The following is a 268,723-nucleotide window of genomic DNA, read 5'->3' on the forward strand; positions in this document are numbered from 1 at the left end:
TCGTAATAAAAATGGAATGCTACAGAAAATAAGAACAAAGAAAAATAAATAAATGATAAACTAGTTGGCTCATAAAGCTTTGTTGCATAATAACAAATATTAACTTAAAAAGATAATTAGAATTATCAAATTTTTACGCTGATGTATGAAAACTACGCTGATGTACGAAACAAATATTAACTTAAAAAGATAATTAGAATTATCAAATTTTTACGCTGATGTATGAAAACTACGCTGATGTATGAAACAAATATTAACTTAAAAAGATAATTAGAATTATCAAATTTTTACGCTGATGTATGAAAACTACGCTGATGTATGAAACAAATATTAACTTAAAAAGATAATTAGAATTATCAAATTTTTACGCTGATGTATGAAAACTACGCTGATGTATGAAACAAATATTAACTTAAAAAGATAATTAGAATTATCAAATTTTTACGCTGATGTATGAAAACTACGCTGATGTATGAAACAAATATTAACTTAAAAAGATAATTAGAATTATCAAAATTTTAAGCTGATGTATGAAATTTTGTTATTATTAAATTTTAACGCATACATCATATATTATTATTTTCCTATTTTTAAGCAGATCTTTTTATATCATATACAAAATAATTTTAAATCATAAAATTATTACATTATTTTATTTAAGATGGTAATGTAAATATATTTTAATAATAGAGAAACTGATAAAAACTGTATTATAATTTTCTTATTTGAAAAATGTAAACCAAAAACATTCAAAATTTTTGAGTAAAAAGGTATTTAAATACCCATTTCGTAAGAAACTATGTCATTTTTTCACGTTTTTTCAGTCCTTAAAAAAAAAAAAAAAAAAGGGATAAGTTTTTACTTGGGCTGCAAAAAATTAAATTTGAAAGTTAAAAAAATTTAACTTAATTACTTTTGTGTTTACATCACGTATTATTAACAGCACGTCAACATACTCCACTTATTATTAACATGACGCAATTTACACTTTTTAAAAAAAAATAATAAAGATATAAGAAAGCAAATATTTTTACGATTAATTTTGCCTATCAAAGTAATTAGTGTGTTATAGTTCATCTACAATTGATCACTTTTAACCCATTAGTTAGTGAGTAACAGGCCTCCTACAATTGATCACCTTAAACCCAGTTAAGTACGAGTAATAGTTCTCCTAACACGTTGGTTATAGTAACGCAGCGTAACAGATACAATTGATGACGTTTAACCTAGTAATTAGCGAGTAATAATTCTACAATTGATCGCATTAAACCTAGTAGTATACAAATAATATTTTTCCAAAAGCCTTAATCATAGTAATACTGCATAACAGAACCAGCATCCGTATGTAGAATTGAGCTTGCAAAAATGCACAATTTTAAACTATATCTCACAAATTTGTATTAATTACAGTCGAAATAACATTCGCATACTTTTTTTTTGCGTGTATTTTCTTTCACTTCCTCTTTTTTCTTTTTTTTTAGTTTTTTTTTTTCTATGAACACCATTGAAATAACATAGTTTCCATGTTGTTAACCTTGACCTTGACAGTGTTAAATCCCTCTATGAGATGTAATTAAAAAAAAGAGCCGCGAGAGATGCATTTAAGCTCATTAACTAATTAAAGAAAGACACTTTTATGTGATTAACATACTCACAAAAATGAAATATTTATAAGCAAACCTCGGAGAGCGGTGGGGAGAAATAGAAAGAAAGAAAGAAAAATTAATCTCGGTACACCGAATGATAATTAAACAAATAAGAACACACACGTTCTTAGAATGAATTCCAGATTCTTTTCACACCCCCGCGACCTAAATTCGCGGGAAGGTGGGAACATTTTTAAATAGAAAATTTCTCTCTCCCTCCTTTTTTTACTTTTTCGTTCATCCCACTTCAATGGCTCCCGTGAAGCTCTCCGTATTTTGTACTGATGATTCTGTAGCGCCCTCTGTGGGGAAGAGCGAGAAGCTTCTCTTCCATCTGTTTATCCGCTAGAAAAAGATGATGAATATCGACTTTTTAATCTTTCTTTCTCTCTTCTTTTTTTTCTTCTAATGATGTCCCGAGAGCATTGGTACTGAGCAGGATGCAATTAGGGAAGGTAAAGTTCTCTCTCATTCGAATAGAACAACTTTTGGTGAAAGAGAGGAAATAGGTTTCGTACTGGGCGAATCGCGATTCCTTTTCCATTTTTCCTCACTAATCGTCATAATTTACGAAACGCAATAATTGCTCAGCGCTGTAACAGAGTGCTAAGACGTTTTATTTCATTTTAATAAAGAATTAACCGATAATGAAATGGAAATCGCGGAAGGTTTTAATGAGAGCGGGGGTGGATATCAATTCAACCGAACAACAATGACGTCTTATTCAATAAGATTTTTACGAAAGTTTATTTTCCTTACAGTAGTACACGTAAAGTTTAATAAAACCATGATTTTCGAAATTTCTTATTATATTATAGTTTTTATTATTATTTAAATCAAGTATTTTTATTTTATTTTTATTCGAACTAAGTTACTGACTTCAAATATCGAGTATTTGTATATAATAACAAATAATGAAATGAATTCAATCAAAAATTTACTTAATCATTGTTTTTTTGTTTTTGTTTTTTTTTTTTTTTTGTAAAACACTAGATTGCCCAAGGAAGTAATTTTGACTGCTTTTTAATTTCATTTAGAAAAACAATGATGTATTTAATGACACAATTTCGTAGAATTTCGTAACATTTTGTACAACATATAATTTTTTTTATTGTTAATATTTACCAATAACTTGTTATATAACTGTAAATAATATTTAAAAAAATATTAAAAACTAATTTTAAACAAATTTTGTTGCACATTAGTAATTCTTTCACAATCCAGCCATTTTGACTGCTTTTGGGCAATATAGGTATAAACTAAGTTTCAGTCTTTCTAGTGTTAATAATTTACGGCATATGTGATGTAACAAGTGATATAAATCTCGATTTGAATCGTTGATGATTATACGGTACTTCATTTTCAGAAAAAAGTAGCATCAGATTTTGTTTTCACATCCCTCTTAGTAATGAGGAAAATGATTTAATTAAATATTATATATTATAAACATTCCAAATAACATCACTCAAAAACCAAATATGAATACATACACATAGAATTCAACACATAAATACGTTAACTTAAAATGTAAGTATTTATTTATATGGTTAACAATACTTGATTATCAAAAGTTTTTGAAAAAAAAAAATTAAATATATTTAAAAAAAAATCGTTATTTGTTTCAATCTAATTAAAAAACTAAAATCTTCTTAATACATTAAAATGTACTAAGTTGTTTGAGGTCTGAAATATCAAGTAATTTCAACAATTATCAACTGAACTCACTTATTTCAGTGCTTTAACATCATTCGAAGAAAAATAATAATCAAAAAGAACCCGCTGCAATGTTTTCATGAAACTAATGAGCAAAGTTTATTATAAAGCATTTGCAATATATTATGCTAATTATTTGACAATTTCACTTTCAACATTACGTAGAAGAATTAATTGATTTAAGGTCAATGCAGAATAATTAATTGGTTACAAAAATAAATTTATAAATTTGCTTATATAAGTAATTCCGCTAAGTACATACTTATGATGGCGATTTTACTGAAAAAGCAAGCTTAAAAATGTCCTTTCTTCCTCTTATTTTTTAAAAAAAAATTACATTCGTTTATTGTCAAAATAATTATTAGTGCCATTTTTTTAAACTTTGAACATTGTTTATTATTTATACACAAACGGAATTTTGAATCATAGTTGAAACAAGAAAATCTTTACATTACATTAAAAGATTACCATTATTCGGAGTGAATGGAGTTATTATAATCATTATTCTTTAACAATTATTAATAATGCTTAATAATTGAATGAATAATCCTATAATGTAAAAAAAATTTAATGCGGAGCAAGTTTTAAAAATAAATACACATCGATTACATCTAAATCATTAAGTTATTGATTATTATCCCTTTTATAAAATAAGATTTCGTTGCTAAACATTAGCGTGTATTATTTTTTGAACCAAGTGAAAATGATTTGCACAATTATAGTTGTTTCTAAACACACATTACAAGAAGATCCTGTGTTTTTATCAACAAGGTTTTTAAAAAAAACTCCTAAATGTTACGTTAAATGTTTTTTTTCTTCTTTTTTTTTTTTTTTAAATTAATGAAAGTTAGTCCAGTTTTTCCTACCCAATATATTAAATTTATATCCCCTTCCCTATACATTTTCACAAGCTTAATACAATTAAATAATACAGACAGAGCATAATACAGACTGAATAAAATCAACATTTACTTAAATAACTAGATAAAAAAAAGAGCTAACAACTGCATTTAAACTGTCAACTTCATTCAAACTAAAAACCTGTACAAAATTTTCTTAAAATACATTCATTGTAAAGTGATGTAACTTAATTGTAACTAATTTCTAGGTATTTAAGAAAAGAGATAAAATGTTTTATTCAAACGATTAGGAAAAAGAAAAAAAAAAGAGCAACATTGCTACAAATAAAAGCTAATTGTTGTTTGAAAGTAATACAAAATAATTTGACTCTTATCAATTTTTAAATGGAAGCAAAAAAAAAAAAAAAAAAAAAAAAAAAAGTAGTATCCTTACGTCAGAGAGAGAGAGAGAGTTTAAAATTGAACTCGCCCAACTTATAAACAAAGCAGACAAAAACATTCTATTCTCCCTCTTGGTCACATGACTGCGGCGTGTTCAATTCTGATCGAAAGGGTTATGCAATTATATTTACATGCAAAAGTGACTTTAATTAAATAATTTGGGATAGTAATCAAAAAGTAAAGATTATATTATTTAAAAATTTATATTCTTAATATTAAGAATCTCTTAAGAATTGATGTATTAAGACATTTAAATATCAATTTTTAAGAGATAAATTATATCATAAATTGTTCAATTTTTTAAATTAGAAATATTCGTGCTGGATATTTAAAACAGAAACATTTGTGAATAGATTAAACTTTTTTTTTTCGCATACGGATTTTACACATTATTGTATTAATAATTTACAGCTCACTATTTATATAATGATTTACATAATCAAATACTTAACTTTGAACTGTTTAAACACCATGAATAAAGAAAGAATTCCAAAAATCTCAAATTTTTTTATTTATTCAACTAGATCACTTTTGAATTTTACATAAAAGTTTTTAAAGTTTAATTTACAAAACCACCAATAAGAAACCACCAAAAAAGTAATTTAAATTTTATATAAAATATTAAACTAGAATTTCACATTTCCCAAAATAAAATTTTTAAAAAAATGATAAATTTAAGTATTTTCTATGAGAACATTAAAAACCCATACATTAGCAAAATAATTTTTATTGTAAATATCTTTACAATCTACTGTTTCAGTTTATTTAGTTTTATTTTTTAAATAAACTATTTTTAAGGAAAAATTAAGCAAATTATTTTTAAATTTTTACACACAAATTTGAAGAAAATAAATCTTTTAGATGCAGCTCTGATTATGTAGAATTCGTCTTTTAAATATTTGTATTACGTATTATTTTAAAGGATAAATAAATTGCGTCATCTTTGAGCATCAACCAAAATTTTGAGTATTTTTTTTTTTTAAATAAAATTTTCATAAGTAAAATTTATCTTTGATGTATTTTTAAATGATAAACTGAGTATGTCAACTTTCAATTTGAAAAAAAATATATATATTATTTAACACATTTTCCAATATGTAGAATTTGTCTTTAAGATATTTTTAAACAATAAACTATGCAAGTAAACTTGGAATTTACACACACTCAATTTGAAAAATATATATATTATTTAACACATTTTCCAACATGTAGAATTTATTTTCAGGGTATTTTTAAATGATAAGCAGAGCAAGTCAACTCTAAATTTTTTACACATAAATTTGAAGAAAATGTATATTTTTAAACACAGTTCAAAATTCCTCATTGTGTAGAATTTAAACTCTTTTAGAAAAAAAAAAGAAAAAAAGAAAACCAGTCCAGCTGTTTTTATAAAATAATGATAGTTATGAACTCAATGCATTCGATTGAAATCGCACGAGATGCATTTTAACAATGAATAAAGAAATTGAAAGGAATATTCTCTTACATTTTTTGAAATATGACTAAGTGTTAAACAATTGACAAATAACGAAAAAATACTAATAAAAAAAAAACAGAATAAAATAATAATGCACATTCTATGACACGGCTCATTTTTCTTTAAAAAAAAAATTTCAAATTAGTATTTTGATTAAAAAAATATACATATACTGCAATTTTTCGTTTGAAAATTCGTGCGCTAACGAAATTCAATGTATATATATATTTTTTTAAGCATTATTATCAAACTTGTATTCCATTGCAAGGAAATACATTTCTATGTTGAGAAGAGAAGCAAAACGTCAATCTTCTATAAAGCGCACAATTTCCGAAATTCGATTTCTCCAGAAAGAAATTGGGTTAGAAAAGGGATGGAAAAAGGGGGGTAGAGGGAAGATCTCTTCTCTTCCCGATCTGCAGTATAAATTGGATGGGTTGAGGGATTCAGAGAAGAAATTTTTCTAATTTTTTTTTTTCTTTTTCCTTTTTTCGAGGGGAAAAATGGTTGCTAACGGCACTCTACTCACAGTATGTTCGCTTTCACATGAAAATAATTTTGATAAAAAAAAAAAGAAGAAAATTCTTGCATTATTTTGAAATCAAGTATCTAGTACATATGTTATAAGAAAGATGGAAAAAGAAATCATATTCAGCTGCATACATTTAAGTAGATTTAACAATGTTAGTTTTATCATTATTGTTTTTATTAATATAAATTACGAATAATGTCATAAGTGTTTTAAACAGTAATCTTAAATAAATTTTTAGTAAATTAATTGAGTGAATAAAATTGAAGGCAAAAAAATCAATGATATTAGGGGGAAAATAGGGGAAATAATATATTATAATAGGAAAAAATAATGCGGTTAAATAACCGCATTAGTTTTATCATTATTATTATCTTTTTTATATAAATTACGAATCATTATAAAAAAATGAACGATATTGGGGGTAAACTATAATGTGGAAAAATAATGCGTGTTATGGTAGAAAGGTAATTTAGTACATAAAATGTGTCGCTTCAAGACAAAAAAATAACATTTTCTTAATATCGAAAAATATTTTAGTTTGTGTTCACGAAGTGTAAAAATGTAAGAATTTTAAAATAATAATAAAGAAATAAATAATGCGTTACTTCCTAAAAATAACTTTTGACCATAAATATCAGAATTATATGCGCGAAGATGTATTTTAGTTCATCAAATAGACGAGACGATAACTGAACTTACTTAATCAGAAGCAAAATATGCAGGCTTTTTGAATTAACGTACAGTGTGAAAAACAAAAGATAGCATTTCAGATACAAAAGATAGCATTCAGAACCTAAAGATAGCATTTTTACGTAATCATATTTCGGATAAAAGACAGCATTCCGAGCCTAAAGATAGCATTCTTACGTAATCATATTTGGGATAAAAAATAGCGTCAGAAAGAATCTAAAGATAGCATGTTTACGTAATCATATACAGCTAACAAATTGGAGCAGACGATATTTTCAGCTATGAAATCACATACAAAATCCTACTTAACCATACAGTAAGCAAAAGAAAAAGCAATGTATAGCTTTTGAACGATGGATTGATTTTGTTAAGTAACGAATTTTGACACAAAAACGTAGACGTACATGCACAATGAACGTTCGAAATCTGACACACAAAAAATGTAGTTTCTCTAAATTAACCTTCATTGAGTAAAAAAGAAAACGTTACACTCTCAACAACTTTCGACTTAAATATCAGACTTATTATACTAAGATATATATACTAAGATAAACAGCTTATCTAATAGAGTCGACGATAATCTGAGTTACGAAATCAGGCACTAAAAAGTTTTTTTTTTTTCTATTTAAATATAAATTTTTTTTTCAAGTATTCATAATTTAGAAGATAAGGTACCGGGAATTTACTGAGGAGAAATTAACAATTGGTTTAGTCATAAGAAATAATAATAAAAATAAAAAAAATTTCGAAACAAAAATTTACGTAACAAAAAAATTATCGCCAAAGAACGTCCACATTGTGATAAATAGAATAAAATCTGTGGCGCAATTCAAGTCGTTTTGTCCCATCCTGTTGATCATGTCGCCAGTTTCGTCCTCTTTGTTATTCATACGCTAATTTACTCTTAATAAAGTCAACATCTCCCCCCCCCTCTTACGTAATTAAGTGAGAAACAAAGGGGGGTGAGGGAGATACTCTAACAGGTCTTCTCTCCCCTTTCCCCTTTTTTCTCCTTAAAAAAAAAAAACTGTTTCTCCGGTGTAGAAAGACAACAAGTATTGAGGAAAAGGGGTATATGACGTAATGAATGTGAAGTGAAGGTGATGTCACGTGCTTCAAACACGTGAGAATACCCTTGAAAAGTTCTTTTAAGAAGTCTTCCAGGTACGATAGGGAATTTTTTTTTTATATATAATTCCCCTTTTTACCCTCTTATAAGTATTCCCCCTAGTCTGTAAACTATTGCTAGTGATTTGTACTTCCTAGTTAGGGGAAGGGGGGGGGTATTGTAAGAAAGTGAAAGGCTTAGTCTCAGGGTTTTGAAGGTCGTTTTTTTTTCTTTGGAACCTAGGAAAAGAAACCACGGGCTCCCACGATTGGGGGTGAAAAGATTTTTTTTTTTTTTTATCAAAGAGAAAATTTTAGTTCCTTCCGTTGATGACGGAAGTTATAGAGCAAGTGACAAGATGTTCTTTCCTTTTTATCATATATTTTTAAAATTGGTAGAACGAAATCTGTTCAGTTCATGCATGTTAAAAATGGAGAAACGAGTGAACATCAAAGTACGATAGAAGGGTACTTTTCTGTATTCTTTTCAAATATTATCGTAAATCGGAGTTGGAATTTAGTTAGGAAGAAACTGGAAAAAAAATCGGAAGAAACTAAAACACCGGAAGAAATACGACAACAGAAAAGAATCTGGAAGAAATGGGGGAAACTAAAAATGACCAATACCATTGTTAAATGACCATTGTTTAGCAATAAATATTATAAGAATAGTTTAAATTTAAGCAAATCAAATTTAATACAGTCCCAAAAAGTTTCAAGTTTTTCACTTTTGTTTTTTTAAAACAGTGTCTATTTCCATATTAATTATTTTACGTTTACACAGAATTTTAAAGCCTATTATGTATATATCTTACTATTTTTTCTCTGTAAAAGAAACTTGCCACCCCTGCATTTAAAGAACTTAATAATTTATACTTAAATTAAATGTTAAAAAGAAAATTTCTGATGCATCATATTCTATGTTTCTATAAAATAGCTAAGAGAGTAATCGCAAAGATAATATCTATACTTCAATATTTTTTTAAAAAATTTAATAACAAAAAAAAAAAACAAAAGGTTTTATCAAAAAAGATTAGTTCAGCATTTTCGTACATACTTATAAATAAATAAAAAAGTAACAGCTTACAAATAAGAGCTATACAGTAATAGCATCCATTTGAATGAGGGTCTACATGAATATATTCTGTATTGAATAAAATGTTACCATTAATAATTTACAATTGAATGTAGATGTCAAATGCAAAACTTTCGCTACCTCATAATACTAACAAATTGGAAGACTGTAGTTAGTCTATATTTTAAGGATATTTTTGAATTGAACCACGAATTTGAAAGGTCTAATCTAAAAAATATGATCAACTAAAAAAATATGAGCAATGAGCCTTTAGAAATAAACAATGATGGTTCAGAGGTAAAACGCACTGAGCATTGAGATGCTGAGGTTCGATCCTCAGTAGTGGCTTGTGCGTAATGTTGACCACATTAGCACAATTATACCGTAAATCGTATAATTGTAGAGCATTAACTTCACACCCCTCTGGCTACAACGGGCAGCTGCGAGGTAATTTCGAACATTTTTAACATTTTAAGACGCAGAAATAATCAGTTTTCATAAGAGTAAGTAAAGATTATCTATTAAAAACTTCATTTTGTAAAAAATTAAAAGTGCCATTTTTTTTTTAAAGTTTATGTTTACATTTCAACGAGTTAAAATCTGCAAGTTTAAAAATTCATATACAGATAAAAAATTTGCGGTGCATAAAATACTTTCGATAAAATACATCAAGCAATTAAAAAAAATGTATTACTTTTTATTGATCTTAAAATTTGCTAAATTTATGTGTATTTAATATATATTGTGAACATCGTTAAAATGAAAGATATCTTGAGAAATGCAAAGAAATGTTAGATCAAAAAATAAAAATAAACTTATTTGATTTTTTTTTTTTTTTTAAATTTTGCAATATATTTTTATAAAGCTCCCCCAAACTAGGTCCCACCCTCAGGGGACAAATAAAGGTATCGAGTTTGAAGTCATTAGACAGGTCTTTCAAAACATATATAAATTTTTGGAAATTTTTTTTTAAAATTATTTTAACTAAACTGTGCGTAGATGTAATATGGTGCATATTGTTTAATTTGGACAGATATTTAGGGCTAGCTTCCTTGTTTATCTGGGTACCACATTCAAAACCATAGAGCAATCAAAAAATTGCTTTTCAAAACTGATGACAAATTATTAGTGAACTTAAAATATCTAATAATCACTCTAGAAATTTTTCTTTTTATAATTAGTGAGTTTTTAGTAAGTAAAAATTTAAACATAAGAATATTTAGAAACAATTTAATGACTTATTACCCAACATTATTATTTTTTTTTTTTAAAAAAAAGGTCTAAATTTTGATTCTAGGCAAATGGTCACATTTACTAAGATGTAATTGTTTGAATATGTAAATGAATTTATTTAGCCCATGTTACGACAACTAATTTCTACAGGCAATTTAAAAAAATTAGATTAAAAACGTTATTTTTCGTAAATAAATTAATTATAAAGCCATTAAATGTATCTTTTTCTGTTAGTGGATTCAAAATTCATACCCTTTAAATGTAAATGCTATATAAACGCAATTAAGATACGCAATCTCAAAGATATGGTCAAATCCCCAAAGAAAAGGGAGCCCTTTAGTGCTAAATTTAATTTTTGGACAACTATTGAAACGAAATAAAAACATATTAGCAAACATTTTTAACACTGATTTATACAACATAAATTAATGCCAAAAACTCATTAACAGTAAATATATATTATTTTTTTACTAAAAAATTTTTTTCGAGTTTTAAGATTCAGAAATTTTTACATAATCTTAAGCTATTAAATTTTAAATGAAAAATCCGAAATTTGTACGCTATTGATTAAATTGTTTCTGAGCATTAAAATATTTTTATATTTTAATTTCTCGAAAACTATTCGACCGATTGTATGCGAAAACTATTCGAGCGATTGTACTAAGTTTCGTATGCCCTACCAACTCGCTTTTTGAGAATTTTTAAATTGAATAATAAAATTTTTTAAGTGTTTAGTAACGTGTACTTGACAATAAAAAGTTTAAGTAACTTCATAATTGAAAAGGAAAAAAGAATTTTTTTTTTTCATTATAAGTAGGAAGCCAATAAAGTTTTTAAGAGTCAAATTTCAAAGTTGTTTTGAAATATTAAAAAAATGAATAAACTGTTACTTAAATAAAAAGAAATATCTTATATAAAAGACGGAAGTTTCACCAAAAAGATTATTTAGAGTCGCGGTCAAAGAAAACTCCGAATTATTAAGTAATTTTTTTTATCTTACTATTGTACATTTCAAGTTATTTATAAAACCAAATTGGCGTTTTTTTTAAATTATTTTTATTTATATGATTATTATTTATTCTATAAACAAATCAAACAACTCTATATCTTATATATTCAATCTTCATAATCTGAACATTTATATATAGCATGCTACATAAGAACATTTATTGCCTAGTTTTTCCTGATTGCATTCAGATTGACTAAAGAACAATTTCATTAAATAACGGGATTTATTTTAACAATTTAAAAAAGTCATTCTGTTAAGCACGCACTTGAAAATGCGGCTTTAAAATCGCTTCAAATCAATATTCTCAAAACAAATACTACAGTATTTTACATATTTCCTTGATATTTCCCTTTGGTAACATCTATTTTTTTTTTCTTCTTTTTTTTCAGTATCGTGAGATTTTGATTCAAAAGCAACTTTTTCAAATATTTGAAATTTTTTTAGTGAAATTTTAGATTTTGAAATCAAATTCCTTTGTTGCTTCATTTACTCAGGTCTGTTTAATTAATTATTAAAACTCGACAACTTTTATTTTCTTTAAAAATGAAAAATAGATAAAATTTAGAAACATCCAATCCAACATTTATTTTTGTTCTTTTCTAAAATATTTCTGTTTTTAAAATTGTCTATGTAAATAGGCAACTGTTTTTAGTGCGTATATATTTCAATATACATTATATTTTTCTTACGGAATTTCAATTTTAAAATAATGAATTTTTTTATTCCATCATTTTTCGAAATCATTCATATTTAAGATACATTTATATTTAATGAGACTTTCAGTTGGAAGGGGCAATTAAATTGGACTAAAATATTCTTAGCAAACTTCAAATACCCATACTGGGCCCAAACCAACATTTTTTAAACTATTTCTATCTTCTCTTAATTATTTCCGTTTTCATCTACATAAAGAGCTGGCTTATTAAAAGATCAAAAATATAAATGAATGGTTTTGACATCCGGTAAATTATTTAAAAAGGAAAACCGAAAAACTAGATAAATTAGAGGAGAAAAAAAAAATCGTACTTTACAAATTGTTGCGAAAACATACACCTCCAATTTCATTCGAAGCTAAGATGGTGAGACAAAAATCGAAAGGGACCGTTAGATAATTGTCGATAATCGTTTAATCATTTCCAGGTGCAGAGGGGGGAGGAGGAGGTATACAAAGTAAACAAAGCTTACAAAGATGAACGACATCCGGAAATACAACTTAAATACAGAAGAATCTTTATGATTCCCAATTTGTAAAATGATTTCGTAATTAGGAATACTTAGTTTCATCATCACTCTTCATTTAGCAATCACACTTCAATTTATATATTTTAAACGTTTCATATTTAATTTGATTTTAAAAAAAATCAGGATCGTTTCGAATCACGCAATGATTTTGAAATGGGGATAATCGATTTCGTTATATGTTCGGGCACACAAGAATAACACTAGACTTATAACTGCAACTGTATTTTAGTTCTATGTCGTTGTTTTGTCATTTTAGAATAAAAGCACCAGAAAAATATTTATGTATTTATTTTTTATCAAAATATTATTTATTACTCAACAGGCAGTAAGAGACTTTCAACTGAGTTTTAACTGATTACTTTGAAAATATTATTATTATAACTATTATTATTATTTTGAATCATTGCAAAGTCACAAAGCTATGATCCTTATTGGTACTATTCTAATTTTGGGGACTGTAAAAATTCCTCAAATTAGACGCCAGTAACGCTTAGTTTAATTTTGATTATAGGTATTACTGGTATTGAGTAATAGGTATCTGAATTATATTATGCCTATATTAGTATAGATAAGGTAAACTAATAGAGGTAATGTTGTAAAAAGTTTTTTAAGACCACCGACAAACGGGTAGTATTACTCACTTTGTCTTTCTGGTACATCTCGTTGTTTACATGTTTCTTAACCTTTTAAAAGTAAAAGTTAGCTATATTGCCCACTAATTCTTTTATATTACTATTAATTAACTATTAAAATTAGTTTATAAGACCATATTCATAATGATTGCGTTTTAAAAATCAATATATTTGGGTAAAAGTAACTTTTTTAGTAATTACTTATTACCAAACTTCTGAAAAAGTGCCTTTTTTGCAAAGAATTTAGATCTGAGAAGCTGCATGGAATGATGCATTCCATACAGCGATGATTTTTTTAAAAAAAAAAATTCTTGATAAAAATTTATCTTTTAAAATTTTGTGATTTAGTAGCTAATAATAATATAGTTCTTGGCTGAAATTATTAAATCAATCTATTCATAACTCCTGAGAGAAACTTGGTCGTCCTATCTTACTCTAAAACTGTTTAAAAAGGTCTTCTTCTTAGCTCTTTCGGCCCCCAAAGTAATATCTATGCTCCAGCAAGAACACAAATCCTAAATAATTAAAAATTATTATACTTTTTTTTTTAATAATAGCAAATTTAATGATACTTTCCCATCTAGATGATCATTGACCCACCTAGATGATTTTCAATTCTTAATTTTAGCGACTGAGAAACTTTTCAAATATTTTATAACCGTCGTTGAACAGCCGACCCAATTTTGAGTTTACGACTACCAATGTTCAACTCAGTAGCCTTGTGATTTTGAACCCAATCTAGAAGACAAAGAAACTCCTGGATCAAGTATTGGGAGAAATTTGCCTTCGTGGAGGACTCTTAGAGGGAGCTAACCCGCATTTCGTTACATGGAGAGGAAAACCGCGAAAACCTTCCACGGGTAACCTGACAGCAAGGGAACTCTAACCCATGATCCGTTTACAACTGAGGATATTTTACGTCAGCACTGTGGTTGGTGCGAGCCGGGTTCAATAAAAATTTAAAAACAAACGAAATAGTTTTAAAACAGACCGATTCCCCGTATTTAAGACACATTTCCAACTTTAAAACAAAATTATGCAAATTATTATTAAAAGTTATGAAATCAATTATAAAAAGCATGGGAAAAAAACCAGTAAGAAAACTTTTTGCAAATTTAAAAATTGTTGAATTGGGAGACGCAATAAACTATAAAAATATGAATTTAAGTCGGATTCTTAGAAATAATAGCATTTTTACAATTGTTCTCACTAAGCTAGAGAATTCAAATAAATAAATTAATATACATAGTGTTAATTTTGGACGTAGAGAAAAATTAATTAAAACTAAGAGGCTATATTATTAAATTAACGCTTGATATACAAGTTGCCTTTGGTGCAATTAAAAATTATAAAATATCAAAAACAATTTAATTTAAAAAAATTAAATTAATTAAAAGATCATTAAATTAATTAAAATTAATTAATTTCAATATAATTTATTTTTAGAATAATCTCTAAATGGGGAGAAGTCATTAACAACTTGAAATTTTTTTATTCCTCTACAAAATTCAGTTACGGTACAGTTCAATAAAAATTATCTATGTCGTGACGAAAAATCGTTGCAAATTCAGCTGCTACAAAATTAAATAAAATTGCAAATAATTACATTGTTTATTTAATTTAAATTGAATTGAAAAAGAAACTAATTTGAGAAAGAAACAAAATCGTTCAAAATAGCAAGTTTTATTATGACATTCTTTAGTCAATTTTTTTTTTTTTAACTTAATCTGTTGTCTATAATCTGTCATAGGCCAAAAAATTAAGCAACAATTTTCTCCCTTCCCTAAGGAAAACGGAAAATTGTAGCAATTATAAATTTGCTAGAAAGTTAAATTAATTTATTTCATTTGTCATTCACAAAATTATAACTTAGATTATATATATATATTTTTTAACCTTCATTGTATTTGTAAAGCACAGAACTCTTATATTACCCTTAACTTTATCATTTGTTTTATAAAAAGCACAAAATATAAAACAGAACATATAAGTTTGTTTAATTTTTCTGCTTGAAAAATGAAAAAACAAATAAGTTCTTATATGCTGAAAAAATGAGAAAACATTCTAACTTTCGCTTTTTTTTTCCTCATACTTCAAAGATAAGAAGAAAAAAGTAATAAAAATAAAATTAGGTAAATAAATAAAGACGTTTTAAAATAAGTTCAAAAAATTTCATTTCGTAGAATTATAAATTAAGTTGCATCAAAAATTAAATACATCAATTAATAGAAACCTTAGTTTCCGTTCTAATTTTTAAATTTTCCTTATAATATTTCAAATATATTATTAAATGCTTAAAACATTAAAATATCGTAGAAATAGGCAATCGGAAAACGCCGAACAAAACTCGTTTACGAACCCCTTTAACGAAGAGGGAACTGCTGCATTTTTAAATCTAAAGGAATGTTTAAATTCGTTCACAGCGCATGCGTCACCTCTGGCAGAGAGGTAGATCCACCAAAACTCACAATTGGCGTTAAAATTTTAAGGATTAGTTTCATTTTACCAAACAATCTTGCATATAAAATGCTACGTTAAACTTTGTAATAAATAAGCAAGCGATTTATAATTTGTAGCTTAGCATAAATCGAGTCATGGGAAAATCTGGTAAAAATAAAATGTATTTTGTAACGAACAGACTCTCAACGGAAGAAAAGAATTTCTTATTGCTATGTTATTAGGATTACTTATAACTTAAAAGATTATTTACACTGAAAAAAATATCACTTTATTTATTTGTTTTAAAATATTGTTAAAAAATATCTATTTATTTGATTAAGTGTACTTCAGTATGAAAAATAATATCAAAAGTTTTTTTTTTTGTTTTTGTTTATCTGTTTAAAAAATAATAAATCAAAATAAATTTGAAATGCTATCTGATTGGATAGGTTTTGATGCATTTAAAACACGTATTTTAAGCTAAGATATTACTTAAATAGTAATTTTATGCAAAATATAGATAAAACAAGCCTTAATCATCAGAAATTTCTTCTTTTTCTTCTTCAAATTTGGTAATAAAAACATTTAATATTTAATTCTTACAAGTGGATAATTCAAGAGTGCACATATTATTAAATTTAATAACAAATTTTTGAATGGATTTGGTTGAATATAAATTAATCAGTAAATTATTTGATTAAATTTAAATAAAATAAATTAAATTAAATATATTTAAATAAAATTAAATAAAAAAAATCAATAATTCAAGTAAGGAAAGCTCAATTTCAAGACAAAGTTAAAAATAAGCTGCAAAAACAGCGGTAGTTATGCTGTTTTTAAATTTGGTACTAAAAAGCCTTAAAATTGCATTAAATAAAATTTTTTTTAATTTTCAGCTACTGTCGATTCAAGCATTCATAAATAATTAAAAAATATCTTTGTTAGCATCAAACTGGGATCAAACTTAATGTTCACGAGCACTTAAATAATCGTTAGGGAATTATTTTCGACTGTGAAAACAAAAAAATTTTAAGCTATGTGATGGCAACGATAATTGTTTAGAAATAAGTTGATTTTCGCTGCTGAAATTTACCATCGATTTATATTTTTAGATACGCATTAAAGACTGAAATTAGGAATTTTGTAACCTCTCATACGCAAATTCATTGATTCCAAAATTTAAGCGTAAGTTCTTATTTTACTGAAATCCAACGTTGATAACTACTATCTAGTAACAAAAACATCAGTGTAAACATCACCAAAAAAATTATTAAAAAAAAAAGATATGTTTGTTCAGAGAAAGCACGTTTTTGTGTCTGATTTCGTAACTTAAAATATCGTGTGCACTAATTAATTAGCACATTTGAGGTGACCCCCTTGAACCATTAAGATGGAGTCCTAGAATGTGAAGATCCGATCAATAGATCAAAAGTTTTTCAAAATATCCTTTTTTTTTTCGGCTCACTGTTCTCAAACATTCTTGGTGTTTGATTATATTAAAAGTTATCCTATATTGTTCATTTTTTTTCTTTATTTTTTATAACCGTCGTTGAACAGCCGACACAATTTTGGGTTTACGACTACCTATGTTCAACTCCGTAACCTTGTATTTTTGAACCAATCCAGAAGACAAGGAAATTCAGGGATCAGTACCCCCAGAGACATAATTTGTAATAGGAACATGGAGGATTTGTGACTCTACAGATTCAATGTGCATCAGTCACCGCTTACTGCACGGGGAGTCTTCGCCCGGCAGGGATCGAACCCACGACCTCTTGGAGAAATTATAAGTGTCTTACTGCTCTCTTTTTGTTTAAAGAAGTATCCAGCGTTTGTGGTTTAAGTATAAAATATTGCACAAAAATATAATACAAAAATATCTTACCGAATTCCGAGATATCCATTCTTCATGAAAAGTGCCTGGAGGATATTTCAATATCTTCACTGTTGTAGCCAAATCACAAAATGCCTTCTTTCTTCAATCATCTTTCTTTCTTTTCTTGTAAATTCACGAAGTCTTCATTTTCTTTTATCTTCTTGTCCGGCGAATGATGTCACAGCTATATTAACTTTTAATCAAATCTGAAGAATAGCAACATTGGTGAGATAAAGAATTTGACTTTCACATGGAATGTAAGCCAAAGGTATGAAAAGATTCACATTACGTGAAGAAAATGCAACTAAAATAATAATGATAAAGAAGAAGCCTTCTAAAATATGCTTTTCAAAAGGATGATATTATACAGCAACAAACTCACAGCAGTTAGGAAAATAACATATTTTTGGCAAAAAAGCATCATTTCATAGGACAACGGAGCGTTCGAAAAATAGCCATATGGTTGTGAAATAATAAATATGAAATAAACATTTTTAAATATCGATAGTTTAATTTTTTAAAACTCCGGATAATTATTCCTCTGAAGTTTATTTTCATCCAGCACCCTCTATTCTGATAATAAGAATGGACGAAAAAAATGCAATATTGAGGAAATCCCCACTTTCTCAAAAATAAAAGCGTTTGTGGTCTAATTTTTTAAAAAATGGCGACATCTTTTTAAAATATTTAGAAGGTAATTTTTGGGAAACGATTGGTTAAAACTATAAGCAGATAATTCTGGAATCAAATTACGTGTCGTAAAAGCGATTTTAATACTACCCAAAAAACCATACAAATTAAACGGTCTAAATAAAAACGTCCATTATAAATCACTCATTTTTGTTTTTAAACAGAATGCGCCCACAATCAAATTCAATGTTGAGAGTCCCTTAAAAAAAATGTAAATTATGATACGTTACACATTACAAGTTCTAATATACTAGTTCATCATTATGAATTTCTTAAGTATTTTCATTACAAAGTATAAAAATATTATATCACCAGATTAAAATCCCATGACACATTAAATATTTCCATTTTATTCGAATCATCCATGCAAAGGTCACAAAAACTATGCATTGTCTTAAAAAACAAATTCTACTTTAGAAATATTTTTAACAAATTTATTATCGAAAATAAAATAGTTTAAAATAGTTGATTTTAAAACTTAATCGTTAACTTTTTTTTCAGATTTTAATTTCTTTTCAATATGTTTTTAATATCTTATTTATATTAAAGCAAAAAAACAGTTGATTTCGTTTTTATGTTGTCAAATTTCTACTAAATTTAGAAGTTTAGATTTTCTTTGAAAAAAAATTATTAAACATAAAGAAACAACTTAAAACGAAATTCAAATTTCTTTCTATTAAAAACAAACTTTCGTATTAAATAGTTATTATTATTACTATTTTTTTTCTTTTTTTTAAAAAAGAGCTGTTCGAGTTTTTTTTTTTTTTTTTTTTTTTTTTTTTTTTTTTTTTTTTTTGTACAAAAATTAGTAAAAACAAAAACAAATGTTTGAGTTTTAAATTTGATTCAAAATACGTTTCCTCTTTTATTAAAAATATTTTTGATCATGAAAGGTAAAAACATTAAAATAATCTTAGACTTTCGTTAGCAATGGTGATAATTTCTTTTCTAGATTACTCCAGAAATATTTGCAAAATTTACGCAATTGGTTTTGAAAAAAGTGTCTCATTCGTACAAGGTTATTATTACTATAAATCATTTTAATTGAATAAATCACAATAATTACATCAGTATCAAATGTAACGTATAAAAGATTCATAATCTAACATTTTGAATTTTATATAAATTTAGTTTGGATCTTAAACATATTATTAGTAAAATTTTAAAAAGAATTTACGCAAAACTCAATGTCGTATAGGTAAAAAGAACTCTCTCGAGCTGTGAATTTTAACTGATCCATAACACATGAACAATACTTGACACTTAAGCAAGTAAAAGATTAAAATTAAATTACAAATTGAACATCCAATAAAAAAAACTAAAAAATTATTAAAATATTATTATTAAAAGTTCACATAATAAGATATTGAAATATAATTGTTAATTGGCCAGAGAATAATAATTAAAAAGAATTATCATCTAAAAAAATATTATTTTTTTCTTTTAAATTTAATATCCCATGAATTTTATTATGATTTTTCTTGAAAGTAAAATTTTAAAAATGGCATACGCCAACAACGAGTCTATATTATCAATTAAAAATAAGAATATAATGTATTGATTATTAAAAAAATTCATTGACAAAATTCCCTAGATATTTTATTAATACTCCTTACATATTTTAACACATTTCTCCTCATTTATTTTGCAAATATTTATTTTAGTACATAAGAAAAATAATAACTTTATATATTTTCCTCCCACATGAAATAAATACATAAAGAACATAATAATATAAGCAATAAATATAACTAGTATAGCGTATACAAATAATAAGTCAACAAAATCTTGGCATTATAATATTACAAGTTTGATGGTAAAGTGAGAATTCAAATTTAATAGTCATAAATAAAACTTAGTAAAATGCGTACCTGTTACAGGGATGGGACTTGGGCTAACGGGACTTGTTCAAACCCTAACCACCATATTCCCAAAGAAACTTACAAAATGACGTAACTTAAAAAGATTCGGGAAAACCCTTCGCCCCGCTGCCTCCCCACTCTTCCCCCCCCCATTCTATGCACTTTCTCTAACTTTTGGGGAAGAGGGGCAAAAAAGAGGGGAGGACGTTTTAGAAAGGACACCTGAACAACTTTCCGTTTTTCCTTTAGAAAAAAAAAAATAATAAAAAAAAATTTTTTTTTTTTTTTTTTTCCTCGTCTTCTGCAGGTAGTCTGCAAATTTTTTTTTTGGACAATTAGTATTATTAAAGGCGATAGTTTCAAAAAATAACGTATAACATTAAACCTTGTTGAATCCGTACGCAATATCCAAAATCGAAACATGCAGATCGTTTAAAATAAAATATTTTACAACTTCTCTTAAAGCGTCACATAACGCCTGTAACAAGGTGGCGGGAATAAGTAATAGCATAAGAAAGTGTAAAACTACCGACTCTTATTTTCAGTAATGTAGTTGTAATATAGAAATAAACTTTGTAGTGCTGATAGATCTTTAAAAATTTTCATTAAATCAGTATTAATTGATACTGCCGTTAAATCTTATTACAGTAAAGAACCGATTATCCGGAACGGTCGGGACGATCGCTATTCCGGATAACTGATTTTTCCAGTTTTCTGAATCGCTACAAAAAGCCGTTTTTTTAATTGTTAAACCCAACTAAAAAAAAAAAAAAATTGGAAATAATCTTAAAAATATGAAAAAACGATGAAGTAATGATTATTTCCAAAATGATGGTAAGGTAAACATCTTTAAAAAAAGAAAGAAAAATCGTCAAATCTTATGAGGAAAAAAAATTTTTTTTTTTAAAAATGGCGAGAAAATTTATCGAATTTCGTTCCGGTTTTTGGGTTTTCCGGTTTTCTGATTTCCGGATAATGGGTTCTGTACTGTACTAACAAGTATTGACCATTTATAATAAAAATTGTAATATTATTCGTATAGGCTTCACTTATAGCCTAAGACAAAATGGCGGGGAAGGTATAGCAGGAGTTGTATAAGAAAATATAAAACAACTTCAATTTTCAGAAATTTAAATACAATATAGTACTGAATGATCTTTAAAATTACTTTTGCTTCGTGAACAAAGGGCAAATAAGGATCGTAGTTGTGACGTGAACTTCACAGTAAGGAACAATTATTAAAATTAATGTAGTTTCATAAGATTTTATAAAATAATATTTAAAATATATTTCACCGTTTTTTAATTATTTTTTGAATTTCAGTTGCCCTAGTTAAGATAAAACACGTAAACAACAATAATAAAAACTCAAAGTTCAAATTCTGGAGATGATAGAATTGGAATAATTTTATTCATTTAGCTTGGTTCAATGTTTGATGCAGCAGTTATAGTATTAATGAATTAACGAAAAAAAAAAAAAACTTTACGAATCAAAGAAACAATTTATTTTTCCTGTTTTTAAATAAAGTTTGCTAAGTTTAGTCAGTTTAAACAGTTTAGTCTTATTATTTTTGCCACAATTTTTTCTAGATCATCTTTTCAAGAACAGCTTTTCCTCCATGGTTTTTCATAATTCTTCATTGTCTAAAAAAGAAATAAGGATATTTTTTAAAAGCTAATACATTTAAATATATACTTTAACAAATATATTAAGAACACTTTAAATACATTCATTTTTATTTTGATTATTTGTTTCAATTATTTACTGTTGTTTATTAAAAAGTATAGACGAAATCTTTTACAATAGTCATTTAGTGTAAAATAAGAGATAGAGTAGGAAAAAAAAAGAAGAAGAAAAGGAAAATCACTCATTAAAACAATATTGGAGAATTTTGGGGAAATAATTGTTTCTAAAAAAACAAAGCATGTTGAAGAATGCAAATTCATTAATTTGATAAACTAAAGTATAGTTTAACTTCACACGGAGGACATTTTTTTGTTGTCTATTATTATATAAAATAGATTTATGAATCTTACTATATATAAAATTCTAATGATGGTGTCGCAGTTTTCCATTGTTGTCGGTGCATTTGTATTGGCCAGAAAATCACGTGGTGTGATCCAGTTTTTCCTCATTCGTCTCCTTATTGTTTTGGTTGTAGTCAGCATAAAATTAATAAAAGTCATGCTTTTCGATAAATATTTTTGAATCCCTAACTTAAAGTTATTTTCCGGTACTGCTATTATTACGCTTTTAATTCAAGAGTTTAAAACTAAGAGAATTGCTGTTTTTTTATTAGTATTATAATGTAAATCTGCCTTACATTTTAAGATAAAGTTATTTAGAAAGGTGGTCTAACAATTATTATTTTTGAGCAAATAACATTAATATACTGTTATAAATTACAGTTAAAGAGATCTGTTAAATGATTTAGAACTTAAGGATCAGCTTCGTGCAAAATGAGATGCAGGCAAAAAAAAAAAGTATTTAATATATCCTACCGTTTGGTAAGTGAAAATATTAAATTATGGATGCGAACTCATCAAATTTGTTTCAACAATATAACGTTATAACAACATAAATGTTATTTAAAAAATGATTACTTAGAAAAACGATTTCTGTTTACCAATAGATCTAAATATCTAATATATATAATTCTCTTACGTGGCTCTCCCAAATTTTGGGTGTATTTCTTTTCCGCCGGTGGCAACGTTTGCTTTGTTTTGCTTACGCTACTATTTCTGTTACACGGCGAATCGACCAATGATTGCCGCTAAAAATGTCACATGCCAAATCTATCTGAGGTGACTCAACATATAGCGCTTTTAAAAACGGAATCGGAAATAACCAGAGAGCATCAGCTGCGGCAATCTCATACCATTAAGCTAGGCAGAAGTGAGTAGTCTTTGTAGATAGATCTCTATTTTAGTATTTTGTCGAAAGCGCTTTTTTTCACGAATTTATACATTACGAATTTATTTGACGATTTTTGATTTACATCACGAATTATACTATAGCACATTTCTAATAGGTTTAACGAATTACATGTCATTTATTTGAATTCAAATTTATTTTAATGACTTAGTATTTACTAAAAAGATGTAATTTTTTTATATGGATTTGAATGATTGTTTTGAATTCTTAGAATTGTGTGCATTTGCAATGTACCTAAGGTAGTAGCGAGCGAAGCGATCTTGGTACGCGAAGCAAACCATATAAGACTGCGTAACAATTTTCGGGGGTTGGCGAGCGTTAGCGAGCAGGGGGCGCAGCCCACTAGTCTATAAAAAAAAACGAACAATTTACTTGTACAAGAGATATATCGAATAGAAAATTCTGTCGAAAAGTGAATATTTAATAGAAGCGAATTAAATATAAATATCATTTGCTAATAGAAAAACTATGACGAAACGTTTTCTGAAGATGTAAAACATATAAATAAATGTTACTTTTAATTACAATAGCTACGAATAAAATGCTGTTTTGGAATAACTACATTTCACTTATGTATAGATTGCGTAAACTGAAGCTTCTTGACCGATAGTGTAAAAATTTTTTTTCGAGTCACCTTTTGCTATTGTATTAAATAAATGCATAATGTCAGAGGAGTCGGAATTGATTTTTGTTAGGCGAATATAATATGCAGAAATATATATAATGTCTTTTTAAGAAAAGGTTGTTACATTTATTGTGAAACCTTATATATCTTTAAGCACAGCTGACCTGAAAATCAGCTGACCTGATGGATGTTTAAAAAATAAAATTCTTTGATCTAAAGCACTCGATTTTTTCCTCAAATCTTAGATTTAAGTCAAAAATACTTTTTATACAGTATAATTTATAAATACATTCTCTTGGCAGTCATTCTTTTTTAAAAGTCTGATCTTATATCATTGATATTTAATTCCCCCCCCCCCCCGGCGAAATAATGAAATAAATAAACTATTATATGATAATCAAAATATAGAAGTAAATAATAGACTACATTTAAAAATAAATTAACACGAAACTGTAAAGCTTATAACTTTTTATGAGCCGTATGCCAAGTAGTTTTCTGTTTATTAAACACATTTTACCCACTAATTATACATAAATATAGTAACTGCTTAATAAACACATTTTACCCACTAATTATACATAAATATAGTAACTGTTTATTAAACACAGTTTACCCACTAATTATACACAGTGTTAACTGTACCCGTTTAGTTTTATGTTTATTAAGACTTTTTAATTATATATTTTTTCTTTTTAATTTAAATAATTTGTCTTCACAAATTTGAGATTGTTGAATAAAAAAAAAATTATTTACTTGAATAAAAAAAAAAAAATTATTTACACAGTGATTAGTTTGAAATAATATAATAATTTGAACAATTTTAAATTCGAAATAACATCTTTATTTCTGAAATTTTAAATTAATATTAAGCCTCATTAAAGTTAAATAAAATTCAAATTGCTTTGATGGTATATTTCTGAGAACCAACAAGATTTCCCATTAAACCATTATGGAAACGTCTAGTTCGAACCATCATGAACCATCAAGAATTGTTGGCTCAGGAGAATCAAACTTCTCTTGATGGTTAACCATCATAGTATTAAAGTAACATTTTCCATTATGGAATGATGGAAGTTTATTGGCATATCAAAAACCATGAGCACAGATTACAAAATGTTGGATGATGGTGACCATCAAATGATGTAAGATCATCATGAATCGCACTGAAACCAAAATAAACCATCAAGAATTTTGAATTGGGAAATACGATAAAAAGAGCTGTGGTGGCTTAGGGGATAGAGCGCTCACCTCCTAATGAGGTGAACCGGGTTCGAATCCCAGCAATATCTGGTTGATACGAATTACGCAACCGGCTCGTACCGACCACAATGCTGACGTAAAATATCTTCAGTGGTTGACGGATCATAAGTTAGAATCTCCTTGCCGCCTTGCTAATCGGGGCATATTTTCGTGTTTTTCCTCTCCATGCAACGCAAATCCGGTTAAGTTAAATCAAAAAAGTATTCCACGGAGGCAAATTTCTCCCAGTACTTGATCCAGGAGTTTCCTTGTCTGGATTGGGTAAAAAACTACAAGGCTACGGAGACGAACATTGGTAGTCGTAAACACTAAATTGAATCGGCTGTTTAACGACTGTTATAAAATATAATATAAAATAGCACGACAAAAAGAATTTTAGTTTATTAGGTCTGCAATGTTGCTTAAAGGAAATAGTTTTGACCGGCATTGTTGAAATAAAAGGATAGCTACAGCGCGACATTCTCACCGAGGAAACCCTTTCATTACAAAAGAGAAAACGTAAACACGGAATTGAGTTAAAATTAGGGCAACAGACTAGGTTAAGGGGAAAATTCAGGCCCCTTAAGAAAATAAAAGAAATATTCTTTAAGAAAGCAGAAAGGGAAGGTGGTATAGAGAAGTAGAAAAAAAGTTCCGATTATCGCTACGTCTATGCTTCTAAAAATAGCAACCCCCCCTTTTTTATGAAATGTGTACCCTCTTTGCTTCCTGGATCATACCAGAGTCCCCAACTTTAGCTACTCCCCCCCCCTCGAAAATAGCAAGAAATAGTAACTGCAAAAAGTTAGGGGGAGAGAAAAAAAAACTTGTTTCACACGTTCCAGTACAGTGCAAGAAAAAAAAATGCCCCTTTCACTTTTCTTTTTTTCTACATAAGATTGAAATACATAAAAAAATATATAATGTTGGAGAAAGTGTTTCCCACGTTATATAACCTTGACTCAGATATGAAGGGGGGCGGAAATATAGGATAGTGGATCGTCTGAGAAACCTACTTACCCATATTTAACAATTGAAGGTTACTTTATAGGGGGTGTGCGGTTAACACTTTTAATACTTTCCGTAAAAAATAAATAATATTCACAATGACGCGGAAATTAAAATTAACCTTTTTTTCTTTTCTTTTTTGCTATTGTCATAATGGTATAAACTTCAATTATTATTATAATGGTATAACATTTATAAACTTCATTATACTATCATAAACTTCATTAGGGGATAGAGCGCTCGCTTTCCAATGAGGTAAACCGGGTTCGATCCCGGCGATGGCTGGTCGATACGAATTCTGCATCCGGCTTGTACCAGCCACAGTGATGTGAAATATCCTCAGTGGTAGACAGGTCATGGGATAGAGTCCCCTTGCCGTCAGGTTAGCCGCGGGAGGTTCTCGTGGTCATCCTCTCCATGTAACGCAAATGCGGGTTAGTTCCATTAGAAAGTCCTCCAAGAAGGCAAATTTCTTCCAATACTTGATCCAGGAGTTATCCAATACTTGATCCAAAAACGTATTTTCTCTGAATAGGCATATTTTTTTCGATAGATTTGGATTTTTGACCCTTAAAATATAAGGGGTAGCCGTAATCTGGGAAATACGGTCCCAATAGTTTGTTCAGGAGGTCGAAAGTTTGAACCCATTAATGTAAATTTAATTCACTCTATCTCGAGAACTTTAAAAGCGAATTGAAAATAATTTTACACACAATTGTAAAATTTATTTATCTGAAAACAACTTCAAGCATGCTATAACTTTTATTAAATATTTATTATTTTTAATTATTTTATTAATAATAGTCGAAAAAATTTAAATCGTAAGGAATTTTTAACAACATTTTAAAGAATGCAAATTAAAATCAGAAAATAAGAAATTTGAGTGAAATCCGTCAAATAATTCCTGATAAATCGAATTCGACAAAAAAAAATTTTTTTTATTTAAAATTCAATTCTTAAAAAACTATTCGACCAATTTCGTTCAAAAATTTTATCTTGCAATACAAAGTTACACTCTTAAAAATGATGTAAAATTTTTTATTCCTTGCAATTCAAAAATTTTTCAATTATTATTGAATAAAATAATAAAAATTAATTATTTGCTAAAAGTTACTTTTTGTAAGGGAGTATCCTTGGAGAAACGAATTTTATGATTGTGAGCAGAAGTTTTTCAATTCGCTTAAAATGTTCTCGAGAAATGGGGAAATACGCAATAATTAAAATTAGCATTAAGAAGTCGAAACTTTAGACCGCTTTCCTGACAAAACTATAGGAACCATATTTCCCAGATTGCAGCCACCCCTTATATTTTGAGAGTCAGAAATCCGAATCCGTCGGAAACAAAGGTATGTTTATTCAGAGAAAGTACGTTCGTTTGCCTGATTTTGTAATTTAAAATATTGCCTGCTCTAATTATCATATTTGAGGTTACCTTTCCTTAGCCATCAAGATTGAAAAAAAAAAGTCCGAATCGAAAGAGAGCTACATTAGTAAGGCACTAAAATTTTTTTAAGGCCATCTAGAATAAGGAATCGCAGGAATTACAACATCTTGATATTTTAAACAACTACAGTAACAATAAATTACACTTCAAATATATTATCAGTTAATGAACGGCTTTTTAACAAACAATTAGATTTCTAAGTCTCTAACACATGTTTAAAAAAGCAAATTCGTTTTTAATCATACAATCACGCTCCATCGAGAATATTTTTCTATATTGAATCGCTTTTATGTAAGAGCAGGTGAAATATTCGCCGTATGAATTTTCGCTTTTATGAGATATATTAATGTTTGGTTGTAGTTTGGGTTAATAACATTGTTTCCTAGCATAGCAATGACTAACTAAACTACTAGCTGACTAACTAAACTACAAACTAATTACTAACTCAATTCTACAAACTAAATTATCTTCTTAATTAAATAAGCATTGGACTACCATATTTCACTACCAGTGTTTTATTTCGATAAATTAAAGAGTAAAAGCTAGGCTTAGATATTTTAATTTCCATCATAAATTGCGTCGTAAAAATAATTTGGAAATAAGCTGTGAATAATAAATGGCGACAAGCTTTGTGTGGTTGTAATAGGTACAAAACATATTTTAAAATATTAAAAAAAAAAAAAAAAAAAATCAAAATATATTCAGAAAAATTCAGTGCGGTTCAGATTTTGGGATGATTTGGTTAAAAGAAATTCCGTGTATTTTTGGTTTCGGAATTGTTTGCTCTCGAAACACCCCGTATGCTTCTGGTTTCAAGGTGATTATGGGTCAAAAAAATCTCGTGTGTTTTAATTTTAGGACGAACTCTAAATCCCCTGTATTTCTGGTTTTGGAAGCTTCCATAAGTGAGCGCGAACTTATATCTACTTTACATTGCAATCTAATAAACAGATAACAGGTAATATAACTCTTAAATAAACAGATCAGAGCCATGATGACTCAGGAGATAGGGTGTTCGCCTCCCAATGAGCTGCATCGGGTTCGAATCCCCGCTGTGGCTGGTCGATACGAATTCCACATTCGGCTTGCACCGACCGCAGTTGTAGACGGTTCATGAGTTAGAGTTCGTAACGAAATCTCCACGTAACGAAATGCGGGTTAGCTCCATCTAAGAGTCCTCCACGAAAGCAAATTTCTCTCAATACTTGATCCAGGAGTTCCCTTGTCGTCTGGATTGGGTTCAAAATTACAAGGTACATTGGTAGCTGTAAACTCAAATTTCGGTCGGTTGTTCAAGGACGTTTATAAAATTAAGAGATTAATTATTCACCAATAGAAAACAAATAAATTTCTCGTGAATTTACTGATAAACAAAAAAGCAAAGGATTTGAGGTTCCAAAACCACCTCCTGTCGTAAGGAAATCAAATAAACAGACATGATAGATTCAGGGTGAAACGATGAAGATATCAAAGAGACAGGTTAAGGTGAAGTTTTCCAAGCATGCCAAATATGACTGCTTGATTATTGATAGAATGACTTTTCAAAAATAGATCCATCATTTATAAATTATCTAATGTCTGAAGTTCGTCGTCATGTTGTCGAAAGTAAGCTTTTCACACGCCAAAGATTGACATTTCCTCTGAAAGCATCCGAGCATGGACCGCCAAATTATTATCTTCATCGCCAAAAAACAAATCTGAATTTAAAGTAAGCGCAACATTATTTTTTAATCATTATTTGTCTAGAAAATGACATTATACTGGAACTATATTTTTTTTAAACCAATAAGTAATGTTGTTATCAATGTGTAATTATATGTAATTATTTAAATTAATCGTTAATATGTAGTTATTTAAAATAATCGTATGCACATGCAATTTAATGAGGAATAGTTTAAATTAATTTTGAATTAATAGGTTAACAATGAGCTAGTTGTAATAAAACAAGTAATATATAAAAAAAAATCAAAGTCAATTCCTACTTAAGTCAATAAAGAAAAATTTTATTTTAGTAACTTTTTATTAAATAATTACAACTTTTTCTCCATATGAAACTAAAGTTAATTCATTACATGTTAGGAAATCGTTTTAATATTTTAGAATATGTTTTGTACCTATAATAACCATACAAAGCTTCCGGCAATTTAAGTATTTCCTGCAACTGTAGTTTATTTACAACTAATTTCCAGATATTTACTATAGTGCAATTTATGACGGAAAATTAAAATATCTAAGTCTAGCACTTACACCATAATTTATCAACATAAAACACTTGTAGTTCAATAAGGAAATCCATTGCTTTTTAACTAAGAAATTAAATTTCATCGCTATGCAAGGAAAGAATGTTGTTAACCTAAACTGCAAACAAACATTAATATCTGAATATTTTGGTTGAAAAATCTTATAAAAGCGAAAATTCATATAGCAAATATTTCACCTGTCTAAGCTATATAATATTGAAAAATAATCTCGATGTAGTGTGATTGTATGATTTAAAACGAATAGGCCTTTTTAAACATAATGTGTTCATATGTTAGTGAGAGAGTTAAAAATTGCTAATTAGTTGTTAAAAAGCCGTACATTAACTGATAATTTCTTTGAAGCGTAATTTTTTGTTACTGTAGTAGTTAAAAATAGAATTCATGAACTAGCATATTATTAGTCGTTTTTTCTTCTTCCGTGAATGAGAATCTTTTCCTTGATTGAGAATCTTGAGAATCTTCCGTGAATCTTAAACATTTTGGTACCTGAAACTCAAGTTAACTTATTTTCTCTGAAATTTTGGATATTATAATTAATTTCCCTGCTTTTTTCCAGATTGATCAATTTCTCCTAGTTCTGTGGCCATCCGAATAATTGGTTAGCTTAAAAAATAACATTAAGAGGGCAACTACTAATTGATAGCAAGTCTGCTAATTGAAAGGCAAAAAATAGATGAGAATACGGTTACGATTGTTAATCTAACAAAAATGACTGATAAGTGATTAGATGATTTATGATTGGACAGCTAATAAAAAAAATACTATCAAGGTGCGAAAATATACAATAAGGGCTTATAAGCAGATTATTTAAACCTTTTTTAATAGAAATTCTAAAACTGATATTTAATGTATGATGAACTTAATGTTTTATAAGCCTGAGAACTCATTAAAATTAGAAGTGATTACTTGATAAGTTTTAAAATTTATGAGAAGAGATTTCCTGAAAAGTAATTTCCTGAGAACTGATTAATATTATAAAAAAGTGGTGAAGCTTTTGTGTATTGAGCGTTCATGAACTAATAAAGAGATTATTTGCCGATGTAGATTTAATGTATATTGATAGGCTGAATGTTACATAAGCTTCAGAACTGATTAAAATTATGATAAACGATGTGCGAGAGCTTATCAAAATTATGAGCTATGATATATAAAGTGTTGATGCATTAATGGAGAATATATTTGCCAACATAGATTTAATAAATGATGATCAGCTTAACATTTATAGGCCTGACAACTTATTATAATTATGAGAAGTGTTTATCTGAGAATTGATTAAAATTATGAGATTATGAGAAATGATGGAGCTTTGATATATAAAGTGTTCATGCAATAATAGAGAGAGTAATTGTCAACTTATGAAATTATGAAAAGTGATATGAGAACTGATTAAATTTTAAGTAGTTACCTGAGAACTAATTAAAACTGATGATATGTGATTAAGTTTTGATATAGAACATACAAAGCATTCATTCACTAAGGGAGAGAGATTTTATGTATGGTAATGAACCTAATGTTTTATAGGCTCGAAAAATTATGTGTGAGAACTGATTAAAATTATGAGAAATGAAGTGCCAGAACTGATTAAAATTTTGAGAAATGATGTGCTAGAACTGACTATAATTATAATAAGTGATTGCCAGAGAATTGATTCAATAATGAGAAGTAATTAAACACATTTCGAATGTTTCGCTATTTTTTTGCGAAATTATATTAAGTTTGATTTTTTCCCCACATAATTATTCGATTGATTGCTATTGAGCTTTGCGTGACTGTGAGTGAAGTTTTGATATTTTGTTGGGAGGTTTTCATTCAAGCTAATCATTCACTCATGCTATGGTAATAAATATCATTTCACAACAGGATGGGAGGGCCCCCCTCCATATAAAAGAAACAAAACAAATTATTCCAATATTAAGACTGTTTTTTTTTATTCCATTCCGACTAAGGGTGTGATTAATGTTTTTTCATCACGCTTTTTCGCTTTATTTTGATCATTTTTCGTGGCATAGCATGCCGCCGCAAAGAAACCTGAGAGAATATTTTTAATTTGTTTCATTCATTAGGAACACATGAAAATGTCTGCACGACATTTCTTATAAATACTAAACTGAAGTAAACGGACGTTCGATAAAAATTTAATGTTTACTGTATTGTAACAAATCTTTATCTAAAATGTAACTTTGACTGTTGACTTTTAGATACTTTTCACCATGGTTTATTTTTATAAATTACTATTTTAAGTAAGAGGGAAAATATATAGTTAGGTTTTTAGTGTTTCAAGGCGATTGCATGGTGGAGGTAAAATCAGAAATTAGAATTTTCTGCAAGTTTTTAATGAATATGAATAAAATCATTTTTATCTGCATTTCATATTATCAACAAGTATCCATCCGGTATTTTAGTAATTTGAAAGCAAACGTCAGAAACAAAAATAATCTGGCGTTTTTTTTTTTGGAATAAATTAATGAATTTTCATATTAAAATGAAAAACAAAGCAATAATAATTTTTAAATCGATTCAAATAATAAAATGAGTAAAATCATGCACAATGCAGAAATAAATAAATAAGTAAACTAAAATAATCGAAACAATTTAAATAACTTTTGACCTAACGATAGGATCTTCACGTTTTAGGACTCAATTTTAATGACTTGAGGGGGTGACCTCAAATTTTCTAATTAATTAGTACACAGACGACATTTTAAGTACGACTCAAATACGTACTTTCTTTGAATAAACATGCCTCTTTTTTGACTGATTTGAATTCCGTTTAAATTATGTGGTGTCTACACATTGGGACAGTAACTTATGCTGTACCATGGAACCTATTTTAAGGTGCACCATAAGCATGATTTTTAATAATTTTAGTTTCTTTTGCAACAAAAGAATCAATCTTTTGCAATCTTTTCAAATACAGCAAATGTTATATTCTACTAGTTTAATTCAGTTGAAAGTGTTATTGCAATATTTTAATCGCTTATTTTAATTTACGTATTATGAATTTGAAAGCAGTGAAATTGTTTTCTAACATAAGATTTGGATGCATGCATTTTTAGTTTAATCACTTAATTTTCTGATTTCTAGAACAATTCCTTTCTTAGTACCATCACCAAATAAATTTCATTAGTTTGAAGTAATTTTCAATAAAGTTTCTAATTTGTTAATAAAAGGCAAGGAATTTCCACTGACAGTAAATTTCGTCTAGTAAAATGCTGCGTTTTGAATCATACTGTCACATTTTTTCCAAATTTGAGAGTTTGTGTCTTTGTGCTATAGATTGGAATATTACAATAGCTCGAAGATGGCACATGAAAACTATTCGGATATTGAGACACTTGACTCTCTATAAATGGATTCTCCTCCCCCCCCCCCCACAAAAAAAGAACAATTTGACCCTAAGGCTTCAATCGAACAAATGCCATTTCAGTGCAGAAAGAACATGGAGTATACAGGCATGAAGTGCTAAATGAATTGGAGCCTATCTTTCTTATTCTTATGATTATTATGACTTAATGATGAGCCGCGATGGCTCAGGGGATAAAGAGTTCGACCTCAATTAAGGTGAACCGGGTTCGGATCCCAGAGATGACTGGTTGATACGAATTCATTGGTATCTGGCTATCATGGCCATCTGGCTAACCATGTGAGGTTTTCGTGGTTTACCTCTTCATGTAACGCAAATGAGGATTAGTTCCATCAAAAATCCTCCACGGCGGCAAGTTTCTCCCAATACTTGAGCCAGAAGTTCCCTTGTCTTCTGGATTGGGTTCAAAATTATAAGGCTACGGAGTTGAATATTAGTAGTAGTAGTCGTAAACCCGAAAAACTGGGTCGGTTGCTCAACGACTATTATAAAATTATGTCTTAATGATATGTGGATGATAATGGGACCATTGAAACTTCACAGCAAGCTTATTTTAAATTAATATTTTGTCATAACTAAATAGTACCTTCAAAACTGAAATTTCCTGCCCCCGGTTAGAAACATTTATAAAAGTTTTCGTTATTCTTCCACCATCCCTTAAAGTAAGAATATTTTATTATTAAACTAAGGATACGACTTCCGAGCTTAGTATGTGACAATATAGAATCTATCATTCTTGTCGCAAAAAATTCTAGAAACAATTATATAGTCAAAAGGTTCATTTTCGCTCCCTTAATAACAATCCCACATTCGTTAGTTTAATAAAAAAAAATCAAACTGAGAACTTCAATTCTTTGATTTAAACATCTACAATATATATGTTACTGTGAATAACTGAAATAGGTGATTGTTGACTTCCACCCGTGAATGTCGACAATCACATAGTCGCTTTGGTAAATGTCCGAAATATATACTAGTGCCACTACCCGGTATACATTTGACCGGTACTCCAAACACTGATGTTTCTCCTAATCTATCCTTAGCAGATATAAAAATAACGAATAAATATAATAATATCAACGAATAAATTAATATCAAATCGGATATCACAAATACTTCTGACATTCACCAAAGCGACTATGTGATTGTTGACATTCACCGGTGAAAGTCGACATTCTTTTGTTTTCGGTCATTCACCATAACATATATATTTTAAATTTAGTATCTTAATGTTTGTTAATAACTATCTTTAAATGTATAATTTCTAATTTAAATGGCTGACAAATTATTTTTTTCTTAATCCATTTGTGTCGTTAAAAAGATATTATAAAATAGCTATGTGTATTTGAAAAATATATTATGAGAATATACGAGATAATATATTATGAGAGTATTTGAAAATACATCATGTGTATTTGAACATTTTATTTAGATTGAAAATCTGACAATAATTTAAATTAAAAATTAATGCATGAAATGTGTCCCAAGGTACAACCATCACTTAATTTCCTCCAATTTCTTCACAAGGTTAAAATACCCTTTGCTGTGCTACAAATCCATGAAGGAAAATAAGAGGCTAAAAAAAGTAAAAAACAAATGCATTTTTAATGGTTGTTCCATTACGTAACTTTATCAATTGAGCCACACTTTCCCCATTACATATATATATTTGTGATAGGTATATATCAAATATAACTCTGGGCTTATATACAATTGAAGCTAATAGTTCTGACTGTGCACTTCTTCATCAAGAAAATTGCGGCCAGTTTTGTGACATAAAAAAGATAGACAAGAAAAATAGTTGAAAGAACGTCACGGGACCCTACAATTTCATTTTTTTTTTATTCACTTCCTTGATTGGGGCAATTGAAAAAAAAAATGATACATTGACAGAAAAAGCGGTCCTTTTATTGTGCTGTCCACTTAATGATAGACCAAAAGATAATCTTTTATAAGATATTACGTTTTTTTTGTGTATTATTATGTGTATTATTTATTGCGCACTATTTTTATGCGTTGTTAACAATTTTAGAATAACAGTAGTTTTTCTATTATTTGATAGTATAACAAGAAATACTAAAAAAAAAATTTTTTTAAAGTCAATTCTTTCTTAGGTCAAGAAAAAAAAATTATATTTCAGTTATTTTTTATTTAATAATTAAAATTTTTTATCCCATATTAAACTAAAATTAATTAAATTTAATTTATGAATTAATATTCGAAAAAAATCATTCACTACAAGTTTAAAAAAATGTATTTGAACTTGAGAGGACGAATAAAAAGTATTTTATTAACGATTGAAAATTTGAACAAGATATGGGGAAAGTGTGGAACTAATAAAAGGAATTGAAAAACAGGAAACTTCGACCACAACCTCTATTAGATAATCTTATGTTTAAATATTTGAAAATTTTTTAAATGTATATTTTCTAACAGAAAATAGATATTGTTGATTTTGCTTCAAAATTTTCCAATTACTAAAAAAACAAAGGAACAAATAATAAAGTTTGAAACTGCCCTGTTAATGGACATGCATAATTTTGTTTTTCAAATATTGATTTTTAGCTTTATATTCATACTTGTGCATAGATTGATGTGAATTAAACATTATAATCAAAAACATTAGTCATCATTATTACAATAATCATAATATAATTTTTTAAACTTTCTTATAATAAATGTATATTTAATTAGAACAATTATGCAATTTTTTTTTCAATATTCATAAACTTATGATAGCTGAAATATTTAGACTCGTGAGTTACATAATTTTTAATTTTTATTTTTATTTCAAGAGCAATAATTACTGACAAACTGTTCTAAATTATTTTAGATTTGAAGATTTATTCGATGCTTTTTAATCAACATTTCGCTAAAAAATATTTTGCAGATGTAAGCGAAATTCAAATACTTTTAAATTATTTAAGCTCAAGAGTCAACAAGAGTTCCCAATTTCCAGAAGCCAGAACCAATTCATAAGAGCAAGCATTTTACGGAATAGAAAGTGGTATAGGCAAAATGTAGGAAAGGGGGTCACGTGTCCCAATAATATTCCGAGAGATTTTGTTATTAAAATTGCTATTATTATGTAATTTATGAATATTTTCGTGATTATCGTTAGTAGTTGCAGAATTTGCCTGAAAAAAATTTTAATTTTCCAGAAGTTGGAGAAAAAAAAAAGCAACACTGTATTAAAAGATAGGGAGCCAGCTACAATTTTTCAGGCACCAGTGACCAGTTGTAGACCCTAGCTGAGGTACATATCAAACTACATATTATTACAGTTTTCGAAGGAAAAAAATAATAGCTTAGTTTTAAAAAATATCTAAAACGCAGCCTCCATAAATATTCGCCCACAACAAAACAGAAGGACCTGGAAATAATTTCAAATTTTTCAGACGTTGGAAAAGAAAGCAAAAACTGTACTAAAAAATTGGGTGCCAGCTACAATTTCTTAAGGTACCTGGATTTGAAGACCCCGGCTTAGGTACATATCAAGCTACATTTTGTTACAGCTTTCGAAGGAAAAAAAATAGTAGCTTATCTTTAAAAATATCTAAACCGCATTACTTATAAATATTCTCATACAACGAAACAGAACTTGAAGAAAAAAGTCTAATTTTTCAGATGTTGGAAGGAAAAAAAAGCAAAACTGTACTGAAAATTTGGGTGCCAGCTACAATTTTTTAAGCTCCCGAGACTTGCAGATCTCAGATTGGGTAAATATCAAGCTACATTTTATTTCAGTTATGAAGAAAAAAAATAGCGTAGCTTTAAAAATGTCTAAACTGCAGCCTCAATAAATATTCGCCCACAACTAAATGGAAGGACAATTTTGACAGTGTGTCCCAAAGAGAACTTGATTTATAATTCATTCATTGTAATTCATAAGAAAGGAATTCATATCAACTGCTGGGCGTTATTACGCCAAGGACATTCCTTCAATGGCTAGACAACTCACATTTTTTTGTCTTCTTCTACTTGCGTCTGAGAGACAAAATAAAAGTCTCCTACACTGAAAGCTCTTTTTTTTTTATGGAAGCAACAACGTTAAATTTAAATGCGAATAACCTCATTTATGCGGAGTTTATGGATACGTGAGCATTGGGGTTTATTGAAATTATTAGACAAATTCATACAGTTAATGGCCAGGTCACAATTCACCTGTAATACTTCGCAATACAGTCGACGCTTGATACAACGACCTCTTTCGAAAGGGACGTTTTAATGCGAGGTCGTTATACAGCGAGTGCACATAAATACAAAATGGTAAACTCGAATATCCAGGATAAAAATGTACGAGGTCGTGGTCACTCTTCCTTCAGTGTGTTTCACATTTAATGTGAAAGTTTATTTTATTTTATAACGGTCGTTGAACAGTAGACCCAATTTTTGGCTTTACGACTACTAATGTTCAACTCCGTAGCCTTGTAATTTTGAACCCAATCCAGGAGACAAGGGAACTCCTGGATCAAGTACTGGGAGAAATTTGCCTTCGTGGAGGACTTTTTCTTTGGTGGAACTAACCCGCATTCGCGTTACATGGAGAGGAAGATCACGAGAATCTCCCACGGTTAGCCTGTCGGCAAAGAGACTCTAACCCATGATCCGTCTACCACTGAGGATATTTTACGTCAGCACTGTGGTCGGTGCAAGCCGGATGCGGAATTCGTATAGAGCAGCCATCGCCGGGATCGAACCTCGGTTCACCTCATTGGAAGCCGAACGCTTTATTCCCTGAGCCATCGCTGCTCTAATGTGAAATTTAATGTGAATGAAGGGGAAAAAAGCTACTAAATTTCTGTCTATATAATAAAATGGGGGGTATTTCTGTATCGTATCGTGATCTACCGCTCGTCAAGGGGCCAAATAAATTTTTAATTTGAACATCTAAATAAAAATTTATAAAAAACACGTAGATGTTTTCCCGGGGGTGGCTACGAGTTATACGTTTCCAATTGGTCACTTTCTGTGATGTTTTTTTCCCCTCACGGGCTGCTGCCTGAAAGTTGTCAAGACTTCATGAAAATTCTGCCACAGTACTGGAATCTCCCCTTGAAATCAACGGTTCAACGCTGAATGCTTAAATAACATTGCATCCATGGAATCGAAAACTGTACCATATGTGTCGGTCGTTATGATGTATGGGTTATTATGTAATGAAAGATTGAGAAAAGAGCGTAAACTGTATTTTGATTTTCAAAAAACCTCTGTATGAAGACTTTTTACTTTAAAAAAAATGTAAACAATTGAAACGCAGAACGAAACGACAAAAAATTCTCGAAATCGAAATGTATCTCGATTCAAAGATAAAAGCATTATGATAAATGTATTCATAATATTTAAAGGGTAAAGAAATTGTATTTACAAAAAATTAATAAAATTATTCATTTACAATTTCCGAGAAAAATGTAAGATTACTTAAATGTCACTCTCCTGACCTGTCCAAAGTATTTTCTTAAATTTATTTAAACATTTTTACACCGAAATTTCGATATTTAAAGTATATTAAACTATCTTAACAAAAATGTGTAAAATAATATTTTTAACACATTTAAAAGTTTATCTCAAGGCTTTCATGTCACTCTTGGCGAAAGAAATTTTTCTATAATTTTAAGATAAAACGAGTGAATTTTTAGTCCTGCCTATTGCAAACCTGTTTATTCTCACCATTCTAATGAACTGACAAAATACTTTACCTGACGTTTTTATTATAGATTTGAAGTTATAAGCTGAGGCATGTAACAGATTCTATCATGTGCAACGTTTTTATTAGATGTGAAAAGATTTTTTTTTTTTTTGTTAATACATGCTAATTGTAATAATGATTCCAGTGAAAGTATTTTCGCAAACCTAAATAAGTCTTTAGTACTTTGCAGCAGGTATAATTTTTTTTAAAAATTTCACATTCCTGGCATGCAAAGATTTCACTCTCCCGGCATTTTTTTTAAGCCAAAAAATTAAGTAATTATCCAATATGGTTAAAGTGAGTTTCATTTTTTCAATTCCTACTATTATTTCACACTCTCCCTATTATCTTGGTCAATTTCTCATAAGTTAATAAAATACTTTTTATTCATCCACTCAAGTACAAATACGTTTTTTTTAAACTTGCAGCGTATGACACGTGATGTTAATACAGTTTTCTCAAATATTAATTCATTCATTAAATAGGGATGAGCGAAAAATGAAGTGGAATTTCCTGATGGGTTGAGTGTTAGTCACTGTTTTAAATTTTATTATAAGTGATTCAGTTTTGCACATATTTTAACAATAACATCAGTGATAATTTCTAACCTATAGCTCCATTTGAACAAAAAAATAGTTTATTGCTCACATTTAAATATTTAATTATTTTATAGTCGCTGTGTCAGATAAATTCAACGAAGAACATGACGTGGTAGCACGCGTGGTCAACGTCACCAAATTTATAATTTTACTAGGAGGCTCCGCCCCCTGCTCGCTAACGCTCGCCAACCCCCGAGAATTGCTACGCAATCCTGTGTGGTTCACGCCGTGAACCATGGCTCGCTGCGCTCGCTCGCCAATGAACACAATTTTCTAGCACAAAGACATAATATATTATCATCAAAGACATAGTATTTTATCATCAAAGACATAGTATTGTACTTATGTAGATGAATTCTACCAATGTTCTTATTGGCTTTTAAAAAAGTATATTAGCTATTTAGATTGTACATGGTGAAAAAAATCAAAACATTAGCTAAATGAGAAACATATTAGCAAAATAAATTATCAAATATTGCTTCACTAATATTCTGCATTTTAAAGCGTGCATAATGCATAAATAAACGCGAAATATAAAAAAAATTCAATGCATTCAATACAAACACTTAAACATTTTTTAGACGTTTAGGTAGCTCCCAGTAGAAAAATATCAATTCAACAGCGGCCTTTTAAAGCATTCTCACTTCAATTAATTAATTAATTCCTAATTGAGTTTAAATTAAATATTGTCATGTTTTTAGTGCATGAATCTGAACTGAACAACCTGATAATGCTCACTCTGGTTATTGTTATCTGGTTGCTCACTACGTGCTCTTGCGCGCCGAATCCAATCAATTAAAAATGAAAACTGTTGCCAGCGCGAGAAAAGAAATATCATCGGTTTTATTGATACATACATACATACGTACGTATTAGCGTTTTATATAATATAGATAGATAGCGCGTCTGATACCACGCGCCTTTTTTTCCCTTCCAATTCCTACTATTAGTAATATTCCTACTATTCCACTCTTTATATATTTTGTTCAAATTTTCAATCTTTAATAAAATACTTTTTATTCATCCATTTAATTAATTACTTTTTAGTTTTATAAGGGAGAAAAAATTGTAATTATGTAATGAAAAGTAACTAAAAGAAAAAAGAAAAAAATTTGAACCTAGTAGGAATTGACTTATTATTTTTTTTTAATATTACTTGTTCTTTGTTAAGTGCCTTACAAAGAGTAAATATGAAATTTAACGAAACGAACTACTAGCCTAGAATTAAACTAATCTACTAGTGTAGAAATATTTATTTTTTAAGAAAATTTTCACTATAAAAGAAAAAAAAAGTATTTAGAGAGAGTAGTAAGAGAGAGAGTAGAGAATATTTTGAGTATGTTACTATCTTATTATACATAAATTATAACTTTAAATATTTTAAAAACCAAATTCCAAATTTCTTTTTAATGTCGACAGCCAACTCAAAATTTTTCAAATCAAACTAAGTAGCTTGCGATTTAAGCTGAAACTACAGTTCACATTTAAACTTTAATTTAGAACATGAATAGTAATCGTAGCGATTGGGAAATTTAATATAAAACGTATATGTTATTTTTTTTTCTCCCTGTTGTTAAAGCTGATAAATGAATTATTTGGTTTGCCAATATAATATCTGCTAAACTGAAAACTTAAAGAATGCTATGCTTATTAACTGCTATGAGTGTAAACTTTCAAAGGAAATTCTTATGACTTTAGGATTAAAACTTTTTTGAGACAAAATATAGGATTCTAAATAGGATCTTCTAAACAATATATAATATTCTTAAGTAAATATCTGCTGATTCATCAATCGTTTATTAATATTTATTTTTAGAATTCTTATGAAAAAATTATGCGTATTTTTTGAAGTTATACTTCTTATGCGACTTCCAACAAGGTTGCGTTAAACGTTTAACGCTACATTTTTATTGGCCGGGAAATCACGTGGTAGGATCCAGTTTTCCCTCATTCATTTCCATATTGTTTTGGTTCTCACTAGTATAAAAATAAAAAAAGTCATAAAAGTACTGTTTTTCTATAAATATTTTTTTAGTTTGCTTTGATACACATATAATTTAATAGGATTGTATTTTTTATTTTCAAATTTAGTGGATAACAGTTGTAAAAAATGTGTGAAAACAATCCCACGGGCAATGCGACGGATTTAAGGTTATGTCAAGGTACGTCTCTTGTGAATATCAATTGTTTGTTAGGTTTTCTCTTTTGAAATTACATTATGACACATTCACATACATTATTAATACAAATACGTTTTCCATGGCGAGACGATGAGGCAACCACAAACACTTCCACTGGTTCAAGAGGTCCACGAGGGAAAAATGCACAATATTACCGTTATTACAGAGCACGGAAGCGAGCGGCGCAGGAAAAAGAGTCGTTGAATAGAACTAGAGATCCTTCTACGACTGCTGATTCTTCTACAATTAACGTCGCAGGTTACGAAGTTTAACTTCTTCCGCGCGGAGAGACTCCACGCACTATTTTTTTTTTTTTTAATTTATAAAAATTTTTTTTTTTTTAAAAATGACGGTCATTTTAAATTAAATAAAATTTTTTAAAAAAGTGACGTTTATCTGTTTTAAAATTTAATAATTTTAACCCATACTAATTTAGTGTAAACAGGGTGTTTAAATTTTGTTATTTTTCACTTTATAGCGTACCTTATTTATTCACTGTTACTGTATTACTAGTATCTCGCGTGTTTTGATTATTACTTTTACTTGTTATATTATTAATCACGTAGATTTTTTTTGAGGTTATAATTTTTTGTACACAAATGCTTTCGTGAATTTTGATCGTGGCTCTGCAGAGCAACAAAACTATTTTAATATAATTTCTTAAAGTGGTATCTTTTTACATTTTCAGAAAACCGAAATAAAATTAAGTTTTAACTTAACCAAAAAAAATATTTTTTTTTTTTTTTTACAATGTAGAAAATGTTATTTTTATTTTTAAATTTCATAATTGTCCTAAAACGTAAGAACTTGAAAGAAATGATATAAAATTGCAGTTCCTAATGTTGCAAATAAAGATTTTGTGATATTATTAGAATACAAGAGAAAATATTATTTCAAAAACAATTCGCATTAGAGTTGCTTTCAAACATTTGAATTTTTAAAAAAAAAATCAGTTAAAAAAACGACAATAAAAAACGTGTTAATTATTTGCCGTCAAAAATCACGAACAGAAAAATTCTTTTTTCTGTCAAAATTGCTCTATAGTTGTGGAGGAACAAAATTGAATATTCAGCAAAGAAAATGTATTTCACCAAATAAAAAAAATCGATGAAAATCTAAATTTTTCAATTAAACGGAAGAACTATTTAAACAAGTTCACTACATTTCTTATTTCTTGTTCTAAAAAAAAATCGACTATATTACACTCTTACTGAGTGTTTTTAAAGCATGCAACAAAATAAATAAATCAAAAATCGCTGTGGATGAGAAAAAAAGTTCGTTGTCCTTTTATTTTATTTTTTCATTTTTATGGACATTATTTTAAGGGTTCAAAAGGCAGACAGAATTCTATGTGGCGCCAAATTCAGAAATGAAACGAAAGAGCAATTTTGTTAGCATTTTGAATGTCATAATTACGGGTAATTTTCACTTTTCATAATAGTTGAATGAGTAACAGTAGCGAATAAAAGAGCGCCAACATCCGCTTTAGGGGAAAAAAGTCACTTTTTTAATACATGTTGGCGTCTGAATAGAACAAATAAATGAATTCATAAGGCATTCTTGAAAACAGTGGGCCTACAATAGCAATGAGATATAATTGAAAGGAAAAAAAAAAAAGATATATATTTTTTTCAGCATTGCGAATTCGCCCCAAGAAAATATTTTCGTTCTAAACGTACTTTATCGAGCCATATTTTCTAGTAATTATTATGTAATATAGTTGAAATATTTTTGGGTGGAGATTAATTTATAAACATTAATGACATAAATGAACTCAATCAAAAATGACCAAATGAATGAACGTATAATGCACCAGCGAAAATAGTTTCAAATTGTTAAACTCTCTACCTGACCCCACGCAAACCTTCACTGTCACGCTCATTTATATAAACAAAGCCCTTTATTGATATATTTTTCTCTGTATTTTCTGAAATTATCAGTAGATGGTGGTAAAAATAGCATCCTATTAATATTTAAAAATTAATAAAGTGGTGGGAAGTATACTTTTCACAGCCTTATAATGGGTAAAAATAATGTTACGGAATAAGGTAATACCATAGCGTACCTTAAGATAACAAAGGAAAACTACTTCTAGCTTTGAAACTTCAATATGGAGTAACCAAAATAAATAAATAAATAAAACGAAATGATAGCAAAAAGGGCTGATAAATAAATGATACAGGTAAATACGGTTATGAAGAGGATAAATAAATATTTCCGTTCAAAAGACCTTAATTGTTAAAATAGAATTGTGACGTAATTAAAAGATCTCTTTATTGATTTTATGCTGATAATGACAACCAACTTGATAGATTTTTTTGTTAATTAAGAAGCTTGTGATTTTATAACAATTAATTGATATCGTTCCTCATTACTTGTAGGTTTACACTGACACGGCAAAACTTATTCCTCTTGTTTTATGATATAACTTATTTATATGATATGGTCTTAATGGTCACGTTCCTCATTTTTGAAAGATTGTGACATCATAACTGAGACCGTGCCACATATTTACATGATATGGTATTAATCCAATCGTGACACATTTCTGAAAGATTAGCATTGCCATGGTAATTTTTTTTCTTAATTCTGTGTCAATTCAACTGTATAACTTATTTACATATTGTTCCAATCCTACAGTTCCTTTTTCACGATAGATTTTCACTGACTAGGCAAAACTTATTTACATGATATAATCTTAACCCTATCATACCTCATACCCCCGTCAAAATTCCTGATGGTTTTCCATTGATGGACCAACATAATCTTGATGGCAACCAACATAAGAAACCATCACCCCAATGTAGGAATTCGGACTGATTTATGATGGTCCAAATTCCGGAGAATGAAGAAGAATTCCCATTAAATCATAGTTGAAATGTATAGTTGGAACAATCATGGACCATCACGGATTATTATAGATTGTTGGTTCATGAGAATCAAACTTCTCTTGGTGGTTAACCATCATAGTAACATTTTTCATAATGGAATGATTGAAAAGTTTGTTGGCTTACCAAACAACATGACCGCAGAATGGAAAATGTGAGATGATTGCAACCATCAAATGATGTTGGACCATCATGAATCGTACTGAAACCATCAAAAACCATCAAAATATTTTGATGGAACCATCAAGAATTTTGACTTGGGTATCTTTTTTTTTCTGGAAAAATTTGCATCCACAAGGTCTTCTTTCCAGTGAATTGACATGGTGAAATTAATTAAATATATTGAGCCTATCGTACCTAAAAATATATCCTAAACCCACAGAAACTTTTTTTACTACAAATTTGAAGTAAAAGATTTTTTTTAGAAAATAAATATTAAGGGCTCAGTAGATTAAATGGATTTTTTTTAAATTTTCAATTCAAATCAAGAATATATTTGTGCAGAGTACACAAGAAATTGTTAATATTGCTTAATTATATATTATTTAATTTACTTACAATCAGCAAACATATTTGATGAAAGAAATTGTATTACAATGATACAATTTTTGGATAAATTTTCCATAGTTTAAGACTGTCAAATAGCGTTTAGTTTAGTTTAGATATAATTATTTATTATTTAGTTTATAATCTATATATATAAAAGAAAGTCGTGTTAGTTACTTCACTTATAACTCAAGAACGGCTGAACCGATTTAGCTGAAAATTGGCAGGGAGGTAGTTTAGAGCCAGGAGAAGGACATAGGATACTTTTTATCCCGTGCGATAAACCGTTCCAGCGATATCAGTGAAAGTCGAAATGGAATTTTCTGATTGGTTAAAAGCTAGCCATTGTTTTAAATTTTGCTATAAACGATTCAATTTTCAAATATCTTGAAGATAACAACAGTGATATTTTCTATCTTATAACTCTATTCATTTAGAAAAGTAAATTAAAGTAAATTGCATATACTTTAATTTTTAATTCGCGCTTTTCTTTATGTCAGGTGAGCACAAGCAAGTAAAATCAACGAGAATAGATTTCTTAATTGTTGGTCGTATCACGGATTCAGTACTGTGAAAACTGTTTAATAAATATAAAGACAAAAGCAAATTTCATTCAAATTGCACGTTTTCAGAAATATTTATATTTAGTACGTAATTTTAGGTTAGCAAAATTAAATATACTTTTCGAAGATTTCAGTGCTGTGACAGTTGTCATTTGAAAACTATTAGTTTGTTTGTTTATTTATGCAAAGTTTTCGAATTCATCCATTTTATTTCTTTCATTTATAAAATTGATTTTTGTTTTAAATCTTATAATTTTCATATTTCTTATTCATCTCATTTTTATTGCTCTTTTTATTATTTAAAATATGTATGTGATATTTCGATTTAGCAAATTTGCGACCACTGCCAACTTTTACATTTCTTTTTCGTTGTCAGAAAGAATATTTGCAAAAATATGCCGCCTAAGCAAATCGCTCTTAGTCGGTCGACATCTCAAGCGCGCAAAAAGAGAACTACCCGTGTTTCAGAAACATCGGAGCAACGGGAAAAAGACTTGAAACTAATCGAGAACAGAATGCTTTTGCCCGTTCCTTAGAAACGTCTGAGCAACAGGAAAGAAGACTGTCAACAAATCAACTACGAACTACACAAGCCCGTTCGTCGGAAACATCAGAGCAACGGGAAGCAAGAATGAAAACCGACCGAGAACGCATTTCGCTATTCAGACGCTGCCAATACTCTGATTTGAATTTCAGTGCATTTCACTATGATCCGACAACAAACTATAGTCTTCCCCCAAGTGTCATCATCGGAGAAATATATCAATTATGTATGTTTTGTAATGCTCTCAAATTTAAAAATGAAACAGCTGAAATTTGCTGTTCTAGAAGCATACAGAAACTACAAGATTTTACGTCGCCTGCCGAGACATTATCAACCTTCGTATCAGGTCAAACAAACCAATCGAAACATTTTTTGGCGCATATACGCCGGTACAATTCGTGTTTCTAAATGACTTTATTCGGTGCTACACGTATCCTGAACGAGAATTACATCCCAACATTCAAAGTGCAAGGCCAAATTTATCATCGTGCAAGGATCACTTCTTTCAATGCCTAACGCAGATCATAAATTTCTACAAATTTATTTCATGCATAACACAAATGATCAAGTCAATCAACGTTGTCAGGTAAACAATGGCACTAAACGAAAAATTGTTACCGTATTACAAAAATTTTTCGATCAACATAATCAGTTAATTAGGCTGTTCACAATTGCCCTAGACTAAATGTCATCCGATATTTACAAAGTTGTTATTAGAGCTGAAAAAACACCTGTAGGCCACCACAAAGAAAAATACAATGCGCCAACATTGGATGAAGTGGCTATTGTTATAGTTGGCGAAGAATTTACTTCCCGCGATACAGTTCTTCATCGCAGAAATCGTGACGTTCAAAGAGTTCTCAGAAACGTATCGATCATATGATGCATTGCAATATCCTATTTTATTTTGGTGAGGAGAGGAGGGATATTATTTTAACATAAAATTAAGAAGTCCGCAAACAGGCGAGAAAACCAATAAGAAAGCAAGTGCAATAAGTTTTTATGCATATAGATTAATGATTGCCAAAACGCTGATAATCATACTTTAAAATGTCGACAATTAGTTCATCAATACATTGTCGATATGTATGCGAAAATTGAAACTGAACGCCTACTGTATATTAAATTAAATCAAACCAAATTACGTTCAGAAGAATGCATTCATTTACGGGATGCAATAATTAATGATGGTAACGTTAATCCTAATGATGTGGGGAAAATGATTATATTGCCGACTACATTTGCAGGGAGAAAAACTTGGACTCCCTGCAAATGTAGTATTCATACATGTCTGAGTATTCATACATGTGCCTTGGACTCCAAGGCACATGTATGAATACTCACAGGATGCAATGACATATGTTCTCGCACATGGGCTCCTAGATTTATTTATTACATTTACGTGCAATTCTGCTTGGGTTGAAATTAGAGATATTTTGTTACCAGGACGTGTGTTCAAACAAAAATGATAATCTTTACTTGATTTCATTGTGAAGCGTCATGTTTTTAGAGAGACACGGTGTTGGGTGTACTCTATTGAATGGCAAAAACGAGGATTGCCTCAGGCACACATTCTAATTTGGCTTATTGAAAAAAAACCACCTTCTAAAACTGATCAGATATCAGCAGAAATTCTTGATGTCACCATAGATCCAGTCTTATTTCAGATCATTGTCCAAAATATGTTTCATGCTCCGTGTGCATCACCATACATGTCTGTTTGAAAATGCACTAATGATATCCTAGAGAATTAACTGCTTTTTTTCACCATTAAATAAAATTTGCATTTCAAATCATAATCGCAAATGTCATTTACACACTTAAATACAAAATTCAAATTCAAATTGAAAGCGTTGCAACGCACGCAGGGTACAGCTAGTATATTATAATTATAATATATTATAATTATAATATTATTTAGTTTAGATAGCGTTTGGAGTCAAATAGCTAGATTTTTATATTTTTTATCGAGATTTTGGCTAATTTTATGGACGTTACATTCTTTACAAATATAAAAAGAAAAATCTCTGGAAACTATTTTAGAGCTGGATTATTTTAGTAATTTTAAAGTTGATTTCGTGACATTATAAATTAGTGTATAAGCTGCATTGTAAAAAAATAAGAATTGGATATTAATCAGTCAAATTAATGCACCTACCTCAATTGAAATGATATTTTCAGCGTTTAATTTTGATCTTGTTTCTTCAAGAATGCCTTTAATTTCTCCATCAAACAGCATTTGTAATACTAGAGATTAAAAAAAAAGGAACATAAGCTTAATGTAAAATGATAAATATCTTTTTAATGAAATCTTTTAAGTTAATATAAGTTAATGTTTTAACAAATGAACACGTTAAAAGTAGGGGAGAGTGGGGTCAATTGTAACAGGGTACGATTGTAACAGAGCAAAAATTTCGAGTGTCGGGTTCTAGATTTGGTTCCTAGGTGGCGCACAAGGTGTATTTAATAAATCTACATGTACACCCCTGCTGGCAACCATTTCTAGGTACTTTTGAAAGAGTTACATCACAAAAGATATTTTCACGCTACGCAAGTAATTTTTTTGGTATTAGAATATTATATTGTAACAAAGTAATTTTGTTTAAATAAATAAAAATTATTAACCGAATATGTAAGTGGACACCTTAATTAACATTTCAGAAAAAAAAGATTAGTTTTGTTAATTAACTAGCATTGTTTTTAACAAATGAAGCTGAAATGGCGTCTTGGGGACAATTGTAACAATAAGTAAAGGGACGATTGTAACAGCTGAAAATAAATAATCTTATGTTTACAAACCATTACTTAAGTCTTTAAGAACCACCAATAGTTTCCTATATCATTTATATTATGTTGCATGTGCATTATTTTATTTGTCACCTTTCACAGCATAAATTAAAATTTTTAACCCCTTAAAGTTAAAAGTTTTACCCTTTAGGTCTCTGCTCATTATTATTTTTACGCCTAAAATATCACTATTTTGATCAATAAAAAAATATATCACAACTATGATAATATGTATAATTAACTATGTTTTAGTTGAATTTATGAACTGTTACAATTGACCCCGTAAGTGGGGACAATTGTAACAAGTGCACGACTGTCGAAAATTGTTAATTACTAATATAATAACATTTAAAATAAGGTATTTATTTTTTTTCTAGTAGAGAATAGTCTACTTTACTCGTCTGTCAATTAATACTGATAATATATTGGATTTTTTGTTAGTTAAAAATAGTTAAGTTAAAAATGTTACAATTGACCCCACTCTCCCCTATACATTAAAAAATTAACATCAACCACTTGAAACAAAATATTTGTTATTGTAGCGATTTTATTGCATTTTTTTCTACTTTTTGTGTAATTTTCCTGAGTATCATTATTATTTTTTAATACTAATAATACGTAATAATCTCGTTCGGATGAAATCACAGTTTTAACAAATGTATATACGTAAAATGCATACATTAAAAACTTCTACATAGTATACATTAGTTTTTTTTTTACACTTTTTTCTACGTTTTTTAAAAATAGTTTTAAGTATACGTTAAAACTATTTAAAAAAGTTAACATCAACCACTTAAGCAAAATGTTTGTTATTGTTGTGTATCTGGCATTTTATTGCGTTTTCTAGTCCACTTCTTGGTGAATTTTTTCTGAGCATCATTATTATTCTTTAATAATAATAATTTCGTTCGGATCAAAATCACAGTTTTAACAAAATAAACACGTAAAAAGTAGATATTCAAAAAAAAAAAAAAAAAAAAAAAAATAGAGAGAGAAAGAAAAGGAAAGAAAAAATTAAATTTTAAAAACTTGAAGCAAAATGTTTGTGATTGTTAGCGTATCTGGCATTTTATTGCATTTTTTTTACTTACTTATTTTTTCTGTAACTTTCCTGAGCATCATTATTATTTTTTAATAATAATAATACATAATAATCCCATCCGAATCAAATCAATTAAAAAAATACGTTTCTACATATTTAATTACTATATGGGTCACTGTAGATTGGAGATTCAATTTAAAAAAAATGGACTTGTGTAAATTCGATTTATAAAAGGTGGGTTGCTATAGATTCGATTTCTAAAAGGTGGAATGCTAGAGATTCAATTTCTAAAAATTAGGATGCATAGATTCGATTTATAAAAGGTGGAAAGCTAGAGATTCTTTTTCTAATAATTCTGGTGCATATTCGATTTCTAAATTGGGGAGCATATATTCGAATTTCTATAGGGTGGGTTGCAATAGATTTGCTCTCAATAAAAATTGGGTTGCCATAGATTCGATTTTTAAAAAGTGGAATGCTGGAGATTCGATTTCTAATAATTGGGGAGCATAGATTCGATTTCTAAAAAGTGGAATGCTAGAGATTCAATTTTTAATAATTGGGACGCATAGATTCGATAACTGAAAGGTGGAATGCTAGATATTCAATTTTTAATAATTGTTGAGCATAGATTTGATTTTTAAAAGGTGGAATGCTAGAGATTCAATTTTTAATAATTGGGGAGCATGGATTTGATTTCTAAAAGGTGGAATGCTAGAGATACAATTTTTAATAATTGGGACGCATAGATTCGATTTCTGAAAGGTGGAATGCTAGATATTCAATTTTTAATAATTGTTGAGCATAGATTTGATTTTTAAAAGGTGGAATGCTAGAGATTCAATTTTTAATAATTGGGGAGCATGGATTTGATTTCTAAAAGGTGGAATGCTAGAGATACAATTTTTAATAATTGGGACGCATAGATTCGATTTCTGAAAGGTGGAATGCTAGAGATTCAATTTTTAATAATTGGGGAGCATAGATTTGATTTCTAAAAGGTGGAATGCTAGAGGTTCAATTTTCAATAATTGGGGAGCATAGATTTGATTTCTAAAAGGTGGAATGCTAGAGATTCAATTTTTAATAATTGGGGAGATTTCCATAGATTTGATTTCTAAAAGGTGGAATGCTAGAGATTTAATTTCTAATAATTGGGACGCATAGATTCGATTTTTGAAAAAAAAAATGGATCACTATAGATTCAATATCTAAATAGTGGAATGCAATGTTTTTAAATTCGGGAATCTAGTAAATAAGAAAATAAGTTTTGGAAAAGGAAATTAAAGGTTGTTCTTGTGAGCAGGCATTGTACTGGTCGAATGCAGAGGGTGGAGACAGTTCATATCCGGGCTATTATTACACCCCCTACTTTCTTCGACATCCTGTGATTATAACACTGTTTTCTCTTTTTTATTCTTGGGTCCACAGAGTGACTGTCATACAGGAATGAAATGAGCGATTGTTTTCAACATGTCTGATGTCAACCGTTACAGTTATGGCTAGCACTGAATAAAACATATCTTTGATCAATGTGGACGTTTGTTCTTATGATTAGAGAAAAAAGAAAACTGCTTCCGCTTACATTTTTATTTTAATTTTTACAAATACAATATATATGATATGTACAAAATATGTACAGAGCTGGAAGGCATATACAGATATTATAGAAAAAGCTAAAATAATACCAGTTTTTACTTATTTGATTAGCATTATTTATTTTCCTCCCGGGTGCGGTAATTAACTTTTTTCTTTTAATTAACTTTAACATATTTTTTCATAAACAAAAATTCAATTTTTTCTGTTAATTTTTACTAGGTAAATTTTAAAGGCTTCATGTTTGGAAACTGTTTTATTTATGCCAAACTTAACAGATAGAAAAACACCCGAAAACTTTTGGAAATATGGGAGAAAATATTAAAATTGCGCATGAACAAACAATTTTTCAAATAAATTAATGAAGACTACAACTTTTATGTTAGAACAAGTAAAACATTTGTTAAAAAAGCAAAAATAAATAAATAAATACAATTAACATTAAAAAATAATTAAAGTAATCAAGTGAATTGTTTAACCTCAAATGTGTATGCGCATTAGTTTCATGAATACTGAAAATTGTTAAAATTCAATACACTAGAAGGCTCCGCCCCCTGCTCGCTAACGCTCGCCAACCCCCGAGAATTGCTATGCAATCCTATGTGGTTCACACCGTGAACCATGGCTCGCTGCGCTCGCTCGCCAATGAACACAATGTTCTAGCACAAAGACATATATTATCATCAAAGACATAATATTTTATCATCAAAGACATAGTATTGTACTTATGTAGAAGAATTCTACCAATGTTCTTATTGGCTTTTAAAAAAGTATATTAGCTATTTAGATTGTACATGGTGAAAAAATCAAAACATTAGCTAAATAAGAAACATATTAGCAAAATAAATTATCAAATATTGCTTCACTAATATTCTGCATTTTAAAGCGTGAAAATTCAATGCGTAAATAAACGCGAAATATAAAAAAAATTCAATGCATTCAATACAAACACTTAAACTTTTTTTAGACGTTTAGGTAGCTCCCAGTAGAAAAATATCAATTCAACAGCGGCCTTTTAAAGCATTCTCACTTCAATTAATTAATTAATTCCTAATTGAGTTTAAATTAAATATTGTCATGTTTTTAGTGCATGAATCTGAATTGAACAACCTGATAATGCTCACTCTGGTTATTGTTATCTGGTTGCTCACTACGTGCTCTTGTGCGCCGAATCCAATCAATTAAAAATGAAAACTGTTGCCAGCGCGAGAAAAGAAATATCATCGGTTTTATTGATACATACATACGTACGTATTAGCGTTTTATATAATATAGATTGTTAGATTTTTTAAAATAAATAATACTATTATTTAAACGTAAATTATATGTAGGTTATTCAGAAAATACACCACAGAGCATACCACTGAATTTTAAAGGCTCTGACAATATTTTTTAACAGTCATAAAATTTTTACAAGCCTCTATATCTAATATTTTATAACCGTCGCAAACAGTCAACCCAATTTTTGAGTTTACGACTGCTAATGTTCAACCCCATAACCTTGTAATTTTTGACCCAACCCAGAAGAGAAGGAAACTCCTGGATCAAACATCAGGTAAAATTTGCTATGGTGCAGGTTTTTTTGATGAAACTAACCTGCATTTACGTTATATAGAGAGGGAAACCTCCCATGGTTAACCTGACGTCTAAGGGATTCTAACGTATGAAACTATCACTTAGGTATTTTACGTCAGCACTGTTGTCGGTATGATCCGGGGACGGAATTCATATCAGCCATCGTGGTATTTGAACTTGGGTCACCTCATTGGTAGGCGAACGCTCTATCCCCTGAGCCACTACGGCTCAAAAACCTCTAATTATCCCCCAACAAATGAAATCAACGAAATATTTGGGGTAGACTATACTTGAGGGTGCCCCCGCCAAGTTGTGATCACGATTGATCGCCAAGCTGGGCGATGCTGAAAACCAATCGTGACTCTGATTGGTTTAGATTTTAATGGTGATTCTGATTAGTTTAGAATTTAGTGTTGTTTTTAAATTAATTTTTAAATGTAATTTCAGAGATCCGTTAGTTCTACTTTGGATACCGGCTGGTAAGGTTCTTTTTGCTTCTGGTACTAAAAATGAATACTGTCAATAAGATAAATCCTAAGTTTCTGTACGATTTTAATAACAATGAGAAAAAAACAGTGATTGACTGGTGTATGAATGAAGGTTTAATTGGTAATAGATATAAATGTCCTGTTTGTGGGTTACCACGGCGTTCCCGGCAAACAAATATGGCGCCAAACATAAGTCGCCAATTTCGCCAAGGGGCACCCTCAAGTATATTTTCCCCAATATTTGTTATAAATAATAGATTCCTAAAATAAAGGCACCATGATAATTGCACTTTAAGTATGCCTAGATTTGGAAAGGGTAACATTTATTACTTACTAGCCGCCTAAGGCGGCCAGCTGTCCGCCACGGGTTTTCACAAATAAAGTTTTTTAAAACATAGCAAGAAAGCGATTATCATATCAAAGCGAAGCGTTCTATTTCGAATATGTTGCCACATTTTTAATACAAAAGTTAACTTTTCTCCACTTTGATAAATGTAAACTAATGCGAACCTTACAATTAAATTATTAATTCCTTCGTATATTATTAGTTTAAGTTGTCGAAAATTAATATTTCAATTGTAAGGTTCGCATTAGCATACATTTATAAGAGTGGAGAAAAGTATATGCATTTTTTAATAGTTTTTTGAATATGGCTCTTTGAAGACGAAAAAGCATAGATTTTCTTACAAAATGACTGAAAACTAAACCAAATTTTTGAAAAAGAAAAAAAATACTTCATCATGTCAAAACACAATTATGTGCCGAGTTTCGTGCCTGGGCGAGGCTTCTGGGGCGATATATTGTGATTACAGACAGACAAACACAGCCGCGTTTATTATTGTGTATAGATGTTTTTAAATTAATGGACTAGAGGATAAATAGTTTTGATCATGTCAATTGGACAAGATTGAACAAGGATAACTTGTCAGATTTTACTGTACCTAATCCATCTAACTAATGGAAGAAAGATGATGTAATGCAAGATTTCAATGCAGTTAGTTGATCTGGATTATGCAAGAATAATTTAACGCGATCTCTATAGGTTACTATTAAATTTTGATGGTTGACTCGTAGAATAGTTGAAGAAAAAAAAATCAAAAGCTCATGTCGTCACTTTTTGCATAGATCAGAATACTTATGTATCCAAAAATAGTTCCATTTGAATTTCCTATATTACCATGTTTTAAGCTAGTACTTATCCTACATTTAAAGCGTCTGTTATTATGTTCTCATTTAAAAGAGAAGATTTTACAAGTATTATTGTCATTATCGGGTATGTAAATTCGTCTGGATTATACAAATCTAATACACGATTTCAATACAATTAATTGACAACAATTATGCAATAATGGCGATCTTACGCATGATTACAGGTTAAGTAATTAGTCAGGATTATGTAAGAATAATGATATATATGAAAAATTTCGGACAATTTCCATTAAATTTTGGTGGTAGGCTTTATGCAATTGTATTATTAAACATAGAGATACTGTAAAAAAAAGCAAAAGTCGATGTCCTCATTTTTCTGATTGTTATAGAAATACAAATGAATCATCAATCAGTATATTAATGAATACAAAAATAGTCTCGTTCAAATTTTCTATATTACGATGTTTTAAGCTAGTACTTATCCCATATTCAATGCATTTAATATTGAGTTCTCTTTCAAAAGAAGAGATTTTACTAGTAATATTTTATTTTATTACCGTCGTTGAACAGTCGACCCCATTTTTCGGGTTCAAGATTACTAATGTTCAACTCCGTAGCCTTGTGATTTTTGAACCCAATCTAGAAGAATAGGAAACTCCTGGATCAAAGATTGGGTGAAATTAGCCATCGTGGAGTTCTACTTGATGGAACTAACCTGCATTTACGTTACTTGAAAAGGAACACCACGAGAACCTCCCACGGTTAGCCTGACGGCAAGGAGTTCTAGCCCATGATCCGTCTGCCACTGAGGATATTTGCAGCAATGCGGTCGGTGCAAGTCGGATGAGGAGTTCGCATCGACCAGCCATTACTGGGATTCTGAACTCTGTTCACCTCATTGGAAGGCGAACGCTCTATTCCCTGAGCGATTACAGCTCATCATTAAGCCATAATAATCATAAGAATAAGAACAATATGTTCCCATTATTATGCAAAATTACAATGTAATTAGTCTGGATTACTCAAAAATAATGAGCTAAGACACGATTTCAATGCAATTAGTGGATCTCAATTCAGGATTATGCAAGAATAATGATATAAAGCAAGATTTCGAATGGTTTCTATTAAATTTTGATGGTAGGCTTTATGCAATCGTATTATTAAAGAGAAAGTAAAAAAGCTAATGTCATCACTTTTCTGATTATTATGGAAATACAAATGAATCATCTAATCCCCAAAAATGCTGTGGTTCAAATTTCCTACATAACTACGTTTTAAGCCAGCATTTATTCTACGTTTAATGCATCCGCTATTATGCTCCCATTGAAAGGAGAAGATTTTTCTATTATTATTATTATCATTATTAGGTATATAATGTTGACACAGTAATTTTCGCAGTCAACGGACCGTGTGTGTGTGGCTGTTTTTCGTTGGGGGTCAAGGGAGTATTTGTTTAGATCTCGCCTTGCGTGGTATTCAGTCGTTATGAATTGTAATTTTTATTGCTTCCTTTTTGGCAACATCTGAAAATGAGTTTTCGAGCCTCTCCTACGGGACATTTACACGAAAAAATTCCGAACGAAAACGAAGTAACTTTTTTTTCTTCATCCGTCTCTCTTATTTCATTGTGTAGCTACAATTGCAGTGATGTCCTTCCTTTAATGCATATAGGATGTATTTTTTAAGGATTACTTTCTTGTGCGTTGAGTGATTTTGCAATCATGGGTTTCATTTATTTAATTTTCTTTTCAAACTGAGATCTCGTTAAAGCTTATTACAGAAAATAAGATACCTCCCATGAATACTAATTTACTAAGAGATGCTACTTGACGAACTTAATCTTCGATAAACACTCATAAATTGTTCGTAAATGAACTCTTGTACTATGCTGAGCTATTTTAAATTTTGCGTAAAGCTATTTATTAAAATTTAGTTGAGTTTGATGCGTTAACAAAATTGAATAGAAACTAAGAGAGCGCGATAAAATAATAATCCAGCATAAATAAATGTAAATATAGACTGTTTGATTAGTGATAAAACCGCACATGCGTCCCAAAACAGGGTTGTTATGACTTTAGGTTTTTTCAAAATCCAAGTGGGTTTTTTAATAATTACATTTTATTACTAACAATTCAACTTAAAATATAGAACTTATAATAGAATGAAATACAAACTACAAAAATTTGAGATACTAATTTATGATACAATTGAAACTATTGTAACAACGAGATATAAAATAAAATATTAGAATCATAATTCATTGAAGTAGAAAAATAATATATGTATTTTAAATACTATTTTCCTAGCCAGTGAGTCTAACTACATACAGTTTTAAATAATACTTTTAAAATATAACACCTTTTAACTGGCGAAACACTTGTTTATAAATCTTATTCTGATGTATTCCGTGTAGTTAGTCTAGAAGCTTATTCTAGAAGCTCTCTTTCCTTGTATATAACATAGGACACAATAACACAGTTAGAATAATGCAATGCACCATTGCATGAATATATTTTTTACGCTAAAAATTAACTTTGAAAATTAATGTATTTAATTTGAATTGAAAATAATAATTTATTTCATCATTTAAGCATTTAGTAGTTTTTTATAAATCTATTCTAAAACAGAATCAGAAAATCTTACAAAAGGTAACTAGATCCTATTTTTTTCATTAAAAATATTATTGCTAATTTTTATCACTGTAAATGACACTGATAACAAAATACATTAATAATTATGGTTATTAATGACACAGTTATGAAGTAAATTAATGGGATTTATTAATGCAGCAAAACTAACTCTAAGACTGTAGAAAATAAAAGAAATGATGAAAAACTCAATTAAATTTAAAAAAACCAAATTAAACACTGGAAAAAACCAATAAAAACCTGGGGAAAAAACCCTAATCCGGAAAAAACCCCAGTGGGTTGAGTTTTTTCTCAAGAAACCCGGGTGTTTAACAACCCCGTCCCAGAATCAAAGAACACAGTTAAAAAAATTACACAGTTAAAAAAAAATTATAAAAATACCGTACTGCATGGTAAGAACATTTCAAGTAACAGAAGAAAAACATAAATCTGTTTAATAAAACTAAAAAATACGGTATTTAAACCATTCAGTAAGTAATTTTTACGTTCAAATGGTAATAGTTTACAGGAAATTTAGGTTTCAAAAATATAGTCCTTATCAAAACATTTAGTAAAAATACAAAACTGAAAAGTAAATTAAACCGAATAAATGAGTTTTATACCATAATAAAATAACCAAATCATTATTTTTTTTTAAATTACCAAGATGAAATTAATTATTAATTAATTTTATCAAAAGTTTCATGATAAAATTACTTAATTTAATCATATTTACCTTATTTTATCATATATTATAAAACCACACTTTATATCGTTAATTTTACCAAAATCATTACCAAAACGGTAAAAATTATTGAGCTTTATGATCCTATAAAACCAGGAACACGCTAAAGTTTACCATATTCTGGTAGTTTTAACCATACATTTTTTTTAGTTTGACTTAAAAAAGACTCATTCTCTTTCATTTTGACTGCTTTAAACCTAAAAAAACAATATTTTGGTGATTCAAAACCTAAGTTACAGATAAAGAATTTGAAAAGTTCCTTTTTATTCCAATTTCGAACCCATTAGTGCCCGAATTCCCACTTCAGGGACTATTTTATTAATGCATCATAAGCTGGCATGAATTATTTTTTCTCAACATGAATTATTTATAGGTAGTTTTATAATTTAAAAAAAATATAGAAGATATCAAACGATTTTTTTCTCGTTATACCCACGCATGTGTAACTAATTTCGATCACCATGTTGCCACCTATTATATCAAATAGAAATTGTGGTAGAGTGCCCATCTGTCCATACATTTATTTTACTCTAACTCACCCTATAAAATATGCATAATAAAGATTTATATAAACAACCATTATTTCTCTGAATAAAGAACAAAACAAAAAGTACACTAGAAAAAAGGTACAAGTAAAAACAAAAAGTACACTTTAAAAAAGAAAAGAGCATTTAAAAAATTTATGTGTCTCTTTAATTAAAGTATTTGGAAAACATTATTTTTCAAATTGTTTAGAATTTCAATGCTCGTAATGACTAGTTCTCAAATGTATTATTTTTAACTTACATAAACAAAATTAACTTAAATAAATTTATTAAAAAAGTTAACTAATATTCAAGCATTTCTTTTAAATTGTAAATCTTTTATTTGTAACTTAATTATTTACAAATGAACAGTTTCAAATTCTTTATCTTCTCTTCTAAAAGCGCGAAAAATATAAATGAGAAGAAAAAAAAACTTGTTTTCAAAAACGAAAGCAGTCTAATTTTTTTACTTTTGAAAGACAAGGATTTTAAACATAAAGAAATTAATACAAATAAATCTTTTTCGCGACATTTTATTTTAAAGCAATGCTCTGATTAATGTTGGAGCGTTTGGAATTCGTATGTTTTATTACAAAGAAATATCTGTCCCAGGAAACTAAAAAAATTTCAAGTCAGTTTAAAATTCTTTATGCTACGTATTTTATCTTTTATGCGCCAATTTAAAATGTTTAAATTATTAATGCAATCGATGTGCGACACTGTTGATTCGACACAGAGGGCGTGATTTATTATTCTTACAGATACAAAGAAATATTTTACGAAATGTTTAGGTTTTGTTACTGTTAAAAATGTTTGATAAATTAAAAAAACTACCGAAAAAAATTTATTTGAATTTCAACGATTTTGTATTTAATGATGATTTTCAATTATTTATTTACTATATAAAAATGAGTACGTACCTGCTTTAATTCCTATTTTTAAAAATACATACACTTTAGGGGTAGCAATTATTAAAAACACTATTGAAGAAAATTATAAACACCAAAACTAGTAAAACTAGTACTGCTGGATGCAAATTGAAGGTATTTTCAATTATCTTTCAACTAAATTTCCTCAGGCTATTAAACAGGTTTGTATATTTTTAACATAGCCTTCTCCAATACTAATTCGTAAGACTTATAGGGAAAATTAAAGGGTGCCACCAGCCAGAATACGTCTAAATTTATCAAATAAAAAATTTTTTTGCCATTTTTTTTTTCATTTCATCATTTTTTGCCATTTATTTTTAATATAGAAATTTTTTTTCATTCTTTTATGGCCAAAAATACACCCCAGTGAATTTTATTATTAGTTTATAAATTAATTTAGTTAATTATTTTATTAATTAATTTAGTTAATTATTTTATTAATTAATTTAGTTATTTATTTCATTAATTAATTTAGTTAATTATTTTATTCATTAATTTATTTAGTTATTAATTAGTTCAGTTAATTAATTTGCTATTATTATGAATATTTTACAGTACTTCGAAAACTGTTTTATTTCACTCTTGTTTTTAAAATTTTTCTTCGTTTTAGAAATGAAAAAAAAAAAGAGTTGCCTTACGTTATTAATATCTAAAAATGTTTTAATCGTTTCAAATTTACAATTTTCGAAAAAGCTGCCCCATGTTTTAATAAAGTAACCACTTTTAAAAATGCTACAACTAGCCAGTAAGAAAGTTTCCTAATTTTGCCCTATAGTCATAGCTTGACAATAATTTAATTCCGCACTCGTATATTAATTAGCGACTTGCATAACTCTATTTTTAAGAAGAATTTTAATATATATTGAGAGAGGTGGTTACAAAATACCTTCTAAACACAAATTGATTTACATTTTTGAATGCAAAAAAATGTATACATTTCATTTTAGACCCTAATTAAGGATATTATTTTGCGTCTTACTTTTCGCAATTAGAAGTAGAAATGATTTTTATTTAAATTAATTGTTTATTACACTAGACTTATTCAAGGTATGATAACTCATGCAGTAGTTTAAAAAAAAATCTGATATGCATTTAAAAGAATGTGAGATCAACAATTTTCCCCTTTAAAAAGTTCTAACTTATTCGGAGCAATATAAATATAAAAATAAAAAAATTCAAAATAAAAAATAATATTTTCAAAAACCACGTTTTTGTAGTGGAGAAAAATAATTAAAAAAAAATTTGAAAAACGAAAAACGTGGGGCACATGAAATACATAACAGTAATGTTATATTAGTGTGTGTATGTGTGCTCTTGAGTATATGTGTATGTATATCTGTAATTGTATCTGAATGTGGAATATGTTTGTGTATATGCATATGTATGTGGATGTATATGTGGCTGTGCATGTGTATGAGTGAGAAAATGTGTATATGTACTGTTATGTATTTCATGCGCCCCACGTTTTTCGTTTTTCAATTTTTTTTAATCATTATTCTCCACTGCAAAAACGTGGTTTTTAAAAATATTATTTTTTATTTTGAATTTTTTTATTTTAAATTATAATTTTTTTAATTTTTAATTTTTATTTTATATTTTTTTAAAATTATTACTCTTCAATTATTATTCTTCACTGCAAAAAACGTGGCTTTTAAAAATATATATTTTTATTTAGATTATTTTTCTTAGTCAAGAGTAGTCAAAACTACTACAAGACCACTACTAAAATAATAGAACTTTCATTTTAAATTAGGGATACAAAAATCTTTATAGAAAAACAATACCTTTACGACTTTCATTAGTTTTATGCTGATGAGAACCAAAACAATCTGGAAATGAATGAGGAAAAACTGGATCCTACCACGTGATTTTTCAACCAATAAAAATACTCCGACAATAAAAATCTTTTCACCTGACATGTAATACTAATTTGAAATAATGGAATCGACAACAAAAGACAATCTCGACGTGACTCTAAAATGACTTTTTTTAAATTTCAATTTTATTTTACTTTGTGTGTCTTTTTTCTCTTCATTTTCATGCATTGTCATCCAATTCTGAACTATGTGCCAAATTTGAAGTTTGTAGCTAGTCGGGAAGTTAGTTTAAAATCGATTACAAAATTCCACCCGGACAGACATACACGAAGGCAAGTTTATATAAACGTGGTAAATAAAAAAACAAAAAGTTGTGATCGCCTTCTTACGATCACTGGTCAATCAATGGTCAAATGCTTTGTCCTTCTGGACAAATCATGAACATTTCAAATCATGAATTGCAAAAAATGTCTCAATTGATGCTTGTCGTGTCGGATTGGTTTTCAAATCCCGCCTATGTACGAGTTTCAAGACGTCACAAAATACTTTTCCTTCTTCAACATTCATACTTATATTGAAATCAACGACAAGCCAATAATTATACGTCAATAATAAAGAAATATAAAAAATACTTAAAATAATTATTATGTAAATACATTAAAAATGCCTGCTAGTGAAAACAAATAGAAAAAAAGCAGCGGTCGCCATAGCAATCCATGCCATGACGACGCATGCGCACTGTTTACTATTACTCTTGAACACAGTTGAAAAGTGTGTGGACGCCATCAAATCCAAATCAAGACCCATTTTGACAATGGGTAGGAACATTATATTTTCTAACAAAGCTAACACTTTTGAATACCATAATTTATGTGTGCAGAGATGGTTCCTTATTTCTTTATTGAAAATCTTTGTTAAACTTTCCATCATGATATTCAGTTATTTTTACTCGCATAACAGATACAATTTCATAAAACAGTAATAAAATATAGGTATGATATAATTTTTCTTTTCATATGGTTTCTGTAGAAGCAATGAATTCTTACTCACACATTACTTAGAGTAATGTGAAAGTACCTGAGTACTTACTTAGAGTAATGGCAGAAATTGAATTCATTACTCTAAAATAAAAAAACTATACTTATGTCACTAAAGTACACTAAATTCAATTTGAAGTATTTAATTAAGGCACAGTGTGCGAAATATTAAGAACCAAATACTATGAATAACTTTTGCACCAATAATCTGATTTTCAGGTAATACGATTTAATGATTCGAGGGCTGATTCATCAATGCTGACGATTATTTGAGTTACGAATTAAGACACAAAAAGTTTCGCTGAATAAAAAGTGAATTCTTGACTCTCAAAATATGGGAAAGGGGCTATCACAATCTAGAATCGACAATCTAGAATCAATTGAATCAGTCCAATGTTTGAACTCCTCAGTGTAATATTCCCTTTTTGCGCATTCTCTATATCTATATTACAAACTTTGTTATGCATCGAAAACTTTTTTAGAGATTCGACCATTGATAAAATTTGTTATTTTTTTTTTTTTTTTAATAAATCGCTAAATTCTCTAAAATTGAAAATTCGGCAAAAAAAAAAAAAAATTATTGTGTTTTGGCTAAAGTAGGGGAGAATTATTTTCCTGCCGAAAACAGAACTATATATTCCCTTGATGTTGAAAAAAATGAATAAGTACATAAACCCAAATCAAAATTCTTGATGGTCTCATCAAAACATTTTGATGGTTTATGTTGGTTTCAGTGATATTCGTGATGGTCCAACATCATTTGATGGTCACCGTCATCCAACATTTTCCATTATGCGTTCATGGTTTTTGATACGCCGGCAAACTTCCATCATGGAATGATGGTAAATGCTACATTAATACTATGGTTTTAACCATCAAAAAAAGTTTGATTCTCATGGAGCAACAATCCATGATGATACGTGATGGTTCCAACAACACATTTCCATGATGGGAATTCTTGTTGGTTCCCAGGAATATACCATCAGAACAATTTGGGATTTTTTTTGTTGCACCATCATAAATCAGTCCGAATTCCTACCTTGGGATGATGGTGGATCATGACCTTTCCAAGATTTCATTTCTAAGAAACTATGATGAAAATTTCTGATAGTTCAACATGAACAAACCATCAAAACAAGTTGCTACTCTTATATTGGACCATCGTAAATCAGTGCGAATCCCTACATTGGGGTGATGGTTACTTTTGTTGGGTACCATCAAAAATATAATGGTTCATGATTAAATTATTGATGGTTACCATCAAGATTAAGTTGGTCGATCAATGGAAAAATCATCAAAACATTTTGACTTGGGAATAAAAAAATAACGAAAAAAAAATTTGATCACAGCAATTTCCGTTATATACGTCGCGTAATCAATTTGAATTATTTTAGTCCAGATTATGTAAGCAACAAGAGATATTATGTAAGCATGAGACAAATAACCGTAAAATACAGATTACAACGTTTGTTGCCGGATCACGCGATACATTTCCCCCTAAAGTTTGTGTAAATAAAACAGATCAAGATGCATATTATCACATAACTATTTTTGCAGATAATATGTTTCTCGTGACAATTACATGCATAATAACGTGACGATAATATAATGCTGCTTCAGGTTTATCCTTATATTACTGCTTTAGTCTAAGAAGTTATCAAAAATTAACCCCAATCTATAACGATTTCCTTTCCTCCTTTCATCTACATTTTTCATCTGCCTTCTCATTCATCGCTCATATGTATTCCTTCCCAACGGCAAAATGACTCTTGATTTGAATTTGCATTTTATAAAATGCAGTCGAACCCCGGTTTAACGAACTCCTATTTATCGAATTTCACGATTTAACGAATTTTATGAAGTTAATGAAGTAGATTTATTGGAAACAATGAATAGCGATTCTGACACAGTGATTATGAATCTCCAGTGAAAACTATTACTTTTTCTGATACTTTGCACTGTTTGGAAACAGAGAAAACTTAACCTAATGCAGCAAAGATGTAAAATGAAGGAGTATTTTTTTCTCTTCATGACGTTAAAAAAGAACTTTTTAAAGTAAGAAATCAAGCAAACAATACTCACGAAACGCTTTAAAATTTCAAATTAATCAAAGCGTAATCATTCGCTGTATTTAAATTTCCTGAATAAAAAGTGTAAGATTTCTATTTATTTTGTGTATTTGCTAATTAGAGATATTCGGATATTCCATTAAGGGTAGTCAATTTTTATTTTTATTTTGCCCCCGATATTACGAATTATCCTCGATTTAGCGATTAATATTTTCGGTCCGTATGACTTCGTTAAATCGGGGTCCAACTATTGTTCAATATATAGTAAATTTGTATTTTGATTTGAAGTTTCTATGGGGGGAAAAAATCAATCACAAAAATTTTTTAAGCTTTGGCATTGGCTAAGAATTTTGAAGTTTGGCTAATATTTTTAACATTTGGCTAATTTGCTGGCTAATAATTTGAAGTCCTTAGTGCGGGTTCATTCACAAATGCTTTTTTGATTCTTAATATTTTTTTTATTATTTTATTCAATAAAAGTAAAAAAAAATGAATAGATTTTCTTTTAAACTTATTAAAAAAATTAAAAAAAAACTATTTAATGCCTATTTAAAAATTGCTCATTAAAATCCGATTAAATATAAGAAACAAAATGTATGAAAATCGGCATTGATCAGCAAAGTTGGTCTGTTTATAACAGAAATATTTTTATAAATATTCATAAAAAAATTATCTTAAAAATTAAATACCGTTTAAGCATTTCCTATCTGGCCCAAAAGAGGGCGCTACATCAAGTTAATGCTATTTATACTATGGGAAGACATATGAATGTCTTAAAATTTTTTACTAACACAAAGAATGTAAGGGATAATTTAAATGGTAGGATTTTAACTATTGGGCCTTGTGAGGGGGGGGGGGAGATAATCGAAGTTGAGGTCTCACCCCATCTGGAATTCACGGAGTTCGATAACCTAGCTATCTAACCGTTACCCCTTCCTGTCCGGGAATAATCTGTAAGCGGGGGACGTAGTGATTACGAGGGAGATCACCCAATTTTTAAATAATTTTTTTTCGTGGTATGTATGTTACGCGATAACTGGTCACAAGGTTAAAAGGTTTGTGAACTTTGTGCAACACAATTGGGGTTAAAAACGGATGAGAAAACATCTGTTTTCGGTGCTGTGATTTTATGAAGTGATGATCTATGATTTTACATAAAACAGATTTAAAATTTACACAGTTTAGGTTTGTGAACGCATCGTTCATAAAAAAACAGACTCCGAGCGATTAGTTCAAGAATAATGCATCTTCCTTTGTTTCTTCAGTTTTTAAAAATATTTTTTACAATTTGATACTTGCACTTAAAGAAGAAGACTATGTATACCCACACATGTGACTTATGACGTTAGCATCGGCTGATTGTTTATTAGCAAAATGGCGCGTTAAAGTCGAGCTAAGTTTCTTCACATGCGTTAGAATGTTAATTAACGCGAAGTTAATTATATACAGTGCTGAATCACACATCGAATTTAAAGAAATATAATTCTGTCCCTTCTATCGTTTTTTACTTAAATTAGATTTATTATTTGCTAATGTATTTTATTGTAACTGTGATATATTTTTATTTTGTGTACCTGGAAATTTTGTGTATCTGGAAACTCCGATGCATAATTTGCTGTTTATGTTCTACTTGGTTTCATGCCTTTTATTATATTAAGTAGGAAATATATAGTGAAAGAATTGAAATCCTTGTGAAGGAATCTTTGTGTAATAATATAGAATGTAGCATTTAAGAGAATCGATGCTTGACGGGCTTGGCTTACTCGAAATAAAATGGGAAGAACAGTTGGTAACGTAAACAAATTTCACGTTTCAACAACCAATCAGAATCAACATGCCCACACTACGTCATTTGCAGGTACGCCATTGCAAATGGCTAGATACTGAAAATATGAAATTGAAAATATTCATGCAATGCAGTAGAAGGGAAAAAGTTTTCAACTGAATATAACACACATTTATATTTTTAACTTCAAATTAATTCTTTAATCATTTTAAAACAGAAATTGGATTTACTTTCAAATGAACTTAGCATGTATTCATTTTAACTCAAAATTAATATTCTATTTATTCTGAAGCAAAAATAAGGATTTATTTTAACATAAGATTAATTTGTGTTGAAATATTTAAGACTAATCTATTAATTACTATTATAATAGTATTTTATATAAAAGGCGAATTTTCATGAATTCATGCACATTCTGAATTGCAGAAAGAAAAAAAACATAAATATTCTGAATTTTGGCGTGGTCGGAAAAAAAAATGTGACCAACTGATTTGACTATTACTTGCAGAAAAATCGGACAATGCTGAGTAATTATTATACATTGAACAATCTATTATATATAATTCTCTTGCGTGGCTCCCAAATTTTGGCTGTATTTCTTTTCCGCCGGTGGCAACGTTTGCTTTGTTTTGAAAACACCAAAGCATTCTGCCTTTTAATGATGTGTTTCTAATCTAATATATATAATTCTCTTACGTGACTCCCAAATTTTGGCTGAAGTACTTTGTACAACTAAATAAGATTCTTTTCACAACACTTAAATATTTACTTTATTTTCTTCATTCATAGAGAAAGCAGTCGGCAAAGAATTCTGTTAGGATAAAAAACACTTCACTAAAAAAAATAATGAATTCTAAAAGAAATAAAGATAAACAACTTAAAAAATAAAAATGCTGTTGCCAGCCATAGAATTTTTTGAAAGTTAACTTAGCAACATAAATCAAAATGACATAGAAGCGCAACTAGATCAAAATTATGATACCTGAGCGCTTGACGTAACAAATCCTTCAATTCTAAAAGTGTTGTATTGCCAAATGCCCAAATAAACAATTGTGTTCTTAAAGAAATTCGATAAAAAGTTTTAAATAAACAATCTACTTCTACAACTGCTTCTTGAAGAACTTGGCTCATTGATTAAAAATATTGTTTTAATTTTACAGTACTAACTTTACTTCGACTTTCATTATTGCTATGACCCTCTTTCATTACATTTTACAACTTCATGCTAAATTTGAGGACTTAAAGTTGTTTTGTGGTTGAATACTGACATTTAGAAATGTGTACATAAAAAAAATAATATTTAGAGGTTAAGAGCTGCATCAGAAAAATTTGAACTGTTGACATTGAACTTAACAATGGAAACAATCGTTTTTGTGAAAAATTGAATTGTATTGTTGACATCAAAACTAAAAATATTGTGTTTCAACTTAACAATACTACCTTAATTTATACTTTAGAATTGCCTCGGAGAAATTTGAATTGTTAGCAATGACTTAAACTAAAAGTTTTATTTTAACTGACAAATACTATATTATAATTTTAACTTTTTCTATGACTATACTCATTTTCTTACTTTTTTTTGTTTTTTATACATTTTATTTTTTTGTGATAAAATAAAAAAACTTGTAGTTGTTCTGCTTCTGAACACTGATGAAAACACAAAATGATGGGCTTCATCAATAATCAAAAATATATACATTTATTTTACAAATTCCATATTATTAAGGTGGCGCCCTTCAGAGAATTAAAAATACAAAATTATCTTCATCAAAGTCGATGCTTTACATCCGGCGTTCAGTGGCAGACTACTATTTCATATTGTTTTACAACACATGGCTTTAGCACTCTGGTGGGAAAGACTTTAAAACAAAACTTACAACAGTTACTTTTCCCAACAACTGAAATTTAGAATAGTGTGATTAAGAAAAATATGTGAACTGTTTGCAATTTCAAATTAATATTGAAATGTACAGGTTTAGAATTTTCTACAGTGAAAAGTTTTCGGAACTTCAGTATTCAAAAACTAAACGTTAAGAACGTATCCAATGAGCGAGCAAAGCGAGCATTGGATTGCGAAGCAATCCGAAATGAACTGTGAAAGCAGTTCCGGGGGTTGGTGAGCGCCAGCGAGCAGGGGGCGAAGCCTCCTAGTATAATATAGTAACCTAAAATCTTAAAATCGTCAAAATTAACTGCAACTTTAATAAGGTATTAAATTGAACATCGTTTCTGTTCAATTTGAACCACAGTGTTGTTTAATATAGTTTAAGCTGGTTTAGGTTCAACGAGAAAATGGTTCAGCTTGGTAATGTTGTAAGATTGCAGCAAAACTGCACAATATTAGGGCTCAACCATCGGTGGCTATGCCTTAATGCGGACAATAATTTTTAACATTGTAATGTTAAGATTTAAACAAAGGGTTTACATTTAGTTAACCGGCATAAAAATGATTTGGTTTTCATGATTTTAACTATATTTCACTCAAGAGACACTGCAAAAAGGTAGAACGTTAAAATAATAAGAATAAAATAAATAAAAAACGGTCCATCGAAGAAAAGTAAAATAACCGCCATTTGTCCAGCTTATATCTTTCATTATTTTTGATATACTTCTAGGACGCATATTAAAGCAGTATTGATTTAAAATAATAATCTGGATGATAATATTTAGATAAGCACAACAAACTACATTTTTATTTTTTATTTCGATATAAACGTCCCATAGTGAGGAAGGAAATGGAATTAATTTTCTTTCCCTTAACAATATTTTTCGAAACTCGGCAAGGAAAATAATAGTCACATTTTAAGCCCCTTACACTCCATGCAAGGCTATAATTTTAAACTATATACTATATAGCATCTTCCGTTAGAGAATTATAAAGGATTTAGAATAGACAATAAACTCAATTATTTTAAAAGTTATTATTGAAGTGATACTTCTTATGCGACTTCCAACACGGTAGCGTTAAACGTTTAACGCTACATTTTTATTGGCCGGGAAATCACGTGGTAGGATCCAGTCTTCCCTCATTCATTTCCATATTGTTTTGGTTCTCACTAGCATAAAAATAATAAAAGTCATAAAAGTATTGTTTTTCTATAAATATTTTTTTAGTTTGATTTGATAAACATATAATTTAATAGGGTAGTATTTTTTATTTTAGTAGAGGGTAGTTTAGTTTAGAGTAGTATTTTTTAATTTACTGGATAACAATTGTAAAAAATGAGTGAAAACAATCTCACGGACAATGCGACAGATTTAAGATTATGTCAAGGTACGTCTCTTGTGAATATCAATTGATTGTTCGGTTTTCTCTTTTCTAATTGCCATTTATATTTCATCAAATGCAGCCATGAGGGATATTAAATTATTTATTGCAAAATCTTTATTGCCACTATCCACTGAAGGTTCACAAGCTCTGGCAGACGTTACTGGTGAAGAAATTGATTATTGTGATCCTTGCAGGAGATTTTAATGCGAATTTCTCGTTACCTGAAGCTGAAACATTATTAACATTCCTTAAAGACAAATTTGGATTGGAAATGATAAATGGTAGGAATGACCCAACAACCAAAGGGGTAACTACCATTGATGCAGTTTTTGCAAGAAATATTGAATAAATAGAACATTTCGTATCTTACTTTAGTTATCATAATCCCATTGTAAATGTTATAGATTTGGATATTTCTCCACTCGAAAATGATAATTTAAAGATGCGATCAATTGTGAATTGTAAGCATTGTTAATAAAGTTTGTCTTAAAGAAACAATATGATTTCGCTAGAAATCAATTTCTACCCCTTCCTATTTTCATTTCCACATTACGAAGTTTCACTTCTTCCGAGCCGAGGGACTCCACGCACTATTTTTTTTTTTTTTTTTTAAATAGAACACCAATTTGGAGAGATTTTTCCACCTAAAGAAAAAACGATTAAAAACAATGTCTCAATTTTTGCCAATTTTTTGGGGCTTAGATCAGTAGTTCCCAACTGGTGTGCCGCGGAACCCTAGGGTTCCGTCTCAGAGGTTCCGTGAGTTACGACTAACCACTAGCAAGTTTTGCTTTTCGAAACTTGGAATTAAATTTATGTCCAAATAATAATGTATCATATATTTAATATTTCTGTCATTTATAGGAAATTATTCAAATAAAATACTTGCGTAGAAAGACAAAGTTCTCAAACAAAGTTAAAAAAAAAAGTTTTTTTATAATTGCAATATAATGAATGAATTGTGAATGGATATGCATTTACAAAAACTTCATTTGTATGTCGCACCAAATAAAAATAAGCAAGTTCAACAATGGAGAAGTATGATAACCATTCTCGTCATTTACTTCCCTTCTCTTTCGTTTTTATTTTTTCGTCCATATTTCATCACACTCATTTTTCAGTTAATGCATACATTCAAATTAAATTGAGAACTAAGCCAGCTGCTGTCTTAAACCAGTAAATTCATCTGTCTGATATAAAATCTCATTAAAGCAATTTTAAGAAAATAATATATTGAAAAATTTACATTCTTCGTTCATACACTAAATATTTTTAAAAAAATTAATAAAACTTTGATTATGACCAATTTTCAAAACAATTAATAGCCATTCGCTAATTAATGTGTTCAAAATTGTCTCGGGGTTCCACCAGAAGAAAATCGATCATTTAGAATTCCATAGGCGTTGAACAACTGAAACACTTTTAGGTTTACGGTTCTAATGTACATCTCCGTAGCCTTGGAATTTTGAACCCAATCCAGAAGACAAGGAATTCCTGGATCAAGTATTGGGAGAAATTTGCCTTCGTGGAGGACTTTTGATGGAATAAAACCAGCATTTGCGTTATATGGAGTGGAAAACCACGAAAACGTTTGATCGGTTAGTCTGACATCAAGGGGACTCTAACCCATGATCCGTCTATTACTGAGGATATTTTACGTCAGGACTGTGGTCGGTGCGAGCAGAGTGCGAAATTCGTGTCGGCCAGTCATTGCTGGGAATTAGAACGTTCGCAGTCCAATGAGGTCCATCTCCTAAGCCACCACGGTTTAATTTGAAATGATTAAAAAAAATTAGAGCATAAACGCTTCTCATTTTTCAAAAGCTTCGGCTTTTCTTCATTTTTACGTTTTGCACCATTTTCAGAATTAAGATAGAGGGCGCTGGCTAAAGATAGGGTAAACTTGACTTAAAAAACTATGAATAACTGTAACCAGCTCACAGTAGTTAAGAAAAGAGCTTATTATTTGACAAAAGAGGCTTAAAAGAAATGGATGAATGCCTTTTTTTCCCTTCAAATTTTTATTAAAATACATTTTTTCCGTCCCCGAATCGTCGCAATTATTGTTACAATCTTCAGAAAAACGTATGAGTTTTTAAATTTTTTGATTATATCATTCTCAAGAGGGAAAAAACCAACTCTTTTGGATTTAATATCCATGTTTAAACTAAAAAAAGATGTTTTAAGAGCATTATTTAAGTCACATTTCAACCACATATCAACAAAGTAGAAGGTTTTGCCTTTTTCACGGCCTCGACAGTTTTTTGTTTTCGATTTCGTCGCAATAAGCAGAATGTTTCATGAAAACTAAAACAGTATACAGTTAAAAGACCCCAAAATGTTTTATTGTATTAACACAAATTTGGTTTTTTCAAATTTGGTTCTCAATTCCATTTCTATAAAATTCTGACCTAATCATTTTACTCTGTTACAATTGTAACTTCATCTTCAATTTCATTTTTTTAAATCAAATTCCGATTTAGTTTTCGCTATAAAAATTTGTTAAATATTTTTTTTACCTAAGAGATTATTTAGTAGTAAAGTGAAAAGTAATTTTTAACGAAAGTAATTTTGCATTCAATACTTTATATACAAAAACTAACTAAAAAAAGTAAAATAATAATTATAAAACAGCTAATAAAAGATTGCTTTAAATTTGTTTACCATAAAATATTGAGTAATAAAGTAAAATCATACGATTACTTTATAATAAAGAAACACTTTTAGTTCTTGTTCCTTGATTTGGAATAATAATCAAAATTGAAAACGTACTAATAGCAGAGTAAACTATGAAAGAAAGATGAATAAATGTTATAGGTCTATGCATTTAATCAGGCATAAAGAAAATATTTTACGGATAATATCTTTAAGAAAACTGGACCATACCATGTGATAATAAATCACGTGGTATGTCCAATGAGAATGTACGAACTGGTCATCATTTTCATCTGATATGTATACTTTTTTTTCGTCTATGAAACCGAAGAACAATTGAACAATTTGCAGTAATACATAAGCTATTTGTTATAATATATTATTATTTGTAAGCTATAAGTATATATGTTTTCGTTTTTAATTTCCATTTGTTATGAATTAAAAAAAATGTGTGAAGAGCTTTAATTAAAGTCATATTCCATAGTTTTATGAAGAAAAAAAACCCAGAAAATTCTTGCAAGAAAACTGGTTGGTAATACGTTCGGAGTTAGAGAAAAAAAAAATATACAGATAATCTAGAGATTAGATTTTTTTTCCTTCACTAGTAACATTATTTTCAAATGGAAGTTCTGAAACTTGTAAATACTGCGACTCAATTTCAGAAAAAATCTAAAGCAACCCTTTTTTTAAAAACTGAATCTATAGCTATCAACTATTTAGAAACGGAATCTACTGATACCCACTCATTTTTTCATTGACTTTTCTCTTATAATAACCTCATTCAAAAAGAAATATTTTTGAGTTTTCTAAATAAATAATATTAAAGAATTACTAAAAAATTATAGTCATAGTATGAATAAGAGAAAAATGACTCATGACTTTACGAAGACTAAAACAATATTCAGCTTAATTAACCCATACAAACTCTTAAATTTATGGCCATTTACTTAAAAATAATTTTTTTAAATATGAACTTCGAATTTTGTCATATTTGTTGAAATTTTAGAGAAATACGTGCACTCTTTTCCATATAAAACTGTATTGCAAAACTGTTCTGCATTTAGTAGATATACAATTATTCAATTGAATGTGTACAAATACTGGAAAATATAAACCCGATTGTCAAAACGAAAAGGTATTGTCTCAATGAAAATTGACTCATGATATGACCCGGAAAACTCACTGGGTAAGATATAAAAGGTTTAAAATTGAAGGTTCGTAACATGCCACATTATCTATACATATTCTCTACCTATACATATATATTACCTATACATATACATTCTCTACAATACAAGACAATTCGGTAAGATGCAAAAGAGAATAAAAGGTAGAAAGGAACGCTAAAAACTAATCCATTATTAGAAAAATAATTTTACAGTAGTCATTACTTTAATAAATGTTTGAATGTAGTAATCATTTCGTACATTTATGAATTTTACTTCTCGTCTTTGTTTGTAACAATTTGTAACAAAATAAAAAGGTAAACTTTCATACACTATCTTCGCTACAACTGAAAAAATATTTTCGGAAACTCCGTATAACCAATGCAGAATTCTTGTCAAAACTGCGCCAATTAACATAATACCAGTAGTACACTATAATTAAGCGCCATTCTGATAATGGCGATTTTCTACGGTTTTCCTATGTTGTTGACGGATAGATTTTTTGGGCCAAATTCCAAAGATAAAAGACAGTAAGAAAATAGGTTTTGATAGAGAGTCATCAAAATGGAATAAATTACTAACCATTCTTACGCCACTGTTTCTGAGTTAAAAATGAATCATTCTGGAATTTCTTATTTTCTTACTTGGGCAAGTACGGTCACATATTTGTTTTTGATCTTCAACGAGCTAGAAATTTAGGCCCTAGCTCCCAAAGATAAAAGACAGTAAGAAAAAAATCAGAAAAATGACAGTAATACAATAGGTTTTGATTGAGATTCATCAAAATAGCATATATATTACTAGCCATTCTTACTTCTCTATTTCTAATGTGTTGAAAAAATTTTTACAATTTTAAAACATATCACCAAAATATTTTAAATTCAATTTAATAAACTTTATTCTGTAATGATCTAAAATGTGAGTAATTTCTTAAGTAGTAAATTCATATTTTGTTCTTTCATTTATTTTGTGTGCAATTAATAATACTATGGAAAGTAGCATTTAAAGTAAATATCGATATGAATTACTGATTTTACTGATTATAAACACATCTTTATTATTAGTTCGTATAAAGAGGCAAAGAAAGAAATCGTTTTTTATATCGTAAAGGAGTGAAATGTTTCTTAATATCAATAAAAAGTAAGACAAATATATCTGGAAATAGGACAGTTTCTTTATGAAAAAACAAATTAAGAAAATATTTATTGTCTTTGATATCATGAAAGAGTGAGAGGTTTCAAAAATTGAACAATATTAATAAAAAATATATCAATGGACATTGGGCAGTTTCTTTGCGGAAAAGCAAAGGAATGAAATATATTGTCTCTGATATCATAAAGATATGAGGTAATTCGAAAAATGAAAAAAAAAAAAAATATTCAGTTTTTTTGTGGAAAAGACAGTTTTTTTTTATGGAAAAGAGAATTAGAAAATGTATCCCCTTTTGATAACAAAAAAAAAAGAAGAAAAAAGTGAGATGATTCCAAAATTTAACAAAAATAGCAATAATTTATTCAGACATTGGGCAGTTTCTTTGCGGAAAAGCAATTGAGGAAATGTATCGCCTTTATCGCAAAGGAGTGAGTTGGTTCCGAAATTGAACAAAGACTAATATAAATACAGTTATCAGAAGCACTATAAGGTTCTACGTAAAATCTTAATTATCAGGTGTTACTACGCAGCATTATTGTTTTTACGCTGATGAAACCGGTTTAGACCTGTTCATATTCGTGCAACAATTGGTTAACATTTTAATGCAATGAGTTAAAAATAAATAGAATTAGGAAGTATATAAAGAATGTCATGAATAAAAACCCATTACATGCATGTTTAAATATAAAAGTATTGCCTGTAAACTCGTGCAAAACACGTAAATATTAAAACACTACAGTGCGTGTAATCATTTGGTCCAATTATCATAATATACTAGTATAATAACTGATAAAATAACTATTCTATATTTATATGATACAGCATTTAATTATCCAATTGTCGAATTTACATTATATATCGTCTAATTTAACCCATTGAGCGCAAGCAAGTGCGAACCGGTTTCAGTCACATAAAACCAATAAAGCTGTATAGTATCACCTAATAATTAAGGTTTTACATAGAATTTTATAGTGCGTCTAATAATTTGTCCAGGGGACTGAATACACTGAGTGGCCAAATTATTATGACCACCCCTTCAGTCGTCTGCTTCCATACCCTATACGGCGCAATGTGCGTCGAACAGTACGTTCAGAGACGTTCACAGTTGCTCCTTGATTAAGATCACTTGCAATTTGTCGCACTGTTGCTCTCCTATTGCGCTGCACAACCCTGGCCAGCCTTCTCTCTGATCGAGCATTCAGTACCCTGTGACGACCACAAGTCTGACGTTGAGAATCCGGTTTTTTGCTTGATTGTCCATTCCTTGTACACATTAACAACTGCTGCTCTAGAACACTTCACAAGTGCAGCCGTTTTGCTGATGCTCGTTCCGACACATCTCGCACCCACAATCATTCCACTTTGAAATTCAGTTAAATCACTTTTCTTTCCCACATCTGAGCAAGCAACACAGTATAACTGATGACTCACTTGTCCAGCATTCCCGTGTTATGGTTATCTTGCCCTCTAACGGCAACGCTGTGACGCAATAACTCATTTGCAAAATGGTCATAATAATTTGGCCACTCAGTGTATATATATGGACGATAATGATAATGAATGAACGATAAATGAATACTTACTTAAATTTTCTAAGTTCTAAAATCCATGTACACCTTCATCGTTTTGCTCCACGAATCTTTTACTCAAGATCAAAAAAAAAAAACATTGTTCAGATGTTCAAATCTCTTTTAACTTCGATTTTACCCCTTTTCCAACGGAAACGAAATTCATCATTTTTATAACTCTGGTCATTCACCCAGGGGCACACTGAGGGGCACTTTTTATTTCTCTCCTTCCTTGCCCGGGTGAAGGACTATTTTTTTTTCCTCAACATTTTCCAATGCGGCGGCTCACGATATGCACCGGAAGATTAAAAAAAAAAAATGGTTAAAAAAGGATGGAAGGGTTAAAAAAAAATAGTAGTTATTGTTATATTTTCCAGAGAGACTATTCTAATCCAGTATCTACAAACGCCTGTTGAATTTATTTTTCTTTTTTCGCAATGAAAAATTCTATTTTGTGTATTAAAGAAAAATATATTTTTAAGAATAGTTTTAAGCCGAAATGTTGTTTTTTGTTTGAATTGTTGAATTACTGAATTTCACTAAATAGTAAATTATTCATATCATTTGGGCTGTTATATACTATTATATTGCTAGAAACTTTAAACTATTACATCGTCCAAATTGGCTACAACCTTAATGTGGAGCTAAGTTGAACGATATTATTGTGGTTCTATTATTGTTTAATTTAACACCTTACTAAGGTTTGAAGCAAGTTTGCACCATATTATAGTTCAAGTTACCGGTATTATGCATTGCTGAACACATTTTTCCCAAAGTGCAATTCTTTTTTCCTCCAGATACAGGAATATTTTATTCTAAATTTATAGTTCAAATTGCCGATATTATGGTTTCAACGCTGAAAACATTTTTTTTGAAAGCACAATTTTTTCGACACTGGAATATTTTGACTGAATCAAAATTTTATGAAATAAATAAATTTTAAAATAAATTTTCAATTATAAATTTGAATTTATTATTGAAAATATTATTTCAAATAAATGAAAATTTATTATTAATATTATTATTGAACACTATTATTTGTTACTTTAATTTCTTTTTGCTTTTAAAAGTGTGTGTATATATATATATATATATATACATAATAAAGAAAACTTTTAAACTTAGGATAAAAGTTCTTTATCCAGAAATATTACATTAAATTATACTAAAAGATGTGTCCTGAGGAAGACTTTTGGTTTTTTCCCCATTAATATATATTAATCAAGAATCTATGAAATTGCAATTAAAATTATTAATTCATATATATTTTAAATCAATGCAATTTTACACGGTGTAAGGAGTGACAGTGTAAAATGTATTACATTGCATGAAAATTTGTATTTTTTAAAACAATATTATATTAAAATCGCAGTTTCAAGTTTCTTACTCTGTATAGAGAACTAAGGGAAAAAACTGAAAAACCCTCTCGAAAGAAATAAGTTTCTAACGTGGGGAATTTTTTTTATTACATGTTAACCCCATTTTCATGCATTATTCTAAATACACAACATGAAAAATATTTTATTTACACTTTAAATGTTTATTACATTTTTATCCTGACTTTTTTAACAAAAAATTATTAGCTCTCACAGAAATGTGCTATGACAAACTTTTATTTTTATCAGTGCCTTTTCTGAAACACGTCATTAAATTTTAAAATAAATATAAATCCAGCATCTAGCATAGCTAAATGGAAGAGAAAAAAAATAAGTAAATGTCTGAATTCAGATATATTTTTAAACAGTTGGTTTATGTACAAAAGCATAGGGTGCTTTCATAATTTAGAAATAAAATATTTTTTGGAGGACTAGACTGTTTCATTATCTACAAAAATGTCTTCTACGATTCGTTATCTCAGAGGCAGAGAATCGTCTTTTTCTGGAATAGTCTGTTAAAAATCAAAAGAATGAGGAATGAAAAACGTCTAGGAAAATTCACGGAATTCTGAGGAATCACAGTAAGAGATAAATTTCTTTTCTCCCCAACAGTTAAAATTCCCCCTCTTTTTTTTCTTTTTCTTTCTTCTTTTTTCTTCTTCTCCTTCCCTTCTTCTTTCTCTTCTCTTTTGTGCCGAAAAATTCAATCTGGATTGCCAAGCCTTCTACCAATCAGAAATTTCCATTTCATTCCAGAGAAGAAAGTAGCAACCACCCCCTCACCATTGCAAGAGGAAAAGGAGTACAGATTCGAGCCCCGTCCCTCCCTCTATATCCCCCATCCCCCTGAATAATGGAAATGAAATGTATCAGGGGTCGTCTTTTCGAAAAATTTTCGCAGCAAAGGTGGTGCAAGAAAAAAAAATCAAAAAAAAAAAAAATCAATAGACTTTTTTCCAGTTCTCATTGTCGCTTAACTCAAAATCGATCGTAAGTTATGCCACAAAATGCCAAATGCCCACACAATTTAAATGCCATGCATTTCCAACAGATCTCATATTTTTTCATCAAGGTGTATGAATTAAAAATTACTTTAAAAAAAATCAAAGGAAATGGATGCACCCAAAAAAGTTCAGTATTATTATGTACTTTATCATTACCTTATTTTTTTAACCAGGAGGTATAAAGTATCATATAATCATTTGACTTTTTATCATTTTATACATTACTCTAATTTATAATTCAATTGGACTTAGACGGTTTTAACTAGAAAGTGATTAGGTAGCTGACGACGGACTGCGACTTTTTCGCAATCATCAAAGATTTTTTTCCTTCATGCATCCCTCTCATGACATCAAAATCATAAAGACAAAGATGCCACGCAGTCAGAAAATAAAATTCACTGATTTTATAAAATTTCCCTGAATAGTGTAAACGGTGACATAAATTAAAAAATTAATGTTTCAATTATGCTTTTTTTTATATTACAAAATACTTATACCTGTTATTTATTTATTTTGTGAAAAGAACTTTTATTTTTTAGATACCTCAAACTCAAATGAATTCGTTGCCGCTGAATTCGTATTTAAATTAACTTGTCCTTTTCCCTGATCTTTTTTTTTTTTTTTTTTTTTTTTTTTTTTTTTTGTGGATTCCTGTTTTTTGTGGTTCTAAACTTGATGACGAATATCAAATTTTATTTAATGTTTATTTGAACCGCAAAACATTTAAAAACAGTCATAGAATCATTCATAAGTAATAATTTTAAAAATTACTTTCAATAATTTAAAAAAACTTCCATTTACAGCAAAAAGTTTTTTTTTTTTCATATGTAGTTTTGATGCTGCCTGTACTATTATTCCACCCTTTCATAAGACACAAGCAGTTTTAGCAAAAATATAATAAAATTTTTTAAAAAATTGCAAACAAAAAAAAGACATTTTAATCCAGCATTTCTATTAAGTCATTCTCTATTTGACACAAGCAGCTGGCTAGTTGAAATTAAAAATACATTTCAGAAATTATAGAACGAGAACAAATATAATCCATCGGAAAATTCTAAGTGTGTTAAACTTTAATATCGTCCAAATTCGCTACAACCTCAACCTGGTACCAATTAAAACTATTATTACTGTACTTCTTAACCCTTTCAGTCCCAGTGATTCCAATTGGAATCATTACATTTAAGATTTTTTATCTGCTTACCTAAAACTCCATTTGATTTGAAATAGGCGGTATTTTAATCTACAAACATTCCTCTAACGAAATATATTTTTATTTTTCACCTATAGATGACGGCACTACATGTGTTTGTGATTGAAATGATACTTGTTTCAGTTTTTTTCAAATCCATAAAAGTTATTGAAATAAAATATCTTTTTGAGGCATTTTAAATTAAAGAATATTTTTAAATATTTCATTTTTATTTATTTAAATGTTCATAAATAGTATTTCAACAATTTTTAACAATTTTCATTTTGAAAATTTATTGCTTTTATTTATTGAAAAGCTATGATTCCAAATGGAATCAGTGGGAGTTGAGTATAACTCTATATCATTCTCTAATGCGTTGTTTATTTTGAATTTATATCTTTTTTCTTTGCTCTTTCTTAATACTTTTTCAAGTTTTACTAAGATTTTGGGATAAAAAAGAATTATTTCTTTTTGTCATTATTTTTCCTGATGCCAAAGCAAAAAGCAGAGGCTTTATCTATTGATAAGGCGGTTAATTTGCTTATGAATGGAGACTTGTCTGACATCGAAATAGAAGACTTGGATTCAGATGAAGAAACTAGTGATAATGTCCTATGTGATATATCAATGGAATCTAAAGTTAATTACAACTCAATTGATGCACCCAGGGCCAGATTAACCTATAGGCACACTAGGCACGTGCCTAGGGCCTACGAAATTCAGGGGCCTACGAAAAACTTGCGAGAAAAAAATAATTTTTTTTCTATTAGTAAACATTTAACCTACCTTGCAAATTTATTTATCAATAATTTCAAAAGATTAACTTTTGACAATGTTAATTTCCTTCACTTAGTTATCATAGTAGTATCATAAGAACTATGAAGCTATTTGTAGTATAAATATTTCTTGTAATTAATCTCACTATCAATTTCACTGTTTTCTTTGCTGTTTTGTTGCTGTATTGTTGACGTGAAGTGCTTACATAGTTATCGATCGAACTAATCATAATGGTATTATCGATATCAGCTGCAATATCGGCAGTATGTCGGTATTGCAGATAAAGTTCGATAAACAAATTTGTAAATTAAAATCCATATTAATAAAAATGTAAAAAAAAAAATATGCAAGAAAATTTTAGCATATATTTTGAAAAGAGGGGAGGAGTGGGGGAGGAAGGGAGGGCCCAAGAACGGCTATGCCTAGGGTCTACGAAAGGTATAATCCGGCTCTGGATGCACCCCAATGCATACCTGTCTTAACAATACTAAGAACTGTTTCAAAACATTTCATGTAAAATAAATAAGTAATACTGAGAAATAATAAGGTTCTCATCTAACTATATCGATAATGATGAAAATTGGTTCAATTTTTTTCTATGTGTAATAAATATAATAGTGCTAAATATTTCTTGCAGAATAGTTATAATTTATTTAGTTATTAAAAATACCCCATTTATATAGTTATAAATCTTTAAATAATGCATAATATATATTCAAAAACTTTTCTAGTGATTTTCGTCCTTCACTACTTTATTCCCAATGATGCCATTTGGAATCATTTAAAATTTTATTAAAGAAATTTTAAAAAAAAAAAAAATTCTGTTTGTTTAGTTCTTTTGAATGCAAAATGAGTCTGCTTTACAAATTTCAGATTTTTTTATTGAAAAATAAATATTTGGGACTGAAAGGGTTAAACTATGAATACAGGATACTGTGGTTGAAATAGAACCTAAACGCGGTACAAACTAACATTATTAAGGTAGGCCTAATGAATAATGTGTAAGTTACAAAATACAGATGTTATGGTTATCAATTTTATTATGGTTACATTGAACCTTATTTTCTCAGAATACTACAGGATATTGCAAATATAATTCACTTGATTTAAATTATCATAACATATTATATACCTTATAGAAGTTACACTTTGCATGCAAAATTAAGACCCCAATTCAATTATAGTCTTCTATCTAAACCTTATTATTTTTTTAAAAACATTCTTTAGTATAAACGTAATCTGCTCTTTTTTTTGTAATTTATGATTTACGTAATTTATCTTGTAATCTGTAATTTATGTTTTAATATTTTATGAAAAAATTTCCTATGTTATTTTCGTAACCTGTTTTAATGTTAATTATAATTACCTATCAACGAAATAGTTTTTCAATTTCAAAAATTCAAATATTTAATATTGATCCGACAGAATTTACTTTGTGTCTCACCCCCATAGGAAAAAAAGGGGTTTTTGAGTAAAAAGCAACATATTCTAATGCAGTAAAGAGTTAGATGCTGAGCGAAAAAGGGAATGATAAGAGGAGGGTGGAGTTAAGGGGGAGGGACCTGGTGGGAGGATAAGAATATTTACAGTTGAAAGAAAGAAAGAAAAGGATGCAAGAAATCATTCAAGAAATTTTTGATCAGGGGACCATCTCACCACAACATGAAATCTGAAATCGATTAAATCGTTGACTTATCTTATAATTAATCTGGTATATATATATATATATATATATATATATATATATATATATATATATATATATATATATATATATATATATATATATATATATATATATATATATATATATATATTACGAATTTTTTTTTTTGTCGCTTATTTTTGGGACCAAAAAAAAATGTTTTACTTTTATTGTTTGTTTTAAATTTCAGGTGTTTATTTATTTATATCTTCTTCTTTCTTTTTTTTTAATCATTTGAGACTTACTACTAATTTTTACCTACAAAAAAAAAAAGGATTAAATAAAACGTATAGTTAAATATTTAAAATTCCATGTTATTAAAAGAGGTAAAATCTATAAATATAATAATAAAAATAAGTAATATTTCAGTCATATAGTGATTTTCATAAAGAAAATGAAAAAAATAAGCATTCTAAAAATAAATATATATATATATTTATATATATATATATTTAGTAGTTATATATGTAAATATATATGATTATTTCAAACGCTATCCGTAAACCGGGGTATTTTTGCTGAAATTTAAAGCATAAATTTTGAGCTTTTGTTGTTATGACAAGAAGTGCATTTTAGTCCATTCTTTCTCAATTAAGGAGACAAATATCACCACAATATGTAGAACACAAAGAGCTCAAATGAGGTAAGATTTATAAATACAATAAGCTATTTTGCTTCCTATTATCTTCTTTTAAAACAACATCGAATTTACAAAAAAGTTGGATAAATTTAAATTTAATTTCTAATTATTTTGTGGCGTTCTTATTGCTTAAGCATATTAAAAATATTAAGTACATACTATAATAAAAGAATAATAGTTGTAGGCAACCAAAAGCCCTCTCTTTTTCTTTCTTGGCTTCAAAATCATACAAAACAAAACAACAAAAAAAAATAAATACAACATTACGCAACTTTTTGAAACTAAGATTCCTTATCTAACCTCTAACGCGTAATTACTTATTCTATGATTTCCATCAAACTAATCTCTTATTTTTTTCTTCCTAATTTGCCAAAAATGTGACAAAATTAATATATAATCCAATCAAAGCATGAAATTGATTTAAGTAAATTTATAAAAAAAAATCTTAAAAAACTTTAAAATAATAAATCAAAATGGAAAAATCACTAAAAGCAACTAAAAACGAATTTTTCTTACGTAAACAATTCAAATAAAAAATTAGGAACCAAAAACAAGCAAAAATAAAATTTTGATGAAATGCATGTTAGCAAATACTGCACTTCATCAAGGGTTACAGTTAGCAGACAGTTTTAAGAACATAATATATAATAATTTTATTTAAATTAAAATTATAATATATTATGTTTTTAAAAAGTAATAATTGCTTGTTTTGAACAGTACAAAAAAAAAAAAAAAAAAAAAAACATCACAAATTATTTACAATATATGTTTACCAATACAAAAGATAAAGTTTTAAAATTTGCAAAAATAAATACATAAATCTTATAAGGACATGAATATTCATAAAAAAAAACCTGCAAATTTTTAAAAAAAGTATTCAAAAATTCAAAATTATTTGAATGTACAAAAAGGGACAAAAACAATCAACGTAACTAAATATCAATACTTAAGTTGTATACATAATGTTTTTCAGAGTAGAATGTTGGAACTTTTTTGGCAGTTTTTAAATATTCACCCGCCCCCTTCCAGATCAAACGTCAAGATGCGACTGCATCTCCAACTATGTTCTGTTTCGAAAAACTCCACCTCCCGAATAAAATCTTTTTCTTTTTTGCTCTCATCGCTGCATATGCATGATTTTCCAGACATTTCCAATTTCCGAGATTTCTTTCTTCCACGCCCTCTCCTACCCCTTTCTTTTAAATTATTTCTTCTTCTGGTACTGTTGTTGTTTGCTCGTCTATTTCAACTATTTCATTCCCCTCCCCCCCTTTTTTTTCCTTCCTTCTTATCTTTTACTCTAATATTTCTTACATTCATTCCCCCCCCTCCCCGTTTTATTACTTTTTTTTCTCTCTCTCTCTTTCAACTTACCAGCTTTTTAGCTTTATTCCGTGCGCTTGCCCGCAAGCTGTTGTTACCATGCATGCATTTTGAAAAAGTTACGATTTTCAAAAGGAAAAAGGGGACTATCTCTGAAATGATGCGTATATATTTCAATGTTTCGACATATTTTAATTTTCATCTTACTTCTTCGATTTTATCCTGGGGAAATGGAAGAAATTTCTCACATAATTTCTGATTCTAATTTTTGAAAGAAAAAAAAATATTTCAAATACGAAAGCTGTGTGAAATGTTCTTGACTGGCATTCGAATTTGTACAAAGTGGACCAGGAAAAAAATAAAACTCTTACTTATATCTTTTGTGCATATTCTATTTTGTCATCTTTGTGGATAACGCTTCTTAATAATTCTTTTTAATCAATGAAATAAGCCGGGACAGCCTGGTTGGCAAAACGCTGGACTCACGTCCTTGAGAACAGGAATTCGAATCCAGCTGGCCGAAGACTCCCCGTGTATTAAATACTGACTGATGCACGTTAAATTCGTCGGATCACAAAGTCCTCCATGCTCCCATAATAAATTATACCTCTGGGAATACTGAAGAGAAGATTGATCGTTCTCTGATACAGGTCAAAATTACGATCTGGAGATGAATGGCGTGGACGTATGGGTGTGGCAGAAGTCAAATTTTCGGCCATAGATGGCGTTACTGTAAAACACGAATAAATAGCACGAATAATAGCCTTGTGATTCTGTATAAACAAAAGGTGTTTGATTACAAAAAGTAGGTGTTATCAAAACCAAAATGCTTTATCGCGTTACCCTTTTTGCAGGAGAAAAGTCGCCAAGCTTCTAGTAAGTTTTCTGATAACTCTCTTACTAGAGCTTGGAAATTTCGGGAGGGTAGATTAGTCTTTTGTTACCAAAAATGTCGTGAATATCACCTAATAAATGACGGTCCCATGGTTAATAAGAGTGCCTTTCCTATGCCTAAAAGTTGTTATTTTGAGTTGTTGAAATACGTCAAGTCGCCAAGATAAATTGATGATTTTTAAGAAAATTGTGAAAGGTAAGCAAAAAATGATTACAAATTCAATATTTCAGCCAAAAATACCATTTCTTTTAATGAGTAACATATTTTCATCTAAAAGGCGTTTTAGATGAAAATGTGTCACTCTTTTTTAAAATAAAAACATTGTACATTGTTTTTATCTAATTACATTGCACAGTGCAATTAGATAAAAACGTTTTACGTTGATACAGTGAATACATTTAGATGACTCAATTTATTAAGAGATAAACATTTTTGTTTGATTTTGAATCTAAGAAAAGAGTGATTTTAAATGCATTTTGCAATTCTAAATTGAAGTAATAAAAATGGACTGGAACTGAATTTTTTTCTATATAAATGACTCGAATCCTATAATCAACTGATTCGGATGAGATTAAAATCACCGATCAAATAAAGTCATACGAATCACTAATTCCAATCGCTTAGTACTTTAAATCTGACTTCGAAAATCAAGCCACATTTCGAAAATCGAATAATGAAGCATATGTTTAAAATATTATGTTACAATTTATAAAATCTATTTAATTTTACTAGGTTTCCCCCCCCCTCCCATCAACCGAAAAATACTGATGATATCCTTACAAAAATAATCAACTCAAAACAACTAATTATTATTTTGGAAATATATTGTCGTGTTGGCAGTTTAAAATAAAAAATAAGACATTAGTCGAATTAAGGCTAATTAAACTAATAACATTAGTTAATTGGCTACGAGAAATGTCTGATATGAATCCCTTTACCTAAGAAAGCAGCTTTACTTACATATTTCAAATATTAAATTATTAAAAACACTACCTCAAAAAATTTGAGTATGAAGCTTTTAATCGTTGAATAGTTATTACGCCGCATGCTACATAAAGAAAATCAGCGTTTAATAAAAATAATTCTGAACAAATTTTAGAAATTTCATGCGTTTTAAATCAAATGCATCATCTTATTTTCCATTTTTTTTCTTCCAGAAATTAGTGCTAAAAAAGTGTAAATAATACAAATCTCTCTTTTTTTTTTTTTTTTTTTTTTTTTTTTTTTTTTTTTGAATTCGAGCAGAAAAATGAATTGAATAAATGACAAAGGATTGACTCTAATTAAGAAAACAAAGAAAAAAAATGGAAAAAAAAATTTTTTTTTTTTCATACACTTAAAATATTTTTTTCATTTGCAGAATGTTTAGTTGAACTCTATAAACAGTTATAATAATATTTCGCACTAAGACGCACTTTTAAGGTACTTATTTTCAATGCTAAAACACAGTGTTTATTTTACATTTAAATTTCTCAAAACTTTACTTCACTATTTATAAAAACAAGAAGTTAAAAACTAACTTCAGTTTGAATAATTCTGGAAAACTTTTGAGTTTTATATCACTTTATTCTTACAAAAGAGCAGATTATATGTTCTCGTATATTCCTGAATTCCTTACAAGGGGAAAAAAAAATACTGAAAAATTAAAAAGAGCGGGGAAAAAAAATAAATAAAAGGGAAAAATTCTTCAAAGATAAGTTCGAGTAGAGCAAACCCTTCTTTCTTAAACTGATATTCTTCACTCATTTTTCTCGCAAAAAAAAAAAAAAAAAAAAAAAAAAAATAAGGGAGTTGCACATCCTTTTTCCCCTCAACCAACTCATTCTCTTTTATCGATCAATCGTTCAATGGGGAATTTTGTTTGTACATGCAGGAGGGGGGCACACTTTTTTCCCTCCTTACTTCCAAAAATGAACATGCTACAAAAAGAAAAGAAGAGGGAATTTTAAATAAAAAGATTAAATTCCTAAGGGGAAAGAAAAAAAGGAAGGGAAAATAAGAAATTCCGCTCCCCACAAAGTAATATCATTATTTAGTTTCGTTTGACCACACGACATCCTATATTTTTGTTGAAAAATTCTTCGCCTGTTTGGAAACTATTCACAAAATATATGACTTTTAGAAGTCACAAATTTTCCCCCCTTTCTATTTTAACAGTAAACATTTTGTAATATGTTTAACTTATAAGAAATGGATCCAAGCTCGCGTATGTTGTTTTCAAATGCATTTAATGAACTATTTTTGTTGCAAACCTTTACTCTTTGATCAAAGAGGAGGCTTCTTTTAATACCCCCTATTATTTCTCCCCCATATATTTAATAACCGGTGTTGAACAATCGACTCAATTCTGAATCACGGTTATCAATGTTCCATTCAGCAGCCTTGCAATTTTGAACACAACCCAGAAGGCAAAGGAACTCCTGGATCAAGCATTGTGACAAAACAGCCTTCGTGGGAGACTATTCGATGGGACTAACCCGTTCTTTGCGTTACATGGAGAGGAAAACCATGAAAATCTCCGACGGTTAGCATGACAGCAAGGGGATTTTAACCCATAATCCGTTTACCACTGAGGATAATTTATGTCTGCACTATCGTCGGCGCGATCTGGGCACAGAACTCGCTTCAATCAGCCACTTCTGGGATTCGAACCTGTGTGGCTCTATCCCTGCGTCACCACGGCTCTCTCTACCCTGATTTTATTTTATTTTATAGTCATCGGTGAACAGCCAGCCCAATTATGGGCTTACGACTACCATTGTTCAACTCTGTAGCTTTATAATTTTGAAGCCAATTCAGGAGACAAGAGAACTCGTGGATCAAGTATTGGGAGAAATTTGCCATCGTGGAGGATTTTTCACGAGCGATTAATTCTCACTTGGGCCGGATCACGCTATTAGTCGAAAATGACATCACTGTTTGGGGAAGGGATATACTGTGTATTGCATAGTATTTTGGCGACTGATCTTGATTTGGCGACAGATTTTAAATGCGTTTTCAAATGCGCTCTATTTACACGTGGTATTAATGTTGAGTAATAAAGACAATATTCACATTTTGCACAGTTTTGTGGTAATTTTTTATTAGAATCTAAATAAGTGAAATTAAGCTATACTGCTTTTACGTCATTAGCAACTGGGGCTGTTCTAGAAATGCAAGGGGGGGGGGGAGGCTAGCCCAGAATTTTGGCCATTACTTTAAACTAAATTTACGTGTTGCTTGATTATGAAGTCTTTAAAATTATTCATAACACAACTAAATTGAGATGTATGAGTAAATTTGAGCTTATGTTTATTTCAATTTTTGTTACTTCAAAACTGCAAAAGATAATTCTTATGGGAAAACAAACAAACGAAAAAAAAAAACGTATTTGTAATATTACTATACCATCTTATATTTGTAAAAACATTCATTATTTTTATTGTTTTTAGCTTTGATGAATTTAAATCAATTAAAACATAAATATTGTCTGAAATACCCCACCCTAACGACGACATAATATTAAGTAAACATTTGCAAGGAATAAATAAATTCCGAGCGAGCAAGTGTGAATACGAAATTTGTCGCCAAACTCATACAAACACCAGCCAACAGCCACCATCTCCCTTCCCCCAAACAGTGATGTCATTTTCGACCAATAGCGTGATCCGGCCCAAGTGAGAAGTAATCGCTCGTGATTTTTCGATGAAACTGGTTAAAAAAAGCTGGTTAAGCTTTTGCGTTACATGGAGAGGAAAACCACGAAAACCTCTCATGATTAACCTGACGGCAAGGGGACTCTAATCAGGGGATGTAACTATTCCGCTTTCTGGAAAAGTTTTAATAAATTGGTAGCGAATTCAATAGTAGAAGTTGTTAAATAAGAATAATTATGCCCACCCCTTAGGAAAATTTGCCATAGGTTTGCCATAAAAAAATGCCATAGGATATTCCTATGGGGTTTTGCCTATGGTAAAATTTTGCCATACACTTTTGCCATATACGTATGGCAAAATTTTGCCATACATGTATGGCAAAAGTGTAGGGCAAAATTTTGCCATAGGCAAAACCCCATAGGAATATCCTATGGCATTTTTTTATATGGCAAATTTTTGCCATACATGTATGGCAAAATTTTGCCATAGGCAAAACCCCATAGGAATATCCTATGGCATTTTTTGTATGGTAAAATTTTGCTATAGGCAAAACCCCATAGGAACATCCTATGGCATTTTTTTATATGGTAAAATTTAGCCATACATGTATGGCAAATTTTGCCATAGGCAAAACCCCATAGGAATATCCTATGGCATTTTTTTATATGGCAAATTTTTGCCATAAAACTAAGATGAGTATGACAGTTTATGAAGAAATATTTTTCCATGGGCTATGGTGCACCTTTGCCATACAGCTATGGCAACATTTCTCGTTGATATTTTACCATACATCAAAAAATAATTACTTACAAGAATCTTTCGCAATGGATATGCAAAATTTAATGATTGTAGAATAAATATATATCCAGGAAGTTTTTTTCAAAATTTCTTTGATAAACTTCCCCTGTTTTACTTGCAGAATCCTTTTTGAATGCTGTTCTTATTCAAATAAATTTCAAACGGTTAATACTAATCGTTAGAAAATGGGTCCGGTGGTCGGAGCGAGTGGGGAAAATATTGGTTATGTTGATTAGGTACAAAATATATTGAGTACAGGCAACCAATATTTGTTAAAGCTGTAAAAAACCAGAAAATAGAAAGTGGGTCCGGAGGTCGGAGCGAGTATAAAAAGCGTTAATTTGATTGATTGGTATCATAATTAGTTAGATAAGCGTCAAATATTAAAGGAACCTAAGAGAAAGCGAAGTAAAATAATGGTCCGATGGTCGGAGCGAGTATGAAAATTTTTTAAATTTTGATATGTGATACTAAGCTAAAAATTAAACAGACTACTAAAACAATAAAATACTATGAAAACTCAAAAGATAAAGAGTGGGGCCGGTGGTCGAAGCGAAATTAGTTTAAAATAGACCAAACGGGACAAAAGCCGAATATGTAACTGTGCAACCAGTGGTGGCAAGTGAACAAAATTTTATCTTTAAAAAAGATGGTATTAGACTATGAAAAGCTAAGAATAGAAAACAGGCTAAATTAGTTGATCCCTTATTAGAGAGGGACATAAAACTCAGAAAATTTATGTTGAGTTGTGTTAAGCACAGTTAGAAAAGAGAACGCAATAAAGAAACATTTGTAAATACAAAACTTGTTTAAGACATGATTAAAATAGGTAAAATTAGTAATTGCTATTGACAAATTGACACTTGGTCAGGGATAGTAAATAAAAATTAATTGGGTATAGGGAATCGCTATGACGAAAAAGTTGTAAGCTTAAGGAAAGATTAAATTGTTAAAAAGCATTTTTAGTAACAGCAACAAATGATTTGGCCAGGGACTGTCCCGTTAATGATATTGAAGCAAAAAAGTTGTCAAACAGTAATCCAGCAAATCTAGTTAAGTGATGACCCTAAGTTATGTATAAATATGCAACAGAACATTGTACAAATATATGTGGATACTTAAGAAATATTAGTTGTAAGATAGTAAAACACAGAGACATGATAAATAGACAATTTAATGGCAAGCAAAAATTAAACACCAAATAGAAATATAAAGCCCTAACATATGTAAGATAATGTAAAAAAGCATTGCAAGAACCAAAGTGGAAGTAAAATCAAAAACTAATGAGAATGTAAACACAGACTTTGGTATTGATATATGACAGCAATAAAATAAAATTGTCACCGAACAAGTTAAAAGAATTAAAAAAAATTTAATTATTAAAGAAATGATGGATATGGCTTAATGATAAGTACTTAACTGCGTTTTTCATCATGAGATTGTTTACAAATTGCTATGGGGAATAGAACACCATTAATATTGGAAAAGTGATGTGACTTTAAAAATTTATATAAAATCAGAGGGAGGGGATAAAATAAAAAGGAAGATGTCGTTTAATCAGAAATAGTTGGGAAAAAGAAATATAAAAATATAAACTGGAAGATATTAATTAAAGTTGTAACGCATCAAGCTATATTAAGAAACAGTTCTATGTTTTATATAAAAAACGTTTATTTCACACCACAACACATACATTAACAAATATAAAGTACCCGTAACGGGATAGTGAAAAGATCATAAAACAACAAGAAAAACCCGTAACGGGATATAATGAAACTCACCCGTAGCGGGATAGATAAAATATTATAAAACAAACTAGATAAAGTGCCCGTAACGGGATATATGAGAACCTAAATTCCACACAAAACTAATTCTAAAAAATCAACAACTCTCAGGTGTTCTAATTTTATCGTCTGCTTTTATTTTTTTAAATTTATCTCTTTATATGCTTATTTTATTTTATTTATGCTTTTGCCAGCCCGTTATTTTTTTAATATTTTTACTTTTATTCATGCTTTTGCAAACCAATTATCTTTCTTATATTTTCAGACTTTTATAAAGTGTACCAAGTCAGCGTTAACAAACGGCAAAATTTAACATAGCGAAAACCTATACCCAATCACTACATATTTTGAAAAGATACAAATTTTAATACAAATAATAAAAGTACCAGACCACCGGAAATTAGAAACTTAATAAATTCAGATAGATAATCACATAGGCGTTTGCAACAAAATGTTTTTGACCAAGAATGAGATCGAAAAAATATTAAAATAAGTAGCCAAAGTTAGCAAAAGATTCCACTTGTAGTGGATGACACGTTAAAATGGCGGTCTGATACTCTAAGCCTAAATCAATGGAACATCGAACTTCAAACACTCAAAAATGAGAAAATTGGCCATCCGGAGGCAAGAAAAGACTCACCTGGAATGCCTTGTGGGATTACAAGTTGAATTTAATTAACTTCGGGGTGAAAAAAATGGATATTTCTTTCTTTTAGAAGATGTTTTTGAGGACTCCATAGGAGTTGTTGTTTCGTTGGTGGGGATATAGATCAGCTTTTCCCTATGGTATACTACCATACAAATCTTGATGGTTACCATTGGCCTATGGTATACTGCCATACAAATTTCTATGGTTGCCATAGGCCAATGGTGATGTGCCATACAAATCCTTATGGTTTCCATTGGCGTATGGTATACTACCATAGAAATCCTTATGGTTACCATTGCTCTATGGTATACTGCCATACAAATTTCTATGGTTGCCATAGGAGAATGGTGACGTGCCATATAAATGCCATACAGGTCTCTATGGTTACCATTGGGCTATGGTATCTTGCCATACAAATTTCTATGGTAGCCATAGGCTTATGGGGTTTTGCCATACAAATCTCTATGGTAACCATAGGCGTATGGTATCTTGCCATATAAATTTCTATGGTAGCCATAGGCTTATGGGGTTGTGCCATACAAATCTCTATGGTAACCATAGTCGTATGGTATCTTGCCATACAAATTTCTATGGTAGCCATAGGTTGCCATAGATTACCATAGGCTTCTCTATGGCAAATTTTCCTAAGGGACACTTCGTAAGAGTAACCCCGAAGAAAACGCAATAAAGTTGCATTTCATATGATACTTTGAATATTCGATATACAGTGATGGAAAAACTACTTAAAATGAAAAATACTAAAAATAATTTAAATTTCATTACCACTAGAATATATTTTTTTACAAAGCGGAGCAAGTTAGCATCTCAGTCCAACCCATGATTCGTCTACCACTGAGGATATTTTATGTCATCAATTCGAATCAACCAGTCATCGCTGGGATTCGAACCCGTGACACCTCAATAGGAAGCGAAAGCTCTAACCCCTGAGCCACTACGACACTCTCTTCCCTCATTATCAAATTTTGAAACATAATATCACTTTTAATTCATTGCTGCTCAACTGCAAAAAGTGATCCATTTATGAAAAGCACATGCTTGAAAAAAAGCTATAGCACATGCTTAATATTTCTTTTCATTAAATTGCTGTGAGGGCTTTGCTAAGTTTAAACTTCAGATACATAATAATAATAGAATATTAATAATTAATAAATAATATATATAATAATTATTTATGATTATTATAATACGGCAGCCAAAACTATCTTGTCTTTTAAAAGTAAATCGTATTAATGAAACACTTATGCTACTAATTTTTTTTTCCTTGAAAAACTCTCCCTATGAAAGGGTGCTAGGCAAAAAATAGGTTAGAAAACGTAACATGAAACATTTCATATTTCCAAAAGTGATTATTTTGTAATGTAAATATCCACAAATAGTGGAAAAATTTGTTTAAAATAAAAGAATCTTTTAAGTAAAATAAGAATTTATTAATAAAATTTCGCTATTTCTGAATATAGTTTCTATTGAGGCAATTTTCATAACCTTGTTTTATTTTCTTAATAGCCTAAATTTCATTAATGCATTGTAAGAAAAAGAAATTCTCAAATTTAAAAACACTTACGCTGCTCGCCATGTTTCTCTTCATCTTGCTTCTTATTACTTCCTTAGCTACAACATGCCTCAACAAACATGCCTAAAACAAAAGAAGCAAACATAAGCCTATTTCGTATAAGAAAACAAATATTAGGGGGAGCAGAAAGCAATGTCGTTTCGGTGCATTAAATATACGTTAGTCTTAAAAACCAATTCATTTTTTTGCGATCCGTTTCGATTAATTTTCGATCCAGCATTGAAAGGCTGTTGCTAACGAGGGTAAATACATTATTGTTTAAAAATAAAATCTTGATAACAAATATCAAATGCGGATCGGTTTCTAGCGTTCATTTTATCCTCTATTTTTTAGCTTACCAAATTGTCTACTCCAGTATTGTAAGAGAATGTGACGTGTAATTGCATTTTCATATATGGATTAGTATGGAATACTTAGTATTTATCAAAGATTAATGATATTAGATATTAAACACGAATTTCTTAAATTAGAAGTGAAATTAGATTTAGTTTTTGGTTGTAAAACAAAACATATAAAAACATTTTAAATTATTGCCTTTCATTTTAATGAATTAAAATTTTAAATAAATTTTATGTTATTAATTAGCTATTTTAATAATACAAGTATTTGCAAGTGAAGAAATTAAAAGGTTCAAACATCTTAATCCCTTCTAATTCCATTATTTTTGATGGTTTTAGGGCTAAGAATCAAATTGTTATTAATATTTCTCAACTATAAACGACATTGAGTATTTCGAAATAATGTCCCCAAATTAAAAATAAAAATTAAACACAATAATATTCTGATAAATTTCTGATCATAAAAAATCTAAATATATTAGAGCAAATGAATTTTTTAATTTCATTTAATAAATATTTTAAATAAGGCTTTATGTTATTTCAGTGAAACCTCTCTGGAGCGACCACTCTGCTTCACACTAAAATGGTCTTTAATGAAGGTCGGTCGTTTTTGGTGTTACCACCATTGATTTCAAAATGTAATCGAAAGATACATGATTTTTTGGCAAACTATTTTAAATTTAGTTGCAGACGATTAAAACTAATCGATTAAAATTAAACGATTTTAATTTTAATTTTAGAAATGCCACTTCTGTAGGCATTTTGAAAACCGTATCGATGAATAAATCTTAGCTTCACTAAAAATGACTCTTAATTATGAGTAAAAAAAAAACAAATTTACCAATTATGAATGATAGAACTATTTTAAATAAACAATTATGTTTTTTTTTCGCATTTAATTTTATATCAGTAAAATTAGCCTCAGAAATTGAGAAAAATTTTGTTAGCTTAAAATACTTAGCTTTTGGTTTAACTTTTGTTTCCTAATTTGATTTTCAACTTTAAAAATAAATCATTCATAGCATCGTTTTTAGTGCATTTTGACTGCAACATGAGGTTGTCGATCGCTTTTAGAGATCGACAAAAAGAGATCTCTAAATAAAAGAGCCACTTAAAAATATTCTGAATACATTTGTTATCTTACTTATTTGTTTTATTAATATCTTTTGTTTTGATAATTTTATGTTTCCTTACTTGATCTTTTCAACATTTAGTGCAGGGGTTCTCCCGCTCACCGGGAAAGGTTTCAATGATCTCTCCTAAAGGTTTTGCTTCAACACAAAGACTACAGAAAAAAATTTCATGTTTCCCAAAAGTGGTCGTAAATAGAGGTGGTCACTACACCGAGGTTGTCTTTCCTGGAGGTTTCTTTGTATTTTGATGAATCTTATTATTAATTAAGCTATTATTTACAAAAACACAAGAGAGCTCAATTATTTAATGTTATTGATGGTTTTGGAAGCCATTTTCTCATGAAAGGTCATCTCTTATGTTATGGAATTTAACCATAAAATTAGCCCAATGAAAACTCAGAAGTGTAGTTGGGTATTGACTTATTATTTAAATATATTTCGGATTATAACAAAAAATGAATATATTGGAAAACAAACTATGTTTTACTTAATTAATATTTAAATGTTATATATTATTTTTATTGATGCTATCATTAATTATGCCAGTACTTACAAGAATACGAAACAACTGTTTAATGTAACAATTATTTAATGTTATTGATGGTTCCGGAACAGAGCGTCGAATGCTCAATAGCATCGCCCTGAATGAGATTCACTCATAATAGCGATCCTGAAAACATGAGTCATTTTATCCTGAAAATCTATCTCTCATGCAATTGAATCAAGTCATAAATTAAGCTTATTTAAAATAAAAAAGTTTATTTCTGGAAAATACAAATTGTCGTTTTTAGACAAGTCTCTGATTATAAAAAATCTAAATATATATTAGAGCAAAACAAATTATTTAATTTTATTCAATGAATATTTAAAGTAAGGTTTTATATTATAATGTTAAATTCAATTATGCCCAGTATTTACAAGCTTATAAAAACAGCGCAATTATTTAACATTATTGATGGTTCCGGAACAAAGTGTCGAATGCTCATTAGTATCGCACTGAATGAGATTCACTCATAATAGCCGATCCTGAAAACATAAGCCATTCTCCCATGAAAATTCATCGCTTATGCTCTAGAATGAAGCCATAAAATGAGCCCAATTAAAATCAAGAAGTTCATTTCGGGCGAACACTTCTCCTGATAAAAAAATATATAAAAAAAGCTGGTGGGGGGGAAGGGGGGAAATTCAATTAAATCTACTCTTGAGAGTGAGAAGTGGGGTAAGGGGGGGGGTAAGGAAAGAACCGCGAAACTTATAATACGCAAACAAATATTAACCGTTTTTAAAAAGCCTCTCACTTGGCAGTTAATCGCTGGCGATAGAATTTCTCCACCCTTGAGACACTGTAACCGTCATTTAAGTCAGACAAAGAGTTTTAATTAGGGCCTACATAACCCCGGTCGTTAATTTTAACACCTTCTACACCCTCCCACCGCCCATCTAAATAAATGGATTTCACAGTCGCAAAGATGGAGCATTAGCAACTTTTTTCTTTTCTTTTATTATTTGTTTCAATTAGTAAGTCCTTTTTTTTTTTATTTCTTCTTGTTTTTCTTCTTTTTTTTTACATCTCGACGATGTTTACTTCATTTTTCTCGCATTTTTGCTTTGTTTATTTTTAATTTTCGGTCAAAACTCTTTTTCGCCAATCCGTCTTTATTTCTTTTATTTATTTTTATTTTATTTAACTTTTCACTCTCCCCTCTGCCACCCTCATTTTTTAAAAAAGCATTTAAAAAAAAAAAAGAAGTTTTACAGTTTATTGTTTATCTGATAAGCGATGGACAAATATTTCACCTAATAGAGAAATTTTGCGTAGCGTTTGTCGTAACGCCAATCTTATTTTCAACCCATTATTCAATGCGATTTGTAGGAATATTTTCGCACATGCGCGTTGAAGTTCATAAAGCATTAGAATTAAAGAGAACCAAAATGCTTTGCAAAATCTCTCGAATGTATCACGTCATGATCAACTTATACTAATCATTGATAACTAGGCATCATAGCAGGGAGGTATACTTCTACATCACAATATTTTTAAAGGATCATGATAACGATATTTTAATGGTATCCTCACGATAACATCTATTACGATAACTAACAAATCTGCGATAATTATCGATTATTAAAAGGATGACGATGATTATAGAATTCCTTTATCAATAACCTTTACAACAAATCATCCAGAAGGTATAATTATGTGATCTTTTAAAATAAACTACTTTATGAAACATTTACTTGATTGTTTTTTATTCGTAAATATATGATTTTTTAAAGTATGTAAGGTATATTAATACATTTACAAAAAATTACAGAAATTTTGAATTTTATTGAAATAAATGAAATATTAACATACTCGTGTTAAATTAGAAGAAAAAAATCGAAAAATGTCTCGGGATATTAGATTTTAATTTTTTTTTCATTGCGCAATAATTGAGCTAAACGAACTTAATGATTAATGTAATAAAATCCAATTTCATATGACATACTATGTGTTGTGCGATTCAAAGAATCATGATTACGTGATGCAATTATGTAATCATGATTACGTGATGTAATTACAGAGAAATACATTTTATTACCAGTAATGCTTGTTTGCCAGTGATTTTTAAAAAAACCGAAAACTAAATATAATTGCGATATTAATTATAAGTGAATATTAAGTCACGTAAAAAAATTCCACTGAATTTGTTAATGGAAAGTATTTTCATCTTAATGGAAAGTGTTTCCATTTCAATTAAAGAAATTCAATTAAATTCCATATTAATTTATATGAAGAAAAAACTTATAACTTGATTGTAACCCTTTGCATTTTGTAGTTAATGCCAATTCTACATATACTATCTGTATTAAATCTATATTAAATCAATATCAAGCATTTAGTTTTTTTAAACTTACTAACTATCCTTTTAAAATGTAATTTGCTTCCCCAAGAGCGTCTCACTACTCATTTTATTATTTTATTTATATGCTAAAATTATTTTACTTAAAAACAAAAGTTAAAAATTAAAAACAATGTCAAGAAACCACCTTTTTAATGGCATTATTTATTCAAAAATTATATTTTTTTCAGTTTGAAGAAAGATTAAAATAAGTTCAATCAATTTTTTTTTTTTGTAACAAACGACTTTACACTAATATTTTCTAAGTTGCGAAATTTTCAGAAGCTAATTTTTATGTATAATATATAAAGAAAATAAAATAAAACATTAGCACTAAATTTTAATATAATTAAAAAAATATGCAAAAAAAAATAAGTAATAAAAAAAGTATTAATAATATTAAAAAAACGCTTTATTAAAAAAAAACGTTAACACTAAATTTTGTAGTGAAGTTTATAACAATATGATGAAAATAAATCAGCAACAATTATTTTAATATTTAAAATATAAGAACAAGTAAAGAAAATAATTTTATTACGCTTAAAGCAAAAAATTCCCAATAGAAAAAAAAACTTTTAAATTTTAATATCATTCTATTAAACAATTACCATTAGGAATATTTATCTAAATTGAGATAATTCAAATTGTACCCAAAGAACAGTACTTCAGGGCTAGGAATTATCTGCGTCTTGCAGCTCGATTGTAGTTGATTAATGTTAAATTGAAATGATAGAAAGAATTATAAAGGTTTATAGAACTATTTTATGTATTGTTAGTAAATAATTGTAATAATAAGTACTAAGAAAGAGAACCATATTCGTAACAAAAATGCGTTAAACATTTACCCAAAATCAATTTACGAGGGGAATAAGATAATTTGCCTATCTCAGCAAGATTTTTTTATTAAAAAAAAAAAACGGAGGAGAGAGGTTTTGATAGTAAAAAAAAAGGGCCCCACTAAAGGGCACCCCCCTCGGTAGCTACATAAAAAGGTGACCTTAAACATTTGGCCGGAAACTAAAGGGTTATCGTCCGCAACTTCCTCACCTGGAAAAGGGTTGGTTTTTTAGAAAAGTACATAGGTATTAACCCTTTTCTCCTTCCACATTTATGCATTAATTCGACATTCTATTATAAATGTAATACTTTATAAACTACTAGTTAACGCTAAAGAAGTAATTGCGAGCGTTTTCTTTTTTTTTATTTTTCTAAAAGGCACTAACAAATTAGTGATAATTATAAAATTATTTACTTTTAATTTAAATATTACAGTTTCAAAAGATAATAGTTCCACAAAAAAAAAGGTTCGATAACAATGTTTATGAATTTTAATAATAATATTAACCAAATACTTGTGGGATTGAAATTTAATCAAATAATAAAATTTAAAAAGTGTTAATGAAATTTAAAATTTTTGCTAATGAAATTTAAAAATTTAATTAACAAAAATGCAATTCCCCTGCATCAATGATAAGAAAACTTTTATCTTTGATGCAGATTTCTCTTTGAAGACAGCTATCCCAGTCAAAAAGAAGTCTTATCATTGACATAAATTTCATCTATTTCAAAAGAAAGGATTCATCACTGTCTGTACATCGATGTCTGTCAACAATCACATAGTCGCTTTGGAGAATGTCCAAAATATTTGTTATATCTGATTTGATATTAATTTATTCGTGGATATTATTATATATATTCGATATTTTAATATCTGCTGAGGACAGATTAGAAGAAACGTTCGGAGTACCGTTTAAATGTATACTGGGCAGCTGCACTTGACCTTAAAAAAGCATTGGTGTCGGGCATACCGGGCAAATTTATACCGGCCGGTAGCACTTAATTAGACCTGGTATATATTTCGGACATTTACCAAAGCAACTATGTGATTGTCAACATTTACTGGTAGAAGTCACCAACCACCAATTTCGGTCCTTCACAATAACATATATATATATATATATATATATAAGGCGTAACCCCTCCAAACATACATTAAAACTATGCCACTGTATTTATTTTAAAATAGGGTTGCTAAACACTCTTTGTATCTCTTATAAATATCTACAAATAGTACAGAAATACGCCTTCTTACTTTCAGATCAAAGCAAAAGAAAACTTTAAAAAAAAAATAATAACAGTAATTGAGCAAGCACAGGATACTAGGTTGGCAAAAATCCATTAGGTTAATACACACTTTATGGAGCCCCAAATTACAACAAATAATAAACATTAACTCCGAGGAAGGTTGAAATTGATCAGAAGGGTAACTAGCGCCACCTATCATATTTTGTAAGTTATTATTGTTCTGTCATTTTTCGAGAAGATTTTTAGATTTTGTGTACTGCGATATAGGTATTAGATTTATTTATTATTTTTTTTTGTAGGAAATCTGAATTAAATCGTCGCACGTGCGACGAATGGTTCACGAAGCTTCTATGTTTTCAATTTCCGGTCGGAAATCGTGCAATGATCTTTGCTGATGGTTTGCCATTTTCCCCCCCTAGTCTCTCCAACTCCCCCACCCCCCTTACTTTTGCCTGCATCTAAAAAATAATTAGATAATAAATATACATGACTTCTAGTAGTGATCACGTGATGCCAGGATATCGGAATCCGGATGCAAAATCCCGAAGTTGCTGGGATAGCTTTCCCTTAAATGAAGCGAATTCGATTTCCAAATTAAGTTTTTTAAGGAAAGGAAATTGAAAAACTGGTTAATATAATAACTGGTAAGTCTTTTACAGATGAACATGCAACTGAAATTATTCTTAGCATTCCCGGGAAAATGCAGATAAATTTGAATAAATATGTAGATATGTAGAATATGAAGATAAAATAGACAGTCAATTAAGCATATACATGGATAGATAAAATAACAAACCACCTACATTAAATTAGCCTTAGTTAAATGACCAAATGGAGCCTCGGCGGCTCAGATCATATTGCCCTCGTCTCCCAAAGAGACACCCGTGTTCGATTCCAAAAGATGGCTGATCGATAAGCTTCGACCACAGTGGACCATTTCCATGAAACACAAATATGGGTAATTTTGTCTGAAAGTCCTGAACGAAGGTTAGATTGTCCATATACTTAATCCAGGAGTTTCCTTGTCTTCCCTTAGGAAAATTTGCCATAGGTTTGCCATAAAAAATGCCATAGGATATTCCTATGGGGTTTTGCCTATGGCAAAAATTTTGCCATATACGTATGGCAGAATTTTGCCATACATGTATGGCAAATTTTTGCCATAGGCAAAACCCCATAGGAATATTCTATGGCATTTTTTTGAATGGCAAAATTTTGCCATAGGCAAAACCCCATAGGAATATCCTATGGCATTTTTTTGTATGGCAAAGTTTTGCCATAAGTGTATGGCAAAATTTTGCCATAGGCAAAACCCCATAGGAATATCCTATGGCATTTTTTTATATGGCAAATTTTTGCCATAAAACTAAGATGTGCTACAGTTTATGAAGAAATATTTTTCCATAGGTTATGGTATACCTTTGCCATACAGCTATGGCAACATTTCTCGTTGATATTTTACCATACGTCAAAAAATAATTACTTACAAGAATCTTTCGCAATGGATATTAAAAATGCAAAACTTAATAATTGTAGAATAAATATATATCCAGAAAGCTTTTTTTTAAATTTCTTTGATAAACTTCTCCTGTTTTACTTGCAGAATCCTTTTTGTATGCGGTTCTTATTCAAATAAATTTCAAACAGTTAGTACTAACCGCTAGAAAATGGGTCCTGTGGACGGAGCGAGTGGGGAAAATATTGGTTATGTTGATTAGGAACAAAATATATTGAGTACAGGCAACTAATATTTGTTAAAGCTGTAAAAACAAGAAAATAGAAAGTGGGTCCGGAGGTCGGAGCGAGTATAAAAAACGTTAATTTGATTGATTGGTATCATAATTAGTTAGATAAGCCTCAGATATTAGAGGAACCTAAAATAACGCGAAGCAAAATAACGGTCCGATGGTCGGAGCGAGTATGAAAATTCTTTAAATTTTAATATGTGATACTAAACTAAAAATTAAACAGACTACTAAAACAATAAAATACTATTAAAACTCAAAAGATAAAGAGTGGGGCCGGTGATCGAAGCGAAATTAGTTTAAAATAGATCAAACGGGACAAAAGCTGAATATGTAACGGTGCAACCAGTGGTGGCATGTGAACAAAATTTTATCCATAAAAAAGATGGTATTAGACTATGAAAATCTAAGAATAGAAAACAGGCTAAATTAGTTGATCCCCTACTAGTGAGGGATAAAAAAACTCAGAAAATTTATGTTGAGTTGTGTTAAGCACATTTAGAAAAGAGAACACAATATAGAAACATTGGTAAATACAAAACATGTTTAAGACATGATTAAAATTGGTGAAATTAATAATTGTTATTGACAAATTTACACTTGGTCAGGGATAGTAAATAAAAATTAATTGGGTATAGGGAATCACTATGACGAAAAAGTTGTAAACTTAAGGAAAGATTAAATTGTTAGAAGCATTTTTGGTTATAGCAGCAGATGCTATGGCCAGGGACTGTTCAGTTGATGATATTGAAGCAAAACAATTGTCAACCAGTAATCCAGCAAATCTAGTTAAGTGATGACCCTAAGCTATGTATAAACATGTAACAGAACATTGTACAAATATATGTGGATACTTAAGAAATATTAGTTGTAAAATAGTAAAACACAGAGACATGATAAAAAACAATTTAATGGCAAGCAAAAATTAAACACAAAAAATAAATATAAAGCCCTAACATATGTAAGATAATGTAAAAAAGCATTGCAAGAACCTAAGTGGAATTAAAATAAAAAACTAATGAGAATGTAAACGCTGATAAAAGTACCAGACAGCCGGAAATTAAAAAACTTAATAAATTCAGATAGATAATCGCATAGGCGTTTGCAATAAATTGTTTTTGACCAAGAATGAGATCGAAAAAATATTAAAATAAGTAGCCAAAGTTTGCGAAAGATTCCACTTGTAGTGGATGACACGTTAATATGGCGGTCTGATACTCTAAGCCTAAATCAATGGAACATCTGATTTTAAACACTCAAAAATGGAAAAATTGGCCACCCGGAGGCCGGAAAAGACTCACCAGGAATGCCTTGTGGGTTTACATGTTGAATTTAATTAACTTCGGGGTGAAATAATGGATATTTATTTCTTTTAGAAGATGTTTTTGAGGACTCCGTAGAAGTTGTTGTTTCGTTGGTGGAGATCTAGATCAACTTTTCTCTATGGTATACTGCCATACAAATCTTTAAGGTTACCATTGGCCTATAGTATACTGCCATACAAATTTCTGTGGTTGCCATAGGCCAATGGTGACGTGCCATACAAATCCTTATGGTTACCATTAGTCTATGGTATACTGCCATACAAATATTTATGGTAGCCATAAGCTTTTGGGGTTTTGCCATACAAATCTCTATGGTAACCATAGGCGTATGGTATCTTGCCATATAAATTTCTATGGTAGCCATAGGCTTATGGGGTTGTGCCATACAAATCTCTATGGTAGCCATAGGCTTATGGTGTTGTGCCATACAAATCTCTATGGTAACCATACGCGTATGGTATCTTGCCATACAAATTTCTATGGTAGCCATAGGTTGCCATAGATTACCATAGGCTTCTCTATGGCAAATTTTCCTAAGGGTTCAGGGTTGGGATCAAAATAAGGCCACAGAGTTGGACATTGATTAGTGAAAGCACAAAAATGATCGGTTGTACTGCGTCGTTTATAAAATAAAAAAATAGACTTAATAAATTGTTTTTTATAAAAAATAAAAAAAAAATGCTTCAAGAAGTCGTATAGTTAAACGATTCGTCCGATTTTATTCAAATTTTGTATTTTAACTTTGTATTAAAACCATGTAAAAGTTTGTATGCTTCACAATTTAAAACTTTTCCGCCTATTATCAAATAAAATAATAAATAATTATTAAAAATTATTTTTTTGAATGAAATCATCGTTAAATAAAGGAATTTCATATAATTGTGAGCAAAAATTTTTCGATTCACTTAAAAGATTATTTAGATATGGCATAATAGGCAAAAGGTAAAATTAACTTCAAAAAGGTCCAAGCTTTGGACCGCTCTCCTGATCAAACAAAGAACAAATAAGCTAGCTAGAGCACTCAAATCTCAAGTTGAGCTGTTTGCTTCATAACAATGCAAGTTTCAAGAGTTTCCTGACCACTGAAAGCAAATTTTAATGTCATTTATAACTAGATAGTCTATTTTCTAACTGCTACGGACAATATTTATTGCCATTTTTATCGCCAATTGAAATTAATCGTATGAAAAAAGACTTCTATCACTTTTCGATTAGCTAAAGTTCTCAAATTTTAACTAAATCTCTATGCTGGATGACAATGCAAGTTATAACCGTTTTCTGGTTGGAACAAGAGAAATTTATACCATTTCATTTCCGTAAAAAAAAATAATAAACCATCCGATAACTTTCTGTCTAGATAGAGTGTTTAAATTTTTACTGGACCTCTATGATTAGTGCTCTTACAAATTAAAATTGTTTTCTAAATTGTATAAACGAACTTCATCGCATCACCGATCGAAGTTTCGACCAATTTCACATCTAAAGAATCTAATAAACACTTAAAAAAAAATATTGAAAATAAAACAATGGTATTAAAAATTGCATTTTATAAATAAAAAGGGAGAAAATAATTTTGTTCATGCAAGGTCTTAAACAAAGAACGTACAAGGGTGCACCATTTTCGTAATAAACTTCTATTACCACCGAAAAATCCCTACACGTCTTTCAAAAGTGATGCATCCCATAATTTGTATCAGAAAAAAATAAAACTATTTAATTGGCTTGAGAAACACATTTATTTTTTAAGAGAAAAACTTTTTTGTTTCTTTACTCTACAATGTTTTTTGCTCTAAACGCTAATTTGAAAATTAATGTAGAAAAAAAAAAGAAGTAAAGAAAATGCATGTACAGCCGCCATTCATATCTGATTTCACGGATTACGTCACAAGCCATTATTAAAATAGCGTCTCAGTAATAATGTTAAAACAGCTGGTAAACACAGTTACGATTATCATTCTTCATCCCTTTAATTTTCGTCTAAAATTTATCTTCCTTTCAAACATTTCTCGTCTCTTATACAATCATCGAGACAAAAATGATGAAAAATCGATAAAGATACTCAAGAAACTTTTTTTTTCTCTTATAAATACAAAAGGTGACTTTGGATAAAAATTACATTGGAGGAGGAAAAATATAGCAGATACAAAAAAAAAATGACTTAATCTAAGATTGATAAGACATTGTATTCTGCTTTCTCGAAGTGAAGTATTAGAGAAAAGGAGTGGAGAGATAGGGTCATGTTGATGAAACTGATATAACTAGTACCAACAGTTTTTCACAAAGATGGAAAGTTTTAAACTTAAAAATCCAACAAAAAATACTCGCATTTTGTTTACTATTTAAATTTTCATAGTACTAATTCCTTCTTTCTTTACTGTATTATTTTGCCTTGAAGGAGTCTTCAATGAAGTTTGCAGGCATTTGTTTCAAGGATTTAAAATAAATGTTCGATATACTGGGTGCAATTTGACATACTCCCAGTAAACTGATCGTAAGGACACGGCTCCCAATACGAGAGTTGCTATTTATATTTCTGGCCTAATAATGAAAAAACAAATATGTAGGATCGAAATTGGTTTTATTGTTTTTCAAAATATTCTCCATGATGATCAATACACTTTTGCATGCGTTTGAACCAATTTTCAAAGCACTTTTTCCAGTCCGATTGAGGTAACTCCAAAACATGCGTTTTGAATGCATCAACCGCTTCTTCGGGGGTCGAAAATCGTTGTCCACGTAATTTATTTTTGATGTGTGGGAATAAGAAGAAGTCATTGGGTGCCGAATCAGGGCTGTACGGTGGATGACCCATCTGTTCGATCTTTCGCTCCGTCAGAAACGCCTTTGTTTGAGTCGATGTGTGAGAGCTCGCATTGCATGATGAAGAATGATTCGCCTGTTCTTCTGCTTTTTTCGAATTTCTCCGATGACTTCTGGCAAACAAATGGTCGTGTACCATTCAGAATTGACCATCCTGCGTTGCTCTAACGCCACTGTTGCCACATGACCATTAATGCCGAAGATACAGGCAATCATTTGCCTCGATGTGCTTCTTCCTCGAACAACTTTTGTTGGTTTTGCCTCGTCTTGGAAGACCCAAACAGTTGGTTGCTGTTTTGTTTCCGGCTCATATGCATAGATCCATGATTCGTCACCTGTGTAGATGTTATACACAACCTTTGATGTACCTTGAACGTATTTTTCCAACATTTCCTTGCACCAATCGACACGAGCCTTTTTTTGAGCGCTTGTCAGATTATGCGGGATCCAACGCGAACAAATTTTTTTTACGCTCAAATGTTGATGCAATATTTTATTGATGCTAGTCATACTAATGTCCAAAGACGCCTATATCTCACTGTATGTCACATGACGATCTTGCTTTATCAGTTCACGCACAGCATCGATCTTTTCTGGCACAACAACGGATTTTGGACGACCTGCACGGGATTCGTCCTGGATCGAACATCGACCACGATTAAATTCGTTATACTAATTTTTTACAGTGCTGTAGGATGGCGCTTTCTCGCTGAATAAAGAATTAAATTCATCGAAGCACTCTTGTCTTGACAATCCACGTCGAAAGTTATGAAAAATAATGGCACGAAAATGTTCACGATTCAATTCCAATTTTTGAAAGAGAAGAACTTTTCAATTTACTGTCAACAACACAAATGAAGCTATAATGCTAAATGCCTATAATGTCTGCTAAATTTATGTTTAAAAATATCACTTTCGATTAAAATCGTCTGCGGTCGCCTAGCAACACTTACTGTTGCCAAGGCCAGAAATATAAATAGCAACCCTCGTAAAACACCGAAGTCAAACATCACTGGCTGCTGTCAGTAAGCGGGTGGGTGACTACTTTGATCAGCCTACGTAGGGACCGAGGGTGCACTGTATCGGTCTTCGTTAAACTGCTCTGCCATAAAGTGCTCGACTTCGGGCGCAGGTCGTCGCGCCACCAAAGCAGGGGAGTCACCCCCGCTGCAGAGGATCAAAATTGTTATGGCATGTCTTCGAAAGGAGATGTTTCCCACACTGTCACCAATAGCCCATTGTGCAGCTCTATTGGGAAGTAAATTTTGAAAAAAACCTACCTATTTTACATTCGGATCAGTCAGATTCTTAAAGAACTCCAAACCAATGCTATTGTTTTAATTTTATTTTATAACCTTCGTTGAACAGCCGACCCAAATTGGGTTTACGACCACTACTAATGTTCAACTACGCAGCCTTGTAATTTTGAACCCAATCCAGAAGACAAGGGAACTCCCGGATCAAGTTTAGGGAGAAATTTTGTAATCGTGTAGGACTTTCTAATGGAACTAACCAGCATTTGCGTTACATGGAGAGGAAATCCACGACAACCTCCCACGGTTAGCCCGACGAAAAGGCGACTCTAACCCATGATTCGTCCACCACTCTACCACATGAGGATATAAGTCAGCATTGTGATCGGTGCAAAGCGGGATACGGAATTCGCATCGACCAGCCATCGCTAGGATTCGAACCCGATTCACCTGATTGGAAGGCGAACGCTCTATCCCCTGAGCCATAACGGCTCCAATTCTATAATTAAACAAAAAGGAATCACAAACGACGAAGTGTTACATGTAATTAGGTAACAAATTTCAAGCTCAAAGCTTTGATTTCGATTAGTTCTCTCAAAATCATTTCACAGTGACAAAATAAGAAGTTAAAAATGTTCAATCTACTAAGGTACCGTAAACCGGGGCGAGTCTACCCATCCAGGGGCGAGTCTACCCATTTTAGTTTTATTTAATTTTCACTATTTTAAATTGCAAATAAAAACATTTTTACCGACGGAGGACTTAGTTCAGACTCTAAGGAAGATGGCGCTGTAGTAGTTAGATCCGTTTTTATTTATTTTGTGTCTTTTTAACCGACCTGTTCAAACGTCTTTTGAGGGATTTGTATTGAAAATCAGCAAACTTTTAGTTGGTGCTCCGTAAGTATATTATTATTATTATTATTTTCACTTTGGTTAAGTGATAAACTTACCTAAGACCAAGATTACATTAATTTTATATGAAAAAAAAAAAAATAATGTAAGTTTTGCTGTTGTAAACAAAAAGCAGAATTCGCGGGGCGAGTCTACCCATTCGTATTTAGTTTTAATAAAGCATAATAATATAATTTAGAACTTTGTTTATATTAAAATAAGTCATTTTAAATGAATTTGAGTATATTATTTTAATTCTGCATTGATAAATTTATCATTAATAAGAAAATTTATAAGTTAAATATAAATGTAAATATAAAATATGTTTATTTTACCTATTTTTTAAATTTTTATATTACAAAATTAACTTTTTTTTATTTAATGCTAGTTAAATAAATTATTATTTATAAATTATTATTACCTCCCAAAAGAATGGGAAAAGGATTTTTCATGATTCCCAATGTTTGAATTTCGATTTTGTTAATAATCTTTAATTATTATTATTTATTAATTATTTAATTGTAAATTTATATTAATTTTAATTTATTTTTATCAACAATAATCAGAAAAAAATGTTATTTTATAATGTTAATGATTATAAAAACAAAACTGTGATCAAAATGTGATAATCGATCAAATACTCAATTTGTGTTATTTTATGAATAAAAAAATGGAATATATAATAAAGTTTTACTTCATAAATATCCTATATAGTAACTAAAATAACAATTTAATAGTAAAATTTAATTATTTACAATGTTAACATTCATTTTAGTAGAATGGGTAGACTCGCCCCATACGAGAGATTTGTCAGCAGTTCTATAAAAATATACAGTAACAGCGTAACTGTTAATATTTTCTAAAATCGATTTCGCAGCTTTAAAGAGGGATAAATAGCGATTCCGAAACACCTATTAAAAGCCTTTTTTTTTTTAATATTTACAAAAGTTTGACCACTTGAAAGTTGACAAACTGAAAAAATGGGTAAACTCGCCCCGGTTTACGGTATTGAAATAGTAAAAGCAATAGATGAAAAATGTAATTTAACACTAAATCCGTAATTTAATATAAATACATATGTATATCCTGTCTGTATATTAAGTAATTAAACCTAGTGATAATTAAATTCAAATTAACATCTTTCCATTTTTTTTTTTTAAATCTTTATTTTACTTAATGACACAGATATGGTCCACTGTTTAAATTTTCCCTACCCACTTCCATAAAAAGAAATAGAAATGTAAAATTTTTTTTTTTTTTTTTTTGTAACTTTTAGGACAGTCCCGATTATCAAAGTAAAAGAATCTAACGGATCTATTTTTGTATGCATGGTCGAACTTGCAAACTTGGAGCTGATTGGCGGTCGCCATGGTAACCTTCGAATGCAACACACAGATTGAATTCATGAGCTGACGTTTCGTGAAATATATCACTGGGAGCACTGATCGTAAGGAACAAGAAAAAAGAGCACTTATTTTGTACGTGAAAAAAAAAGAGAGCGAGCTTTGGATGAAGTAATTTAAAGAGAGAGGCTTCAGTAATTCGTTAAGTGAAAAGAATTATTTCTATTCAAATTCTTTTACTACCAGGAATCAATACTGCCTTCCTAATAGTAATCCGTTGTGGAATAAATGGTTTATTCAATTTTGCTGGATTCTATTCGTAAAATATCTCCTCACATTAATTGTAAAGTCTAATTACTAATATTGGATAGTTACTAAGGAACAAGCAGTGGTCGAAAATAACGCACTACAAGTAGTATGATTAAAAAAACAGTAGTTTGTAGCGATTCTTGGTAATTACTTTTTACGTTAGTTTAGCGTGTAAACAGGAACATTCGGCTTGCATCGATTACAGTGCTGTCGTCCTCAGTGGTAGACGGATCATGGGTTAAAGTCCCTTTGCAGTCTGGCTAACAGTGGGAGGTATTCGTGGTTTTCCTAACCGTGTAACGCAAATGCAGGCTAGTTCTATCAAAAAGTTCTCCACGAAGGCAAATTTCTCCCAATACTTGATCCAGGAGTTCACTTGTCTTCTGGATTGGGTTCAAAATACACAATTAATATTCAAATTTGATGGGTACAAATCTTTGATGGTATGTCAATAAAAGGACGCAATTTTAAATGCCAGTGTTGTTATGAGTTAACAAGCGAGTATTATAGCATATATTTAGAGTCACGTTTAACTAATATTTAAGCTAGCCATTATGAATAATAGATAATTTATCTCTTGGGTCAAACTTTCACATGCGAATGTAGTCTCGTAAGACATGGATGATATTTCAAAGAAAAGAAACGTCTTTTCGATGTACTTAATTTCTTAGCTGGAAATAAAAGAGCATTCTTAGTTCTTAAGATACATCAAAGTTAATTTGATGAGTGGGAAAAAAATTTAAAAGTGCTTTAAAAAATATAATAAAGAAATATAATAAAATATAATAATGTAATAGAATTATCTAGATATTTCAAGCCAGAAACAAATTTTTATTTTGAAGTATGTTCCGTAATATTTATTTATTATTTATAAAACATATTTCTGACAAATGGTATACACATAAGAAATATCTAATTTTATAGCGAATTTAACCAGTTCAGAGTAATCAAATGACTTCAGGTCGTTTTTAATAGTTTATCTTTTTAAAATTCATCTTTTAAAATAATCATTTTTTTTTCAATCACATAATTTATCTTTCTAAATAAATTGCCAGCTTTATTGCAAAAACATTAGATTTTTAAACATTTAAAAATATTATAAAGAAAACGCAATATTGCTTGTTTAGAATACTGTTAAAAATATTCCAATGATTAATTAATTTATCTAAAACGGCGAATTTGGATTTAAAAAAATAAATGTTATTAGAGATTAAAACCTAAATTACTTAATGCACTATTATTATCTATTATTAGTTTCCGATTTCCGGTGAAGTTTCAACATTGCAAAATTTGTCTTTAGATAATTTACATAAATTAATGAAATTTTACGAAGGATTTTATTAATTCAATATTTTTGAAGGAGACTTCGTCAACGCTGATTTCAAAAGTGCTAAACTTCGATCGCAAACGAAAGAATGCGTCTTAACTCCCTCCATTAAATTGATGAACAAAAGATGGGGAAGTGGGAGGAGGAGGAGAAAAGAACAGCTATCAATAGAACATTTAGAGGTTTCAAAAATCCCGGTTAATTAATGACCTTCAAAAGCGCCATCGTTAATTACTCTACTCCACCGCCGACAGACTCTATAATAAAATTAATGCGCGCCCTCTTCATCTAGGTCAACTTGATGCTCGCTTTTATTCTTAATGATGCCACAAGGTTGAAACAAAGAAAAAGTAACAGACTTCCGTTACTAAAAGAAAAGAAAAAAAAGCACTAACTACAGAAGAGCAGTTCCCCCCCACATCTAATCTGTTTAATATCAGTTTTTTTTTTTTTTTTTTTTTTTTTTTTTTTTTTTTTAAAGAAACTTTTTTGAAAATTAGACATGAGTATCGCTTAGGTCCAATAGGTCTAGGCCTAGGACTTACGATTTCTGAGGGGCTTTAAAAATTAGTAAATAGTAATATTTTTTCTTAAGTATGAAAAATAATTTGTTCATATTTAGTTGTAACGTATAGATACGTAAACTTAGCTGGGGAAAAAAAAGCTTCAATTGAGAGTTTTTAAATTTTTTAAGACTTTCTCCTGAATAAATATTTTGCTAAAAATGATTAGATGGAAAAACTAGATTAGTAGAAAGTACACGCGTGAATTATATATATTTTATTATATATATTTTATTGCATATAGTGAACTTCCGGATATAGTGAACCAAAAAAGTGAGGAAGTTGGATATAATGAACTTTTTTCTGTCTTCGACTGATTTTTTCCCCATTTTTTTTTTACAATAATTTTGAAATTTCTACTTCAAAATAAATACATATACCGATTTTTAGAACCATCTATAGAGGAGAATGTAGCGATAAGCATTTTTTCTTGTTTGCTTTTTTTTTATCTCACTTTCCCATCCCTAAACAAACCAAGATGTTTCCAACTCAGGCAGATGATCCACCTGTAAGGTGTCAGTGGGATCATTATGCATTTTCTGTCAAAGGGAATGAATAATTATTTATTATTGGTCAAAGGGTTGGACACTAATATGTGTTGATAAGGCCCTCATTTCAACTCCTTTCTGTTATCAGTTCAGTTAAAAAATCCTGTAAACAAGTTATTAGTCCCTGACAAGTGTCTCAAATTTAACTATGGCGAGCATAAATGGGAAAAATTGAAAATGGATGCAGTCAAGCTGATATTTTCAGGGAATATAAACTACCCAAATCTGCAGTTTGCAACAAATTTTCCATATGTAGGCAATTAATAATTTCTGCTCATGAAAAAAATTTAGCAGGCAGATTTAGATTGCAGAAAAAAGTTGATGAAGGCAGATCATAAGGATGTTGAAGATACATTACTGAAGTGGTTCACCAATCGAAGAAGTCGCAATTTTCCAGTATCTGGACAAATGTCGATGAATTTGGTACGCGATTTAATGAAACTACTTTTATGTGCTCGAATGGCAGGTTAGACGGGTTTAAAAAGTGGAATAACAGAAATTCAAGAAAAATTATCTGAGAGTCGGGAAGTGTTTCCATATCTGATGTTGAGGATTGCTCATCAGCTAAAGATTACTTTTTTTTTTTTGTACTCAAGACGAAGAGTAATGAAAAATAACACATTTTTTGCTATACATAATGTTTTCCAGTCTTTTATTTGAATAATGTGTAATAAAAGGGAGTAGATTGGGAACCATTAGTCAAATTGCCTGCGTAACGGATATAGTGAACTCCCGGTTATAGTGAACTGAAATTTCGGTCCCTTGAAGGTTCACTATAGGGGGGTTTGACTGTATATATATATATATATATATATGTGAGCTGATGAAGAGATTAGATCTTTTTTTTCCAGGATTTTTTCCCCAAACTAAACTTATTAGCCGGTTGTTTTTAAAATCTTTAGTAATAGCTAAGGATAATTAAGAGGGTTTATGGTCCATATTTGTCTTGACCTGTCCCTGTCAATCAATTAAAAGTTATACATCATAATGCTGTTTAAATTTTATGAACATTTGACTATATAGGGGAAAATGGGAGGGATGAGCCTCTTCTGACAAAAGTCTTATTTATCTTCTGTTAATAAAATTTTGAAGTTGACATTATTTGATAATGTTTGCCATCTGTTAGCATATATTACTTTTTACTTGAATTACGAACTGCTTTTTATCCATTAGTTTTTGTTTGTTTCTTGGTTTTCTTTCTTTTCCCCGTAATTATGACGTGTATGAAAGAGTGTACTTGAGCGCTCTGTTGATTAATGAGTTAGCTCTCTCGTATCGAAATATTTTAGTAAAATACTATTAGTTTAAAAATTTTATTTAAATAATTTATTTAAATTATGTAAGAAAAAGATGATTATGATTCTTTACGAAATTACCAAATTAAGTTTTACTAGTTATAAATGATATCAAATATAAAAAGGCATTATTATTTGATATTTCTTCCATTTGTGTTGGAAGAAACATATTTCCTCCAGAATGGGTTTTTTCAGTGTGAAAGAAACTTGCCAACATAATACCTTGAAACACACTGTTAGAATTTTCATTCAAAAATTATAATAAAATAATCAGCAGCAGTCTGTACACCCGATTAACCGTAAAGTTTAGGGTAAAGAACATTTTTTACTCTTTTTATGATTTTGAAACCATTTCCAATTAGCATGGTTTAATAGTATGGTTTTCTAGTATGATAGTAATCTTCGGCAAACATAAATTCAAAACTATAAGTTTTTTTAAACCATTTACTACTAGCATAGTTTCAAAACCGTAATTTTTTTTTTTAACTGGATAGAGAAGTTAGGCTTTTCGTTAAGTTAATGGGCATTGGAGAGTGCAGGACACTGAAAATTCTTCATGTAGTGAAGGGAATGGTGGAAATATCGTGGTGTCAATGCTGGGACTCAAATCCCAATTCTTTAGTCCATGAGATAGACAGATTCACCCACTCAGCTATAAAATGCTCGCAGTTGCAAGGAACAAATTGGCTTCATTAAGTGGACTTAGTTGGTGCGATAAAATCCTGGTTGTTTACCCGTATTAGAACGGCTTTTCTCACAGTTAACAGTTTGATTACCATCTTATTTATGGTTATTTGACCGCTTTGTCTGAATATGGTAAAATAGCAATTAATTAAATTGTCATTTAACCATTTCTTCCTAAAAATTTCTAACAGTGCAAATTTTCGGCAACCAAAAAAATTTCAATTGAGCTGTGTTTCCATTGAAGTTGAACCATGTAATCAAGTTTGAAAAGGATTAATTTACATGGTAATACGGTTTAAGTCTGCACCCTATTGAAGTTGCAGCAAATTATAATCCGGCACGTTCCTTGCATTAAAATACTTAAGCAAATCACGAATTTTAGAGCGTTGTTATAAAAATGTAGATCTTTTCTTTTTAACTTATGAAAAATAATTAGAAAGTATAACTTTTCTGCAACATTCAGTATTCAACTGAAGTATGTATGAGGTAGATATGATTTAATATTTCCACTGTCAACCACACCCACAGAAAAAGTAAAGAAGTTGAAAAATTTTGTCACAGACAATCCGTGGCATACCGTGACAGATGAGGGCGGATAAACATACTGAAAACACGTACTAGTTTGTGGCAAATCATAAATTATTTTCAATTACAAACCCTCCCCGGAAATACTTTCAACTGCTGCTGGTGTTTCCCATTTACATATTAACCACATCAAGAATACCATTATACTCATTGCTCTAAAAACGAAATAAAATTACTTTGAATAAAATATTAGAGACGTGTAGAGACTTGTCAGCATTTTCAAATATTTTATTCTGTAAAATAGAGCCCAAATTCATTTTTAACATGTTCTATTGCATTTTCTAAGACAGTGTTTCCCAAACTTATGGTTTTTGTGTACCCTTTCTAAATTTTTCGTAACTCTGTGTACCCCTAATAAAAAAATGAACACATTTTTTACTATAAGAAAATTGCACGAAAGTTACAAATCGCAACTGGCTGTTGACACCACTAATTATTAACTGTTAACTCTGCAAAAAAAAGCCAATAGGAAGATACGTAATCGTACATTTTAATGGCTAGCTTCGTTTTTAAATAAATTTTTTTGAAATTTTCATTTGTTGTAAGATATTTCGCATAAGAACGCGTACCCCCGTAAAGCTGTTCACGTACCCTTGGGGGTACGCGTACCACACTTTGGGAAACACTGTTCTAAGTGATCGTTTGGAACTAGCTTTAGTAAGTTAACGTATAATAATGTTTATAACTATATGATTGGCTCAGGGGATAGAGCACTCGCCTCCCAATGAAGTGACCTAGGTTCAACGCACCGACCACAGTGCTGACGTAAAATATCCTCAATGGTAAACAGATCATGGGTTAGAGTCCCTTTGCTGTCAGGCTAACCGTGAGAGGTTCTCGTGGTCTTCCTCTCCAAGTAACGCAAACGCGGGTTAGTTCCATCAAAAAGTTCTCCCCGAAGGCAAATTTCTCCCAATACTTAATCCACGAGTTCCCTTGTCTTCTGGAATGGGTTCAAAATTACAAGACAACGGAGTTGAACACTAGCAGTCGTTAACCCGAAAATTCGGTCGACTGTTATAAATTAAAATAAAATAAATATAAGATGTTGTAAAATCCATTCGCATGTTTGAGTTCTTTAAGGTTGTTTATTGAAGCCTCTGTAGTTGCATGATATGATGCTGTATTGCAACGAATATGATATTTTCATGACAAATGTGAGTTTGTAATAGTTACTCATGTTTTAGAATTTTCTCTCAATAACTATACGACAAAGGAACTTCTTGCATGCAAGGAAATCGTGACGTTTTTTGCCCATAGCTCATGGATAATAAAAAAATGCGAAAATGTGGTGTATGTACGTTGCACAATATACTTTGTCCCAAATTCTTTTATTTATGGTAGGACAGTTTCACAAATGATGGAGAGTAGAAGTAAAATTCTAACTATTTTACATTTGTCTTTTAAATTAAATTTTTCGTACTTAAAACGTATTTTTTTTTTTGTATTTTTAATTGAATTATTGACCTGATATAAAACTTTAAAAGATTTTTAGATTATTAAATATCTAAATTGGATTATTTTGGAAAGGAATGCTTGAAAAAATGTTTGAAATATATGATTAGAAAAAAAATCATAAGAATTAAGAACAAAATTATTATAAATTATTTAGCTTGATTATTCGTCAAAATTGCTTTAAAAATTATCTTTTGAGGGTTTTAAATCCATGAAAAAGTAAAATATTTCCTAATGTGAAACTTAAATAGTTCAATAGCAAATAATGATAATAAAAACAAAATACAAACAATTTATTTTTGTTATACGTCATGATTTTAGAATTTTTTTTTAAAAAAAAAATACCATTCCCAAAAAGAAAAATCACTCGAATAATTGCCAAATTACAAAATCAAATCATTTTGCAATTACATTTTTAAACAATTAGTGATATGTTTTAAATATTTTAGTTACACAAAAAAAAGGAAAGAAAATGATAATTACAAAACGTTTCCAAAAGTGAAACCTTAAATACTTGTAAAATATCTAAATCAAATTTAATTAATAAATAATTAAATAATTTATTTTTATTATTCGTCATGACTTTTTAAATTATATTCTATAAATCATATTTTCTAGAAGAAAGAGTTACTTAAAAAGAAACTTAAAAAATTTCGAAATTACAAAAACAAATAAATCTATAATTGCGATTTTAAAAAAATTCGTTATATTTTTAAACATTATGTTTTTAATATTTCAGCTTCACAAAAAAATAATAAAAAATTTTTTTTTTCTTCCTAAAGTGAAATTTAAATACTTGTAAAATATTTTAACCTAATAAAAAAAAGAACAAAATTTTTTTTTATTCGTTATGAATTTATGTTATGAATTTATTCGTTATCTGATACTTTTTGCGTTGTTTAAAATACTATTTTTAATAAAAAGGAGTTCCTAAAAAAAACTTAATTGCAAAATTATAAAAACGAAAGTAAAAACAAGTAAATACAAATAAGTTTTTTTTATTTATTGTCAAATTTTCATGTAATTCTTTTTAAAATATTACAATTTTACACACAAAAAATTTTTTTTTATAAAAATACTTAAAAAAACATAGTCAAATAAAATTATAAATAAAAATAAATATTCTAGAAAAATAATTAGTTAATAACTATTTAATATAAAAACATTATTCAATAAAATTTCCGAGTTTTGAATCTGCACTAACACTACATTATTTGATAAACATAGAAATGTTCACTGATAACAAAATAAGAATTGAAACTCAATATAAAAAAATCTAGTAAAATAAAGTAATAATTTAACAAAATATACAATTTCCTACTTACAGACTCATTCAAAAGTTGTAGAACATTACATTTTCGATGCTCAATTTATTGCTTTTCGTCCAAATAGAAATCTGAAAAATATAAAACAAAATCAATGAGTATATATATTTAAACAATAAATAAATTTCAAAAAAGTGATTTGATTTATTTCATTAGCGAATGATACGAATAATACATAATACGGATATATTTAATTCATAATTATATTTTTTGTTTAAAATCCTCTCATTTTAAAATTTTGAAGGAAAAAAAAATGCAGATTTGATTGATATAGGCCACTAAAAGTTTCAGTATGACTTGCACTAGGAATCTTTACATTCTTGTTAACGAAATGGTGAAATGATATTAAGTACGACAAAAGCTTCAGAAAATGAATAATAAAATGTAAAGCTTAAAATAATTGCCATTCAGTATTGTTAGTGATAAATAACAATACATTCAAGTTAATAATTTTTCAATAGTTATATTTTTGATTCTCCTAAACAGCTATTGGCAAATCAGTATTCATACTGAAATGTTCGATTTCATGACATTTAAGGAATCTGAATGTAGTACTCTAATTTTTATTTTTATTTTACTGTACATAAAGGAACTAAGAGGTGTCATATTCCTACACAAGCATCAGTTTAAAAAAAAAAAAAAAAAAAAAAAAAACAGAAGTTAATTTTTTTTTTATTAAAATAGTAAAAAAAAAATTTACGAAATTTTTTTAAATTTCTGTAAAATTTACAAAATTACTGTTTTGAATTTTACTATAAGTATTTCATTACTCTTGTAAATTCCAGAATATGTAATACAATGATGTAAATAATGATGTAACTGACATTGATGTAAATAATACAGTACACTGTCGACAATTTCCCACTGTGCTGCTTCTGACAATGATGTAAATACTACAGCACTCTGTTGACAATTTCACTATGCTGTTTCTGACAGCTTTGTGCACTGTCAGTTACCGCATATTGTGAAATATACATCAGTCTGCTGTAATATTCAGAGCGTTGTTCAAAACAGCAACTTTCGTAAATTTCACGGCTACTAATATCAGCCGAAATGCCAATTCAACTTTTTGGTGTTAAAATATGTTAGATTTTTTTTTTTTTTTTTTTTTTTGCAGCTAACTTAAAAAGAATTAAAGTTTTTACCAATAATGCACCAATAGAGCTTCTACGCATAAAAAACAAAAATTCTGTAGTGTTCCGATATAAAATATGACTAGATTGAAGTTGTAATTTGATTATGATAAAAAAAAAATTGTCATAACATTTTCTCCTAAAACTGAAATAATTGACATGAAATTGTTCAAACGGTACGTATATTAATTAAAATTTTTCAAAAACAAAATTTTAAAAGTTGATTAATTTATTTTCCGTATAAATCTCTGCATAATGGAGGATTTAAAAATTTTTGAAAATGAAAAAAATAAAAGCTATCCCCCCCCCCGAAAAAAATGGAGGATTTTATTAAAACGAATACTATTAAGAGTATTCATGTAAGTTCAATTTTCTATTCAGAATAAACTATTTCAATAATTAAAGTTTCAAATGGTTCTAACATCTAACACTGATAAAAAAAAAAATTCAATAGAACGCATGTTTAATACGATGAGAACAAGAACATATAGAAATGTATTTATTTTAGTTTGCCTATAATATCGTGTTATTAATGAATAATAATAATGATAAAAAGAAGGCAAACAATGTGGAATTGTAAGTAAATACAGATTTCTGAAAGATTTGTTCAGTGTATGTGCAAATGCGATCATCAGAAAATTCTAGTTAAAAGTAATTTCTCTTTTCAAATCACAGTAAATATTTGGGAATAAGAAAGAAAATGAAAAGAGGGGAAGAAAAAGGACTAGAAAATTCTTTCATTTAAAACCTGAAGGGATTAAAATAGGGAAAACGAAAATTGGAATCTCTTTCAAATAGAAATCTCCTGAAGAAAAATACAATTATAATTACTTTTTTCCCTCTTGTTTGATTCAGCTGACGGTGAATCTCAACAATTATTTTTAAATTTATCGGACAAATAAATGTGCAAAATATTTTCCGGAATTTTGACTATTGTATATTTCCGCCTTCAGAAATAAAACTTAACAAGTGTTTTTAATTTACGAGAAAATAAATTTATTAAAACTTTTTTGTCTTAAATAAGTAATCAAGGAGATTAATTATAATTCATATCCAAAGGTGAAAAGATGAGTTTAAAATTTCCTCCAGTCTAAATCTTGAACTATATTAATTCCGTTTTGTTTTAAATTAAAAGTTTGTTCTTGAAAAATATAATTTTAAATGTTTTTTTAGATGGTCCGTAGACGTATTTTTGAATTTTTTTTTTTTTTAAATTTATTTACTGCTCTAAATTTTTCGATACTATTATACCTTTCGAAGAGGGTTTATTGTTACTTTTTGAAAATTTTCTAAAGTACTTTTTTTAAATTTATTTATATTATTATGCCACACAGAAGAAGGTCTATGGCTATATTTTCGAAACGTTCCGAAAAATTTAATTATTTTATACTTATAGCTTCTTCATTAAACATAGCACTCTTCATTTAGCTCAGCTATAATGTGTTTTTTCTTGGACAAAGTCATTATTTGCTCTCTAAAACACTGGTCGACAATAACAAAATCAATATAAATTCAAAATAAATATTTGTTTACGTTATTAACGCATGCGCAATGAGTGATAATGTCTGCGTTGGACCAACTGCTCACGCTGAGCTAACAAAAAAGTATTTTTTTGGCGTCAGCTCTACGTCAACTCTCCGCTGACGCCCAGATAAGGCGCTAGTTCTAAGAAACCAGGCCTTGAGCTAACAAACCAGTATTTTGTTGGCGTCAGCTGGACGTTGACGTCACGCTGACGCCCAGATAATAAGCTATTCAGTTTTTCACATATTTTAAAAATAACATTAGCGAAAATTTCTAAATTATAGCTCCATTTGAGCAAGAAAATAATTTATTGCGCATATTTAAATATTCAATTGGGTATAATATAGCCTACGTCACAGGTTGTGTTGTTCCTACTAAATTTAACCCATGAACGGCATTTTCTGCGAGCCTAACTTCAAGCCACAAATAAACAAACGAAGTGTTCGATCGTTTAAATAGATGCTCGCCAGATTTTATTGCATTATAAAGAAAAGTTATTGAAACTAAATACAACTAAATAAACAACAACAACTAAAACAAATAACAACAACTACTAATAACAATAACTAAATAAACAACAACTAAATTTCATTCGTTTAGCATTACGTCATATGTTGTTCCTACTAAATCGAAGTAGTTGTGTTTTTTTCATATTATACCCAATTATTTTATATTCACTGTGTCAGATAAATTCAATAATGAACATGACGTGGTATCACGTGTGGTCCACGTCACCAAATTTATACTTTTATAGTTGTCTGATAACACGCGCCGCCTTTTTTTTTTCAATTTCAACTATTAGTTCTCACTCTCCCTATATGTATTTATATATTTTGTTCAAATGTTCAATCGTTCATAAAATACTTTTCATTCATCCATTCAGGTTCAAAAAATTTTTTTTCAAAATTGTAGTGGATGACACTTGATGTTAATACAGTTTTTTCATACATTCATTCATTAGTTAAATTTAATTAATTAATTTTAGTTTCATATGGAAGAAAAAATTGTAATTATTTAATAAAAACTAACTAAAATAAAAATTTTCTTTGTTCGCCTAAGTAGGAATTGATTTTAATTTTTTTTTTATTACTTCTTTTTTACGATTTTTATGCACGAAGAGTGCCCGGTTAAATATATGAAACTTTTTAAAAATATTATAGATTGCTTATATTTTTGTATTTTACCACGTTTATATCAGGGTTGGCAGGTTTTTGACATGTGACAGTTTTTGACAGTTTAAACCATAGTTTAAACCGTCACGTCAAAAACCTCGCTGTCAAAAATGTCGAAAATGTCAAAAACCTATATTCATGTGTGAAATTTAATTAATACATAAAATTTATATATTTTTTATAAAGGATAGTGTTTCTAAATGTTCTAGAAAAAATAAATTTAAAATTTTGAAGAAACACTTATATTTTGAATAGTAACCAAAATCTTGTACTTTTGAAAACTTACATCTTTTGCAATATTATGTATTCATTTTCATGTGTTATTGAAAATTTGCAGTGATATTATTAAGAAATTTATTTATAACCAAATTTAGTGTATAGTATAGATTATACTAAAAATTAGACATTTTTAAAGATAAACATTAGCAGTTTTGTACATTAGACATCTTCTTTTAAAGAAAAATCTTTTTAATATTCTTTTAAATCTTCTTAATAATCTTTTTAACATAAGACAATACAAATTTAAGTGCTTTCTGTTAAATACACAGAGTAGTTAGTGTCGATTTACAGTATATTCAGCCTATTCATTTACTATGCTGAAAATTTAGTTTATCCAAATACTTGTGAATTTCATTGTGCTGAATAGGATATAGTTTTGTTGAATATCTAAATATTCAGCTGTTGAATAATTACTTCTTGCTTTCAAGATATGCATTATTTGTATTCTTAATACAAGTGGAGAGAAAAAAATTAAGAGATAAAAATTGTTTTAAAATGATAAGTGTAATAATTATAAATGAATATAATAAACAATATGAATTATATTTATCATTATTCATAAATATAACTACTTTTAAATTCAAATTAACATACTGGATAATAAAGATATTCGGTAAAACATTAAAAAAAAATTTTTATACACTTATATCAAGTTTGTATTTATACAACATAACTTGTAAATTCCTTATAAATATTAGTTATATGTTCCTTATATGTCAAAAATGCATAGTAATAAACTTTTAATTTTCTTAAGTACCAAAAAAAAAAATTAATTTTTTTTTTTTTTAAATATAAATATTTCAACAATTTTTGTGCAATATTTTGTGCACATGCACTTGAATATAAATTTCTGAGATTTTAAATCTGTTATTTTACCTTAATTTTAATTAAAAAATATTTTAAAACCTGCTGATTACCTATAGTATAATTAAATTTCAATATAATGCATGGCAACTGTTGGTAGTTTTGAAGTTTATATATTTTCTTGGCAAACTTCAGTTTTTGACATTTTTGACGGGTTTTTGACGGTTTAAACCAGTATTATACCCTTGTCATGTCAAAAACCACTTTTTGACGTCAAAAACCCAACCCTGGTTTATATAAACTTGCCTTCGTGTATGTCTGTCCGGGTGGAATTTTATAATCGATTTTAAACTAACTTCCCGACTAGCTACAAACTTCAAATTTGGCACACAGTTCAGAATTGGATGACAATGCATGAAAATGAAGAGAAAAAAGACATGCAAAGTAAAATAAAATTAAAATTTAAAAAAAAAAAATATTTTCGAGATTGTCTTTTGTTGTCGATTCCATTATTTCAAATTAGTATTACATGTCAGGTGAAAAGATTTTTATTGTCGGAGTATTTTTATTGGCTGAAAAATCACGTGGTAGGATCCAGTTTTTCCTCATTCATTTTCCGGTTTGTTTTGGTTGTCATCAGCATAAAACTAATGAAAGTCGTAAAGGTATTGTTTTTCTATAAGGATTTTTGTATCCCTAATTTAAAATGAAAGTTCTATTATTTTAGTAGTGGTCTTGTAGTAGTCTTGACTACTCTTGACTAAGAAAAATAATCTAAATAAAAATATATATTTTTAAAAACCACGTAGTGAAGAATAATAATTGAAAAGTAATAATGTTTAAAAAATATAAAATAAAAATTAAAAATTAAAGAAATTATAATTTAAAATAAAAAAAATTGAAAATAAAAAAATTGAAAATAAAAAATAATATTTTTAAAAACCACGTTTTTGTAGTGGAGAATAATAATTTTAAAAAAAATTGAAAAACGAAAAACGTGGGGCGCATGAAATACATAACAGTACACATACACATACATATACACATTTTCTTACTCATACACATGCACAGCCGCATATACATCCACATACATATGCATATACACAAACATATTCCACATTCAGATACAATTACAGATATACATACACATATACTCAAGAGCACACATACACACACTAATATAACATTACTGTTATGTATTTCATGCGCCCCACGTTTTTCGTTTTTCAAAAAAAATTTTAATTATTATTCTCCACTACAAAAACGTGGTTTTTAAAAATATTATTTTTTATTTTGAATTTTTTATACTATTTTGCAACACAAAGAGAGATCGTAAACACGTTTTTGAAACTTTACTTTGATTGAAAATGCAAATATTTAAGTTTGTCGTCTAAATTTTTTGATAATAGTCCTTTTATATAAAATAAATAAATAAAAATTTCTACAATTAAATTTGAAGATTTTTTTTCCCTTAATATTCTTTAAAAAATTACAAAATTAAATCTGGAAATGTTTTTCAAATATCAGAAAAATATTGAAGTAAAATATCTAAAAAATATATATATCCCAGCTATCTTTAAAAGGTATTGAGATATATTGATTTAAAATTGTTAAAAAATATATATATATATAAATCATAGTAAAAAAAAAAGCGTTTGTAACAGCAAAATGCAATTGTTTCGGCATTTGAAGAAGAACTAAAATTTCATTTTAGGTAAAAAAAATAAATAAGATAAAAAACGTGATTGATTTGATGCTTTGTGTTTCAGTTTTTAAAGTAATTGATTCTGACAAATGTTTGCAGAATGTCTGACAAACATTTACAAATACGCTGTTTGCAGTAACATGATTTCTTAGATAGCAGTAAATAAATAAGCAACATTATGTTGTTAATTTGCAACAATTGTGTTGTTGTTCTAGAAAAGATCTTATTTTCACTTTAACGAATGCCTAGTAGGCAGATTACCCAGGTAATTTGAGAAATGAAAAAAAATGTGGCCCTCTAACTGATCAAACTAGTTAATCTGCACATTAGGTAGATAATCTACAAATAATTATTTGTCATTAATTAACTACCTAGGTTATTTGAGAAATGAAACAATTTTTTTTGGCACTTTAACAGATCAAACTAGTTAATCTGCACATTAGGTAGATGATCTACAAATAAATATTTGTCATTAATCAATTACCTAGGTAATTTGAGAAATGAAAAAATTTTTTTGGCTCTTTTAACAGATCAAACAAGTTAATCTGCACATTAGGTAGATAATCTACAAATAAATATTTGTCATTAATCAATTACCTAGGTAATTTGAGAAATGAAAAATTTTTTTTGGCTCTTTTAACAGATCAAACAAGTTAATCTGCACATTAGGTAGATAATCTACAAATAATTATTTGTCATTAATCAATTACCTAGGTAATTTGAGAAATGAAACAATTTTTTTGGCTCTTTTAACAGATCAAACAAGTTAATCTGCACATTAGGTCGATAATCTACAAATAATTATTTGTCATTAATCAATTACCTAGGTAATTTGAGAAATGAAACAATTTTTTTGGCTCTTTTAACAGATCAAACCAGTTAATCTGCACATTAGGACGATAATCTACAAATAATTATTTGTCATTAATCAATTACCTAGGTAATTTGAGAAATGAAAAAAAATTTTTGGCTCTTTTAACAGATCAAACCAGTTAATCTGCACATTAGGTCGATAATCTACAAATAATTATTTGTTATTAATCAATTACCTAGGTAATTTGAGAAATGAAACAATTTTTTTTGCTCTTTTAACAGATCAAACCAGTTAATCTGCACATTAGGTAGATGATCAACAAACAACTGATTTCTACATGCATACAGTAACATGCATGACAATAAATAAAGTAGAGTCAGTGTCTCATCTATAGTCTGCTATCACATTCCTCAATACATGAAAATCTACGGGAGAAAGGGAGGGGGGGTTCACATGCTTAATATCAATTTTGCACCCACCCACTCTTTGTAGGGAAAATAGGGATCCCCCTTTCCCCTCCGCTGTCCAATGACAAATCCAATCGATGAATGTTAACTCCCACTTTTTTCTTATCACCGGTCAGGGTCTCTCACGGTTGGATAAGTCCTCGCGTGACGTGACCCAGTCACGTGATAAATAATAGACTTTAGAAGTGAAGGGGGTGGGATGGAAAAGTGTAGGTGGCTAAAATAATAAGATAAGGTAAAACAAACCCCACCACCTGGAATCACAATACAAGAGTGACACCTGTGGATTCATCTCCTTTTTACACTATTTTTCTAAAAAAGAAGATTTTGTAACTTATGTGAACTTTTGGACACTTAATAGAAAAAAAATTAAACGGCATTTAAAATTTCTTTTGAAATTTTGATTCTGAAGAATTTTAATTTATTTAGAAGGGTTAAAGGGTCAATCGAACTAAAAAAAAAAAACATACTCAAAGTAATTTGTTACTCTGTATAAGTTTTGATTTCAAAGAATTAAAATTAGAATTACTTAGAATCTATTTCGACAAATGATTAATCAGAGCTGAAATAAGACATCCAAAATAATTTGATCTACACGGTAAGAAATTTTCATTCTATAGAGTTAAAATTAGATTATAGGAACCTATTTAGACAAATAATTAGTCTGAGTTGAAATTGGAGGTCTACAGTGTGAGAAATTTTAATTCTAAAGAGTAAAAAATTTGTATACATCGAACCTGTTTTGATAAAGGGTCGATTGAGACTAAAAAGAGCCATTCAAAGTAATGAAACTATCCTGTCTAAATTATGATTCTAAAGAGTTAAAATTAGTATTATGTAGAACCTATTTAGACATACGATTAGTCAAAATGGAAATTATCTATCCAAAATAATGGAGCTATACTTTAAAAAAATTTTGATTCCAGAGAGTTAAAATTAGATTATTAGAACCTATTTAGACAAGGGAAAAGTCAAAATTTAAATTAGATATCTAAAATAATGAAGCTACACTGTGAGAAATTTTGATTCTAAAGAGTTAAAATTAGATTATTTAGACGACACGTGATTAGACAGAATTGAAATTAGATATCCAAAACATTAGAGCTACAGACTTCACTCTGAGAAATTGTGATTCTAAAGTTTTAGACTGATATAAATTCATTATCAAAACTATACATTTTAAATTCCCTTCACAAGAAACGAAATGACATTTTTTAAACAAAATTAATATTTCATATCCTTTGTTTTCCTGTTATTTCTAATATATTAATTTTCGATAGTAATTAACTATTTGCTTTTCAAATTTTATAAAAAATTTATTTTGAAGTGAGATAATTTTAGTGCTGTTATTTTTTCCCTCTAAGTTACAATGATACATTAATAATAGTAAGATTTTATTATCATGAAAAGAAAAAAAATCAGGGATGCTTTTTTAAAAATTAAAATTTTTAAAAATTAAGGTAAAGTAAAAGATTTAAAAATAAAAATCTTTTGAGTGTTTAAAATCATTTTAAGAAATAGTGCATCAAATTTGTCCATCTTGTTGGATTTTAAATTGAGACACCCTTTCTAATTTTAGAAAAATTAAATAAATTTAATTTAACAGCAAATAGAAAAACAAAGAAGAAAAAAAAGATTCTGTTTTTTTTTTTTTTTATCTTCATTTCGCCCAAAACCAACAATTAAAAAAAAAACAGCTCTTGTAAATATGTATTTTTGTTTCCAATCGTCGAATGAAGTCAAATGAATTGTATCAATTTTCAAAAATTGAATATGTGATTATTCCGATTATTCGGTGATTCAGATTAGATCAGTAATCTGAATCACCGAATAATACGACTGAAATGTTGTTATTATTAACAAATAGACAGTCATATGTTATTAGCATTTCCTTGACATAAAAACACTTTAATTTAAAATCATTATTAAAAAAAATACATACTGTAAATACAATTTATACTATTCACCTACTTCAGTTATTCTCAAAAATATCTATCAGGCTTATTTTCCTGAACCTATTATTCAAAGAACAATCGGTTCAACGTTGGACCATAATGCTAAGCAAATTTATTAAGGTGTTACATTTCACTGTTTTTGTTCAAAATGAGTCAGATAGTATAGCGTGAATTAATTTATTTTCTGAGAAAGGCTGGTACAACGTAAAACAATTATACTAACCAAATTTGTTGCAAACGTATTTGTTGCAAAAATAAGGTGTTAAATTTTAATGTTCCCATACAAAATGAGTCATTATATTGCATATTTAAGTTTTTTTTTTCTCTGAGAATAATTGGTTTAACGTTAAACAATAATGCAACTCAAATTCGCTGCGAACATTATTAAGATGTTAAATTTTACTGTTTCCGTTCAAAATGAGCTATCGTATCACGCAGTTAAATTTGAAAAGTACGTTAATATGGTTCAACTTAGCAGCCTATTACGGTTGTTATACTAATTTACTACTAAAGTATACTATGGTTCAGATAGCACGAAAATTTCATTAACAGGGTAAATTTAACAGTAATTTTCCTACATAAAACTTACCATTGTTAAGGACGTATAAAAATTAAATAATTTTTATCAAAATTCTTCACTAAAAAAAAAAAATTCTTTCAGCTTTATTAAATTTATTTTTATTTATTTATACATTTTTTAATTAACTTCATGAATAATATTGGAAATGTTTTTGAAGAACATTGTAGCAAACCGAAACGTTAAATACACAAGATTACTTTGCAGAATCACTGTATTTTTTCTATTTATACTTTGAAAAAATTTAATAAATATTTAAAAACTTTAAGAAACAAAATGTTACATTTCATATAGTTGTAAGTTTCAAATGCTTCAACTTTATATAGACATATTTAGTTTACTCCACACTAATTAGTTTACTTTTGCTCGAAGAAAATTGTTGAAACAAAGAAAAAAATTTCACATAGTTTCAACTTCATATGCATGCATTTAGTTAACTATTGGATTTTGGATTTCAGCCAGTGAATTAGTTGAAATTTTAATTTTATTTGTTATATTCATATAGTTTTAACATTATATACGTAATATCTTTACGTATATCTAATATTAATACGTATATCTTTAATGAATTCTCAGCTTTGCTCGATAAATATTGTTTAAAAAAAATTACTCAGTTTCTAATTTAGAATTAAATTCAAGCATATAAACAAATAAACTCTTTTTTTTTCGTAATTTTAAAAGTTACATACATTATTAAAATTTACCAAAAATTTATTTAAATGTTTAATATAAAGCTTCCCTAACAAAAATCAAAACGGAACAAATCAATGCAAAAAAGAAACAAAACATTTTAAACAAATAAAATGAATAATTTTGCTAACAAAAATGTTCCCTTTTCAAAAAGTTCTACATTAAAATTTCGATTAAACACTGGGTGATAATTTTCGGAAAATAAGTCAAATTTTTAAAAATTAGTTTCAAAAAGAGTCAATAGAGGGCAGTCTATTCAAAAAGTAGCTTTCGCGTATATTCTAGTCCTAAAGTGAAGAGATAATTCTATCAATTTTAGAATATACGAAGTAAATATTTGATAATTTTTCTATATTGATTTGACGATTTTTTATTGATTTATATCCTACCTCTTTTTTTAGTGTTCAAAAAATATTTTAAATATGGTGAAAAAATAAATTTAACTCCTATCCGAAATCAGGGAAATTTTATTTAAATATTTTATTTAAAAAGTTATTACTTTTTAAATAAAATATTTTGATTTTGGTGCAATAGTATATGGTACCAAAATTCCATGTTTAATAAATTTTTCTTATATTCTGAACAAATTTATGAAATTCTGTGGGACCAATGAAAAATCTAAGCTAGTTGATGAATAATTATTATCATATAATATATTACTCATATATTCGAAGTAAGATCTTGATTTCATAAAAGAATCCAAATTTATTACATTCCTCATCACAAGTAAGCGAAATTAAAAACTAATCAGAAAATTCGAAATTCAATAATTTATCACATTTACCAAATTAAGTGATGGTTATGAATAATAGTCAGATTAATCATATTTATAGTAAAATATGTAAATCAATAATTAAATTTTTTACATCTTATTTTTTTTATTCAATTAAAATATTTCAGTAAGTAGAACAAAATTAAAATTATTATTACTAAAAGAATATGCACAGTATCATTTGAAAATTCTCCATAGGGACAACTCAATTGAAAAAAAAAAATATTTCATTGCACTCCGAGTTTAATCCCAATTTAACAGCATATAACTATTACTTTTTAAATTTAATTTTTTATTGGTATTTCTTTTCTTTTGGATAATACTTTTTGTGGTTAATAACTTTTATACTGTTTTGAATTAAATCTCATAAATACAGATTTCATATATACATTTTTTAAAAAGCTACAATGAACTAAAAATTACGGGAAAAAATATAAACCATTTAGGGTGGAATGAAATTAGCCCTTATTACAAATTACGGATTTTCACTTAGCCTGCAAATGCAAAAATTGTATTTTCTTATCATTTCGTATACAAAAAATCAGTTCTCTGAAATAACATTTTTTGCCAAGAGGATCTTGAAATACTGAATTTTAAAGAATTTTTGCACTTACTAACTAACAGAATTTCCGAAATTTGCAAAATAAGGACAAATTTCTCACCGCCTTAATAAGCATATTAGAGAAAAGAAATTTATCTGGCAAATCAATTAAAATATTGCACTTCTAATAATACGAATATTTTTAAGGAGTACTTTTTCCTATTTAACATGGATATTTTACTCTTTTCTTATCTATTCTTGTCTTTTTTAAACTGAAATAAAGTAAAAATATTCGACATAAAATATTTTAAAGTTATGAAATACTTTCTAAAATTCTCCGGGAACAAACATTTTACAGTATTATTTTATATAATTATGTAGCTAATAATTATCTAACTCGTAGTAGAAAGGACAAAATTGATTTACTGTATTTAAACTCTTTTTCTCTTATAAATTCAATGAAAACATTTTCTAAAAAAATAGCATACATAGAATTTTAATCACTTCATTCATAATATTTGCAACTTTCAAGTTAAATAAGATATTTTCATATATATTCTGGCAAAGAAAAAGAGCTAAAAGTGTTTTATTAGATTGTATACAAGCATCTGAATTTATTTTAATAATTTAGAAATATTATGTTTTTTGTCTTTGCCACTCCAAATCATTTGAAAAACAAGACAAATTTTCTTTCTTGTTGCTTTTTTACTCTAAAAATTTAAAATTATGATTTCTTTTTCTTAAAAGTAAAGTGATTAAAATTTCGTTTCAAATCATTAACATCCTTGTTCCTGTGATTGTAAATTGTAAGAAAAACTATGTAGAATAGTATAGATTTACAACTCTATAAACTAATAAATAACCAATTTAAAAACTAATTTTAAAAGTTAAATACCAATAAGCTCAATCGATTATACATAGCACTAACGTGTGCTGAGCGAATCAAGAAATTAGCTGGTGTTTTAAAGTTCTGACAAAACAAGTTAAAAATTACCATAATTTGCAGTATAGAGAAAAATTGCAGTTTTTCTATTTTATTCAACATAAAAAATTTTAAACACCGAATTTGTAATAATAAGGAAATATTTCCGAAAATACGTTTTTTGAAAAATCATTTTCATCAAGAAAGAGAAATGTATGAGGAAGAATAAGAAAAAGAATATCGTATTCATTTTCTCATATTCAAATACATTCTGTGAAAAAAGTTAGTATCTTATCCCTTGCATTGTAATCTTACGAAAAAAGCAGCGTCATTTTTTATTATTTTGCACGCAACTCTTATATTTCAAAACTGTTAAGATATTTTGAATTCAAATAAATAAATAAAATTTATATTTGTTTAAAATTTGCACAGGCTATAATCTGGCAACAAATCATGCACATAATTCTTCGTTGAATATGTGAAAATTTGAAATTATTAATTTTTGTCTGATAATAGGTTTAGTTGGAAAACTAGTAAACATAACATTTATCAGTTTAGTTGGAAAACTAGTAAAAAGTCATACAATGTAAAACTAGTTCACATTGCATGACTTAAAGCAAGCTTATTCTTCATAAAAACAAGTTAATAAATAAACAAATATTTAACTGCCGCATTTTAAAGACTATTCAAAATTTTTGCATAAAATAAATAATAAAAGTTGTGAAAATTTTTATGAAGATTTTAAAAAACTTTTGTCCATAAAATAATGGGGAGAGAAAATACTGATCTTAATGCATTTATATGGCTAATAATTTTAATAAAATAAAGATGTGCATCAAGATATCCAGGGGCTATTAACAATTTTTCTATCAAGCATTTCCTATTTTGGTAAAATTTTCTAGGACAATCGAATTAAATTTAAGTTAAGAGAGCGGTTTTAAGCTATATACACATAAATTCAAATAGGATGCGAAATTATCCTAAAATGTTTATAAAAATCTTGATATGCCATTTTTTTTTTTTTTTTTTTTTTTACATCTTTTATAGGAACTTAACAGCAGAATGTAACAAATTATTTTCATTGTTAATCATTTTTGATCGTAGAAATACTGCAAAGTTAAAAATTATTACCGTTAAAATTTAAAGCTTTTATTTAAATAAAGATCAAAAAATAAATTTTTAAGGACACGTGGAAAAAAAAAAAAATATATGTTTTGCAACGTTTCTCTATTAAAGTTAATTGGTTGAAAATCTAGAAATATATCCTTTAGAAATATATTATAATATTTAGTCATAAGTTGGTTTTAAATGCCAAATCTTCTTAACTATTAATTGTAAAAGTAGGAAAAATAAATACAAATTAGGAAGATTTTAGAAAACTCAACTAAAACATTAATATACATTCAGCTTCTGAGTATATTTTTAAGCACGTACATTTTTATTCAAGTATCTTTATTTTATACAAGTATATTTGCATTATTCTTTTACACACTTATTTTTATACGTATATTTTTAAACAAAAAAAAAGAAACAGTCTTAGTTTCTTTTTCCTTGAAAAACGCTAAAAATTCCTTGAGGTTGGGTTCTTTCTAGTAAAAATAAAGTAAAATCAAGCATGTTTTTGCTTATACTGCACTATACATAAACAGAATTCAGCTACAGAGTATATTCTCAAAAAATAAATAAAAAATAACTAAGTAAATAAAACAGTTTTTTTTTTGTTTTTTTTTTACAAAAAATGTGAAGAATATGAAATTATATTAGTTAAGCTTCTTTCCCTATAAATACTTGATAAAGTAAACAAAAGGGTTTCGCTTACACCATGGGTCGCCAAACTTTTTTCATCATCGACCCCTATATAATTTTTGGAAATCTCCATCGACCCCCATAAAAGTAATTTTCCGTTAATTAAGATAAAACTCTATTAGATACTGTGTTTGTACATTTATTTTATGATTTAAACATTTATTAAAGTAATAGTACATTGTGTAACAATAGTTTTATGAAAAATATATTAATGTTGAAATATAAGTACCTTAATATTTATTAAATAATAAGTAATTATAGATAAGTAGAAGTAATAAGTAACTACAGATTTATTGCTTCTTAACCAATGAGATGAGTGTGCCTGGTGTTTTTTTGCAAGGTTCGCTATATTGGGTTCAAAATTGGTCAATTTTAATTTTAAATCCCCTCGTAACTCCACATTTAATTTATTTCTGTACTTAGTTAAGATTGAATTTACGTGACTGAAACCGGCTTCAACCATATAGGAACTTGGAAAAGCTAGCATAAAAAGGCTGAGCTATTTCATAAAGTTCTACATACTTTTGCATTATATTTCTTCAAAATTTACTTATTGTTAAATTTTTAAAAAGCGTCTTTGCTTCAAGATCCGATAAAATCTCAGCAAACTCATCTTGCAGGTTGATGTCCACGTTTTTGATGATGCGTTTATTAATTTATGTTCTATAAAGAAACTGATATTAAGTCAATTATAAAAAAAAAATCACAAATTTTACATACTCAATTAGATATTTGGGATTTACGTTTTAAGAACTGTTTTTTTCTTCGACTCTTCCGATTCGGATCGACCCCCATTCGACCCCCTGGCTCAGATCGACCCCCACTTTTGTTAAATAGACCCCTGGGGGTCTATATAGACCACTTTGGCGACCTCTGGCTTACACTATCAGGTTTACTAACAACTTATCAACAAAAAAAAAGTTTGTTATGAAAACAACTCAATTTCTCTTAATTATCTCTTGATTTGGAATGGTGTAACTTCACTCCATCACCAAGAGTCAAATTGTAGAGAATTTAGTGCAAAATTACAAAGCACTATTTCATCAACCTAAAAAAAGTTAAACAAGACTATATAAAAAAAAATTAATCAGACGCCCCCTACAGTCAAAAATAAGAACTGACGAAAAAATCAAGAAAAAGAGGACAGTTTAATGTACCCAGAGCAAAAAATCGATGGATCCAGGGAAAAATTCGACTACCACCTGACGTCATTGGGGTGTGGCCAGTATCGGAAGTGATATTATAATGAGACATCAATAAATAATACACAGTGGATGATCAGAATGTGAAGCTGCGAGCACCCCTCGAATATGATGATTAAATAGAGGATTGGAAGAAGAAAGAAAAAAACGAGCCAGAGAAGAATTAAATAATCATCATTAAAATGGTCACGCTTGACCACGATGCATGGACTGTGATTATTATTTCGCCTTTTCTTCTAAACCGCTTTATTTTACTTTTCATACGAAAAAAAGATGCCAAAGGTGTTCATTTTTTGATTGTACAATCAGTTTGGGCATTGTAAGGACGATTTATAATAATTGGTAACACGTATTGTAGAAAGTGTTAAGACTTTTCGCAGAATTGTTTCACCAAAAAAGGAGCATTGTAATTATAATTCCATTTTTTTCCTTTCATTCAATGGGGCAGATAGGGGGTTGCAGTCCGCTGAATACTAACTAGGCTTCTGGTCTTCCAGAAAACGATAACGATTGTTATTTTAACGATTCTGTTGGACGTCTTTCTTTCATAAAATTCTGATGAAGTCATCAGAATGCGTCTGGCTTATTGTTTGTTGTAAGAATGTTGTATAATCACAACCGTCTCAAACAACAGCGAAATGTATAGAATCTCACATGACAGTGACGCTTATGAATTGTCGGTGTCACATTTTCATTAACTTGTGGTTGTAATGACATTTTTATGCGAATGAATTTTTTTTATCATCACTTCGGTTTCACGAAGCGGAACATTTCTGAAAATGATCTAACCCTAAACAACGAAGCCTAAATTAGTCTGTTACTTAGAATTTAATAGTTTGTCTCAGAATACAAATTAAAAACGTGTTTTTTTTTTTTAATTCCTTTACCTACAATAAAAAATATTAGCGTAGATTGAGGGAAACACTCTTAAGTTATTTTTTTTAAAAAAAACATAGATAAGTGATAAAATTTTTAAATAGTGTGTCAGAGTCACGGTGGTTCAGAGGATAGAGCACTCGCTTAGAATGAGATGACCTATGTTCGAATCCCAGCGTTGGCAGGCTGTTACGACTTGCACCAACCACTGAGCTGACATAAAATATCGTCAGTGGCAGACGATTCATGGGTTAAAATTCCCTTACCGTCGGACTGACAGAGAGAGATTCCGTGATTTTCCTCTTCATGTAACGCAAATGTGGGTTAGTTCATCGAAAAGTCCTTCACGAAGGTCTAATTTGTTCCCAAACTTGCTCCAGGAGTTCGCCTGTTTTCGTTGGGTTCAAAATTACAAAGCTACGGAATTGAACATTGATAGTTGTAAATTCAGAATTGGGTCGACTGATAAACGCCAGTAATAAAATACAATAAAATAGTATGTCAAGCAAAGTAGCAGACAGCTTGAGGAAAACACCCTTTATATTAAAATTTTTTTTTTTAAAAAGTTAGATTAGAGATAAAACTTAACGTAAGTCTTTTAGTAACGCTGACATCACAAAACTAGAAAAGTCGGGGTCTATTTGACGATTATGTACTTATCTCAGGGCTTAAAAGGAAATAAACTCTTAAAATGATTTTAAATCAAATTATTAAAATCAATGACTTTAATAACCAGATTTTTTTTAAAGTAATATTAAAATTAAAACAAAAAACGCAATGAATAAGTGATTTTGCCTTGCTTTTTATGAGAGAAAGGAAATATAAGCTTTCTGTGAAGTTATAAAATAATTCAAAATTTAATTTTTTTAACAGTAATTCAAAGATAAGTATCAACTAAGGATTAGGTGTATCGGAGTTTTTATTTCCATTTATTCATAATTCAGAAGGACAGACAAAGTTGTGGACACAATATTAAAATACACAGCAAAAAACCGTGGTTTTTATCCTCCAGTCCGCAAAACTGTCTTAAACTCTCCAAAGCCCTTTTTTTAATATCCTCACATTTTTGCGTCCCTTAGTTAAGATTTTTTTGAATATAAGCATTTTAAAAATATTGTGAAATCAGCAATAAACTATTAATGTTTTGTTTTGGAGCCTGTTTAGCCATAATAATCATCCAAATTTCCTGCAACCATAATATGATATTATACTAAACCGAAGTATTGCATTTCTTGAAATTGATTGCACAAAACTTAGGTTCAAATTAAACAAAAGGACATGGTTCAATTTGACACCTTAATAATGTCATTATAACAAAATTAACAACTTATTTAACTACCATTAAATTTTAATCTATGTCCTTCAAATACATGTGATAAAAATTGCATAAAAATAATTTATTATATTTCGTCTGAAACCGTTCAAAACTAAAATGTGGGGAAAATGAAGAGCACCTAATTCAATTGATATTTATGTTTTAAACATTCATTACTTAAACAATAGAGTTTTCTATTTAAATAAAATTTAATACTAAAATAAATTTCTCATTGAATTTCGGGACATCAGGTTAACTTAAACAAAAATTTTATGTGAAAAACTATCAGTATTTGCGTAACTCAGATGATTTAGGTAATTATTAATTTTGCGTTTAGGCTAATATTTCATAAAAAACATAAGAAAATAATATTCAAATATTTTAAAGACTATTTTAAGGATCGGTAGCCAAACTTAAAGTTCTTAATATATCTTTTGTTGAAAGATAGCGCGGTTTCGTTCATTACTTTTTTTGGACATGTATTTTACAACATTAAATTGCTTTTCTTTAATAAAAAAAAAGGAAAAGATACATATAAAAATTGGGAAAGACTAATTGTTAAGGATGCTATCAAGTAAGTTAAGCTTTATAATCCTATTTTTATTTATGAACATCTAAACACTATTTAGAAGAAGTTTTTTTTTTATCACACTGGCTGATTCCTAACATCCAAGTTCAAAATTCGTCCTAAAATTCCAAAATTTTTAGTCCAAAATTTTTAAGTCCAAAGTTCACATTTTCCCAAGTCCAAAATTTTTTAAGGTATTTATCGAAAATTTCGCAATAATTTAAGTTAATTTCTGTTAATCACCAGAACTACAAATTTATTCTATAAACTTTATTGCAAATTAAATAATTCATGACGCTAGAGTTATACATAAACTTAATGATTTTTACTCCAAATTAAATAATTTCTGTCACGAGACAGAAATATAAATTTACTTAAAAATTTTTACGGTAAATTAAACAATTCTTAACATTATGCAGAAATATAAATTTACTTTAATATGTTTAGTGTAAGTAAAAAAAATCCTGAAATTTTACAGAAATATAAATTTGCTCCAAAATTTTACCTTTAAATTAAGTTAAAACTAAATTGTTGTCAAAGCTTTATGTTTAGATGTGTTGAGTATTGATGAGATTATGCAAATTTAAATTGACTGATATTCGAATATGTTATGATTATAATTGCACACAACTCTTTTTTTTTTTTTTTTTGGCTTATCGCAATAATTTTCGCTTAATCAAATGAACGCGTCAATATTAAAATAATAAATTAAAGTACAAATAAAAACAAAACTTAGAAACTTTAAAAGACAAAAAGCATTCATTTGTTCTAGTCTACAAAAATACATTTGTTAACATATATCATGTTCATTAAATATATGATTGCATAGTTTATTAATATACATGTGATTGTAGAGTTTATTAAAATACATTATTTTCTTCCACACTGTTTCCTTTAAACCGAAAGATAAGGATCTTTAATCTACCTGCCTTTTATCGAATAACGAATTAAAAAGTACAACATAGCGAGATAATGTAAAAGTTGTTCACGAACTAAAAACACTTAATCAAAAAACGTATCTTCAAAAAATATATCTAAATTTCTTCCATATATACTAAAATCTGAAAAAAAAACTAGTACACGCACTAATATCAAATGAGAGCACTTCAAACTTTTCAAACGCAATAAATTGAAAACAGTAGACTAGTTATATTTTTCGAACGATCGCATTAGAAAGCAAAACAGAAGAAAAAAGTTATGTTAACCATATGAAATGGAAACTAGTTAGGGAGGAAGTTGCAAACATAAAAGATAATGTAAAAGTTGTTCATAAACTAAAAACAATTAATCATAAAAATAATTATAAAAACGTACCTTCAAAAAATATATTTAAACTTCTTCCATACAGTAAAATCTGAAAAAACTAGTACACACACAATAATATCACATGAGAGCACTTCAAACTTTTCAAGAGCAATAAATTGAAAACAATAGACTAGTTAAATTTTACGAACGAATCGAACGATATCGCATTAGAACGCAAAACAGACAAAAATGGCGTTAACCATATCAAATGGAGACTAGTTAGGGAGGAAGTTGCAAACGATTTTGACGAGTGGCAGAATTTGTATACAGTTCCAGTGACCTAGAGGCAGAAAAGGGGTTATGTTATTATATGCTTAGCTTTGTGGAAAGGGGTTCAGCCGGAAAAAGGGTTAACCTTCAAACGCCCCGGCTTCACTAGGTTAATGACATACCTAATCCAGGTGAGACAGTAAAAAGAAAGGAAAGGTATCGAACTACATCTTCAACTGATCGTTTTATGGAAATGATTATTTTAACATTGCTAAAACGATAATTTTGTAATCGTCTGATGAAATAACTTATTTACTCTAACAACATATTTTAACATTACTAAGACGATAATTGTGTAATCTTTAAATGAAATAACTTACTCTAACATATTTTAACGTTACTAAGACGATAATTGTGTAATCCTTAGCTGAAATAACTTACTCTAACATATTTCAACGTTACTAAGATGATAATTGAATAAGTCTTCGATAAAATCATTTCGATTAGTAATCCTTATTTTTTTCTCTTTCTTAAACGTAAAGAGTTATCCATGAATAACTGTTGAAAATTTTTTTCATATAAATCTAATTTTAATGTACATAAGACAACGTTAAGATAACGCAACGTTATTTTTCAAAAATCTAACTGATGAATGCTACTAAGAATTTTTTTTTAACGTGTACAACCAGCTGCTTGAAAATGATTTAGAAATTGTTTTATTTATTATTGTTTAACTCTGACAAACGTTTTTTTTTTCTTCCTTCAACGGCTGCCTAAATTAAAACAGTTCAGCCTATCTTTCGCTAAAAGAACATTTTCAACAAAACTTCTACTCATAAAAGAACTAAAAAAGAGAAGATGAAAAAAAAACAGAGGGAAAAGAAAGAAGGTAAAGCGGAGGGGGAGGGCAAAGTTTAAAAAAAAAAAAACGATATGAAAGAAAATTGTCTCTATTAAATGAGCTCCAACAAAAACAATGATGTTAATTAATTAAGGTCCATAGAACGCCACCTGGTGGTAAAAGCAGATCGGATTCGTTTCATTCTTGATTACCTGAAGAAATAGCTACAAAGGTTAATTTATTAGCGTCACGTCTTACTTTCCAACATTTTTACTAAAAAGGGTCCAACCCAAAAATAAAATTAATAAAAGTATAAAGGAGATAATGATAAAAAGAAGTAAAAAAAATCACGTTACGGAAAACGTATTAATACTTATTTTAAAATATGCAAGCCAAGAAGCTTGTGAATTTTATTCATTTGTAATTTTGCTAATCACATTAAAACTAATTACACATATAAAATTAATTACATTTAAATAAAAGAAATTAGGACGATACAATGTAAAGTCACATTTTTCACCTTGTTCTAGAGAACATTTTGGGGAGAAAAACACATTTATTTTCATGTTGGTAACAGAAACATTTTGCATAGCGTTAGTCTTACGTTATACGTAACGTTGATGTTATAAACTGCAATAAAGTTGGCTTGTACTCAATTACATTCACCCTCCTGTACTGCGATTTGTGTTTTGTTTTTTTTCCTCGCTTAAACTTTATACCTCAACGTGCATACTTTTTTGTTTTCATTTTTGATAGGAATTTAAAAAAAATATATTATCAAATTTCAAAGAAGCCGTGTGTTTAAATTAAAGTTATGCCGTATGTTAAATGCTTAAATTCGTTTTCTCAGGAGCTATTCGACCGATTTGGCATCAAATTTTGTACCTTGCCATTTAAAATTAAATTCTTTAAAATGATGGGAAAAATTGTTTACCTTACTTTTTAAAATTGTTTGACTATTATTAAATAAATAATAAGAATAATAAATATTTACTGAAAGTTATATTTTGCATGGAATTATATTTGGATAAACGAACTTTATAGTTGGGTGCAAATTTTTTTTATTCGCTTAAGAAGTTCTTAAGATATGGTGAAATACACAAAAAAAATGAAATTAACATTAAGGGGTCCCAACTTAAGACTGCTCTCTAGACCAGACTATGGGAACCATATTTTCCAGATTTCGGCTACCCCCTATATTTTGCAGGTCTGAAATCTGAATCCGTTGAAGAAAAGGCAAGTTTATTCAGAGAGAGTACGTTTTTGTGTCCGATTTCGTAACTTAAACTATTGTCTTAAACTATTAGCATATTTGAGGTCACTCCTTCACACCTTATGATCATTTCACGAACATTGACTCAGATGCTGGAAAAGTTTATCTATGTTTAGCAAGATTTTCTTATATACGATGTAATACTGGTCACAAAACTGTTATAGTCTGGAGACTATAATATTTTTGTGACCAGTATTACATCGTCCTATGAGAGAGGCTGACACAATAAACTGCAGACAGCTTACAGAATCTCTTTGAAGACTGAAACACTTGATGATTTGCAGAAAAATTTCTATAAATAGGACCTCTCAACAGAGTTCAATGCTAGGCCTGAAATTGGTGTTTCACTGTCGAAAGGCTGTGGTTTAGAAATATGAAGTCTTAAAAGCATGGAATCATTTACAATGTCTTAAATTTCCGATTATTAATATGTATTTTAATGAACTATGGCTAATACTGGAACCAGGGAAACTTCTTTTTTCAATTAATATCAGTAATTTTTAGCTATAAACGTGTTTCAGGTTTTCCTTTTCAGCATTTTTTTTTTATGGTTTTGGCCGCCGAAAATTTCATTATGCTACATTTGTTAAGAATTATGGAAACTGTTTACATTTTTCTTGAAAATAGAGACTGGCAAAACTTTAAGCCTGGTTCGAGAATTTAAATTTTATGTTCTACTTTAGATGCATTCTTTTTTCCCCCCGCTAAATTATGCTTTTTGATGCACTTAAATCACAAACAAAATACACTGCAATAATTATTTCAACAAAAAAATCTTGACGATCATGATATAAAAGCTTATGCAAAATATCTAGAAATTTTTTTTTTTTAAAAAAGTTAAGAAAGAGATACAAAATAAAACAACAAAATAAACAAGAGGCAAGAGGTACAAAATAAAACTAAAAAAATAGTAATAAAAATCTAACTTTTGCGAAAATTAACGCAAAATTGACAGCATAATATAGTTGTCATATCTATAAAACTCAATAACTCAAATAGTTTTTATAGCTAATTGTCATATCTATAAAAACTATTTCAGTAATAAAAATATCAATGACAAATACCGAATTGTGTTTATCTTTTTAAACAAAATATTATTTTTTCTCTAAAATTAGATGGTTCATGTTTTTTGCCAATGAATCTAATTCACTCAGAATTGATAATTTTTTTTTTTTTTTTTAAGTTTAAACAAGTAATTTTCTTCTTAAAAGACGCGAAGATTTTGCACAACCAGTATTTGGGTGAAAAATATCTTGAATGAACATTTCTGCATATACATTTGTTAACGCAATATCTACAGTAAATATTATATTTCTGAATCAGAAATTTAGGAGGAAATAAAATTCTTTTTTCTTCCTCACAAATTTCAGAATTTAGTGCATAAAAAAATTAGCCGCACAAAAATGTTATTTCATTTGAGGACAGTGATTAGAAAACAAATGTGATTCGAAAAAGGAAAAACAAAGAGAGAAAGAATTGAGAAAAAGAGGTACAAAATAAAACAATCAAAAAATGAGTGATACAAATCTAACTTTTGTGAAAATTAACACGAAATTAGCAATATAATCTATAAAAACTATTTAAGTAATTAAAATATCAATGCCAAATACCGAACATAAATTGTCTGCATCTTTCTAAACAAAATATTATTTTTCTCTAAAATTAGATGGTTCTCGTTCTTTGCCAATTTGAAAGAAAAAAGAGAAAGAATTTAGACAAGAGGTACAAAATAAAACAATTAAAAAAATAGTGATAAAAATCTAACTTTTGCGAAAATTAACACAAAATTGGCAATATAATTGTCATATATATAAAAACTAGTCAAAAAAGTCAAATGCTTAAATGTTAAATTATATTGCGCAAGACAGAGGAAATTTGGGAAAATATGGGGAAAAAATGAGGTTGTAAAGCGGCCGGAAATCCCAAACCATGGAATGAATGCCCCCCTTTTACCTTCAACTCTTTGAGCTGGGTGAACGACCACTACAGATGTCATAACTCACTGCATTTGCGGAGACCTTGATGGCCAACCCTGGTATTTCAGAGGGGGGGGGGGATAGGATGGTAATAATTTTGAAAGTTGCAAACACCATGAAAGTGCAGTTAGTTTTAACAGCAGCCATATTTTAGAAATAAAAGGCTAACGCAAACAAATCATAATATAACTGTATGTGTGTAGTAATATTCCATATAATTTATGAAGCTTACTGTTAAATATTTTATGATATGTTTTGTTTATTTTTTATATTTGGCTGCTTCTTTTTTTTAATTTATTTATTTGTTACAATTATTTATTTATTTTTTGGCTTAATATTTGTAGGAAACGAAATGGGGGCCAAGTCATGAATAATGAAGACATATTGAATTTTTACCACGCTAAAATCCCGGAATTTCTTTTTTTTTTTTTTTTTTTAAAAAAGAAAGAAAACATTGTACATTTAATCTCATAAACTATCTTTCTTGCAAAGATTAGATTTTGATAAGGTATAGGTATTGCTCATATGAAAAAGTATATTAGGTATAGTATAAACTGAAAAATTATTGTTTGATGTTTACCCATGGAGTTAATAAAAGAAAAAGTTTTCAGAATAAATATTTTAATTAATTTTTTTATTTTCTCGGTATTTAAGTAAACGAGGAATCAATTGTAAAGATTCTTTATAAATTGTTAAGTATAATACACTACAAAACCATTTGAAATATTTTTTTTTTTTTCATTTATTCGTTGCAATAAATTTTTCATTAATTCATAGAAAAAAATCCCCATTCATAATTTTACGCAATTTCTAGAAATTCTCTTCATTAACTTTAAAATAAATTATGTATTTATAATTTTTTATAATTCGAAATTCCAACTGATGAAAGTTTAGTGGACAGACTCACGTAAAGAACTAGCGGTTGAATCTGATGATAATATTTGGTATCCGCCATATTTGGGACAAGAAATTTAGTGGAATATACCTAGCAAAAAATACGTTACGGTTGAACTAGATAGAAAACATTTTGTGTACAACTTATTAAAAATATAATAATTTTAATTAAATGCTTTAGGTGTACGTAATAAAAAGTAGTTTAAAACTACGAACTTTTTTTGTATAAATAAAAAAATTGAACAAACTTTGCCTGGTGTTTCACATGTTTTTCGGAATGTAGAATTCTCTGAAAAAAAAAATTTTTTTTTAAATTATCAGAGAATAAAATTGTAAATAATTTGGCCCCCAAAAAAACTATAAACTTTTTCTTTTGTAAATGAAAAATTGAACAAACATTGTCTCATGTTTCACATGTTTTTCGCAAAGTAGAATTCTTTGAGAAATAATGTTTTTTAAAATTATCAGAGAATAAAATTGTAAATAATTTAGCCCCAAAAAAGTTTATAACTATAAACTTTTTTTTTGTAAATAAAAAATGAACAAACATTCTCTCGTGTTTCGCATGTTTTTCGCAAAGTAGAATTCTCTGAGAAAAATTTTTTTTTAAATTATCAGAGAATAAAATTGTAAATAATTTAGCCCCAAAAAAAGTTTAACACTATAAAATTTTTCTTTTTGGTAAATAAAAAATTTAACAAACATTGTCTCATATTTCTCATGTCTTTTGGAATGTAGAATTCTCTAAGAAAAACATTTTTTTCTTTAAAATTATCGGAGAATAAAATTTTAAATAATTTAGCCTCCTTTTTATTATTTCGAAAAGAAAAACGAATGAAAAAAAAGGCTAGTTAATTATGACGTATATTACATCGCATTAGGTGGTTCTTTTTTTTCTTTCTTTTTTTTTTTTTTTTTTAATTTTAATAAAACTGTGTATTATCATCATTGCTTTTAACCCAACTGTAATTATGTCATATGCTGGCAAAATTCCAATAAAAAAAAAAAGATAAAAATGTTACATCTATATATTTTCCCCGCTACAATTGCTCATCCAATTGTTATTGACACAAAATCACATTCCTTTTTACTTGAACCAATCCGGTAGAGACAGATAAAGAGAGCACGAGGGAGAAAAAAAAAACTAAAATCGAATCATTCGAAATAGAAATAAAATAACATCAAAGTGATGGGCTATAAAAATTGATCTTTTTTTTTTTTCTATCTTTATTAAATTAGAGCAAAAGCAGACTGCGCTATTAAAAATCGAAGGGACACAATAAAATAAAAATAATATGTCACATATTAGAGAGGGGGGTGGGGGTGGAAGCAGATAATCTTGGGGGGGGGGGATGGAAGTAATTTATCTGAAGCAATAATTTCTGTGTCTCCGCCTTCTTCTTTAACTCGATAATTCGGCGGTTAATGATGTTTTCGATAATTAGTCGCGAATAAAAGGAACTTTTTTTTTCTCAATGGGCTAATTTTAAAAGAACTCCCAACAAGCGAATTAACGTTGCAATATTTACGATGCGAAAAATAATAACTTTTGAACTAATGACCCGGTACTTACGTAGTAAGATTATTCAGGGCATAACTTTAAAAATATGCTAATTAAATAAAGCAGACGATGCCTAAATTGGGAAATCCGACACAAAAACGTACTTCCTAGCTCTATTTTAATTTTTTTACCGACCTATTTAGATTTCTAATCCTTGAAATAAGACGCTTGTAGTTGAGATAGCTAAGTAGTCCTCCTTAACGCCCTTTTTGTTTGCTTATGTACTGGAGCCTTTTTTTATTTTATTTTATAACCGTCGTTGATGAGCTGACCCAATTTCTGAGTTTACGACTACTAATGTTCAACTCCTTAGCCTTGTAATTTTGAACCAATCCAGAAGACACGGAAACTCCTGAATCAGTACCCCCAGAGGTATGATTTGTTATGGGAACATGGAAGACGTAGTGACTCGACAGATTTAACGTGCATCAGTCACCATTTACTACACGGAGAGTCTTCGGCTGGCGGGGATCAAACCCACGACCTCTTGGACATGGGTGCAGTGCCCTACCAACCAGGCAATCCCAGCCCCCTGGGATAGCCCGGTACCTAATAGCCATGAACCTAATAGGTAATATGCAGGTAATCTAGGTAGTTTTACAGATTACCTAGGTCAATTTAGAAATAAAGCAATTGTTTGACATTTTAACCCTTTATGCACCGACGGAATTATCAAGTCTCCCTAATAATAGCATTAAAACGGGACAAAATATCCCACCAGAACTTGTGACATGATTTTCCGATTATTATTACTGTTTCACGACTCACGATTATTTGACGATAATTATCTCCCATGGAACTATTTAGCTGTTGATATTTCATTCAATGATGCCTCTTTTCGATTCCTCAATTTCATTTCTCAATTCTTAACTTTCTATTTCAATCAATTTTGCAAGTAAGTCTTTCATATTTCTTATTGATTCATTGTAGCTAAAAAAAAAAATAAAAGTCATGCTTAAACTTGGTTTCATTTACAAAATTTTTTTATAATACTGTTCCTATACTTGTGAAAGTTTAAAAATTTAATATCACATTTCTTATTTTATGTCAGATATGTGCTTATGCGGACCGTATTTTGTGTAAAATAAACTTACTATGTGTCAGTTAGTAGATGGCCACGAGTAGAGTTTTGTTGTTGCCATGGTGATAGTTTTGGAATGTAAATAGTTTTTAAGTGAGTGTAATATTTATTTATTTTTTTGGAATGGTGATGCTCTGAGATTTGTTGTACAGTTATTAAATCTTCTTTCTTTCCTTTTTATTAAGCGTTTTAGTAGAATTCTCTAAATTATTTGATTCCAAGTTCTTTGAGTTTATTTAAAGTCGTTTTTAATTTTGTATTTTTTTAACACTGCTAATAAACAAACGTTTGGAGCAACACTTGGTTTACTTATTCACTTAATCATAAATTATTAATAATTTTGAGGTTGGTACGAATTAGGGAGCAGGTGATACGAATAAGGCAACCGCTTTTATTTATTGTACAACTTGCATACACGCGGGGAAAAAATTAATTTTCAGTACTTACAGCAGTACTACTTATATACATTTAAAAAAAAAATTAATATATATTTAAAATATATTTTATAATATATATTTTATTTTATAATATATATAAAACGTATTTTTAAAATATATCTTTGATTTAAAATCGATAAAAATTTAATTGTGAAAAGTGGCATGATTTGGGCAGCTCTCCTTATTATTCTTCTCATTTTTCAACGGCTGTTATCTAAACTGTGCCAGAGTTAAACAGTTTAACAATTTAAATGAAAAATAATAATAATAATTTAATAGTGACCGGAAAAAAAATTTGTAATAAAGAGCATACAAATGTTTACATCATCTTGAATTGACGTTTCGTTTTTCTTTCTCCCTTATTTTAGATTATTTATTCAGAGTTCGTTCTTAAGAAACTAATAAATTTCTCTCAATTAATTCCTCTCATTCCTCAACGGTTGTTATCTTTTAAGAGAGCCAGAGGGAAGTTCATAAAGAAACTCTCTCTGATTTTCAAAATGATTTATGAAAACATTGAACTTGAAATCGGCAACCTTATTTCCAAATCACACTTGCGTTTGCGGCAATTGAAAGGCGGTGTATGATAATGTTCGCTCATAAATATTTTGAGGTGTCGTTTGAATGAATAGGTGTAATTCATTTGATGTAATTCATTAATGTATTCCTTAACCCATTTAATGTCTGAGTAGCAATTTTTATTAATAATCTGTATAATAGTATTAAATGTCAACTAAATCAAGCAAATTATTAAAAGAGGAGGAAAAAATTGTCGGAAAATATTTGTTTTTTGAAAAAGTAAAAAAAAAAAAAAAAAAAAAAAAACATTTTAAAATGCTTCAGCACATTTATAGAGAGAGAAAAATAAATTTAAAACTAAGATTCAAAAAAAAAAAAAAAAAAAAGAGAGAAAGAGAGAAATTTCTATAGAATTTTTTTCATCATTTGAAGACGCAAAAAAAATTAGAAAAATTTTACGGCGCAGAAACGGTAAGAAACGTAAAAATTAAACTAATTTAAAATTTTAAAAAATTGTACCAGAAAAATAGTTTTATTTTAAAAAAAAAGTAAGAAAATTCGTAAAATTAAATATATTTTTTTTCAAAACAGTAAGGGAAACTACATCTCTGCTTTTCTTTTTTAGAATTATAAATGGAAATGACATTAAAATGTCTAATTATTTTCCTTTTAAATCAATTTTTAATTTAACTGATGTTTCTTTGTATAATAATTTTACATTTTCGATAATTCTTTCATCAAAATTTGCATAAATTGAATCATCCAGGATATTCGCTTATCCGGAACAAAACGTTTCCCGGATAAGCAAATCTACTGGTTAATCGAGAGTCTACTGTGATACATATAGCTACACTATAATGTATCCTACATTATAATACGATTTATCTGCATCATATCATAGGAAAGGTGTAATTGTTGTGTATCGTCACAACCGTTATTTTTGCCCGGTAGTCAATTTTATTCATATATATTTGTAGAGTTCGCTAGATCAGACCGGCGGATCGGAATACCGAACGTGCGACCTCTCATCCTGATATTCTTTCTGCTGTCAGAAATTAACTGCAACTGACTGCAGGATACTGATGTCATAATTATTCATCGCACATTTTCTCCAGTATATATATGCATCTGTTAAACCACGCAAACTTAATGCTGCAGAGCAAAAATACAGCACTTATGATAGGGAATTGCTTGCAATTTATTCAGCAATCAAACATTTTCGGCACATGCTTGAAGGTCGAAATTTTCTAGTGTACACTGATCACAAACCTCTCATTTACGCATTTCAACAAAAAAGCGAGAAATGCTCTCCAAGACAAATGCGACATTTAGAGTTTATTAGTCAGTACACTACAGATTTAAGACATATTCCCGGTAGTGAAAATATAGTTGCTGACACTTTTTCGAGAATTTCTTCCTTTAGTTTTAATAATTCAAGTGACATAAATTTTGAAGAGATTGCGGAGGCACAGGTTAATGACACGGAGCTTCACTCTTTACTTGAGTCTAATTCCGGTCTCGAACTTAAACCTATGAATCTCCCAAATTCAAAAACGATCTTTTGTGATGTTTCTACTGGTGATATAAGACCATACATTCCTAAAGACTTTCGTTGGAGTATTTTTCAGACTTTTCATGGTTTATCTCATCCCGGAGGAAGAGTAACTTTAGACCTCATCAAGAAGAGATTCGTATGGAAATCCATGACCAAAGACATAAAGCTTTGGTGCAAGACTTGCCTCTCATGCCAAAAATCTAAAGTTGGACGCCACACGAAATCCCCTCTAGGAGAATATGGACTTCCTAGTGCCAGATTTTCGCATGTTCATATAGACATCGTGGGTCCTCTACCACCGTCAAGAGATTACAGGTACCTACTTACATGTATTGACCGTTTTTCTAGGTGGCCTGAGGCATTTCCAATGCAGAATCAGACAGCTGACACAGTTGCAGAAACGTTCTTTGCTGGTTGGATAGCCAGATTTGGCGTTCCGGAGACAGTCACAACTGATCAAGGCCGTCAGTTTGAATCTGAACTTTTTTCTTCCTTGACTAAGTTTTTGGGAACACAGAAAACCAGGACAGTAGCTTATAATCCAAAGTGTAATGGAGCTATAGAAAGGTTCCATAGAAGCCTGAAAAATGCAATTAAATGCCACCTAACTGAGCGCTGGATGGAAGTTTTACCAACAGTTTTGTTGGGCATTCGCTCAAGTTTAAAGGAAGATATTGATTGTACACCAGTTGAAATGGTGTATGGTTGTTTGATACGCCTTCCAGGTGAATTTTTTCGCAACTCTTTTTCTAAACCTATAACATCTCATTCTGATTTTTTACAGAAACTTCGTGAAAAAATGAGAGACTTGCGCCCTGTTCCTCTGAATACTCGTGGTGCCACTCGTTCAATCTTCATCAGTAAAGATCTGCAGTCTTGTAGCCATGTTTTTGTCAGGATAGACAGTGTCCGACGTCCCTTGGAACAGCCCTATAAAGGCCCATTTAAAGTAATTTCACGAGCTAACAAATTTTTTGTTCTAGATCTTGAAGGACAGAAATCTAGTGTTTCGATCGACAGATTAAAGCCTGCCTATTTTCTATCCGATGAAGTTTCAGACTCTACCAATCAGTCTCCGATGGTAAAGCCAGAAGTAACTACTAGGTCTGGAAGGAAAGTTCGATTTGTCCTGCCATTCCAAGCCTAAACGTCTTACAGACTGGAAGGGGAGTACTGTAGAGTTCGCTAGATCAGACCGGCGGATCGGAATACCGAACCTGCGACCTCTCATCCTGATATTCTTTCTGCTGTCAGAAATTAACTGCAACTGACTGCAGGATACTGATGTCATAATTATTCATCGCACATATTCTCCAGTATATATATGCATCTGTTAAACCACAAAACCACTACTACTCTGTTATACACTATTTAGAATTTTAATTTGTTTTTAAGTTAGTCACGCAGCTTTTGTGACTCTATCATTTTCCAGGAAAATAAAAGTGTTTAATTTTATCATGTGATTGTTTTAATGTTGTCTTTGGTTCCGTAAAAATGTAGGAACGCTATTTCTCGTTCCCACATATTCATTAGGATGGCGGAAAATAATGTGTTCAGATAATAAATATTTATAACGCTTTTAATAAAGGCAGAAATGTAACTTAATTCATTTAAATTTATTTGAAATGTACACGTGGTTTCGAAGTATTACTACTCTTTATAATGCACTTATAAATTCCTCAGCCATTTTCCAAGCCTTTGTGCTCGTTAATTATTGATGGCTTAGTTTTAATAAATGATAAAATTTGGTTTCCACTGGAACTAAGATTAAAACTTTGAGCTTAAAATCATTATCAGTAAAACGGAAGATCGATATTTGCTGGTATAAATTTAAAAAAAAAAAGAAAAAACAAACAAGAAAAAAAAAAGAAAAAAACGATATGCTGCAAATATTTTAGGCTAGCTCCAAAGCTGACATTCCCCGGGGTTAAAATTCAGGTAAAATTACCATACTGTATGGTAAAGAAATATTTGGTAAAAAAAAAAATAGTTCTGGTAGTAAAGCCGATATATACGATATTTAAACCATTCCTATGGTAACGATTTACAGGAAGTTCTGGTTTTCGAAATTATAGTTTTTATCGTCACTCATTTAGTAAAAATACAGAAATGAAAATTAAATTTAACCAGATAAATGATCTTTATAATATGCTCTACGGTATAAAATTACCAAATTTTAAACGTATGTAAAAACATATTACATCCAAACCCAGTTATAGTGAACATGGTTTATAGTGAACTCCCGCATATAGTGAACGAAATGTTTGCTCCCATGGCTTGCTATACACATATAACAGTAGGGGAGAGTGGGGTCAATTGTAACATTTTTTACTTAACTATTTTTAACTAACAAAAAATCCAATATATTATTAGTATTAATTGACAGACGAGTAAAGTAGACTATCCTCTACTAGAAAAAAAAAATAAATACCTGATTTTAAATATTATTATATTAGTTATTAACAATTTTTGACAGTCGTGCAGTTGTTACAATTGTCCCCACTTACGGGGTCAATTGTAACAGTTCATAAATTCAACTAAAACATAGTTAATTATACATATTATCATAGTTGTGATATATTTCTTTATTGATCAAAATAGTAGTGATATTTTAGGAGTAAAAATAATAATGAGCAGAAACCTAAAGGGTTAAACTTTTAACTTTAAGGGGTTAAAAATTTTAATTTATGCTGTGAAAGGTGACAAATAAAATAATGCACAAGCAACATAATATAAATGATATAGGAAACTATTGGTGGTTCTTAAAGAGTTAAGTAATGGTTTGTAAACATAAGATTATTTATTTTCAGCTGTTACAATCGTCCCTTTACTTATTGTTACAATTGTCCCCAAGACGCCATTTCAACTTCATTTGTTAAAAACAATGCTAGTTAATTAGCAAAACTAATCTTTTTTTTTATTGAAATGTTAATTAAAGTGTCCACTTACATATTCGGTTACTAATTTTTATTTGTTTAAACAAAATTACTTTGTTACAATATAATATTCTAATACCAAAAAAGTACTTGCGTGGCGTGAAAATATCTTTTGTGATGTAACTCTTTCAAAAGTACATAAAAATGGTTGCCAGCTGGGGTGTACATGTAGATTTATTAAATACACCTTGTGCGCCACCTAGGAACCAAATCTAGAACCCGACACTCGAAATTTTTGCTCTGTTACAATCGTACCCTGTTACAATTGACCCCACTCTCCCCTACACATATAGTATTTTTTGTGGATATAGTGAACCAATAGAAGAGAGGAAATTGGATCTTATGAACTTTTTTCCGTCTTCGACTGATTTTTTTCCCCTTCATTTTTTGGTAACTTTGAAATTTTTACGTAAAATACATTTTTAAAACCACTCATTGAGTGGAATGTAGCCAGAAGCATTTTTTCTTGTTTGCTTCTTCTATCTCACTTTCCCATCCCTAACTTTTTTTTTGTACGCAAGACGAAGAGTAATAAAAAAATAAAAGTTAACACATTTTTTATTACTATAGATTGTTTTTTAATCATTTTTTTATTTCCTTTCCTGGGTCATTTATTTAAACAATGTGTCAAAAAAGGGAGTTGCACATAATTTAGTTAAAACTGCTTGCAGTACGGATATAGTGAAGTCCCGGTTATAGTGAACCGAAATTTCGGTCCCTTGAAGGCTCACTATAGCGGGGTTTAAATGTATTAAACGATATTTTATTGCTCGTTTTACCACAGCGTTTCCGGTAAAAATTACCGTGCTTTACGGCTTTATGAAAAAGCCAGAAACACGGTAAATGCTACCACATTCTGGTAGTTCTGACCATAAATTTTCTCTCAGTCGTAGATTTCGATCTTTCATAGAAATGTATATATTAGAGAGAAGTGAGGTAACATCTGTCTTGGATAGTGCCTCTCTACCTACCGCGAATCTAATGACCTCCTGTATTTTCTTTGTGTTCATGTTCGTAGCACATTATTCTAACTGATTCTACGCGAGGCTTCACTTTAAACATGACAGAACTGTCATTGCAAAGATGAGTTTATGTGCCCCATAATAACAATGTCCCCACCACGTGAGTGACTTAATGAAGACGGAGGGGATGAGGCTTACGAAAGGAATACTCAAACTAACCGGACTCCTTATCTTAGCCAGCACATTTATTTCTTAGACATTTTTGTATACACTATAGGGCAACATTTTGTTGGCATTTTTAACAGTGGCTACCTTTTAATAAATGTGGCTACTGTTTTTTAAGGATTTTATAAGATTAAAATATCTTGTAAGGAGAATATAAAAAGAAGCATTACTAACAAGTAAAAAAAATTAAAGTGAATTCCTACTTAGGTGAACAAAGAAATTTCTATTTTAGTTACTTTTTATTGAATAATTAAAAACTTTTCTCGCATATGAAACTAAAATTAATTAATTAAATTTAATTAACGAATTAATTATTTGAAAAAACTGTATTAACGTCAAGTGTCATCCACTACAAATTTAACAAAATGTATTTGAACTTGAATAGACGATTAAAAAGTATTTTATTAACGTTGAAAATATGAACAAGATATATAAATATATACAGAGAGAGAGTGAGTGAGAACTAATAGTAGTAAGGCTCCTATACCAAGATAAGAATAATTCAAGGGCTCTAAATAGTAGGGATTAAAGATAAAATAAATAAATAAAAAAAATGGCACGTGATATCAGACAATTGGGTATAATATGAAAAAAACACAACTACTTCAACTTCGAAAATTTTACTAGGAATAACATTTACCTTTTAGTTTTATTAATAAGCTGAGTTTTAAATATGTTTACTAAAATCATAAACTTAGATAAAACCATACCCTCCAACTTATGAGGATTTTGAAAATAATTCTTTCTAGTGGTAGCGAACCAAAGTAGAAATTTCTAAAGCAAATGGATCTCTCATAAAACTTTTATCAGAACTTAAGAATCTAGCCATATGGCCTGCACTTTTATAAGTAATAGTGGACAAGTTACGCTAAAATTAATTTTTTTTGAATATTAAGACATTAATTTTGCTACCGTCAGAAAAGAAGATTTCTGAAACTACGGAAATTCCGTAGCAGTTGGAGGGTATGGATAAAACAACAATATAAATTATTTCAAGAGGAACTAGACTAATACAATTCCAACCTGCCGAGTAGCGACTTATAACAACACACTTCATTTAATGTTTACTTGTTGCTAGAAATCAGGTTCGCAGAAAATGCTGTTTACTAGTTAAATTTAGTAGGAATAACACGACCTGTGACGTAGGCTATAGTATACCCAATTAAAAAAGTATAAATTTGATCACGTGGACCACACGTGCTACCACGCAATGTTCTTTAATGAATTTATCTGACACAGCGACTATAAAATAATTAAATATTTAAACGTGCGCAATCAACTATTTTTTTTTTGTTCATATAGAGCTATCAGTTGGAAATTATCACTGATGTTATTTTTAAAGTATGTGAAAAACTGAATGGCTTATAGTAAAATTTAAAACAATGACTAGCGCTTAACCCATCAGAAAATTCCATTTCGATTTACACTGATCCCTGTTGAATGAATGAATTAATATTTGAAAAAAAACTGTCTTAACACCAAGTGTCATCCACTGCAAGTTCAAAAAAAAAAATGTATTTGAACTTGAGTGGATCAATAAAAAGTATTTTATTAACGATTGAAAATGTGAACAAGATAATAGGGAGAGTGTGAAATAATTGTAGGAATTGGATAACAATAATAGTAAATAATAGATTCAGATATAGTTGTTAATCAGGGTGACGGAGAATACACAGAAAAAATATTCCCCAACTTTAAGAAACATCCGTGAAACAAGATTATTTTCAAAATATGACAGATAATTATAATAATGTCATATTAGTTACAAATAATAAGAATAACAAAATGCACATGGTGTGCATTTTCGATTAAAAATTTTTTTTTAAAAAAAGTGGTGATCGGGTGGCGATTGACATACAATTTTTTAATCGCCATTTGCGTTATTAAATATTTACTAAAGCGAATCTAAAAGAAAGCATTGTGCATTTTCGATAAAAAAAAAATAAAAAAAAGTGGCTCATTTCGCAATTGCCATTTGTTGTATTTAGTCTCAACTGTTAATTTTGTCCTGTAGTCAGTTTTATTCACAATTGTGCGTAGATATAAGGAAATAACTGACGAAAAAGTAACTTTTATAAATTGATAAATTTTCAGTGATATTTTACACTAGCAAAAATATTCAAACATATATACACTCCCACAAACTTTGATGCACGTTGAACATAATTCAAATCTGTAGCAACTATAACAAGGTGCTAAATAGAACCAAATTACTTAACTTCTTAAACATTATTACACGATACTAGCATACCACCTGAATGAAGACATGATTCAAATTGACACCCCATTTAGGATGCTTGTCTCGTATTTCGGGACAAATATTTACTAATATTTTTGTTCAAACATTGAAACGATTTTTCAAAGACTTACCAATATAGTGCTTGATAGTCAAGAACGGGGGTAAAAAGGGGACCAAAGGGGGGTATTCACTGAATCATTTTATTACTATTATCATTCACTGAATCATTTTATTATGATATTGACTGTTTATCATTATTCACTGAATCATTTTATTATGATATTGAATTTTTTAACAAATAAATGTGTGGCTCAAGTAAAATATCTAATGATTTTCAAAAAAGAAAAGTAATAAATTTAAATATTCTTTACGTGATAAATAAAATTAAATAAAGAAAATAAATTTAAAAACGAAATAAATTTTACCGTCCGAAAAATTCCGTACATCTGAGCGCAAAAATGAGTTTAAATTACGAATGTAGATTTTTATGTGCAAATAAATATCTTTCTGATGTTATTATTAAATTAGATATTTCTTGCACCCTGGCTCTTTTCAGAGGTATCCAATCGAAGAGCTAGTCCCATGCATCCATAGTACGCCACTGCTGAGAGTGTACTATACAAAAAATGCTATTTTTATAACTGTTTGAGATAATAAAAGTAATTTAGGACTTACATTAAGTTTTGCTTACATTGAGCCAACTGCTTGTTTGGTTATTGTGAAATTGTGTGAAATATCAATATGAAGTGTATTGTGAAAGAAACAGGAAAATCCACAGTTCAAAGTAAAAAGCATTTAAAAAGAAAAAAAAAACTTGTATTCTTTTTAGCCAGGGTCTATTGAAATTTTTCAAAAATAGGAAAATATTAATCAGTTTTAATGATTTTCATCTACGAGGAAAATCGTCTTAAATAACCGTTTTTTAAAAGAAAATTAATATTTTTTTTTAATAATTAAACTATTTGTGCGTTCTTAGATTCAGGTAACTTTTTACAGAAAGTTGGTATAGGGAGTTAAAAATTTCAGTTTTTTTCAGTTTACTCCATTTAATTTTTAGCTTTTTTATTACTTTCCTTGGTGAAAAAGCTACGAAATTTTCATGTACGTATTACATCATCGTTTCCTTACACATCGTTGTAGTTACAAATCAAATTTTGTTTTGAAAATTGAACACCAGACAAAAATACCCCCCCCCCCTTCTTAGTTAGACTGCGGTGTTTTTGGATTAAGGTAGCCGAAAAGCCTATGGACTTAGCTTGGAGTTTATTACAAAAGGATTCGTGTTGTTCTTCCGACGTCTAATCTAAATGCAGTTTTGTCACTAATAACAGTTTTCTGGAATAGCGGATCAGTTTCTGTCATGGCGTGCTAATCATCTACCCCGACGAATCGTCGAAAATAACAGTTTTTACCACTAGATAGGGCAGCACCCAGAAGGACAAATAGTTCGAACACAGGACATTGCGTGTGTCCTATCGATTCCAGAATCATTAGGATTATTCATTTCGGTGCCTCGCTCACAGTTCCGAATGCCTTATTTTTTTTTCTTAGCTTACTTTCGATTACATATTGATGAACTCAATTTTAGGGCAGGCTTCCATGTCGATTTCCAAGAATTTTGTAAATTTGGCATTTTTAGAAGCGTGTTGGAATTAATTAGGGTAAACTCGTGAAGTCTGGTAGCTAAAAGATAATCATTATGATTCCGGTAGAAGAAAAAGTCGAAATTAGTTGTTTTAAACTGAACGCTAAGGCGTTTTGTTCTTTTTCCAAAAGAATATAACTGTTGGAAAAAAAAAAACTTAAAAAGTTGCAATTTAAGAAACTTTTCGTGTCATTTTCGTCAAAGTAACTAAATCAGAGGGAAAAAATTGGTGAAAAGTTTTAATACTTTTTTTTTCGGTAAGAGTAATTATCTGTTGCCCTGATTTTAACGCGGTTTTCTCTTCGTGTAGAACAATTTTTGCAAATTTGCTTCAAAAAATTTTCATAATAACTTAAGTATTCAATAATTTTCTTTTTCGGAAGGTTTCATCGTTTTTTTTATACTCGAATTCGAATTTTAAATAATAGAACTTCATAATATTATTCTTATATTATAAATTACTTTTTATTTTAATTTAGAATTAAAAAGTTAAAAAATAAAGAGGATTATCCATTCTTAGTTACGGCTAGACATGTTTAAACATGTATACCAAAAATTGTCTCTTTCTTCTAGCACCAGCGGAAGCTTAAAATAAAATCCCATACATAAACATCAGATATAAAACTGAAAATTCAAAACCTCAATTAAGACAAAAACATGCAACAGTATTGAAGTTCGGTGGCGGCATTTAAAGATTAAAAAAATTCCCGGAAAAAAAAAGAATAAAAATAATCGAGAATTGTGTAATCAGAATGATTATAAATCAAATTACACGGTGACATTCTAACCACAGACTTCAGATAGAATCTCACACAAAACATCAAGTATAAAACAAAAACTTCATTATTTAAGACGTAGATCAAGCAATAATATAAAACTATATGGCGAAAGTTAAAGATTAAGATTGTAAAAACTCCCAAATAAAAAAAAAATTAAAGATTGTCAGTGTATGTGACATCAGAACTGATTATAAATCACTCATCTAGCACGGTGTCATTCTGACCACATAATCGCAGACCCGATCAGCACAGATCGAGATGAGTGTCCGCAAATCATGATTGGTAACCGATGCTGTGAATAATGTCCTCATAATAGCACACCAGGAAGCTGCCTGTCGCGCTTTTCATCTCAGGTGAAATGAAAATTGCTGGTCGCTTCACTGGGAAATGTCTTGAGGTGCACTTAAACCATCCCACCTCAATCCATCCAGAAACCTTCAAAGAGCTTCTTTTTTTTTCTTTAAAGAAATTCCTTCCGCAGAAAAAAAATGATGCGTGCGATCTCAGTCAAAAACTTTCCTTAATTTGCCTTGCCCATATTCCTGATCTCAAAAGCGAAAAGCCAATGGCTGATGGGACGCCAAAAAAGAAATCTCCATTCTTGGTTATGGCTAATTCATCATGTCAAGATGGTCTGGGACTGGTGATCATTCCCAACGACTGCTTGTAAATAATTTCATGGACCACTGGTTAGAGGAAATAGTTCTCAGTTTTACTATTATTATTATTTCTCTTTGTTGGTGGAAATTTCTCTGATATACTTAATAAAAGATAAATAACAAAAAAGGCATCTATATGTAACTCTTATCAACCTGTCAAGAAGCATGAAGCGGGGACAGAATGAAACAATGTAACGTGTCTGCCGTTAATGATTGTCCGGTGCCTAACAGCTCATTGGCTTTCGAGAAACGAAAAAATGAATTCCAACAGAATTTGGCCCATCTAATTGGACAGAAGTCAAATTTCTCGAATCAGAAGGTCCAATTAGGAAACAGTCGGATACAACTGATAGATAATCCTGCCAATGCGTTAAGAGAGTGAGAGTTAATCTGAAATTTTCGTTCAGGGTACGCTTGGATGATTTTATAAAATTTTTCCTCATTGTGTTGCGAAGTGAAGAAACAATTAATGAGAAATGGGAGGAAACAGGAAACTAAAATTCAATGCAACCTCTCCAATGAGGGAAGAAAAAAAAATCAAATTTTTCAATTACAACGTACCAAATTGTTTTGTAAAAGTTGACGAAATTCGTTAGGGTTTAAAATACTATTTCAGTCTTATCACACTGACGCCTGTAAATTATAGGTTTCTGCGAGATCAGTGACCATATTATCAACGTACAGCTTACTCTGAAGTACTGAGACCATACAAAAGATTTGATAATCTTTTGTATAGCCTCAGCACAAAGTAATAGGAATAAATTTTTGTATGATTTTTCAAATTTAAAAAACACAGTCAAAACATTTAACTCAAGGCAAGAGTCCATTTTTAAACTATCTTGCTGAATGGAATTGTCCGAACTTAAAAGCCGCCAAATAGCTTTAAAAAAAATTGTCCAAATTGGCAAGACTTTTATATCAATATCAAAATCGATTATAATTTCTTAATTGTTGCATATTTTTAGGCTAATAAATAATGCTTCTAAATTTTCCAACATAAATCGATCTCGGGATAAACATCGTAACGTCATCTGGGGCCATTTGCATAATCAAGATCGAGAACGCTAGTTAAAAGTGGACAACGTGCAAACTGAGATAAATGTGAACAAAGGACATAGTAAACTTAGGACATAATTAAATATTTTAATTTATAAATTTAAATTAATTTCATTCACGTTTTAGTTTATTCGCGTTCAAATTACCCGATTCTTTTATAGTAGCTTTCATATCTTCGTTGCTAACGGAACCTTTTAACAACAACGGATTTAATTATTGAACAATGAATTGCGCAAATCAAAAGGTATTATCAAATTTAGGGGGTCATAAAATGTATCCTTCGTATTTAGAAAGGTTGTATCATAATTGCAACATAGAAACCACTTTTAGAAATGCCAGAAGGCGACGGCATCGCCAAATCAACCTCTTTAATTGTATTTTATGAGCATCTTGGCTAAGAGTGGCGAAAGGTCTATTCCTGACACCATTTCACAACACATCTGTAGCCACAAAAGGAAAATCGAGTTCTTTCAGAATCGTAAATATGAGGATTGTGGCATGATTTTGACCACAAATCTCCACTCATTAATCCTCAATAAAGATTCGGAGGCTTAGTTTAACAAGTAATAAAAAGGCAAAGAGCATCTGAAACTCAACACCTGGTGTAACTTTAACTGTACAGTAGGTGACTACTGAAATGAGGTAAAAAAAGAACACTGCTGTACTTTGGAAATATTGCGTATCTTTGGTTGTTAAATTAATACTTATAATAATAAATAAATACTTTAAATAATAAATAAATACTTTGGTCGCTAGTTTAAACAACTGGGCAAAAATAAAACTGTTGTTATTCTAATTAATGTATTATTAATTTTAAAAAAAAGGGGATGTTTTTAACAACCTATATACATTGGCACTTTTTGTATCCTCTTCAAAATAGTTAGGCCTAATTATTTCATTTATTTATTTATTTTGGACTACATATAACCTTCGTTTTCCTCTTCGTTTACTTTTTATAACCGGCATGGTTTAACGACTATCTATCAATGTTCAACTGTATAGCCTTGTGGTTTTGAGCCCAAAACCGATAACAAGAGAACTATTGGATCAAGTACAAAGTATCCATCTTGCAGGACTTTTTGGATAGACTCTTGGAGGACCTGCCATCTAAAAAATTGGTGATAAAACAGTTCGCATACGACTTCCTTTCGCATCCAGATTATAGCCTCACCGAAAATGTTACTTACCTGGTTCTTCCACTAAGTTCATTAAATAATAAAGCTAAAATAATTTAATTTTTTTTTATTCATTTTAATTTAGTAGATGTCTTTACGTTAATAAGTTAAGCAAAACTTGTTTTTGTAGCTCTTAACAGAAGAAAGATGAACTGTATTTGGCATTACTTGGCATGATGTAATCGCTAGTGGCCAACTCCTGATAGTCATAATTTAACACTATCAAGTAATTTTTTCCGGTACATATACCTTTCGAGGAGCCGTAAAACACTCATTTTTACAGCATTGGTATTACTGCTTAGTATTTTAATAACCAAGAAATATATCAATACAATACTTCATCAATAAAATAGTACTTATATTAGTATATTTCGTACTTATTACATAGCCCTTTCAACACTTGAATTTCATGTGAAAAATAGTGGTAGTAAGTAAACTAAAACAGAAAATTTTAAAACAAATAGAATTCTTATAAGACCATGATAAGGACTTAGAAGCATGACCATTTTTCTATCTGACCTTCAGTTTACCGTTTAAAATGTACATACATTGTGGTGGGAAAAAAAATTCGTTTAATTCGAATTCACTAAAATACTAATACACTGTCTTTGGAAAAATTATTTTCTGAAACAAGGAATAACCCATTTCAGAATTCTTATCAAAACTGCACCAATTACCATAATATCAGTAGTAGGGGAGAGTGGGGTCAATTGTAACAGGTTACGATTGTAACAGAGCAAAAATTTCGAGTGTCGGGTTCTAGATTTGGTTCCTAGGTGGCGCACAAGGTGTATTTAATAAATCTACATGTACACCCCTGATGGCAACCATTTCTAGGTACTTTTGAAAGAGTTACATCACAAAAGATACTTTCACGCTACGTAAGTACTTTTTTTGGTATTAAAATATTATATTGCAACAAAGTAATTTTGTTTAAATAAATAAAAATTATTAACCGAATATGTAAGTGGACACCTTAATTAACATTTCAGAAAAAAAAGATTAGTTTAGTTAATTAACTAGCATTGTTTTTAACAAATGAAGCTGAAATGGCGTCTCGGGGACAATTGTAACAATAAGTAAAGGGACGATTGTAACAGCTGAAAATAAATAATCTTATGCTTACAAACAATTACTTAACTCTTTAAGAACCACCAATAGTTTCCTATATCATTTATATTATGCTGCTTGTGAATTATTTTATTTCTCACCTTTCACAGCATAAATTAAAATTTTTAACCCCTTAAAGTTAAAAGTTTAACCCTTTAGGTTTCTGCTCATTATTATTTTTACTCCTAAAATATCATTACTATTTTGATCAATAAAAAAATATATCACAACTATGATAATATGTATAATTAACTATGTTTTAGTTGAATTTATGAACTGTTACAATTGACCCCGTAAGTGGGGACAATTGTAACAACTGCACGACTGTCAAAAATTGTTAATAACTAATATAATAATATTTAAAATCAGGCATTTATTTTTTTTCTAGAAGAGGATAGTCTACTTTACTCGTCTGTCAATTAATACTAATAATATATTGGATTTTTTGTTAGTTAAAAATAGTTAAGTGAAAAATGTTACAATTGACCCCACTCTCCCTTACATATTACCGAAATTATTTAGGAGTCCTGTGCGCATGGTAATTTTCTACGGTTCCCCTAAACAAATTTCCCATTAACCCTTTTTCCCATTAACTTTGCTTTTTAGCACATAGCTTATTTTTCTTATTTCAATTAATACATAAAACCAAGATTAATTAAGCATCATTCTAGTCAATAATAGTATGACGATTTTTTACGATTCCGCTAGACCAGTGATTCTCAACCTTTCTTTTGTGGCGGCACAATTTTAACGATTTCGAAATTTGCCGGCACACAATAAAAAAAAAATTAGTTTAAAAGTTCAGTTATTTATTTTTTTGCTAGTTATTAATTGTTAACTTGTTTTCTATAGTTATTAACTGTTAGTTTTTCTACATTGCTATTTTTGTGTGATTTCTTGTTAACTAGTTTTTTTGCTAATTAATTGTTAGCATGTTTTTTTGTTAGTTATCCTTTGCTAATTCACTTTTATAACTATTAATTGCATAGCTTACTTTAATGATTAGCTTTTATTTCCGTTTGAAAGTCATATTTAGTTTTCTTTCTTTTGTTAATTAATAATTTTAATGGTCATTAAATTTTCTACTTATTTCAACATTTTTTGAAATTGCCATAGACAATTTAAATGCTTCCTTCTTATTTTAACTTATTTTGAGATTGTCAGAGACAAGACAATCGATGACAAAGATTTTCACGCTGTTAAAGCCCGGAAAAATTGTAAAAGTATATATATATATAATATTATGTATATATATATATATATATATATATATATATATATATATATATATATATATATATATATATATATATATATATATATATATATATATAATATTATGTATATATATATATATATATATATATATATATATATATATATATATATATATATATATATATATATATATATATATATATATATATATAATATTATGTATATATATATATATATATATATATAATATTATGTATATATATATATATATATATATATATATATATATATATATATATATATATATATATATATATATATATATATATATATATATATATATATATATATAATATTATGTATATATATATATATATATATATATAATATTATGTATATATATATATATATATATATATATATATATATATATATATATATATATATAATATTATGTATATATATATATATATATATATATATATATATATATATATATATATATATATATATATATATATATATATATATATATAATATTATGTATATATATATATATATATATATATATATATATATATATATATATATATATATATATATATATATATATATATATATATATATATATATATATATATATATATATATATATATATATATATGATATTATACATAATATACACTTTTCTTTAATTTAAACTTTACTCGTAATAAAAAAAGCATTTTAATTTTTATTGTATCATTTCTAATATTTGGCGACACATTTTAAAAATTTGGCGGCACACAAAAGTGCCGCGGCACAGTGGTTGAGAATCACTGCGCTAGACGAATAAATACTACTCCATTAATTTTGCTTTTTGCACATGGCTTATTTCCTTTATTTCAATATGCATATATATTGCGTAAATTAATTAAGCATCATTGTCGTTAATAATAGTATGGCGATTTTTTCAGTTTCTTCTATACGAATTAAAAGCACTTTTCCATTAATTTCGGCTATGAATAGATAACTATTTTTTTTTTTTTCATTTCAATTACCGTTGATTTTTAAATTATTTACTTTTATAGAAATACATTTTAAAAGAATTGCTATAAACAAAATAAACACGTGGTATCAGATAGCTTTAGGAATACTAATTTGGTGATGTAGTGTTGTTCATTGAATTTATCTGACGCAACCAATAAAAAAATAATTAAATATTAAAGTACATGTGCTCTTATTTGATGAAATAGAGCCGTAAGCTAGAAAATACGACTGATTTTACCTTTTAAATATTCAAAAATTTAATCACTTATGATTAAATTTAAAACAAGGACTAACGCTTAACCAATCAGACAATTTTCGTTCATCCCGCTAGAATGGCTCGTCGTAGAGCATTCTACTGTCGACGGTGACCTTAATCATGCCTTGAACTATATGAATGCCAAATTTCCTCACTTTCGGTTTGATTTATGATTTAGGAGTCTATAAGCGACTCATAAACAGACAGACTCTCATTTAGGTAGACCGAGATTAAATCGTACAGTTAGATTACTTTTCTAGTTAGTCAATTGTTGATTTCTAGTTTAAATTTATTTAACAATTATATGTTAAATAAATTAGATTTATGCCTCCGGTCGTGTGTACGAACTTAATAATTAGAAAAAGCTGAAATAGAAAATTGATTCTGAAATAAAAATATTAAAAAACGTCCCGATGTTTGAATCAAGTATATTACATGTTCCATATTTAACTCTGAGGTTGTAAAGAACGTGATGTTGAGCAAGCAAATCACGAGGCAATAACGCGAGCAGATATTATTTTCTACAGCACGTACCTTGTAATCAATAATAACACTGAATCCATTTTAATCGATCACGGTTCCTAACATCCCGATTCAGATGAACATGGATAGGAAATTGCCGAACTGTCAGGAGAATTTGATACATCACGTGACCTCTTTTAACCTATCACACCCACTTCGAGAATAGGGGGGCCCAGCATGTCCAGTCGAGGAGATATGCTCTTTCCACTGAACCAATTTTTCAGCACAAAATTAATTTTCAGCTTTGTGAAAATACACAGAAGCTATGTAACACGAAATTGTCTGTCTCTGAATAATATAATAAAAAATATTAGGTAAAAAAGAAATAAGAAAGGAGAGGGGGGATAGGGAGTGTTGTAAGATAATTCTTCGGCGAGACCCGATGATGTTTTTTTCTTTTCTTTTCTTCCTTAAAACTAGTTTCTTTTTTGCAAGTATTCAACAAGCTTAAAAAGAAGATATCGTCTAAATTAGAGGGTAAGTTTAGGAAGACACAGTGAATTGCATACTAAAGAGATATTTTCGCTTTAATTTTCAGGAGTTATGAACGTTTTTTTTTTTTTTTTTCTAATGCCTAGTGGTTACAAAAACTATTAAGCAATACGAAGATGCTCAGTGAAAAATGTAAAGCAGTAATAGCATCTAACACTTTTAAAAATTGTATTAATGTCCGCTAAAGAATAATATAAAGTTTGTTCAAAAATTAAAGGAATACGTATTTGAGTTTTGTACCGTTGGTACAAAACAAATTTAAAACTAATAGGATATTTATGATTAAAAAAATAATTCTTGATCTCCCTCTGTTTTCATTATCAATCTTCTCAAGTTAAGTAGTCATTAATTTTTAGCTCTTAAAAGTGTTTTTCTAAGATTTGAAACAAGTTTCATTTTTTCTTCTTGAATGAAGAAAAAATGTATTTTGAACATAAATATTGCAATTCAGTTAATCTAATGATTAAAAATAATAACAAAAAACTCTCCACTAATTATTTGAGTGATCTTCAAAAATTATAAGATGCTGTTTAGGCAGTTTTCAAACCAGAATACATTTTTCTTTAAAAAAAAAAAAGAAATGAAACATAGACGACAATTTTTGAAGCAATAAAATATCATAATGTGATATATACTAATTTCTTATTTTCAAAGCTATCTTAAATGATCGAAAAATTATGTTAGTTTCTTTATCATGTTATTTTGCAAACATTTGAGTTATTTTCTAAATAAATTTTGTCTCAAGAAAATACGTGTGCATAGGTGAACAAATTATGAAAGCGTAAAAATATTTCGGAATAATTAACATTAGAAATCAAAAATGAAATAACTTCTTTTATAAATAAAGCAGAATGTTTATATGTATGTGAGTTTGTAACTTGTGCGAATTCGCAATTTCATTTATTGTGCAAAATAATACAGAATAAGAATATAGTAAATCTTTATTTTAATCTTCTGAAAACGTGTTTTACTTACCAGAGGTACACCGGCAAGGGCAACAAATAATGAAAAAAAATTAAAAACTTGGAATTATTCTTGATTTATTAATTGCGGTAATTAATTCTGGTGTAGCTTTATTAACTGTGGTGGAGATAATTTTAAAATAACAATGATAAAAAATTAATTTTAAATTAATAATAAAACGTTTCAAAGCGAGAGATTTAATCTTAGCAATATTTTTTAAAGTTCTTTTAAACCCCACATTCATACACAATTTAATTTATTGACGAACCCACAAATGCCCCCTCGAGATGTTTTGTGCTAGGTTAATTTTCAGCAATTTTAGTTTTGACGATTTTAGACTATTTCGGCACAATTAACATAGGAAATAAAAATGATATAACATTAATTATAAAATAATGATAATAAATTTATTTTAAAATAATACTAATACAAAATAGAAATATTTAATTTTAGTAATAATTATTTAAAGTACTCTTATACCTCACATTCATACAGTTTTATTTTGTTAGTTCGTAAATGGCTTCTGTGCTTAAAGCTCTAGAATAGTTGATTTAATTCTCAACTATTTTGCTTTTGGCGAGGAAATTAATTGCTGAGAAAAAAAAAATCACAATATTTCTAATCTTGAAAATTATTCTTCCTTGCGTTCGCAAAGTTAAGTTTTCTACATAGTTTTTTTTCTTCTTTTTTTTTTTAAATTGGTTTTTTTGTTGTAAAGTTTTGTTTGTAAGGAGTAGAGAGATTGCGATTTCCTCTAGTCTTACTTTTTAATAAGATATGTGATCAGGAAAGATCTCTCTACCTTTAAGTTCAATTTATTAATTATTTTTTAAATTTTCATTTACAAAACTTTTTGGTCGATATGATAATTAAACAAATTAAGAAAGTTCAAAAATAAATATCATTTTAACATTAGAAATATCATAAGGAGAATCTAAGGATGTTTTTAAGATTTATTTTATGTTAAAGCGCATATAAATTTTATAATCTAATGTAGACTTTTTTTCTATAGGTAATAATAAAAATAGGTGAATATCAAATCAATTTAAATGTTTTGGACGAAAAATGTTGATACGCGTATAGATATTTAAATCTAAACTACCTCTAAAAAAAATTTGTTTTTTAAATTCCTCTAAACAGCTTCTTACAATTTCTCTTTCTATATATACATCCCAGAAATAAAAAAAAGAGGTAATAAAAGAGATAAAATAAAAGGGAAACAATATTTAATTAACATATTTTGGATATTAATAGAGTTGATAGAAGACAAAAATATAAAGTCAAATATTATCACCATTACTTTCTAACTATTAATTTATTGCTACGATTTTTAATTATTTGTTGAGCTCTTATTTTATCCTTTAAATAATATATTGTAGTAATATTGTATTGTCCATCAAATCACTCCCAAAATTCACTATTTTAAAGCCCTCCCTATTTCATTAAAGGATAATTTAGAGATAAAAAAAAAAATAATCGCATTTATTCTACATTAAACTACATGATTTTTCAAATCTTATTAAAAAAAATCAAAATTGCGAAACCTAAACTAACGAAAACCTAAAATAGAGTAACACATTTTCGAAAAGTAATACATTAAAAATCTCGAAAAAATTATAGAACGTTTATTTATTTATTTTTTTTTTACAGCCAAGAAAAATACAAAGGTTCTTTTCTTTAAAAGTATTTTCAAAGGAAGACAAGTTTGATAAGTTCAAGGTAAATTCTATCTTTCGGCGACATTTATTTTTTTTTAATGGATTTGAGTGATCAATTATAAGGTCACTGTTTATTTGCGAACTGTTAATTCTGAGCCAAAATAAATAATAACGAAAAAAGACTGCGTTGCATATTTATCTCATAACTTTCAGAACTTCGAACAGAACCTACATTATCAAAATTCTTTACTTAAATTCTAATTTCAGTGTTAAGTGTTTCAAGTCAAACAAAAAATATTTTTTTAATAGAGAAGTATTGCTATTCGTTGTAAATTATTTTATTTTATTTTAATATTCATGGTTTTATTCTTAAAAAATTAGCATACAACTTAACATACCCAGAACATAGAAAGTAATAAACTTACAGAGCTGATAGCTTTCTAAATAAAGAAAAAGAATGAAAACTAGTGTTTATTATACAATTAAGCATGATAAAAGTGAATATAAACTTTGCTTTTGTATTTTTTTATTAAGTAGCATGGATGTTCTGATGTAATATTTAGGATTAACCTTTTTTTTTTGTAATATCAACCGAGAAAAAATTCAAAAGAAAAATTAGTAACTGATAGTTTCATCCAAAAAATGTCATTGTGTCCTAGAGTACGAATTGCACAACAGCCTGGTGTAACAGCAATTTCAAATTTTAACTTCTCAATTACATTTAAAATTGCGCTTCAAAAATTTTACAATTAAGCACAATAAAAGTGGACATTAACTTTGCTTTATATTATTTTTTTCGAAGCACGGAAGTTATGACGTATAATGTAGGAATATCCTTTTTCTTTTCTAATATCAATCGAGAAAAAGTTGAAAAGAAAGTTGTGTCCTATAATACATATTGCACAACCGCCTAGTATAACGAAAATTTTAAATTTCAACTTCTCAATTACATTTAAAATTGATCTTCAAAAACTTAAATAACTTTCAAGAAAAGTTTATACTTATTTTTAGCTTCGAAAAAATATTAATCGACGTTTCACCTAAGAAAGCTATGATTGGATTTTCTCTGAATCCTGCGATCGCTCTTACCCTTTTTACCCCAGCAGAAGGAAGGGTTCAGGGACGGGCAGGGCAGGGTAAAGGCGGTAAGGGCATCGCATCTGCTTCGGGTGCGCGATCTTATGCACTTCCGTTGAATTGTTGCTGACTCTACCTATTATTATGAAGGGGAGACGATGAACTCTACGGCGCATGTGCCCGCCAGCAGCAACCCCTGCGCGTGCGGCGAAGGGCAGAGGCTTGAGCCGGTAGCGGGGGAGTGGCGATTCTTTGATTTTCACTTGGTAAGGAAGCGCCATAGATTTTAAATAAATTAAAAAGAGGCGTGGCCAAAGGAAGAGAGAACTGTTTCACTTTTATAATTATTAATGTGAAGATGAGATAAAAAGGGGAGGGGCTATAAAAAGTTTTCATTTCAACACACGTGTCGCGGACTTTTTGGAAAAATATTTTAAGTTTCTCTTTTAGTTCGATGGCATTCAAAACAATAAGCACACATTTGTAATTTTTCGTCTGCAAAAGCGATTTTAATAAATTAAGGCAATTTTAATAAAGTTGAATTTGAATTATTTTACAGTTATTACAGTTTTACAGTTATTACAAAATTATTTTACAATGTAATTTTGAGAAAAAGAAGAATACCATTTAAAATTAATAAGAGTTAAGTAGTTTTAAGAATAAAACAATTCAACCGTAATATTTTTAGAGAAAGAAGAATATACTAATAGAAATTACGACTTTAATAAGGTCTTAAGCTAAATTATTTCTTACCTAGATAAAATTATTTAACAGCGAAAAAGAGGAACTAACTGGGGGAAAAAAGAACATTTAAAAATTCGATATTTTTGAACAAAGAATCAAGTTAAATAATTTTAAGAATAAAACAATTATACCGCATTATTTTCAGAGAAAGAAGAATAAACTAACAGAAATTACCACTTTAATAAGATATTAAGCTGAATTATTTCTTACCTAGTTAAAATTATTTAACCACGGGAAAGAACTAACTGACAAAAAGATGAACATTTAAAAATCACGAAAATTTTTTAATAAATGTAAACAATTTTAGAAGTAAAATAAATTAGCCGAGTTAATTTCAGAAAAAGAAGAAAAAATTTAAAAAATTACAAGTGTTAAAATAATTTTTGCTATAGTTAATATTATTTTGAGAAGAATAGTGACATTTTAGAACTACGATCATTTTATTAAAAAAGAATCAAGTTAAACAATTTTAACAATATATTAGATATTAGATTTAGAGGAAGAAAAATAAGTTTAAAAAATTACGTTAATTTTAATAAATCGTTAAATTGAATTGTTCTTTCGATTTATAAATCATAATGATATTGTCACAAAACGATTTTTATATATTATTATATAATCTGTATAATTTTAAGATAAAGGCGTATAGCTTTTAAAAATTGCTTTATTTTAATAAAGTGCTAAATGATCGGTAAATTTATAAAGCGTTAAAGTTATGTAAGATTTAAGATACAATTTTGATGAAAAATTACGAAAATGATATTAATGTGACAAAAAAAAAAACAATATTTAAAAATTTCTTTCATCATATTATTTTGCGAGACAGTAAAAGATATTTACAATATAGTTTAAACTAAACGCATGTGACCAATATTTAAACAACTACAAAATATTCTAGATAATGTATTTAAGCAAACAGTAGGGGAGAGTGGGGTCAATTGTAACAGGGTACGATTGTAACAGAGCAAAAATTTCGAGTGTCGGTTTCTAGATTTGGTTTCTAGGTGGCGCACAAGGTGTATTTAATAAATCTACATGTACACCCCTGCTGGCAACCATTTTTATGTACTTTTGAAAGAGTTACATCACAAAACATATTTTCACGCTACGTAAGTACTTTTTTTGGTATTAGAATATTATATTGTAACAAAGTAATTTTGTTTAAACAAATAAAAGTTATTAACCGAATATGTAAGTGGACACCTTAATTAACATTTCAATAAAAAAAAATTAGTTTAGTTAATTAACTAGCATTTTTTTTTAACAAACGAAGCTGAAATGGCGTCTTGGGGACATTTGTAACAATAAGTCAAGGGACGATTGTAACAGCTGAAAATAAATAATCTTATGTTTACAAACCATTACTTAACTCCTTAAGAACCATCAATAGTTTCCTATATCATTTATATTATGCTGCGTGTGCATCATTTTATTTGTCACCTTTCACAGCATAAATTAAAATTTTTAACCCCTAAAAGTCAAAAGTTTAACCCTTTAAGTATCTGCTCATTATTATTTTTACTCCTAAAATATAACTACTATTTTGATCAATAAAAAAATAAATCACAACTATGATATGTATAATTAACAATGTTTTAGACAATTGATCCCGTAAATGGGGACAATTGTAACAAGTGCACGACTGTCAAAAATTGTTAATAACTAATATAATAACATTTAAAATAAGGTATTTATTTTTTTTCTAGTAGAGGATAGTCTACTTTACTTCTGTCAATTAATACTAATAATATATTGGATTTTTTGTTAGTTAAAAATAGTTAAGTAAAAAATGTTACAATTGACCCCACTCTCCCCTACATTTTTTACAGTATTTTATTTAGACTAAAATATTTACTTCCATAGCAGCTGTATCACCTGATATGTTTTATGCCGCAAGAAGTATATTTTTAGCACACAAGCTGTAATATACAATAGATGCACAAAAATGAAGCATTTATTGCTTACCAATAGATTTTAACTCGCATGAGAAATGTACCACACATGCATTTAAAACAAAGATCAAAGAAAATTCGGGGAATAAAATGTATAAATTTTTTATAAAATTGGTTGCTTGTATCAAATCAAATAGCAACAAATAAATTACTATAAAAATATATATATGATATTTCCTTCTATTTTTCTGTAACTACGATCATTCTGATATATTTTTTTAATAATACCCTGACAGCCGAATGCATTTTCTGCTGAACATTAGATTTTTTTTATTTTTTTTTAAAGAAAAATATAGTATAAAATACATTTAAATACAGAAAATTGATAATTAAATATATACAAATCCTTCTTCTTTTCAAGCATGTTTTTGTTTTTGTCACATATTTATCTATTTGAAATATATAATTATTACTATTTTTATATTTCTTATTCTAATACTTTATTTTTTACTTAAACTATACTTAGAATAGTGATATCAAAACCGTAAAACACAGACATAAAGAGGGAAAAAAAAGAAGAAACAGCTTTGTGAATTTTCTTTTTAGTCTATTTAGTGACACTTAAAAAGTATTGATATTTATTTCCTATATCAGCCAGCGATATTTCTTTTTTGTTTCTGGGCATGGATGATTTTTTACGATATTATCGATATTCTTTACGATAGTTTCGGATGTGGATATTCTAGTCTTATATTTTGTTCACAATAATTTATATGGGGCGTCAAAAACGTAGTCATTGATCCAAATTAGGTTACCGAATAAGACTAGTAATAGATTCAGAAATCACCAACTATTACAGTAACTAAAAATCAAAATTTTTATTTCGCATTTACCCAGTCAATTAGAATCGCTACGTAAATTTTTCTTTTAATTAAATATCCGAATTTTACTTCATCAGAACCATAATAAACTAAAGTAAATTTTTTTAGGATATTATGTGTTTAAGTAATTGCCAAAACCGCAATAAATTACCCCTGACTGAGTTATACAACTGAGTTACACTGACTGAGTTATACAATTACAACTTACCCCTGAATTAATTACTAACTAATTACACAAAATTAATTATCACTAATTAATTATTGCCATCTTACAGTAAATTAATTATTGCTTAATTACCGAAAGAGGAACACCAAAACACAATTTAATATCGATTATAATAACTTACTATCGATATACACAGCAAGTTGCTACATAAATCAAAATTTAGTAACTATACTATAAAGTATCAAATGTATGTATCAATACTTTGCTTCTACAGTATCAGTGATGTTGATAATTCTTCAAGGCTATCGACACTTTGTTTAAGATATACATTTAACTCTCAATCAATCGTAATTTAACCTTATATTTAAACGTTATTATAACATAAAAGAGATGGTGTTAAATTTGTAATAAAGCTTTCAATTATCCAAATACAACACGCTTTTCCATTAAAAGCCTACCGACAACAGTTAAAATGGGGAAAAATGCATTTCATTTCAATAAATTACCCGTTAAATACGATTTCTAACTCTTTTCATTGAAATTTAAAATACCGCATTTACTTATCCAAAGAATAAACGCCACTGAATGTTTTCTACATCTATTATTTGGCAACCTCACAATCAAACGCTTGGATTTAATTCATCCCTTTCTTAAATATAGTGACTTATATTACAATGTTCTGTTTTCGCTCTTTTAAATATTCTGAAAAATCTTCTTACGTTCAAAACATTTAGAGCGCACACTTCTCTTCCATTATTTTCGACAATTTTATATACATCATTATCGCTTTGTCGCATTATTTAGAGGAAAATTTATATTTAAATAGTGAGTACTGTCAGTCATCGCTTTCATTTTTTAATTTTTCGTTTTTAAACTACGTTTTTTAAATTTACACCAACATTATTAGCTCTTTACGCGAATTCGAAATCAAGAAACTTAATCGTTACATTATTTGAGGGTGGGAACATTTGAATAAAACTAGTTCATTTTTTTTAACTTTTTAAAAAGAAGTTTGTCCAGAAATTCCTTCACTAATTCAAAAACAAGAAACCTTACCGTTGCATTGTTTGATTGAATATAAGTATATATTAGATGCAAAAATTAATATATTTATTTGCATAATTTGCATAATTTTCAAGGAAATAGTACTTTTATCCGCTAATTTATGATATTTTAATTCAAGTAACTTTATTAAAAATATGAGGAGAAAAAAATATTGTTATAAATTGGAATTGTAAAAAAAAAATTCACTTCTAACTTTTAATTCTATTGTTAGATAAAATTAAATTGAATCAAATACGTCTTAAGTAATCAAAAAAATAATAAAAAATACTAAATAATAATAATAATAAAAAGAAATCGATGTACAGAGTGAATCACAAAAACGCAATTGTTATTTTGGATTCAGTCAAAGTGGATGTATACTATCATAAATTTTGGAGCGTATTGACCCATATTGTTAAAATTTGCCTTTACCTCAATATATTGCTAAGTTGCACCATATTATTGTGCTTCTTACACACGATTACATTAGACTACGGCATTACTTGAACGGAAACGTGGTTAAATTTAACACCTTATTGTTGTTTGTTATAAGTTTGCACCGCATTAAGGTTCAAGATACTGATATTATGGTTCAACCTTAAACATACTATAGTACATAAAATGTGAACATATGCCTGAAACAAATCAATGACAATAGGAAATAATAATATCTAGAAATAACTTCTAAAGGAAACTTTATATATAATTTTGAGATAGCAATAGTTAATTCTGGAGTTATTTAAAAAAAAAAAAAAATATTTTTTCATTTAATGTTTCCAGATTTACAAAAAATATCTTCAAACAGCTATAAAATATGCATCGCTACAATAACTAGAATCATTTTTACGAAACATTTTTAATTGAAAAGAAAGCTGAATTATTCATACTTGATAGTTTTTTATTTGGTAGGTCAATCAATGAAAAAATATATTCAGTTTGTGAATCATTTTAATCTGTCAATCATCAAGGACATTCATTTCGATTAAAAAAAATCACCTAATTTGGTAACTGACAATTCGTAAGGTTAATTCTCGATCCCCTAAATTAGGCCCTAATTATAAGCCTTTAATTTTATCTGAAAAGTAAAATTTAAACGAAAAGTAATAATTTAATCGGCCTATCAAGTTAGTATGCAATAAAAAGAAGTTTTATTTCTTAAAAAAAAGTAATTTATTTTAGTGCACCAGTAATTAATCATTAAAATGCTCATTAAAAAGGATTTTTGTATAAAACAAAACACATCAAATTTTTTTTCAACTTTCTTCGACTGTTTCAAGACTAAAGTTATCTGAAACTATGTTTTGAAAAAATAAAATACTTCGAAAGAAATTCATAATTTTATCTAGAACAGGGTACACTAACTTTCAACTCCTTCGCAAAATTTCTCTCATATTTCCTTCCTTTCTTTTCTAGAATAAGCAATTCAAAAACAATAACAGAAATTTAATTGTTTGACAAGTTTTAAAAAAAAAAACTTAATTTGAAAGCTTTAATAAGACAACTAGCGTAGAATTGTGAAAATTTTTATTATAGTGGATACTAAATAAAATTAATTATTTAAGCATGTTTTTCAACTATACGATATTTCTAATTATAAAAATAATTTCAAAATCTAGGCTAGGCTAATAAAAGAGGTATGCTATGCAAATATTTTAAATTATTATATTATAATATTAATTATATGTAAATATAAATACAATATGAAGATATGGAGTTTGAAAGATGAATAAAAGTTTTCTTTAGAAGCTATTCATTCAAATTTTTTTTGATTTTGAGAAAATTAGAAACAAATTTATATGTATTTCTAAATACTGAGAAAATCCTAATGTTTGTTTCAGTTATTCCTATAAAATAAATTAAAAATTTGCGCTATTTTTTATTAAGAAACCCACAAATAATATTATTACAGTAACGAAAGAAGTACGAATGTACAGTAACGAATTTTCGCTTCTAGTTACAAATTTTGATTTAGATGCTATTTCGAGCTTACATAAAGAAAATATGAACTTTCAGTTTTTTCTATAATAAAATAAGAAGTTCAAAAGTTAATTAGATCAACTGTTCCGTTTGAACCCTAGGGTTCCGACAGTAAAAATGGTAGAGGTTCCCAAATGTAAAAAAAATTCCATAAGTTTTTTTCATCGAGTTTTTAAATTAAAACTAAAATATATCAACTCACGAATAAAGAATTACATTTCTTTGATAACTATTCTCAAAGTTTGTAACAGCTATTTTTTGAAAACCACCAGTCAGTTTTTTTTATTCCTTTTCTGCAAATATACACACTCAGAAAAATTCACAGTTTAAAATAATTAACATTAAATATTTTCAAAATAATTCGTAGTTTTTCTTTTGGCTAGTACATTCACAGTTGTGAATTAATTTTTTATTTATTTATTTTTTTAGTAATGTCGGAGCTCCACCAAAAGAAGATAGAGAGTCGTGGTGGCTCAGGGGATAGAGCACTCGCTTCCTAATGCAGTGAATCGGGTTCGAATGCCGGCGATGGCTGGTTGATTCGAATTCCGCCCCTGGCTCGCACTGACCACAGAGCAGACGTAAAATATCCTTAGTGGTAGACGGATCATGGGTTAGAGTCCCCTTGCCATCAGACTAAGAGGGGAGGCTTTCGTGGTTTTCCTCTCCATATAACGCAATGCCGGTTAGTTCCATAAAAAAGACCTCCATGAAGGCAAATTTCTCACAGTATTTGATCCAAAAGTTACCTTCTCTTCTGGATTGCGTTTAAAATTACAAGGCTACGGAGTTGAACATTGGTAACTGTAAACTGATTTTATATATATATATATATATATATATATATATATATATATATATATATATATATATATATATATATATATATATATATATATATATATATATATATATATATATCCTTAATGAAATAATCTTAAGGCATATTTTCTGATAATTAAGTTAACAAGAAGTTTTTATAAAAATAATTTTTAACATAATTCAAAATTTTCACACAAATTTCTTTTAAGAATGAGCCGGTTATAACATATATTGACGATACGAGCATAATAATTAGCATTTATTTTTTTTATTTTTTTAAATGTCTGGAAAAAACAGGAAATAAATAAGCATAATAAGAAAATGCACTAAAGAATATTTTAAATTCTTACCTTGGAAGTAAAACTCGCTATTTTTCGCATAATAAGAAATCACATCTAACATATCCAGGGTCTGAAAAGACAATAACAGCGAAACTTTAGCTATTAAAGACCAAAAAACGCGTTTCGGGTAAATGAGGGGGGAACAGACACTATTCCCCCTCAATAAATACACCTCTAGCTAAGAGGAAGGGGGGAAGAATATACGGAAATAATATATTGACTCTATAACTAAAATCTAAAAACAAAAAGTTTCTCTTAAAAGGCTCAATGAAGCAAAGTATCTACTGGGATGATGAGAAGAGGTGGTGTTGAGGAAAAGGGGGTGCCGTTACATCCCCCCCCCCGATTCTTCCGAAATTTTTTAGTTATTGTCGCAGATGAGTCGGAATAGTTTCTTAAATCATGACTTAAGGGAGGAGTCGGAAGGAATGAGTGGGGTGGAGGGGGGCACACCTGCCCTGTTCGCGTGGGCTTAAGTAGTTAGGGTGAAAATTTCGAAATTCAAGAGGCTATCTGTTCACAGAATGGAAGTGGGATTTCATCACACCCAGCAGAAGGTGCTGAACATCGATTGATGTATGGATAAGAGTCCGCACCCCCCAAAATTTTCGAGAAATAGAACGTTTTTTTATTCGCCTTTTGCGAATTCTAGTTTTTGAATGAAATTCCTATAATGTAGTTACTTTGAAAGACAGCTAGACATTTATTTCTCTAAAATAAATTAAATAATCATTTCGTTCAAAACTATTGAGTTTCGTGCAACTGTTCATTTTTCTGATGGGAATATTCCCTTTTTTTCTAAAATATAAAAAGTGGTAGCTCAAACGTTTCATTATTATGGTTTATTCTGCAGAAACGAAATAGCTCTGCCTGTAATATATTAATAACTAAAATATTTATATTTGGACCTGAAATCAACGTACAGCTTAAGTGGTAGATCATATGCCACCTTTTTAAAGCTTAAGTGACAGGTCATAGAAAGAAATGTCCACTTGGTAATAACAAACATTTCTGCAACGTTTGCCACTTAAACGTTTTTCAAGCACTGTCGAGTTCGTATGGCGTGACTAAACATTAAACTGTTCCTTGACAACTATTTCTTAACCTTGCGGATTACGACCGTAAGGAGCGCATTTCGTTTGGCAAGAGAGCACCACTATAGTGAAAATGCGACTTTTCTCTGAACACCCCAGATAGATGGCAGCACCAATAGTTTTGAGAGGCCATTTCCGCATTTTAGACATAGAACTAAAGGAAAAGGTAAATTTTTCCAGATCCCTGTATCCATGGTACTGCTCAGCGACAAACCACAGCGACCAACCGATTCCACGGATATGTACTCGGTGGATATTAGTGGCTTTCGATGATCGAACCCCGGTCTTTTCGGACGATACTCTAAACTAAACTGTTTCGATTTATCATATATATATCAATGTTTAATGGTGGCCGTCGCACTTACAGGGTCCCGAAACAATCTTTTAACTACATTATTTGTGCTCCTACATCGTTTTGGTGTTATAGCAAATAAGTCAGACCTGGATATAAGGTCATCCACATATAAGGTCACCCCGCTTATAAGGTCACTTTTCCAAAGTCCCGGCTCGCTGAATAGAAATTCTTTGTTACAGATTATCGGATATATGGTCAAGTTTTAAAAATCGTTATCGCTTATAGGGTCATTTTTATCTGAGGCTTCGAACAAAATCCTATTTAACTTCCTTACAAGGCAATTACCCCTCTCGAGTTCTAGGAAAATGTTGCAGCCAATGAACAAGCTACAATTTCTGAAATTGCTTCACAAGTTGTGGACAGTGATTACAATGACAGTGATCCTGAGGCTGTAGCTGTAACCCAAGTGGAAGCCTTCAATGCAATAAATGTCATATGAAATTCTTTTACAAACCATGAGGGAGCTGAAGAACATTTCGAGAAGTTACAAAATTTAGAAAACATTGTTCAAAAAATGAAACCAAAAACGAGACAGACCTGTATAAATGATTATTTTAAATAAGGTAAGATGTAATGTATGTATGTACACTTTGAAGAAATTTGTAAACAGCTTTATTTTAAATTAAAAAAATTTCTGAAAATCTAACATTCTTTAATTCTTTACTAATTCTGTTAAAATTTATTAACTTAAAGATTTAATTTATGGCCGATCGTTTTCATTTGTATTACCATTTTTAAAAAGTCTTAATGTGTACTGTTTACGTGCTTAGTTACGAACTGCTAATGAATCGGTTAAAAGGTCACCCCGCTTATAAGGTCACTTTTGCAATGTCCCTTAGAGTGACTTTATATCGAGGTCTGACACCATCATCAGTATCGACACAGAATGAGTGATCGAGGCACAAATAGGATGAATTCTGAGACTTTGTGTAATACCGAAAAATCGTTCAATCGTTACTATATGATGATCATAATTACTATATTAACGAAACGATCACTATACAGTATTGAAGTGGAGCGATGTCGATCAATTTAAAAAATTGATGAATACAAATCATTTAAACAAGTAACTCAGGAGAGAAGGATAATGGAATGAAAGAAGAGTTTTCGAAGTTCAGGGGCATCGCTTTCAACCTGGAATATTTTATTTTATAACCGTCGTTAAACAGCCGAATCTTTTTTTTTTTTTTCTTTTGGTTTACGACTACTAATGTTCAACCGTAGCCTTGCAATTTCGAACCTAATCCAAGGGAACTCCTTAATCAAGTATTGGGAGAAATTTGCCTTTGTGAAGGACTTTTTGATGGAACTAACCCGCATTTGCGTTACATGGTGAGGAAAAACTCCCTCGGTTAGCGTGACGGCAAGGGGACTCTAACCCACGATCCATCTACCACTGACGATATTTTACGTCAACACTGTGGTCGGTGCAAGCCGGATGCTGAATTCGTATCAACCAGCCATCACTGGGATTCGAACACAGCTCCCCTCATTGGAAGGCGAACTTTGTATTCCACGAACCTACTGAAAATTATAAATACTGAATTATATCTTACTGTAATTATAAATTTTAATGTTACTAAATAAGAAACATGGTGGTTGAACCAATTACTGTAAAAAAACAACATTCTTTCTAGGTGTTTTACAGCGCTAGGAACGATCCTCTTATTTTGACGTTGTGGAACACCACATTAATGTATAGTAGTTACCACCATTTTTTGTGTTCAGATATTTTCTTACGGTGACAACCTTAATTGCCGTTATAATAACAATGGGGATTATTGCGACATCGCGTGAGGAGACATTTGCAACTAACAGGTGAAATATTTACAATTACATCCATTTCCATGTCTGGATGACTGCCTTATCAGTAAACGGAGGAAGTTCTAACATAAAAGTGTGATAATGGTAATCTTTCAGAGCAAAAATATTACGTCTATATTTCAAAAAAGACTGCGGTAACAACGTTTTTTTTCTTTCTTTCTCTTTAATAGACATTTCGAGCTGTTGCACCAATCGATCTTCCACCTTATTGCTGGTGATTTCTTTGGCAGCTGAAGGCATACAAGTATTTACACCTGTGAAATTTTAGAAAAATCTATTTTAGGACAACTGCGCGAAAAATTAAATTTAAAGCGCCAAAAAGTTGATCTCCAAAATAAATTATTTCGAAATTGAATAAGAAAATGAGATTCGAGTAAACAACATTATGACTTTTACTGAAATTACCAATAAACACGCAAGGTAAATAATGCTATTGTGCTACAATATATATATATATATATATATATATATATATATATATATATATATATATATATATATACAGGGTGTCTCAGTTAAGCGTTTCAGAACTTCTAAGAGGGGTAGGGGGTATCCTGACGACTCGAAATCATATAGCAATGTGGGGTCGGAAATGCTTTCCTGAAACGGTGACGTACACAGAAGCACCATAAAGAAAAGAGACCGTAAGAGAAAAATCGCTGTAATAATACATTGAAAAAATTATGTAACCTCCTCGGTCACCCGACCTATCATGTCTTGATTTCTGGACTCATATGAAAACACTGGTTTATGACACCCCTGTTGATAATGCTGGTTGCAAGAATCGCAGTAGCTTTCTGCGAGATATGCCTGGAGTATTGCAGAATGTTCGAATGTTCATGCGCCGGAGATGTGAGGTGTACATTGTAGCCGGTGGCAGAAACTTCGAACACTTACTTTGACCCATGTACCATATAATTTTTTCAATGTATTATTATAGCGATTTTTCACTTACGGTCTCTTTTCTTTATGGTGCTTCTGTGTACGTCACCGCTTCAGGAAAGTATTTCCGACCCCACATTGCTATATGATTTCGAGTCGTCAGGATGCCCCCTACCCCTCTTAGAAGTTCTGAAACGCTTAACTGAGACACCCTGTGTATATATATATATATATATATATATATATATATATATATATATATATATATATATATATATATATATATATATATATATATATATATATATATATATATATGCACGAGAAAAACGAAGAAAATTAATAAGTTTTATTAACTGCGCATAAGCTGCAAGCATATAGAACTCATAAAATAAGCTGAAATATTGAGAAAACATGGAAAATAATAAATAAAAAAAATGACAAGAGAAGAAAATTATTAAAAGTCCGGAAAACAATATATATATATATATATATATATATATATATATATATATATATATATATATATATATATATAGCATAATAAATACAAAAAGAAAAAAAACACGAAGGAAATTAAGAAAAACTCCTCACACACTATTGTATTGATATATTTTGTTTGGCTATATTGATACAGTATTAGAAAGCACTCCTTTTTGCGGATATAATCGTCTGAGCTGATGGAAAGGTTAGATCTTTTATTTCAAAGATTTTTATTTTATATTATTTTTTCATTGTTCTGTAAGAAAAAAGCCTTTAAAACAAGATTCGCGATACGATTTTACTTTTCATGAAAAATCTATAGGAAAAAATAGAGAACCTTTGCGGAAAATAAATTTGTAACTACCTTAATACAAAGACAACTAATGTTAATGGTTAATAAAAATGTCTGTTAAGAGTAAAACTCAGTTAAACTTTAAGGAATCTCGCAAAAATAATTGCAATATTCCTTCCCCCTAGCTAAGAGTAAATCATAAATATGAATGTACTGTTAGCAGTGTTTTTCGTTAGTTTCTTTTCTTAAATACGATTGAAAAAGGTAAAAAAGTTTTTTTAAAAAGAAACTGTTACAGCTTTGTATATTATTGAAAAAGAGAAATAATGAAAAAAAATTTCGAAAACTGCACTTATTCATTTATTTCAAAATTTTTTTACAGCTTGATCGCACATGTTTAACGTTTTATTTTTTTTATTTATTTCATTTCAGATTGCATAGCAAACTAATTCAAAAACATATTAATTCCTCGCCCCCCTCCCCCCCCCCCTAAAAAAAAGGAAAATCATTAAACACGTTGGAAATAATATTTACAACTGTCTGAATTGCGTCAAATTGCCTCCTTTTTCAGAACTGCAGAAAAAAATACAGCATAATTTTCTTCATACTATCTAGAAAGTTATACATATTTGAAGTTTCTTCTTTATAACATTAAAAGTACACCATTTTACTGTTGATTCTTAAAATATTTGTATTAATTATTTATTTAATAATATGATAAAACTACAAATCACATTTCCCACTTTTTATCCCGTTAACATTAACATCAAGGTTGAATCATTAATCACTGTTATTAATCGTTTAAGAATGCAAATAGGCCTCTAACCGTTTTATCACATTAACGGGGAACCAATTAAACGGGTTTCATCAATTATTTCCACCAATCATTTATCAATTAAATACTTAAGATTGAATCATTAGTCTGAATGTCTAACAGGATAGGATTCGAGTACTGATTCCATGATTCGTATCGTTTAATAGCCTTTTATCTGAAAAGATTTTATTCCAAATAAATTCTGTTTCGATTTTAAAATTTATTATCCCAATCGTAATTAAATTTACCTTTAATTAGACAATTATTTTTAAAATTGCTGTATATAATAGATCATTTTCATGAAACGTTTTCAGTTTCTTTAAAAATACCCCTAAATAGAAAAGATTGTTAGCCGATAAAAAACAATCAAATGGATTTAAAGGATGACAATCCTCATTATATTTGCATTTTGATTGCTGACTATTTTTTAAATTACCATAATTAATAAGTCTTTTTTTTTGCTTAAATAAAATAATATCAGTTGTTAAAATTAATATCCATGAGACGTTTTCAATTTCTTTAAAAATACCCCTAAATAGAAAAGATTGTTAGCCGATAAAAAACAATCAAATGGATTTAAAGGATGACAATCCTCATTATATTTGCATTTTGATTGCTGACTATTTTTTAAATTACCATAATTGATAAGTTTTTTTTTTGCTTAAATAAAATAATATCAGTTGTTAAAATTAATATCCATAAAAGGTTTTCAATTTATTTAAAAATACCCCTAAATAGAAAAGATTTTAGCAGATAAGAAACAATGAAATGGATTCAAATGATCACAATCCTCATTATATTTGCATTTAGATAGCTAATTACTTTTAAAATTAAAATAATTAATCCTTTTTCGTTGTTGCTTGAATAAAATAATATAAGTTAAAATTGATATCCATGAAACGGTTTTAATTTTCTTAAAAATATCCCAAAGTAAAAAAGATTTTCGCCGATACGAAACAATGAAATGGATTTAAATGATCACAATCCTTATTATATTTTCATTTCGATTGTTAATTATTTTTAAAATTACCACAATTAATAGGTCATTTTTTTGTTGTTGCCTAAATGAAATAATATCAGTTGTTAAAATTGATATCCATGAAACGTTTTCAATTTCTTTAAAAATACCCCTAAATAGAAAAGATTGTTAGCCGATAAGGAACAATGAAATGGATTCAAATGATCACAATCATCATTATATTTGCATTTCGATTGGCCATGAAAAACAATGTAATTGAATTCATAGAGTGTGAAGCCAATTCCAGTTTAATTCCATGAAAAGTAATCCGGGATCGAGATTAATTTCATCCTGTGTCCAAAGTGAACAAAGGCCATCCATCAAATGTCATGTTGCCACCAGAAAAACAATCCAATGAAAAAGTCGAATGGTTGGCGAGAGTTAAGATTCAGACTTGAGCAGTCAAGCATGAAGAAAGCAACCAATCAAAACGAAGCTCGCTTTTCTTCTGAATTATTCTTCCAAATTTATTGAATACTGTGTCATGCAGTTTTAATATCCCATTTTATTTTCTCTACAATTGTATTTTATAAGATATTTGAAATAAAACAATAAGGAAGTTTCAAAAAATGTATGGAAAAAAGCTGAATAAAAGATAAATTCACATTTAAACGGACATTTCATATGGAAATGATTATAAGTTAGTTGTTAATCGGAAGAAAATAAAAAAAAATGCTTAGAATCGTTGCTGAGAGCGCAATAGCAAGTTAGACGGAGGGTGCTTAAAGCATTATTACAAGCGAATTATTGGTGGGTGACCCACTTGGATCAGTCTGCGTAGGAACCGAGGGTGTGCGGTATTGGTCCTCGTTAAACTGTGCTACCGTAAAGTGCTCGACTTCGCTAGCAGGTCGTTGGACTACCGAAGCGGGGGTGCCATCCCCTCTGCAGAGGATCAAAATTGTGATCTCTTGTCTTCGGATCATCCTTAGGGATGTTTCCCAGACCGTCGCCAATAGCCCATTGTGCAGCTCTAGCGCGACGTAAATGAACTACAACTACAACTACTAGGGAATTATTGGGTCAACTAGATCACAATTCGGGCGCTAAATGTAATAAACCACGTGGAAAAACTATACATATTATTATTTCAAGCAAGAGAAAACAATTGTTGAAAGAAAAAAAATGACAAGAACCAAAAAATTTCTTCAAATTTTAAGTCTTCAAAATAATCTAAAATTTCTTTTGTATACTTCTTTAGTTACAATTATTAATATTTTACAGACATCAGTGTAGTTTATTGACATTTGCTCGAGGAGAAAAAAAAAAAAATAGAAATTCATCAAATCTTGAATGCCAGGAAAATGACAAGAACAGCTTGAAACAACAGCTAAAAACAACAATTAAAAACAACAGCTTGTTACAGTTTTCATTTTGCTTTTTCAAGAAAAAAAATTTAAACTAAGGACATTTTAATTGTCCTACGTGCGCACTATGTCTTACGTGTCCCCTACTCTTACCCAGGCAATAAATAAGCAAATCACAAATCCCCCTTCCCCCATTTAGGTGCTTACGTAATAAATGAATGGAGCGAAAAATTTCGCTTATACTATTAACGATTTTCAATTTTATCGAAGTAAAAAAAACAAGAATATAAAAAATATCGAATGAAATTTAGAAAAGCTGAAATTTAGGATAGCCTGGTTGGTTGGGCAGTAGGCCCATGTCCAAGAGGTCGTGGATTCGATCCCTGTCGGCCGAAGACTCTCTGTGTAGTAAATGGTGACTGACGCACCCTAAATCTGTCGAGTTACAAAGTCCTCCATGTTCCCATAACGAATCATACCTCTAGGGGTACTGATCCAGGAGTTTCCTTATCGTCTGGATTGGGTTCAAAATTACAAGACTACGGAGTTGAACATTAGTAGTCGTAAACCCAAAGTTGGGTCGACTGCTCAACGACGGTTATAAAATTAAAAAAAAGAAATTCGAATTTTTTGGAATAAAGGCCTCTTTAAAATTAAAAAAAAAAAAAAAAAAGGAGGAAAAAAAGTAGCAAACAGCTCAAATTATTAAACGTAGCTAATTATCAGTATTTTCTAATAAGCCTGATACTTTTAGGTGTACTACAATGAATTTACTTAGATCTGGGCTTATTACGGGATATAACATTGATTATTACCCTCATTTATTCCAAGACGTTTTTATGACCCTATTAAGTTTAATGCAATGAGCTTAAGAAAATTTAGGCTGATTGAGTAAGATTTTTACAATTTTCAATTAGCCTAAAGACATTCGGGCTGACTGTAGCAATTGCATCGAGTCGGCATATCGACAACAATTGCAGAGAGCCGTGAGTGCTCAGGGAATGGAGTATTCGTCTTCCAATTAGGTGAAACGGGTTCGAATCCCAGCGATGGCTGGTCGGTGCGAATTTCTCATCTGGCTTGCATCGACCACAGTGCTGACGTAAAATATCTTCAGTAGTTGACGGATCATGGGTTAGAGTTCCCTTGCCGTCAGGCTAACCGTGGAAGGTTCTCGTGGTCTTTCTCTCCATGTAACGCAAATGCGGGTTAGTTCCATTAAAAAGTCCTCCACGAAGGCAAATTTCTCCCAATACTTGATCCAGGAGTTTCATTGTCTTGGGATATAGATTTTTCTTACGGAGTTGAGCATTAGTAGTGGTAAACCCAAAATCGGGTCGGCTAATCAACGACGTTATAAAATAAAATAAAAGAAATCGGGTATTTTTGTGGAATAGAAGCCTCTGTAAAATTAAAAAAATGAGAGAAGGAAAAAAAATAGCAAACAACTCAAATTATTAACCGTAGCTGTTGCGGTTGCAATGAAGTTCAGGGTCAAGGTTCAGTGTCATCAAAGCCTGCATCATCCTTATCCATTGTAGAAAGATGAAGAAGAGAAAGTGGCAAATTTGTTGGCGACAATAAAGAAGAGAAGAAAAAGAAGAAGAAAAAAGTATAAGCGAAGAAGACTGTTGAATAATGAATGAGGTTTTTTGTGGCAGGAAATGACTTGTGTCAACAAAATTACAAGTTTATCTTCTCAGCAAATGCTGGCTTTCTATAGTGTTTAGTTTTCTTTTTTTGTTTAGACTTTTTTTTTTTCTCCTCTTCTCTTAACGGAAATTGAGATTATGAAGAAGAAAAACGTTAAACTCAACGATTTATAGCGTGGAAAATATGCAATCTGTCCCCTTCAAATTTTTCACTCATTATCCCCTTCTAGGAAGAGTCCGACGAACAACAAATACTCGATAAGGGAAGGTACCTAAACATAAAATTGTATTAAGATTTAAAATTGTATTTTAAGTATAAAATTGTATTTTAATACCGTTGGACCTCGATTTAACGAATGGATTGGGACCGACGAATCCTTAGCAACAACTTTACCATGGCTCGACATATGAGTCCTATAAGAAGCACCGAGGGACCCATATAGGGATGTCTAGATTTTTTAATATGGATCCTAGAATGGTCTACATAGGGTCTACATTGACCAATATAGAACCTGCATTGGCTAAATAATGGATACAAAATATCGGGTGAATCTGACAATTCTATATAGGACCTATATTGGGTGTAAAGTTACTGTAAAGTGGTCGGTGAATCGGAAAATTCGGAAAAATAAAGGCCCTTTGAAGCCTTACTGGGCCAAAATTCATAATTTTGGACGAATGAGGGCCCAAGTTATTTGGCTGCAAGGGATCTTTTCGTTAAATCAAATATCAATTTTTGTAATGAATATGGTATAAAAATATCAATGCAAAATACCCTCAGATATGCAGATAATGAAAAAAAAAGTGATTATTGTTTACTACGAGCTTAAAAATTATAAGTTATACGTTAGGAAATCAACTTTAAAATGATATTAATTCCTTAACGCTATTTACTTTTAAAATTTAATAAATAATACATATATTTACACACGTCGATTAGGGTGTGAAATATTCAAAATTTTAAGTGCGAAAAATTCAAAGTTTCAGTTTTTTTTTAATCTGCGATTTTTTTTTCAGTGATTGTTGTTCGTTAAATAAAAGCTAAAAATTCGTTAAATGAGAGCATTTTAGCACCTTTTTTGTCGGGACAGAAAAATATTCGTTTAGTCGAAGAATTCGGTAAAATCAAAATGAGTTAAATCGAGGTTTTTGCTGTTTAAATACACCATTAATGTTCATTTACCCAACTTTTAATGTAACCACCATTTTTAATGTTCAGTAAAACTGAAATTTATTTTAATTTTTTTATTTATTTTATTTTAATTTTATTTTAATTTATTTTATTTCTATTTTATTTTAATTTTTAGAATGATAGCATAAGAGTCAGCAAAGTTATTTTTTCGACTTAACAGAAAAAACAGGCTTAACAGAAAAGGATAGAAATTAAATAAAAATGAAAACCTAATCCTAACCTAATTTGAAATTTTGATTAGAGCATTTATAACCAGAACTGAAGATATAATGTTCTAATAGCTTCTAAGTGTTAATTATGTATATTTGAATATACATTCTTTTTAAATGCACTATAAATAAATAAAAAATTAAAAAAAAATTTTTTTCTTTCAGTTACGTAACTGGATTCAACAATAAAGACAACAAGAAAATTAGAGTTTCTGGAAGAAACTGAAATTTCTGTAATCCATAGAAATGTTTGAAACTTCCTGTTCATCAAGAACTAGGTTTTTTAACGTTCGTTTTTATTTTTTTTTAATGGGTCATTCTTTTAAGGTTCGCAATAAGAGAATAAATAAAGTGTAACAATTATTTTGTTTCGAATGCAAAAAAATACATTTTAAAAGTGAAGATATTTAAACAGCAAAAGAAGTTATAGACTTTTTACAAAGTAATGAAATTGTTGAAGTTCATAGAAGTTCGTGGAAAAATGAATGTAAATGTAAAGTTTAATAACTCCTTCAGGCGCGTAACTGCAATGAACAATGTAGACAGACATAAATAATACGAGAAGTTGCAGTAATGTAGAAATAAAATAAAATAAATATACTTCCATGAAAATGGCTAAGGCTCCATTTCCATCAACAATTATGGGTTTTTAAACGGGTATTCTTTTAAAGCATGCAATAATTGAGGAACAAATAAAGTTTAATCTACCTTTTATTGCAGTTGTGTAACTGGAATGGTTCTACAATAAAGTTATTCAACACCAAAAAAATCAGCTAGTTTTTGGAAGAAAATTAAAAGTCATATACGCAAATAACACTGGAAATTAAATTGGTTTGGGAAATAAATGAAATCGTCTTCGACAATGGAAACAAACACCTACACTGTACAAAATTTTGGTGTGCCGTTGCCACCATTTTTTGGTGTTGCGGTAAAATATGTATGCTTTTAAGTATATTTGTAGCTATCGTGCCAAAAAATTTAATAAAATAGACCAAATAGCAGTTGTTTGAAGGAATTAAATGCGAATATATAACAAAAAATGTGCTTGTTTTACGAACAAAATATTTTTGCAGCATAGACATAAATTGATTCTAATGCGCATGAAAATATGGGTTGTTAGCAAAAAAATAAACGAAAAATGAATAAATAAATAAAATTACAACAATAAAAAAGTAAATAATATGCACAGTAAGAAATTTAGTTTACCTTAGAATCAAAAGAAGGGGCAACTATACACCAAAATTTTTTACAGTGTTTATCTTTGATAACATCTGCTCCTGCACACCAGAGCCCAAGGTCAAGAAAACTGAGATGGGCACAGTAGGCCTAGGCCCTCTATGGGCTGTCGCGCCACTGAGTTTTATCTTTGATTAACAAACTAATTTTATGTTAAGAAATATTGTAAATATATGCATCCTAAATGACTGATTCTTACTTTATATTGTATCGTAAAAATAACTTAACTGACTCTTATGTGTATCATATTTCATAGTGATTATAAATTTTAGATGCTGTTGTTGTCGTAGACCAATAAGGCAAGTAGCGCTACTGAATAACAAAAATGGTGGCAGTTACTTTACACCAAGAAGTGTAAAAGTACATTTTTAGTGCTTCACTACACCAGGAAGCTAATTTACAATCCAGCGACATTTAACGACTCGTCCTTTTTTGGAGCTTTTCCTCTTGGCTCTAGTTGGTCCCAATTATAATGAATGCAAGCTTCTGTTTCGTTTAAAAATTGTTACCTGCTCTAATAAATAAGCAGAAATCAATTAATTCTTTTATATTTATTTATTTATATATTTATTCTTTTCTATAGGACATGCTGAACAAAAGAACGTTATTTAAAGTAATATTTAAGGTGAATAGCCATAAGAAAATATTCTTGGCTCTTGGTGTAGTGGAACACCACTTTGGTGAAAAGTAGTTGCCACCATTTTTTACGTTAAAATACGCTGAAATTATTTACAGTTCTTTTATCCGTTAAGAACAATGTATTTTTAAGCGTGTATTCTTTTGATGCATGCGATAGTTGAATAAGCAAGCAATATAAAACAAAAAATTAAAGTAAATTCCTACTTAAGTCAACAAAGAAAATTTTTATTTTAATTACTTTTTACTAAATAATTATAAAAAAAAATTCGTCCATATAGAACTAAAATATATAAATATATATAGGGAGAATATTGAACAAGATATATAAATATATATAGGGACAGTGCGAAACTAATAATTGGAATTGAAAAAAAAAGGCACGTGGTATATCAGAGAACTATAAAAGTATACATTTGGTGACGTGGACCACACGTGATACCACGTCACGTTCTTTATTGAATTTATCTGACACAGCGAATATAAAATAATTAAATATTTTAATGTGCGCAATAAACTACTTTTTATTCAAATAGAGCTATAAGTTAGAAATTATCACTGATGTTATCTTGAATAAATTGTTTCGCTTCTAGTAAAATTTAAAACAATGACTAACGCTTAACCCATCAGAAAATTCCATTTCGTTTTTCGCTCATCTCTATTTAATGATTAATTTAATATTTTTAAAAAACTGTATAAACATCAAGTGTCATCCACTACAAGTTTTAAAAAAAACTGTATTTGAACTTGAGTGTATGAATAAAAAGTATTTTATTAAAGATTGAAAATTTGAACAAAATATGGGGAGAATGTGAACTAATAGTAGGAAATTGAATAAAATTTCAACACTTTTGATTCAGTTGAGTATCGGGATGCCTCTACAGCAGAGGTCGCCAAAGTGGTCTATATAGACCCCCAAGGGTCTATTTAACAAAAGCAGGGGTCGATCTGAGACAGGGGGGTGAATGGGGGTCGATCCGAATCGGAAGGGTCAATTGTGGGTCGAAAAAAGAAACAGTTCTCAATACGCAAATCACACATACCTAATTAAGTATGTAAAATTTGTGATTTTTTTTTATAATTGACTCAATATCAGTTTCTTTATAAAACATAAATTAATAAACGTATATTTATTGGGGTGAAACAAGTATGTACGTACCACCGCGCAGTGGCACGAACTCAGCGCAGTTTATGAGTTATATGCATATGTGCGCTTGTCCAAATGTCTCGTGTGACGAGCATTGACGTTACAAATGCAAATATCATACGCAGTTTCAACTATCTTTGCAAACTGTGTTGAATATTTGCAGTGTCATTATTAAAACTTTTATAGTTTTGGATAATTAGTTATTGTTTCGATAAAACTATTCGTTTGGTTTAGATATCAATTTTAATTATCAATGCACAAAAAAGAAAGTAAGCATTAATGATATGGATTAGTACAGCCCGCGACAAAACTATAGCACACTTTGTATTTTTTTACGAAAATTACAAAATTGACCAATTTTGACGAAAATTAAAATTGACCAATTTTGAACCCAATATAGCGAACCTTGCAAAAAAACACCAGGCCCACCCATCTTATTGATCAAGAAGCAGTAAATCTTCAGTTACTTTACTTATTATATCTACTTATGCATAATTACTTATTATTTAATAATAAGGTATTTAAATTTCAATATTAGTATATTTTTCATAAAACTATTGTTACATAATGTACTATTACTTTAATAAATGTTTAAAATCATAAAATAAATGTATAAACACAGTATCTAATAGAGTTTTATTTTAATTAACAGAAAATTACTTTTGCGGGGGTCGATGGAGATTTCGAAAAATTATATAGGGGTCGATAATCAAAAAAGTTTGGCGACCGCTGCTCTACAGTGATGCCATATAAATAACATGGACATTTTCACCCCATTCACTGGGAATGAGAAAAAGCAACCTGCTCATCAGTAACTATGCACTGTTAGACGCTCACTCTTTCAAAGTTATGCACTGAATAAATAAATAAATAAAAGTTTAATAATCCCATTCTTTCAGTTGCGAAACAGGATTCAACAGTGAAGTTATATAAATAACAACGAGGAAGAGATTTCTGGAAGAAAATGAAATTGTTGAAGTCGATGGAGGAAAAGCTCCCAAGTTCATCAACATTGTTTAGAGAAAAATGTTTAAAAAGAAAGATGTAAGTTATAGGAAAAGAAAAGGGGAGATTGAAAAACTCCCGCTGAAGAAAATAAATTTTCCTTCTCCCCCCCCCCATACATCTTTTTCTTTTCAAGCTCCGTCTCCCCCTTATTTCTTTTCAGAAAAGTCTTAAGACAATAAGGAGGAGAAAAAAGAAATAGCAAAAACCTTGGAATGAAGTCAGTCCGCCATTTTCATTTATTCGTGCAAAAGAGAGCAAAAACTCATCATAAATGAAAGATCTCCCCCCCCCCTTTCCCTTCATGCTTCTATTCGAAATGAATCTTGGGCGCTTTAAATCTCTTTTTCTCAGAAGGTGCAACGAGGTTCATTATTCTTTTCGGGTGCATTATTAGATTTCCATTGTGTCCTTCCCAATACGTTCTTATTCTAGAATTTCGTAGATCGAACACTTCCCATGAACAGACGATAAGAAAGAACAATCCCTAAAACACAAACGCTTATTTCATTCGATTACAAAGCAGCGAATAAAACGATTCCTTTAGAATCAAACCGTGTGCTTTTTAAATATCGGTTGCATAAAGGCTACCGATTTCTTACGCCTCTCCCCCCTGTTTTTAATTTAATGCAGCAAACCTTAATCGCATGGGCACGATTTCCTTGCAAAGATGCTGCACAAGATTTTATAAGATTACTTAAACTAATAGTACTGATTATCAAAACTATTAAACCCAATTAAGTACAAAGCCACAATTTCAGGTTGCAGAGAGCGATACTAAAGTTTATATAGTCACTAAATCGTAACATTGTTTTTCTATATATATATATATATATTTTTACATTGCAAGAGCTTAGAGCAGCATAATGATCAGCCACATTTTTAAATTGTTCGGGTAAGCATTTTTGTTTAAAAGAAAACAATACCATTTTTCACGTGGACAATAAATCTGTTACCTAATAAAAGTTTCGGAAACTTGTAAAGTATCTATCTAGAAAAACACGGAGAAAAAGTTTAATGTAAAAATGTTCTTTTGGAGTGAAAAAAAATTCTTATCCATATGGTGCCGTAAACCCTTAAACTAAATAGACCCCTTCAATAGTTTTTACAATGTTTCTGATTCCTTCAGTAAATATTTTAAGTGCTACCAATTTAAAGATATTTAAGCGATTTAAGGTTTAAAGATATTACAGTTAAAAGATATTACAGTTTAAAGAAATTACAGTTTAAGGATATTTAAGCACCTTTGACGACTATGATTAGAGAATGATAATAAGATTTGAAGTTTATACTGAAGTTGATAATACAATTTTCTCAATATTTTTTTTTATATACTAGGGGGCTAGGCCCCCTGTTCGCTGCCGCTCACCAACCCCTATGATTGCTTCGCAATAATTGTCTTTTCTTGGCTAAAAACAGTTTTTCTACGAAAGTTGAAATTATTCACTTAACATATATATACTAAAAGGAATTCTGTTTGCTTACGCTTGTGCCTCTACTTCTCACGTCCAAATATTACTATCTTTTAGTATTATAAACAATTAGATCTCTTGGTGAACAGAAGTGATTTTTCGGAGCAATCATTTTTTAAAATAACAGTTATATTCTTAATACATTACATTGTTCAAACAAATTTGATGAGTTCACAACCATAATTTAATATTTTCGCTAATAATAGCAGCACTCGAAAATAACTTCAAATTAGGGATGCAAAAATATTTAAAGGAAAACAATGCCTTTAGCACTTTTGTTAATTTTATGCTGATGACAACCAAAACAATATTGAAATGAATGAGGCAAAACTGGATCCCACCTCGTGAATTTTAGGCCAATAGAAATGCACGGACAACAATGGAATACTGTGACACCATCATTAGACATACTCAAAATATAGAGCCCCATCAAAATAAAATAAAAATTGCCACTCAGCTTTAGCTGGTAAGTTTAGTTGTAACATTTTATCAAGCAGCATTTTTAAAAACTATTACCTTTTCACACATGCGTTCTCAATTTTAATTGGCTGTTTTGTGCGTTACTAACCGCAAGTCTTCTGTGATTGGTTATGTGTTATCATTTCACTGTCTTCTTATATTCGCTGATGCTTACCAGCCCCGATGATTGATTCGCAATAATTGCTGTTTCTTGGTATAAAATGGTTGAAATTATTCAACTAAAAATATATGTTCTAAAAAAAGAACACTTGTATCTCCACTTCCCACGTCCCAATATTTCTCTTACGATACTATTAAGATCTATAAGAGAACATAAATAATTTCTCTGAGTAATCATTTTTTGAAATAACATTTAAAATAAAAAGTATATTGTTATAACAAATATGTTGAGTTAACAACTGTAGTTTGAAATTTTTGCTTACCAAACGGACGGATGTATTTTATATACAATTTTTGCATTTATCACTTTGTGCATGAAGCAGAAAGTTAAGTTCTGAATCATTTAATGAATCTCTTTAACAATAATACAGTCGAACTCGTTTATAACGATCTCGGATTTAACGAGAACTCGGATTTACCGAGGGAAACGAGAATATTTGGTTGGATCAATGTTAAGTCTATGGAACAGAAGTCGCTTTTAACGAGCAAGACTCGGTTTTAGCGAGCAATATTTTTCTGTCTTGCAATCTTTTTTTCAAAATGATAAGAAATGCGAGCGAAATTAAAAAAAACCGCGAACTGAAACTTCAAAGTAAGCTAACAAATTACTATTTTAAATATGTAGATTAATGAAAAAAATTAATGTTTTGGTAAGAATCTTTTCCTTTATTTTTCTTTCCGTTTATTGCTTCTTTCCTTTAAGACTGTAGTGCAACTAGAAATTTTTTGCTGGTTGGGGGGGGGGGACAGTTATCATTGAATTAAGAAAAGTATTTAATTAAATTAATTAAAGTAAGTAAGTATTAATTAAATTTTATGTAATCTCAATAATTTGACCTCCCAGCCCCCCACCCCTCTTCTGGTTGCACGCCTGCCTTACGAGCACTCGGATTTAACGAGTACATGTTACGGTCCCTTTGTGCTCGTTATAAACGAGTTCGACTGTAGTATATTGATGTAATTTGCACCAAAAAATAATAATTGTAAAACCGTTAATAAGATCAGACGCCGATTTAAATAACTTTATTATAAATGTAACGTAGAATTGCATTATTCTAATAATAATAATAAAAACAATCAATTTAGAAATCAAACAAACCAAAAACGTAATGATAACAGTACAGATAATTTTAATCTTTATTGAGTATTGAGAATAGTTAAGTGCGGCGAGCTCTCTGCTTAACGCTTATAGCTCTGAATTTTAATCTTTAAATTAGGAAAACAAAAATATGTACACGAAAACAATAACTTTATGACTTATAACAATTTTATGCTGATGACAACCAAACCAATATAAAAATTTACCTGGCAAAACTGGATCCTACCATGTGATTTTCCAGCCAATAAAAATGTATTGACCACAATGGAAAACTGCGATCGTTAAATTTTAATATATAGTAAGAAATTTTTATTCCATTGGTCCTTTACATTAGACTGTACTTTTCATAATATTTAATTGTGTTTCTGACAATATTCCCTCACTTTTGGGGTTTTAAAAAAAAAGTGTTTCCAGTACGAAGCTATTCTTTAAAGATAGACGCAGTTGTCATCATCATCATCATCGAGAGAGGAAGAGGCCGAACAAATGAAAAAAAGTTGAAAAAAAAATTTTTTTTTTTGATGAGCACATTTTTGCGCATATTTAAATAAAAATTAATTTATAGTAATAAGTAGTATTTTGTAACAAACATTTGAAAGTAATACGTTATTTTAAATGACAGATACAAAATAGCCGTTGCGAAAAAAATACTTGTCGTCTATAGTATACATTTAGTTCACATAGAACAGAATAGAACATTTTGAAGTTCTCTCGGAAGAAAAGCATGAAAGAAGTCTCTAAGGTGAAAAAACTATACACGCATACGCATAAAAAAATATCCTTCAAATAAAGCCTTTTTGTTGAAAAAACATACGCCTGGCTTTAAAGACAATAGAAACCCTTGTTTGCAAGCGTATGACCCAAATTGAATTCTGCCCGAATTTTTTTATTTTTTTATTCCATATCTCCTAAGTTTTTATATTATGCGCATTAGTAAAGTAAAAAAGATGTAATCACCACGATTTTACTCTAAGAAATATCGAAGAACGAAAAAAAAAATTTCTTTTTTTCTGCAGATTGAATATAAGGGGGTTTGTGTACCATGAGAGGAAGTTAGGAGGAACGAAATTAATAATGAGTAGTAAGTGTAGATGCTTAGGGTGGTTGGATTCGTTCTGGTTTTATTTTTTTCTGCCCGAATCGTGATACAACCTGAAAGCTAAATCGTGAAAAAGCGCCATTTTTTTTCTTCCGAAAATAAATCAATTTTTTGTTCTGTATTTCGTAGCAAGGGTTATTTAATATCTCCTTTCTTATTAAAAGTTGTAAGAAGCCCTAAGGTCTGTTGAATGAATGGTGGTAAGAACAATCAAGTGGTAGCAGCAGGTGTTCTATAGAACCTTATTCTTGTAAAAATAACAGACTTTCGGTTGTAATGAGTATCGATTGCACTATTTATCGATGCTTTGAGATTGTATCGATACACAAATATGAACGTTTTGAATGTAATTTTTGCTTATTATTTTTCGGAACTTTTTTCAAGAAATGCTTCGTACTTAGCTTGAAGGAAACCATGGTTTAATGATAAATATGGCGTCAAATCGCACTTCACTATTTTAATTTTGATTTACCTAGTTATTTTCAATATACAACACTCAAAATAAAATAGAACACTATTAATTTTTAATCTAATAATTGAATTTTCATATGCTACGATACAATCTTAATGAATTGCTTATCCTAAACATGCTTTGTGCAGATGATATTTTAAGTAACGTAATTACTCAGAAAAAGTATTTTTTTCAGTAAACAAGCCTTCTGAACTTCTGACCACCAAAAAATGGGTTAGCCGCAATTAGGAAAAGACGGACTCAATAGTTAAGGCAAAAGAGCGACCTAAGATTTGAGCCTCTTAATGTTAATTTCACTTTCTACACACTGAAAAATATTTTAAATTTTTAAATTTCAATATGCATTTTAAAATTTTCATTTCTTAAAAATTATTGGATCGAATGAAATTTTGGATTTTGTTTTTTAAATTTACTTAATTAAAAACATGCTTTTTTTTTTTTAAACAATTTTTTGAACATGCTTAAAATAAATAATAAAAAAAATTTACGCACAATTACGCGAAATGAAAAATTTACGCATTAAAGGTCACAAACTCGGAACCATATTTTTCAGATTGTCACAATCTAAAAACCCTATAAACAAACAAAATACCCCTATTTTGAGGGCCAGAAAAGCAAATCAATAAAAAAATAAAAATTAAATAAATAAATAAATAAAAATAAGTAAATGAATAAATATATAAAAATAAATAAATAAATAAAAATAAGTAAATGAATAAATATATACAAATAAATAAATAAATAAACTTTCAAAAAATAAATTAGCTTAATAGTGCTTGCTTGGTTTTTAAATTATTTTTCAAACGGAAATTGAAGACAATTCCTTTTTTATATCAATAAAACTACAATTTTAAATAAAAGCTCTTCTACGAAATATGAAAATAATTTTTTTAATAATTTTGATGAGTATGATAAGTACTGCTGTAAATTTTGACCTCAGTCCATTAAAACCTGTTTTTAACCTTGCTTTAAATTTAGGTCTGTATAGTTTAAAAAGTTCTCTGAAAAAGGCGAAGAGAAAAATCATACATTAGAAAAAAACCTGTGAGGAAGAAACAACTTGTGTTACCACAGAATGCAAAGTTACGGTAGCGACATCTATCGAGAAGAGGATGAAACTATAATCAGAAATCTAATTTCTATCACGGGGCAAAGGTTTTGTGATGCGTCATTACGTAATTAACGCGAGAGCGTAAGAGAATTGAAACGGTGTTTCCCCTCATTTAATAAACAATACGAAATCAATGGTTTTAATTTTGAAGTAAATTATTTCTTTATGTCATTTTTAGAGAAGTAAAACAACGTGTTCATTTTGATTTACAAAAAATTTCCATCAGAAAATAATAATAATATTAATCAATACATAGCATAGCACTCTCCAAGTTTAAATATTTAGTGTGATTTTTAAAAAAAAAAAAAAATTATCATAATTTTTTTCCTTACATCTTTGCATTTTTAAAGCTATGACTTATAAAAGTTCACCAGTTTCTTATAAATACGCGAATAATTTTGAGATAATATGCTAAAATTAGATATTTAATTAGTCATGTTTACAGTTAAGCATTGAGATGATATGGACAGTTTTCTCAAAACAAAATTATTCCATTTTACTCTTTAACGAAATAAAATCAAATACAACTTATATATTTTACTCAAAACACGTTGGAAAAAAATTAAGAAATTAACTATTTTTAAAAAAACTAAGATAATATTAGTAAAAACAAAACATTTTAATAATATACAAAAGCTTAAACAAGTAATAATTTTCAAACACAGTTTAACCTTAGAAACACATTTCAAGAAACTAATAAGCATATAATTTATGCAAGTACTTTCTCTAAATAAACATACCTTTTTCCGATCCCAATATATGGGGGTAGCCGCAGTCTGGGATTAATGGTCCCAATAGTTTGGTCCAAAGTTTGAACCCCCTAATGTAAATTTTATTTTTTGTACTATCAAATTTTTGCACACAATAATAACATTTGTTTTTCCAACGATAATTCCGTGCAAAAAGTAAATTTTAGTAAATATTTTTTATTATTTTATTTAATATAAATTACAGTCAAAAAAATTTTGAATTGTAAGGTACACAATTTTTACATCATTCTAAAGTATCTAATTTTGCATGGCAGAATACAAAACTTGAATGACATCGGTCGAATACGATAGCGAATTTGAAAAGAAATCGCATATTTAAAATTCGATATCTCAGGAATCATACGACCTAAATTCCGATGCATGATAAAATTCATTGTTGAGCTCTAGTACGTAGCATCTTATTATAGTACATATGTATAGTATATTAAGACTTTACATATTTTAAGGGGTGGAAAACTCTTTTCAGAATGTATTTTAACAAAATGGTAAAAATTATTATTTTTCAATTGTAAATTTCCTGTAAATAAAATATAGTTACATGCTATTCATAAACTTGTTCCCGTTTGTGCAATTGAAATAAGTAAAAATTGTTTTTCAGAAAATAAGCTGTAAGTACGTAGATTTGTATTTTTTATATTAGAACACTGAGATATTGAAACGAAAGAATAAATTTAAAATTCAATTTTTGATTAAAAATAATATATAAATAAAACATAAAATAGAATTCTCCTAAATCACGACAAAATAAAATATTTTAATAATAATTTTCGCGATTTACAACTAGCAACACCAAACGACATCGCAGCATCTAATACATCAATCTCGCCTATTTAGCGACTTTATTTAAAGAAGATTTTAATGAAGATTTTATTTTAGAATTGTTTTAAAACCAAGACATTTCGTTTCTGCAAGACATTATAGATAGTTTAAACTCAAAACATTGCTTTGTGTTTAAGAAACTCTTAACTGTAATTTTCTACTTTCCTCAAATATTTTATCAGGGACAACCTTAAATTTGACATTATTAGCTTACAGAACCACCCTCCCCACCCCGAGAAAAAAAAACTCTAAATTTTTTGCGGGCATTTATATAATTAAATTAATAGTTTATTATTTAACTATAAATAGCTTTACTTCGAAAAAAAATTGGATACAGTAAAGTAAGTTATTTCTCACAGTTCAGATAACACTAATTAAAATCATACTTATATATTGGATACAGAATAATACAGTCAACTCCACTGAAAGGAATACCATTGGTTCCAGCCAACACTATATAATTAAGCGGGTTATTCGATTAAAAAAAGGAGGGTATTATTCAATATTAAGTGCTTAATTTTTACGAAAGTTTACTTTTTAATGGTATCTAATGCACAGTATAGTGTTTTGTTTTATAAATAAACTCAATTTCATGACTAATACTCAATTATAATTCAAAATGTCTGTGTTAGTATTGTAAAGTATAAATATCATTTAAAGTTACATAAAAATAAATCTATGCTAATAAAAAAAATAATACAGATACTATAATATTATTTTGTTTTTTTTTTTCAAAAAAAATCTGTATTTGAAGACTGTTTTTATACCTGTTTAATTTGTAAATTTATCAAAATTTATTTCCCTTTCTTTATTTTTACTAAGACTTTCGTGACTTGCGCATTCCTTCCGAATACTTTAAGATTTTTTTTCTTTTCGAAACTTGAGAAATTCCAAATTAATTTGCTATTTCAGCTTGGGATTTTTGAAATTTATTTCATAAAAAACTTCGTTTTTTCTTTTCTTTTTCGATTATTCCTAATCATTCCTTTTCACTCTCATCTTCTACTCACTGGAGTAAGCAATGATTATTCTACTTTAGAGAAAAACACACTGTAACACTAGTGTGTATTTGTGAAACTTTTTTTTATCAAAGCTATTAGCACACCAGGAAGGGAGCATAAGTCTTCACTGTGAAACAAATCACTCTATACCTTTTTACATTTTAAGTGATGTGTGAGGGAAGTAAATAAAGAGGGGTAAAACTCCTTCATTCACTCCAATGTATAACTGCCAGCAAGATTAGATTAATTCCTAAACTATGCTCTTAACACCTGTTCAGAGCAACAAATGAACAGAGTCCCTATTGAACAATGAATTTGGACAGCAGAGACAACAGATGAACAACAGAGTCCCTATTGAAGTGACCACCTATTATATCTTATCTTCTTTCCTGAAAATTTCCTGCTAGGTGGTGAAACATTTCTTAAAAATAAACTGTTTTCTTAATTTCAGTAGGGTAAACCAACCAGTGAAGGAACACGACCCAGTGAAGGAACATTTTATATATATTGATTAAAAATAAGATTTTGAAAGTTTTTCTTTAGATTGATTCGTAACAATAGCTTACTGCCAAACAATAGGAAGTCATCTAACAATGTATTGGATTACCTGGTCACATAGCGTTCTCTGTAAAAAATTTTGAATTTGTTATTATCTGTGCAACACGTTGATTCTTTGATAAAATTAAAAGGTAAGTGCTTGTATTTATCTGTTTAAAGTGAAATTAATTGTATGTAGTAGTTTTATTTTTCTCACTGTGAAAAAGAGAATTCAAAATATAGTTATTGAAGTTACGCTTTATTTATTTTAAGCATCATAGCATAACCCAGTGTTGGAACAAGTGTTCCTTTACTGTTTTTTTTCTAAGTTAATGAAAATAAAAGATAAACTTTAATTTCCTTGTACTTTAATGATAATCTGCATCAAAAGTATGTTACAAATACGAAAAACAACTTCTAACCAGTGAGGAAACAGGCATGTTCCTTTACTGGGCATAGATTTCCCAGTGAATGTACAGTATGTGTTAATATGTTGACACTTTAATTTTTAATTCATGATTACAAAAAAAAGTTAACAGTTTCCAAGTATTTGTATGTTATAATTTCAAGAATAGGCTTATTTTTAGATATTTGTATGGCTTATAAATTAATAAAGAGCATTCAAAAAAATAACCAAAATTAAGTGTTCCTTTACTGGGAAATTTTGTGTTCATTCTCTGGTAAGAGCTGTTCCTTCACTTGGTCTTCTTACTACTTGTTATTTGAACCTCCAAAACTTTAAAACAATATTATGTAAGTTCTCTACAATTTTTTTTACATAATTTGCAATTAGTAACAAATATGTTGACTCTGTCATTTAACTAAAATTTAAAATTTTGAAATCATTATGATTTTTCAAAAGGCAAGCGAAGCTTAAGTGTTCCTTAACTGGTTAGTTTACGCTACCTCTTCTTTGTGCAATTAAGCGAGGACTGGAAACGACAAATATCTAAACAAGGAAATTTAACATTCATATGAAACGATTTCGTTCCGTTACATTTTATTCGTATAAGCGGGTTATTCGATTATTCGCTATGCAATTAAATGGGAGCGACTATATATTGGATACAGAATAATATATAAATATTGGATATAGATAAGTAATTTATTTTGCACAGTTCGGAGTCAGACACCGCTCTAAAATCAGGATACTTTAGCCAACATAATCCCAAAAAAAGAATCCTCACGCAAAACAGGGGCGATCACTTTTACAAGACCATTTGTGTTATTACTCTCAAATTGAAGAGTTATTATTTTGTCCCTTCCGCCTCTTTTGTGCCCGGCACGTAAAGACCTCATAAAAACCTCTCGCTACACACACCCCCGCAAAACCACCAGGTAGAGAGAAGCCGACTCTGACCACCACCAGCAGCAGCCGCGCCCAAAATTTAATAGATTAAAAATTTGTGGCAAGCGAAACATTGGAAAGATTTTCCTCTCCTCCTCTTCGCACTTCTCTATCTTCGTGGCCGAGGGTGTAAATGACTATGAAGGGGGCGTACGAAATGATTGGGGGGAAAGGAGAATATTAGTGAAATAAAGTGACTAACTGGACATTATTTCGGCTCCACCCTCCAGTGTTTGCTCCATTTTGAAAAATGTTCTGTGATTCTTTAAAGATAGCTTTTGCTCGTTTTCGTTTGTTTCCTTGGAGAAAAAGAAAAATTGATAAATGTGTCTTTTCGTAAGGGAAAATTATCTAAAATATAGTGTTTGCGTTTATATTAGATTATCTAGAAAGCACTGTTTGCTGGAATTTGAAGTACTGTTTGTTCTTAACACTAAACATGCCAGTACTTAATCTATACCTATTTCTACCATAGTCGGTCAAATTACCGAACTTTATGTTTATTGATTGAATGTATGAAATATGGATGTTAGGAAGGAAATAAACTAAAAAAACTTTATTATAATTAAACAAATTTGTATATTACCAATTTGTATGTTTTACAAACACAAAGAATAAGAATTTTTAATTTATTGCTCAACGCATTTTTTACATATACAGGGTGTTACCATTGTATATTTTCCGCAAACATATTTCTTCTAATTATTATTATTTCTATAATTCTTATAATTATTAGAATATATCAGAATTATAAGAATTATAATTCTTATAATTAATATTATTTCTTTTAAGAACTTGTGCTGTCTTGATTGTTTCGACATTTTTCTGGGTAAAAGCTAACAGTTTGGTAGAAATGAAGTAAAGCTATCAAAATAAAATATAAGCTACCTACCAAAAGACTTAGTTTTTGTCACTTTTTCTTACACAAAACTGCCAATCTAAAATTTCAGGTGCTTTCTTGAAATTTGAATTCACAGTCATTCTGATTGTACTAACTGCGCAACAGTCTTTGCAGAAATGTGCAACTCATCGAATGCAATACGTTGAACACGCATTACATCGTCATTTCTGATCCGATGACCTTATAAAGCAATAAATTGTTCTCCCGGTCAAATGACCGGTTGTGGTAGGAATAGGTATACGACAAGTATTATTCGAAACAAACAAAATACAAAATAATAATAATAATAGAATATTAACGGTGGATAAATGTTAGGAAAAGTCATGAAGTCAAATGCGCAAAAACGATAAGATGATAAGCTCATTTTCGATGCAAAAGTTCCTAAACGGTCATCTGACCTGTTATGGTATGTTTAGTGTTAAACTAGATTACCTGAAAAAAGCATTTTTTTTCTTCTAAAATTAGATGATCTGAAAAGTATTGTTTGCATTTAAATTAGACAATATAGAATATATTGTTTTCGCTTTAATTGATCTAAAAAATATTGTTTGCTTTGTAAATCTGATTGTCTTAAATGCATTTTGTGTTTTCAAATTATGAAGAAAAGTTTTCTATTTTCTTAAATTAGGACATTAAAAGTATTATATTTTGCTTTTAAATAAGATGATTTAAAAGCCATTGTTTTATCTTAAATTAAATGAACTAGAAAATATTGTTTGCTCTTAAATTGCTTGATTGAAAAAAAAATATGTTTGGCCACTCATCAAATTAGTTGATTTAAATAAAAAAAAAACTGTTTTCTCTTAAACTAAGATCTAGAAATTAGAAAGTCTTGTTGGCTACTAAGTTAGATGACCTTAAAAATATGGTTTGTTTTTTATTTAGGATCTATAGAATATTGTTTGGTTTTAATTAAGACCTAATAACCATTGTATGCTATTAAATGAGATCAAACCACAAATTATGTCAAATAACCTAAAATGTATAGTTTTTTCTTGAATTAAATAAACAGGAAAATATTGTTTGCTTTTAAATCAGATGGACCAGAAAATTTTGCTTGTTTTTAAATTGAATGATCTAAAGAGTTTTTTTTTTTTTTTTTTTTTTTTGTTCTTAAGTTATGAGCAGGAAAGTCCTGTTGTTTGCTCTTAAATTTAAGGATCTAGAAAATATGGTTCACTTTTTAATTATATGATCTAGAAAATATATATTTGCCTAAACTAGATGCTTTTAAAAGTATCGAATGAATTAGACGATTTAAAAAACATTATTTGCTCTTAAAATAGATAATCAAGAAAATACTTTTTCTCTTATAAAATACTGTCTAAAAATAATTTTTTAGGAAAGAAATAATAGTGTAAATAATGGCAAATAACTTTTTTTTTTTTAAATATGCCAAAATTTTGAGAAGATTATTAATTATGTTTATTTTTATAAAATGACAATTTAATTCGTAATGTTCGTTTAAGTAAAGGAAACAAATGAGAAGCATAAACAATAACCAGAAAACAGGATGGGGGGGATCTCTTGCCCCCCCCCCGATATTATTTTTATGCAATAAAGAATAATATTTTTTTTTTATTGAGTAACCGTAAAAAATGTCTAGTAGCTGAATGTCTCAACGTATAGGTGCTTGAAAACTAAGTACTAATAACTCTGCGTCTATCTCGTTATTACCCAAAAATAAAAATCCCATAGCTGGATTAAGAGCGCAAAGTTAAGCGGTCAATAACTTTCAGAAAATGAATAAATGTGTATGCGGATCCTATTTTTTCCCCATTATATATTTTCTGTCATTTATATAACTGGTTTAAAAAAAAATAAAAGGAACGAAATGCATATCAAACTGCGATTTTGTAGTCCAGTGTAGTCCACGACGTCATTCCTAAGTCAAGGTAACATCGTTTGTCAAATTCCCCCCCCCCCTTTCAGAATGTAATGTTAAGGTATGGGGTAGGACTGCACACACTGACATCAGTAGTTAATTTTTGTGTAAGAATTGGATCAAAGATTAGTACTCAGATAGAAAGAGGGTTAAATGGGGATATGTCAGGGCGTGTGCTGCTCTAACACACAGTCATTAGTTCTTTTTTCTTGTGGCTATTTTCGCGGTTATGTAAGACGATATTAAGAGCTATTTTTTTCCGTCCCTAAATTATATGAATCAACACGGTTTACAACCGGTATGAATGGGTATATTTAGTGGCTGAAGATTATTACTTACGAGAAAATCATGCATTCAAACATCCAAAATCTATTATGTATTGTACTGCAAATCCGCATTTCCAAACAATAATTGAATCGGATTTGGAAAACATTTACATGGTTAAATCCTTATTCGATTTTTTATGTATTATATTTTCTTACTAAACAGCATTTAAATATTATGTAAGTATACAAGAGGAGTAATTGTATTATTGAATTAAGAATTGGTGTTAAATTTGGAGGATGAAAAAAGTTGGAAAGGAGTTACAGAGGTCAGTTTTTGACCACAAAAATGAAAAGCAAAAAGTTTCTTAAGATTATTCTACTCAAAATTTTATAAAATAAACTAAAAGGCAAACTTAGCATCATTGCAGTGTTACATATTTTATTCGAATCTAATTCTAAAGTTGGATTGATACAACAAAAATCAAAGCAGAAATAAGACTGTTTGTTACTACTTTCTCGTGCAAGCATGGAAGGTTTTGTGATTTAGCCTATTTTTGTTGACAAGGGAAGCAAAAAGATCTAACATTGCCAAGAAATAAAATGCTTACTTAATCTATTTGAACGATCCCGGTAAGGCATTTTAAGTTTTCCGATTTATTTCTCCCTAGCTAACTTATCACTTCCAGTAATTTTTCTGATTATATTTAATAAGTTTAACTTACGTTTAAAAATTTAAAATATAGCCTGGAATGCTGCCGAGCCAGTTTTGATCCGCAGGCCGTAGTTTGGTAAACTAAAATCGTTCGATTTCATTATTAATATTATATATATATATATATATATATATATATATATATATATATATATATATATATATATATATATATATATATATATATATATATATATATATATATATATATATATATATATATATATATATATATATATATATACACCCTTGTGCAAATTAATTGAAACAAACTTTTTTTTCGTGTTTTTTAAAGAAGATGTTTTGGGGTTGTTTCGGTTACAATGGGGTTGGACCTTTGCAGCCTATTGACGGTATGATGCGTTCTGAGCAGTACATTACTATTCTGGGTAAAAAAGTTGTTCCAGAATTGAAGAAACGATACCCTGATGGAACAGGGATTTTTCAACAGAATTTAGCTCCTTGCCATACGTCCAAAATTGTCAAGAAATTCATGTCTGAGAATCAAATTGAGACATTGGAATGGCCAAGGAACTCTCCGGATATCAACCCAATTGAGAATCTCTGGGCCATATGCAAGAATCGCCTATTAAATATGGACTGTACAACTATGGAGAAGCTAATCGCGGCGTTAATTCATGTGTGGTACAAGGACACAAATATTATAAATGACAGTAAAAAATTAGTGGAATCCATGGCGAATCGTGTCCAAATGTTAATAAAGTGTCGTGGAGATCATATTATAAACTAAAAATTTTTGAGTTTGTATAAATTTAAATAAAATAGCATTTTCTGTTAGTTTTCTGAATTTATTGAGTTTGTTTCAATTAATTTGCACAAGGGTATATATATATATATATATATATATATATATATATATATATATATATATATATATATATATATATATATATATATATATATATATATATATATATATATACGCGTCGTCGTTCCCTCTTCTAAACAGAAAGAAAGAGGGTAATAAAGAAAAAACTTAGTACCATTGATCATTTCAACTAATAACAGGAATCTGATTTAATTTCTCATTTGTAAATGGAAAAGAAAAAAAAGCGTTGTGAGTAAATTCATACAGACAAAAATTGTGTCACACGAACGGTGATTCAATTTCAGCATACATCGATGACCTTTTTTAATAGTCACCAAAAAATCCCCAGAAAAGATTTACTGTACTTTCGCGTGCAAAGTAAATAGGACGCCCCGTAGTTTCCCACATTTTATGACTTCTTAGCACCTTCGGATGACCCTTGATGGGTGGGTGGCCTAATGCATCTTGTTTTAAGACCCTTCGCATGTCAATAGGCCATCTAGCACCTTCCTGGTCCTCTCCTTGGCATTGTGTGTGAATTAGACAATTTATTTATTTATTCAAATGATAATGATGCAAGATAACAAAGTCCTTATAAGGAGACTTCTCGTGTGACACGCTATATTAAGTCATATTTCTTACTTTTCTTCCCTTCTACCCCACCCTCCTCGTTATCACGTGATTGCTATCATGAGAAACTGTGGGTGCGCGGAACTTAATTACATTTCATGTATTATCAAATTACCAATATTTAGGAATCTTGCCCGAATAAAGTCTAGCGATGCCGTTATCAAACGATACTTGTCCTTCTCCCCTGATCGAAATTCTAAATCCCATATTCTAAATTTGTTCGATTCAGCCCATTCGCTTCGGTGGATGGAAAAAAAAGAGCACCGGTAAAAAAAGAATTAAAAAATAATACCGAAGAAAGCACCTTATTAGTAATTATATGTAGAGGTGCACTCCGTACCCGGTTTTTAGTCTCAAGACCCGGTACCGAGTATCCATACCCGGCCAATTTTACCGGTCATCTATTGCTGGGCAATACTTATTTATGTTCGATACGATCATGCATCAGTTTCTTAGTGATGAAGCCATAACCAGTTGAAAAACGACATATTTTACTTTGTGCAGAGTTTCAATTTAAAGGGAGCACTAGAAAAGTGGACACTTTTTCCAGACAGAGTATATATTAAATATGTACTCTGTCTCTTAACCGAATATATATTAAATATATTCGGTTAAGAGAGGTGACTGCTTAGAAAAGAGACACGTAAATTTGGAATTTAACGTTGAAATCTTCTTTTAATATAAATTTATATGATAGTTAAATAAATATCAAATTAGAAATAGGGAATTATTGATATTTATTTAAAGTAAATAAAATCAGAATTCAAAGATAAAAAGATAATTGTTGAAAAGATTATATATATAAAAAATTAAAATAAGGTGTTTATGGATCACTATATCTCATGCAAGAGTGTGTATATAAAATTAAGAAAATGATAAAAAGAAGCCAGGAAAAAAAGCAGCCATTACTTACCCCAGCGTCTATCTTCTATTTTTATGGGCTGTCAAAGTGTGGAGGTAGAAGTGCCGCAAACGACTATCTGTCCATAGATAGGGCATTTGCAAAACGAAGAGAGAAGCGCGGGCCGTAATTGCAAAATTGTCTCAACACTTGTCAAAGGGCCCATCATTAAAAAAAAGTCAATCTCAAATTATCTTCGATCACCAAAAGACATCTGCCTTCCTTGTTTTATGGATGTGAGCCTCATCATCAGAGTCCAGCTGCTCATTTCTCAGATAACCTATATGCAGATTTCAAGAAATATCAATTGGAGAACGCTTGGAGATTCAACTTTTTTTTTTGAAAACCTGAAATGAAGCTTTTAAAAACAAGCAGTTTGATTTTCCAAATCCAAGTAATTAAATGCAATTTTTTAAAGTATCAGGTTTGAAAAATCAATTCGAACGTTTGAAAAATATAAACTAATGCAAGCTTTTAAAAAATTCGAATATAAAAGCAATTAAAACTCAATTTGATAAATAAAAACAATCCAAAATCAATACAAACTTTTAATAAATCAATAACTAAAAACCAATTTAATTTTTCTAAAAAAAATTTACTCAAACTTTCAAATAAACAACTTTTTTTTAACACAAATTCACACTGTTATCAAAGGTAAAACTCGATTTTAAAGTTTCATATTAGACGGAACTTTTAAATAAATTTTTCATAAAACTAAGTTTTTCACAGAGATAATAAAAAGAATATTTCAGGATAAGGCGATTTAAATTTAATTTTTTGAGAGTTCAAGTTTTCATTAAGTTCTTCCTATTTGAAATTTTAAAAAAGAAATATAATTTTTCACAACAGTTGAATTCCAGTCTTAGCAAATTAAAGATAGCTTCAGTTCAAATGAACTTTTTGAAAGTATTTTAAAAGAATTTTTTAATCGATACAGCATTTGGTTAACATCAATTCCCGATATTATCGAAACAAAGTATCAATAGAACTCAATACTATCGAAACGAAGTATCGATATTATTCAAAACTAAATTGCGACTTAGGTTTTAGCCTATTGTTATCAATATCAATATATTTTTAACGATACTGATATATGTTTTAGTAAGTCCTTTTTGTAAGTTTTGGTAATGATGTAAGTAACTACGATTGGCAAAAGCGATAGCTTGAACAAAGCATCTCCAAAAAGAAATGAATTTACTAGCTTCTTATGATTCTGCTACATCAGAATTCAAGTATTTAATCAGAAAAATTAAGGTAGCAACTATATCCAATCAAAGTATAAAACTGATTTAAACAAATTTTAGAATAAAAAATTTTAGGATAAAAAATTTAAAATGATAAGTAAAAATGAAAAAGCGCTAAAAGCAGCTAATACCAAATTTGTCTTTTGTAAACAATTTAAATAAAAAGTTAGAAACCAAAAATAAGCAAAACGAAATTTTAAAGATATGTTAGCAAAAACAGCACTTCATCAGGGGGCACACTGGTGCCCTTCTGTAGTCAGTAGTCAAACCAAAAGCTGACTGTGCCCCCGAAGCCTCATATTGGAAAAACTAAATAAGAAAATCAAATATTGAAATAAAGATTAAAATCCAATGCTACACAAAAATCACAAGTTAAAAGTACACTAAGAAAACACTAGTAAAGACGCGCCTACATACATAAAATACAAAGTAAGGAAATATAAAGATACTATGATACTATATTTATATGAAATATATATCGTTAAAATTTCGGTTTGCTTTCCTTTCGTTTCGAATTTATTATTCAAATTATTTAAATTGCTCGTAGCAACTATATTGAACTCGGTAAAATAAAAAAATTAATTTTTAGTAGCTGTAATATTTAATTGATTTCTGTTTATAATATTGGAATATTCAATTGCTCATCGTCAACAGTTTATCTCAATCCTTATAAGCCACAGTCAACAAGTCTCATTTGGTGGCATAATTTGACCAGAGTACTGCATTTTTGACATGTGACATAAGTTGTTATGAACAGGAATAACAAATATACAGGAAAATTTTATTGAAAATTATTTATACCAATCTGATATGAATCAATATTATCGATATTTAAGAATTCCTAATTGCAGCGTAAAAGTTGCAAAATTTTGCTCAAAACATTTCTTTAATTTTTATGCGTGTTAACTAAACATTAAACGGATTAAATTAAACGATTTTCAACAGAAGAGTTAGAGTATAAATAATCAGCGATGTTAAGCGGATCAACGATTGCTGACAATATTGGTTCACATGAGATCAACGTAATGGTTCCAATGATTGAGAACAAAGAAATTCTATTTGGAAAACGGAAATATTTCATTCCTCTTCAGAAAAGTTCCTCATCGCACTTGAGAAGCTGGAAATAAAATTTACTTCCAAGGAGCATGTTTGACAAAGAATTAATTGGAATTGGTAAAAGAGATGAGAGGAATTTAATCTGTTTGTCGCGTATGATATTAGATCGAATGTTTTCTTCTCGATCACGTGATCTTCTTTTCCACCAACGGAGGATGGCAGTTAATCTCTTTTGCAAAGTTGTGTGCGATGAGCTTGAGTGTGTAAGGATATCGAATCTCCTACTTTAAAATAATCAGATGTTTAATATACAAGAGTTACGTCAGTTTTTCTCGTAATCACTAGAGATGGTTGCAGTTACACGGGTTTTTTTTTTCTTTCGAAATTCCCATAAGGTGAATGCATTGGTTGCATTCCAAAGTTAAATAAGAAATTTATTGATTTTTATTAGCCTTAAAATAAATGGAGGAAAAATTAAAATATATTGTCCCGACTAAAAATAGAACTAAAAATCATGTTTTTGAACTTGATACGCATGGACTTGAAAACCTTAAGAAACCTCTGTGATCTGAGAACTGTAATTAGTTCAGATAACAACAATAAAAATTTAAGTTAAAAAACTAATACTGTCAACTAGTAGATGCTTAAAGAGACATCGATAAATGTAGTCACACTTGCAGGGAAAGGAAGGGATTCCTGAAATTGTGACAGTTTGCGACAAGGGAGGTGGTGACTACAAGCCCAGTATCTCAAATTTTGGTTAAAATAAAAATATCTAATAAAATATCTAAATCCTCGACGATTCGACCCTTATGACATGGTGCATTATCCTGTTGGTAAACACCATCCCCCGCAGGAAAAACTGTTGCCATGAATGGGTGAACTATGTTCAAGTAGCTTACAGACGCCAGGCATTGTTCTATGAGGATTACGGGTCCTAATGTGCCCCATGAAAACATTGTTCCTGGGCGAGAAACCATGAAAACCTGGACGAGCCCATTGTTATAGATGGAGGGTGGTCATAATGTAATGGCTCTGCGGAGTATATATATATACACTGGTTATCATAAATTAAGGAAAAATCACAAAAATAGCGATAACTCTTTCAAAAGTAAGCCAAACCGTGCAAAATTTGCATATGTTGTCCACTAAGAGTAGCTGAGTAAAATTGCAATATGCAAATTAGTGGCGCTGCACTCGGCTTACGTCATCTGCCTGGAGCATAAAAGTCCAAGTTTGAGAGAAAGCACACAAATTTTACTGTGATTGCGACATTGAAAATCTGAGATAGCCAATTCGTAATAATGACCTCTAGGCATCATTTGCCTGAAGAACTACGATGGAGAGCCATCGGGAGACTAGAGGCAGGGCAGAGTCAATCAGAAGTGGCCAGATGGCTAAATGTGAGTCCATCTGTGGTTCATAGACTTTGGAGGCAATTTCAAACCACAGATTCGGCATCTAGGAGGTTCAGTCAAGGATGGCCAACTGTTACGACCAGTGCCGATGACCGATATTTGACATTAAGTGCACGCAGGAATAGAACCGCTACTCCGACACATCTTAGATCCTCTCTTGCTGCAGCCACCGGAAGGTTGGTGTCAACGTCAACTGTGCGCAGAAGGCTCCACGAAGGTGGTCTGTATGCGAGACGACCAGCCATTTGCGTGCCGCTCACATCACGCCATAGGAGAGACCGTTTGCAGTGGGCCCGACAACATGTCCACTGGACGTCAGATCAATGGAGGCCTGTTCTCTTTACGGATGAGTCCAGGTTTAGTCTAGAAAGTGACAGTAGACGTTATTTGATATGGAGAGAACCTGGGACCCGTTATCATCCATCAAACATCCGTGAAAGAGATGCATACGGAAGAGGCAGTGTCTGTGTTTGGGGAGGCATATCCTTAGGAGGGCGCACATACCTCCATGTCTTTCCAAGGGGAACCGTGAATGCTCAGGTTTATCGAGACAACATCCTTGATGCTTATGTGCGCCCATATGCCGGGGCAATTGGTGATTGCTTCCTGTTACAGGACGATAATGCAAGACCACACAGAGCTCGCATTGTTGATGATTATCTTCAACAGGAAACAATTACTCGCATGGAGTGGCCAGCTCGATCCCCGGACTTGAATCCTATCGAGCACGTTTGGGATGCTCTAGGGAGGCGTGTATCTGCCATCAATCCGCCCCCTCAGACCCTTGCCACGCTTGCAACTGCTTTACAAGAGCAATGGCTCTCACTTCCTATTGAACTGATAGACCGCATAATTGAAAGCATCACACATCGCTGTTTGTGCTGTATTGCTTCTAGAGGCAATCATATTCCATATTAAAGGTACTTTTTCTATTGCAAACCGATACTTCCAATTTGTTTATTTTATACATGTGCTAATTTCTATACTACTATTAATGTCTGATAATTTCTTTTTATGTTGTTTAATACCTTACTATGTGTTGTATATTGTGGGTAAGTTTCATAAAATTCCATGTGTAATTTCTTGAGTTATCGCGATTTTTGTGAATTTTCCTTAATTTATGATAACCAGTGTATATAACCAACATACTTTTTTTTGTATCGTATTTGTGTTATCTCTTTGTCGGGAAAAGTTGACCACCTAACCAGAGTTTCTCTGAATTCAAATTCTGCACAAAGTAAAATATATCGTACCTTAACTAGTTATAGCTTCATTACTAAGAAACTTTTTTAAACGGTGCTCTTTTTTTCCGTCCACCTAAGCGAATGGGCTGAATCGAACAAATATAGAAAAGTTGAATATGGGCTGAGTTACCATTTTTATAGATGGAGGGTGGTCATAATGTAATGGCTCTTCGGTGTATGTATATATATATATATTAAAAAAAATTTTAAATTTTATTTCATTTCAAATTTTTTTTCCTTCTCTTTTCATTAATCGTAAACCCAAAAGTGGGTCGGCTGTTCAAAGACGGTTACAAAATGTAAAATATTTGCTCTGTGCATTCGGCTAGGTTAACATCAAAGTTCATGTGTTATACAAGAAACCAATAAAAAATGACCAAGCTGGTCACCAAAGGCAGCTATTTCAGTAAATATTTTTTTTTTAAAAATTAGAAACAAGATCCTGGATAATTAAGTAGACTTTTTTTTAAATAAACATTCTCTACTGAACAATTCTGAATTTTTTTAAAATAAATTCTTTGATAAGTTTGTTAGCCGGAACAGTTTGCTGTTCAACCTTCAGAAGTTAAAAAAATTTATTTTTAAGAACGTTTACTTACCCAACATGATTCATTGAGATAATTCTTTTACCATTCTTCAGTTCAAGACGAAATCAATGAAAATGGAATCAATCAGAGCCTCAACACCTGGACAGACACGATTTTTGTTAAGGCACCCCAACACCTAATGTAAATAAAAATGGTTTGAAATTTACAATACGTTTCCAATAAGTTATTGTGTGTTTAATCTTGGGTTAAAACAGTGTTATGAATCTGAACTTTTAGTTAGTTACATTAATTAATTAATATATTAAAAAAAGTTCAATAAAATTCACTTGAATTTACTTAAACTGAGTAAAATAATACGTATTGATAGGCAAATTAAAAAAAATACTGTTAAACAAAATAATAAAATATTTTTTTAAAAATGTTTTCACTTTAAGTGCAGTTATAAAATCATACAGAATAAAATAATATTTTCAGAATACAGACATGAATCTAACAACTGTTTTTTACCAAACAAAAATATTTAATAGATCATTTTTAAAAGAGTTTAAAAACAAAAAATAACAAAAAATAACAAAAACAAATATATATATATATATATATATATATATATATATATATATATATATATATATATATATTAAATGCTCTAAACTCCAATTTTAAAATATATTTTGTGTGTGTAGCTAGAAACCTAACTCAAAAGACAAACAACAGGGTTATAAATAATTGCTACATAAAAAAATTTTTTTCGTTTATTAGAAAAAGTCTATTAAATTTCAAAAGTTTCATTAAAAAAAACCTTTTTTTCAGAGAAATGGAAGGTTTTTTTTAATTCTTGTTGTCAAAGAGGGACAGGCCCAAAATCACCAAAAATTGTGATTATGAATTATCTTAAAACGGCCTTTAACAGTTATTAATTATCGACTCTATGCTACACCTTAAGAAAAATCGAGTCAACTTTGAGCCATGGTATCAGTACGTTGAATCATAATACGGTACCATTTTACTGGAACCTTAATAAGGGTTTAAATTGAATCATGGAATCGTAGTATTCATGAAACCATAGTACAGTGAAGTTAAGGAAACTTCATAAGGTTCTCTTTAGACCAGTCCAAAGGATGCGTCAAATTTGAGCGATAATATGGTTTAACAAACTCGAAAATTTAACAATGTTGAAGAGGAAAAATTCATTTTCTTTTTTATTATGATTCATACAGTAAATAATGTAAATAGCATTACAATAGATATTCTCATTTAATAAATAAGTAAGGTTTAAAACTACTACCTCAGTTTTAGAACAGAATCAAAGTGCGGTGCCTAAATATTAGTAAAAATGCCCCTGTTTGATTTATTTTCTTCTTCCAAAACTATAAACCACTCTTTCAAACCTGCCAATTCCGATGAGTGTTATCTCTATCATACCTACCCAAGTCAAAATTCTTGATGGTTCCATTAAAAAAATTTGATGTTTTATCTCGGTTTCAAGGTCATTCATGATGGTCCAACACCATTTGATGGTCACCATCATCCAACATTTTCCATTATTATGCATTCATGGTTTTTGATATGCCAACAAACTTCCATCATTTCATGATGGAAAATGCTACTTTAATACTATGATGGTTAACCATCAAGAGAAATTTGATTCTCATAGACCAACAATCCATCATGATCCGTGATGGTTCCAACTATACATTTCGATGATGGTTTAATGGGAATTCTTGTTGGTTCTCATTAATAAACCATAAAAGCAATTCGTTTTTTTTAATGTTGGACCATCATAAATCAGTTCTACATTGGGATGGTGGTGGTTCATGATCGTTCCAACATTTGATTTCTAAGATACTATGATGGAACTTAGCGATGGTTTAACATGAACAAACCATCAAAATAAGCTGCCATTCTTTTGTCGGACCATCGTAAATCAGTCCGAATTCCTACATGGAGTGGTGGTTACGCATGTTGGTTACCATCAAGAAATAGAATGGTTCATGATGGAATTATTGATGGTTACCATCAATTTATGTTGGTCCCATTAATGGAAAACATCAAAAATTTTGACTTTGGTATGTATTGAAACTGTTTAATGATGATTATTATCGTTTTTTAGTATTTTTTCTTACTCAAACTAAATTTCATCGCCTGAAAACAAAATAGTTTTCAAGATAATTGACTGAATCTGTCAAACTACTGCATAAAAAGTTAAATGTTTTGTTATTACAATGAAAAATTTTAAAAAATTCATTCATCATATTACGCAGCTTTTTAAAAAAAATCTTGAAACTTTTTCTCCTTTTATAAGAAAAGCTAAAATAATTTTCCACCTATGAAAGGTGGCCATAAGGAAGGCCTCTTAATTTAGAAAAGAGCAATTACGCCAAATCTATTCTTATCTTTCTCCACTAATAGAAGCAGCAAATGATCAATCATAATTTCACTGCTTTTTAATCGCCGCTCATTTCTACAATTGGTTCAATTACTGAATTGCAATCAAAATACGTCAAATTGTCGGATGCGTCATAATCCGAATTCAGACGCCCCTGTGATATGTTCAAGCAGACTTTTAAAAGATAAGACATAATTGCTAACAATTCACAGATTAGAACACATCTCTTTTAAAGCTCACTCGGTGAGTGAGCAGGTGCGAAGCTCCCTTCTGTGGAGGTCCGAATAAAAACGTTCTAAAATTGAATACGATTGTGGTATTAGATAATAGAATCTTTCATTTGTTAGGAATTCTTTAATTTTATTAACTTAAAATTAGGTGATTGTGAATTTTAATTATTTCATAGCATTATAGTAAGTCTAGTAGATACAAAGAGTAAAATAAAAGAGTGAACATTCTGAATAACTTTAAATCTAATGATCGAATTTCAACTTACTAAGACCCAGTCCTTATGGTTTGAGAACCTAACTTTAACTATGCTAATTAATGATCGAAATCGATCGAACAGTTCTTGAGAAATCAAATTTTAAATATGCTATTTTTTTAAAAAACAGTCTGATGACTCAGAAACATTTTGAGCAAATTTGTTCAAATTTTGTTTATGCTGATTGAAATTACAATTTTTTAAAAGAAGATGTGAAAATTTATGTACCTTTTAATTCAAATTTTCCCGACTATTAAAAAAGAAAATAATAAATAGCAATAAATAATTATTAAAAACCATTTATTGCTATTTATTATTTTATTTTTAAAAACTATTTTTTGTTTCAAATTATTGTTGAAGAAAACCAAATTTTATAATTGTGTGCAAAAATTTCCTTAAAAACTTCTTGAGATAGAATGATACTCTCTTGACCAAAATATCGGGACCATACTTTCCAGTTTACCAAAATATAAGGACTATATTTTCCAGTTTATCAAAATATAAGCACCATATTTTCTAGTTCATACTATTAAAAAATAAAATAATAAATATTAATAAATGATTATTACAAACTTATTTTTCGTATGAAATTATCGTTGAGTAAATACGTTGGAATATAAATTTTCTACACGAGGGTTTTTAAAACCTTTCATTCATATAAAGTCAAAATTCTTGATGGTCCCATCAAAAAAAAATTTAATGGTTTATGTTGGTTTCAGTGTGATTCATGATGGTCCAACATCATTTGATGGTCACCATCACCCAACATTTCTCATTACGTGTTCGCAGTTTTGATATGCCAACAGAGTTCCATCATTCCATGATGGATACTTTAATTCTATAACCATCAAGAGAAGTTTGAATCTCATAGACCAACAATTCATGATGATCTATGAAGGTTCATGATGGTCCCAACTATACATTTCCATGAGGGATTAATAGGAATTCTTGTTCATTCTCAGCAATATAGCATGAAAACAATTTGGGTATTTTAATAATAGACCATCATAAATCAGTCAGAATTCCTACATTGGGATGATGGTGGTTCATGATCGTTCCAACATTTGATTTCTAAGATACTATGATGGGAATTCCTGATGATTTAACATAAACAAACCATCAAAACAAGTTGCTATTCTTATGTTGGACCCTCATAAATCAGTCCGAATTCCTACATTGAGATGATGGTTACTAATGTTGGTTACCATCAAGGTCTATTAATGGAAAACTTTCAAAAAATTTGACTTGGGCGTAATCTGTTTTTTATTTTATTTTTTTTATTTTTTTTTTAGAAAAATTAATATGTACTTTTTAAAAAAAAATGTAAAATAGAAGTGTAATTTTTATGTTCTAAAACAGTTACGATAGGAAGTGAAAAAGTGTTAGTTGTAAACTTTTCTTATCATTTCAATTGAACTAATTAGCATGATAATAATAAAGCAATTTACAAATACAGTCAAACCCCGCTATAGTGAACCTTCAAGGGTCCGAAATTCCGGTTCACTATAACCGGGAGTTCACTATATCCGTTACGCAGGCAATTTCACTAATGGTTCCCAAACTCCTCCCTTTTATTACATTATATTCATATAAATGACTGAAAAATATTATGTAGTAGCAAAAAATGTGTTATTTTTCATCACTCTTCGTCTTGCGTACAAATAAAAATTTGTAATCTTTAGCTGATGAGCAATCCTCAACATCAGATATGGAAACACTTCCCGACTCTCAGATAATTTTTCCTGAATTACTGTTATTCCGCTTTTTGAACCTGTCTAACCTGCCATTCGAGCTCATAAAAGTAGTTTCTATAGATGGTTTTAAAAATCGGCATATGTATTTATTTTGATGTAGAAATTTCAAAATTATTACAAAGAAAATGGGGGGGGGGGGAAATCAGTCGAAGACAGAAAAAAGTTCATTATATCCAACTTCCTCACTTTTTTGGTTCACTATATCCACTAAAAATAACATTATACGTGCCAAGGCACGGGACCGAGCATTTCGTTCACTATAAGCCGTGTTCACTATAGCGGGGTTTGACTGTATATTGGTAAAATCCAGTCTAGCTTTTCAAGACACAAAGCTTTTCCCCCCTCATCTTAGCTTTACCAATATAAATTTATACTTTCGGAGTGTTCATCATTTCAGAACCTTTTCTGCTTTGATTTTAAAAGGATAATAATATTAAACTTGAAATTGGCAATAGATTATTCAGGGCTAATAGATGTTACCATTGCTTACATTTCAAGCTTCAAGACAAAAATAAATACTGGTACAACTCTAATTAGACTTATCATAGTGTATGATTGTTAATGCTGATCACTAACAAATACAAATGAAGACATATTTTTAATCTTTGAAAGAAAAATTTTTTGTAGAATATTTAGCCCAATTCGAGGAAATAATAATTTTTTTTAGCCATGAAATCATTAGAAAATGCAAACAATATAGTATTGCATCAAATATTACAGTATCAGATGAATTTGGCATATTTTTAGATGTGACAACTCGAAAGCTGTTAACCTTTAAAAATTGCAAGTGTACTAGGTGCCAGAAAAAGAGGACATCCTAGAACAAGATGGGTGGATTGTGTAAAGACAGGCCTCAAGACATTGGAAGTAAGGAAACCATAGCGCTGATCGGAATCGGCGGAGAAAGCTTATTGAAACGCTCTTGGCCTCTAATAGTCTGTAGTGCATTTGAAAAAGGAAAAAAAAGACAGTTGTATCAGTATACATTATTCAATTACTTTGAGAAATGCATTGAATTTTTGTCTTTCTAAAATATACTACGGGGGCAGTTTAATTATGTTATTTTTAATGCGAAAGGGCACTGTAGTTTTTTTCTCATCTTCATGTAGCTGAAATTGCTACTAGGGGTACAGACCCAGTCAGATTTTTCTGATAATAATATATTACCAATATATTATGATCCTTTACGATTGGCCATGGGGATCTTGGAGCTTAAATCTGGGGACGAACAATGGACACTGACCGCATTTACTTCCCAGACAAAGTGGTACACATCTATCTATGGCTGGGTGGTCAGCAAGCCACCACCAGGTATAAAACCCAAGTGCTTCAAAATAACTCAACGCTTTAACCACTGCCCCATAATAAACATTTAATAACTTTAACCTAACCTAAAAAACATAACTTTAATTCTATTTTTAGATGCTCAAGAAGTCCATTTTTACTTTTCAAGTTGAAAAAATTAAATCAAAAATGCTTCAGTTCACACTCGAATCAGAATGAATTACACATAGTTACATTAAACTCATTATACATTGACAACTCAGTAATCATTAAACTCAATATACATCAATAGTACATTGTTTTAAAATAACATTAAGTGCAGAGTTGTTTCTTTTTTTCTTCTTTGCATCTTTATATCTTTATTTCTTAGTCGTATAATAAACATCGATATCTTCTTAAAGAAAGAAGATATACAACCTATTCACACATAAACTGAAGCATAAGAATCAAATTGATTTAATCCCATGTTTCAAGTGGTATTCATCATTGGCTTTAGCAGGGATTATAACAAATTTTTATCGCATGTATTGAATCAATAATTCTCTTTCCCAACTTTTATCAGTTACCGATTTCTTTATTAAAGAGGTCAAAATATGTTGGAAGAATTAATAAGCCAATTTGTCAAACCATTATCTGTGCGTTAAGTGTGTGCGATTCAAGCAGATGGCAACCGAAAGATTCGTTGACGTTATAATTATAATACACAGAAGATATATTCTTGCATAATACTCCTTATTACACCCTAATATAAAAAAATAAATGATAGATTTCGGAATTTCGAAGATCTTGGTGATAAAGCAACGAAAAGGCAAAATTTTTATTAATGGATAATTTTTTAGTTCTTGTCGTTTATTAATTGCAGTATGATGACAACTTCATCGTGCCTTCAGCGTAGTAATTAATAAAGTCTTTCAGATATCATTGGATATAATCGATTAGCGTTTCAAAAGCCAGCAAAAGAAAAGCAGAGATTTTAAAACTTATTTCGTTTTTTACACTCCGCGTTACGTAGGCTATTTGGAAAATCCTGCTTCCTGCAAAAGACTGAGGCTACTTTGCAACTCTACAGGCTAATTATCAGTATTTACTAATAAGCCTGACAATTTTAGATATATTACAATGAATTTACTTGCATTTAGGCTTATTACAGAATATATCTCTGATTGCTTGATCACACTGATTTATTTCAAGCCGTTTTTATGATCCAATAAGGCTTATTGTTATGAGCCTAAGAAACTTCAGGCTGATTAAGAAAATTTTTTAAAATTTTCAATACTTAGTTCATTCTGATTAAATCTGATTGATCTGATTAATGGTTAGTATCACTAACAGTCTAATCAAAACAACTGAACAGAAGCTTTTTTTTTTTTCAAATAGTGATGTAAAAATGGATATTCAGAAATTTAACGATGAAGGTTAAGGGTAACATTTGGCAATTTCACATCTTAGCAGTTTTGTCAACGTGGCCTTACAAACTTGAATATTTGTTACTTGATACAAACTTGAATACCAGATTTAAAAAATTTGATGTTTATGAGATTTATTTTTAATAAAAACGATTTTTTTATGAAAAGTAAATCAATATGAGATTTATTTTTACAGAAAATTAATAATTAAAAATTCTCATTTCATTAAAGTTACTTTAATGAAATGAGAATTATTAATATTTATTTTTACGTAATTATAATATTTTATATATACACAAAAAAGTCTTTGAGAGATTCGATTTCAGGATTAAATCAAAGTAAAAAAAAGTATGCAGTGTGTGTATGCATTGCAGAGTCACAAAATTAAACTTTTTCTCAAATTTTAAAAACTACTGTCAATAGAGAAAATTTTAAAATTTAATTTCTCTTCAAATCCACCCCTTTACCCTCACTGGTCCCTTTTTAGACCCACCTGGTGGTATTCGGTCATTCAACTAAGCTCTCCCCTCTACCCCTTCTGTAAAAAAAAGGACGAACTTGTGTCCCTTAAGCGTGGGCCTCATCAGTCGCATCCTGCTCTTTCAACAAATAAAGCTGCAATTATAGGAAATAAAACATGGGTAGTAGCTCCTCTTCCATGAATTACGACCCATTCTGATCTAGTTTTTCTCCTTCATCACGCATGCGCACTTTCTTAGAAGATATATTAATTAATGGAGACGGATCAGTTGTAAAGAATTTTTTTTTCTTCAATTGTTGGCGGTTTCTGTGTGTGTATCTTAAAATCTAATGTGTACTATGGACGAGTTCGGACTCGCTTTTGGAGGTTCAAGCCCGAGATATAGGTCGGATAAAGACAAAATTGTTCGCTCTTGACGTTTGAACAAGGAAATTAGTAAATTAAAACCTATAAAAACATTCTTTTTTGTAATTAAATTCTTTTTTATCACTAACCTGTAAAAGAAAAAAACGAAAAGAAAAACTGTAACTCTAGCCTAAATAAAAGTAATTTTGACAATTAGTGCTAGCCTCACAAAAGAAGTAGCAGATCGCTGTAATTTTCTGTACTTCATAAATTTTAAATTTTTATTTCTAATAATTGAACCAAACGTTTATTTAATAATAGTAAGAAATTTTATGAAAATTTTATCATGAGTCCGCGTTGGGCCCGGATACGGGCTGAGCCCATTTAATCTCTAATGTTTACTTTAAGAAACACTCATAATTTTAATTTTATTTTATTTTATAACCGTCGTTGAACAGTCGACCCAATTTTTGGGTTTACGACTGCTAATGTTAAACTCAGTGCATTTGTAATTTTGAACCCCATCCAGAAGACAAGGGAACTCCTGGATCAAGTATTGGGAGACATTTGCCTTCGTGGAGGACTTTTTGATGGACCTAACCTGCATTTGAGTTACAAGGAGAAAGACCACGGGAACCTCCCATAGTAACGCGGACGGCAAAGGGACTCTAATCCATAATCCGTCTACCACTGAGGATATTTCACGCCAGCACTGTGGTCGGTACAAGCCGGATGCGGATTTGTATCGACCTGTCTTCGCTGGGGTTCGAACCCGGTTCACCTCATTGGAAGGCGAATGCTCTATCCCCTGGGCCATAATTTTAATTAAGATTCTAAGCAAAAATAGATATAACTTTGAGCTATATAGTCTATTCAAGGAAGCTGATATCAACGAATACATCAAAATAAGTCGCTTAAAGATTGCTGATCACATCTGTCGAACGGACTCTTATTCCTTGACATTTAAGATCTTCAATTACAAACCAATGAGAAATAGAGTTAGAGGCATGCCTAAGATCAGATGTGTGGAAGAAGATTTTAAAAACCTAAGAATCATTAACTGGAGAACAATCGTTAAGAGCAGAAGGGAGGAATGGTCTTGGGAAAGCTCAGGCCCACAAAGGGCTGTCATGCCAATAGAAAGAGAAGAAAGCAAAAAATAGTTATGATTCAGAAAGTTTTCTATTTTGTACTCGTGAAAGAATTATACAAACGTTATTTAATCGAAGCACTGGGTAGCGAATACTGCCAAGTACAAATTTTAAATAAATAGATCATGACCAAAATGAAAGAAAAAAAATTTATATATATATATATATATATATATATATATATATATATATATATATATATATATATATATATATATATATATATATATATATATATATATATATATATATATATATTATTAGTATATGGCAAAAAAAATTTGTTGTGGATTTGAAAATAAAATAACATTAAACATAAATTTGAAATTACCTAGTAATAAAAAATCATCAACTTGCTTTGCAACACGATGTAGTTATTACTTTAAAGGAATCCAAGCTTTATGAAATTAAAATAAAAAATTAAAATTGAATTGAATACTTGAATACTTGACTTTGTGACAAATATATTTTTACTTCATACATTTTCAGGATATACGATGATTAAAAAATCTGATTTTCTTTTAATTCTCTTTTTCTAAATATATTTTCTTTTGTTCTAAAATAAATATATATAAATTTTTTTCTAGATAATTTTATTTTTTTCTAAATAATAACAATGTTTTTTTTAATAAAATTTAGAAAAAAAATATAAGTATTTTTTTCTAAATTCTTTTTTTGCATTACCTGAGTTAAATTATTGAGAGGGTATTGCGTAAACAAAGAATTATTAAGTAATAATATGCATATTACTACAGAAATAATCTTGTTATGCATGAACATGTTATGAATAATCTAAATAATTAACTCTGTTTAAAATCGGCAGCATTAATTTTAAAAAAATAATTTTCGCTTCGATATTAATAGTTTAATTTAAATATTTTTTTAAAGAAAAAGTTAAGGAATTGAATAAACTAAAAAATTGAAATTGATTATTTTAATAATTTAATTTAAAATTGTTTACACCCTGATAGAGTAACAGCGTTATAAAAATAGTAACGCAGCGTTTGGTTCTAGAAGGGAGTTGTTTATTAAAAGAATTCGTTTTAAATTTCAACTGTGCAAATAAATTGTATTTAACAAATATTTTCTTACAATTTGAAACGTTAAATTAATCATGTATTTAATTTTTAAATGATTATACTTAGCTTTTAATTATTTGTAAATATTAATTACTTATAAATAAATAAAAATTTCATATAAATTATTTTAAAAACCATTTAAAAATAAAGTACAAAATATTAAGTATTTTTTTGTTTAAATATTTTTTTTACGTAATTATTTACACTCTGATAAATTTAAAAAATGATTTTAAATAATAACATAATTTTTTTATATTGTTAAATAATTATTAATATAAATTTTTTTTTTAATAATAATTTTTTTTATTATTTTTACATTAATAATAAAAAATATATTATTTAAAAATAAAGTACAAAAATATAATTTAATTGTTTTTTACATTAAAATATTTATTATATTTAGGAAACATAAAGGACAACTTCACGAGTACCGAACAACTTTCGAACTAATTATCGGATTTTCCCGAACTACGATTTAATAACCTGACCTTAAATTGGTTAATTATTAATGCATATGGCTTTCTTACGACGAAATTAGATTCTTGGCCTTCAGTATGTGGGGGGCACAAATATGGTTCCAATAGATTAGGCTGGAGAGCAGTCAAAAGTTAAAGTATCTTAATGCAAATTCTTTTGCCTATTTTCGCCATACCTCCGGAAGTAATAAAACAATTTTTAAAAAATTGCACAGAATTATAAAACTTGCTTATCTAAAGATAATTAATTAAAAAAAGATTAATTACAGAAAAAATATTTTTTAATTTATTTTTTATTTTACCTATTTCTCGTGAAGCAATTTTTTTAAAAAAATTAGTAATTTCCCCAGAAAAACAGCATACTACTTTTTTCATAAATTTTATCAACGTAGTTTTAAGCGATGAAATTCAGAATTTGTAGGGAAATGGTTAAATAGTTCAAAATTTAAAAATACGACTTCTCTGAAATATCGACTCAAATATTATTTGACCAATTTCATACATTTTTTTAAATTTTTTTATTTTGAATTGCATAGTTTAAAATGGTGTATAAATTCGTATACCTTACAATTTAAAAACTATGCTACCCCTCTTCATTTTGAAGAAAAGGAATCTAAATTCGTCGGGGAAAAAAAGTTAAGTACTTATTCAGAGAAAGTACAAATATTTAGTTCAATGTAAGCCATCATTTAGAAATGATGATTAGCATACAATTTAAAAAATAATTACGTTTCTAATTTTTGTTTTCAAATTCTAGAAGAGAAAAATAAAGATGAAAATAAGAGGAAATTTTAAAACGCAAATTAATTGATATAAAAAAAATCAAGGAAAAGCATTTGAAGGTCAAAATTCAATTTTTAACTACTTAAGTTTTAATAATTCATCTTTTATTCATTTTTGCAAGACTCAGTTATTTAAAAATAACAAAAACATTTTTAGAATTAAAAAAAAAACAATAGAAAGAGCTTTATATCATATATTTAACAAAAATACCACAAATTGTTAAGAGAATTCCGAAAATCAGTAATTTAATAAAATATCTATTAAATTTTGAATGATGAATTCAATTTTCAACATGAATCATATCAACACAAAGTTGATTTACATCTTAAATAAATAAACAACAGATTTAACGAGAGTTTGCAATAAATTAATTTTAGTTTGCAATAATATCATAAACAAAAATATTTTAAATTGATTTCCTATAATTTAAATATTCAATTAAGATATTGAATTTTTCAATAAATAATAATTTATTTAATCAGTCTGAATTAATAATTTAAATCAATATCCTATCTTGAATTTCAAACACAATACAAAGCTTTTAAATCATAAATTTATAGCAACTTTTTCTTTAAAATTTTTTTTAATTAATAAAATATTCATTTTTATTTAAATTACTCTCGATATAAATTATTTATTATGATAGTTTTACAGTCAGATTAATATGGACGAGCTAATTTGTATCTGATTTTAAATAGAGCTGCAAAATAAGTGAGATTTTACAACGAGAAAAACATAAACAAACTTTAAGCCTAAAATTCGAACATCGCTACACATAAGCCGGAGAAGAAACCTCTCGACACGGCATGAATATTTGGATGTTACGTCGACTTACGTCCATCCAAAAACAAAACGTTTGTTTGTAAACAGAAAACGATCTATCCATACTACTTAATAAAATGAACTCACCTTCATCTTAGGATAAAAATTGCAGACGATTCTTGAAATTGCAAACGATTTAAATTCCATAATGTGGCAGCTTCAGTGAAAAAAAATAAGCACTTCCGAGAGCACGATAAAGCGGCATCTGGCTGTAGAGTTGAGTGTGGTGTTCGCGCAGTGACGTCAGAATTGCGTCATTTTTTTTCCTACCCTTCTCTCTTTTTCAGAACTTATTTTTCTCTCCTACCCCTAACCCTATCCCTTGATGTACCCCTTTACAGACTAGCTCACCCCTTTCTGTGGGCCTCTGATATTCTTAGACCCACCGTGGGATTTTTACCGTTTCTTAGGAAAGAAAAAGAAATCCCTTTTTTTTTTCCTTCATCAAAAGATGAATAAAAAATATCTTACTATTATCTCAGAAGGGAAAAAAATCTTTTTATTTTTTCTGTTCTATTCTATATTTTATTTTTTGACTGAAAGAAAAGGAAGTTTCTTTCTTTTTTCTTTTTTTTTTTTGTGACTGCACCTCTAAACGCTATTGAACATAATTTATTGATTTTAAAATTTAAGGGGCTGACATAAAAAATAAAAAAATAAAAAATTTATCAATAAAGCAATGATAGGTTACAAATATACCTGTTTGTTCTACAGTTACGATACCAGATAGTTAGACAGACCATTAATATAGTAAAGATATATTTAAAGAATGTACATGAACTTAGAAATGTATATATCTGATAGATTTAAATTTTGAGTGTATTTATTTTTGGCTTATCATATGAAGTCGCCAATAGCTCATTAGTGTAAAACTAGTAAAATCTTAAAAATCAAAGCTTTTAAAAATCAGTTCCATACAAATAAATATATTTTTAGCATTTGAATGTTAATTTCTTCTTTTATTTTCTAAAAATAATCCCAAAACTTTTTTTGCAGTCCGGGTTTTGAATGATTTGAATCCCGTCACTGCAGAGATTAAAAATTCCTAGCCAATAATACGAGTATATCGCTAAGAAAACACAGTTTCGAATTCCAGTTCCAATTCGTATACTGCTTCCGACTTGGTAGATGTTTATGGGTTAAAATTTCTTTGTCATTGGGCTAACCATAGAAAATTTTCGTTGTTTTCCTTCTTAAGTAGCACAATGTTTCTCTCCGAGTTTGTCCAAACACGTGATCTAAGATTTTTCTTGTCTTCTGAGTTGGGTTTAAAGTTACAATGCAATGGAACTGAACACTGATTGCCACATATTAGATATGGAACTGATGTTCAACAATAAATATTAAGTAGAATAAAATACATTTAAGCAATTTTTTGTGGCAGTTTTTTTTTTTTTTTTTATATATTTCAGCTTTTACCTTAAATCCGACTTTCAATTGTTAACTATTGAAGCAGTAAATTTCACTTGATTATGCAATAAATATTAAGAATAATTTATCTAGCTTGGCTAGAAAATACAACAGACAAGAGAACTCCCGGAATGAGCATTGAGACAAACTAGCTTCCGTGCAGGCTTTTTATTGGAACAAGTGGAAAACCACGAAAACCTCCCGCTGTTAGACCGATGGTAAAAGAATTCTAACCAATGAGGCATCTTCCACTAAAAATATTTAACGTTAATATTGTGGTCAGCGGGATCAGCGCTAGGATTCGAACCTGGCTCACCTCACTAACGGGAGCGCGTTTCGTCTCTTGAGCCACCACTCTAAGCCGGTTTTATTTTAATTAAATAAGACACAAGTTTGGATCAAAGACATCGAAATAGCCACTCAGTCATGCCAGCCGAAATAGGCTGATCGAAAAATCAGCAACAGAGATCTCTTTTTGTAAACAACCACCGTACTTTTGCAATGCTCCAAACTAATTGAAATACTCCTCAGTATTTCCTAATCAGCCTGATATTTTCTGAGCTTACTGCCCTGAATCCACAAACCTTTATACTAACTAGAAAATACATTAGTTTTTTTTCTTAATTAGCCTGATTTATTACAGATAGCTGATAGTAAACCCAATTTAATGATAGCTAATTCTAAATGGCCTTTTTAAAGGTTTACTGCAAGAAGCCTAAACGAATTCAGTTTTGATGAGAAATTATTCGTATAGTTCTGAAATAGCCTAAGGTCATATAGGATTAATATAATGAACCTAAAAATACATGAGAGATTAGAAAATACAGGAGACTTTTTCAATTAAGCTAGTTCAATGCCGTTGAATATTTGCAAAGAGTGGGATTTCTCTATTAGCCAACAATGGAAATACTTCAGTAAAATAACGAATCTTAAATCAAATTTAAAAGGGCTCTATACCACGAGAGAAACCTATTATTGAAGAATTATGGAATGGGAATTTGTTTGTACTTTTATATTTTTCAGCATTTTAAATTTCGTGGTTTACGCTGCATTTTTTTTTTAATTTTTTAGCTGTCGTTGAACAGCCGACTCAATTTTTGGGTTTATGGCTACTAATGTTCAACGCCATAGCCTTGTAGTTTTTAACCCAATCCAGAAAACAAGGGTTAATTCCTGGATCAAGTAGTGGGAGAAATTTGCCTCCGTTGAGGACTTTCTTGATGGAATTAACTCACATTTGCGTAAAATTGAGAGAAAAACCACGGAAACCTTCCACGGTTAGCCTGACGGCAAGGAGACTCTAACCATAGTCACCGAGAAATAAGGCCGTTGAGATCACCAAGGTCTTTTAGTGACGTCACAAACTGTGGTTTATAGCTGATAAGCGATTAGCCGCCCATTTCAAATATTTGTCACTCGTTGAGCAAGACTCCCGTTTGTCTGTCGGATATGGCGTTATAAACTACAATTAAAAAAATACATATAGCATTATTTTACAACTTTTAAACAATGTCATATGCATGTGTAGTCCCAAAATGTAAAGGGAACTACAAAAATCGGCCGAAAGTATCAGTTTTTAAGTTTTTGAAAAGTGAGGAAATGAAAAGTGAGGATTAATACATAACGAGACAGTTAGTGTTAATAGCCGAGTAAGTGTTATTTATCTTTATTAATTACATAATGAAATAAATTGTATTTAAGAATTACAATGTTTTAGGTATTGTTTATTGTTAGCGAATAATTAGAATATAAAACTAGCTACACATTCCGTACTTATGCGAAACTTTCAGAAGTGAAATAAAACAAATTTGAACTTCATTCGTCTTGTTTAAAGATGTGATATAAACAAATATCAGATGTCATACAAGAGTTAAAATTTTTATTATTTAAAAAACTGGTAACAAACCGCTTTAGTTACATTTTTAAAAGATAGAAATAATAATAACAATGTTGATTGGCACTTGAAACTTATTTATACTTAACGATAGCTTACGATGAGTAAAATTTCGTAAACATTCATACTTGGAAGCAAAAAACTCCGATGCAGTTAAATCATATTAATAAAAAAGGAATTTATTGCATTTTTAACCATTTTAATTTTTGTACGTTAAAATTTTAAATGAATTATTAATGAAACTCTTGTTCATCTTCATATGGTATGAATAAATTTTGAGTTTGATCCAGATTAAATGAACTACTCTCATTTTACTCGTATTCCCATTTTTATGTTTATGTAAACAAGCTTTAAAACAATATATAAGTTAATACATATGTATGCATATTCATTCAAATGTATCTTATATATAATATATTAATGAGAAGCATCTTATCGAGTAACAGGAAAAATAATTTTAATAAATCATTTTATATTTTTTCTATCTTAATTTTTTTCTTTTAAAGAAGACAGTTCAAACAGTTTAGACAATTTCAAATTTAGTTCATAAAAAAATATTCAATATTTTCTCGTCTTTTACAATGCTTAATTTTTTTTAATTATAGAACAATTTCTGCTCCAAAATATTATACTAATAATTTTTTAAAGTAATCTCTATGTTGGGATATTTTTTTTTAACAAATCTTATAAGAAAGATTGTCATTAATAAATTCATATGTTAGAAAAACTTAAGATTTCAAAATACTTTACTTTTTTATAATAATCAACAAGAAATATAAAAAGGTATATTTATTTTTGAAAATAATAAATACTATTTACAATCTAAAGAATCGAAATATTTTTCTAAATTACTTATAATTTATTTATTATTATTACTTTATAATTATTACTAGCTTTTCTCTTATTTAAATATTTTATGAGTCGTTTATTTTTAAATAATTTCAGTGTTTATGTTGATATTATTTCCATTGGAATTTAAATGTATACCATACGATTCTGAAAGAATTCTTTAGAACCTATTTTAAAATAAAACTCATTTGAATGTGAAAATAAAATTATAATTTCTTTGTATGTCTCTTTTCTGCCACGATATAACATATTTTTTACATGCCTCGTATTCGTTTCCTTATTAAAATGTATCATTTCGTATTTTCAATTACATGATTAAATCTATTATTTGATTACTTATTAGAAAATAATAAATTATGCACTTAAGTAGGATTTATTCTTTTGATATTAAAAATAGTTATGATGAACCAGGATTTAAAAGTAAAAGAAAAAAAAATCTTATTAAATCATTTTCTATTATGAAATATACAAAATACTGCTTCATGAAAAGCATCAAACCGTCCTACATGTTCATTTTATTGAGTTATAACGCGATAAATAACATTGATTTATTATAATAAAAAAATTTTAAATTAGCTAAAGCAAAGATACTTTACGTCACTCAAAAGTTTGAACTATTTATTATAGTTTTCTCTTAATGCAAATCTGAATACCGCGATATCTTATGGTTCGCTAACACTTCAGAGGATGACGTCACAAATCTACAGACAGGCCTTGACTCTCGGTGGCTATGCTCTAACCCAGGGATGGGCAAACTACGGCCCGCGGGCCAACTGTGGCCCGCCGGAAGATTTTATCCGGCCCGCGGACAGAATTTCAACTTTTTACTTTCTCTATTTTTGTTCTACAAAACATAAATTATTAAAATAGTTAGCATTAACAGTTTCAAATGATAAAATGTTGAAAGCAAAAGTCATAGAATAGCCGTAGATTAGCTCCAACTAGTATTTGTCTTTCTCGAGGAGCAGACATATGGAATCTAATATAGGTGAATTGTACTTCACATGAGGCTTACTACGCATTATAAGTTCCAACGAGCGGATTTTTCTTCCGGCGTGAGTTCAAACATAATTTACTGCGTATGGAAAGGCTGCACACATACAACGTCATTGTAAATAATGGTGAAATTATTAAATGTATGAAATGGCTACTGCCTTTTTGAGTTATTTGCAAACATTTTTAATCCCAAAATGGCAACTAAAAAATGCAAAGCTGATGTAGAGTGCCATGCGTTCAATGATGAATTGACTTTATTTTATTTCAGAGGTTAGAATTTTTATTTTAGAAGTTTTTACTCGGCCCACCAAACTTTTTTTTCTAGATTTTTGGCCCACGACCAAAAAAGTTTGCCCATCCCTGCTCTAACCCATGATCCGCCTACCACTTAGGACATGTTACGTCAGCACTGTGGTCGGTGCAAGCCGGGAGCGGAATTCGCATCGGCCACCCATAGCTGGTATTCGAACCCGTTCACCTCATTGGAAGGCGAATGCTCTATCCCCTGAACCATCCACGGTTCTTTACTCTGCCTTTATCTTAACTCACTTTTTTCCACACTTTAAATTTTAAATTGCTAATTACGGTAAAACAGAACTTTATATAAATGTTTTTTTTTTATTTATTTAAAACGCGATTAAATTTTAAATTAAAGGACGCGATGTAGCGTCCTTCGTTTTGGTATCATTTCAGAAATAAGAGGTACGCTGTTTGTAATGTGATTAATAAATCAGTATTTATTTTTATCATTGTTTCCTTCATGCAGAGTTTTTTTCTTGTCTAGAACTACTTCTTCCTTGTTACCCCTTTTCCCTCTGAGATTTTCTCTTCCTTCATCACTTTCTCACGATCCCTCTCCCTTTTGGAGAAACCCCCCGTCCCCACCCTATACATACCGTTAACTCCTCACAAGAATGAGGAGTTTTCTCTATCGAAGGGGCACCCCTGAACTTGAACTTCTTACATTGCCCTTGAAGTAAACTCACCTTCTTCCCCCCTTTCCCTTTCGCGCACCATCCCTGTTGACATGAGAGGTGAAAAAAAAAGGGGGGATTTAGAAAATAAGGTTTGTGTGTCTGTAGGCCCCGTTTAAGTCAAGTGAAAGGAAATGGAAAGTTTGAGGCATTTTAAAGTGCCCCTTTTTTTATGCCATGGTAGTTTGCCCTTGGCCCGTACAACTTCGTAAATAGAAGCGATGATGCCCCTTTCGTGAAAATATTCAATATTTGAACGCATCATTTAAAAAATGTTTAAGTTTATCTACATTTATAAATGTGAAAGTATACGTGTATTAAGGTTCGTGAATTCTATTTTGGTGTTTAATCGTAAGTCTGAATTTTGAAATGTTCCTGAAATGATAAATGCGCTTCAAATAAAAGTTTGTTACATATATATTTTCAAGGTCGGGATAACCTGGTTGGTAGGGCACTGGGCACATGTCCAAGAGGTCGTGGGTTTAACCCCCGCCTGCTGAAGACTCCCAGTGTATCAAATGGTAAATGGTGACTCATACACGTTTTAAATCTGTCGAGTGATAAAGTCCTCCATGTTCCCATAACCAATCATACCTCTAGGTGTACCGATCCGGGAGTTTCCTAGTTCTGGGTTTACGACCTGTATATATATATATATATATATATATATATATATATATATATATATATATATATATATACCTTAAATTCGAATTCAAGTGCTGACATAAGATTTCCTCACTGATAGATGGATTATGTGTCAGAGTCCCCTTGGCGTCGGGGTAACGGTGGGAGATTTGTATGGTTTCTTTCTCCATTTAACGCAAATGCGGGTTAGTTCCATCAAAAAGTCTTTACTTTGGTTACTTTGTTCCACTGCTTGATCCATGAGTTCCGTTGTCTTCTGGATTGGGTTCGAAATTCCAAAGCTGCGGAGTTGTACATTGACAGTCCCAAACTCAGAATTGAGTCGTCTTTTCAAGGGCGGTTGTAAAATAAAATAAAAAATAAAAAAATACCTTCTATCCTAAAAAAAATTCTTAAAATCTATCAATAATTCTCCATTTTTGCTTATTTTTATGAGATGAGCTTACATAATACGGGGATAGAGTAACTTTTTAAATAGTATATAAAAAATTAAAAAAACTAGATTTTAAAGCCCTTTTTTTATGTTCAAACTAATTGAATACCCGTTCTTCTCACTGTAGTGAATCAAAAATAGCTAAAGTTATCAATAAATCAGTATTGAGGACACTACGAAATCAAGATCAAAATTGAAAAGTATATACGGGCACAGTTAAGGAAAGCTTGAACAGAAACCGTTGCAAACTCAGTTATAAAACTAGCATATTATTCGCCATAACACGTTGTTTATGTAACGATAGAAGCATTGAAAAACTTCATTAAAAATGAAAGTTAATCTGAAAGTTGGGTTACGAACTCATAACGGGAGAAAACTATTTTCGAAATAGTTTTATTTTATTTGATAAAATAGATTTTAAGTAACAACCTTAAGCAGAAATTATAAGTATTTATTTAGATTTGATAAGTTTTTCGAATTGCTATCAAAATGAGCTTACCTGTCATGGACTTGTTGCTAAAAAAAGAAATATGATTTATTTAAAAATATAATTAATTCCAAATACTAAGATAAAGCATATATTTTGTATTCCTGGATTAAAAAGTAGGGCAAACTAGTCTTCGTGTATGATATTTTGATTGAACTAACCTGCATTTGCGCTACATGGAAAGGAAAACCACGAAAATCTGTTAATAATTTAAGTAAATTTTAATATCTCAATGGATTCATGAGGAGAAAGTCACTATTTGAAGAACCCCAAAATTAAGAAATACGACAGAATTTCAATTTAATGTTTAGTAAAATTTTCTCGAATTTAAGTTTTGAGAAAATACAGTATACTCTCAATACCTCGAAAACCTTGCTATGTCAAAAAATATTTTTTCCCTTAGCAAATTTTTCCTTTGTCAAAAAATATTTTTCCCTTAAATATACACCTAATGTTAACTTGAATTCTTATATCGAAAGGTTTCTTCTTAAAACCTTGTTATGTCGAATTTTTTTCGAAATAGAAAAGGAATCTTTTCTGAAAAATCACACTGTAAGTTTACTGTAAACCAATTTTCTTCTATTCTATTTAATGCATAATTATTTTTGTCTTACTTTTAAAAATAAAACTGTAATTGTTGTATTTAGACTTACAGTCAACTATCATTACATATAGTCCCTGACCAAATTAGTAGACGCACTGTAAGATTCTATGTGAAATCTTAATTATCAGGTGATACTCTATACAGCTTTATTGTTTTTACGCGACTGAAACCGGTTTGCAGTTGTTTGCGTTCGCGTATCAATGGGTTAGCATTGTAATTTCAATAAGTTAAAAATAAGTACAAATAAGAAATATATAAAAACTCTCCCCTATAAAAACCCAATACCTGTATGTTTAAATACAAGAGTTATTGCATACAAACTCGTGCAAAACATGCAATTATTAAAACACTACAGTGCGTCTAATAATTTGGTCTAATTATTGTAATATACTAACATAAAACCTGATATAATAAATATTCTATCTATATATATATTTCTCTTACACGGCACCAAAAAAAAAGCCTCATTACAACTCCCCGAATGGCAACGTTAGAAAATCGACCAATGATTGCTGCTAAAAATGTCACATGGCAAATCTAGACGAGGTGGCTCAACATATAGCGGTTTTAAAAACGGAAACAATAACCAGAGTGAGCATTATCAGGCTATTCAATTCAGCTGCGGCAATCTCATACTATTAAGCTAGGCAGAAGTGAGTAGTAAATCTCTATTTTAGTATTTTGTCGAAAGCGCTTTTCTGAAGTACTTTGTACAACACTTCACTTTTTCACAACACTTAAATATTTACTTTAATTTCTTCATTTATAGAGAAAACAGTCGGCAAAGAATTCTGTAAGGTTAAAAAACATTTCGCTAAAAAAAGAACGAATTCTAAAAGAAATAAAAATAAACAACTTAGAAAATAAAAATACTGTTGCCAGCCATAGAATTTTTTGAAAGTTAACTTAGCAACATAAATCGAAGCGTAACTAGATCAAAATTATGATACCTGAGCGCTTGACGTAACAAATCCTTCAATTCTATAAGTGTTGTATCGCCAAATGCCCAAATTAACAATTGCAATTTCAAATTAATATTGAAATGTACAGGTTTAGAATTTTCTACAGTGAAAAGTTTTCGGAACTTCAGTATTCAAAAAAGTATACAAAAGCAAGACGTTAAGAACGTATCCAATGAGCGAGCATTGGATTGCGAAGCAATCCGAAATGAACTGCGAAAGCAGTTCCGGGGGTTGGCGAGCGCCAGCGAGTAGGGGGCGAAGTTTCCTAGTATTATATATTGTATGGTCTAATGTATCCAATTGTCGAATTTATATTATATATCGTCTAATTTCTCCAACTTTTGAACGAGCGTAAACAAGTACAAACCGGTTTCAGTCGCGTAAAAATAATAAAGCTGTATAGTATCACCTGATAATTAAGATTTTACATAGAATCTTACAGTGCGTCTAATAAATAGGCCAGGAATTGTATTTATCAGTAGTTATGTTTCATGACTATACTGCTTAGAGTAATATTTTAGAGTATATTTTTCTACCTTTTAGAACATATTTAGTTCTGAAATTGTTATTTCCAAAACTCGCTATCTCGAATTCTTTTTTTAGTGTCAATTCAACTTTGAGACATCAATACTATACTGAATGCAATAAAAAAAAATCCAATATTTTGAAATATTAATTATTTTGAGATTTCTACACGTTCCTGATTATACTTAAAAGACGATCCTCTTAAACACGAAAAAAAAAAAAGAAAAAGAAACGCATTCCATGATTCTCAACTCTAATAACTTGTTTATTAAAAGTTCAAACGATGTCTACACAAATTGATATGCGAAAAAAAAAGGATATATTCCAGAACTAATTCAATTGGGTAACAAACATGCCTTAATTAATATCAAAAGCTCCCTCAGCGTTTCGTAATAAGGTGACTAATGAGGTTTAACAGAGGAGAGCAGATGGAACAGAACGTGATTGAAGAAAAGAACAAATCGCGAAACCAGGTGGAATGGGAAAATCTTGGACTGTCAACCCTTTGAAGACATTTATAATTCCTCGGGATGTAAAAGAAGATGGAACAGCAGACGATGCAAATACGTGTCAGAGCAAGTGAAGAATTCATTAATCAACTCGCCTTTGAGCAGATGGTTAAGAAAGATTTCACTCTGCCAGCCCTTTTTTTCTTTCTTTTTCTTCTCAATTTGTTGAAGTACATCTCTAAATTAACCGCTACGAAATGTTTGTTTAAAATTTCATTCGAATACTTTGGTCAGCTGTTTTTTGAAAAAACTAAAGTACACTTTCAGAAAAATAGAACCATAATATAACCTTAATGACATGCATATTTGCATCTAATTTAATACAACGTTAAATTTAATAGTTATTCCTTTCAAAACTGGACAATAATGCCGTGCTAATTGGCTGCAATCTTAATATGGTGTTAAATTTAACCAAATTGAATTTAAGACAGTAACGTGTAAGATGCCATTCAAATATTACATATATTATGCAAGCATATTTGTCGTTTTATTTTTGACAGTAACGTGTAAGAGGCCATTCAAACGTTACATATATTGCGCAAGCATATTTTTTGTTTTATTTTGGCCATTTAAACATTAAATATGTGCAAGAATATTTTTCGTTTTATTTTGGACTTTTCCTTTTCCCCTTCATCTAAAAAAATTAAGCAAATCACAAACCCTGCCTGGTTGGTAGGGCACTGGGTCCAAGTACAAGAGGTTGCGGGTTCGATCCCCACCGGCCGAGGAATCCTCGTGTAGTAATTGGTGACTGATTCACGTTAAATCTGTCGAGTCACAAAGTCCTCCATGTTCCCATAACAAATCATACCTCTGGGGGTACTGATCCAGGAGTTTCCTTGCCTTCTGCATTGGTTCAAAATTACAAGGCTACGGCGTTGAACATTAGTCGTAAACCCAGAAATTGGGTCGGCTGTTCTAAGACGGTTATAAAATATGAAATAAAAATCACAAACCTTTACTTACGTAAGAACAAGTTACAAGTTACAACAACCCCTTGTTTTGCTTCAATTTTAAATTTTACGGTAGCATTCTAATTTGAAATCAAGTAAAAGATATAATTTTACATAAAACAAAATGTGTGTTTAAATTCATTTTATAAAATCCTGTATCAAATATCCCTTAGTAATTTTCTCGGTCCAGAATTCTTGACTTCTACAAGCCTTTAAGAATTTTTTCCTCTAGTCTTTTATTTCCTAAAATTCAACAATAAGGGAATTTTAATGTACAATAAGTAGAAAAATAGGGGAATTTTTGTATAATAAAGGGAAAATAAGGGAATTTTATTGTCTTTCCAAATAATTGCTCTTACCTTCCTCCTTTGTTAGCAAAAATAAACAAATCACAAACCCCCTTAGGTGTTAACGTATTATTTGAACGTTCTCTAATCAGGCTTAAGGAGCTCAAATATGGTTCAACTTATCACCATACTAAAATTGCAGCACATTTAAATGATATTATGGTTTGACATGGTTCAGAATTTCTAACAATCTTAAAGCAAGAAAACTAAAGAAAAGACAAGCTATTAAAATTTTTTTTAAACCTTTTATCTACTCCAATGACAACTTGTCATAAAATATTTATTTTCACTATGTTCTTTTAGGGATAAATAATATGGTGTATTATGTTTTAATGATAAATATATATGTGTTTTTAATGTTAATGCCATGTGGTTATTATCATGTGGAGAAGCATTTTTGAAAGTAAATTCGGTTCAGTGTTGAAACACAACATCAGCATCTTGAGCCATAATAGCGTTCAATATTTGTTGCGACCTTAAAAAGTTGGAAAATTGGACTGTGTTTACATTCAAGTGGAGCCATTGTATAATGTAATCTAGTTGAAGAAGTTTAATAATATGGTTTAACTTATCACCATATTACAGGTGTTGCAAAGTTTGAACCATATTATCCATATTATGATTTAACACGCTTCAAAGCCTTTTACAGTGTAGATAACTCTCGAATTGTTTTTTATAAGCTTTGTTTTAAAAGAAAGATCTATTGATATTCACGAAGGAGAATGTGCCAATTCGCACAATCATCTGCATCAGAAGCTAATTAAAGAGATATTAAATCTTCGAGATAAAGTACTCATTACCTAATCAACAGAAAATCGCCAGAACAATTAAATTATAGATATACAACACTCATCACTTAGTTAAGAGAAAATCCAACGCATCATAAACTAGTTGAAGAGCCATTAAATTATTGAGATATAGCACTCATCCTAGTCAAGAGAAAACCACCTTCACCAGAGCCATTCAATTATCGAGATAGAGCACTCATCACCTAGAGTCAAGAGAAAATCATCTGCACCAAAAACTAGTTGAAGAGCCATTAAATAATCGAGATAGAGCGCTCGTCACTTCTTCCCGAGAAAATCATCAGCATTAGAAACAAATTGAAGAGCCTTTAAATTACCGAGATATAACACTCATCATAGATATAGCACTCATCACCTAGTCAAGAGAAAATCACCTGCGCGAAAAACTAATTGAAGACCCATTCAATTATTGATATAGAGCACTCATCTATTCTTCAAGAGAAAATCGCCTGCCTCAGAAAGTAATTGAAGAGCCATTAAGTTATCGAGATATGGCCAAGAGAAAATAGCCGAAATATAGCACTCATCACCAAGTTAAGAGAAAATCGCCTGCTTTATAAACTAATTGAAGAGCCATTAAATTATTGAGATCTCATCACTTAACCAAGAGAAAAAGCCTTCACCAGAAGCTAATAATTGTTGTTGTTGTTACTTATTCCACTTGGTCCAGAACAAGGCTAGACCAAGTCCAGAAGACCGTTCACCGACAGAAAATCACATACCATCGCAGGACCCTCTAAGATAAAATTCCTCTCTAGCCCCATATAGGACAGAAAATGATCAGATGTAGCCTGGTGCACATTACATTTTAGGCATTCAGGAAAAGTCTTTTGATCTGAATAAATGTTAGTCAGCGGGTATGACCACTGATTAGTCTTGTGATACCTGTCTGCAGTTTCCTATCACCTTTTAGCTCCAGGGCAGCCCTAGGACTATTTTTTTTATTCCAGTCATGACTATATGGAATCCTGCAAGTCCTGTTATTGTCGGCCTTTACTTTTGCATAGATTTCATTGTATGTTAGAAGGCCACTACTATCTATAGGATCATTGGAGCCCTCCTTGGCCAGTTCATCGGCCAGATCATTAAAGTAAAGGTTTAAGTGGGAGGGGATCCACCGTAGATGTATGTCGTTGTGAGAAGAGTAAGTCTTCAAATTGTTAATGATATTCAGGCCAATTCATTCACCACAAGCTAATAAAAATGTATTAATTTATTGAAATATATCACTCAGTCTTATCATCACTAGAGTCAAGAAAAAAACTCTTTGGACATTTATAATTCTTCGAGAAAAAAATTATCAAAATCATCTAACAGATCAATCCTAGAAAATTGATCCATTCAAGAACATCGACCTATCTAAGATCCACTCAAGAACTTCTTACAGCCAATGGAACAGAAACTTAGTTCCTTTAATTTTATTCCAAATTACAACTTTGAATTTACTCAGAAAAGCAGAATTGTCGTTATTATTATTTCTCTTTTTTTTTCCAACAAAGTACATGAAATGATCTTCTCAGAGAAATTATGGCACCAAATTTTGTCCTTCTTCACGTTTTTATTATTTTATTACCACGTTTATATAAACTTGCCTTCGTGTATGTCTGTCCGGGTGGAATTTTGTAATCGATTTTAAACTAACTTCCCGACTAGCTACAAACTTCAAATTTGGCACATAGTTCAGAATTGGATGACAATGCATGAAAATGAAGAGAAAAAAGACATACAAAGTAAAATAAAATTAAAATTTGAAAAATAAATTATTTTCGAGATTGTCTTTTGTTGTCGATTCCATTATTTCAAATTAGTATTACATGTCAGGTAAAAAGATTTTCATTGTCGGAGTATTTTTATTGGGTGAAAAATCACGTGGTAGGATCCAGTTTTTCCTCATTCATTTCCAGATTGTTTTGGTTGTCATCAGCATAAAACTAATGAAAGTCGTAAAGGTATTGTTTTTCTATAAGGAATTTTGTATCCCTAATTTAAAATGAAAGTTCTATTATTTTAGTAGTGGTCTTGTAGTAGTCTTGACTACTCTTGACTAAGAAAAATAATCTAAATAAAAATATATATTTTTAAAAACCATGTTTTTTGTAGTGAAGAATAATAATTGAAAAGTAATAATTTAAAAAATATATAAAATAAAAATTAAAAATTAAAAAAATTATAATTTAAAATAAAAAAATTCAAAATAAAAAATAATATTTTTAAAAACCACGTTTTAGTTGTGGAGAATAATAATTAAAAAAAAATTGAAAAACGAAAAACGTGGGGCGCATGAAATACATAACAGTACATATACACATACATATACACATTTTCTTACTCATACACATGCACAGCCGCATATACATCCACATACATATGCATATACACAAACATATTCCACATCCACATTCAGATACAATTACAATTACAGATATACCTACACATATTCTCAAGAGCACACATACACACACTAATATAATATTACTGTTATGTATTTCATGAGCCCCACGTTTTTCGTTTTTCAATTTTTTTTTAATTATTATTCTCCACTACAAAAACGTGGTTTTTAAAAATATTATTTTTTATTTTGAATTTTTTTTTATCATTAAATGTACTTAATTAAGATTCAAATGTTGTTGAATCTTATTAACACCTGCATGCGTTAAGTTTCTAAGGAAGAGTAATGAAAAAAGTATTTTAATTCCTTTGAATGATGTTCTAAATTCGTGATATAAATTTATAGTATATTCGTGATGTTATAAATTTATACTTAGAGAAGGAAAAAAAAACTTTAGAAAGGGAAGAAATACATCGGTGTTAGAAATGAAAAGAATTTGCAGACTTGGTCGATTATCTCTAGAACTACTGGACCGATTTCAATGTAATTTGATATGTGCGTACATTGATACAATACAAAACAAATAATTATTCAACAATTGTAATATACCAGCATTATCGTGCGTAACACTCGTCGTAATTGGATAGTATAAAACAGCGGTTGCAGAATAAGCAACAACAAAAAAATGGGTTAATATAAATATATATGGGTTATTCTCACGAAAACTGTCATTTTTCAGTTCATAAAATCCCAAAAAAGTAAAGTGAATAAAAAGCTCTGAAACTTTTTATATTAATAGAAATATGTAATGGCATTATAAAGAAAGTATATATCCTATAAATTATACTTAATATTTAAATTAATTAATTTTTAAATAATTAATTTATAATTAATTAATAATTAATTAATTTATTTAATAAATAAATAAATTAATTTAATAAATAAATTTATTAATTTTTTAATTTATTTTTCAAATTAATTAATAAGTAAATTAATTATTTTCACTATTTAAAAAGTGAGGGAATGATATTTTATTTTAATACATGTTTTTATCTAAGTTACATCTACCTAAAGTTTGAAAATGATAACATACTAAGTATATCTAATATTTATTATAATTTAGTCTTCTATATTTAATAGTTTTTACAGGTTTGGGAAATAAAATTGGCTGGCACGATTGAACAAAAAAAAATTTGATACTATACTCATCTTGAATCATTCCCTCACTTCAGCGTCATTCCCTCACTTTATACACTAGTGAGGGAATGACGAATTCAATAAAATTTAAAAATAACAGTTAGGCCTAATTAATTTCTGAAGTCAATCACATACAATTATATTCATACAAGAAAGCAACATATAATTATCCACTTTCTCTATGAAGTTGTATTTTATTTTACTCTAAAAAATGACATGAGGGAATGACAAATGTAAAAAATTTTACCTGGTTTGATTCATTCAAATTTACTCCACAGTAAAGTTTCTTTAAGTTGAAGATGGAAACATACTCCAATTTTGTTCTATGATGCCAGTTGTTAACTTCTGAAGTTTTTATTAAAATATTTTTATTCTAAGAAGATTGCAGGTGATAAGAACATTGTTGTGAGGGAATGACGCGAAACGCTGGGGACAAAGTTTAAAATAGTGCTGTGTTAATATTTTTTATCAGAAATTAAATTTAAAATTGATTTTCTGAATTTTATATTTCAGTATTCTGAAATAAAAAAACACGAATTTGTAAAAAAAAAAAAATTTATTTCAGAAACAATTTTTTTCCTTTTTTTAAATCAGCAGTGAGGACAAGTGAGGGAATGACATATTGGTATATTTTAATTACCTAAAATAAATAAAAAATAAAAATTGAATTCAATTCAATTTGCGTTGGCAACGAAGAATTGAAGTATCAAGCGTGTGAACTGTCATAAGTATGAAAGAGTAAACGAATATACAAATTTCTGAATAAAAATTCCTTTTTTGCGGGGGCGTGGAAAGTTGAAACAAACTGACCTTTAAGTTGCGAAGAATTGAATGCTTCAAAGCGAATAGTTCATGTCAGCAAGCGAAGTCTTCAATATCATGTTTTAATTACACTTATGTAGGTTCAATAATAATCATTTTATTTATTGTTATTGTCATTCATTGAAAAATGGGCATTATTCGGGCTATTTTGCTTTTTAAATCTAATTAATGCTTAGTTTCTATGCAAGTTTTTCCATTATACAAGAGTTATTCCAATTTAACCTAATAGTTCGGTCATTTGTCAGCTTTACAGTGACAACTCAAAGCTCTGAAATTTACAAATGTTTTTTCTTTTTTTTTTTTTTTAAAAAAACAAAATAGCAATTATTTTATAAAAGCATAATTACTGGTTTGTTTCTGAAAGTTTTTTGATTGCATGTAATTCATTTCAATTTAAAAAATTTTAGTACTATAATTTGTTATTTTATTTTATTTTATAATTTTCATTGAACAGTCGACTCAATTTTTTGGATTTACTACTACTAATGCTCAACTCCGTAGTCTTGTAATTTTGAATCCCATCCAGAAGACAAGGGAGCTCCCGGATCAAGAATAGGGAGAAATTTGCCTTCGTGGACGACTTTTTGATGGAACTAACACGCATTTGCGTTACACGGAGGGGAAAAACACGAATACCTCCCACGCTTAGCCTAATGGCAAGGTGACTCTAACCCATGTTCCTTCTACCTATTTCACATCAACACTGTGGTCGGTGCAAGCCGGATGCGGATTCGTTTCGAACAGCTATCGCTAGGCATTCGAACCCGGTTCACCTCATTGGAAGGAGAGCGCTCTATCCCCTGAGCAATCACGGCTTTATAATTTATTACTGACTAAAAATGTTAATTTTTTAAGGAAGAATTAGTTTCACAAATTTTAATAATTGATTTAAACTTTTAAGATTTTACGTTAAAGCGCATTTTAAAGGGATTTAACTTAGTAGTGAGCAAACCATATTAAACTGTATAACAATCTTCGTATAACAATCTTCTAAGGAAGGAGAGCGTTAGCGAGCAGGGGGGGATAAAATTAGCATTAAGTAGGCCTTAAAATTGATATTTTTGTTTGTCATCGAAGAATTATTTACGTTTCTAGCTTAGCATATAATTTTTTATTAAAGCCAAATTGTTTGCCTCTGAGAAAAAAACTCTTCTTAACAGTGACAAGAAAATAGTGTGATACTCACTCTTGTAGGGTTTTCTCGAGATTTTGTAGGAATATGAAAATTTTGTGCCTTTCCCCCAGGTTTTACATAAAAGGCTGAGATATACCTTAACTTAACGCACACATATTTTTTAAAAATCGTAATAAAAAGTCTGACATTTATTATTCTAGAACTTTAAAGTATTCAAATTTTTGTTCACTTTTAACACGTTAAATAAAGAAGTTGTGAATATAGTCATTTTATATCTTTAATTCTCTCTTGGTTTTCTTTTTGGTAAATTGATTCAAAGGAATATTATAGAAATACAGCAATCTACTGATTTACGATGGTTTAATTAAAAAATAAGACATCTGATTTTGAAATATATTTAGCTCATTATTAACTGTACTCAAACTACAGGTGATTGATTGCAGGTCAACCTGATTGTATTAAAAAACGACATTATTTAGTATTTTGCATTTTTTTAAATGAATAAAAGAAATATTTATCAATAGTGTATCGAAAAAATATAATAAGTTTAAAGTGAAATGTTTAAATGTATGATTTAATTGAAATAATAATAACCGAAAATTTATTTTTATGCAGGCATTTAAAAATTTTACATATTAGTTGTTTTCCTCAAAATTAGTATAATAAACGTTTCCAATATAAATGCATTGGTCATTAGGTACATTTTCAATAACTTAAAAACACTAGTGGGCTCCACCCCCTGTTCGCTAATGCTCCCCAACCCTCGAAGATTGCTGTGCAACTTTAGATGGTTTGCTGGGAAAACCATGCACTCTACTAGTATTAAACTCATTTGAAATGTGTTAATTTTGAATTTTGTAAGCATGTGCGTTTACGCTTTCATGCTATTCAGAGTTCACACGCTTGATTTTTCAATTCATTGCTGTCAAAGCAAAAAAAATGAAGACTTTCCGCATCTCTGTGTAAGAGAATATTTAATACAATATATGAAAGAACTCCTTTTTATGAATATAATCGTGTGAGCTGAAGAAAAGATTTCATCTTTTTTTCAAATTTTTATTAATCTTTTTTAAAAGTAATTTTCTTTTTCTCTTTTTTCATTATTCTGTAATTTTTCCATGTTTTCTCTACATTTTGAATATATATATATATATATATATATATATATATATATATATATATATATATATATATATATATATATATATATATATATATATATACTTAAAAAACCAAATAAGAAATTTTGTTTTATTAACATTTTTATTTTTTATACTGAATAAATTGTCTTTTTTTCATCGATATTCAAATAATTGATTACAAAGCAAAGGTGAAGTTAAAACAGCTGCAGCCGGTGTTTCATATCAACTGCCTGGGAGCATTGCATAAATATGAGGTATAATTCCACCGTTTTGATTTGACAAAACACTTAATTTGGAATTACTAATCAAAGATTCAATTATTTTTGTGTCATCGTCGTTAGAAAAGATAAGCTGATGAATGATACGCAACAAAAAAATAATGAGAAAATTATTTTTGATTGGCATTGTCGACTGCTACCCAAAATGTTTTACTACCTCGGAATGATAATTACAGACCTCGGAATGATAATTACAGACCTCGGAATGATAATTACAGACTGTGGTCAACACAAACCTTCTTTAAGTATTCCTGTCATTTGATTATAGATAATTTGAAAGGAGAAATTTAAAAAGAATTAAATAAGCCGTCCATCAATTGGTTGTAATAACCCGAAACGAAAGTTAAAATGCAAGTTAAAACTTAAGACTAAAATAAATAAATAAATGAATAAGAGATATTTTTTTAAAAATGTATTTAATTCTTTTGAGTTATTTTCTATAGCGCACAAAATAAATAGCTGCGTAACTTTTGATCTAATCATTGGATTTTTACGCTACGTTTCTGGAGGAAAATTTTAATATTTTTTATTAATGTGTATTTAATTTTATGTATTTTTTTTTTTTTTGTATTTCAAAAGCGACAATCAACAACCGACCCATTTTTGGATTTACGACAGTCAATGTTCAACTCTGTGTTCTTCTAACCTTGAACTCAACCCAGAAGACAAAAAAAGTCCAAGATCAACTAGCTTTTTGGACAAATTTGCCTTCCTGGAGGAATTTTGGATTTTATTAATATGTATTTTATTTGATACATTTTTGATAATATTTTATAAGTGACATATAACAACCAACCCATTTTTGGGTTTACGACTATCAATGTTTAACTTCGTGGACTGGTGGCTTATTATTTTGAACTGGCAACATTTTGGTTTCTGAAATCAGATACAAAAGTTTACTCTTTCCGAGTCAATATACCTTTTTTTAACAGCCTGGTAACCGCAATTGAGAAAATATTGTCCGAATATGAGAACGGGCCAAAGTTCGGTCCCCTTAATATTAATATTACTTTTTACCTATTTCGTCATGTCTCTAGATTTTAAAAAATTATTAAAAATGTTCAACTAAAATAAATAACGTCGGAAATATAATTTTTAATAAAATTGTTTGTTAAAATTGTTATTGTTTGATGAAATTATGATCGGGAACTTTTTTGAAGTACAAGGTATACGAAATTCTGCATTTCTTAAAACTATGTATTAATAGCAAATTCCAAAATTTTTTTAAAAAATCAACAGAATAGCTCTCGAATAATAAAATTTTAAATTTTTATTCTTCAAACATTATTTCCCTGGTTCAGATCATAATTTGAATTATAGTTAAAATTGCATTGGTCAAAAAACTTTTAAAAAATTTATACTTTACAATTGAATTTTATTACCATTATTAAGTTAAACTAGTGGGCTGCGCCCCCTGCTTGCTAATGCTCGCCAACCCCCGAAAATTGCTACGCAATCTTAAATGGTTTGCTTCACAAACCAAGCTCGCTTCGCTCGCTACTAACTTAGGTACGTTGCAAATGCACAAAATTCTAAGAATTCAAAACAATTATTCAAATCCATATAACAACTTTTTTTTAAAAAGAAATTACATCTTTTTAGTAAATACTAAGTCATTAAAATAAATTTGAATTCAAATAAATGACATGTAATTCGTTAAACCTATTAGAAATGTGCTATAGTATAAAATCTTAAGATAGAATTTCTAAAACTGATATCTCTTTAAAAAGGTTAAAATTTTGGCTATAATTAAGTCTATTAAAAATTGAAATAAGTGAATTGCAATGGAAAAACCTGCATAAACAAATAAATTCTAGTAAAACAAATAAATTCGCGATATAAATCCAAAATCGTCAAATAAATTCGTGAAAAGAAGCACTTTCGACAAAATACCAAAATAGAGATCTATCGACAAAGACTACTCACTTCTGCCTAGCTTATGCTCTCTCTGGTTATTTTAGTTTCCGTTTTTAAAAGGGCTGTATGTTGAGCCATCTCAGCTAGATTTGGCATGTGACATTTTTAGCGGCAATCATTGGTCGATTTTCTAGCGTTGCCACTCGGGGAGTTGTAATGAGGCTTTTTTTTTTCGCCTTGTAACATAAATATATATATAGATAGATATTAAAAAATAATATGCTGAAATTTTATTTCAATATACGAGTTTTATAAATTATTTTATTCGGATAAAAAGTTCAAGTAAATGGGATCAAATGCACAAGATGTAAAAAAAAAATTGCAATATGGCACTTAATCACACTCCTGACAAAAATATTGGAACTATATTTTCCGCATTGCGGCTATCCTACGTTTCATATTCTGGGATTGAAAAGTATAAATCTTCGGGAAAGACATATATTTGTTCAGAAAAAGTATATGATGTAATGACTAAAATTGTTTTTTTTTTTTTCAATACAGTAAACAGAAAAATACTTGAAATTAAAAAAAATTTTTTGCAGATTCTTGTATCAAGACTGAATGTAAGTACTTAGACGTTTTTACTAAGCATGAAAAATTATATTCAGAAAATTGAAAAAAGAGATTAAATGTATTCCAATTCAAAATCAATGAAAGCATTATATATTTGAAATATACAAATGCGTTGCATTAGTTTTTCGCATGTAAAAGTACTTTCTTTTCCCCTATGTTTTTTCCTTTCTTTCATCCTTTTTCTTCAATTAAAAATCGCCGTCTTAAACAGATCAATTTCATTTTTAAATTCTACAATAAAAATTAGACCTATTCGAACTTTTTCAATAATATTGTTTAATGAAAACGTATTTTATTTTATAACCGTCGTTGAACAGCCGACCCAATTTTGGGTTTACGAATACTAATGTTCAACTCCGTAGCCTTGTGATTTTGAACCAATCCAGAAGATAAGAAAACGACTGGATCACTACCCCCAGATGTGTTGATTTGTTATGGGAACATGGAGGACTTGGTGACTCGACAGATTAAACGTGCATCAGTCACCTTTTACTACACCGGGAGTCTTCGCCCGGCGGGGATCGAACCCACGACCTCTTGGACATGGGCTCAGTGCCCTACCTACCAAGCTATCCCAACCAATGAAAACGTATTGTAAAAATTCACAAACTGGGAGAGTGATCATTTTATTTACCATTTGCTTATATGAAAACAAAATCTATCTTATTAAATGACAAGCTCAATACCTGTTCTTTATACGAGGTGAAGAAAAAAACACAATCAGTACTTTAGTACTGAATAACACTACGAAAACATGCGCAAAATTAAAATACATATACCAACACAATGGATAAAGATAAAATAATTACGCGTTTTTATTTATAATATTTTGTCCCATCGATAATCATACTTATTATATTAAACAAAACACGTTTTGAGTAGCTCATCCCCTTATTGTGTACCTATATTAGTATATTTGTTACCTATTAAAACTGCGTCAATTATCATAATATCAGTAGTGTCTGCCACCAAAATTAATTAAGCATCATTGGCGGTTTTTACGTTTCTCCAAAACAAATTAGCACCCTTTCTCCATTAATTTTGCACATGGAGTGCTTAACTGGATTTTTTTTATTTCATTAGTACTTATTACCAAAACTAATTAGGCATAATTGGAGTTAATAATAGTTTACCGATTTTTATTCTCTTCTTAAATGAATTAGTTCCATTATTTTCATTGATTTTGCTTTAACATGGCATATTTTCTTCATTTTAATTAGTTTTTTTTTCCCTAAATTAATTATGCATCGTTGTCGTCATGAATGATACTTGACGATTTTTTACTTTCTTCCTAATCGAATTAGTATCCTTTTCCATCAACTTTGTCTTTTAGTACAAAGCTTTTTTTTTTTATTTCAATTAATTCTTAATATCAAGTTGATTAAGCATCATTGGCGCCAATAATAGCATCGCAATTTTTTACGATTCTTTTCAACGAATTTTCATCATTTCTTTAATAATTCTAATACGAGGGCTGCTATTTATATTACTGGCCTAATAATGAAAAAACAAATATGTAGGATCGAAATTGGTTTTATTGTTTTTCAAAATATTCTCCATGATGATCAATACACTTTTGCATGCGCTTGAACCAATTTTCAAAGCACTTTTTCCAGTCCGATTGAGGTAACTCCAAAACATGCGTTTTGAATGCATCAACCGCTTCTTCGGGGGTCGAAAATCGTTGTTCACGTAATTTATTTTTGATGTGTGGGAATAAGAAGAAGTCATTGGGTGCCAAATCAGGGCTGTACGGCGGATGACCCATCAGTTCGATCTTTCGCTCTGTCAGAAATGCCTTTGTTTGAGTCGATGTGTGAGAGCTCGCATTGTCATGATGAAGAATGATTCGCCTATTCTTCTGCTTTTTTCGAATTTCTCCGATGACTTCTGGCAAACAAATGGTCGTGAACCATTCAGAATTGACCGTCCTGCGTTGCTCTAACGCTACTGTTGCCACATGACCGTTAATGCCGAAGAAACAGGCATTCATTTGTTTCGATGTGCTTCTTCCTCGAACAACTTTTGTTGGTTTTGCGTCGTCTTGGAAGACCCCTACAGTTGATTGCTGTTTTGTTTCCGGCTCATATGCATATATCCATGATTCGTCACCTGTGTAGATGTTATACACAGCCTTTGATGTACCTTGAACGTATTTTTCCAACATTTCCTTGCATCAATCGACAAGAGCCTTTTTTTGAGCGTTTGTCAGATTATGCGGGATCCAACGAGAACAAATTTTTTTTACGCTCAAATGTTCATGCAATATTTTATTGATGCTAGTCATACTAATGTCCAAAGACGCCTCTATCTCACGGTATGTCACATGACGATCTTGCTTTATCAGTTCACACACAGCATCGATCTTTTCTGGCACAACAACGGATTTTGGACGACCTGCACGGGATTCGTCCTGGATCGAGCATCGACCACGATTAAATTCGTTATACCAATTTTTTACAGTGCTGTAGGATGGCGCTTTATCGCTGAATGAAGAATTAAGTTCATCAAAGCACTCTTGTCTTGACAATCCGCGTCGAAAGTTATGAAAAATGATGGCACGAAAATGTTCACGATTCAATTCCATTTTTTGAAAGAGAAGAACTTTTCAATTTACTGTCAACAACACAAATAAAGCTATAATGGTAAATCGTCTGCTGAATTTATGTTTAAAAATATCAAACTTTCGATTAAAATCGTCTGCTGCCGCCTAGCAACACTTACTGTTGCCAAGGCCAGAAATATAAATAGCAACCCTCGTATGTAGTATATTTCTTTTAAATTTCAATTTATAGTTATTACCAAAATTTACTAAGTATCATGGGCGTCAATAATACTATGACAATTTTCCACGCTTCTCTTAAATAAACAAGTTAAGTTTCTCCAGTAAGTTTGCTTTCTAGTCTTAGCTTTTTTTTATATTTCAGCTGTTACCTATTACCAAAATTAATCAAGCATCATTTTCATCAACTGTATAATTTACAACAAAAGGATTTTTTACGCTTCTCTTAAATGAATAAGTATTGTTAGTTCTCCATTAATTCGGCTTACCAGTGCATAACTTATTTCTTTTACTTCATAAACCGTTGATTTTAAATTACTTAGTTTCACATAAGACTTTTTAAAAGCGTTCAAAAAATAGAACATACACATATAAAATAAACAGACTACGGTTTCAGATAAATTCAGTAGTACTAATTTAGCGGCGCAGTCCACCTATAATCATTGAGTTACGTTGATCATTGAGTTAATTTGACGTAATGAATAAAGAATAATTTTTATTAAAGAGCATGCTAAGAATTTACTTTTTTTATGAGATCTATAAGCTAGAAAGCAACACATTGTTATCTTTAAAATATTTTTTCCGCACTGGACTGAGCGTTAAAGCAGGGTTTCCATCAGATCACCGAAGTCAAGCCTATCCGGCTGCGGTCAGTGTACGGGTGGGTGACCACTACGCTCAGTCTTAGAAGATTCGAGAGTGTATTGGTCCTCGTTAAACATTTCCACCGTAAAGTGCTTGACGACGTGCAGGTCGTTGCGCTGCTGAAGCGGGTTTGCTATCCCCTATGAAAAGGAGTGATGCAAAATTGTGATGTCATGTTTTTGGACCACCCTCATTTTCCAGACCATCGCCCATTGTGCAGCTCTATTGCGACGTAAATGAATTAAATCCACAACTTTAAAAATTTGAAAAAAATAGAATCGTTTATAGTTAATTTAAAACAATGGCTAACACTTAACCAATCAGAAAATTCAAATTTTCTTTTTCGCTTATCTTGCTGGAACAGTTAACAGTAGAAAGTTTTAATGTCAACAGTGACCTTCCCCCTCCTTCGAACTACAGGTGTGCCAGATTTAGTCGCTCTCGGTCGGATGGTTTAGGAGACTAGTCGGGGCAAACAGACAGACATTCATTTTTATGCATATACAGTAAAACTTGCGTAAGTTGACCACTTGTGGTGCATTGTTTAGTGATCAACTTAGACAAGTGGGCAACTTATAGATGGGGGTGGGTCATTGTTTACTTTTTCGTCTCCTATATCATGTTGCTATATATTTAAAATTTTCTCAGCCAATTTTCTCTGACTTTCTCCTTTTTCAATTAAGTATCGCATATCTTATCAATTGAAAGTTCAACTAGCTTTCTTTTTGAAGCCATTTTATTTTGAAGTTTACCACAAACTGTCCACCTAGCTTAAAAACTCCTCTTAAAATAAGTGAAACTTGCTAAGAAAAATAAGTCATTTTAAACTTCTCAGCAAATTTCAAAGTAAGAACCTGACACATGACTTCACTGAAAAGAATTTATTCAAATAAAAGATCAAAGCATATTTCAGAGCATTCATTTATTCAAATGCTCACTATTGCAACTGGAAGAGCAACTTTTCAACTAACACGCCTGTTTTCAATGAATGAATGAAAGAAATAGTCAAAAACCGTGTCCCTACATTTTCCCCAGATGGTCAACTCACAAAAGGGTTTAGATTAGCTTTTCACACTGTTTCACCAAACAAGTGAAATTTTAACATACATTGCAAAATGACAGAATTTTCTTTTTTCTGGTCAACTTATGAGGGTTTTAGAATAGAATTCCATAATACTCCTAGACAAAATTGGCTTATTTCAGTGGTCAACATACAAGATAGACAGGTGGTCAAGTTGCAAAGGTTTTGCTTCTTTATATTATATAGGAAAAATTCCGTTCTTGATAATTGAGGTCAACTTATGCAGGTGTCCAACTTACAAGGGTGGTCAACTTGGCAGGTTTCACTGTACATAAAAAAAAATTACTTGAAATATACAAATTTTCATTTTTTTTCTTCTTTTGCTTACAAAATATTTTTTTTCTTATTTTATTTCATATATTTGTTTATTATTTTATGTTGTGTATCGTTATTTCTTTTATATATTTTATTTTAAATTTTTTATAGTATTTTATTTATTTTTCCTTTGATTTTACTTATTTATTTTGAAGATTTGAAAAAAACCTGATGTCTTGTTCTTGCCTAACGTGATTATAGCTTTTGCAATAAAATACAAACCCAACTACTTACATGAAATTTCAATGAAAGTTTTTAAATGCATATCATCTTCATTTCCTTAACATTGCTCATACCATATCGGTAACTAGAGTTTTTTTTTTTTTTTTCATTGTTCAAGAGTATTTCATTTCGTGACCAAAACAAGTAATATACATATTTTTTTTCTTTTTTGTGAGTGGCATCACTTACTGGTTGGAACAAAGACCACCCCTGTATGCAGAAGAGCCGACTCATCACGGTAATACTTCCTAATATCAGGGTAATAGGCAATAAGAGCCGTTTACCATAAATTGAAGGAAATCATTACCGCACGAAACGTTCGATACTGTAACCTATTATTTTTTTTCCTAACCTATTAACCTTTAATAACCTATTATTCTTTAAGTTAACATGGTATAAATAGAGTTTCTTGCTTTTACACGTAAATTTAGAAAGAAAAGGCTATATTAAAGAAATAAAAAATAAATGTTGTGTAACTTTGTATTTTGCTGCGTTCTATCTCGTCTTTTACAAATACGATGGCTTTCTTCTTTCATAATCCTCCACAACAATCCTGCTACACTGTAGAAACTATGGTGGAACACTTCTCCGATACCGGTGTTGAAATTGTGGAATGAATAATTTATTTCCAGTTAACAATGAACTGAGTGTTAGTAAATTCTTTAAAGAGGGAATTTAAATCTAAACGTTAGGAACAGAGAATGCTTACAAGCTCATATGCCTTTACGTTATTTATGAATTGTTTTTTGACTAAGAAAACGCCAATTTCGGCTAGGTTTGGAAATAATCATATAACAACGATATGCTATTGAGCCTGAGTAGGTTTAAGTTTGTTGTGGCTTCACAAATTGCAAAGAAGCAAAAGGTCATTATCACAGAAGGTATGTAAATTTTTTGTTATGTGATAAAGGTAATTATGTTCTCGTAAGAAGATTTTCATAAAGTTAACACTTATATTATATAATTTTATAATATTCAAATTCTCTTAGCTTTTATCTTATTAAAACTAATTCAAACTTGTTTATCTCTGTGGTCTGCGTAGGGTTGATTAACAAACTGATTTTAAATTAAAGCAGAAAATAACGTGAATAAAGCACAAATAAATACAGTTTTAACAACCGAAACTATAGTATGTCCCTTTTTGTACTTTATTTGTGCCTTATTAGCATTGTTTTTCGCTTTAGTTTACATAGCACAGAGGATAATATATCCGACTTTTGAAAACTAATTTTATTCTAAGAATCTTTGAGTCTATGTTTTCTAAATTAGTAACCCTTGGTGTAAATTATATTGTAAAAATAATTTTACTGACTTTAACGTGAATTTGATCTTATTTTCAGTTATTTTTCTTCTTTTTTTTTACTAAACATCAAAAATGATGGCAACTACTTAACACCAAAAGATGCGTAATGATACAATTATGGTAATGATGTTTATATCTTATTATGATATTTATATCATATATTATGGTAAAACGTACAGAGGTTCTGCAACAGTGAAAACCTGAATTACCAATATGGGTGCCTAATACAGTTACTGTGATAATAGGATTTTTATCGTTTTCCGAAATGGATAAGTACCTTAATATCACCATACTGCACATGCATGACAAACCTTTATTAGGTCCGTTAAGTCTACCGTGTCTTCGAATGTATTTGTTACTGTGAATGACCTAAAGTGGTTGTTGATTTCCACCGGTGAATGTTGACAATCACATAGTCACTTTGGTAAATGTCCTAAATATATACCAGGTCTAATTAAGTGCCACTTCCCGGTATACATTCGCCCGGTGTACCCCTACACTGATCTTTTATAAGGTTAAGTGCCATTGCTCGATATGCATTTACCTGGTATACCTACACTGATGATTTTTTGAGATTCAGTGCCACTGCCCATTTGCTCGGGAATCCGAACACTAATGTTTCTCCTTATCTATTCTCAGCAGGTATTAAAATTTCAAATAAATTAATATCAAATAGTATGTAACAAATATTTCGGACATTCACGAAAACGACTATGTGATTGTTGGCATTCACCGGTAAAGGACGTTCCATTATTCACGGTTACATATTTACACCATTTGGTTGGCTGATTGGTTCAGAATTTCGGATTTGTATGAGTTACACACACATATGAGCCGTTCAGAAGCCAATGCGGTTAAGTCCATTTTTTGATATTTTCCGATTTTTGGAAATTTTGATGAAATAAATATTAATCTTCTTAGTTATTAAAGGTTTTACTCGTTGGTTACTTTTTTCTAGGTTAGACAGCAATTTTTTTAACAGCTTCTGAATATATTATATAATAATTTCAGAAGCCATTGTGAATAAGTCCACCTTTTATCAATATTTTTTTACATAAACTTTGAAATAAAAATTAAATTATTCTTCTTCTTTCGATATTTGTTGGTAACACTGAAAAACAAGAAATTCATTGTAACCAGGGTTGCCAGACGTAGTATTTTTAATACTACGGTAGTATTTTTTCACCAAAAAAAGGGGTATGGTATTTTTAGTAGTATTTTTTTAAAATGTGGTGTTTTTTATTTTTTTTTAAATATTTTTTTCATTTCCTAAAACAAAGAAAAGTGCCACTTTAGTTTTGAAGTAAAAAACAATTTTTGAAATAATACAACAGTTTATTTTCTATTAGTCACTGTATCTAGTGATGATTGAGAAAAATCGAAGTTCGTTTATACTAGAAGACATACATTTCCTATCTTTTTCAACTGCCAAAAGGTATAAGTCCTAAAATTTTTAAGATGCTGTCATTATTTCAATAAATACTTACGTTTTTATTTACACATCCTGTACATGTCTTGTTTTTTTGCAGAGTTTACACCTCGAAAAAAGAGTTTATACACTTTTCTAATTAAATTAATCAACCAGGAATTTCAAAAACTAATGTATCAAAAAACATTAATTTTCTCAATTGTTGTGTTTTGGACTTAACCGCATTGGCTTCTGAGCGACTCATATATAACATCATGCTTTATTTATAAAAATTATATTGATTTACACCGGTGTCTGAAAGACGTATAAACACGATGCTTAACTACTTTCAAAATTTTTTTAAAGCTGGCTTAAAATAGCAATAGGTCATAATCACTGCAAGTTAATTCAGTTATAATCACTGCAAAAATTTTTTTTGCATAGTTGCTTCCAGTTTTGGCATTGAGATGAGACAAACTGAAATTTTTCACAGAGCATGCAGTCATATTTTTTTAAACTTTTTTATTGTTATAGTTTTATTTAATTATTTATTTACTTTTTTTTAAATAGCACATATTTTCACGTGCATCAGAATAAATTTAATGTCTTCATTGCAAAAACATTTTGTTTGTACCGCATTTCTGATCCTTTGCCAGGACCAGTGGTCGGAAAGACTTCATTTTCTTTCTACTTATCTACAACTACTTTATTACAATTTTAATCAACTGCAACTACTTTTTTTCAATGCAGATACTACAAACTACTTTCGAAATGTAATAACTACTTCGCTACTTTTAGAAGACAAACTTAACTGGAGAACTTAATTTTCACCAATATTCGAAATGATTTTAAATAAAAAATTGACTTTTTTAGATATGAGAAGATATTAAGAAGTTTTAATTCATGTTTACATGAAATAATTTTTTATATTAAAGCACTTTTTACGAATTTGTTCTTTTCGACTTTCAAGTTCTATGTGTGACAAACATAGAACAGTATTCTTAACAGTGATTTAAGAAATGCTAGGAAATTATGATATTTGCGATTTAAGTGATCAGTGCTTTTTATGCTCAAGAAAATAAAGTAGACTGCGAAAAACAAAAAAACTGACCAACATGAATAACTTTCGATCTAATGATTGGATCTTCAAGTTCTCAAGGACTCATTCTTCATGGTTTGAGAGGGGGACCATACTTATGCTAATTAAGTAATGCAGGCAATATTTTAAGAAATCAAGCAAATAAACGTACTTTATAGTTCCTGCGAAATCGAATTTTTAAAAATTCAGATATTTATAATTCAATTTCGCAGGACCAACACTACCGATTTTTCCGAGCATCAGGCGTAGATCTTACTAACGCTCGGCCGCAAAGGCATTCTCATTGCGTACTCTGACGCCCCCGCGAAGGACCCATGTGCGTAATCACTTGGTAAATTTTTTTTAAATTAGACATTTTTAAAAACTTTGAAAGTTAATAGTTGCTTTTGCAAGGCCGCCAAGGGTACTAAAAATTTATAATGGTGATAGTAACTTTATGTTGTAGAAATTGAGAGTTTTGAAATTTACTTTATCGTTTAGAGTTCTGAACACGGAGACATCGCTTAAAAAGTTACTCATGTGATGCATTCACTATATTGTAATATGTATAATAATATATTGTATTATGAAATATTTTGTAATATATTGTAAGCTCCTTAATAATTATGCTCTGTGTTTAAATAAGTTAGAAATATTTAGCACGTTATTCCTCATTTAATAGTTAAATTTGTGTTCAAAACTGAAAATGCGTATTTTTTGCTGAGTTCATTTTCATAAACGCAGATTTCGAGCTGTGCAATAATAACAATATGGTGATTTTTTGATAATAGACAGACGTGATTACGAAAGTGGCCACAGCTCTATCCATTTTCATAAACACGCATTTCGAAATGTGTCCCTTTTCATAAACACGTATTCCGAGCTGTGTCCATTTTCGTAAAAGCACATTTTGAACTGTGTATATATTTGTAAACATGTATTTCGGGCAGCGTCCATTTCCGTAAACGCGCATTTCGAGCTGTGTCCATTTTCGTTTACACTTATTTTAAGCTTCGTCCATTTTCGCTAACGCGTATTTCGAGCTGTGTCCACTTTCGTGAGCATGCATTTCCATCTGTATCCAGATTTAAAATTTCCCCGACGAGTCATTTTAAATTACGAAATCTAATAAAAAAGCTTAGCTTCTTGATCATAGACGCTCCCAACCTTTTGCAGTATGAAAACTTACTTTGCAAGTCAAAAAAGTTTTAAAATCCCCTTACAGAAAAGAAATAATAATAACAAATAAAAAATAATAATAATTTCTGTGCCATTTAAAAATTTCTGTTATGATTCTCTTCTATGCATGCTTTAAGATATTAAAAATGTACCCAATGGCAAATCTATTAAAGTTTGGAAATTTTTTTATGCGAAGTTTAATGAAAATAACTAATGTGGATAACTTCTTAACGATATGCATAAAATTAAATTTAACATATCACCTTTAGCCTAAATTTAATACTTAATTAAAGATTATTTTTTTTTAAATATTTTAAGAAATGTCAAATAAGTTATGTCGTTTATGACTGTTATTCGGTCGACTTGCAATGCATCTCCTGTGTTTTTAAGCAGACCTTAAAAACACGTCTTCGCAAAGCATATTTTGAAATATAATGAGAGAATTATATTTTGTAAGTTAACAAAAAGATATACGAAGTTAATTTGATTTTTATAGTATCCCTTGGAATTTATTAAATCAAGGAAAAGAGAATTGGAAGACAAATTCAAAACTTGTAAAGCATATTCAGATTTGAAAAACGCATTCAGAACTCCTTTAAAAAGTGAGTTAATTAAAAAATAATTTTAAACATTTTAAATCATGATTTTTTAAAAATAAAAATGCAAGTTTAAGTAAGTTTTAAATAAAACCTTTTAGATGAAATTTAGGAATGCCACAAAAGCACGAAAAACTAAAATTCATACGAAGACCGAATGCCGTTCGAAGTCATAGTTAAAAGGCATTTTTTTTTAAATGAAAAAATTTACAATATGTTTTCTTTAGTTAGAAATATTACATGCTGTCTCAGAAATGTAAACAATGTTATGAAATCAAGCCCAAAAGTGTATAATTTTTAATGTGTAGGGGAGAATGGGGTCAATTGTAACAGGGTACGATTGTAACAGAGCAAAAATTTCGAGTGTCGGGTTCTAGATTTGGTTCCTAGGTGGCGCACAAGGTGTATTTAATAAATCTACATGTACTCCCCTGCTGGCAACCATTTTTATGTACTTTTGAAAGAGGTACATCACAAAAGATACTTTCACGCTACGTAAGTACTTTTTTTGGTATTAGAATATTATACTGTAACAAAGTAATTTTGTTTAAACAAATAAAAATTATTAACTGAATATGTAAGTGGACACCTTAATTAACATTTCAAAAAAGAAAAAGATTAATTTTGTTAATTAACTAGCAATGTTTTTAACAAATGAAGCTGAAATGGCGTCTTGGGGACGATTGTAACAATAAGTAAAGGGACGATTGTAACAGTTGAAAATAAATAATCTTATGTTTACAAACCATTACTTAACTCTTTAAGAACCACCAATAGTTTCCTATATCATTCATAGTATGTTGCATGTGCATTATTTTATTTGTCTCCTTTCACAGTATAAATTAAAATTTTTAACCCCTTAAAGTTAAAAGTTTAACCCTTTAGGTCTCTGCTCATTATTATTTTCACTCCTAAAATATCACTACTATTTTGATCAATAAAAAAATATATCACAACTATGATAATATGTATAATTAACTATGTTTTAGTTGAATTTATGAACTGTTACAATTGAACCCGTAAGTGGGGACAATTGTAACAAGTGCAGGATTGTCAAAAATTGTTAATAACAAATATAATAACATTTAAAATAAGGTATTTATTTATTTTTCTAGTAGAGGATAATCTATTTTACTCGTCTGTCAATTAATAGTAATAATATATTCGATTTTTTGATAGTTAAAAATAGTTAAGTAAAAAATGTTACAATTGACCCCACTCTCCCCTACTCATTACTTTTTTTTTATCTATAGTTTTTTAACGACTGTTTAGAAACTTCCCATACATCTTAAATCTATCTATGTCTTTTAAGCGGTGACAAAGAAAGTTCTAATTTATTTTTCTCGCTGGCAATGAAAAATTAAAATATCAAGTGTGTGAGCTGTCATAAGCATGAAGGCGTAAACGTACATGTTTATAAATTTCTGAATGAAAATCCTTTCCTAGCATAGACAACAAAAAGCTGAAGCAAACTTAGATATATAAGTTGGAAAGAAATAAAAAGGTTAAAGGTTAAAACAAACAAAGTGGTTATTTGGTTTAATTATACTAATGCGTTATATTAATGCTGGTTCAATAATTATAATTTTATTCATTGAAAAATGATTATTAATTGTGCTCTTTTATTTTTTAAAAGCGTAGTTAATGGTTGCAAGTTTTTAAATTGCATGTTATTTATTTAATTTAAAGTTTTTTACACCAATAACTAATTATTGACTGAAAATTTAAATTCTTTAAAAAAAATTAGTCCTAACGATGAAGAGGGATTTGTTCTAAAGATTTTAGCAATTGATTGAAATTCTTTGAAGTTCACGCTACAGCACATATCAAATGATTTTACCGTAGTAGCGAGCTAAAAGAGTATCGTTTGCAAAGCTAACCATATAAGATAGAATCGATTTACGTAAGATTAAATCATATTGAAATTAGTAAAATTTTTCTAAAAGATTGACAATTTTAAGAAATAAACGGTAAACATATTTATTTTTCATATAATATCAGTATTTGAAAGAAATCGGCTTACCGATTTACAAATATTTGTAAGAAAGAAGTGGTGGTAAATTATATTTTTCATTATTAAACCAGTAAATCCATTTGAACAACTTTAAGGATTAACACTTTATAGAAGAAACCGTAAAAATTTATTTTTATACTAAATTCCAGTATTTAAAAGTTATCAGTGGAATCGTTCTCAAAGATTAACTGCTTTCAGAAGAAACGGTAGAAATTCATATTTTTTTATGCTAAAAGTCAAGGATTAACAATTTTTAGAAGAAACCGTAAAAATTTATATTTTTATACTAAATTCCAGTATTTAAAAGTTATCAGTGGAATCGTTCTCAAAGATTAACTACTTTCAGAAGAAACGGTAAAAATTCATATTTTTTTTATGGTAAAAGTCAAGAATTAACAATTTTTAGAAGAAACCGTAAAAATTTATATTTTTATACTAAATTCCAGTATTTAAAAGTTATCAGTGGAATCTTTCTCAAAGATTAACTACTTTCAGAAGAAACGGTAGAAATTTATATTTTTTTATGCTAAAAGTCAAGGATTAACAATTTTTAGAAGAAACCGTAAAAATTTATATTTTTATACTAAATTCCAGTATTTAAAAGTTATCAGTGGAATCGTTCTCAAAGATTAACTACTTTCAGAAGAAACGGTAAAAATTCATATTTTTTTTATGGTAAAAGTCAAGAATTAACAATTTTTAGAAGAAACCGTAAAAATTTATATTTTTATACTAAATTCCAGTATTTAAAAGTTATCAGTGGAATCTTTCTCAAAGATTAACTACTTTCAGAAGAAACGGTAGAAATTTATATTTTTTTATGCTAAAAGTCAAGGATTAACAATTTTTAGAAGAAACCGTAAAAATTTATATTTTTATACTAAATTCCAGTATTTAAAAGTTATCAGTGGAATCGTTCTCAAAGATTAACTACTTTCAGAAGAAACGGTAAAAATTCATATTTTTTTTATGGTAAAAGTCAAGGATTAACAATTTTTAGAAGAAACCGTAAAAATTTATATTTTTATACTAAATTCCAGTATTTAAAAGTTATCAGTGGAATCTTTCTCAAAGATTAACTACTTTCAGAAGAAACGGTAGAAATTTATATTTTTTTATGCTAAAAGTCAAGGATTAACAATTTTTAGAAGAAACCGTAAAAATTTATATTTTTATACTAAATTCCAGTATTTAAAAGTTATCAGTGGAATCGTTCTCAAAGATTAACTTCTTTCATAAGAAACGGTAGAAATTTATATTTTTTTATGCTAAAAGTCAAGGATTAACAATTTTTAGAAGAAACCGTAAAAATTTATATTTTTATACTAAATTCCAGTATTTAAAAGTTATCAGTGGAATCTTTCTCAAAGATTAACTACTTTCAGAAGAAACGGTAGAAATTTATATTTTTTTATGCTAAAAGTCAAGGATTAACAATTTTTAGAAGAAACCGTAAAAATTTATATTTTTATACTAAATTCCAGTATTTAAAAGTTATCAGTGGAATCGTTCTCAAAGATTAACTACTTTCAGAAGAAACGGTAGAAATTTATATTTTTTCATGCTAAAAGTCAGTGTGTGAAATAAATTTATTAAATCATTCTTAAAGGATTAACAATTTTAAAAAGGAAAGTATTCGAAATAAATCCGTAAACTCGTTCTCAAGGATTAACAGTTTTTAGAAGAAGCAATAAGAATTTTTAAGAAACGGAATTTTTAAAAGGAATAGATTATATTTCTTAAGGAGTAACAATTTCAAGAAAGAAGCGATAAGAATCAGTATTCGAAAAAAATTGTTTGAATAGATCACAAAAAATAATAATTTTTAGAAAAAGCAGGAAGAATTTTTTTTTATTCTTTTTTATATTAAAACTCAATATTTGAAAAAAAAAATTATAAAATAGTTCTCGATGATTAGCAATTTTTACCGAAAAAAGTTGTAAGAATTTAAATTTATTACATTTTAAAACACATTATATGAAAGAACTCGTTTGAATATTACACAAATATTAACAATTCTAAGAATAAGCGTTAGGGATTTGTATTCTGTTTCCAAACTTGCAAATCAGCTAAAATAATTTTAGAGAGTTTCTTTGTTTATAGAATAGATTAGAATGTTTCTGCCTTATTTGCATGCACTCTTCTTAATTAGAACACATCTGTTACTCCTTCTAAAAAAAAAAATCGAATTGAAAGAAGAAGATATGATCTTTATGACCTCCGCTTGACATCTCTTTGAGTAATTTTCATCTTTCTATGCAAAATAGACTGCACACGCCCTTCTCACTGTCTAGACTCCAAGTCTAGCCTTGCAATAAAAGAGTTGACCACCTGCTTTGTCTTAAAACTGTGCAGATGGTCTACTGAGGGATGGTCAGCGCTGCTCATTAAGCCCTTTTGGAGGGTGGCTTTTTATTTATGAATAACCCTTCCTTTTTAAATTGTTCATTGTTTACTAATTTATATCAAAGGGTGGTGTTTTCCAGAGACGCTCCCTATTGTACACACTGGTTTTAATGACTCGTTAAGACTGATTTCGTGTAGAGATTTAGTTTAGCATTCAGATATGCATAATCGATATGTATAAATACAGTCGGACCTCTATTTAACGAAATCCCAAAACAAGTTCGTTATATGGAAAATTCGTTAAATAGAAGATCACTTTTTGAAATACTTAAGAGACACAAAACAGGTTTTAAATTCATAAACACTAGACGTAATTAAAACAGCAATTGTTACACCTTTATCTTGTAAACTAGTATCTACAATTTATTTCATGAATCTTAACCATGAAAGAAATCTGCAAGAATAGAGCAAAATGTTATCCAGTGTTGCACTATCATGCTACATACATTTTCAACTAAAAGAAGCTAAATTTAAGCATAAAATTTAACTGCATTTATTATAAAAGCAATCTTAAACATACATTACCACATGCGTTCTTAAATTTAGTTGCTACTGATAAAATTCGTTAATTTATTTTGAAGGTTCGTTGAGTTCTCGTTGAGTTCGTTTAAATTTCGTTTGTCTTGAGTTTTTTGCTTGAATTGCAAACGGAAAAAGGGGTTTAACTGCTTTCTCTAAAATCTAAGTGGCTGCTAAATCAATTCAAGGTTATTTTCCCCATAAAATAAATTGACAAGTTTGAAATGTTCTGAAATATTTTAAGAAATAGAAAGCGGATCTTAAATAAAAGTTCGCTAAATAGAAAATTCACTTGGAAGCTTGGATATTTGGAAGCCATTTTACGCAGAAATTTCCGAAATGTTCTTGATTCCTCAAAAAAAATCTCAAAATAGAGAAATTCGCAAAATGGAAGTTCGTTAAATCGAAGTCCGACTGTATATATGGAAACAGTTATTTTTCCTTTAGCAATTTCTTAACTGAATACCCATACGGAAGAACGGAAGAAAGAAAAAAACCCGGAAAAAAGCACCAAAAGAAAAAGCACTGAAAAAAGGAATGGACATGAAAATAGGCCCTGAAAAAAAATACTGGAAAAAACACTTGAAAAAAAGCACCGAATAAAGCACTGCAAAAGAAGCAACGTACGAAGATATAAAACACATCAAAATGCTCCATTACGTGCTGTACTTCCTCACGCCCCTTTCGAGCCATAACTTGAATATCGTATAATATATAAGTGCTAGCGCTCAAAAAAGGCAATCTCAGCCCCCAATAATTGGTATAACAATAGGTAGCACCATAGTATATTTTATGTTAAAAATTTCTGTAGCGTGAGTGTTTCTATAGCGGATAGAGCGTTCGCCTTCCAATTAGGTGAACCGGGTTCGAATCCCAGCAAATGGTTGGTCGATACGAATTCCGCACCCGGCTCGTACCGACCACAGTGCTGACGTAAAATATCCTCAGTGGTAGACGAATCGTGGGTTAGAGTCCCCTTGCCATCAGGTTAACCGTGGGAGGTGTCCGTGGTTTTTCTGTCCATGTAACGCAAATCCGGGTTTGTTCAACACCTCCTAGAAAAGAGTAGGCCTCTGCATGGGTTACCATAAATATCCTTTAGTAGTCCAAACGTAATGACTTATTTCGTATTTTCAACCACTGCGCAGCTTAGTACCCCGAACGTAATGACATCTTTCTTATTTTTCATCAACTGCGCAATTAACTTCGCCACATCGGACTACTAAATTGATCCGTGCTGAGGCCTTCATACATCTAGGAGGTGTTGGTTTGTTCCATCAAAAAGTCCTCCGCGAAGGCAAATTTCTCCCAATACTTGATCCAGGAGTTTCCTTGTCTTCTAGATTGGGTTCAAAATTACAAGGCTAAGGAATTGAACAATAGTAGTTGTAAACCCAAAAATTTGGGTCGACAGTTCAACGACAGGTATAATATAGTATAATATAGCCATAATATATATAATATATAGTATAATATTTCAGAAGGGATAAAAATAAAATCTAAATAATTGCTTCGTAACTAAACTTTTAATTTCTATGAAAATACAAAATTATTCTAAATAAATAATTAACATATAACTAACTATTCAACGCTGCTTAAATTATTACTTAAAGCTCTGACAACATTAAAATTTATATCTAATTTCCCATAGAAATTTAAGATTAAATTTATAATTCTGCCTAATGACAGAAACAAAGTTACAAAAACTTTTTTTTACCACTAAAATTTATAATTTTCAGTAAGATAGGATGCACACAAGAGTCCGTAAAGGTATTTCTACAACACAATTAAGCAAGAAAAATTAATTTAGGATGCATGCAAACTATATTTCTTGAAATCAAATTAATTTGTTAATCAAACATAGACAGCAGCACAGAGAGAATATTAATATGAATTCCAACAAGGCTTAACGAAATTGAAACGGGCCGAAATAAAATATTATAAAACTATTCAATATAGTTGACAGATTTATATAAAACCTTCTAATGAGAACGTAATTATATTTATTTTATAACTAAAAATAGAAATACCTTTCTTAATAAGAATTCAGGACTATTTCTTTGCCATGTTCAATAACGTCGAGGAGAAATCCAACTTATACTTTCTTCTAAACTGAAAATTTCGATCGTCTGAGAAGTTGAAAAATTCAAGCCAAGATTGGCATAAATTTCTCAATTTAACGATTGATTCGATATTAATTTTAAATAACACACAAGTTTTATAGTTTTTCAACATCAAATTCGGAACTAAAAACAGAAATACATTTTTTTTAAAAATAAGGATTCAGTTTTATTTCTTTGCCGTGTTCAATATCGCCGAAGCGAAATCTAACTTACACTTTCTTCTAAACCAAAAATTTTGATCGTCTGCAAAGTTGAAAAATTCAAGCCAAGATTGGCGTAAATTTTTCAACTAAACACTCGATTTGATATTAATTTTAAATAAAACGCAAGTTTCACAGTTTTCCAACACCATATTCGGAGAAGTATTACACCGTAGTTTTCACAGGATAAGTTATATCATACTGTTTCGAAAGATTTTTTTTTTTTAAAAAAAAGCAAAATTTCGATGCCTGTCCGAATAAAAAGTTATGTCCGAAACCACGCTAGTAATTTAATAAAAAATAGATTAAGTTAAGTATCATACATAAGTGTTAAAAAAAATTTTCAAGTATTAAATATTTTTTCATAGTTCTGATAGATTTCTCTAGCATAATACAATCATCTTACGCGTAAAGTATGGAATTGTCCACAAAAAAAAAATTGTGTAGCCAAAACAGCGCCAATAGTGTTTTTTTTTTTTTTTTTTTTTTTTTTTTTTTATAATCCGAGGTTCTAAAACTCGATGAAAAAAGTTACAGTTAGTGAAAAAAAAATTTTAAATCTAAAAATATAGTGCATAAATAGTAAATATTTACAGTCCCTGGCCAAACTATTAGACGCACTATGAGATTCTATGTAAAGCTGTATAGTATCACCTGATAATTAACATTTTACATAGAATATTATAGTGCGTCGAATAATTTGGCCAGGGATACTAATGCAATTAACACAAACATCAATAGAATTTAGAATTAGTTGCTGTTAACATTCCAAGAATTTCCCATAAAGTAAAAAAAGAACTTATTTAACTTACGAACTTATTTTTAGAAAAGAACTCATTTAGTAGTTTGGTAAGCTATAAAAGTTTTCAACACTTAAAAATTTGACATTTGTTTTTAAAACTTTTCGAACAAAAACTAATTAGTTACGGCACATTTTCTGAAAATCCGTGTGTTCGCATTATTTCTTCTTTTTTATATTTTTTCGGAAGGCGGTGCAGATGTTTTCTTCCACCCGAGATGAAGACGGAAAGCACAGAAGAATCAGATAAATATTCATTTGTTTTCATCCATGCAAATCATATGTTGATAATATGCAGATGCAAACATATGTTATTTCCACATCGTCTTCCACATACTGTTTAAACTCGAACCGATCTCTTCTTTAATTGGGGTCTCATTGAAATATTCAAATGATCTCTTATTTATGATGAAAATAGTTGATAGCAGGTGGGTTTTTCCGCCATCTTGGTAAGGAATTATGGTCCCAATATCAGAAGGTTGCAAAGACAAAATGGCAGGGACATTTCTTGAAATATCTCTACCTGTGCTGTTGGTTGGTTGGTGTCGTATCCTCTATTGAATCATATTTCATGGTGTGCTTAAATAGTTTTTGTTATTTCTATGGCATTAAAAGAATACAAATCCTCTTCTGTGGGGTAGTTTAAGAGGTGAAGGCCTGCAGCGACTGCTGTGTTGGCGTAAATAGAAATATTTAGTTGGCGCAGTTTGTTTTTTTTCATCAACGCGAGAATCAAAACTCGAGAAATAGTTCTTTTTATACAACACATTGATAGCCTTCCCTCTTTACGCAGAGCTTTCAAAAACTGCTATGTACATATAGTGTCCTGAAATTCAAATTCATCGGGAAAATTGTTTGTTTGTGGTAAATTGCGACTGTCGTGTCGAATTATACTGGGTATAGTTTAACTTAATTTTGAGGACTAATAATAAACAAGTAATATTTTTAAAAAAAATTTAAGTCAATTCCTACTTATGTCAATAAAGAAAAATTTTATTTTAGTTACTTTTTATTAAATAATTACACATTTTTCTCCCATATAAAACTAAAATTAATTCATTAAATTTAATTAATGAATTAATATTTGAAAATACTGTATTAACATCAAGAGTCATCCACTACAAGTTTTAAAAAAAAAATATTTGAAATTGAGTGGATGAATAAAAAGTATTTTATTAAAGATTGAAAATTTGAACAAGATATATAAAGAGAGTGAACTAATAGTAGAAATTGAAAGAAAAAAAAAATTGGAAATATTTCAACTTTTTAATTGAGTCATTATTCGTCACAAAGCTGTTCTAGTTTAAAATTTATATTTTTACCCCTAAGAAATTTAATTTGGAAGTCTGGACTCTTTCTGAATCTTTGCTATATTTCGTTCAAATCTGGACACAATGTTCACAATTTTATTCAAATCGGAAATAAAAACGCAGCCAAAAACGTTGGTATCTTCAATTAAGCAAACTCGCCGTCTTGTAAGGGTCCGATTGATCGAAGAAAAACACCCCCCCCCCTTTAATTTTATTAAAAATTAAATCGTCAACTCAAAATTGAATCGGTTGTTCAACGACAGTTATAAAAAATAGTTTGTTGTAGCTTGTTCTATTAACAGTGGTGCTGCATTACAAATAGTCATCTTTTGTCATTCGAATCGGACATAAGAACGTTCTGATATTTAATTATAAAAAATCGTCGCCTAGAAAAGTACCGATTTTTCGATGAAAAATACTCCTTTTACCTTCATTTAAAATTAGACAATAGTTGTTGTAATTTGATCTTTCTATAGTTAAGTTGCGTTAGAAATAACCATAGTCAGCGCAATAGATGATGAGTTATTACTAGAGCCCGGATTTTGATGACCTAAAAAATCTCAATTAATGCCCTTAAAAGTGCAAAAAATGCCCTTAAAATGCGAAAATTGCGCTAAAAATGCCTTATGACAAGTCTTAAATAGAAGTAAAAATATTGAACTAAAACAATGTTTTACTCTTTAAAATTATTATGAGTCGTTTCAAAAAATATAAAGCAATGCAGTACTTGCTCTACGTTCATTAAAGTTTGACAAATATGTTTTATATCCAAAAATAACAAAAAAAAGGAAAATATATTGACTCCAAAACATTTTCATTTTGTATGAAAACTTAAATGAATATAACAACTTCCATCTCATAATATTACTAAATATCAGAATTACAGTGGATTATTAATTTTTTTTTTTAATACATATTTTGAAATGTAAACGAGCGTCTCTTGTCTGAAAGCAAATTTTTATACCAGGAGAAGCTTCCTTCAACGTCTACTGATGTTATTGGTGCGTACTTGAAAAGGACGATCACACTTACTGACAATTCTTCTTC

At 29.4% G+C, this 268,723-nt stretch overlaps 1 long non-coding RNA gene across 2 annotated transcripts; it reads right to left on the bottom strand.

Moving 5' to 3' along the window:
* Positions 1-22,005: 22,005 nt before the first annotated feature.
* Positions 22,006-226,145, bottom strand: LOC107451852 (uncharacterized). Of its 2 annotated transcripts, XR_015428582.1 has the most exons (8): positions 225,994-226,145; positions 213,507-213,630; positions 207,958-208,225; positions 176,318-176,378; positions 117,666-117,736; positions 93,749-93,820; positions 48,567-48,655; positions 22,006-22,167 (listed from the first exon to the last, which is right to left on the bottom strand). It is a non-coding gene; the product is annotated as an uncharacterized LOC107451852 (long non-coding RNA). The 2 variants fall into 2 exon arrangements; XR_015428583.1 differs by lacking the exon at positions 48,567-48,655 and having other exon boundaries at positions 225,994-226,138.
* Positions 226,146-268,723: the final 42,578 nt, after the last annotated feature.

Source organism: Parasteatoda tepidariorum, chromosome 1 (genome assembly GCF_982258835.1).
Source record: "Parasteatoda tepidariorum strain Cologne lab strain chromosome 1, Ptep-v5.0, whole genome shotgun sequence".
In the NCBI taxonomy this organism is placed as follows: domain Eukaryota; kingdom Metazoa; phylum Arthropoda; class Arachnida; order Araneae; family Theridiidae; genus Parasteatoda; species Parasteatoda tepidariorum.